This window comes from Maylandia zebra, linkage group LG7 (genome assembly GCF_041146795.1).
Source record: "Maylandia zebra isolate NMK-2024a linkage group LG7, Mzebra_GT3a, whole genome shotgun sequence".
NCBI classification, from domain to species: Eukaryota; Metazoa; Chordata; class Actinopteri; order Cichliformes; family Cichlidae; genus Maylandia; species Maylandia zebra.
The window spans coordinates 66,458,317-66,744,155 of record NC_135173.1 but is presented as its reverse complement, the minus strand read 5'-3'; the positions used below and the strand labels follow the sequence as shown (position 1 = coordinate 66,744,155).

Below are 285,839 nucleotides of genomic sequence, written 5' to 3'. Positions count from 1 at the left end.
TGGATAAAACCTGGGCTCAGCAAAGGAAACGATCAGAATTCAAACCCACAGTGGAATGACATTGAATTCTCATGTGCCATTCGGTTCCACAAAAAGATTCTCATTTTGTGGAATAAGCTCCTGCGAGCCAGATGGGGGGAGCTCAGGAATACGTTATACTTTTCCTCTCATTCTCCGTGTATGGCAGTTGTTAACTTTAACACTTTGTTAAAGTGCAGTCATTATTGCAGTTAGGCACACATAACTTCAGCTAGTTGAGTTTCAAGGCCGGTGTGAAATGGACCCAAGCAATGGATTCCTACAAATAGAATGAGATAATAAAATTTCAAATAAAGTCTTTTACTTTGCTAATATGGCAGAAACTGGATTATTTAGCATTACAAGAAATTGAGACTATGGTTCGTTTCTAATAACTGTAGGAATCTCTGTCTGTCTGTCCACGTTCTCTGCATCTATGTCAGCGTGTGGTGCTGTGAACATGAACAAGCACAGCATCACATGTCAGGAGTGTCTCAGGTCCACTGCTGCATGCATTAAAACACAAACACGGTTGACACATTTTTGAGGTCATTCATTGACATTTTCAAGCCTTTTACCCTCCTAGGTTTCGTCATTATGATTAAGTGCCAAACATTTACATTAAACTCAACCTAACCAAATCAAAGTTTAACCCCAAAGCCAAGTCTTAACTTTTAAACAGTCCTGTGAAAAAATGTGGGTCAGTCAAAATCGTTTAAAGATTTTTTTTATGATTACGCCTGTGGTTTAAAACTCAAGCTGGTTCTTACCATAGACTGTGTGCAAAAGATGGATGTGATGTGTTTTTGCTGTCACTTGACATTTTAAAAGTGCACAAGTGAGGTATGGAGAAAAAAAGCCACTGCAAGCCTGTTGGGTGGTTTGTCCTCTTTTTGACTCTAATGGACGCTGTCATAAAGTGAGCATCTGGATGTTTAAAGTAGCGAGTGGGTCCGTGGATTCATCAGTGTAGAGATGGGCGCATGACGCTTTGTGAAGCCTTTGAGACTTTCTCCTGGTATCAGAAAAAAATTTATCTAAAGCTTCAAAGACAAACCGTTCTAGTGACATCTAGTGGCCAGTTGTAATTATAAGTATTAACCGCTAGAAGTGTCGAGCGGTCATTTTGACCCTGGCAGTTAAAAAAAAAACTTTTAAGCCCATCGGAGTGGGCACACTCCAATTTGCATAACTATTTTTAAATCCTGGTGTAACTGCAACCACATAAGCTAGCGCAATAATTTTTTTGCAAATGAAACCGGAGGAGTTGTACTTACATCTTATGCATTCAACTTCCCAGGTCGCGGTTTCTTTCCACAAATGGCTTTTTGCAAAACTCGTGTAAAAAGCGCTGACAGCCACAAAAACATTATAATCCAAAACACACTTTGCCGATCCGATCAGCTGTATAGTTTCTGGGTGGCTTAGAGCTTATTTTGATGTACATGCTGGATTTTTTTGTAAACTGTCAAATTATAAAGACACTCAAAATAATTTTCCTGTAGTTGGAAACTATTTTGTGCAACTTTTTTGCATTTACAGTTTTGACGGATCTACCTCGAAATGTCTGTAACTAGAAATATGTGTAAAAATATATATTTTTTCTTTTTTTTTGTAGTTTATTCCACTTTTTTGCAATTTACATACTTACTTAATGCATACATATATTAAAGTCTGGGATATAATGGTATATTGATGTATAGCAACTCGAAATGCTCCCAAAAATGGTACTACAGCATGTAAAAAGATAAGGTCTGCGGGACTTGGGCCTATGGTGGGCTAAAAAGGTTAAAAATGTGTTAAAATTAAAATAAAACTTCATCATCAGACATTTGCTAAACTGGGCTTATAATGCTGAATTTTGGGCTTTAAAAGAACAGGATGTCAACAGATGCTAAGGACGTCATTTTGATGTAAATTAAACAGCTACTGTCACAGGCCAGGTTGCCTAGCAACATTTATTGATTACACACATTTTGACATGAGGGCTGCTCCAATATGAGCCAAAGCTGGGCCGATGAAAAGATGAATAACTGAAGGATGGAGCATTTCACCTCTGGTTATAACAAATGAAAGAGCGAGTCACATGATCACTGCGATACAAGCCTCGGCACAGTGTTGTCAACGAGTCTGCTTCATTACACTCAAAAAAATTATTTTCACCCTCAGTAAGCATAAAGACATAATTTTGAGTAAAATGCAATTGAAATACACAAGATCAAATGTTTATTTTAATAATTAATAGTGAATTGTATTAAATCAATCAAGTAATTTCTTTTGAGCATTAAATTTAACATTTTATATTGTAGTTATGGAACAAAATTACATGTAATCAAATTACTTAAAGTCAACATTTGGCGGTGTGAAACAGGCGTCGGTGTCAGGCGTCCCGTCTCTAATGGAGGAGGTAAAGGATTTTTTCTGTCTTTTTCCAAACTGCCCTTTGGCCATTAAAGAACTGCAGACTTTCAGGACCTTCAGCTTTGGCTTCACTCTTCAGATCTGTATTGTGTCCATTCTTTATATACAGTCTGTGGTTCTCATAAATGATCAATTCTAACATTATGTATAACGGGCATTGGGCGGCTTCCAAGATCACAGTGCTGAGCTTAGATGCTGAAAAGGTCGAGTGGGCCTATATGCTGGAGACGTTCGGTTTAGGCAAACAGTTTATATCATGGGTTGATATGATATATAGACATCCCACTTCTTCCATTCTTACTAACCAAGATAGATCAGCGCCTTTTTCTTTACACCGCGGGACACGACGAGGCTGCCCTTTGAGCCCTTTGCTCTTTGCTATTGCTATTGAACCTCTTGCAGTAGCCAGTAGGAATGAGCCCTCCATTGACCCTGTCCGATTGGGGAAAATCAAGCACTACATTTCTTGTTTTATCTTGTCAAATCCTGAGCGATCTGTTCCTGTACTATTGGATCTGGTGAGGTCGTTTAGGGAAATCTCGGGTTATACAATTAACTGGCAGAAGAGTGAGTTCGTGGCTTTGACAGCAAATCTGGAAGTTGAGTTTTTGAAAACTTTGCCTTTTAAAGTTACAGACAGATTGAAATACTTGGGTGTTGCCTTGCCTAAGGATCCTCTAATTGATCTTTAAGTTGAATTATTCTGCACAAGTTGAAAAACTGAAAAAGGACATTAATGCGACCTGCCTATTTCCATGGTAGGTCGCATTAATGTAATCAAAATGGTTTCTCTCCCTAAATTCTTATACCTATTTTTAAACTTGCCTATCTTTTTGAATAAGCAATTTTTCAAATTGATCGACTCAGTAGTATAACCATTTGTTTGGGGCTTTAAAACTCACAGGATATCAAAAGTTCATCTATGTAAATCCAAACTTAAGGGGGGACTTGGTCTGCCACGGTTTCAGTCTTATTATTGGGCTGCGAATGCTAGAACTCTTGCTTACTGGCACTGAAGGGGTTGAGAATGGCTCCCTTCCTGCTCTTCTTTTTTCATCTTCTAATCCGTGAACCAAGGTCAATAATTTCTGTTTCAAACAGTGTTAAAATCGTTAGTCAGATCAAAAAAGGTTGTGCACTACCAGACACTTCGATCCATACTCCAATATATCGTAATCATGCATTTCCACCCTCATGTTTAGACGCCTCTTTTGAGGCACAGAAAGGTATATTTACTCTTAAAGTCTTATATATTGACAGGCAATTTGCATCATTTACCCAGTTGCAGAACAAGTTCTCTCTCCCTGCGTCACATTTTTTCCATTATTTACAGCATAGGTGTCAAACTCTGGCCCGCGGGCAAAATTTGGCCCGCAGCCTAATTACATTTGGCCCACGAAGCCATGCCAAATTACTATCAGAGCTGGCCTACTGGTATTATACAGCTAATATATATATCGTTTAGTATTAAGCTTTGCTTGTTCCATATTCAGTTTTTCAGAAAAACTTGTTTGAGTCCATAACAAAAGATTCATTCTTAAATCTGGAGGAAGATTTTTTTTTCAATAAATATTAATGTTAGCCCGCGACTTTGTTCCAGTTTCGAATTTTGGCCCACTGTGTATTTGAGTTTGACACCCCTGATTTACAGATTAGAAACTATGTTCGTCAGAGTATCATCAACTTTCTATTTCTTCCGGAGGAGGAGCCAATTTTTAAGCTCCTTCTGAGCTCCCCGGCTTCTAAAAACCTGGTCTCTGGTTTTGCGAACGCCTTTTTCAGAGTATTTGACTTTTAAATTGGACTTTTTGAAGACAGCATTGGAGGAAGAGCTTGGTTTGCTAATTGGAGATGAGGTGTGGGAGAGGATCCATTCTTATTCTATAAATCTAAGGCATCAGTTAATTCAATTCAAAGTGCTTCACAGACTTCATTATTTAAAACTAAACTGCACAGGATTTTTCCTTCCATTAGTCTAATATGCGATCGTTGTAAACTTGGAGAAGGCTCTCTTACCCATTTATTCTGGACTTGTCCCAAATTGCATAACTATTGGTTGGATATCTTTAAATGTTTTTTCTGACATGTACAACTGCACATTAGAGCCAGAGCCAGTAATTGCATTGTGTGGATCCTCCTCTTCCCTGTTACACCTCAGCTCTGCTGCACAAACTACAATTCTGTTTGGAATGATGATTGCTAAGAAAATTATCTTGACTTTCTGGAAGTCTGACATTGTACCTCAATTCAAAATGTGGCTGACAGAACTGACTGCTCTACTGCATATGGAGAGAATTAGGTATACATTAGAGGACAAACTTAGTAAGTTTTTTAATGTGTGGCAGCCATTTTTAGATCATGGAATAAAACTAGTGCTGTCAGCGCTAATCTGGTTTCTGTTCTGTTCCATAGTTGCTGTGTCAAGTCTCTGTGTTATGTTTCCTGTTTTACTTTGAAAGTCTGTCTCATGTTAATGCATCTGGTTTATCTTCCTCTGTCTCGTCAGCCCTGATTTGTCCCACCTGTGTTTCCCTCCTGTCTCTCATTCCCTGATTGCTCCTCTGTGTATTTAAGCCCTGTGTTTCTCTGTGTCGTGATCTACCCTTATCGTGCTGTGTGATCTGTCTGTGTATGCTTAGTTTGTAGTCTCAGTTTTGTTACCCTTTTGAGTTAAAGCTGTTTAAAGTCTGCACTTTGGGTCCTTTTCCTGCCTGCACACAGCCATTTCATAACAGAAGATCGCGACCAGAACATGGACCCGGCAGACTGTTCCACCTCGGACTTTAAGACTGAGATGAAGGAGGTCGTTGATTTGCTGAACCGCATCGCTCAGGCCGATAGCTTACAGGCTATGGCTGTGGGACTGAGCGCGGTGGAGGCAATGAGTATAACCAACCCCCAGCTTCATCAGTTCTCCATGGACACTTATCTGAGCCACACCATAGCCGCGTGGAGGGAGCACGTCAGAGCCACCGAGCTTGCTATCTCTCTCTCTCCCCACACCAACGCAGCAGCAGCAGACGGAGCTCGCTGTTAAGCAGCTGCGTTCGCCACAGGACGGCATTTCTGCTCGAGGTTCTGGAGAACCGCTCCTGTGTGATGAGCCAGAGGATTTGCAGCCTGTCTTCGCTGGAGGGTCCGAGGAACCGCTTCAGCCGTCTGTTCCTGCTGGAGGGTCCGAGGGGCCCGTCCAGCCATCTTCCGTCTCCACACAGCCGTTTCATAACGTGCTGTTGTGTTGTCCGTTTTGTTTTTTGTTTTTCTTTATATCAAAAATCTTAATAAACATATTTTTAATAAATAAATTTATGATTTTTATTTGTTCTTTACTTTTGATTTACTAAAACAAACCACTTCAGTCGCTCCCTTGTGCTGTCTCGGTGAGCATTCAGTGAGTGCATCTTCCTCTTTTTAAACAGTAACTTTCTGACTGCGTGCATATACTCATATGAAAGTCATAAGTATAAAACACGAAAAAAAATGAACCTGGCTAACAGGGTCCCCGGCAGAGCCCTGCACTACTTAGAGTAATGAGCGTAAGTGTTCCATTATGTGACGCAAGCCTGTTTAAAGGTGTGCAGCCTTCACGGATTCACTGTATCGTTCTTAAAACTGTGCGCTCACCATGACAGCTACTTAGGAGGAAAAAATGTGAGAAATAAAAGAAGCATCATATATCACCACTGAGCTGTGAAAGCTCTGCCGAGTCTGTCGCTGTTCGTCACTCTTAAACCTCCTCCCGGTAAAAAGACAGACCGTCTGAAGCAGCCACAGAAGATATCAATGAGAACTTTGGTGCACAGGTGAGTGGCTGTGGTGAGTTCAGAGGAGGCGTGGGATTGATGAACGTTCAGTCAGCCATCGCTGGGAGGATCAGGTTTGATGAAGAAGATATCGTTCAAGTTGTGAAATGGCCCACGCTTTGATGCCTTTCAAGCACCGCTCTGTCCCCCACTCGCAGGGAACTGCAGAGACTTTACTGTCTCTGAGGATCTCCTTTACAAAGAACGCACACCTCTGGTGAAATATGTCGCAGCCAGTCTTTCAAACTGGGAAATGTGACCTTATGCATGCAGGAGTGAAGGTCTAATTCTGCTAGCCACTTCAAGGTGACGTGTTGAGTAGAGAGATTACGAGAGCTCTTTTTCCCAGGCCAGAAAGCTTCGAAGTTATTAGCGTTGTATCAGCTCTGGCAGGGACCCGTTAACTTCACTGCCAAGTCTGCGCTGCCTTTTGGTGAGGCCGCTGTGCTGTCAGCGGAGAAGCGCGAGGCCGTTTTTACATCAGACTCCAAGGTTTTCTTTAGAGGATGCTTTGATTGAGGGCCTAAAATCAGGACTGCCCACCGTGTCGCTGAGGTCCAGCTGTGAGGTCAAAGCACAGGCATGTTTTATTCAGCAGCCACCCAGCATGTGCAGCAGCATGATTCTGGCAAAGGCAGCTGCAAAGATCACCTCAGCTACTGGCCTAATAGAGACTCTTCAGGCCAGAAGCTCAGGGCTTGCTCAGCAGATGGATTTACTGTCGCTCGCTGTTAATATCAAAACATCAGCTGATTTAGACGCCGCATGGTTCGTCCTCTTCTGATCGATCAGCTGTTGCCCAATCTCTCCAGGCAGGAGTAAACCGAACAAAAACTCAACTAGCCCTGACAACTTGTGGCTTTCTTACTTTAAGTTTCAGACTTAATTTTCAAATGTGACAAACAACACTTTCATCTCTCTTTGTCTTATATCTGACTCTCTGGCAGTTCCACTCTGTGTGTCACTGAGTGTTGTTTGAAGTAGGCATGCAAAGCCTCTCGGGAAACTGTAAGAGAAACAAAGCACAGATGGTGTGTGCACTGGTAATGCACTGGTGAGCTAACAGTAAGTACAAAATATATTAACGCAAAACATTTGCAAAGAAGGGGCTTCTTAGATGCCTTCTTTAAACTCCTAGTACACTATTCCTATTTTTAGGTGGTTTTTTCCAGCATCTGTACAGATTCAAAAGGAAAGAAGTTAAATGCACAAGTTGAGCAGAGTAAAAGTACATAATCCAAATCTTTAACCCAGGCTAGCAGGCAGTCGATAAAGCAAACAGTCCAGGTGAGGAACCTGTACTATGAAGCAGGATTAGGGGCTTATCGAGGTAACTCCACGTTAAACATGTTTTCAGTGCTGCGAAGGTCCACTTCTGTAACAGCATGGATTACACTGCACACTGTGGAGCGGGTTATGTTTGAGATTAGACATCAACATGTACAAGAACATCGCTGCCTGACCACTATCACCACTCATCACTTTACTGTAAAATCGTGTCATTGTTCCTGAATGATGCCTCAGACGTCAGTGTGCAGGTGTCAGAGACAGTCCAGTGACTTCGTCTTCTTGTGACGAGCACTGAGGTACACCTTGCTCGTACTGGACTGGCTCTTTGCCTTAATTCTTCATAGCATCAATTTAATAACGTGCTGTAAAGGTTTTCGTCCATATCGGCATTATAGCATCACACAGTTGCTGCTCTTTGATTCACATTTCCTGTTTCACCACATCCCAGAGGGACTCTGTTGGACTCCACCTGAGTACAGTCGACTCACTGTCATGTTCAGGTTTGAGAAACCCTGCACCTGTTTAACTGCTTATTATTGCAAGCATCTAATCAGCCAATCACATGGCAGCTATTCTATGCATTCCGGCGTGTAGACATGGTCGAGACGACCTGCTGATGTTCAAACTAACAATCAGAAAGGGGAAGAAAGGGGATTTGAGTGATTTTGAATGTGGCGTGGCTGTTGGCCTGAGCGCGTCAGAAACTGCTGATCTGCTGGGATTTTCCCGCACAGCCACATCTGGAGTTTACAGAGAGTGGTCTGTAGAAGAGAAACTATCCAGCGCACTGCCGTTCTCTGGGTGAAAATACTTTGTCAATGCCACAGGTCACAGGAGAATAGGGAGACTGCTCCAAGCTGATAGGAAGGCAACAGCAACTCAAATAAGCACTTGCTAAAACCAGCGTTGCAAAGAGGCATCTTTGAATGCACAACATGTCAAACCTTGAAGCAGATGGGCTACAGCAGCAGAAGACCACACCGGGTCCACTCCTGTCAGCTAAGAACAGGAAACTGAGGCTACAGTTCACACAGACTCTCCAAAACTGGACAACAGCAAATCGGAAAAACGTTGCCTGGGGATCTGAATGTTGTGTTAAAAAACACGAAGTCATCCTGCCCTGTATCAGCAGGTCCATGTAATGGTGTGGGGATGTTTTTGTATCACACTCTGGCCCAGCTGAGCATCATTTAAATGCCACAGCCTACCTGAGTGTTGTTGCTGACCGTGCCACGTGTGTGTGTGTGTGTGTGTGTGTGTGTGTGTGTGTGTGTGTGTGTGTGTGTGTGTGTGCTCTGTTATTTCCAGGTGAAAACACAAATGCCAGATTAAAAACAGAAACGTGATCATTATCAAAAATAATCTGTGGAGGATCAGAGGAATTCCTCTTCTTCCAAAAAACATCTCATGACCCCTCAGATCAGATTGTTTCCTCGTCCTCTATATTTATACCCAAACCCTGTACAGTCTTGGCCTCATACAATCAATAGTCTTTTCTAATGGTGTTGTATCTTTGCCTCTTTGCCTTAGTGAGAGCGTGTGGTTGTCTCACTCTGTGTGTTAGTCCTGTCGCAGATCGGCAGCCTGTCCAGGATGTACTCCGCCTCTCGCTGGATGACAGCTGGGATAAGCTCCAGCCCCCCAGTGTGGCTTTGTAGCCACTGTGCCAAAGATGTGTTGACACCTGTTATTTCAAAATGGATATAGTGTGAAAGCGAGATATTTCGAATACCGCAGAAAATCGGTTAAGAGATATGAATGATGTGTTATGAGTGAGGCCCACTCATAAAGGTTAATGAACCTTTAAAACATTATTTTATTTATTTATTTTACTTCCTACATTACCTTGGCCCATTTTTTGTTTTCTTTGTTTGCTTGTTACAATTTCTATCCTTAAAAATTCATAAAACCTATGAACTGAATTGATGACAGAATAGATGATTCTCCCACCATGGGAGAATCCAGCTGCCACTCGATGTGAGCCAAGCTCTCACTACAGTCCTTCAGGGAGGATCAGATCCCTCATATTCCCAAACAAGACTATATCTAGACTGGTTGGGCACACGCTTCTATACCTTGAAATATGTATGAGACAATAAAAACTGAGACTCTGAGATTTAACCAGTACACGGACTCTCCAGGACACCATGAAGTTGGAATACAGCCAGAACCAAAGGGCAGAGGGTGGTCAAAGGATCTCAAATGTTTTTCTCTGATTTTCATCAAGTGTCTGAGTCCACACGTCTCAGTTGGAAAAAGTAGGAGTTCTGATTGTGTCACATCAAAGAGTGAGGGAACAGTGGAGCAGGAGACTGACAGACAGATCTGTGCAGTGTCGGCAGTAATGTGGATCATCCACATGGAAAGGATCCAGTTGCGATGGTTCGGGTATCTGACTAGGTGAGGTGTTTCCAAAATTTCCAAGCAAGAGAAGATTCTGGGTCAGGCCCAGGATGCACATAAGAGAACATGTCTTTGGGAGAGATTATGTCCCCCACAGGAGCTGGAGGAGGTGGCTGAGAGGCACAGGGAGGTGTGGCCAACTCAGACTGCAGCGCCCCTGCTCTGTGTCGAGCACCCAGAAGATGGATGGATGTATTACACTGAAAATGTCAATGTGATTTTTAATGAGATTATTTTCTATTAAAGCAAAACACAAACTTTTAAAATCTGAGTCTGTTCATTCATGGTATAAATAACCTCATGCTCCTCCCAAACAGCTCTGTGAACCCACATCAGCACTTCAAGAGAAATGTTCATTTAGAGCAGGATGTTGGTGGCATGCCGGTCATGTCCAGATGTTCCCCAGAATTCATTAGGCAGTGATTTTTCTGCTGTCAGCAGACATCTTTAGTGTGATCTCTTTGATAAATGGGACATTTTGAACATCAGAGCATATTTTCTTCTGTATTATTTTCAACATGTCTGCTTTACTTTGTTGTTAAAGACCAATAATGACAATCAGCCAGTCATGTGCTGCATTTTGGCTTGAACAGGTGTCGACCTTTTTCAGTATCATTTCAGCCTCAGTCTGTGTTAGAGATGATGGATGCCTCTCAAGCAGGCCCATCTAATTATATATATATATATATATATATATATATATATATATATATATATATATATATATATATATATATATATGGGATATATTACAGCTAGAAGCAGTTTTAAAACAAGTTGGTTGGGGCCCTGCCAACAAAGTCTCAGAGCAATATCTTCAGACATATGGATGGGAGGGAATGCATTCTGCCCTGGCTGGCACTGAGCTCTACCACAATGTTTAATATTGTATGGCTCTAACCTGCTGGGAAATCATTCCTGGGACATCTACGGGGCTTAAAAGAAATCAGACTCCAAACAGCAACTGTTGCAAAATTCACAAAATGTGTATCTACATTAGTTTCCTTCACTTAAAGCCACTGTTAGGGTGGCCGTGACTTTTATTATTCTAAGGATATTTACCACAGTATGGTGGGCAGCATAGAGATCTCTCCTTATGGTGATGTGGTGTGTAGTCTAGCTGACCAAATCAGTGCTTTTCACATTCATTTAATGTTTATTGTTTCTTTGTATGTTTTGTCATTATTTTATTTCCACATCTGGTCAAAGCCCACACACAGAATACGTTTGAATGAAATTAACACTGGGGCACTAACAGTGGAACACTGCCACCATGCGGGCAAATGTGGAAACTGCGCGAACAAACGTTCACCAAATGACATGTACGACTAGCAGTGGTATCTACCGTGTTAAATATAGTATGTTAGTTTGCATATGTGAGCAAGCGCGTGGTAGATATTTTTATTGAATAAGTGAAAAAGCGGAACATTTTAAACCCGAAAGGGCCAGGGAGTCACAGGAAGCGGACTGATTTCACGGTTACACGCGTACTTATGCTTCCTGTAGGAGACTTGGACGCGGTAGGCACTTTGTGGTCATGTTTAAGAATGTTTTGAGCAGATTGCTGACTGAAACCTTCTTTGTTGAGCGTAATGTGAGAAACACGCCGTTATTACGGAGGGTAGCTGCCGTCTCCGCGCCGGTGAGGAGCTTTACGGACGTGAAGGACGAAGCGCAGCCGCCTTTCGACACCGCCCTGCTGGAGGTCCTCGTATGTCCGCTGTCCAAGAAACCGCTCAGGTAACACACACAGACCTGTGCTCAGGTTACTTACTAATATTTACACGCTCTGGTTCCTGTTGTTCAGCCGCGTTGCTCTCTAGCAGGACAAACGGCACCACCTCACACGCACTTTCTAATGTGTAAAACAGTTTGAGCCTTTTAAATTGTTCAGTTCTTGTCCAGTTTGAAGACGCAACACTGCGATGTACTTGCTGATTGGCTGGCTTATTAGGGTCTGTCATTTGCCTTCGCAGATACTTTACATCTGTGAAAACAAATGGAAATTATGCCTGAATCTGATTTAGCTGAACATCTGTGTGGCTCTCAACACAACCCCTCACTCACATAGACACAAACAACACCTACGCCAGGAAGCTCTTTGTGAACTACGGCTCAACATTTAACACCATCACCAAACAGACTGGAGTTCAGATTTCCTCACTAATCGCCCTCAGATTGCTGTTAACCACGAGTTTTGGTTGTTGTTAAGTTTGCAGATGAGATGATGCAGTTGGAATCTGCCAACAGTGATGATACAAACAGCAGGAAGGAGGTTCACAATTTGACCCCATAGACTGATGATAACCTGCTCTTAAACACCACAAAGACCATTACAGACTTCAGGACCTTATGTGTATATACTTCTCAAACTTTATACTTTGTAATACATGTCAGTAAATTGTATTATTTAAGTACTGTCCGTATCCTCCACTGAATCTTTTTTCTGAAAAGTTCTCTGAGATCAGATTTAGATTTTTAGGTTTATCTCCTAAAACTTTTAAATTAATGATCATCGAGCTTCCTGTTGTTGAGTTCCTGAGGACTGCACACGAGCACATCTGTGCTGGTGTTTTTTACACACACCCATTGTGGGCAAATGCTTACATAAATATGATAACATAAAACAAGCATTGCATGTGTGTGTCATGGTTTTATTAAGTTCAGATGAACTACAGCTGCTACTGCTGCTGCATTCACAGTTTGTAGGAAATGTCAGCACTTCAGTGCTATGAAAGACTTATTCTGCTATGTTATTCCTCCACAGATACGAGCCTAAGACCAACGAGCTGATCAACGAGGAGCTCGGCATTGCCTATCCCGTCATCGACGGCATTCCCAACATGATCCCTCAGGAGGCCAGACTCATTCGGAAAGATGCTTCAGACACACCTGCACAGTAACAGAAAAGCCTTCACTTTGAGTTGACCTGAGCAAAAACAAACTGGACGCTGGCTTTAAAAAAACTGTTTGACTAAATAAAATTGAGGTGTTGGATTCTTTCAGTTGTATTTTGGCATTCTAACCAAAGCGCACGTAACACATCATCATCCGGCAGCGCGTTACCTCCGAGCCCATCTGCAAACATGTTGTCCCTGTCTGTGATGGTGGGACTGGTCCCCATAGTGTCCCTCTTTGGTTTGTTCTACTCTGCGGCGGTGGATGAGAACTTCCCTCAGGGCTGCACCAGCAGCAGCAGTGTGTGCTTCTACAGCCTGCTGCTGCCCGTCACCATCCCCGTCTACGTCTTCTTCCACCTCTGGAGCTGGATGGGGATCAAGCTTTTCAGACACAACTAGGCTGGCAACTCAACACAGATGTGTTGAGTTGCCAGCCTCACACAGTTGTAAAACATCTGTGGCTTTCATTTCTTTAAGCCCTTTGGAGGAAGGTAAAGACGGATGGTGCATGGATGCTTTTTAAAGCTGAAAATATTTTTGTGTCTCATTTAGAGTATGAGACACAGTATGTTAGTCAATACAGCTGTTAAACAAACCCCTGGATATCATTTGCACATAAAGTAGAAGGCTGTATATTTTCTGAGCAAATAATAAAAATCTTTATGCAAATCCACTGTTTCCATACTTGAGTCCTGACTTCACAAAACGGGAACATCTACTCGTTTTAAATGAATGCATTTGAATATATAACAGACTACATTTGTGCAGAATCGACTGTGCTGTGATCTGCAGTGTGTCTCAGTTTTATTGCATTCAGAAAATTCACAAGCTGACATTTAAAAGTGGAACTCAGACAAACTTGCCTGACAGCTCAAACATGACAGAGCACCCAAAACTTTTAAGTCGCGCTGCACAACACCGTCCTCAGATGTGTTTTTCTACCACAGTTCATGTTGAACTCATGAAAGCGTGATTCCTCTTGTGATGAATGTTGGGAACGTTCAGCAGGAGCCTTCAGCGTGCATCATAGAGGGAAACGCGATCTGACCGCATTAGAGCTGCTGGCTTTCTGCTCAAAGTCTCGGGTTGAGCTCGAGGTTCAGGAGCAATGCAAATTTGACACACGCTGCTCTTCACCTGAAGCCACGAAAACTGAACTGGTGTTGCAGAAATGATGCAGTGTCTGCTGGAAAAGTTTTGGGAATGCACAAACTGTGACGTCTAAGGACTTTTATCTGAATCAAGAGTTACGATGGAGGCAGGTCGGAGTGTAGAAACCTGAAGATTCCTGCTTTTGAGTTTCAAACTTTGATTTTAAAGTTGTTTCTTTTCTTCTGTGTTCTCACAGTCATGCTGTTTCTTCTCGATTTTCTTTCCTCACAGCTGCTCATCCTTCTGTGAAACAGAAAGAGACAGGTTGGTTATTTTATTGAATTAGCGTGACTTAGTGCTCTTTTGGTATGAGCAGAGACGCCCAGCACTGAGCTGCTGACGGTCATTTTAAGTTGGAGAAAGTTGAAAAGAGTCACTGCTTGTTTGATTTGTCAGTTTTGCAGACAGCAGCACACAGAGCACTTGTATCATCAGTCATGAGCAAACTTCCACTGGCTCTACTACGTATATATCAAAACAAAACAGAAATTTGATGCCTGTGATATTCCAGAGAAAGACCTCAGGCTTTATGTGGCCAGGCTCTGTGTAGTTTGACATTTTACTGAGCACATATGTGCACGTCTATCCATAAACTGGATTAATCATGCAAACTGCACGAACGTGAGATCCACGTGGCTGCATGAGGAGCTGTCAATGCTACGTTTGGTGCCTTTAAAGTTACCCTTCAGGATAGATATTGCTTTTATGACTTATTAGTTTCCCAGGTGAAATATGGATATGGCATCCTGCAGTTGCACCAGCAGCACAGTGGCCAGCAAGGCTTGCAACGCCTGCCCTGACCTCATTCATTAATGAATCTGTGGAGGATGGTCATCATTTCCTCCATGGTGCTTTTGGTTATCCTGCACAGTGTGGCAAGAAAACAAACCTTCCCATCGCCCAGTAGGAGGCTCCACAGACCAGCCAAAAGTTATTACCAGCTGTGTCACGGCTCCATCACTGTGGGCAGGCAGATGGAGCAGCATGTGAGTGTTGTTGATAGTCTGAATGCTGGTTTGAGATCAGCTTCAGTGATGAAGGAGGACATTCGGTGTGCATAAGGAGATTAAAGGCAGTCTTTAGGTCCCAGCTAGCTCAAACATGAGATAAAATACGCTGCACAGGTAAACTCGTGTTTTCTTTCTGAGCAAATCAGTTAAGCCAGGACTAAAGTTAAGCTTCATAACTGCATGAATGTAAGTTTTATATTTTACTGGAGCAGTGCTAGTCAATCCTTTCTTTTTTTTATTCCCTAAATATAGAAGTGTGTTGTTTGTTGTAATCATTTGTTTTGCATCAAATATTTTTAAAAATATTTTAATCCAGAGACAAAACTCGGCTTCTGGAAAAGAAAAAATGATCACGTTATGAGTCCTAATATTTGTTCCACTGTGTTGTAAACACAAGTTCTCCAAAATATTTATAAGAATTGATAAGAAACGAAGATCACTGAAACTATTAAAACCTCATTTTAACATGTTTTTGTTCAATAAGCCTCATAAGTTATGGATAAACCACATGAACCTTGTGTTTCTGTCATGTAGTGACTGATGCTGATCAACTGTATTTGGCTTTGCAGTTGCATGAATCCAAATGTGAAATTTTTGATTCAAATCATCAGAGGAGGATTATTTTGTTTCTGTTTATATTTTATTCTGCGATTTTTCTTTAACATTGAATATTTATCCTTTACTTGTTATGTCAGTACAGTTTATTATATTAACTGTTAACAATGGCACAAAATGCTGTGTCTGAAAATAATGCACAATATTTATACTTCATCTATCTACATAGACAGACAGACAGATAGACAGATAGATAGATAGATCGATCGATCTCATGTATGGAGGTGATTATCAGTATACAAGGCTTATAAAAATAAACAAACACATTCACTTCCTCTACTTGTAGCTCAGGAAAAAAGCAAGCATAAGCTAACAAAGAAGCTAGCTGCAGATTATATCAAAGAGGTGTGTAAGTGAAATACAATTGATATAAATATACAAGTACAGGTTAATACAAGCTGTCAGTATAAAATATAAATATCACATTTGTTCATTTCTTAAGAGTTTACATAAAAATTACACCATTAGATATGCTGTTGCATGCTTTTTGTTGCCATGGCAGCTTTTGAAAAAAAGATTTCAGGGTAATGTTGTGGTGGGACAGCTGTAAGACTGGTACAGCCCCTGCATTACTGGTCCAGGTCATTGCTGTCACGGCTGGGGGGGCGATAGTGGCTCTGGCAAAACTCCCTGATCCGAGCACAAGCCTCCAGCATCATCTCCTCCGGGACTGTCACCACAATGCGGAAGAAGTTGGGATACTCAAACGCCTGTGAAACGTCAGGAAGGATGGAGTTTAGAAATATGTCGGTGTGAGGACCGACGAATCAGCAGTGAGAGGAAAGGTGATGGCGTCTTACCGAAGCAGGCAGACAGAAGACAGACTGCTCAGTCACCAGCCGTTCGGTGAAGTCCACATCGTTCTTAAAATCTGGGAAGTGATCCATGTCGATCCCAATCTGGAAAATGTAAACACCATGGTTGGTCTAACCTCTGAACTCTGAATGCTGACATCATTCAGACTCCTTTACTGTGTGCACACTTCATTTGTAGTTTCCCACCAGTCAATGAAATCTTTCATTTTCAAAGGTATTCAGACCCTTTTAGTGGTTCCGACGTGTTCTCAGCTGTATTCCATTTGCCTGAATCATCCTTAATCATCTGACTGGAGAGACTTGAGAATTTCTCACATGGGATATCAAATCCCATAATTTTTATTTCACGTCACCAAAACTCTCAGTAGATCTCTTTGATAAAACTATGGTGAAGCAGAAATCTGCCAGCAGTGTCCCCGGGTGCTTAGCGGCCAAACTTTGGGAGAAATTTAAAACCATGAGGATTCTTCCTACATCCGTCAGTCTGGCCAAACAGAGTAGCCAGGCAGGTAGGTCCTTGATCACAAAGGTGACCAGGAGCCCAAACAGTCGCTCTGATAGAGTTTCAGAAGTCCTGGAGAACCTGCTGGTAGCACCACCATCTCACCAGCACCCCATCAATCAGACTTTTATGTTATGGGCAAAGAGAAATGTAAACTATGACAATCTGTCCAAAAGGCCATAATGTAACTATTTGTTGCCATAGTAGAAGCACTTTGTCCATGTATCTACATCTCACATCTGCACATGGACACGCCTAAACTCATTATAAACCCCATAACACTCATTACCTGCTGACACTAGCCCCACAGAGAAGCACGGCGGTGGTATCATCGTGCTGTGGGGTGCAGCAGGTACAGGGAGATGAATGATTAATGCAAATAAATATAAATATTGTAGAGATTACCTAAGCTGTAACTGCTGCTCAAAGACCTCATTCAATGTGTGAATTAAAGGTCTAAAAGCTTCGGTAAAGTTTCTGTTTTAAACTCACAAATCTGATTTTTAAAGTCATTTAAATGGTTAAGTGTGAGTCATTTGCAAAATCCAGACACTGTGGAAATTTCCCATAAAATGTGATAACCTGGGCACAGAGCACAGTTCACTGCAAAAATGATGATGCTAAGTAAACTAAATGTGACTGAGAAAATGATCATGGCACAGAAATTTGAATGCAAACCACACGTTCAACACTCACCATGATGTACATGGCTCCTGAAGGCATGACAGGGTTCAGGCCGGGGACGGAGGACAGCTCGCTGAAGCAAATCTCTGAGTTAGACTGAGGAAGCAAAGGATGATAAACCGTTCACACAGTGTCATGTGATGCATATTAATGTGCATTACTATGTGATTTCAGACAGAATTAAGACATAACAACAAGAATCTGGACTGAAGGAACAAAAAAGGAACCAGGGTCAGCTACTGCTACTCAAAGTTAATTATAAAGGTGGAATATATTAAAACAACTTCTCTCCATTACCTTAAGGAAGCCGATGGTGTTGTTGTAGAAGCTTTGAGGAGTGCTGTCGAGGATTTGCTCCAGCGCCCCCTGAACGATGCTGCAGGCTCCCAGAATACGCTGGCTGAGTTTTACCAGACCCTGTCGAATCTGAACGAAGAAACGTGTCAGTCGGGTAAATGTAATGTGCAAATTATTGTATATCATTGTGTGTTTGGGTTTGAGTATTGGAACAATCGGTCAACGCTTCCCCCATCAGGAACTGTAAAATAAATAAATAAAAAGTACCTCAGTTCCAAATATATCATCCCTGTCATGGATGAGGATCCATCCCATCCTCCAGCCAGGCACCAGCCAGCGTTTAGCCAAACCGCCACAGGACAGGATGGGAACATCACTGCTGAGGGATGCCATTGAAGGAGAACTGCATCCTGGGAAAACCTGAGGGCAAAAACAAGAATAAAAACTTTATATTACATATGCAGATATTTGACGTTTACAGATGTTTCATTGAGGCAAACTGACGTGCAGCCGTTTTAATTCATATGACTTAAAAGGAGAAAATCATCATGCTGTTGTTGTTTGGATCAGTTTGGGTTTCCCACAGACTGACACCACAGTGAAAAAAACGAGAGGGCTTGGAGATAAGCGGAAAAAAATCATAGGAATTCTTGGTAATTTTGAAATTATGTTATTAACACGAAGGCTCGGTGTTAAAGAGAGACCAAACTTTCTCAGGCAGATCAGAGGAAGGACGGGAAGACCCAGGGCTGGAGGTGGGTTGCAAAGCAAGTTGCAGATGCACAGCAACTATTGCTGACTGAAGCAGCTCAAAGAGAGCACTTGCTCAAAGAGATCAGCTGATGTCTTATTTATTAATTAAGCATTTCTGTAGTTATGCTTTCTTCATTTCAACTTGTGTCTGATGCCCTCCTTAAAAAGAAGAGGAAACAAACTTCTGTCATTTACACAGCGATGTATAGTCAGAACTACTTTCATCCTCATGTTCACTAACAGCATGACAGCAGCTGTTTACAGAGTAAAACACAGCAGCGAGGAAAGTGTTAAAAGACACAAACAACAATTACATCAACTTTTTGCATAATCTTGCATAATATTCTTCCTGAAAGTCTCACAAAAATACCAGAGAGAAACAAAAGGAAGAGAGTTAAAGAGGGAGGCCGATGCTGAGGTAACCACAAAGAGAAACGTTTCACCCACAGAAAGCTGGTTCTTATTAAAGCTGTGTGACATGGAGAAAAGACACTACCCCGCATCCTATTGGCCAGACTGAAGTGAATGACATAACAGCAGCACTAACGTGATTGCATAACTCGTTTTCTGGCACAAATGTCTTAAACGCCTCTCAGATCAAGAGGAGGACAAATGTAAAGCATTGATCAACATAGATGCAATGAAAAGCTTGATGGAGACAATGGAGTGAATGCATGTGCAGCTGTGTGCATGGCTTATAACTGTGACTCATAGGCAGGTCAAACATCTCCACAGAGAGCATGTTGACTGTGCAGACGTGCCCCATAAAACCACAATTTATCACTGAAGGGCTTACAGAGGTGAGGAGCAGGGGCACTGACCCACTGCCTGAAACGTCCTAGGTGTTGCAGCTCACAGTCGCCGCTCACTGAAAAACAGGCCTCACCAGTGCACCCTGAGGCCACGTCTCCACCCACCACACGGCCCCCATTCCTCCCCAGGTTCTGCTGTAACAAAACCAGACAGCTGCAGTAATTGCAAGCACATGCAGCCAAAAAAGTGCAAAGTCATTCTGGTCTGCACATGCTCATTATGGAACGGTCCAATGGTGGCGAGGTGGTTTGTGGAAGCACCCAGTAACCCCGACTTTAAACTATTACACTCACAACAGCTCCCACAAAAACAAGCTTTCAAAAGTTGTTTTTTGTTCAGCTTTAATATCATCAAGCAGGCGAGTCAGCAAGTCCACTGCGACACAAGGCCTCCCAGTGTTTTTCCACAAAAGCACACATCTTCATCTCAACTCCAGAGCTGAGATGAAAACGTGTGAAGATGGCAAAGGAAATATCACAGACGATGCAGTGTGCAGCATGCATGTACTAAATGCCTCTTAAACGACTGATCGATCGATTGTTTTAGTTTGCACTCATTAGACAGACCAACACATTGTAAAGTGCAAAAGTCAAAACAGCTCAGATGTAACAAAGGACTGGAGGGAATAAATCCGAACAAGACCCAAACTGTCAACTTCAGCTGAGACAAAGATGATCGGAAACTCCTCAAAACGAACCCCCACGAACTAAAAGATGCTAAAGCATCATCGTTACTGTCTACTGCTACGTGAGTTTTATTTAGCAGAGACATGCCTGGAGGATAAAGGTGAGGCAACAAAGAAAGAAAGAAACGAGTGTAAGTTCAAATATTTCGGGAACCATTTATGTCAGAGGTAGAACACTCTATATGTACATATCATTTTTAAAATAATAGTTAGTATAAATGCATATGATGCACTTATAGCCTATAAAAAGGAAATAAAGGTGTTCTTGCTGATCAATTTGAATTCTCAGTGGAAAATTACTGCACTGTTGCCTCATCACCATTTGTTGCGAGCTGACAAACAATATGATGGCTGCCAGAGAGTGTGTCTGCTTATCTGTGGACATATTTGCATGACCTTCAACTAAACTTTGACCAGTACAGATTTTCCCAGACTGATGGTAAATGGCCTGCATTTGTATAGCGCTTTACTCAGTCCCTAAGGACCCCAAAGCGCTTTACACTACATTCAGTCATTCACCCATTCACACACACATTCATTGTTATAAGATATGCATGTTAAAATGTGTTGCATCACTGACGGTTTCAAGAAGAGTTGCAGAATAAGAACTTTTCACATTTTATGAGCGGAGATCTAATTTTATTACTTTCAAGTGCGAGAAAATATTTTAGCAAATGTGAGGACAATAAGCTTGTCCTCATAAACGTTACGTTACATTATTATTCTTATTATGAGCAAATGCAATACTGCTGATAATGAGCAGAGAAGGATTTGTAACTGGAAGGTTTATATAACATATTTAGTTCTGAATATAACAATATTTAAGACCCTATTATCCTTCGATGTACAGTAGACATTGATTGGTTTTAATATGTTGGAAAAGTTTTGCTTTTGAAAAAAATATCTGAAAGAATCTTGAGAAACAGGAATATTTCACAGTTTCTGATAATGCAAAGCTGATGAGCAATCAAACTTTTGAAAGAGCTCCACGATTACACCCACGTGTTCAGAAAAACAGTGTGACTGGTCCAGTATAGACCGAGCTGTCACTATATGCTGATGATTTAATTCTGTTTATTAGACAAAAATCTGTTCTAGCTTTATTCCATTTAATCAAACCTGAAATCTTTAAAGAAAACCTGTAAGTCACTGGGCCTAGAAAAACAGACCACAGTTTTGCTGCATAGTTCTACTGGAAGTCTGTTCCTGTTAAAAGGCAGGTCTTTCTCCCCACCATCACCAAGAGATGTTCAGAGAGGATCGTCTGATTGCTCGGGTCTTTACCTCACTATTTAAGGTGCCCTGAGAAAACTGCTGTAAATTGGAATGAAATGTAATATTCCACACAGGTGAACAAACCATACACTTATTAGATAATGTCAACATAACTCCTTTTGGAGCAGTGCTGGTTATACAATGCTAGTACTATTTTGTGAGTGTACACTCGATACTTGTTCAAATGTTCAAATCACATGTTTTTGCTCCTTTTTGACAAAAGTTGCTTTAAATGTCCAAAAACATTTGTGTGACAATTTGTGGCTTTTACAGTTTTTACAACCAACATGACAAAATGATAAAATAGAAACATGTGGGACTTACCTTTTATATTTAGTACTGGACTGTATGTTTTAACATGGATGCGGTCTCACTTTAAATCTTTATCTATCCACTGCTTGTCCTTGCTGACCTCCCGGCCACTGGCCTGCACAGAGGCACTAATCCCCCCCATGTGCTGATGTGAGGTTGTGCACGCACATCAGCACATGCAGAGCCAGGGCAAATGCCACCAATTGGAACAGAACATCTACTGTCATTGTGGTTTAAAACAAAAAGAAAGTGCCTCGCTGGTGTTGCACGAGCCAAGCCCACCTGTGCTGAGATGCAGCTTGTGTCGACAGCTGCTACACTCACCATATCACTGTAGATCTCATCAGCCAGGATGGGGACACAGTGTCTGGAGGCCACTGGACAAAGTAAGAATGGAATTGTTTGAGAGATGTTGTGTTTGTTTGCTTACAAAACTGGAATTCTTCCCCACTCTGAGTGCAGCCAACCTTTGAGGATCTCCTGCAGGTGCTTCTTGTTGAAAACAGAGCCACACGGGTTGGATGGGTTGGTGATGATTAGACAGGAAGTCCTCTCATCAATCAGGCTCTCCATGTGCTGCAGGTCAACCTCCCACGACTTCTCCGGCTGTGAAAATAATCATAATACATGTTTATGCACCGATGAGTGTTTATTATCATTACTTTACTTGTATATTATGTTCATGCCACTTTTACTTTAGTAACTTTACAAATTACATGCTCATAAAATCTGATTCTTTGATATAAATGAATCCAGTTAACAGAAAACATAAATGCTGTGTGTTCCACAGCCTTCACCGTCACCAGCCTCATTCACATGTTTCCTGCTCTGTTGCTCCTTTGAGATGTGGTCATTAAAATATGTGAAATCTTTCTGGGAGAAATAACAGATAAGCTGAGTGTGGCAGATCCATTTGAGTTTATCCATGATTGATGTACTTGAAAAGATGATGCCGCTAAAATGTAATAATCATAACTGTTCCAGCCCAAAAAGTGTTTAGTGCTTAGGCCAGCATTAAAAACAGAGAAACTGTCCCCACACTTACAAGCAGGTTGTAAAGTTTGACCTCGATGCCCATGGAAACAGCCAGAGTTTTATATAAGGAGAAGCCTGGGCACGGTACCAGGATATTGTCTCCTGGGTTGCACAACACACTGATAGCCAGGTCGATGGCCTGACTGCATCCGCTGGTCAGAATCACATCCTGGAAGAGAGACAGGGTCTTCTTTAGTTCGGAGAATCTGTTAATTTCACACAGGAACTCAAAACAATCCACTGTAACAAGGAGATTGACGCCAAAGCCATTTGCTACTGAGTTTTTAGTAAAAGTGTAGTTCACATTTCAGATTTAGGGGCAGACGGTAATGTGTGTGAGGGGTGAGCACCTCTGCCTCCAGTGGAGCCTCAGGGCAGCTGTAGAAGTTTGCCACCGCCTGCCGACTCTGCAGGTAACCTGTCAGTGGACGCAGAGAAAGGATTCATGATTGTACATGTTCAACAGTTTCTTCTGCGCTTTGCTGGCTCTTAGAAAAACATATTCATCTTTGCATCTATCTTTTCACATCATTTCACTTTAGGGATGGCTCACCGACAGAGGGAGCATAGCCGTTGTATTTTTGGGAGTCTATGGCATCCTTCATGGCCTGAAGCACTGCACCATCGGTGGGCAGGTTTCCAAACACGGTGGGATCCCCTGAGGAGCAAAGGTGAAGGTAATCAGCAGTTAGAAAAAACAAAGAATAAGCATGATGCAAACCCCCAAATCTAAAGGGAATTTTACGAGGAATCTCCTCACCGATCGAAAGTGCGATCATGGGTTTTTCCGGGTTCGGGGTGAGCTTCATCCCATCCACGATGGCCCTGATGGGGTTGAGCGTGTTGTTAGCCATCTCCGAAGGCTTCACCTCCCACCTCTGCCTCCGGCTCTTAGATTTGATCGGGTATAAGGCGCCTTTGATGTTGACATGGTGGACGCCATTCCCGTGCACCCCGTTTCTGTTCACTCCATTTTCATTTAGGGTTTTTCCATTTACCGTAGTTTTGCCACAAACTCCATTCCCGTTCATCTGAACCATGTAAGACTTGGTCTCCATCCTGGAACTAAAGAGTCCAGCACAGGATTAACAAATGATTCATTTAATCAGACTCAGTCTTGTAATGTGCCGTACTTTGTATCTATACTCTCCTAGATTGCAGAGGTGTCAATTTCATATACAATATTTATATATTAAATATATAAAAATATGTATTGATATTTATCATATTTATATCTGTAACTGTATTACAGACATATTTATTAATATATTTATTTAATGTAAACGTATGTATTTTTATTTATTTTTCCCAGTTTCTGCAAATATGTAAATTGATACAAATGCATATAAATACCAATGCAGAAAAATCCTAATTCTATAAATTCATTAGTTCCTTTGTTTATTTTATTATGACTGATTTCATCATCAGTGATTCCTCTGCATTATAGAATGTTTATTTATTTCTATTTATTTATTTGTTTAGGTATTTACTAAAGAGAGAGCTCTGAGTGTTTGTGATGGTGCAGTCACCAACAACTAATAATATATAAATACATACATGCATATATTTACCAATTAATACATAAAGTATGTCAAATTAAAAATTTATTTTAAAAACAATTAAATCACCACAAAAATTAATTCAAATGAATACGAACATTTTACATTAATTAGATTAATTAGAATCTTTATTTGTATTTTTTATGCATTTAATTGCTCTTTGTGTTTTTAGTACAATGACATAAGTTGAGTCCAATGAAATAGAATAAATGAATTAATCTGGGCCTTTGGGTTCGCCTTCTGATGTTGATGCATTTAGTTCCTTTCTATTAAATACATTTAGTTTATTTAATTGTTCAATTCTGTTTTCATTTCTTTAATTTGGCTCCGTCATCTCCGGTATATGAACAAAGGGCTCCAAAAAAAAGGGGGGGGGGGTTCTTGGTGTTTATTGGGCCTGATTACTCCTGCTTACTTCCAGCTGTGTGAACTTTGTGTTTGGAAAATACTAAAATAAAATACTAGAAATACTAAAAATCTTCCACCGACAACCTTCATACATCAGTATTATCTATGGGGTTTGTTTTTTTTTTAAAACGAATATATATATATATACACACACACACACACACTCATATATATATATATATATGTACTACACTATATATACTGTAACAGTTGTTAATGGTCTCGCCTACATTGTGAAAAAAATCTTTTTCCTGAGGTACAAAAAAAAAAACATTTGTAAACTTTAGGTTTTGTGCGTAAAAAAAGAAAAAACAAGAAACAATTTATATATTTTCCTCGTGAATTATTGATCTGCTCAGATTTTGATCTCTTTTGCTGGATTACACTTTAACTTTCAAAGCTTTTCTGTTCAAGATTGTAATAAATGAAAGTGACCGCATTCACAGGTTAATATTTCATTGATAATTCATTCATAGATTCATCGGTCTACAAAGAAGCTGAGGTTTAGTATTAAGTGGTTTAAAGCATAAAGTTATCCAGTCGTAATAAGAGTGCTGTAATGTGTAATATAAGTCTTTGAAAACTTGTAATTTATCAGGATGACACTCAATTCATACATGATTTTAAATCTGCCAATTAATGAAATTACATAATTTTTTTAAAAAAGAAAGAAAAATAATGTTGTTTACTTACCTCATGATTTATTCAAAGTCTCCAAAAAGCAGCAGCGCAGTTTAATCGCTCTCAGTTAAATTAAAGAACAGAAGCCAGGATGTACAAACCCGGCTTTATAGCGAGATCCCTGAAAATGGGTGTTGAGCCCTGCCCATAATTCCATTGGTGGAGGTTGAGGGTTGTACCATCACACCCCTCTAACATCACTAACCAGAACCATACGACCACAAAACCTTAACAGCATCAATCAGCATGTAGGAGCAGTGAAAGAGAGGAGCTGGCCTCACGCACAGGGAGACCGCCTCAGTGCGTCACGCCAGAATCAGCTGGGGCCAAAGCGAGGGTCTGACAGCAGGGCAGAAATCTATTGATCGTGAAGGCAAATATGAGTCCCACAGCCGGGGACATATGAAGGTCTGCAGGAAGTGAAAGTCATCTTCATCTCAGGCCAAAACATTACTAACATTTTAATGCTTTTAATGACCTAAATACACTTTTGTGTGTGTGTGTGTGTGTGTGTGTGTGTGTGTGTGTGTGTGTGTGTGTGTGTGTGTGTGTGTGTGTGTGTGTGTTGTGTCCTTTACATATTGTTGTGATTTACATTGCTGTGCTTGAGAGTCACCATCTACTGGAACCAAATTCCTTGTATGTGTTTGTGCATATACTTGGCCATTAGACGCACTTTCCATGGACGAGTCCTTCTTCCATGGAAATGAATGAGTCTAGTTTCCAGCACTGATCAGAGACCATCCAGATCAAAGCTTTTCCCAGGAAATATCAAAGAGATGTCATCACCTTCCACTGCTTCCTAATTTATAAACAAGGTTTCTTCTTTGCTTTATGCACATAAAACCATAAGACAACAGAAAAATTATGAAAGAAAATTGTGAGAAAACAAACTAGGCTCTGCCTGTGAATCACAGTCTTCCTCCTTCCATCTCCTTCTCTGGTCTTTCACTCTCCACTTGCTGTCCACCTGAGAACGAGGCACAATCTGCTATTATTTAATTATCCACACTTAATAATAATAATGATGGACTGGATTTATACAGCGCTTTTCTAGGCACCCAAAGCATTTTACAATGCCACTATTCATCCACACACTGGTGGAGGCAGCTACAGTTGTAGCCACAGCTGCCCTGGGGCAGACTGACAGAAGCCAGGCTGCCACATCGCGCCATCGGCCCCTCTGGCCAACACCAGTAGGCAGGAGGGTAAAGTGTCTTGCCCAAGGACACAACGACCAGGACAGAGAGCCCAGGGATCGAACCGGCGACAGATGCGCTTCCTGACCCCCTGAGCCACGGTCGCCCCACTTAACAACTCTTGCACCTAATCCATAATAAAGTAATGACAGGAAATGTTATAGAACCAAGAAATTGTGTTTATTATTGTTTTTATACCTGAATACCTCTGCGATGCAACAACTGATGCGTGTGTTATTGTGACCTGTCCTGTACTCCAGCTGCTGAGGGATTCACTGCTTTAGCCTCACACAGCTGCTTCTGTCACTGTTTCCTCCTCGTGTCCTTACGGGGCATGTCTGGACAATAATATAACATGAGTAATAATTTTAAAAAATCGATACACATAAAACACACACACACACGCACATGCAGTGATCTCCAGAATACTGTATATACTGTATGGCCACAAGTTTGCATCATGGTGCTGATCCATAATCCTTCCCTTATTGGGCGATCGTGGCTCAAGAGTTGGGAGTTCGCCTTGTAATCGGAAGGTTGCCGGTTCGAGCCCTGGCTTGGACAGTCTCGGTCGTTGTGTCCTTAGGCAAGACACTTCACCCGTTGCCTACTGGTGGTGGTCAGAGGGCCCGGTGGCGCCAGTGTCCGGCAGCCTCGCCTCTGTCAGTGTGCCCCAGGGTGGCTGTGGCTACAACGTAGCTGCCATCACCAGTGTGTGAATGTGTGCGTGACTGAATGTGTAAAGCGCTTTGGGGTCCTTAGGGACTAGTAAAGCGCTATATAAATACAGGCCATTTATTCCTAGTGCTATGATAATAAAGTAAAAATAAACAAAGTAAAAATTCTAAAATAATGTATTTATGATGATTCAGTTTGTTTGGCTGTCCACCCTGTGCAGGCAGCAATCTGACTAAATGTTTAAACTAAAGAGATACAATCATTTTGCTGCTGCAGCATTTTGTCATATTTAAAATATAAATCTAATCTATAATCTGTTTACAGATTATATATACAGTGTGTGCGGTTTTTTGAATATCATAATTATAATATTATAATATTCCATATTTATGTGGCAGGGAAAAGCCCTGTAGCTCTTCACGACCTCCTTCCCGGCTCGTAACCGGCACGCACTGCCGTCAAGGGCGAGCATTGGTTAATGGACATCATGTGACTGATGCAAGCCTTTTATTTAGCAAAATTGTGAATAATAGTTAAATGTTTTTGTTGAGGGGCACAGGCAGGACTCCACACGCACACACATAGAAGAAAAAATGCCTCAAGAAAAGGGCACTTGGGGCACCCAACGTGCTCAAGCCCCCTCCACCCCCTCTGCACGTGCCTGGCGTGAACACTAAACTGATCATCACGTCTTGTCTTGTCAGGAAGCTGGTAAGGAGTGTGTTGTGGGAGCGGAGCTTTGCTGTAAATATCGAGTGTTGGATTTCCACCTTTCACACCACGGACCACAGAAGGAGTCACACTTTTGAAAACTCTTCAGACTCTCTGTTCATTATTCAGTGTAAATAAACTGACTGTCGCTCACCGGAACTACCTGGTTGGATTTTATAAGACTTAAATTTATGGTTGTGCCCTCTTTGTTCCAGGCGCTGGATACATAAATCATAGTACAAAACACAGGAAGATGCAAAACACTGGGTCAAATGACCCAGGACCATGACACGCTCAGCCTTTCTCGTCCTTTTTAAAGGAATGAAAATGTACAAGTCCAACCTTAGTGATGTAAAGAGTGTGAGCAGCAGCCAGATGCTGTCTATCAAATGCACTAGATTATCTGATCATCAGTAAGTGATGAGGTCCTGGCAGTTTGGAGATCTGGAGAACCAAGAAGGAAAGACATCAGAAAGTGCTGCTGCTCATCCATCTCAGAGGTCATTTCAGAACAAGTCCATCATTCTATAGCAAGAACTCCCCAACGAATTCACCCCAAGGTCAGACTACGCAATACTCAAGTAAACAGCAAAAAACAAAGCACAAAACTTCTGGAACAGACGAGACCAAAGTGGAGATGTTTGTCTATGATACACAGCAGAACGTTTGGAGGAAAGGCCTCAGAGCAGCTGTCAGCACAGTGGAGGAGGAGTGATGATTTGGGCTCTGTGTGCTCACTGAGTGGTCAGTGAACTCCTCCAAACCGAACCACCTTAGAACGATTTACAGTCTCTGCAGCTCCTGCACATCATTTACGCTTTTACGTCACGTACCAAGACAAAAAGTTACTGGTTCATGGAGGCTATAAAATACTAAGACTGACGTTTGACTGAGAAAAACATGTTATGCATTCACGTGTGCGGACAGCCAGTCACTGTGTTCTCAATCAATAGCCGACAAACAAACAGAACTTCAAACCAAACACACTTAATGCTCGACAGCTACAGTGAGCACTCTGACTGGCTGACAGTGAAGAGGTGGAAACTACTCTTTATGCAACGGCCCATCAGTCAAGCATCATGCAGTCATTTCAAAATAATGTCAATGAAAAGGAGACTCTCCTCTAGCTTTCAGGTCTGAGAGGTGAAGCCAGCGTTCTGCCCACTGACCAGCAGGGAGTGACTCCTGTTTACAAAAAAGCAACAGCCTCTGCCCCATCTTTAATCTGCTGCTGTGCTGTGGATGGTTTTGTCCTTTCACAGAGGGTGGATTGTTTTTGTGGTGGTGATCTCCTCCATATGGAGCTATGGGCATCTGAGTGGCGTCTGACAGAAGCAGCTGTAGCAAACGAGTTTTATTGAGGGGACCATGACGTTAATTTGTAAATAAGATTTTTCTGTGGCATCTGAATGAGAAGGAAAGCTAACATGACAGTGGCAGAAGCACTCAGCAGGAGGTTTCATAGCAGGACTTCACTAACCAATGAAAGCTACAGTGGCTGCCTTTTATTTTCAGTTCAATTCAAATCAGTTTTATTTGTATAGCAACAAATGACAAGAACAGTTTACTCAAGGTGTTTTATACTGTGAGGTAAACACAATTTACAAATAATAGAATACTTTAAAGTCTCAGCAGGAAGACTGAAGAATGCCTTTTCAATGTTATTGTGTGACTTCTGTTTCTCTTGTTTTTGTTTCATGCTTTTGGGGAGATCCTGCAAAATCCTGCCTCCTAATCTGAACGAACTCGATGTGTTAGTAAAAAAAAGGTTTGCAAAGTTGACAAGTTCTTCAAATGTCCTGCCTCAAAATGCTAAAAAACTAAAACTGTGTTTATTGGCACAAACAGCCAGAAAAAAAACTGTTTTCCCTGTTTAATTTCTATCTATGTGAGGAAATGTGTCTTATTAGAAATACAAGAGCCAGATAAATCTATACTTGTAAACATTTATAAAACCCTGTTTCTTGTTAATCCCTTTAACTCACAGATAACCATAAAAAATATTGTTTGAGCAAATAAGAGAAAGAGTTACTAACCAGATATTTTGGCTTCTTGTGTCACCTTGCAAAGTTTCGTGTGGCTGTCGATCAACAGAAGGCCAAGAAGAATAGCCGAGACCATAATCCTTATTTAAATAAAGAAGAATTACTAAATTCATTTTCAGCAGGGATGCACCAGCATCTGGTGATATCAGCCAATAGACTGATGTGAGTGCTTCATATGAGTCGCTTTATTTTAACATCAGCAAAAGCTCAGAAAGTTAAAAGATGATTAAAGAAGCAACAACAACAATGAAAGAAAGGACTTAAGGTCTTATGGGAAAGCTCAGAAATGACCGTCTCTGGGACTTACATCAGACACACGCAGCAAAATGAAAATAAAACAGGACGCACTGACAGTAGCTGAAATCATCATCATCGTAATAACTCCGCTTTGTTTGTAATGGCGAATAACGGTTACTGTCACCTCGATGTGATTTAGATTGTGTTGTAGGTGGTAACAGGTCACATGCTGATCTCTGTGGCAGATATATTGGATTATAGAAGGTGGCAGCATGAGGCGTGAATGTTTTCTGTCTCTGTGTTTGAGGCAGCAAAACTGAACCGGTCTGTTTGAAAAGGAGCTCTGCTGCCTGTCCAGTATGTCCAGTATGTCCAGTATCCGTCATGGAACAACACTGTCACGTCCTCTCCACCACAGGGTGGAGGGTACCAGCTCTCATCATTTTGGTGCACACACTGAAGGATCTTAACTTCCTTAGGAAGTAGAGCCTACTCATCCCCTTCCTGTGCTTCTCCACATCACTGATGTCATCAAACTCTGTGTCTGTGTTGGCCTTCATCTCCATACAGAAAACACAAGGAAGAAAGAAGCACGTCTGACATCTGCAACCTGTTAGCTTTGCAGGTTCTGATTTTACAGGTTAAAAAGCCTCTGGGGGCGGCGTTTAGCTGCACACAAACTGTGGTTAAACCACATCACAGGGTCCGAGTTCATCACGTGACGTACATCTCATCTTCCTTTGTATCCTGTCCTGCAAAGACCTGTATTCAAGCACAAACTAATAAAAAAATCACATTGCAAAAGATAGTTACTGACAATTTCTGAATGGCGTTTAATTATATTTCACAAAAATGCAAAATAAAGCAAGTCCGTGATCATTTCAGGCTTTCATCGTTAATGGTTTTTGAGATATACGAGCACAAATGTGCAAAAGGAGACGACTCAAAAACCACAGAAGAAAGTAGCAGTTCCAGGTAACACTGCACTAGCTGTTTGCTCTGTTTATCTTTTTATCCTGGCTCCATCATTCAAGGCCAGGATGAGTTAAGCTAGTTAACAACGTCCTCATTTTACCCCCACCATGACGCTGCGCTTATTTACTGTTCCCTCTAATAGACCTGTGTAAATACGCATCTGCAAACAGAGTGGGTGGGACGATGGTTGACCTCGGTGCTGACCCGTGACTTGTAGATGTCCTGCAGAGGAAAAGTATACACGACTACCAGTGATTGGTCCTTGGAGTACGGAGAGGAAAACCAACTAGAAGCAGTGCTGGCAGTGACGCCAGGCGATATAACCAAAAGCACTACAGCACAGCTCAGCAGTAATACTGTTAAAGCCACACGACACCACCAACCAGCAAATATTCATCTGTTTTAGTCGCTCTGTCATCATCCTGCAGTGGTTTGCACTGTTGCCTCGCAGCAACAAAATCCTGGTTTTGAACCCCACGCAGGACCTTTCTGTGTGGAGGTGACATGTTCCTCTGTGGGAGTACCCAGAGAGTCCAGAGTCATGCCGTTAGTGGGGTTAGGTTAATTGTGTGTGTGAATGTGAGTGCGATTGTCCGTCTGTGTGTGTTAGCCCTGGACAGACTGGTGTCATAGCTTAAACAAAAATACAACATAAAAATAAAGAGGTGTTAGGAACCAGATGAGAACTGGGAATACAACTGGGTTGTACGCTTCTCTGTTCTTCCTCCAAACATAAGCAGCGTCTCTGTGGCCAAAGAGCTCTAGTTTCACCTCATCTGAACAAACGGACGAGCTTCCAGTCTGCGTTATCTTCTCTTAGTCTGCAGCCTCACAGTCCCTTCCTGTGCATCAGCTCAAAGCTTCCTGAGCTTTTATACTGTGTGTAAACTGAAGATAACCCTCAGGTGTAACTTGATTTTACAGCTTTGACCATCAGAGTTAGAGCACATCGTTACACAGCAGTGCTCTGTGCTGTGGCTCAGTGAAAAGGTTTGCACTGGTGCAAATAGAAGTGATGTGTGCTTTCTGTAAGAAGCTGGTTCCCCACTTGGAGAACGTTTTGAGAAAAACTTTAAATTTAATAGGGGGTTAAAAAAAAAGCGTGTCCTTGTTTTTATGTCGTGTGAAGTGAAAACAGGAAGCCAAAAGTTAGCTGTGCAAATGGAAATTATATAATCAGAAACATTTACCTCGGTCTGGACTTCCAGGTGGGGTAAAAGTCCTGAAACGTTGGACCTGCCGACGGAGCCAAACAAAACACATTACGAAAACACAACGATCCCCTCTGTGTTGTTTATTCTCAATTATATAATCAGAGACCTGTTATGATAAACCCGAACACTCGATACACACCTGCTACAATAAAGCTGCACCATACAAACGTTTACAAGAAGCTTTTCTTTCCTTTCAGTTGAACGTGTTTGAGTGCTACCTTCTTCACATTTTAATAGGGAGACAAATCTATTTAAAACAATTCTATGTTCTGTGTTTTGCACATCTACATTCAGTTAGCGTAGAGGAACCGTGTTGGCTCACAAGAACAGACAGATCATTAGAGAGCACTGATGGCTGTATCTTCACGCGGCATCTAAAAATACTCTAAAAACTCGAGTACTCGAGTAGGAGAAATTAGTTCAACTGCTGTCACCGTGACTGAGCACTCTCGCATTTTCATACTCTAACAGAAGTCTTTTCTTTTTGATGTGAGGTCTATAATCAGGGTCACGGTCAGGTGACTCCTCTCCGTCACTGCTTGAGGAATCAGTGGAGTAAAGAGCGTTCACATCGAAGGAAGAGTCTTCCTCCTCTTGCTTCCTCCTTTCCTCGCCGTCGCTGCCTTGCTCCACGGGCTCTTCCGGCCCGGCTGAGGCTTTCCTTCGGGTCGATAGGTGACACTGCTCAGAGCTCAGCCTGGTAAGACTCACGTAGGGTTGTAGCAGCTTGGAGTGCAGCAGCACACCCTGACTGGGCAGCGATAGCCTCAGCTGAGCTCTGAGGCCTCGGCTGGTTTTGTCCCTGCCTGCGGCAGAGGAGGAGCGTGAGGAGCGCCGGGCGGTTCCTGATCGAGGTCTGCTGTTCTTTTGTGGCTGACGATGGCGAAGAGAGCTCCGAGGGACGACTTTTTTAGATGACTTGGAAGATGGTGTGATTTGATTGGCAGCACAGGCGGAGAACAAACTCTCTGACTGAGCACCTTTCTGAGGAGGTCCAGAGACACTGATGTCACTGGCTGTGGCTGGAACACCCATCTGAGAGGTACTTGGGTCCTGAACAAGCTGCTGGGGGGTTTGAGCAAATGCCTCCAAATCCTCCTTGTGTCTGTTGGTACTGCAGACCCGTCTGAGCTTTCTCTGTTCAGTCGGGGTTTGACACCAGGCAGAGCGAGATGAACTGTTTTTGTCTTTTACGTTTCCTGAGGTGTGATGGTGTGGAGAACTTAGCATCTCCGAACTGGAAGAAGCTGCCAGAAGAAGCTGCTTTGGTGATGCTTGCTGGTGTTTACAGCTCGTCCCGAAGGAGCCGATGTTCACCAGTCGGACCACCGGTGACAGCAGAGCAGGCAGCGGAGAGCCCCGAGCAGACGAGGCCTGAGGCAGAATTTGTGCTTGTGAGGTGTCGCCTGAGGATCCGAGTGACCCGGAGCTGCGCCTGTATTTGGGTTTTGCTGTTCTGGATGCTTGGACTGCTGCCCGAGGAGGGCTGGGGGTCTGCGAAGGTGGCTGATCGGACGGACAGGGGATGAGGTCAGATGGTGTGAGGTCCTGCGATGAAGAAGTAGAAGACGACGACGGGAAGAGCAGGGGAGATGAGGAAACGTTCGGCTGAAGGAGAAGCTCCTCCGAGCATCCCCGCAGGATGCTCTTCACCCATCGCTGGTGTTTGGAGCAGAACTGAGGGGTGGGGGCCGCCTCCTGAACACTTGTGCTGCTTCCCTGACTGCCCTCTTCCTCCGCTCTCTTGTTCACCTCATCTTCCTCCTCTGGTTGCTGATGTCCTCTAACGTCTGAGCTCCTGTCCGAAAAACTGAAGCCGTCTTCGGACACGTCGCGAGGAGCCTCCTCTGGATGAACATCTGGATTAGTTTGGCTTAAAGCCGACTTAAAGAGTTGAGGTGACCGAGATATCGACGACTGACGACAGGAAGCAGCATCTAAAGAAAGAAAACAGCGACACGCTTGATACTGATAACAGTGGATATTCATAATTTCACACAAAGATCTAATCCTGCTTGTGTCCTAACAGTAAAAATATACAGTTTAAAAGGAGAAAATTACATAAATAAAAAGAAACAGCAGAAATGGTAAAAGCCACGACTCAAAGCTAAAGAAATCTACCCTAAAATAAAATATAAAGTTATTATCTTTTTATGATGTAAACTTGAGGTGAACTTTTCGTGTTGAGCTGTTTCTTACCGCAGTGCAGCAGCTTCTTCAGGGTCGCAGCTATGGTGGTGGAGTCAGAGCTTATCACCTCTAAAAGTAGCTTCTCCTCTTCAGTCACAGGGCTCTGTTTCTTCAGGATCTAGTGAAGCACAAGTGTTCAGTTATCACAGCGAGACATTCTCACTGCTGGCATTTCTGCTCGTCTTCATTTCCCTCATCAACAATCTTAAAGGAAACTTGTGGAGTTTTTGACCACATGAGGTCGCTGTAGAGCCAACGGGACAGTTTATCTACATTCAAACTCTCATTTTTACAAACGCATCTTTAAACCCTGCACACACACACACACACACACACACACACACCTTATCAATGTAGGTATCTCCTTGTAACACAGCATCCAGCTCATGGAGATAATGCAGCAGCCTGTCCTCGACTTTCTGGGCATACCGTTCCCCATACTGCTCGTCCATGTCATTCTGCAAGACAGACAAAAGGCATCATCCCATGAAATTCAGCATAATAAGTGCAAAAGTCTTGAGCCACACTCCGTTTCTACGTCCAGATGGGCAGAATCAACTTTTTGGGATTTCTTTACCTGGATGACTGAGCATGCAATCATGAAAGACGTGTTTGGGAATCACTTTGTTGGTGCAAAAATATGATTTTATGTCTGTCAAACTGCTTGAATGATTCAAGCTAAGGGTAAAAAAAAAACATTCCTCTGGAAGTGGTGCGAGGACTGAGAACGAGCAGCCAATGTCCAAAGTTCTAGCACATTACTGTTCCTCCACGCTTGATCACTTTTTCAGGTTGGCAGCCCTACGACTCTGCAGCTCACGGAAAGATTTTGTACATCGTAGCTCTGCAGCGCACCCTGCTGGCCACAGTTAGGACCGCTTCATTTTTGGCCCAGCTGGGATGAGTTTTTCTCTACTAAGAAATCTAGTTGTACAAATACATGCAGGGTTGCCTTTATGATAATTCCAAACATTCGAGGTTTGATCAAACCCGACTGATTATTGTGAACAGCACTGTGTCTCAAAGCATAACTTTGGGGAAACTGCAATGCCTTTATCCAACAAATCCCAAACTGTATGATTTAGAAATGTGCTGAATGTGCATGAATCACGTAGGCCATGAATATATTGGGACTGAAATGTATATAGAATATTCTGGATCTGTCTCATAATCACTTACAGGAGATTTACCTTAATGTAATGTTCAAGTTTGTCTTTGTCCATAGCAAGTGTTTGCGCCAGAGTCCTAAAGTCCAGGTGGTTCTTCCTCATGAGGAACATTTCTCGTTGGCTCTGTGCAAAAAACACCAGAACACATAGAATCACCTGTTGATATAAGTAAAGTTTTTCATGCAGGCAACTGTAACTGTTCCCAAAAGCCAATTCCAGGTATGCTATCACATTTTTCAATATGCAACAACACAAAATGTTATGAACGATTTACTTTATTCACAGAATAAAAGTGCCTCGCTCGAGAAAGAGGACTGAAGGAGAAAGAACGGGTGAGGTCACAGCGATGAAGTACATCTATTATATACAGTCTATGACAGCACACCACCAGTGTGCCATCTGTGAGGAGGCAAAAACTAACAAATAGTTCGATTCAGTTTTATTTATATAGCGCCAAATCGCAACAGCAGTCGCCTCACAACACTTTATGTTGTCAGGACAACATACAGAGAAAGCTCCATCAGTCAAACAACCCAGTATGAGCACTTGGCGACAGTGGGAAGGAAAACTCCAGCAGAGCCAGCCTCACAGACTGAGGGAGGGGCGGCCATCTGAGCAACCGGTTGGGGGGTGAGTGGAGGGAGGCAGGAAAACCCCCCCACAAACTATGGAAGACATCCAGAGCTTGATGCTTCCTGTCTGGTGTCTGAACTTTTCCTTTACCTTTCTTGAATATTTATTATAAAAATGTATCATTTATATTCTTAATCCTGCTGTAACACAATCATTTTCTATGTGGGATCAAAAAGTATCCATCCATCTATCTTTCTTCCTGATGTCTAAGGGGTTCATTTAAAGGAAACAATCGATGCAACATGTATGAGACATTTATGAGAGCTCAATCAGCCACAATAATAAAATCATTGACAGGTGAGGTGAACAACAGCCATCACTGTGTTCCAGTGCTGAGTTCTGCTGGGAAACCTCGGTCTCGACATGTTTTACCACCCAACCAAACACCGCGGCGGACAAAACACACTCCAACGGACAACAACACTGCTCAAAGGTAGCAGCCTCCCTCAGCAGGACAAGACAGCAGCAGCACACACAAGCTCATGAACATAACAAAGCCTCCGACTGGACGTGCCAGGACAAGTCCGATCCTGTAACCCACTCAGACCCAACAGGACACCCCCGGAGGCTTTGTGCCCCAGTGGTTCGGAGCTGTTCGGTGAGTTATGCATAATATAAGGCAGGTACTTTTAACTCAGTTTTGGTCTCCACCAGTTCAACAGTGGCTTCCAGTTAGTTCCGGTGCAGGGCAGGTCACTTACACACTGGTCTTGGTACTCGGGGAGTTTGCTCGGGAAGAACTGGCCAATTTTTGACACGGTGTCAACCATTCCCCGGCCCTCTTTGAGCATCCACATAATGACCTGGAAGGAACCACCAGGAGGTGAACGTTCACGAAGAAACAACCCCATTTGACATTCCTGTACATGCTTACTGGACCACTACTTATTTCCCTACCATGGTCTTGAGGCCAAACATGATCTTCATGTGTTTGATGGCAGGAATCAGTCTGGGTAGAAGTCGGTACGTGGTTTCCAGAAACCCTATCACCCTCTCAAAGTGCTCCAGGTCCCTGCTCTTTATGATGGAATAGACCTGAGCAGAGACGACGCGCAGCCTCCACGAGTCTTCCAGACTCAGAGGTTGGGAGTCCACATCTGGCCAGCTGGACAGGTCCAAAACTGTGAGCACACAAAATGAAGCCAGCATGTCACAAGCAAACGCAAAGGCATGAATACTTTTGTTTCTAAGACTTTCTTTATCTCTGCCGTTTGAGATTAGCTTTGCAAGTTTCATGTATATGTTTCTTCTACATCAGTATAAAAAACACTCAGACAAAGGAGTTCAATAAAGTTTTTGTTGTGTTAAAACTTTTTATTAAAATCCCCAGAACCAACCTTGTTGTATATCCATCATCTTGTGAGTCCAGACATGCTCTATGATCCACACAGGCAGCTTAGAGAAGCTCTGCATGCGTCCAGCCCGCAGCTCCCCTCCGTCCATGGCTCAGCTCCGCGGGCTGTGTGGAGGGAGACGGAGGAGAGCATCAGCCCGCTGCACCTCCTTAAACCCCCGAACCACCACAGCTGGACATGTACCGGCAAGTTGAGGATGTCACGCATCTGAACATCCCCGGCTTTTTTTTAAAAAAAAAATGTTGCAAATAACTTCCTTTGCATGCCTTTATTTAGCATTTCAAAATAAAAGCTTAGGAAGCAAGAAACCCCGTCTCTCTCTGTAACACCAAGTGTGTCAAATTTGCTTCATGTTTGAGTTTTTCAGACTTCGTCATCGGTGTTATTTTTTCCCTCCTCGAAAAACTAATAGATTGCACAAAGATTCAGCAAACATGATACCAGGTAACCTTTTAAAACCTGAACCATAAAATAACAGCCAGAAATCTTTCGTTTTTTGATAATGGAGTGTTTGTTGAACCTTTAGACTAATATATCTAAAAATATATCACATTTTAATCTGCATATATGTGTTTTAATTTGTATCACATTTGCTACATTAGCCATATGTTTGCAATTTAGGAATTAAAAATGTGTCATGCAATTTATATCATTTTTTGAGGGTAAAAAAAGTCACGCTGATGATGTAGAAGTCTCAAAAACTCACAAAAACACATGTATCAAATACGATATGCTTGGCTTTAAAGGGTTAAAACTCAACTACAAGTTTTTTAAATTGTGAGAAGATTCAATTCAACTCGATTCTAAAATAAAAAGTATCATTATTATTTGTCAACTATTTAATGGTTCAGGCTTTAAAGGCCTAACAGACATTTACCAGTTTGAGATGAATCTGCTGTAAAGTTGAACACAGTACAATATGAAATAAAAAGGAGAAATAAATGTTAAAGCAGTATATGGATATATAGAGATATAAACTGATGAATATTATGGTGTTCCCATCTTTCTTCAATAAGTTTATACGTTATTAAATTTGAACTAACTAGTTAACTGTATAAAAATTGCTCAAAATCAGTCATCAAGATTTAATTTCCTATGATAATTAATATCTATGCAGCCAATAAATGTGTCTATTGATTCTATTTGTTTGTTTTTATTACAAAACATGTTTACGTGATGCAATCATCTGATCCGAGCCACGGTCTGAGTAACTCACTCACACATGCACTGTATACTTAGATCAAGTCCTTTGCACTACTTTTGAGCACTTTGTTCTCCCATGTGTGCCTTTTCTATTGGCCATAATTGGCCCATATTTCGTTGTACATGCACAATGACAAAAAAGGGCTGCACATGGACTTTTATTGTGAAAGCGTGGTTGACCAGGAAGAACTTTACCGGAGCCGTGAATGTCTCTGCCCTGACTTCACCCTCCAAACTATGCGGTCTTGTCTAATCCACAGCGGAGCTCAGACGGTTCTATGAGGTAACGGGAAGCTGCAAGGCTTCGTTTTTGTTGCGCTCAGTCAGTGCTGACAGTTATCTGACTTTTTATTTTTATTCATTGTTACATCAACATGCTAACGACCTAGCTTCAACAGCTCACGGTCGCTCTTGAACTGGCGCGCATGTTTCGTTGCACCTGGACAAACCGCTAGGTGGTGTCTGACTTAACGCTAAACAGGTGTTTCTCTAATTGATGTGTGCTGAGGGTAATATTAAAGAGCGTGATGTAAGAAATCACGCGGCGATATAAACAAGTTCAAGGGTGGCTGGTAATGCTAGCAGCAGTTTGTAGCTCTTGGGTATAAGCTTATATTTCAATGACAGAGCTAACCATCGAGCTCTCTGCATCAAACGGCGATGCTTGAAAATATAGAAAGCCATAAGACTTACCGGACGTGTTAGTTGTAGTCATTAAAATAAAAAGGGTGTCCACTAAACACTTAAAAATATTTTTTAAAAATTCCAAGTTGCGGCCCTCTCGTGTTAGCCGGTGTCCGCCATCTTTGTTTTGGTTCGGAAACACAGGTGCGACTTGGGAAATTGAGTTTTGCTGTATGGTTTGAAGATGGTGGCACTAGCAAAAACAGGCATGGGGATGCTAGAGATGCGGTGGCAGATGTGATGATCTGTGGTGACCTCTTAAAAGAAGAATGAGCAGTATTTTAAACCTTCTTACTGATGGAAGTCAACAAAGTGTCAAAAGATGTCTTTGCTTTCTCTGACCGACCTAAATGGCCTCCTTTTGTCTCTTTGTCTCAGTCCCACCATGAACACGTCCTCAGTGTCTCTGCTCCAGCTCTCCTGGACCGGGCTCAGACTGTATGCATCTAAAGGCCATCGCTCCGGAGCCCTGAGCCTGATGGCAGCAGCTTCCACCCGTCTTCCACACACCTCACCCTGTAGACGCTCCTTATCCAGCAACGTCAAAGTGCGCTCCTACCTGCAGTACGTCAAACGCAAGATCATATCCCCCCCCAGTCCTCCGTACAGCCATGTGTGTCAGGTAGGAGACCCGGTGCTGCGTTCACATGCAGCTGCTGTGGACCCTTCAGCTGTAACAGGACCTGAGATCCAGCGTGTCATTAAAACTATGGTGGCAGTAATGAGGAAGCTTGAGTGCGTGGGACTGAGTGCGCCTCAAATTGGCGTGCCACTCCGGATCCTGGCTCTGGAATATCCCCAAAAAATGTTTGAAGAGAGCGCGCCTGCCACGAGGGAGGTCCGCGGTCTCTCCGTCCAGCCCCTAAGGATCTTTGTGAACCCACAGCTGAGGGTGCTGGATGGTCGGACGGTGCTGTTTCAGGAGGCCTGTGAGAGCATCTCGGGCTTCTCTGCCACGGTTCCCCGCTACCTGTCTGTGGAAGTGTCTGGTACGCATGCTTAAAGCTCAACAGTGACACGTCTCATTTAAGAGTGTCCACATTTGTAAGGTGTGCCTTTGTCTCGGGCTTCTGTCTTCTCACCCTGCAGGTCTCAATGAAAATGGCGAAGCTGTAACGTGGCAGGCTAGTGGCTGGTCGGCCCGGATCGTCCAGCACGAGATGGACCACCTGGACGGCGTCCTCTACGTCGACCGCATGGACACAAAGACCTTCATTAATATCAACTGGCAGGCACACAACGAATAGAGTGAACACCTGCTCAGGGCAGACTGGCTAACTGGCGATGCACATGTGAACGTGTCTTCTGGTTTCTGTGGACCACAGATCTGTACTTTGACAATAAATGCTGAAAGGATGCAGAATGGATCTTTAAATGTTGTTGCCTTCCATCATAGTGAAGAAAGGATACGATTGGGCAGGACTCAGTTAAAAGGCTCCAACAGCTGGAACACCAAAACACTGATGTGGGCTAAAATATTGCTACCTTATAAAGCGTGGAAACTGCTTTTCAACACATAAGCAATTATTTGTGTCATTAAAATGTTAATTATAGAAGTTATGAAAGCTGGTTTTTTGTCTACAGGATACCTGAGGGCTGTGGTACGAAGCAAGATGAATGATTTAGCCAGCTTCGTCAAGCTTAAAGAGTTTTCTGTGTCACAAACTTCTAAACCACCGTGGTAATGATGAACACATAACCTGAATTTCAGTTTAAAATGAACTGAATTTGAATTAAAATGTGCAAAAATCACCAACTTTCAACAGTTTAGCATTTTACTGTTATATTTTTATTTTCTGACAACATCCCTGTTTGGAGTAGGGCAGCGGTCTCCAACCTTTTTTGCGCCACGGACCGGTTTATGCCCGACAATATTTTCACGGACCGGCCTTTAAGGTGTTGCGGATAAATACAAGAAATAAAACTAGTACCGGTACCGAAAAAAAGATTCATAACACACGTGAAAAGACCCAGGAAAACAGAGCTAACGGTACCAAACGACTCACGTACCGGTCCGAGGCCCGGGGGTTGGGGACCGCTGGAGTAGGGGACACTCACAAGGATCATTATGTGGAGGGAGGAGTCACATGACCCCACAAACTGCCCCTTATTATGTGAGCACGCATCAAACCCGAAACAAAAAGGCTAGCTTAGCAAAGTGGCTAACTATTGTGTTTTTCCTTCATATCTCAAACTGAGGTTTCAGGTTTTGTTGAGCCAGCTAAGGCAAAGAAAGCCTGACTGTGTTCAACTTCATTCTCAGGCATTTAAAAATTTTAAAGTAAATGTGGGTAAATGCCAGAAGTTCCTCTAATGGCCACTGGGGGCCGGTTCCAAAAACGAGTCGATCCATGATGTCATCTGCTGTTAAAGCAGCGGCACCAATGTGAGAGCACTGTAACATCATGACATCAACACCACTGGACAATCCTGGCTGCTGTAGATGAGTTAGCAAAATATAATATCAGAAAAAATGATCCTAAAAAACATTACAACTATATCTATAGTTTATTTAAGTGTGCTGTGAAGACATTTGGGAGTGCTTGAGCACCTGAAAAAGGACGAAGCAGCACCAAGCTCTGGCTACTGTGATCTTTGTCCAAATATGAACATTTTTGGTTCCAAAAAACCCCAATAACAAATAGATATAATATCACTTTGAACCACGAGATGATGCAAAGTCCAATCTGCCCTCAGTCATCATGAGATATTCTAACATTAGTAACTATGTGCTAACGCAGCATCTGTCACAGTACAACAGCAGGAATGGTTATAAAAAACAGACTCGGATTAGTTACAAGACGTCTTTAAAGACAGCAACACAAATTCATTTCAAACAGAAGTAAACATAACGCTCAGTGAATTACTGCAGGAAAAGTTTCTGGTAGAAGGCTGACCGGGTGGTTACAAAAGGTTTTTACAGAAAGAAGTGTTATCCTTTTGTTTTTGCACCGTGTATGAATATCACACAGACGCGTCGGCGCTGCTGTGCCGTGCAGCTACATTTCTGGGAAGGGTGCATGTCAGGCTACATTGCAGCATTAGCAGAGTACAATGCAGTTTGACAAATCATTTGGTGTAAACAAATGTTTGTCCTAAACGTGGAAAGACTCCCTTAAAGTGTTCCTGAGATGTTGCATTAAGGCGACAGTGGAAAAGCTAGGAAAACAAAGCTTCCAGCTGCCACTGACATTTCAGAAAATGTGCTTTAGACAACAGTGAAGTCACCTTAAAGGCAAAAACAAGCAGATTTCAGCACTCGGCCAAATGATTACTCGAGAAAATAACTTCATAGTTACAACAAATGTTAGTTTCAGCTGTTTTTACCTTTCACAGCAAATTACAACAAAAGAAAAGAAAAAAAAGAGGAAAGCCACATAACCTGCCAAAAAGTAATATTTGAAAACTTCTCTAATACAGAAAAATGAAGGTTCTTAGTGTTAGTTATGAAGCAATTACATTTTAAATGCTGTGACTGATTTTATATTAAATCATACCCACCACACCACGGTGATCACGCCAATTCATCCCATGTTACACACGTTTACCACACATACACTTTAATGGCACATTGACCCTTTTACTGCAGTCTGCTGCAGGACACAAACATAAAACACTTGCTTTTGCGTCATGAGTTACCGCAAAGCGACCTGCGAGCGCAAAACCACACCACACAGAGGCTGTTACATGCAAATATCAAATAAATGGCACAATGGCAGAACTTCAAGGCAGCGTTTTCAGTTCCAGTACGCAGATTTAAGTCACTGTAACTTTTGCTAAATGCATCTCGTAAGTGCAAAGCTTTTCAGACCTTTATCACACAGATGTTGACTGGTCAAATGTTTGGCCGCAGCTGCATGCAAGCGGATTTCTGAACCAACAGCCACTACAATATTCGTTTCCACAGTATCTGCACAGGACCAGAGGCTTTCTGGAGCACCACTTTTTACAGGAGGAGCACTTTCCCAGCTGTGTGCTGTGATGGAGTGACAGGCAGGATTTCGCCATGTTGCAGGATTTCAAGTGGAAGACTCTGCACTTGTGGCACAGGATCTGAGGGTCTGGATTGTTGAGATCGCAGCATTCGTGGTAGGCGATGGCAGGAGGGAGTGCAATTATTGATGCGGGGTCTTCACTCAGAGGTAAGGAGCTCACTGCTGCACTGCTGCCAGTGAGAGTGGGTGATCTGAGGCCTCCACTCTGCATTTTCTTCACTTGTTTCACGTTGTGGAGATTCTTTCTGCAAATCTTAAGGACTGCACAGGTCTCATCGTGCAGGGTTTTGCATTCAGAGCAGTAAGAACAAGAATCTGAGTTCTGGACGCACCTGCAGAGGTTGTGGTCGCCATCCTCGCTCTTCAGAGCCTCGATTGGATCTACCTGCAGACTTTGAGGCTCAGAGTTTGTTTCACCCAGCCTCGTAGCACCAGGGGAACGCCAGCTTGGCCTCTTGCTGTCCGCGGAGTTTCTGCCGGTGAGCGGCTCTCGCAGTGGGAATGATGCTGTTGTTCCGTTGCTGTGTGTTTTGACAGTGGTGGGTGATACGTTGTCCGCTGTCGTCCAGATGAATGAGCAGGGACTCTCTTCCTTGTTGACAACCATCTGCGGGTCCCCTTCATTAACCGGATCGGTGTACAGATCCACGTCTCCATCGGGCTGCTCCATTAGGGCCTCGCCAACCTCCAGCATCTTCTTGGTGTTCTCCACAGCAACCTGTAGGGAGATATAAGTAATAAAGTAAATTAAGGCATTTTCTAAGATTTTAAAGGGTGGAAGTTAAAAACAGCTTGCTTGAGGCAGACAATGAAGCGATTGGCTGCACCAAGGCTGAAAGAAAACAAAACAAAAGATCTCAGCATCAGCGTCACATACCTGCAGGCCGTTTCCTCGCTGCCTCTCCATCACTGCGCTCAGCTCCCACTGGGTGTCACCGCAGTGCTTCCCCAGCGCTGTTGTAAGAAAGTGGCACTCGCAGCGGGCCAGGAAGAAGGCACAAGACAAACAAAGGAGGGTATCCGAAGAAGTGGAGTTCACTCTGTGCGTCTGGAGATGGAGCTGCTCAGATGATGACGCGCTGAGCTCGTAGCCCAACAGGTTGAACAGGTTCTCGATCTGAGCCGTCGACAGCACCGGGGTGATGTAGTGCGTGAACGTGCCGGAGTACATCTGGGACACAAAATGTGAAACTTTAAAATCACATTTGATTATTTTAACTGAACACATGAACTTTTTTCTCCTTCTGGCCCACCTGGATTACAGTGTACTCCTTCCTCCAGGGACCCAGGTACAGGTTCAAGGCTGCTTGCTCCAGCACCTCAAAGGCTTTGGCCAGGCCTTGCAGGCCTCCTCTGGTTCCAACTTGTCTGCTCCATCCTGCTGCTGTGACTGCCTTGAGCGACTCCTCCATCACCCTCAGTGGATCCACACCCAGGCAGTGGATCTCCTGAGCATTTCCCTCCTTCATAAGTCCCTCCACCTTTCTCCACAGCTCCTCATCTCTGCACGGCAGGCTCGAGCCCTGTTCCACGATTTGGCGCTCCAAACTGCGATCGTAGGCGGCCGTGAGATCTACGTCTCTCTTCCGGGAGAAGCTCATCTCTTTCATCCATTTATAAGAGAGAGAGACAAAAATAAACCAAGATGATCCTAATAACTGAGTCACACCTTTTTTTTTCTTATTGCTGTGCATCAACCTAACAGTGCCCACTGGCAACGGATGTCACTGAGGGAGTGTCCTATGAATTGAATTCCACCTCATTTCACTCCAATGGGATTGACTATATTTCTCTGTTCTGTTAGTAACTATTCAATAAAGAGTTACAGTGTGACTAAAGTTAAAAACACACACACACACACACACACACACACACGTGTTTTCCAGGCTCCTGCTATGTCTGCAGCACATGCTGACGTAACTGTGGCCACTGGAAATATAAAACATTTCGACCTTTAGCCTCATTAAATAGCACACTCTGTATCAGCTGCGACTCGCTTTGAGCACATGTTAATAACGAAAGTGAAACTTTGCCATAAGTGAAAATAAGTTGACTCACTTTGTTTTTTTTACATCTACCAAACTTTAACGTGTTTTCAGGGAACATCTGGGAACTTCAAGCTCATCAACGAGAAAAACGAGAACCTTTTTTTTTTTAACAGCCCCACTTAGCATTAGCTTAGCCGCGTCTACTACGTTAGTTACCCAAGAGAACTTACGGGTCGGACAGTGAACGCACCCCCCGCCCGCACATTGTAAACCGGCTTGTTTTCCTTACTTTACCCAGTTTGCGGTGAAGTGGCGCAGGGAAGCTTGGTACCGAGCTGTTCTTCAGTTCGGCCGACATATAATCCGTCGACGAAAGCGAAATCAACTTTTATCAACCTTCCAGTGTGATGTCAGGCTCAGTCTGTGTGGGAAAATACCCAGGAAGTGCGAGGAAGCGGCTGAACCTCCCCAAGGAAGATGTACATTTTTCATATTAAGAAGACATCTATGTCGTTTTGAAAACACGCCGAATTACACGTACGCTCCCGATAAACTTGTAAACGTAACGATTTAAGTTTTAAAATGTGTGTTTTTAAGCCAAAGCGCGAGGCAATAGAAAACCGGTATAATTTGTAGGAAAACTCGGACTGAGAGAACATGAAGGTATGTTCGTAGGTATGCGAAGCTAACGTAACGCAGCGGGCTACAGGTGGGCGAGTCTGGCTTTGTTCGATATAAAACGTGTCTGACACACAGACTCACCTGTTCCTGGCACGTAATCAGCTGTTTTGGCGAGTCCGGCCACACGACAATCTGCTCGATTATCTGGGTAACGTAAACATTGTCACGTGGCACGGGATTTCCAGTTTATACAGGGTGTGTTTGGCAGTTGTTCCTGGATGTGCCGTTAGGTGGGTGGAAACAATGGAACAATTGCTTTAAATTAAAAGAAAAGTGATGTAAAAACGGGCTGAAATACAGAAAAGGTGGAAACAGGAAGAAGCTGCAAAGTGTGCTACCGAATAAATCGATTAAATCAACAGTTTTCTTGCGTGTAGTTTCAGCCACTAGATGGCAGCATTTCACCTGCTGCGGCAGCCTCACCTCTGCATGAACCACTGACACGGCACACGCAGACACACAAACACACGTCTTCCTGTCTTTGTGAGGACGTTTACTGACATGATCACAGGTGAGCAGCTAGTTTAAACTCTTTAGCAGAGTTTTTCTGGTGCGATGGGAACATATCCATACATTATACAAATAAACTGTAAAAGTATTTGTTCTGTGGTTGTTTTTAGGGCGGATTTAATGTGTTTCTGTTTATATCTAGTTCTGAGCAATAGATTTGTGAGAAAAGTATAAATGTATTGCACTAACGAAATATAATTCCTGATAATATACCACAAGTTCATTACCCAAAGTGACAAGAGGTCACAGAATGTCCCAATCAAGGCTGTAAATTCTCTGTCAAAATCTTGTAACACTTTCGGGGTTTTGTTTGTTTTGAGCCCATTTGATGCAGAGTTCAGATTAACATAGACTGTATATAACAGATGGATGTAACCATAATCTCTGGTTTACAGAAACCTTTTAGTGAAGCCTTGAGATGAATGTTTTTGCTGCTCCCATCTTAGTTTGCCACAATCTGACATCACACACGGGGCAGACCTGACTGCACACTCATAAAGCGGTGTACTTATGAATGAACAGCCAGGCCCATCATGGAGCACATGCTGCTTTACCACCTTTCTAGATCATTGTGTGCAATATTATGTTGAACTCAGTAGTAACTTAAACTGGTCATCGAGCCAATAAACTGACTGCCTGAATTAATGGTCACAGATCTGAATTTATCCTCACCCCTGAAAGGTGCCCTCACGCTCAGTACATGTTCCCACTTCCCACATTTAAATCTCTCCACCGGTCCTTTCAAATTTAGCCGTGCCGGGATACACATACACACGGAGACAGAGTATGGGCGTGGCTTCAGTGACCCCGTAGACAAGGGCGGACCCGTGATCCTTTAAAGCATCCCGGTCCGGCCAGGATGCTCTGCACAAGCCAGCAGCTTCACTTCGCATCGACAGAGTCATCCTCCACCCTCCATCCTCCAGCAGGTCTGTGCAGCTACAGTCGGCATGTCGAACTCGGACAGGGTTGTGTTAGCTCTCGGAGGAGCGGGAAAAGTGGGCTCCGGGATCGTTAAAGGACTGCTGGATAAAGGTAAGCTTCTCTGTAGCTCGAAGGACATTTGGCAGGGAAAATAAACTGAGTGAAATAGAGGAGGACAAATCTTTGGGACATCTATGCGTTTTTACGCGCAGGTGTCTTTCCCCTGGGCTTTTACGCGTGAGGAACTCCATCATTATAAACCGCACTGTAAACACTTTATGGGGATTTTTGTGCGGTATGGCCACTTTTAATAAATACAGTTATTACTTATTTATACTTTATACTTATTATTGTTTTATTGTGTCTGAATTGTTAGACAATTAAATAATGACTCGCCATAAGTCATCCGCCCGCGTGCGTAAAACACTGTATTGGGCTTTCTATGCCACGCTCTACACCGACAGGTCCGCTTATCACATTTTTATGAGGGTAAAAATAAATTTGAGCGCGCAATGTGACAACTGATCGACCAAAAATCCCCTTCCACTCTCATAAAACTAAACTGCAACACAAATGATCTATAGTTGATAATAAAATGTTGGATTAATAATCATAGACGTGTCAAAAACAACAGGCTGTTCAGCCTACTGTACAGGCTCCTTTAATCTTCCTTTAATCAAGACTTAGGGGGAGTTACCAAAATGACACAATGGAGTTCTCATAATAATGCTTCATTGTCAATAAAAGCATGTCCCATCAGGAAATCTTTGGAACAGTAAAGACAGAATAAGCATTCTCAGGCAGTTGTGTGTGTCATTGTACAGTTTGGCTTTGTCATATCTGGGATTGCTGTGTGGGTGGTTTTATCAGCACAGTCTCATAAAATCATATCGAAATTGATCTGAACTCCTATCATTATCATCTTAAACTAAATTACAGTTTATGGCGAGAGTTAAAAGAGCATAATTTCAGTTCAGCTTCATCCCTGTTTGGATTCTGTTGTGTTCTTAAAGCTGAAATCTGTTGTGGGCATTTACCGTTCTGTGCCTCCAGGAAGGAAGAAGCTGAGATGAGAGTTTATTGGTTGCATGCTCACAGCTTCTTTGTTTGAACTGAGCAGTAAGTTACTGTCGACATCCCTGTCAGATTTCACTTTCTGATGACCTTGACAGAAGCAGCACAACAACACAGGTTCACTCCATCCTACTGTCTCTGTATTAAAGGTCTCTGTGTGTTTGTGTGTCAAGGTTTTAAAGTTGCAGTGATCTCCAGGGACAGCAGCCGCCTGGAGAAACTCCGATCGTTTGTCTCTCCCAACACAAAGGATAACCTCACCACTATAGTGGGAAATGTGGGTAAGTCAGGTTACTTATCCTGCCCGTCTCTGCTCTGAGGATTGTTTGCGCTTGTCCACAGCCCTTATCGCATAATTACTGATTCCCCCCCGGCAAACACTTTAAATACAAATCCAAACTGTGCAAAAGAGAGCCTGCAAAGTATGGGAGTGGCAACATACTGCACCAGAGCTGCACTAAATCTGTAGAAACCCTCACATGTAGTGCAGCAGTGAACTTAATGTTGCAGGGAAACCGTTCTCAGGTGGATACAAGCACCATAACTGGCTCATTTACTCTTTTATCAGAAAGCCGGTTAGAGATCTGAAAATGAAGGACTGATTTTCTGTTTTGGTTGTTTTTATTTCCAAGATGGTCACCAACTCTGATGAGAAAATCTCATTTTACCATCATTCTTAGTATCAGGTTGTTTGTGTGTATGAGCTATCTTTAGAAAATACTCAAAAACCTCTTTGCGCCATTTTTTAACAGTGAGCTCAGGAATAAGGGTGTAGAGGCAGTACTTATGTTTCAGCCACATCACCTGAATGAACTCCAGGCACTCCTCCTGGCACTCCTCATTACTAACTTTCTGTGGGGCCATAGGTGAGAGTTAGAGCTGATCATCTACTCATCAGAAGGTGGGTGGTTCAATCCTGGCTTTTCCAGTCTGCATGTTCAGCTTGGACTAAAGCCCAGATTGCCAAATTGGCACGTTCCACTGTTTGCTCAGTAATGGAGGGCAGACAGCGTCTTGTGCAAGTTCACACTCCGCAAGTTAGAGTTTGGTTCATGCAGGTTAAAGCGAAGCTGCATGAACCGAATTCATCATTTAGAAGTCTGAACTTTACAGGTAAAAAAGCAAAGCTTCAGGAACATTCACCATAGTTGTTCATGTGCACTCTCTGGTAATGAGTTCTTGTTATCATCACACACTCTCAGGTCAGGTATTTCCTATGACTCCAGTGTGACCCTTCAAATTTGTGCCAAGTGGAGCTGATGTTGTAAATTCTTATTTCAGACTCGGGTCGTCCAGCTTGCAAGTAAATGTAAAAGAGTCTGCACTCGTTCACTCACACAGTCTCCAACTGCTCATAGAGCAGTAATGGTGCAAAGCCTGTGAGCTAGTTCAGGCAGGCAACCTCAGGCACACCAACACGCCTGCCTCTCCTCACGTCCAACACCAAACACACCCTCTCTGTTTGGCGGCCAATTTAAGCTGCAGAATTTTCCATCTGAGCCTCTGACATGTCAGTGCTGCCCTGCATCACCGCCTGCTGGTTCGTCCCCTCGTATTTGTACTGAATAATCAGCTTAGAGACATGACACCAAACTCTAACTAGAACATTTCAAACTGCTGTAATTGCACAGTGGTAGTGAGAGGGGGGGGATTAAACCCAACCGACGACCTGTCTCAGAAGTCTGTGGGCTTGTATTCAAGTACAAATCCTCCACCGTACAATGTGATAAAGTTCCCATTTCTTCGGTCATCATTTGTCTGCATCTTAGCGACTGTCTCAGAAATGATTTACTGACCTGATAACTGCTTGTTTGGGTTTAGCAAAAGACTGCACCTTGGGGTAACGAACATCAGCGACGTCCACCTCTGCCGTAACCTATCAAGTGTGCGTCCTGTGCAAAAAGGAACGTTAATGGTGATTTGTTATTTTCAGATTTAGTCAAATTATTGTTTTCAGCTGCTGATTTATTAGGTGGAGGTGCAAAAAAAAATCCTGTATTTTTTCCAGTATGGAAAGGGCTTACACCCCATAAACACACCAAACATTATTAAGAAAACTTCAGTGATAGTTGAGATGACATCACAGCAGCAGGTGAGGAAGGTGTTTATCTTCTACTGCGATGTTTTGTTATTCCCCAGTAGGGCTGAAGTTCTATATCGATGCCGATCTCAGTGATTCATTAGAGAAAACAAGTTTGCCTGTCCTCTCCTGAAGTCCAGCGTCTCTGTGTTCAGGCTCAGAGGAGGAAGCCGAGCAGGCGAAGCAGGCCCTGCTGAAGGAGGTGGGGAAAGTCACCGACATAGTTTCCTCTCTGGGCTTCAGCTGGTGGCAGGGAGGACCCCCACACACCCAGTCCCTGAAAGATCTACACTGGGTCAGTACACACACACTTTCCAATATACTTATTTAATTTCTTCTCCCTCACTTTAAACTCATGCAGCATGTAAACACTTGCAGGAGTCATTGGGGTGCTGTGATGTTTTCTTTCCTGTGAAATCTGCAGGTAATTGAGACGTTGCTTTTCAGCACATTTGTGTCATGGAAGGCCTTCTACCCCCTGGTGAGGGACGACTCCAACTGTACCTATACGTTCATCACAGGTGAGGCATCGCAGACAGCACCCTCCGTCGCCACGACGTCCACATTACAGAGAAACGCAGTCGTATTGCTGATGTCGCCTATGTCCTGTAGTGAAGACGTGTGTTTGCTCAGTGGGATGAGGCGGTGTGTGTGTGGCGCAGTGCTACTTTGCCTTTGTTCTGCCTCTCTCTAGTAGTACTGAGGTAGCATCTGCCAGACCTCAGGGCGACGTTGCTGAGCTCTGCTTCACCGATGCTTCTTCTCTCTCTCTGTGACTTTGCTCAGAAGTGATTGGGTAGCATGGAGACTGTTTGTGGTTAGTGGTAGCTGGATGGTATTACCATCTTTGGAACGATAGATTCAGATTCAAATTTACCAAAAGGATGAGAGAAGTTTTTAGTCTGGCTGAGCTGTTTGGTTTTCTCTCTTTATTCTCTCTGTCCACTTGGGGTCAGCAAAACAGCTGCCATGTTATTTTACTCACTGCATGTTCTCCGACTCTGACAGACTGCGTCCGTGGGTGTGCCCTGCCTCTCGTGCAGGGTCACCTGCGATAGCTGCTCGCCTTGCATTCCTGGTGTGTTTATGTAGTGTTTTGCTGCTTTGCCACAGGAGGAGCAGGAGAGAAGCTGCTGATGCCTGGTACAGGCTTCCTCACAGTGGGCGCTGCCAGCACCCTGGCTTTCTGCCATGTCCTCCGTGAGGAGTACCCCGAGGTGCCCTGCAAACTCAACCAGGTGAGATATTAATGGGATTGCACAGCAGGGCCTCAGATAAACTGCACAGAGTCGGCTAACATGACTCATGACCCTTTAGACCTGACCAAAAGAAGTCAGCTCACAGCTCAATTCACATGCCTGCCTCCACAATCATCTACGTATGTAATTCTCTCTGCTTTCTAGTGTTCACATGCACAGCCCTGAATTTCTTTGGCATTTGCTCACTCGGGGGAAATCTGTAATACTGACACCACTTTACCACCCATGCAGATTCAGTTCTTCCTCGATGCCTTTGTGAGAACCAGCTCACATTTCAACACATCCACATTACATAACCTTATTCTGTAATCTTGCATGACAGAAGTTAATCAGGCATTTTATCTAAATAGTGCATGTGCATATTTCTGCCTTTGTGCAAACATGCATATTTAGTCAGGAATATGCAAAAAGCTTCGTGAACTTGGCTGATAGAAAAACAACTTTGATGAAATCAGCCCTTATTAATCAAAACTTTACCTGATCTCCTGTATAAGATCAGATCAAACTAGATGAACTGCTCGTCTCTACCTCCACGATGTCTCTGAACCTGATGCATCAGATGTTTTCGTACATCTCAGAAATCGCCTTTGGAAACTGTTGAGAAGTGGACAGGGACTTGTGAGTTGTGAGATGATTGGATGAGCCATTTCACAGCTAAAACTTGATCTTACTACCAGTGCTTCCTCACAGGATGCTGACTAATCTCCCCACAGCTTTAACTCAGAGGTTGAAACCTGTTTTATGAGGACAGGAGGAGCCAAAGCTCGAAGCACAAACCCCGACATAAGTAGACGACCTGCTCTACATCCTACAGTCATCCCTCTATTGCATTCAGCCCCTCTCCTCTTCTCTTCTGACAGGTGAAGATTAACACAGGTGTAGCCACTCCTGATCACATGGCGCCCGGCTTCCTCAATCATCTGGACCTGGGCGAGGCTGTTGCCGCCCTGATCGAAAGACGAAACACTGCCCACAACGTTTTCACCATCAACTGCCCTGCAGACTTAAAGAGCGTCCTTCTGGAGAGGAACCTTTAGACTCCAAAAAAAAGACCCCACCTTCCTCCAGCCTCACCTGGACAGGATCGCACTGCTTCTTCTCCTGCACTTTCCAGAAATAGTCTCCTTTGATTTCCTGTCATACAACTCTGAAACCTTGCTAGGCGTTGCATATTTTCCTGCCTGTTCTCACATCGTTAGCAAGTTTTCTCTCAGCATGTGCTTTTTATAGGATATGTAAGAAAACCAACGCCTTCTCCCTATTATCTGTTTCTGTGTGTTGTTACATAGTCTGTTCTGCCATCAACAGAAGACGTGACACACAGCTCCTTCTGCTAAATATTTTTGGTATAAGTAGACGTCTTAAGGCCAAATAATCAGACAGAGCAGGTAAAGAATGACTTCACATTGATAACGACTGTAGCCAAGTTAGCCAAGATCGCAACAACTGGTCCAAAATGTAAATATATCTACAGACAGAGACTGTACTGAGTGGAAGTTTTGACCACTACGAGTTTAACAGAATAATGTTTTAATAAGCTAGCTCTACAGCAGCATGCAGGTGGCTGTTACTACCAACAACGCCCCAATGTCCAAACATAGCTCTTAGGAAATCGACGCAAACATGCAAATAGCGCAAGACAAAAATCTTCTTTGTCTTCAACGAGGTCGCCGGGCCTCAAAGAAGCACTAAATGTAACTGTGTTTCCATGGCAACACCTCCCGGTGCAGTTAAAAAGCTTCAGCTGTGGATGTATCTTGACAGACTTTTATGGAAGCCCGTTTCCGCCACTAAATAAAAACAAAAAAGCTAGTATCCATAACAAGGAAATGACGTCATTCACGTAGATTACTGATTGGCAGCGCTAACTCGAAATTTCGAGTTGCTTTTCTCAAAATTTTGAGTTAATAAATCGAAATTTCGAGTTAATATGTCGAAATTTCGAGAAAATAACTCGAAATTTTGAGTTATGGATCCTTTTTTTTTTTTTTTTTTAGTGGCGGAAACGGGCTTCCATAGACTTTAGGAGTTCTGTATGCTTGAAATTTATCATCCACGACTAAAGAGAACGTGTTGCTACATGATCCCAGTGGTGGCGTTAAAAGTTTACCATCGCTGCATCCACTTTCTCCCTCTCGCTTCTCTGAGAGCTTCAGTGTTTCCCGCTGGTGTAATCGCACTTCACTCTGTGAAGTTTCTGCATTTGTTTTAAAGGAGTGAGAGAAAGTTACATCACATCTTTTTGCCACCTCTGTAAATCATTTCAGAAGCTTTTAGATCATCGAGGAGACGCTTTGTTTGCAGCGTGCTTCAAATGAGCAAGTTCATACAACATGTCAGACTGTTGGTTTTGGAAAGCTCAGATACAGTCAGATGATCCATCCAAGTATAGCAGCTAAACTGGATGAAAATTGCAACATTTGCCTGGTTACAGATTCAGCAGCTTGAGCAATTTCAGCCTCTTTGTAGCGCAAAAATAACGTTTTACAAACACAAATAAACAAGATATAGACAATACTGCTGACCCTGTGTACTTTGTTTTCAGGTGTATCACTGCTCAGAGGCGTGGCGTTCCCTAGAAAACTTCCCTCAGCACTGGTTAGCATTGTGGCTTGTAGGATGTTCTGCTTATCCAAACTCTCCGGTTCACCCCATAGTCCAAAGACATGTACAGCAAGTTTTAGTTATTGTAAACTGCTGTAGGTGTGACCTGTGGTTGCCTCTTACTCACTGTTAGTCATTATATGGAGCTCAGGGTGTACCCACCTCCTGTCCAGCATCAGCTGGGACAGGTTAAAGCCTCCCATGAACCAAATCATCGTAGACGGAAGATAGAAGACCTGAACAGACTTCTTGGGGAATATCATGAATAGTTTCTGACACTTTCTGTTGGTTACAATTGGTATTTTCTTTGAACCCTGACTTGGGTAAAATCAGTAAAGTAAAACAAACCAGTTTTAAGCCTGGGGTTGGACTCATCAACGATGATGAGTTTAGACCTTTAAGGCAGCATTTTTCACATTTGTCCACCATGATCGGTGAGATGGCATCACACCCATCTGGTTTATTCGTTTTAACTGGCTCGAAATCACAAATGTTTGTGTCCAAAAACCTCTCATTTAGATTTGTCAGTGCAAAACTTAAAAAACAAAAGTAACTTCCTGTGTCCAGTGTCTTTCTTATTCTCCCCTCTTACTCTTAACTCTCATCTAATTGTCAACACCATTAACAAAACTGCCAGAGACAAAAAAATGAGCAGAAAAGAACATTTTTTCATTTTAATTTACAGACACAGAATATCAACCAAAAGTTTTGTTCATGTCACTCAGTTCGATAAAGAAAACCTGTCTTAGTACTTGTTGGAAAAACCTTTGTTGGAAAGCGCAGTGTTTGTTTCTTGTAGTGGGGGCAGGTCGGTTCACATCTCAGGAGGGAGTTTGGTGCTTTACAGAAACTCTAAATCCTTCAGGTTTCTTGGCTGCTGCTTGGCGACTCAACTTTTCAGCTTCTTCCACAGATGTGTGAAAGGATAGATGTCTGGAGACTGGTTAGTCCACTCCATGACCCTAATGTGCTTCATGCCAGAACACCCATCCATGACCATCTTCAGTGTCCTGGCTGAGGGATGGAGGTTCCACGGTGGTGGGAAGGTGGGAATGGAAGATTCTGTGCAAAGGTGTGCTTTCTACATCTAACAAGTTGAGATCAGGAGAATCTGTAACTGATTTCCACACGAACACACTCTGTGGGAGCCAGAACCGTGGCATGATCTGAAAGCATGAAAACCTTTATGTAATGTGCTTTTCAGCATTTTGGGTTGAGATTCTGCCTCCGTCCATTAAAATGAAACTACCATAACATTTAGAGACTGTTCATGTCTTTTGTAAGTGAGCAAACTGAAGTATGCAAATACTTCAAAGCATTTGAGTTGATGCTAGGGTGGGGCGGCCAGGACATATTTACATCAGGCCTAGCGTGACTCTCTGTCCCGTTCACAAGCACCGGCTCGACCCCCTGTGGCCCCTTTATCTGCCAGCCATTATTCCAGACAGTGTGTCCCTTAAATAAACAGCGGATTGCGAGATGGCATTGTTGTCTTGTATGTCGTCACGCAGACATGCTGGCTCGAGAATGTAAACTTCTCATGCAAACAGATTTTTGCCAAGGATAACTGGAACTGGACCAGGAAGCAGAGAGAGGAAAGTGAGAGTAGGGTAGTAGTAGCCTCTGGAGGGGGCGGGGAGCCAGTGCGCCACAGTTTTTGTCATGAACTTGTCGGCTGACGGCCCAATTAGGCCAAATTATAATTAATCAAAGGGAAACTCATTGGGCCCCATCTCCTCTTCGAGCTCCCTGCTTTTCTCTCCCTTCTGAAAAGGACAAAAACGGTCAAATACGTTTGCTCTGCCGGTGATTCACGTCAATCTAATAGAAGAAGAAAACCGGCTTTTGTTTTAGGGGGACGAGGGGGTCACAGTCTTCTGGACTGAGGAGCGGGCAGAATGGAAATGTGGGGGTAAAGATTAGATGAAATGAGGAAATTTAACGAAGGAGATATTTCAGCGGTGGAGCTGAACCACTTTTAGTGGCAATCATGTGGTTCATGATGAGACCTCTTGCTTAAGTTCACTTGAGTTTGGGGACATTAATCTATGCACAGCATCTCAGTCAGGTCAGGTCTGGACTCTGACTGCAGCACTTTGATTCTTTTCTTCAGTTTGCTCCAAGCTTCAGCTGTGGGACAGAGTTCATGGTCCACAACTCATCATCCACCCACCACCAACATTCTTATCCTCGAGTCAAGTCGGAAACAGTCTTCCTTCTGTAGGGCACATGAAATCACAGCCCATCCAACCCTTTCACTGTCAGAGGATGTGCTATAAACCACAACACGCTACAGTATTTGCAGGGATTTTTATTTTTTGGCTGTGGTGCAGGAAGTAGAGCAGGTACTAAGTGAAAGGGCGGTGGTTCAATCCCCGGTTCCTGTTGTAAACACCGGCACCGATGAATCCCCGAGAGTGTGTGGTGTAGAAGCACTTCAGGCAGGGACGGGAATGGGTGAGCTTGCTTTAGTAAAAGCCCTCTGAGTGCTCAGCTAGAGCAGAAAAGCACCAGTCCACACAGTCATTTGCATTTTTGAGGATAAAAATGTTTGAATGATAAATGCCGGATAAATAGATTTATTTCAATAGTGCTGAGCTGAGCAGGATAAACGGTTCCAGAAAAGCAGTTTGGTGGCGTGTGTCAAACTTCCCATCTGCTTCTGATTAAACACTGGAGCAGCTGAAACGAGAGGAATTAAAATTTTATATCAGAAGTTAAAAACAAGCCTCGATCTTGGCAGCGCGCTGCTCTGCCTTTCGTGAGAGCGGCGAGACCTCACCGAAGCAGCGCTGCAACTTTCCATTTTTGACAAACCGACACACCGCATGTTGACTCATGGGGCGACACCGTAGGTTGATAGTTTAGCTGGAGAGGCAGGTTTTTCCCTCCTGACATATCATCTCTCCCTGCCTGAGGAGGCACTGTGGAAAACAGGGTCAGAGAAGTCACCAGCCCATAAACACAGTGTCTGTGCAACAACAGCTGTCAGCATGCTCGATACTTTGGAAGTGATTAATATCGGTTTACTCACTGCAGAAGCTCGTGTCGTATCGGCGGCCAGCTTTGAGATGAGGGGAGCAGAGTCGTGCTGTCTCCACCGGAGCGTGCTCCACAGCAGCAGGACGCAGACGCTGCAGCGCGGCAGCGCTTCATATTAACCGTCTCCATTATGAACTCATTGGTTCAAAATGTGGATTGTTAAAGCGGTTTACAGCGTGACAACAGACTGAGAGAACATCTCGTGACAGCAGCCGTGTTTGGTGGAGTCACTTAGACCCAGATCTGTATCAGGACCACAGACAATGATCACGGCGGGTTTTTACTCAGTAAAACATTCACACGAGAAAATCTTTTGCTTTGGGACCATCGCACTTTGACTCGAGGTGCATCGGTCCCTGGACCTGGTTATGTTTTGGGATTCTTGTTTTGTGGCTCCTGTTCAAGTTTGGGATTTTTATGGTGAAATCTGAACGTATATAAACTTGAAAGCCAGGCCAGAGCTGTTGTAAAATTTCGCTTTTTTCATTTGAGGCAATGAGCAAAATAAAGCCCATCTTATCAAAGCGGCTTTTTGAGACAGTAATCCATGCCTTTGTTACATCTAGGCTGGATTATTGTAACGTACTGTATTGTGGGGTTAGAGATGCGTCCATTAGGCGTCTGCAGGTTGTGCAAAATGCTGCAGCACGTCAAGTCTGAGCACATTACTAAGTATAAATTTAGAGGTGACCGTGCTTTTGCTGTAGCTGCTCCAAAGTTGTGGAACGATCTGCCCGTGCACATTAGGCCTCTTCTCTTTCTGAGTTTAAAACTCTTCTTAAAACATTTATTTGCTGAAGCCTTTGGCACTCTTTACGGGGTTGACTCAACTTGTTTTATCAAATTGTTTCATCGAGGAGCTCGCTGCCCTTGTTGTCTTGTTGAGTTGCAGAGTAAAAGTTACGATTCATGTTCTGATTTTTTTATTCTTTATAGCGGAAGTGAGCAGATTAGAAATGAGAATATCAGAGGGACGGCTCAGGCCGAGCAGTTTGGAGACAAAGTTAGAGAGGCGAAGCTGAGATGTGCAGAGGAGGGATAGTGGTTGAAGATGGAGCTGCCAGGGAGGAGGACAAAAAGAGGAAGACCTCAGAGAAGATTTATGGATGCAGTGAAGGAGGCCGTGCAGAGCGAGATGGACGAGGAAGCTGGGATAGGGTGAGAAGGAGGAAGGTGAGCAGCTAAAAGAAGAAGAGAGTAGTCCCGTAACATCCAGCCCTCGACATGCACAGGCAGTCCTCTCTTTTCTTGGTCCTTTCTGAAAGCCTCCCTGACATTCGACCCTGGTTTATCATTTACCTTCTTTAATCTGGACACTTTAAAATGGTCTAATAAATAATTTCACTTTGTTTTCTCTCACACATGCTTTAGTTATTCCACCACCAACAATGTTAGTTAACCAGGGAAGGGTGCAGAAAAAGGAAAAGCACTAACGTCTCCCTTTTAGCCTTTTAGCTTCAGCTACATTTATGCTGACAGTCGTGTTTGTTTGCTCTTCATGGGAACAAAATCCCCAAAAGGTTCAAACTTTTTCAGACACGACGTGTGTAACACTGCTGTTCTTATAAACGCTGCTCTGATCTTAATGTTCTCCACACCTTGAGTGAGAGCGAAAACAGCAGAACACCGGCAAGAGAGAAAACTTAAAGCGAGTGCATGCGCTCAGGTTCATGCAGCAGCGTCAGTGATGAGCCACTTGTCCTGGGTCAACTCTGTAAATGAATTGGAAAAGGGACAAAAGACACGGAGCGAGGATGGAGGGCATGCTGGGTGCTGCAGCGGCCTCTGATTCGGAGTGGCATGTTTTTTCCTCGAGTTTACAGGCTTCTGCTGTTATTCAGCCATGTGCCCATCACATCCTCCTGCTCGATCCAGGGTTCATCCTCACACAGACACCCGAACAACCGAGCGACTTAAAAACCAAACTAGGAAAAACACATCAGTGACTTTTGTTTCCCTCTGTTAATAAAGACCAGACATCTTCCAGGTTGTATCACTGATTAACGGATCACTAATTAGAGGTTACCAACCTCCATATGGCTTCTTTTTTAAATTGCAAAAGCAGGAAACTCTCCTGCACGATAATCAATAGACCAGATGTATGAAAACACACTGATCTTTCAGCTACACTTTGAACCTGCTGTGATAATCATCTGAGCTCATGCACACTGCTTAAAGAAGTTAAAAGGAACATTTTAGGAGATGAAAAAATAAATCATGCTGGCCATCTTTACTGATATGGACTCGATGTGTTAGGGATGAGCAGATGGCACATCACTTGATGGAAATGAAAATTATCAACCTACAGAGGGCCCAGAATTCAAAGTAAAAAAAAAAAAAAAAAAAGAAAAAAAAAAAAGAAAGATGCGGTAGGTAGGCTAGTCCGTTTTGCCAACACGCAATTGCAGCAACTCAAAATAGCTCTGCCATGCTTGCATGCATGCCAGGGCGTGGCTCCTAGTTAGGAGACTGATGGTATCCTGGGGCATCACTGAGCTGAGGTGCAACCTGACTGATAACGTCCCAGAGGTGTTTTATTGGATTAAGGTCAGGGAGAGGGGGGTTCGTACAAACGCGTGAACTCCAGAGAGGTTCTTTTCTATCAGACTGCAAATGTACTTATTAATGTTGTAAACTTGGATACTTGAACATGTGAAACCAACTTGCTTCCAGTGGTCATCAGAGGAACTGCAAGTTTTACAGCTTCTCCTGAAATTTTATACATTTCAGATCTTTTGAAGTTTTACTTCAACAATTTCAACATGTTGTATTCATACACAGTCAAACATCTTTACACGGACAGAAAGGGAAGTTTCACTCGTCTGGCACACTTAAGATAAAAGTCTGACATCGTTGCTAGGCTCGGGGTATCATGACTCAAAGTCAAACGCATTTTGACCATTTCATTTGAAATGTATTTTTCCCTCTACAGGAACAAAAAAGAAAAGGAAACAAAACAAATCAACATTTCTTCTCTTTATTGTCTAATTTGTCCAACACATTCATCATTTTTAAAGTTTCACAGTACAGCAGTTCAATAAAACCGTGACTCAGTGGACAATAAATCATTTACATTAAATCGACGCCTTAGTCGTCTTTACAAAACACATTCTGACATTTTTATTAACTGTGTAAACGTTACAGAGGCAAGTCTTTATGTAATTATCAGAAATTGTAGGCAGTAGTAAATTCTCCCCAAAAATGTCACATGTTTTGGGAGGATACAAAAAAGGGAAAAAAGATACATCCAGTAAACTGAAGTGTAAATGATTCAAACAGCTGAAGTGTAGCTCACGTTATTTGACCTGCACTGAGGATTTCTGGGATTTAAAGAGCTACTGGTTTCCACCAAATATGCAGGAAATTAATCTAAAGAAGAAAAGAAAGTGGACCCAACTGATTCTCATCCCAGCACTGAAGACTCAGCTTCCAGAGAAAAGACAAGTATCTAATATGTGTAGATGTGAGGGGAGGAAGGAGTCAAAATAAGGTTTAAAACTCTAAGATACAAAAAAAAGCTATGAAATAACCTGGATAATGTGAGTGTGCAGGAAAACATCCACATGAGGAGAAAAGCAACCCGAGTGCCTGCAGTTAGTAAAACCCAACCTAAACACTGCAGAGCTCCTCCTCCACTACATCTCCACCAATCACCGAGTCCGTCTGAACATCCAACACAACCTCACCTCTGAATGCCTCAAAAACACACACAAGCATTCAAAAATTATAAATGTGCGTCATTTCTTTAAAAAGAGTTTCCCTAGAACAGATGACTTTCCAAATCTCAGTCTAAGCACGCACACCCCACACTGTAAACTTCAGTAGTGCTTTTCAAATCAAACTCCTTCACATTTTAATCGTTTCCTGAATCAGATAATTAAGTTTTGACACATTATCCCTTTTCCTCATTAAAGCCCCATTCACACTGCTTTTCTTTGATGCCGATGCGACAGTTTTATTCGTCTTACTGTACGTAAACATCACTTCACTCCAAGCCTCCTGTGGATAAATGCTCAGCCCCTCCCCTCTGGAAGCAGAGGAAGCTGAAACACCAACGTGCAGCTGTGCTGGGGACTTGTAAGTCGATGAGTTTAGGAAATCTGAAGTTAAAGTCATTCATGCATAACTGGAATGTGAGCTACAAACAGCAACTGCTCTTATTAAACTGCATTTTAATAACTACATACTTGAAATAGAGCAACAATTAGTCCAACTGGTGCCAATAAAGGTGGAAATCAGCATTAGCAACGCTGTTTTCTTTCATCAGCTGGAGAGAGTAAATGAAGCCCACGCTAATTATTCTCAGTAACATGTTAACACATGAATATTTGCCTTCTGTTACAGCATTTGCCTCAGACATAGTTGGAGGAGCCTGTCAGTCCCTGCAGGGAAGCGGTCATCGTGCCGCGCTCAGGTCGCGGACACAAAAAGGTCAAAAACATTTGAGATGGAGAGAAGTAGTAGTTCAATCCTTTCTGCAGAGAAAGGCGTGTCAGAAGAAGTCTGGACAGCAAACACAGCAATCCTTGGATAAGTCCAACTTCAACCAGTCTGAAAACACAACAGGTCCCAAAGCAGGCGCTGATGGGGTCAAAAAGGCTCACCGGCACCAGTTTAGTCCCTCTGGTTGGTTAAATGTAACGTACGTCTGTATGTGTGCAAGAAAATATGCATATGCAGTTTCAGGGAGCTGCAGGTTCAGCTGGAGCCTTTATGTACTGCAGCAGGGGTCACGGGGTGAACGGAAGGATGTGCAGCAGCCTACAACACACAATGGGGAAAGATTTTACTGGCAATACATTTATAATATAATATCTACACTGCATGAGCTGCATGAGGCCATTTCTGTATCCTCCCGGATCTTATTGAAGAGGATCAAGGAAACAAGTATCCCATCTTGCAGGGGGTTGGGGTGGTGGTGGGTATTACCAAAATTCATAATACACCTTCTGAACACCAACCAGGTCAGCGGTGAGTACTTTCAGGGTAGGGTTAGATTAAAATACAAAACACAAAGCTACAAAGCTTAAATATACACATTAAAAAACACAAGGAAACAAACTAGTAGTTAAGCGTGTGCCTAACATGAAACGGGTCACTAGAGGACCAGCAGACGTCTTCTGATGAACACAGATTCATCTTTCACACTGATGAGCTAATAAACGAAACTTGTTTTGTTGCTTTCATCAGGGGCCGACTGCTCCAAACACAGCGACTGGAAACAACCAGGTGAGGAAAGGCCAAAAGGACTCTTCATTACTCTGAGCGCCTCAGAGCAGACAGCGGCAACAAGTAGAGCCATCACGTCGTTACGCATCCTCGATAATCCAGAAAAGGAGCGACTACAATACCCCATCGGCCTTTTATGGTTGAAGGGAAAAAGTACTGCAAGTAACTACAAGCAGTCTTTTATTTTAAGTTGACGTTTAAATTCAGTCAGATAATTCAGGCGTAAAGCTGTAACCACAAGGGGAGCTGTCAATGCAGACTGCAAGTCATCACGATGTAAAAAGCGTTGGTTTGGTCGTCTGTTGAAGTCCACAGATCTGGAACACACTGTTCATTTGATGCTTGCGTCTTCAGACATTTTGCTGCCGTTTCCAACTGTTTGATCTCATATTGGTACTGATTGGTTATTCAGCCTAACCAAGGACAAGGTCTGCATATTAGCTGCGGGTAGAACTACGTGCACAGTACTCACAAATATATCAAAGCTTATTTGTTATGGAAGTTTCTTTGAGCCAATTTGTGTTGCTGATGTTTTTACCAGCTTGGTGGAAACAATCACAGGTGGTACAGCTGCTCTTGGGTGATGCCTGCAAATGCAGGAAGATTGCGACTTGAAGCTCTGCAGTGATTGGTCGATAGGAGGAGCAGTAAGACTCGGGGATGAAGGAACTCTGCATTGTTATTTTGAAATGCACGTTACAGATTTTTGAGACGGCTGCCGTGTGAAATTCACTTTGCTGCACAGGATAAAATGTTTGTAATGTTGCAGTAACATGAGTAAGCTACTCTGCAGCCACGCTAACATTTCAGTCCGGGTCAAAAACATGACGTTACCATTTTAAATCAACCGTCTGCCGTTGCCGTGTGAGCAAATTAAACAAGTATTTAACAATTTTTTAAAACTGTCATAATCAAACTATTAGGTATTGACAACCATGAATGTACTGGTACCCACTAACACATCGTGGCATGCCCAGCTACAGTAATGTGTCAAACAGCTGCTTTTTGGTAAGCCAACATTGTAATTTGTTAGGCTTCTTGCAACAGTCGCCTAAACTCGCTGCACATTAACGATAAGTCCTCCAGTTTCCTCTGACCTGCACTTGATGTTTTGAAGGTCATATCTGAGTACAGAGAGAGACGGGCATTTGACCTTTTCAGCATTTTGCTGCAGATTGATGACTTGTAAGTCTGCTTCGTGGTCGTGTCTCTGCTCCACTGTCAGTGTTGGTAACTTTCAGTGACTAGGATTAAATGCGCAGTAAGAATAACTGCTGACAGTCAGACATAACGCATGTCGACTCGTGTTTGATGACCGTTTCTTACTTCAGAGGCGGTCTGGGATTTCTATGGTACATTATTAAAAAGAAGCATTCAAATACCAATCTGAACTTTGATCATCTTTAAAGCCAAAGCCACGGAAAAGCATCTACACAGCATATATAACCAGACATTCAACCTAAATCTGCTTCTCCGGCACAGAGCTGATTGCGGTTGCTGACAGCTCTGTGCAGCGCAGCAGTCCGCAGAGTTCAATACTTGGCTGTAGTGGAATCATTGTGTCACTGGGAGTTTTGGGAGACGCCAGTTGAGAAATGTCACATTTTGTAACGTGCAGTGTCATCACGCCCCATCCTGCAGAGCAGCACCTTGGGTGCCAGACAGGCCATTCAGTGACACTCTCATCCCTCGGTGTAATGCATCAGTCTCAGTCTACTTCACTCCGGCTATCGCTCCATCTCAACGACCTCTTTTCACAACTGCATCCACACTTCAAACCTTCCTCCAGATGAGCTTTTCAGAACGATGCCAAAACTGGAAATGTGTTCGCTCGTTTAACAGCAGATCAAAACACAACAAGAAGTATCCATCGGTCTGCTCGTCCAGATGAAACTGCATCATATATTTCAGGATCTGCACGTGTGCGGCACTTCCAGTGTCAGTCAACTCAGACGGGTCGTGCTGCAGCATTTTGCTGTGAAATTGGCGGCGTTCTCATTTTTCCATGACCAACAGCACTGAATTCTGTCAGAGCAGACTTCTCTAATGTTTGTGTATAATTTTTTAAAAACTGTTTACAAACCAGACTTCTGCTGGTGGCTGACACGCAGTCCCTGAGAGCACACGGTAAGCAGGAGACAAACGGCACAAAGGAGATTTGGTTGAAGAAAAACAAAAAATAAACAGACTGGAGTCAATTTGTTCATCCGAGTGGTTGCAGGGCCTCCTGCTACAGACTCAGGTTTTACTCAGTTTTGGGACGTGAAGGCTAAGTGAGGCAGAAAGGACTTCTCACAGAGGGCTGCAGAGGGGCTAGCAGTAAAGGCTGACTCCCTGGTAAAGCCACGACGCTGAGGATGAGCCATAATAGACACAGACATGGCACTCCATAAATCCACTTTTCTTCTTTCAGTGTTTGCATGGCTTCTAATGCAGATGAAGTGCTAGCTATCTAAAGCAGAAAACTTCTGTCACGACTGGATGACTTGAGCTAATTCATCCAAACTCACAAGTTTGATCAGCCTTGTAAATTTGCCAGGCTGACAACTTCCTGCAGTACGAGCTATGCAAGCTGGAGGCAGTTAGTTGTAACTTGGCTAGCTATCCAAGGTGGCATTTGAGTTCAACTTTGTGATTAAACTAATCAGAGAAACCAGTTGTTTTTCAAACTCTAAACACCGGTCAGAGGTCACAGGTATAACGTGGTTATTAACTTTTTGTTAACCCAGGTGTTCTGGTTCAGGCTCTGCGTGCACTCACATAAAAGGGGGCAAATATATTTATTTTACAGTGACAGCTGCAAATAAACTGCACGCAGTTCAACATTAAAGGTTACTCAGTATGTTCAGCGCCGACTCTGCACCAGTCTGTGTGTTTTAATCTGTATTCTTGTAGCTGCCACAGCAGAAGTGTCAGATTCAGTGTCAGCGAACTGTTTTAGCGTCACCATCTGAATGGAGGCAAATTCCAGTGACACTTTGCACTGCTGTAACTTTACAGCTGGGCTTCATTTGGCCGCATCAGTCAGGCATGGCTCAACAGTACATATGTGATAACACCAAGATAAATTTTTACATGATTTTAATAAGTTGCTATACCAACACTATGTGTTTATGTTCCCTAATGCACACAACAATGAGACGAGCCCAAACACGTCTGACTGTCAGAGGCACGTCAGGCTCTGATGTTTTACTTGCAGCTGACCAGGTTGCGTTCACAGGTTACCTCACTGACCCATTAATCTCACTGATGCATCCCTCAGGTAGATGGTAATGAAAAGCTTATTCTCTGCAGGATGTTTAAGTCACTGTGCAATAACACGAATGTCACAATAACCTTTACAGAAAAGCTCATCTTCAAAGCATCCATGTTATGTATGGATATCCCCTTACCTGTTTCATATAAGCTTTCCCGCAGGAAGCTGAGCTACGCCGGGCTGCAGAGACTCAACATAGGCCAAAGCACTCTGCATGGAGGTGAGGCAGTATCCCTCCTCTCCTATCAAATAGCTGAAACAGAGAAGTGGATGATAGTAAAAGGTTTTATAGTTTTACACTAACAATTTTTCTCCACTTTTGGAGTTATGAACACATTACACGGTGAGCAGGCTGAGCAAAAGAAAGTTATGGATGCTATATGAAAAGATCAAGTCATAACCAAGGAGGTTTTTAGAGACAGCAGACGAGATGCAGACGAGGCCAGGACTCAACTCTGAGTCCGGGGGTAAGAGGATCGAGACACGAGAGGGGACAGAAAGAGGAAAGCGATAAGATGCTTATCGCTCAGCTGTTATCTGGAAATTCTGAACAAAACGTGCATTTGAAGGAAAAAAGGAGAAGAAATATTTTGTGAAGCCACTACAGTTAGCGGGATTTCTGCATCAATTACTCATAAAATGCTCTCCGATCTTTATCCAAGTCACAATCATAGACAAACTGATCAGGGTAGCGGCGCACAAACAGTTGCACTTTCATGTTATCAGTGAACACAGCGTTTAATCCTTCACACTGCAGACTAAAAACTAAGTTAACTCCTTAATTAATGAATTTACAGTCAGCTTTTTTTCCCTCAGATGAAAATATCAGAGACATTTGTGGCTGAGTTTAAAGTCAAACTTCTTTTTACTGCTCTGATTTGAGTTAAGTGTACGTTGTGATTCGAGGTCAGTTATTCTTTTAAAAACCCATCTTTCTATACTTTTCATGCAGCTTTTACTTCAACGCATTTCTGTGAGAACGGGAGTCTCTCCTCTAACATGAATGATCTAAACTCAAGGACTTTATTTGCACTTTTATAGAGAAGAAAACCAAATCCCAAATATCCTGACATTCCTCAGCCAATGCCAGTCTAACCAACCGGCTTTTACAATCCACTCTTTTTGGAGATATGACGAGACCTTTTGGGTGTGGTGTGTAAACTCACATGCTACTCTGCCAAAGACGTATGGCTCAAGCAGAACAGCACTTAGCTGCTTCTGGTGACATGAGCGTGCTCTGCACCGATCATCATCAGAAAAGAACAAAACTTCAGCCTGAAAAACATTTGATTTGGATTTTTAACCCTGACAAAGATGAAAACTGGAAGCACTGCTGTTGCTTTGTGTTTATTTAGATCTGCACAGAAGACCCAGTGTCAGCATCATTTCTCATGGTCAGTGTGTTTGCTATTTATTGTCACGTTTGTGTCTCCAGCAGACATCGAGCAGTCAGATTCTAATCAACATAATTCTGAATTCCGTTTTATTTGATGAAATATTTGTGACTTCGATAACAATAATGTTCTCAAGTAAGGATATTTTTAGCCAGCTAGCTCTAATTTAGCTACTCTGCACAAACAGGGCCAACGTTAGCTGCCCAGTTTAAAATAACCATCAGCAACTTCTCAGATGAGTCTGAATGAACTAGCAGGCTAGCTAGTCTTCAGTATCATTAGCTAGAAGAAAGAAATTTGGTTTAGATTTGATTCCAAAATCCAAACTCTCCCTCCACATAAAGAATATACAGCCGATGCCGACTGCAGTCTTCACCCGAGGGCCTGAAACGCTACAGCCAACTATCAGCCCCTGTTTGTTTGCTCACTAACGCTGTCACTGGCACCACCTGAAGCCACAGTGTTTTCTTGTCCTTTTGCGGTGGTGTGCTGGTTGTCGTCAGTGATTGGCTGACTCTGATCTACCTTTAGCCATTGTTGCTCACTGTTGGATGGAAGCGCGACGCAAAGCAAAGCTTTAGTTTTGTCCTTCATATAGAATCACTACAAGAGGCAACTAAGAGAGCTGAGGAAGGTCTCATTACAGCCTTTCAGACAAAAAGTTTCTTAATTTTAAACTTGGGAATAAATAAGATTTTACTGAGCGGCAGCATGTTAACAAAATACTCACGTTTTACTGTTATTTTATGTATTTATGCACCAAACTGTAAGTTTATCTGCTCCCAGGGACATCATCACTTTCCATGCGGATGACTCACCCTTCATGAATGAACTCCTCCAAAGCAGCACATTCAGACACCAGCTGAGGACACTGACACCGCAGAGCCACGTAGGACAGGATGGGTAACAGGTCGTCTGCACCGCTGTCAGAGGAAAGGAAGGAAGGAGGCGGTAAGTTCAAGTAAGAGGGAAAAACAAAAGCAAATAAATAAAGATGAAGGGAAAAAAAGAGTGACATTCACAGAGTATGACTGTATGCACTCTCCAGGGGACTGAAAGGAAACTAAATCAAACGTAGCTCTTAACGGGATGCCTGTTCGGGGATGGAAATGATAAAGCTTTTTTTCCTCCCCCCTCCTTGCTCCCTTTCTGAGATCTGTTGGGAGGACAAATTGCAGCCTGGGAGATGATGACAGCTTGATAGCATTTTCCCTGTGTGCAGACAGTGACCATTTGTTTATCAGGACTCACACGCAGGGCTAACTGCTCGTTTGCTAGTTTGCGTGAGAAGGCAGGTTGCTGGCCCTCCACTGACCCGGTGCACATGCAACTGGATACTCTCCTCCTGCGGGTTCTGGAAGGTGTGGACGAGCTCATGTAACCGCTGGGAGCCGGACCTCACATACTCACACAATCGCAAGCCCTGAACTCTAATCTTCAGAGTTCACTACTGTAAACATACACATCGATCGCTCACACGAAAACTGGTGTCTCTGCATTCCAAGGATACAATGCAGTCCAGCCACATGCACAAGTACTGATCTCTCAGGGAAGATTAGGCCACATTATGGCTTTGCAGGGCTCTTTAGTGGACAACAAAGTTTAAAAATGCAAACGGCAGAAGCAGAAAGACAGAAAATTTCCCGATTAAATGGATGTAGAGGGAATACAGAGGATCACAATAGAAGAGGAAGGGGAAAAAAAAAAGGACTAGATGGCTTTTCACAGAATAAAAAGACGACAACTAGTACAAAAAACAAAACAACAAACCACCAACTAAAACTAGATTCTAAAGAGTAAGGGTAAAGGCCAGGAAAAATAATTCTAATTTGGTTATACAAAGAATTTATTTTACAGTGAAAGCAAAAAATACCCCAAAGGAAACCCGTCTAAATTCTGAGGGAATATTTAATTGAACTAGTGTTGTTGGGTCAATGATCAATGAAAAGACCAACAACATTTGGAGGGATCTCCAACAGCCTGTTAACGATCATCCTGAATCACAGCCAGAATCATTTTTTAAATATATCTGCCACACTAACATTTCAGGTCGTGTCTGGTAATATAAGTGAAGGAGACGTGAGCCAAAATGCGCACACGGCACCATTTGAAATTAATCCATGTGTGGGTAGCAGCTACATTAGTCCATCATCAGCATCTCAAAACTAAAGCAAGAAGAACAGAATGAGGATGTTTCTGTCTGCTTTGATTTTAAAGTAGAACTTAACAGGCCTCCTCACTTGCAGAGACACTGGTTTGTCCAAGATTTACTGGTGAGAGATTCCACTGTGTGCAAGGGGTGGGTATGGTGAAAAATCAGAGAGGCAGGTGAGCAATTTTACAAATACACAGTAAAATCAGACTGAATCACTTCAGGTAACTGTGGACCAAAAGTAGAGAAGAGCCTGGAAAATGTTGCGAGGTACTAGCACTTAAACTGTTAGGCTAGATCCTTTATTATATGTGAACGAGACTCTGTTGGTATAGCACACCTTCGCCTTTATCACACTGGAAATGGGAAACAGTCCCAACCCTAATCCCAGTGCGAGTCTGGGTGAAATAGGACAAAATGGCTATGATATAAAAATATAAATTTTTAAGGTAAAGCAGGAAGCGCCGTGATGTGAAGTTTAAATTACATTTTGTCGCTGTATTTTTCTTAAACAAATTTTCTATATACTGAACAACGAAACACCAGCTAAAGCCAAAGCACACAAATCCTGACCAGATGCATCTTTGGAAGACAAAGCTGGGGGACCAGTCAGGCACCGAAACGCTGCAGCAGATCAATCCATACGGAAACACGCAGCGAACAATAAATAGTGCGCTTCAGTGTTGTTGCACTGGTGTACTCGATATACACAAGGAGAGATAAATATGCAATATAAACATAAATATTAACACATACACACACTCTGTGAAACATCTTGATTAGATTTTTAAAAAACGACTTTCCAATCTGAGTCAGGCCTTGGATTAAAAACACCCACTCTGTGAGTCACAGTGACATCCACAAAGGCAACCTGTATTTAAAAGGGACTAAGAAAAGCAGTCACATATGGCCCTGCACTGAGCTGCAATCAGCAAAGAAAAACATGCCAGCGCTGGCAGTCTGGGGCCAAAGTCCAGTCCAACCTGGAGATTTCATCTTTACTACAAGATGGTAACAAAGCTCTGTGAAATCTAAAATAGTCACCGATTGAAATGTCTGCTGTGGCAGGACACAGCGTGATTCGTGTTTCCACATAACAAGTGCAGCGTGATTAGGTTTGCATTTCTTGGAGAGACATTTGTTGCCCAGTTGTTTCTTTTAGCGTCGTGAGGGTACACATCAAAATCCCTCAACGTCACAACTTTTCTGGATCAAAAGCTTTGAGAAGTGCTGCGCCCAATCAACTCTTCCACTGCCGTGTCTCATCACGTCACAAGCGCTCCGATGCAAAGAGACAGATATGGAGCAGGAGACACTGCCTCAGCCGCTCAACAACAACAACAACTGGAGTGTACAAAGAAGAAAACGTATCCAAGAGCTTTCTGAAGGAGGAAGATGTTTTCCCCCTTGACTCTTGGAGCAAACAGGATTTTTACAAGCATTAATCACACATAAAACCCATTTAAAAGCTGCTGACATATCCCCCCTAGGTTTTGAGTCGACTGTTACGAGTCCTATTATAAAACATCTAACCTTAACTTAAGTGTGGTCCTTTTAACAGCCTCATAAATGCTCTTATTCTAGGACTATGATCCCCACCCATTCAGTAAAGGAAATCCAGCGTCTGTTTGTTTACTTGCGGTCACTAGAAGTCTCAGTCTCTGTTTGCATAAATAATAATGCCAAAATACTGTCAGCCCAAATTACAGATGAAGCCCAAACTCATGCTGATTTTAACATGTTCTCTAGCGGATACAGTTCAGCGATAATACGAAGCCACGATGAGAAATATGCAGAGCTCGGCTGCCATTTATTTTACAAAGTTTTGGTCCAACTCTGTCAACAAAGAACACGTTTAATTTGCTGAACCCTATGCATGCTACAACCTACTGAGCATTTGTCTCTGGGTATCACTGTTCAGTCCACAAAACTCCATCCCTTTTCATTTATTCCCCAAACCTCCTCACTGGACCATGGTGTGTTGCAGGCTCAGCCAGGACGACCCACTTTTGGGCCTGGTCAGGAAGAGGCGCTCTACAGGAGGGTAACAGACCCAAGACAGCGCCTGCTGTGCCAGACCTAAATGAGCAGTGATGAGAGCTGACAGGGCAGCTACCAAGGCAGGGACCCCTTAAATGATGTTTGGGTACTTATGAGCGGATCTCGGAAGAGTCTTTCCCTTCCTATTAGGAGAATATGCAATGAGGAAAGGGCTTTCATTTAAGTTTAATGAGGTGTACTTTATAGCAATTCAACTAAAAGAACAATACACCACTGTGTTGTATAACTGTTGCATTGTTTCTCAGTTACATTTGTCATTTTTGTGTGTTAGTGAAAAAGAAAGATTGGTCAGTGCAGTACCACAGTAAAGGCCCAGATACTTACTGGAGCTGATCATTTACTCACATGGCCGCTGTTTTGGGAGTCGCGTCCCCTTCATGAAGACACCTGTAATCCTCGGCACAGGCACAGATCAGGCGTAACGTCCTCACTGGAACAAAACACAAGAAACGATAAAACTCATGGAGCACTGCAATACAGACTGAATGCTTCAAATATAATATAAGATATCGAAGTATTGACCCAGTAATTAGAGATAGCAGCCAGAGAAACAGGTTTGGATGCAAAGTTGAGAGGAAAGAAAAAAAACAAAGGGCGCATTGGGACATTAAACAGATGCGTTGGGACAAAGTGTTACAGACAGATGAATCTTATTTGGAGTTTGAGGTGTTCTGATGAGAAAGAACGTGCTCGGAAATATCTGACATGTTACATGGAGCAGGTGTGAACGCCTCGGGCGCTGCAGTGGAGGGAACGGCCATAGACCTCGCAGGCTATTTCCCCCTACAGCAGGACAATGACCTAAAGCAGACTGTGTGACAGGAGCAGGCAGTAGGCTGATATTCTGTTTATAATGAGTCAGCCCACACAGTCATTAGATTTCAGCTGCTGTGAGAACAGACCGACTGTCAAAGGTCTGTGAGACTGACAAAAATGGATTCAAAGCAAAGTTTAAGGTACAAAATTATTATTTCAATCATTTACTGAACAAAATGTTTTTTTCTGGGTTTAGTGCAAATACATAAATGCTGGTTTAGAGTGACATCAGAGACCATCTGGCCAAGAACTGTTTATCTTTAAAGCTCACAAGAAGAATTGACTTATGCCTTCTTCACTCTGAGGACGTGCACCTAACGGCTGGCTGCCCTCACACTTTACAGATGCAGAGAGCTTTTAGTAAAGTTTAATGCTGATGAATAATAACACTTAGTTTTCTATAAATGTGAGGTCTTATGATTAAAAACAGACTGAATTTAAAATTCAAAAGGACACGTCACCAGTCACCAAAGAGTTTCGAACAAACATGAAACCCTTCTAACGAAGCAAAATTAAATGTTTTTTGTACCTTTCAAAACCTGCAAATACTAAAATAAAAATTAGCGTGAGGAGGTTAGAGGCAGAGCAGTACCAAGCCTCAGGCCATGGTTTTCTGCCAGAAAAGGGTGTATTTCTTCTTTCAATTGGAATTAATCCTCTCTTAAGAGCAGCTTTCCATCCCAAAACTCTGCCTTTGTGTAAACGAGAATAAAAACAACACAATCTGACTCACCAATGCATTCCAGTTTCCTCTGTGGACATCGGTCATGAATGAGAAGTTTGAGCTCCTGGATAGCAGACCCGTAGGGGTAGGAACCTTGTGGGGAACCGGTATTTTGGGGAAACAGTTTCAAGGGAATGCCGATATCTCTAGGTGAAACATCGCTGTACAGCTTCACACTGGTCTCGTAGGCCTCCTCCCTTTCTACATACACCTTCCTGAAATCAAAGACATATGGCTCCAGAGCGAAATCCAACAAACGGACAAATAACTAAATGATGGAAACGGAGCAAAGAATGATACAAGTCTGGGAAGCGTCACATGAAAACCTGGTAGTGGTTGTGTAGGGGGTACATTTTGGATATTTAAACTCCAGGTTATTCCTAGTCGATGGCAGAATGAGGAATAATTTTTTAAAGCTTTCCTGGAAACTAAGCTGGATAACTGTCACAGACTGAGCTCCTGCTGTCTAATTGATTAAAAACATACCCTAAAGTGGAATAAAAACCCCAGAATCAAGAAGCTTTTCTTATTTCTTGACGTGGTTGTTAATATTTAGAACATGAGCACAACACATCGCTCTTCCACAGGATCATTGTCTGACACCCTCATACCTGCTTAACATAAAACTCAACAAAAATAGTTCCACTTTAGCTTCTAGCTAAAATTAGGGCACATCACCACGAGACACTGCAGAGCAGAATTCTTGCTATTCCACTTCTTATTTCTGCAATAAAGTAAAAAGTATGGCAAGTTGATGCATAATTATTAGTATCAATAAAACTTAAAATTCTCCTCCGTCATTCAAGAAACGATACAGCTTCCATGTGGTAACAGTGGACTGTATATAAAGGATGAACACAGCCATGGTGATGCAGGTGATGTCACCTTTCTGAAGTCTCCAGCTGAGCGTTCGTGTTTTGAAATCATGCATCAGCGCAGGGCGGGTCTGACCGACAAACACAGGGATACTGCTGAAGATCGGATCTCAAATTTCTTTCAAGCTGTTTCCGACATAAAATCTTTAAACTCTAATTTTCTGGCTTCTTGCAAGAGCTTTTTTAAATTTTATTTTAAACATATTTTTTATATTTATCTTAATTATCTAAATCACCCAGCTCACTTCAGTGCCACGACACCAACTACCACTGAATTTGTTTGAATCCAGCTAAACTAAAGGTTGAGTATAGGAAATGCGGAAAATTAATGGCACAGCACACAACTGGGAATCAAATATAAACCACAATAATGTTAGAAGTACCATCACAGTCAACTACAGCGAAATCTGCAACACAAACAAGTTGAGAACCCAACCAGAGAACAGCAGATGAGGGAAGCTGAGCAAAAACAAGAGCAGCACTGCCACATGCTGGTCAGAGACCTTGACCCACTGGTTAAATGAACTTTTTAAGTGTTTTTACACAGTCTGAAAGCTACATTTGTAGCAGCCTTTTCCATCCAGTTTAAGCAGACAGCATAACATACGTCTAAGACTCATTTCTCTCTGCATGCAGCCTGTTTTGATCCATTTCTCTACTCTGCAGCAACCTTTTAAATTCAGGTAAACGTTTTCACAAATTACCTCTAAATCTGAACCGGCACGTGCACTGCACCTGTGTTTTCCTAAGAGCACCGTCTCACACCCTACACTCTGTGACAGAAGAACATTTTGCTAACAGTAAGTTAGTGAGTTTAATTAAGGCTGTAAAAAGCTAAAATTGTGTATTATTATTTGCACTAAGTAGCAGTTTGCATGACTGCTCAACAGTGAAGTCATTACTATACAGTATTTGTCACATTTCTTTTACGTGACAATAAATGACTCTTTGAATTTTGTTGGGGATTTAAAGATGTCACCAACACTAATTAATGCCTCCTAGTGTTTCGTCCCACACTAAAACTTAAATTTAATAAATATGGGTGATAAAGGGACAACAATGTTAGAAACATGTTAACTTGTTTTATCTTATTTTTTCTTCACAACCTTAAAAATATCTGTTTTATGGGAACTCAGACTTTTAACGACCTGCAGGAAGCCAAGCTTAAATTTGGGTGTTCAAATCTGGATGAATAATCTATTAGAAGCAGTAAGGCAGTTACTTAATAGTACGTATAATTTAATATTTAATAGGAAAGCAGTTTCTATGCACTATATTTCTCAAGAATTTGGTTACATTTGGCCATAGTGGATTATAAGATCTCTATTATCTAAACAGCTCTTTGATTATTGGTGTTTCGGCACCTTTGTGCCTCTGGCACAGAACTGAGGATTACAGGTGCACTACCTGAAAAGAGCCACTAGGGCGCTCCACAGAGGTGTGAAGAAGGCTTCCTCAATGCTGGCGAGACACAGGTCCTTAAAGCTGGCAGTGTTTAGGCACTCAAAGGACAGCAAACACAAAGACAGAAGCTGATCTGAAAGACAGAACACAGCCGTATCATTTAACTCCCATCAATGAATGCAAATGTCGTGACAAGAGAAGAGTTTGCTGTTCCAAAACAACAAGCTGTGCTCACCGATTGCAATATGAACGTCCTTGACGACAGCTTTCAGGTGTTCTTTAAGCGCTCTCTTCTCCAGCTCCTGGACGTGGCTCTCATCCTGCTCCAGCGGCACAGAAAAATCGCAGACCGAATCTGAATCCGAGGCAGTGTCGTCTGTGCTGCTGGGGGGTTGAACCCAATCCATCTGAGTCACAAACTGCTCCAGATCTTCAAATGAGTTCTCCCGGTCCATTGTCCCCTGCTCGCTGGGCTCCTCCGCCTCTTCCTCCTCATATTTAGGGATGAGGTTGTGGGAGCGCGAGGGAGAAATCAAGGAGTCTGTGCTGAAGCTCTTTACACTTTGGGTACTACATGCTGTCCTGACTGGTCTCTTCGGAGTCTCTGTGTGATTCAGAACATGTCACCATTAACGTAACTTGGTTCACTCCAATTAACAGCATCACGAGTCCAGAACCTCTAAATGCTGCCCATACAGAGTAGAGCTGAATCCAGTGTTCTGTCTCAAATCCTCATTAACAAAAATTTAAACTAGTTTGCACAAAAAAGAAGCCAAGAGAACATAAATATGAACCCACTGTCTTCCAAACCAACCCCTTACCTGGATGAAGTGGGTTGTGAATGCTGTGACGTGGTCTCAGTGGCATGGCGGGACTCTTAGGGAGACCTTTACTAACGATGGGGTACAGCCGGTTGTAAACTCGGTACTGATGTTTCCTCAGCAGCTTCACAACTGGGTGGTCGGACCGGCTGAGGACACAGTTAAGAGCGATAACAGAATCCACTGACGATGCAAAATCAGAAACGGCTGTGGGATAACACAATTTAAAAACTTTCCAAGTCCACAGATTAATAACAAACTGTGCTCCAGAAATCATTAAAGATCATTAAATGACTGAACATCTTTTAGAAGGTTCATTATCATTCATCTGTAAATACTCTGCACTACATTGTGTTTCACTTGTCTTAAAATGGATTAGAGCTGAGTGTTTCTTCATTAAAGGCATGCAGCTCTCTTCAGACTGCATTCGTTCTAAACTCTGACAAACGTGTTTGCTTTGTCATCGCGCGGTGCTGTGTGTGTACACGCATATGAGCTCCTCTACCAGAAGTCCAAACTACTCTCAGTGAAACAAGTACATGCAGGATTAGGACTGCCTAATTCTGTAGCACAGTTAAACCATCTGAAGCAAATACACAACCGTTTATGCATATTCTATAAAATCTGTGCTGTATATGATTTATTATTGTGTTTAACTTTACTGTAAATTTGATAATAATAAGTGAAACTTTTATTAACTACATGTCAAACCAAAGGACAAAGAGAAAGTCAAATCAATCCTCGAATTCAGCTCAATTTCTCTGGTGTTGTTGAAGTCGTGGCAGACAGTTTTTTGCCTTTATGCATATTTCCCTATTCGTTACTTTAGTTTCGGCTTACTGCCTGGTTTCGTCTCTTTGCAATTCTCCAGACACTCAAGCCAAACTACCCTTCTGATTGACAAAACACCACTTAAACACCCCAGTACTTGAATAAAACCCAGAAAGGACAATCCTGAGCAGTCACAACATTTGAATGCTTTGACTGTGTCTTGTTGTGTTAAAAAAAAAAAAAAAGCACAAATAAATAGCACAGGTATTTCTCCACACAAGAAAAATAAACCGTTTTCCACCTTGTTGTCAGTTACCTGAGCAGGTAGGAGACCAGATTTGACACTAACGAGACATCAGGAGTCTTCTTCATTTTGGCTTTCCACTGTTTGGGCCAATCCTAAAGAGGCCAAAAACAAAAACGTCATAAACACATATATAAAGGTCTATTAAGTGATTAGTCATTAATTAACCAACATAAAACTCAATACTTGAGAACTTGTGAAAGAAAACAGAGGGGACTGCTGAAACGTGGGCTGCCTGTAACTTGCTGTGCATCGACACTGCATCAGTAGAAAAACAACAACATGCAACTCTGTGTGATTTGGAACAAACTAAGATACTTTGCTGGAAACTGGAGATTTGAAGAGGAAATAAATATGTAGGTCCAGAGTTTGCCATCTTGTTTACTGTACTTGAATTATTTGCTGCTATGCAAAGTCTTCTAATCTTCATTTACACCTGCCAACACTTTTTAATAGCATTTAAACTTACATGGTCCTGTTCATATTCCAGAACATTGGTGTAGAGAATACGCTGCTCTCGCTCCTCTGGAGTCATTGCCCCAGACGCTGCAAATCTCCTGGAATGACGAACGCACACACAGGAGAGGTTACTGAAATTGTATGCCTGCCAGTGATCGCTAATTTTGGAAGCAGATCCCCTTGTTGAGGTTCCAACAGCCACTATGTTTTTGTCCTGACTGCAAAACCCCAGCAAGAAACCTGCAATCTCTGGTTTATTATGCAGTAGGTTATTTACACAGTTTATAAACACTGTAATTTGGTCAATAAATGCTATAAATAACAGCACAGAAGTTATACTTAATACAGGATCACTGTCATGTCTGGTTAACCAAATGTGCAAATAGAAGGAGGAATTAATTACATGCAGGTGTGAAGAAATGAGAAATATTATGGAAACCTATTTATAGCTACAGAGTTCAATCTGTGCATTAAAAAAAATAAGTTATTTACAGAACTTTTAAAAAATAATTTTCAAAAGTGTGTCCAGTTTTCCTGACATCTGTGATTTATTGCAGGGACTTTATACTTCTGTATGAAATTCACAGTGCAAACCTATCGGTCATCATATAACACCTCCCTAGAAATATAACTTCCTGTCCCAGCTTGCATCAGGCATGAGCACAAAGAGGAGTGCACAGCTCTTATACATTTACATTTAAGGTGACCAAAACAAAGATGCTTTAGTTTAATTCACTGTGTTAATGAAAAGCTCACTGTACCTGTTGGCCTCTTCCTGCAGCCTCAGTCTTCTGTCCTCCATCTTCCGCTGTAGCTAATGTCAACATTAAGGAAGTCTCCAAACCATTGCGTGGATAAGACGTGAGTATATCCTGGGAAATCTTATAAAGTTCATTAAAGCTTTAGAGAGTTATACTACTCACATGTTGCCACTAATGTCCAAACCAATGGATTTTTCTTTGATAAGAAGCTTGTAACAACTTTTTAGTATTACAAGTATAAACTTAATCAGCAATCAGTAACTGATTAAAAGCTTCAGTCATTTTTCAAGCAAATGTAAAAGAGCTTTACAAAAAGCTGTACGACCTACAGATCAGCTGATGAAACACAGGTGAGCTGCATTATCAGTGTCACCACGTTTTACATTTGTACGACCGTTTAACCAGAGAGATTTCCAACACACTGGGAAGTCTCATTTGAGTAATATGGATCAAAAATCTGTTGGTTTTTAGTCTGAATGTAAAATGCACATCTTTGCATTTTCTGCTGTAGCAACAGGTCAACTTTACAAGTCATTTAAAAGCAGCTGGTTACTCAGAACTTTCAATAAACTTTGTCAAAGCATATTTAATATCTAACAATAATAACAACAACGATTGTGGGTCAGCATCACTGACTGAGGAAAGTGAACTTCACTGGGAAAGTGAAGCCACTACACTCCACCAGCCTCCACTGACAAAAAACACTCAAATCACCTTACACAACACAGAGTTTGGCTCAGCAAGTTAGTTTGCTATTGTGTGATTTTGGTGTTTTGCAGTGTTAGTGTGGATCCAAACTATCCACAGCACTGAAGCCACACCGTGGCTGGAATCTAAAAGTACGGTTTATGCCAGTGGAGTGGGTGATTCTGCAAAGAGTGATTTCTTTCTTAGTGTGTTGTTTCCACAACTAACTCTGCAATTTAAACAAGGCGATCCAAAAAGGACCGCTTAACTCAGAGAGCATAAAATTTAGGATACATCAAACAACAAAAGCAAAGCTTATTCAGCTAAAGGATGAACGTAAAAAAAAAGCAAAAATCAACATTCCTAAATCAGAAATCCAAAGTTTAATGTCCTTTTCCGCTTTAACCATTCTCTCTTCTCCTGGCCCAATTCCCAGCAATGCACCACCTACTTCATTGGCATTTGAACATAATGCAAGCATCAAGGCGGGGATTGTTGCTCAAAATTAATACACATCTTTGTTTTTTTGCATTTGGATTGGTACAAACCTTAAAGCCCCATGCAGTAAATCCAACTGTTTACCATATTCAAAGGATACAGCATCCTGCCTGGCTTTGGCTATGATGAGGTTCTCCATCATCTGCCGCTGGAGAGAGAGTGTCTGAATGGGGAAAATGGAGAGAAGGCTATTTACTTATTACTTTACTTCACTGTATGCATCTGTTCAATAAAATGAGATCTAATCTTGGACTCTACTAAAAAAGCTTAACATAAATCAAAGTTCAAAATATTCCCCTGGGCCTTAATGCGGCCTTTCCTCTATTTGAGAAAAAAAAATGATAGCAACCATTGATGAATCTTTCTGTAAATAAAACAACCGCGACTCACACATACCTTAAACTCAGATTTCTAAGTACTAGAAAAATAAAGGTTTTTCCTGCATCGACTCAGAAATGTGGAGGCACATATGGGCCAACAGGGGACAAAATCCACACCAGAAATGTCAATGACACTGCCAACCACCACTTAAAAAACTACAGGATGCATCATCCAAGTTCCACACAACATGAAAGTAAAGTATTTGTTGGTGATACCAACACAAACTAGTTCCCTCCACTCCAAGTGTGCAGCCACAAAACTCTTACTTTACTTAACAACTATATCATGTTGTGGTTCTGTATTAAAAGGATATCTCCTGGTTTACATGTTTTGTAATAGCAGTTACATTAAAAACTATTTAAGACGCCCCACGTAGTTTTAATACCATTCTGTAAATAAACGTTAAATATACTGGGAATCCCTGATGTGCAATTTAAAGTGCAAACCTTGAAAATACTTCACCTTTTTCCATAAACCACAGAGCATTTTAAGTTTATTTATATTGACTTAATTATTATACTGTGTATTTTAAAACACAATGCCCTAATTATTTGCCACGGTAGTGTCATTAAAAGCTTGTGGGGGGGACGCGTCAGTGGCGTTAATTGGCTAACAAAATTAGCCATTATGACTTTACCTTTACAAACGCCTTCAGTTTCCTCCAGAAAACACGAGGCTCCGCAGACTGTCGAAACATATTCCGCACCTAACTGACAAGTTAACGTTACTTTAAAAACCTACAGCTCAAAATAAAAAAGATCTCTACAGAAAAAGAAGTGTTAGCCTACAACCGAGCCAATTAAGAAAATAGCGAGCTAACCAGATGTAAGCTAAACTTGGCGGCATTTTGCTTACCATTATTTATTATATATTTTTAATGTAGCGAGTTTCCCACTAAAATTATAAAAAACGACGAGAGAAAGTTCTGCTTTGTAGCTCACACGTTACCCGGCTAAAATAAAACGCTCTCAGGTAGCCTGCTCCCTCCGCCCGTCACACTCACCATTAACAGCAGCGGAACCGCGAACCGGAAGACCAGAATACAAAATAAAAGCACAGGTAGCGCGCTTTAATCCACCAGAGTTTCCATTATTTTTGATTACCATCGCAGAAAATGATTCAGTACTTAAACTGAGGTCAAAGTTTGTGACATTAAATACATATTAAATACAACTATTAGGCGAATAACAGAAGAAACTGAGGATATTTTATTCTAAATCAATAGCACTTAATCAATGTTTACCACATCTCTGTAGTAGAATTGCATTAGTATGATAAATGTCCCTAGATCTTAGATTAATATAAACCACTTGTAGATGTCAGTATCCACAAACCAGGTGGTGCAGCACAGAGAGGCTTTGATTAAGTATCTACACCCCTATGTAATTCATATTTCTATTTACCAACTTATTTGAAGCATTAACTTTAATTTCAATGGTCACCAAAATGTAAAAACTATTGGTAGTAATACATCCACCTGTACATTCACCCACCAGCTGGTGAAAACTTCTGTCTGCAAGGGGCAGCCAATCAGAAGAAAGCCTTAAAAAGAAATTAGCTAAATCTAAGTTTTAGACAAAACAAATGAGAATAACAGGTCCTTTTAAAGAAGATTCAAAGTGCGTGAGACTAATGTCTACCAGGCAGTCAAAGAAAGTTTAATTTACAAATGCAAAGGCAGAAAAACATTTTACTGACAGGGTGAGCGACCACAGTCAGGGAAAAAGTGTGTCAAATTTCTGTTTAGGCTGAGCAGAGACAAAAAAGAAAGAGCAATCACATAAACACTGTTTTCCCACAACCGTTCCCACACTCACTAATACACGTCATTTAAGGATTTACATTTTGGCTGCTGCCTGAGCTTTTGTTTGGAGCTGATGAAATACATGATGTAATGGAGCATTATGAATGTGAATAGTAATGCTGGGAAAACAATGAGATGGTGAGTGAGTCTGGCATTGCGATGAAACTTGACTCGGCTAGCTGCGTTTAGTTCGCATAACCGAAATAAACACTATTTTTGTGCAACATTAAACTTTTATTTTGATAAATTCTTTCTTTGCCTCATTTACAGGTAACAAAATCAAATCAAACACAAACGTAAAATGTGAATATGTGTGTTCTTATCTTTAAATTACCTTTGAATGTACATTCACAGCATGCTCATATGTTAATGTTAAATACTTAAAAAGCACCACTCTAATGCTGCTTGCCATCAGCTCTGACCTGTTCTTTGGCATGCTCCTCACATCTCTGTTAGGGTGCAGCACCCTGCTGAAGAGCCCATTGCTGATGAGGGCGTTACATTAAGGTGGAGGAGTTTAGTAAGCGGGAATATATTGAAGTAGCATCAACATGAAGGTGAATTTCTGAGATTTACACTGAGCCCTGTACTGCCTCCTCAGGCCTGCCTTCTTCTGGTTCATTATGGAAACTTTGGCTCTTCTCTCATTGATGCACACTATAGACAAGTGTGAGCAATGCACTTACCAAGAGCTAATCCATCTAAAACACGCCCAGCCTGATACTGGTGACAGTGACAAAGATGTCAGGAAAGACGGACCAATCCTGCGCACTGAATATGTCACCTGCACCGTCCGTCAAGCATAGGCCATCTTTTCAGTAGGAGAGGAAACACTCAGAACCACAAAGTGAAACTAATTAGAATAAAAACCGTTTGTCTTTCTTTGTCTTCCCTTTTATCAAAATATAATCTTCACTGTTACTATGAGGAAGTGACTGGGTAAATATGCTAGCATAAAATGAAGGTTTTACAGTTTAAAAGGTTATATTAAGATTGATATAAAAGTGATTAAAATTCTATTTATTTTTAACTTTGTTGAAGTTGAAAGTTGAAGCACATTTATGAATCGCCTCCTGTTTTAACAACACCTTGTATAAGTTCTGGGACTGAAGGTTTCAATATGTGAAATATAGAAGTCCGCATGAAAGCGTAAAACCTGTATATGTTCCTCAGCATCAACAGTATCTTCACATAATCGCGACACTGCCATCAAAACCAGAGCTTAATAAAAACCCAACAACAACACAATTTTACATGTTTTTAGATATCGTCACAGGCTGGGCTCTGGCCTCCCTCTCACACTTCAGTTAAAACTTTACTGTTGCCCAAATTTGAAGTGTTTTCAATAAACTTTACCTACCAATTTTTAGACCCTTTTCCAAAAAAAGCCCCCCTTTGTTTCATTTGTGCCACACACATGCAAATTGAGTGTGCTGTGGTCATTTAGTGACAGGGAACAACAAACTTCAGCGAGTACGGGAGACAGAAAGTAGCAATCAGAGCGCGACCATTATCATTAAGTTATGTCTATGATAACTCTGTCAGATGACATCACGGCAGCCTCGTGGCTTTAGAGGGGAAAAAAGATTAAGTGTGATTGAATATCCAGGCAAATCGGACCAAATATGTATACACATGCTGCAAAACTGGAAGGAATAATATCAATAATTGAATCCCTTCTTTCAGGTGAAACTCTAAAAACCAGTGGGATGTTTGGACCGACTCTTCCTCAGGAAGTTTGTCCTCTGGCTAAGAAAAATCATCTACCTGTTATATTCCACATGCAAAATAAAGGTGCAAACAAAAAATACTGTTAAACAAATTTTTATATATCACTAAAATAAAAAAATGTAACATTTTTGGAAATCGTTTTAACAGAAGTTGTCACGTCTTTACATTTTTAAATAAACTTGTGCTCAAACAAGGACAACAAAGTAGCGTATGTGACAACAGACTGAGACGAGTTCATTTCCCAAACTTACCAAAGATGTCTTCTGGTAGGCTTGACCAGGTGTGAGTCTCGCCAGGCGAGCTTCGTAATTAGCTTTCAGCTTCTGGTTCAAACGTGAGGCTTCTTCGATGGGTGTCAGCTCCCTGCAGCGCACAAACGCATAAACAAACAATACATGACTCACGGCGCGCGTCAATTTAGATAACAAATCGACTGCAACACGTTTGCTGTTTCACTTGAAAACACTGTGCTTTTACAGGAATCCAGAGCAACTACTAAGTCTGTTCTTCTTTGTTTGTCCAGCTTCTATCACTGGAGCAATATTTCCTCTCCTTGATGAAAACCAGTCTTTACTTTTTGCCCGTGTCCTGCGACGCTTCTGCTTGTAGTTTGTGGAAGACTTCGGGAGGCAGGAAAGGTGAGGGCTCCTCGGCTTCGTCTGACAACAGCCTGCTGCGACCGCTCACTCTGGGACTCGAGGATTTATGGTCTGTGGCCACAGGAGCACCACCCACAGGTACTGTGACTGCAGTCAAACAGAGACCAAGAGCTCAGGCTAAAGACACAATGAGATGACGTAACACTGTGCAGCAGGTGACATCTCACTTGTGACTCCTGGCTCCAACTTAGCAGTGACTGACCAGTGTGTTTACAGAAGAGATGCTTCTGATTGGAGGATAACGTACTCACCAGTGTCTGCAGTGTGAGAGGCAGGGACGACCGCAGTCTGATGGGGCTCTGGTAGGCCAGGTGAACCCGAAGAGAAAGCAGAAGCTGACAGGTCGGGGGGCTCGGTGCTCTTCCCTACAAATGACTTGGCTCGCTCCAGACACTGCTCAGCTAGGGTCAACATCCGAGCCACTTCCACTGACACCATCTCCTTTTCCACTGAGGCCAGAAAGACACATATCACGCCATGAGATGGGATTAATCTCTCTACTATACACAGGTCATCACATGGCATGAGAAAGCTGATTGAATTTCACAAATGGTTGATTAGTTCAAGCCTTGATCGGAATGATTAACAGTGTTGGAACAAGAGGATTACTGAGTAGCAACCCTTGATTGGTCCGGGTCACAAATCCATCGAGTCCAACACGCTCACATTCAGGTGGTACCCTTATGGCTTGCAGATAACACTGCTTTTTGATTGATCAAAGCAGCCACACAAACAGGTCATGGTGCCATGATTGCTGGTACACTGAGGCTACATCCGCACGTACACGGGTGTTTTTGAAAACGGAGATTTTCCATTTTCTTTCTTTTTAAAAATCCCGTCCACACGTGCAGTTTGGAAAAATATCTCCGTCCACATGTAAACGCCAAAAACGCAGTCAAACGTTGTCAAGAACGTGCCGAATCCTAGCCGTGCAGAAATGTTGGCCAGTCTAGAAGCCTGGGAGGGAAAGAGTAAACAGGGTTTTATGCAAACCTTCAGGACAAAAGCTTTGTGTTTTTCTGGAAAGGCAGCTAATTTTGTGTTACTTTTCAAGTACCTTCATCATTTCAAATGTTAATAACCAGAAACAGGATTTCGGCTGGTGTAGACTCACAACTTGGGAATGAACTAAATGCATACAGCATGCATAAATTTAATTACATTTTTTGTTAATTTATTCAAAACTGACGACGCCTCTGCCTTTCTGAATGGATGGACAGTAACTGCATGTGTAAGCGTGTAAAAACTGCACACAGAGTAACAGCAACAGTTTTTTGTCTCATTGTAGAAATTCATCTCATGTAAACAATAACATGGCGCACAGCGTCACGTCAAACAAGGTGCACACCTTTGAGCTTGCGTGAGTAAATCTCCGTTTTCTGCGTCCACATGTAAACACAAAAACAGAGTTTTTTGAGAATCTCTACCCTGGCAGGAGTTTTTAAAAATCTCCGTTTTCAGTGATCGAAAACGCCGTTTTCATGTGGACGTAGCCTGAGATGATGAACAGATGAGCCTATCTGCCTCATAAAAACAATCAGCTTTAAACCCACAGATGTTAAACCGAGTAGAGCTTTGGTAACTGTGGCGGCCACAGGATATGATTTACCAACAGACTCCATATAAAAGATTCAATTATTGGCCATTTTCATGTTGTACATTTTTGGGCTGTAGCCCTATAGTCCCCTATTAAATCTGGACTATCGCACAGCGATGAAACTGCTCGGATGTATCCATGAATAACAAATGCTGAAACATTTTTGTTCCATTTTTGAGCATCAAAGATGTAGTACCTTTAAGAAACATTAATGCAGTTACATTTCATACTCTGAATGAGCTGCCACTTTCACATGTTGTGCACCTTATGAGTCCACTGCTATACAAACATTTTAAAGAGTTCTGAAGTGCGGGACTGCGGGAATTCTTTGATAATAACAAACAGCACTGATTTTTGGATCAGGAAGTGAGCAATGCTTTTTCCTGCTCTGAAGTTGTGGGCCTGACTCACTCGAGGAAGCACTGCTCCAGGAACTTTCGGTACGTCTGTATTGTCAGAGGTTGCTTCTCGTAAGGTATTAAAGGAACAGAGGAAACGGTCAGGAGGGTAGTTCTGCTTGTAAACTGGTTCATGTTCCGTGTTCAGTGTCTGCTTTAACAAGCACTGGACTGTTCGCACACTAACAGGTAAACTGAGCAGAGACCTTATACCATTATGCTCCTTCATCATCAGTCACACATTTCCTTCAGCTCTTACTCTGTGAAACAGCTTCCTCCAAAAGTGCATGTGATATGTAGTGGATGGTCCGGAGGTATTCACAGTAAGCTTCCTGCAGAGAGACCACAAACAGGCCATCAGTTGTTATAAGTACACAGGCTGCTGATAACCTCACACACTGGCATGCATCGCATTAACACATTAGTTGCAGTTTTTAGTCCCTCCAACTTTGATAAAGAAAGAGTTTTGTAACTCAGGAAAGCAGTTCAGCTTTGGACTGGTTACATGTGGTGCTGAGGATAATCTGTTTTTAGAGGAAACATAGTTGCACTTTAACCAGTACAAAGGATGCCCTGGGTCTAAATTCACACCTACTGTTTCTGTGCACCAGGACAGAGACAGACAGGTGACAGTGCCTACAGATTAGGTCACTGCCAGCTATGGTCAGGGGTCACCTCAACCCAACCAATCAAAACTTATAAACAACAGCGTTTATTTTGTTCTGCCAATAGAAAAATATATCACATGCACACAAACAGACTCCAAGGAACATATTAGATACTGCGCAGAGCCCTCAAACTCGCAGGCTTCCTGTAAAGGACCCGAGTTTGAGAACATCACCATAGAGGAAAATATATACGCTGATCAATCACAACTTTATAAACACCGACAGGTGAAGTGAATAATTATCTCTTCATCAAAGAACGTGTTAGTGGGTGGGATATATTACAGAGCAAGTGAACATTTCGTCCTTAAAGGTGACGTTAGAAGCAGGAAAAATGGGCAAATGTGAAGATTTGAGCGAAGGGCCAAATTGTGACCCAGAGCAGCTCTCTGATTTTTAAAATTTAAAAACAAATAAGCTGTTGTGGGGTGTTCCTGGTCTGCAGGGATCGGGGGGACAGTATCTATCAAAGTGGTCCAAGGAAGGAACAGCGACAGGGTGATGGGTGGCCAAGGCTCACTGATGCATGCGTGAGTGACAGCTGGCCTGTTCTGCTGGGAAACCTTGGATCCTGCCATCCACATGGATGTTACTTTGACAGGTACTGCCTACATGAGCACGGTTGCAGATCATGTAGACCAGGGATGGGGAATGCCAGGCCTCGAGGGCGGTGTCCTGCAGGTTTTAGATGTGTCCTTGATCCAACACAGCTGATTCAAATGGCTAAATGACCTCCTCAACATGTCTTGAGGTTTTCCAGAGGCCTGGTAATGAACTAATCATTTGATTCAGGTGTGTTGACCCAGGGTGAGATCTAAAACCTGCAGGACACCGGCCCTTGAGGCCTGGAGTTGGACTCCCCTGCCCTACAGACTCTCTGATGGCTGGAGCTTCTTTCAGCAGGACAATGCGCCCTGTCACAAAGCAGAAACTGTTCAGCAATGATTTGGAGCAAAACAACGAGTTTAAAGTGTTGACTTGAGATGGGAGCATCTGTGGAATGTGAACAAACAAGGCTGATCCACGGAGGTCCCACCGAAGAGCTTACAGGACTTAAAAGATCTGTTGTAAACATCTTGGTGCAGACACCAGAGTGCAGACCAGCTTCAGGGTCTACTCGACGGGTCAGGGGGCCACACGCAGGTGGTCACAGTGTGATGGGAAAACGAAAAAGAAACCACAATCCACAGAAGAGTGTTTGTTTCCTCTGCATATTTTAGCTCGACGTGTTTTGAATAACATGCCAGGTTTGTCTCTGTTTTTAGAGCAAATATTCTTTATTATAACGCATCGTAAACACTGGTGTTATGCGTGTACAATAAACTTGATGACAATGCAGCAAAAAGGCGCTTTCATAGGACAAAACACTGAGGTGAGTCTCGGGATGGCAGTGAATAAATATCATTATTAATTAAAGGTAGTTTTGCATGTATAGATTAACGAGCAGGTTAACGTTATGTGGCTAACCACTGACAGCCTCCGCCCCCTCCCTCTGTTTACATCCCCACCCGCCGCTTCCTGTCCGCTTCCCGCTGCTGTGTCCGTGCTGTCGGCCCCCGGGGCTCACTGACCTTGTGTCTGTTCCCTCCGTCCAGCTGTATTGCCACTTTGGCCATTTTCATGGCATTTTGTAGTGGTTTCGCTCCGCTGTCAACTTTAGCCATGGTTACCCTGGTGCCCCTTCTTCGTTTTACGTTGGTTCCGCCTCTTCTTCCTCGTTTTTACTGGGTAGGCCACACAGCGCCCTCTACCGCTTCAGACTGTTTAGGCACAGTTCAGTGTTAGTGTTATCTAGTGAGACCAGGACATAGTTCCTGGTGTTCAAGGCTATGCACGAATGTGTCCTTCTGCATCAGACAAACAGTCTGCAGAAGGACGCAGTTTTCTTCTTCTTCCGGCTCCCTTTAGGGGTCGCCACAGTGCATCATCTGCTTTCATCTCACCCCAGCATCCTCCTCTGTCACACCAGCCCTCTGCATGTTCACCTTCACTACTTCCATGAACCTTTTTCTAAGGTCTTCCTCTTTTCCTCCTGCCTCTCAGCTCCATCTTCATCATCGTTTGCCCAGTACTGGCCCAATTATTGTTGATGCTTGTAAGATGTAATACACCTCAGTGTAAAACACAGAGTTTTTATATTTTGGCTTATCTACACATTAAACTTCATTCTGCTCGATAAAGTGTTTTATACATAAACTGTGGTGATTGTATTGCTTTACGCCATAAAATAAACCCATCGTCCCCATATGGGAACATGCGTTTAAAAAGAATTCCTTTTTTTGTGCTTATCGGGTTAGACTAAACCAAAAAGCATTTAGAAATTAGAATTGCATGCCAAACGAGAGCTTGGGTGCATTGCTTGGTTTTGGTTTTTGAATAGGAAAAACATAAAAAGCAAACTGAAACCATGCGGAGTGCAGTCATGTAAAAACAAAAAGCACAGCAGATGTTTTCATCATATTGAAACAAGCAAACATTTGAGCCTCTTTAAAACAGAACCTACTTGTTTGATTTACTTGAACAACACCAAAAACACCAAAAACCTGTCAGGTGTTAAAATTCTGAGTAAACGTAAGTACACCTCTGAAACTACTATAGGCTCTTTAGCATACAGGCTCCGATATCAGTTTCTGAAAATGTTGACCACTCTTCCAAAAACAACTTTTATGAGGTGGATTAGAAACAGGATTGAAACTGGGGTTTGAAATATCAGGTACAGCAAATGTAATTAGACAAAAATTACATCATGAAATTAAAACAAAAGTTATATTAAAACATGAAGTTGGTGTCATAAAATCAGTTTAATCCAAAAGTGAAATTATAAATGTAAAAAAAATACAAGCAATTTTAAAATAAGAGAACCACTAAGAAACAAGCACAGACGTGAGGAATTAATACGATGACAAATTGTATTAAATACAAAATGACATTAAAATCTGAACTTACAATAAATGACTTAAGAAATGTAAAATATATATAATTTTCATTTTAAAAAATGTGGCTGCACAAACCGGTGATACAAGATCGCCATCTAATGTGGAAGCGGGAACATTACAGTGGATTTGTTTTAGTGCAACTAAGGCAAGGTGCATGTGTGTGCATGCGTGTGTGCATGTGTGTGCATGCGTGTTTGTATTGCTATCACGATGGGAGAAGTGACCTTTGCAACACGTTCCTCCTCACTTACTATTTACAGATAAATACTACATTCTAGTGAAGTTCTCTGCATGTTGTCCAATAATTAACTTGTGGACTGATAGCACAGAAAGAAAAGGAAATGAGTGGGTGGAAGAGAAGAAAACCAAGTGAGTGAAGGTCAGAAACATGAGCTAAAGTAAAATCAGCAAAGAAAAAGGAAGGACACTGACTCAGCAGAAGCACTCTGAGGGGGAAAGAGGAAGAAGAAAGCTGTGACAGTGCGCGGTTGTGAACTGAGAGGCTTTTTTGTTGTTTTTCTCTTACGGTGGGGAAAATGTACTCTGTGGAGGACACACAGGTGGCCAGGAACGTTGAGCTGAATGACGGCTCTCGAATGCCACTGCTGGGTCTTGGGACATGGAAGGTAGCCCCATTTCTTCATCTGCATTTAACTTTGAGAAGTTGCTCAGTGTTACTGTGTTTTCTCATGTATTGTTAAGAGTTACTATATGTTTCTAATACATGCATTTAAAGGCATACTTACTGATATTTGTGAAGGGAGGTGATTAGAAGGACTTGATTGTGATTGGCAGACATCGATCACTCTTTCAGGTGGCAGAGTCAAGTTTAATAATAAGACACATGCATCCAAACAGTGGTTTCAAAACTTTAGAGGTCGAAATTAATATTCGGACTTTATAATTACATATGAAGCCAGTAACTGGATCAAAGTTTTATCTTACATGTGATTTAACACATATCCAAAAAAGCCTTACATCAGGCAAACACCAAGCTCAGCCGTCATCGAGTGGCTCAACAGACACATTTCTACAAAGCAAACTGATGATTCTTGTATTATATGATTTGAACCATTAACTATGGTTATCAGCAACTGATGTACATTTGCACACCACTTTGCTATCAAGCGGCAATCCAGATCCTCCATCCTGCTGTATCTGACACATAGTGGCGTGAGGTCACCCATTATTAGTATCTTAACAAGAAGTTATCAGCTAAGGTTAACATGCTTAGTTAGCAAGCTGATAAACAGCAGGGGTGCAATGCACGGGTAGAGACAATTGGTGCTAAGTAACTAATAAAGTAGTCCAAACCAAAACTGAAGCCAAATCTTCTTGGTTTGTTTGTACCGCTTAGCATGCTGTATCATGCTGTATCATGTGTGAGATAATGCCCATAAAAGCACAGTAGAGAAGTTCAGTTTAGTGACCTGCTGAGAAGAGGCCTATCAGACATTGGCATGACTGTCACCAATGGTGCTGCTTGACTTCATGCACATCTGTGATGTTATTTTGACCCTCTCAACTTTGTATTATCTGTTGTATTATCTATCTCACACAAATTCTCTCTACATTGGTGTAAATGTGCCCAGGAACCAAGAGTAAGGTTAGCAGACACTAACTCTACTGTCCTGCTTGTTGCAGTCCTCTCATCTGTCCCCGACCTCGATCCAGGGTGCAGTAGAGACTGGCATCGCGGCTGGATACCGCCACATAGATACTGCCTACAGTTATCAAAACGAGGTGGACATTGGAAAGGCTCTGCGCTCCAAGATGCAGCAGGGTATCATCCGACGTGAAGATATGTTTATTGTCAGCAAGGTGGGAAAGTAGTTGGTGTTAGAGGTGGGACAGCATGAGGAGGAAGAGTCCGAACTTCTTATTTGTCCTTTCCAATCTTTTTCTTTTACTTTTTGTCTGTTAGATTGACCAGAAATGTCCTTCAACGCACATATTAAACAAATATGTAAGACTGCTTTCTTCCATTTGTGCAACATCTCTAAAGTTAGAAATATCCTGTCTCAGAGTGACGCTGAAAAACTAGTTCATGCATTTATCACTTCCAGGCTGGACGACTGTAATTCATTATTATCAGGAAGTCCTAAAAACTCCCTGAAAATCCTTCAGCTAATCCAAAATGCTGCAGCAAGAGTCCTGACAGGGACTAGAAAGAGAGAGCAGATTTCTCCTTCATTGGCTTCCTGTTAAATCCAGAATTCAAAATCCTGCCCCTCACATACAAGGTCTTAAATAATCAGGCCCCATCTTATCTTAATGACCTTGTAGTACCATATCACCCTATTAGAGCACTTTGCTCTCGCTCTGCAGGCCTACTTGTTGTTCCTAGAGTATTTAAAAGTAGAATGGGAGGCAGAGCCTTCAGTTTTCAGGCCCCTCTTCTGTGGAACCAGCTTCCAGTTTGGATTCGGGAGACAGACACTATCTCTACTTTCAAGATTAGGCTTCAAACTTTTCTTTTTGCTAAAGCATATAGTTAGGGCTGGACCAGGTGACCCTGAATCCTCCCTTAGTTATGCTGCAATAGGTGTGGACTGCTGGGGGATTCCCATGATGCACTGGGTGTTTCTTCTTCAGTCACCTTTTTTTTTGGACCCACATTGAGTTGATATTTCATTAGTTATTATTAATCTCCGGCTCTCTTCCACAGCATGTCTTTGTCCCATCTTCCTCCCCTCTATCCCCAACCAGTTGCAGCAGATGGCCCCGCCCCTCCCTGAGCCTGGCTCTGCTGGAGGTTTCTTCCTGTTAAAAGGGAGTTTTTCTTTCCACTTTTGCCAAAGCACTTGCTCATAGGGGGTCATATGATTGTTGGGGTTTTCTTTGTCTGTAAAAATGAATTGAATTATTATTTCAAAGTACCCAGATTTATGCATCACACTGCTGTATGTTAATGTTTATCTCGCTGTGCTTTAACCTTTCTAGCTGTGGTGTACCCATCATGCCCCAGAAGACATCCCTGTGTGCCTCAATAAGTCCCTAAGTGATCTCCAACTGGACTACCTGGATCTTTATCTTGTGCATTTCCCTGTTGGCCTAAAGGTTGAGCAGAGATTTCCAATTCTGACAGTTTCACTGTCCTTTATTCTGCCATTCTTCATTTGGCTTTGACTTAAGAATAAGTTCATCTTCTGGAATAGTCGACCTTCAGGAGTCAACCTTGTATTCAATTCCCATTCAGGCAAATTGGAGATAAAAGCAGAGACTCCAGTGCAGTATCCATCTGTTAAACTCACTTTAACAATAAAGACATTCTAGGCAAATTTATTCAAGGAGCTAGGTGCTGGTAACCAAATCAGCAAGCATGAGCACCTCTGTAAAAGAAGACGTTGTGGAAGTGTGCTGGTCTAGAATATTCAGGTGTGTGTTTTAACAAATGCCAAAGAGGAAAGATATCGGCAGTGATCTTAGAGGAGGAACTACCCATCGATCTGGGAAGGTCATTGCTGCTAAAAACAGCTGAACGAGCTTCTGAAACGTTGGATGCAGTTTTTCTGCTTCTGCATCCTGGCTTAGGTTTTGTTAAATCGACACGGTGTAATGTGTCAGGAGTTGTTGTTCATGTCAGGTTGTATTTAAAAATACACTGCTCAAAAAAAGGAATGAAAGCCTTAGAACTGAAAGAGGGTGCACTGTGGGGAAAGATGTGCCATCTGTCTGATGGACTTTTATTTTCACTGCAGAAAATGGGTGATGAGCTTTTCCCAAGGAAGGATGGAAAGATAGTGACCTCTGACGTAGACTACGTAGATGTGTGGAGGGTAAGAAGATACAGACTGTATGCTTGTTTGAATAACAGCACTGAATAATCATATGAGTAAATGTTAATGACAGATAAATGAACCATAAATGATAATAAAATGGTCAAAGTAAATAGTTATGACCCAGATGTGAACTGTGAATCATATAAATACAGCTCCATGCATCATTTAACTAAATTCTTATACAATCTTTTACATTTTTATCTGTGATCTAACTGATATTAAAAGCTGATTTTTTTCAGGCAAACTAAATTGTAAAAACTTGTCTTGTGTTTGCAGGGGATGGAAGCACTGCAAGCCTCGGGGAAAGTAAAGAGCATCGGTGTGTCCAACTTCAGCATCCTGCAGCTGGAGAGACTCCTCGCTCTGTGCAGGGTTCCCCCTGCGGTCAATCAGGTACTGCAGATGCGTCCATTTACATTCGTTGAAGCTGTGAAGGCTCATTTCCACGAGCTCTACAACATCTCCTAGTTCATTTTGTAATTAACTGGTGTTTGTACAAAGATGTAGCATGTTCCCAGAGGTTTGTTTCTACGGTTACAATCAATCCCATTATATGTTATAGATAAAAAAAACTTTTCCAAAGCTTTTGCACCTAACTAGCCTCAGACGGTTCATCACAGAAACACAGCTTTAAGGTCTGAAACACGAGGCTTGATTGCACAATGTGTGCTTCTACAGTTTTGGCATAGGTTAATCTCTCTCTGTTACACACACACTCATTATCTTAGTGAGGACATCTCATTGACATTATGCTTTCCCTAGCCACTTACCCTAACCATCAAAAATGAATGCCTAAACTTGTGGGGACCAAAGTGCTGGTCCCCACAAGTTTAGTAGCCAATTTTCTGTCCTCACAAAGAAGTCTAAATATTTACACACACACACACACACGTGGTTGTGTAAGACATTTTATGAGTACCATTTCCATTCATTGTCAGTCTGTTTGAGCCAGTTATTAATTGCTAAGTGTAACAGCTGCTTAACTGATAGCTGATTTGAAATCGATCACTCTGATTGGTGGTTTTGGATTTCCTTTCATTTTCAGCCTATCCAGACCAACATAGCCTTCGTCCTTTGTGTGTGAGGAACAAGTTCAGATCATTGCAGTGGTAGCACACTGCTGCTGAGGAAATTCATTAGTGCTGTTTGCCTCCTCACATCACAATCCCTGCATTTATTTTAAATCAGAGCTCTTCATTTTTTTGTATTTTGCATCACTGTTGTAACACACTTTCCTAGAATTTGGGGTAATAAATGATTTAACATCTCTTATTTTTTCAGCTAGCTGTATATAGAATGTAGTCATCGTGGTAACTTTAACTGCTTTTAATGACACAGATGGAAGCAATTTAAAGTTAAGGAGATATGGTGCATTGAAATTTCTGCCTTGTCCTCTCAGACAGTCTGTCCCTCCTGACAGTGACAGGAGGGACTTGAGGGACTTCCATTAATAAAGTGGAGGGTTGTCCACTTTATTAATGGAAGACAAAAGTGCTTCAGGTTTTGTAGAATTTTTGAAAAAAGAAAAAAAGTCATCAGTGGGTTATTCAATTTGATCAGCGCTAAGATGCCTAAAAACGTTTATTTCACTCTTTAAAGCCTTTTAACAGTATCAGCTGCTAACACCATTAGCTTTTGTAGCTGACCAATCCAACCACCAAATAACAGGCTAGGTCCAGCAGCAGCAACAATCCCACTGCAGTTTCTCCAGAAATCAGTCCTGTTTAAGTCAGTCACTATCAGTCCTGAACTAAGTTGTCAGACTTCTTACGACAGTGCGGAGTTTTGGAAAGCCGTGTTTAGTAAGGACTAGTAAACATTTTTTATTTTCAATTTAGTTGCTCAAAGTTGGACTTTGTTTTCCTGCATTGGTGAATCAGTCCGGAGCTGAATTATTATGATTGTGCAGATTCTTCCGGTGTCGTGTTCTTTTTCTTGTGATAATGTCACATGTGTTTTCTGTAAAGTGAGAAATTGTGAGCTACTGAAACGTTTTAGAGTCTCGACTCGACTGTTGTACGTTTACATGTCGTCCACAGGTGGAGCTACATCCTTACCTGATCCAGACAGATATGATGGAGTTCTGCAAATCCAAGAACATTGCCTTGACAGCCTACAGCCCCTTCGGTTCACCTGGGAGACCCTCAGAACTGTACGAGGTCTTGCCTCATGATCCACACCGACAACCAAATCAGAAAAACAGACACGAAGAACTTTTTGTTCTTTAAATGTTTGAAACCTTTATTATATATACAGATATATAACATATCTCCAAGGCTGAGAAGATAAAAAAGAGATGTTTTTTGAATATTTTTAAAAGTTCGGCCAGTAAACTGACTCATAGGAAGTAAAGGTCATAACAAACTTGCTGTGCAGACTCTGGATCTCATTTTGATGAAGTGCAAACTATTTTATGGAATTCGACTATTGGGGTAGGGAAAAATAGATGTAAATATACCCTGATATTTAGGATGGTTTTCATGGCACAAACATAAACACATGCACTATTTATAATGGTGTGGTCCTCTTAGGTTGCAGATATATTTTATCTCAGTGGTTCTTTTGTGTCCCCATATTAGTTTGTCTCTTTCCATTTGGTAGAGCTAACTTTATGTCTCTTTGTGGTCTGCATCTTTTAGATATATGCAGCTAACAGTAGCTAATAGCTACATCCAACAGAGGCCTTGTTCATCTCTTAACCCGTCTTCATAAATCCTTCCGTGTCACAGGTTAAGAGAAGACACAGATCCATATAAGCTGCTGGAGGACCCAGTCATTGCTGATATCGCCAAGAAGCACAAACGCAGTCCTGCACAGGTCAGGTTGATAAAGTGTGTGTGTGTGTGTGTGTGTGTGTGTGTGTGTGTGTGTGTGCACTCATTAGTTAGTAACAGTGAACTTGTCTCAGGTCCTGCTGAGGTACCACGTGCAGCAGGGTGTTGCAGTCATCCCCAAGAGTGAAAAGCCTCACCACATCCTTGAAAACACAAAGGTAAGAAACCATTGTCGCTCTGGTGAGACAAAGATGCTTACCACGATTTTCTCGGTGGGGGTATTAAACCTGCACTCTTTTTAACGACTACTAGGGGGCAGGCCCTCTGGTTGACTCACTGCACCATTGTGTGGTACAAATTGTTATTACACAAAAGGCCCCAGTTCAATTTCAGTTGACAGCGCCTCAGCAATTGTATAGTTTTAGTTCAGGAGTGTAGTGTAAGTATATTTAGAGCCTCGTTGTCGGTTTCCCTGCAGATCTTTGACTTCAGTCTGACTGAAGAAGACTTGAGTGCTCTGAAGGGACTGAACCGAGGGTGGAAGGCCTGTGAAATTGAAGAGTAAGTCAACCACCTTCCTGCTGTAGCTGCATTCTCCAGCATCAAACCAATGATTGCTCTTTTGTCTCTCAGAATCAAGTCTCACCCGTACTACCCCTTCACCTGAGAGAGAAGACGCCACAACGACCAGCGCTGGAGCATCCATCAGTGACCTGTTTACTAATAACGATGAAATGTTTAGAATGATAAGAGCCAATGATAAGCTCGCTTTTCTCTTTTAATATTTTTTTAATTAAAGAAAAAATGTACAAATGCACAGAAAAATGCAGTAGTAATGAATGCAGCTTTTGCTTCAAAGGCAGAGATGACATCTTTTAAAAACATTCACGTTTAATCCTAAAAGCAAGAACAAAAAAAACCTCTTTTAAATGCAGCTTGTTCTGTTTCCTGTATTTAGAGGAATATCAAATCTGTGATTCTTCCCAAATACGCAACTTCTAGAGAACCTTAACCGTGCACAGTTTTATCTGTTTTAGTAGTCGACAGCTTAAATGTCAACAAATCAGGCTCATTAGCAGACGACTGACGTCTTGTTCCACACGCTGCACTCACATTATTTACAGTCCACATTTCAGTGAAACTACAGAGCACCAAACAGCTATGCAGTTATGAGACAGTCAGTGGCAGCGACAGATACAACACTGATTAAGTGTCAGATGCAGCAAGAAAAGGAGGAGGGTTGCAAAGCGGCATCCATACTCAGAGATCTATTACATGTGAATAAAAGCGTCAGCTGCACCATGAGGAGGTGTTGGCTGCCACTGAGAGTAGCTGATCTGCTGGGATTGTGGCTGAGCTTGACTCTGTGGCCTGCCTGCACTGTAAACAGACTGGAGAGTCGCAGATCCGCTGGTCACCGTGTCAGTCGTAGTACAGAATAATGGCTCCTCCATCTGGTTTCTGAGCTTCTGTGGCGAGGCTGACAGCGGCGGAGGCTTCACGGTGCACACGCATGCCGAAGCCCCTGCTATACATTTGGGCAGGTCGGGCCCTCTGGACCACGCCCCCTTGTCTAGGTCGTATACCTGTGTGGCTCTGGAGAACGCCATGCTCTCCCAGCTGAAGCCCCCGAGAACATAGATCCTACCTGCCCACACAGCGAGCCCCGCCTCGCTGTTGGGCAGCAGCAGCGGCGCAATCTTGGTCCACTGGTCGCCGCGTGGGTCGTAGGACTCCACCTGCAGGATGTCGAAGCGTTCCGAGGTGTCCTCGTGGTCATCGCTGCCTCCGATGGCATAGATTAGGTTGTCGAGGGAGGCCATGCAGTGCCAGCCCCGGGCCAGAGACATGGGTTGGCGTTCCACCCACACATCGCCATCCCGCAACGGATTGTAGCTCAGGACGTCCCGGCGGTATGGGCCGATCTGATAGTTGTGACCGCCCGAGATGTAGACGACGCCACGGTGGACTGTACCAGCGTGACCGTAAGTAAGCCTGCAAAACACAAACAGTTTTTTACATGTGTGGAGTGTAAACGCAGTCCTCACAGCTCAGCTATCAGAGATATTCCTCAATCAAAGAGGCGGAGTCAGCAGTAACCTGGGCAGTCCTGCCACGTAGGACCAGCAGTCCTCAGCAGGGCAGTAGACCTCCACTGACGACAAAGCTCCGGTATCATTCCTCCCTCCCACAGCGATCAGGTACTCTCCCACGGTCCCCAGGTAGAAGTCCACTCGCCGCTGGTTCATCGGGGCACCCTGCAAAAACACGCTGTTCGTGAGTCTGGGCTGCTAAACGACCTCAGACTATCAAAGCGGCTGGAGGGAGGGGACTTTTCTACACTCTACCCTGGTCCACTGGTTGTGGCGGGGGTCATATCTGTACAGAAGGTTACAGGCAGCATCTCCACCGTTGTCCCTGGACGAGCTCCCGCCGGCGGTGAAGATGAAACCTCCCAGGACCGCCAGGCAGTGGTGACTCCGCTGGGCCGGCAGCTCAGTCTCCACCTTCCAGCTCCCTGTTTCAGCGTCCAGACAGGAAACGCTAGCGCTAAGCTCCTCCCCACGCTCGGAAACCTCAAAAAACAAGAGAAGTCTAGCTGTGAAGCTTCCAGGTTTCACTTTTCAGACAGCAGTGGAGACACGAGCCTCAAGATTAAAATACTAACACTGAAATCATATCACAGTAAGTGTCAGGTGTGAAGACATCAGATCTAAAGCAGGTTTAACATGATGTTCACGTGAAATCATGAAATCAGCTTCTGTACCTCTCCTCCAATGAGCAGCAGTCTCTCCACTCCCCCCCTCACTGTGGTGCGTCCAGTTTGCAGGAGTGGTTGAGCGCTGGTCCTGGCGTGGTATGCCAGCGCCTCCTCCACCAGGGCCTCACAGCCGGCCTCCTCGGGCAGCAGAGCTCGCACATCTGGAAGCACCCTGCTTATGAGGTCTGCCACCGGGATCAGAGGGAACCGAATGTGGGAGAGGAGCTGCCTGGCGTGGGAGGTCCGCTCGGGCGTCTGGCTGAGCCACTGCAGCGAGGCCTGGAGAAGCGCCTGCTCGCTGTCGTGCTGAACCTGGCGATGAAGAAAGGGGCTCTCAGAATGCTAACCGTGCTTTTGATTTCAGCTCGTCTGCTGAGCCGTGGTGAGGACGTCTCACCTGGCCACTGGAGAGGTAGGAGTTGAGTTTGTGGAAAGGAATGTCGCGCAGGAAGTCCGGGGTGAAAGAGAGCATGGAGAAATGTTTGAGGATGAAGCGGTCGACGAAGGCGCTGAGTCGCTCCAGGCTGTAGAGCAGCGCCAGCTGCTGCAGGTACAGGTAGTTGTCCTCGCTCACCTCTGTCTCCAGGAACTGGCAGCAGAAATCCACCGCTCGCCATACCTGAACAATGCATGAGTTTTTATAGGTAACATTAATTATCACCACCGATTGATTTTTAACAGTTAAACAGGTGATTTTAACAGGTGATTAAACCTCTCGCACTACAAACAGAAATTCTTAGAAATATTATTTTCCTGATAATTTAGTTTAAATGCTCCAAAAGGAGAAGTTCAGTCAAACAGGTCACCCCTCTAACTTTAAGCCTTAACAGTATCTAAACTGATGAGCTATAAAAAAAAAGTATATTTTTCATGAAGAGAAAACTACTCGTGGAGATGAAAACCATTTTTGTATCAGGCTGTGTAAATGACCCAGATTATTTGTTTATTTGATATTTTTCAAACAGTTAAATCCCTGAACGAATTATACCTTATAATATAGATTAGACTCTTATTTTGAAATTCGGAACGGGCAACTTCCGGGAAGGAAGATCGTACCGCAACTGCTTGCCGCAGAAAGGATTAATGAGAAGGTTATCGTTTTCCATCCATCTTAAAATTAGCATCTAGCTGGAAGGCGAACAGGTATGTTTGTGTGTTGTACTTGTTGTTTACATTTCGGACAATTTGTAAATGTATTACTTGATTGTTAATAAGTTTATGAGCGATCTAGCAGGCTGATGCTAGCACCTCCTGTGCCTTTTCTGTGAATTGATTAGCATAACAGAAACGTGGTTATATCAAGTGAATGTTTATTTGTTTTATGTTATGATTACAGCTCTTACGATGTGTCTATGGCAATTTGTGAATAAATGGGTTGGAATACCCCACCATGGTCCATCCGTAATGATCATTGAGTGCATCGTCTGAATAAAGTCCGGCTGGAATGCTACAGGCTGTAAAGTATTTTTTTAATATGGGAGTCTACTGAGATTGACTCACTTTTAGGGTCAGCCCCAAGTGGCCATCAGAGGAAATGCAGTTTCTGGCCCTTTCCCTCATCAGCCCCAGAAGCTGCCGCTTGGCCTGCATCGTTAAACCTAACAGCTCGCTGGTTTCTTACCTGCAGGAGGTGAGCAGCTTCCAGCACATAGTCAATGTTTCCTCCGTCCAGTGGCAGCTCGCCGCTGTACAGGAAGTCCACCACCGCCTTCAGACCCACGAAGGACATCCCGACCAGCTCCACCTGCAGATAGGAAGAACACATGCGTGTACTCTATTCCATTTACAACTTCAGTACAACTAAGATAGAAACAAAGGCTCCCACAAACGATCCACATTGATTTTAATATATTATTTTACGTACATAAATAAGCTAATTTCACAGCGTTGCCTGCATACCTCCTGCTGGTGCTCCTCCTTCATGCCCAAAGTAAACATAGCATTGAAATACGGGCTGGAGACCGCCAGCAGGGCTCGGTGAGCAGGGACGCGCTCGTCTTCAGCCACGAGGACCACATCGCAGAACTGGCCGTGCTGCCGCTGCTCGTTGAGGCCCTGCAGCAGTTCAGCAGCATGATCCACGCAGCGGAAAACCTGCAAACACAGCACAACATCACCCTGACCACAACTCCTTACTCCAAACGGCTGTGTGCCCGCTCCCAGGAGCCTCCTCAGAAACCTTGTTGATAAGAACCAGGCTGCCTTTCTTCTTCTTTTTGCCTGCTTACTTTTGCACATTCCTCCTGATTCACACCCCAGATAAAACCAACTGCTGCCAAACTTCAGTTCTTGGCACTCGCAGTGTTACTGTACAAGCAGTAGCAAGAGATCTGCAGAGATTTTCATTGTCTGATTTTGTCTCTCATGCTAGAAATGAGCTGACTTCTCAACTTACCAGAGGGATGAAAACAGTCCCCAGATCCTCTGCACTTTGGATAGACAACTGTCTACAACTATTAGTCGATTAACCTGAAGCTACTTTACAGACCATGCGATAATTTTTAACAATAATAACACTGACCTTAGACGATTCGCCAATCCGCTGGGGTCGACACACTCGGCTCGATTTGTCCATTACATCCCCCCAGGAAGGCATCATCTAAAGCACACGCACACAGGTTTTACTGTAATTCTCTCACAACTATTAACTAATTAATAAGTTACTCAAATAATGCATCACATTGTTTAACTGATTCAGTTATTTTCAAGAAAAACTGGAAGAAATGTTCTATTTGGAGTTATTAGAGTCAAACAAAACAAGAGATCTGAGGATATTCCCTTCAGCTTTGACTCTGATGTTTGATTTATTGCCCAGTAATAAAATAAAAATCGTTCATGTTGGTACAGGACTTGTAACAGTTCATGAGATCAACAAGTCTTTGGTGTTTGGTGTGAGAGTTGAGTCTCATCTGAAATATGAGCTCTGATGCTTTAGATCACAGATATTATGAACCACATTCAGCTGAGGGTTCACGGCCCTTCCTAAACACAGGAAGAGGAGACAAGCTAGAGCCGCGGCTCTCGGGCCTTTAGCGAGATGAGGTACATACAGCTGAAAAGCCCAGACGAGAAACCGTGTCACTGCCGCAGAGCCACTGACAGCAGCGCTTCCAGGCGGACCTGAGGCGGGTCAGAAGGCGGCTCTTCTGTTATTCCGTCAGCAGCAGCATCTAAGGGTCCCGCAAGACAGCCGAAGAACAAACTGCTGCATTTTGTCCAGGAAGCAATAAAAATTCTTCAAACTTCGCTCTTCGTCCACCGTCTTCTTACAGAGACTTATTACCGGTGACACACGCTGTATTGGACCACAAAAACAGCTGGAGCAAGCAGCCAGGTGGAGTTAGCTTAGCCGCAGGTTAAACATCAACTGAACTTCCGGTTTGAGTTTTCAGAATAAACTCTTGCATGTTTATTTATTGGTGGGGTTATGTTTACAAGCTATGAGCTTACAGATGAATAGAAAATATATGTTTATAAACATTTGCTAATTTTTGTTGGAAGGAAAATATTTGCTTATTTTGTGTATTGAAAAACCAACGGTCTCTGAGAAGCTGAATAGATATTGAAATCTTTGGAAACTATAACAATAATAACAATAATACAACAACAACAATAATATTATTATTATTATTATTATTATTATAGTAGTAGTAGTAGTAGTAGTTCGATTTACCAGACAAGATTAAAAGCTAAACGCAGTGTTCAAAAATAACTTCTCGAGGCTTTGTTTTATTTTGAAGTCAACGACTTTAGGCCGGATGTTGTTATTTACATCAATACATTATGAAGGCCATTGAGTGACCAATAACAACGCCAAACGGTACTGTGCACAAGTCTTGCGCCACCCGTCTTTTCTCTACGTTATACGAGCATATCGGGAAATAGAAAGAAAGGAAACAACGTTGCTAAAGATCACCTTCAAAAACATTACAAGTCTGACTCCTTTGAAACAAAAGGAGGTGGTTCAAGACTTTTGCACGGTACTGTAGATAAACAGCTGCTAAATGAATGAATGAATATATTAAAGAGATAAACGGAGGCCTATCGGTTTTATGATACAGTTAACCTCGATTAATAATCTGAAAGAAAACAATATTAGTTAAACAATGTGGGCCTGGACAGGTCACCAGTGCAGCACACTGGTAACCTGTCCAGGGTTTACCTTGCCTCCTAAATTTGTCAAATAAAGTTTGTCCCGTTCAGGGAAAATGAGTTACACAGAGAAAGGAAGTGGACTTCTATGAAAAGCCCCAAAAGCTATTGATAAAAGACATGATAAGATGATTTATTTTTATTCATTTATTTTTATGAGTAATATATTTATTTTGAATATGTTTGGTACACAGTTAAAACATGGAGCAAGTTTGCCTCTTTTACGTCATAGAGTTGACTGCACATGAGCTAACTGGAGACCAGGTAGGAGCAGGGTGCCCTATGGGAGGAACACGAACAGGTGGATGAAGTGCGATGCTGTGGGGAATGCTTGGCTCAGAAACTTGGCTCCTGGCTTCGGTGTGGCGATTACTGTGATGGAGTAACTCCGATCACGGCAGCAGTGTTCCTTGTGCAATAATGTTTAGAGATGCTAACTCTAGCTTCCTTGTCCACAGCAGCCACTTCTTTTTTTTTAACTCAGTGTTTCTGGTGCAAAAAGTAGCTTCTGTAGTGAAATGCGAATCTAAGAAAACTCTCTGAACTGTGATGTTTTGAAGTTAAGGCTAAAAAAAGACAAAAGTTATGAACAAAGCACCATTTTGTTTGGACAGCTCCTTAGTCGAAAAGCTGCTCTGAGAACAGAGGACTTTAAATACAGTTTCTTTTGCAGTGGAAAAAATGGAAGGAAGCAGTTCTGTCAGAAGGCCCCACAAGCACGGCCTTTCTGTGATTAAAGTAAGGACACAACATTTATCAAGCTGTCATATTCATATTTAGGATGTTTAATAAGGAGAGAACATCTTCTCTCTCTCTGCAGCCTGCATGTAACAGCAGGTGCAGACTGTGAGGCAGACAGATGGAGATGAGGCTGGAGAGACAGAAGACATAACCAGCCCCCCTCCTGCAGTCTAACATAGTTATTTGTGTGGTTATTGCGGACCACTGAGTCTAAGTTTGCAGGAAAGATTGATGAAAGCTTGTGACCGACAGCAGGTCGACCAGCAGGTGGCAGGATGATGCAGGCACAAACAAACCAGGAGGTACAGCTCAGTTGGGCTTATGCCAGTGTCAAAGAGGAGGGAGATGACCTTTGACCTCTAGCTAGCCTATTTGATCAGTGGATGTTTTAAGCCCACCTCGTGGGTTTACGGTGTAGTTTATGTGAGTGTAATGACCAATGGCTTTGTGTCAGACTAGTACCTGTTCCTCAAATTAATTCATCTGCACTCTGCTGTGTAAAGTTGCGCTAGCAGGTAAAAGAAAGACCGGAAGTTGATCGTTTTAACTTAAGAATAAAAGTATCTAATTAAAATAAAAATGAGCAAATGCCAAAAAAAAAGCAAAACAATTGCGCTCATTCTCATGTTATTGTATAACATATGGCATATGTATTGCTTCCATTTTTACACCTTTTCCTTTGTGAAAGTTATTTTTATTCTGCTGAATCATTTTTGATACACTTTTACTTTTTTCATGTTTCTGACAGAACTTTGGCTGTCAGTATTGATAAACAGAGCCAATAAAAATAATCATTCACTGTAAGAGCAATTAAATAAGAAATGTCAATCTGGAATCAAATCGCTAAAAGATATATAATGTGTAATATTAGAATGAGAGAAAGAGAATTCATATTTATTTATTCCCTTAGTAACAGGAAGAAATCTTCAGCACAACCAGGCTCAGAACCAGGATTACTGCCCACGTGATCCTGAAATATACAGAATTATAGAAACAGAAAGTTTCTGTTAATTCAAAGAAATTCAAAGAAAATCTCTTGTCCACAAAAAAGGACGTTTTACCTGTAGTGATTACTAATAGAAACCTATAATAATATTATTATTTATAATAATAACATTTCATGGTAATGCAGAATGTAAAATGGCTAAATTTGGTTTCAAGTCACTTTTGAGAACTTGCTGCTTTTGATTTTGTTTAGAAAATCCCTGCCGGAAAGTGTCGCTGCCTGTCGCCGTTGCCTTGACAGCGCTTCTTTTGCTAAACGCTCATTGACCAGGAGGAGGTGAACGCAGCGTCTGGGGGAGCTTCTCTGTCTGTCTGCTGGCAACCTGATTGACTAACATCACCCACGCCCATAAAGTGGTAACATACAGGAAATGAACCGAGCTGCTAGAAGAACAGCCGTCTTTTCCCGCTGAGTCTGACCGGCTTGATTGTTCCAGTGCAGTGGTCGTGATTTCCGACTGAAGCCCGCCGTGAAACGCTATCGGTTCTAGGTCTGATGTGTAGCATCCACTGTGCAAGTTAGCCGCTTTAGTACCGTGTAGCTGGCCCTCCCTGGTTCGGACCCATTCAACGCTCATTTTGCCTGCCTAACACTTCTCAATCCGAAAAATGGCAACCCAGATCGATAAAGAGGCTTGCAGAGAGGCTTACAACCAAGTGAGGGACGATAACACTGACATCAATTGGTGAGTGTGCGGGCACGGTTACTAACCCATACTCCATTGAAGATTGTGACTGTTTTATATTAACGCTAAAATTACCGAAAATGAATGACACGCGTGCATAACCCTGCATCTGTCTGGTGGTATTCTAGCAGTTATCCACTTCGGCTACCATTAAAACACCAAATAGAGTATTTATTTGATGTGGTGTTAGTTAAAAATTTATTTCTCTCTGTCTGTTACCGCCCACTGTTCCGTCTTTTCAATGAGGAAGAGCGCAACATGAAGAGACGGACTTGCTTTTGAAAAAGTTGAAATTGTGTTTAAATAAGCGTCGTTTGAATAAGCGGATACATGCCGAATAGCACACTAACTAATAAAGGCCAATAAAATGTAATCAGCTGTATGTTTGGTGGCGTTTACTTGTGCATTTCTGCACCAGAACTTTAAATTACCCTATGTTCCTATGCAGTTACGCCTGCTCATTGCGAAAACGCGCCAGAACGGCACATTGCGGACTGTTTCTTTAGAAAAACTGGCCAAAATACACGCAGCGTTCGCTGTCCTGTCCCTCGGATGTGGCTGATCTGTATTCTGACTGTTCAGCGGTCACACGGCGCACTGTTATCAGGCCCGGCGGGGCAGAAGTAATTTCCTTTGTCCTGTATTCAATGGGGAAAATGTTATAGTGGTGACACTTGCAGATGGCTGATACACAGCTGCCACCTTGCATGGGCGTCTCAGGCATTTTTCTGCAATGGTGTGTGTGTGTGTGTGTGCGTGCGTGCGCGTGCGCGCGTGCGTGTGCGTGCGTGTGTGCATTATGCAAACTCATGTGATCCAACAGTAATTAACCCACTGTGCTCCTTCCAGGGCTGTGTTTAAATATGAGAACAACATCATCGTGCCTGGAGGACAAGGGACTGACTATGAGGACTTCAAGATGCTGTGCACAGGTAAGACTGGATCAGTTTTAAACGCAGGGCTGTGGCTGTGTAGCTGGCTGCTGTAGATTCTGTAAAACAGCCTATATATCAGGCAGCTTGACTTGGCGGGACACTAATCTTTTAAGACTCTGTGCTCCATCACCCAATGAGCCTTGAGCCTGTGACGAGGCTGTCAGAGCACTTAGCTGTGTATTCATTGTGTTGCATAATCTGGTTCACAATATCTCAAGTTTTTTTTACTACAGGGCGGCCTACATTTGTCTATTGGTGCAAACTACAATGGAAATATGTTAACTTTTAGTTTTACTCCTTCAACGAGCTGATGTTCATTAATATTTCACCTGCCTCTAACAAGAGAGCCTCCAAAGCACCCATCGGCCGCTGTGGTGTAATGACTTCCAGTGCGCAAACCTTTTATGTATAGATTTCAAAAAACCCATCTCACTCCGGTTCCCCTTTAGAGAGAGCGAAGCATCTGCTCAGATGATGGGTGTGGCAACTGCTAATGCAAGCTCTTTAAAGCTTCAGGGCCTCCTGTGTCTCTCTACTTCCTGATGTCTAGAGCTCACATTCCTATGTTGAAATCACTCCTTTACAACAGTGCTTTACATGTAACCGCTCAGCTGCTGCGTTCGCTATTAGTTCCTGTTCAGTGATGACACGCACATCTCCCTCTGTGGGCTCGTTTGCCTTATTTAGCAGTGAAGTTGTAACCTGCAGAAAAAAACCCTCTGCGTGCGTGCGTGCGTGCGTGGGAGGAGCTGCCGCAGACTTGAGTTTAGTGAGTTCAGATCAACTCTTGTAGAATATTGATCTTAAACTTATACTGCAGCAGGAAGTGAAAAAAGAAGATGCTGCATGCTGGGGTATTGTTTCACCAAGATCTGGTTCCTCATTTTTTAATGTAGTTTAAGACTTTTTAATCCTAGTTTCTTCTAAGAAAATGTAACTGCAATCAATGACTTATTTATTTAGAGGTATATATTATTGAGTAAACTCTTCACCATGTTGTAAAGGAGACTTTCACTTTTTAAGTCGTCCAAATGTATATTTTAAAAACAATCACCTGTAAGCCAAAATGAATGCCCATATAACCACCAGACGATGGATGATTCAGAGATGTATCGACTTTTCATCTTTCTGTGCGTTACTGTGCAGTTAAATTCAGGTGGTTCTTGTTTTCAGAAGATGAATCCTAACCAGCTTGTTAGGTGAACTTCCATGAAATATGGTTCAGACTTGTCAGGTTCCCCTCAGGTTGAATTATAAGCACAGGGTGATCTGTGCCCAGGCATAAATTGTTTAAATATTGGATGCATTCCCATAAAACATAGTTCAGAGGATACATTTTACTGGGTTTAATGTCCAGATTTTACTGTAACACCTCCAGCTAGCCAACACTTTTACATAGCCCTAAAATATTTGAAGACCTGCTGACTCAACTCGGAAAAAGGTCTAGTGCAGACATTCATAGCCCCCAGGGGACGAATCAGAATTTCCCTGTAGTTTTCTGGACCTTTGATCCGTCTATGGATTTTTATGGATTGCTGTTTTAAAACTAAAATAAAGAATTCTATTTATTTATATATTTCCACCTGTGTCACGGCGGTGCAGCGGTGTCGCCTCTTTACGAGAAGGCTGTGGGTTCAAATCTGTCGCTAAGCACGAGCTTGCAGCTTCCTCCCACAGTCTGTAGGCATGAATGTGAAGTTAACTGGTGAGTGTGGATGTGGGTATGAATGCTGCTTTCTCTCTGTGATGGCCCTTTGATGCCCTACCCCACATGCTGCCACGTTTCTTCTGGAAATAAACGAAGATGCACATCTGTACGTTTTTAGCAATTTCCAAACCTGAGGTCTGATCTTTTTAATCAGTTGTGTACAAATAGCTTAAAGTGCTAATTATAAAAGGTGGTGTGAGCTCATTAGGAGGAATCCAGCTGCCTTGACCTCACCGCCCTCAGGCCTCGCTGTTAGCGTAGATTAAAAACACCAAATTTGGACACAGTCGACATGCTGGTAACACCACTCCTTGCCTGATCCACCTGACACCGTCCACAGGAGACGGCTCCGGTTGCTTTCAGAGGGGACGGGTGGGTGTGCTTGGGAAGGCAGGGTGTCGCCCGACAACTGCTGAAATGAAGGCACTTAATGCAGAACAACCTCTGTGCCGACAGGTCGCTGTTCTGCATCCTCATCGTGTTGTAGTTTCAGTGCAGATTTGTCTGCAGAGTCAGCATGGCTTTAAAGGAAAGATAAACCAGGAAGAGAAAGGCAGACGGAGGAAGTGGGAGGGTGTGGTTCAGCGCCAGGTCGGGTGAGGATTTGTCTGTACTGGTTTTCTCTCTGGTGGCTCAAACAATGATGAGAGCCATGACAAAGAGTTCATTAATCGCATATAGCAATATTTGGATGTGACAGAGATTGATTCACAGACATGTCTGAGTCAGGTGACTGCTTGTGCAGTGAGGTGTTGACACGAGGGATGTCCTCTGTGGCTGATAAGACTGTTTATAGTGGCTGGTCCTGTCCTGACAGCCTGTATCAGCTGCTCCAATGTAAAGATAAGACGTTTCACTGTGAAGACTTTAACGCAGCAGAGACTTAAAATAAGCCAGTTTACATCTTCAAACCAAAGCCACTGAATTTCCTGCTGAAATGCTTCCTCGTCAGGACATCACAACTTAATAAACCTAAGATAAAATCGCTTAATGTTGTGTTTTTCCAAATAGTTGATTGAATACATCAGAATGCACATAAACAACCTTTTCCACTTGGATTGGATTCACATGTCTGTACTGTGGCTTTGGGTCGATACAGAATACTGATCAGGCACCAGTGTTAACCCTAAACTATGTCCTTCACTGGAAATCATTCTTTTATATATAAGGTAGCAAAATATAGCAATAAATATGGAAAAGGACATAATCACATTCAAGTGCAGTTACAGTTTCCCAGCACGTGGGTTAAAATAACCGTATCCTAAATAAAGGAATGGTGCATCCCAGCAGTACAAGGAAGTGAAGAATGACCTTTCAGCTCTGTCACAATAACTTCACACAGGCCGTTATAAGCACCACGTGTGAATTTGTTGATATCAGCCAACATGTGTGACATTCAGCCAATATATCAGTGCAGCTTTTTACTCTCCAACTTCTTTCAGAGAACCGAGGTGTACGTCAGGACTTTTAATGACCCATTTTAAACTTTTCATTCGAATAGAAAATAGAGTTTAGCTTTTTTCCTGATGAGACTTTTTTATAAAGCTGTTGGCATCCGATACTCCACTCCACTGGTGACATTTCCAAACCAATAGATCACAGGTGGAGAGTGGAAAGTTGGCAGAGCTGCAATAACAGGAAGTTGAAAGAATCAGAAAACTTTATTGATCCCACAGGAAATGGTGAAATTAAAGTGAAATTTGAGGATGTGGAATTCAAAGGCACTGTGAAATATTAGGGACCTTTACTTTTCTGGCACATGTACAGATGCGGTGCCCGGTCGTCACAGAAAGGGGTGACGTTAAAACAACTTGTAGTGAAAGGCGAGGAGCCCGAGCCAAACCCTCCCTGCAGCCAGCGGCACTCAGACCCGGGTGGAGGGACGGTGCTGTTGATGCTTCAGGGCCGTGTTGCATCTAAATGCTGCCTGGTGGAGCTTTTAATGTGACACTGAAATATTTTGGCTGTATTTGTGCCATAATCTGAGATTTGTGTATCGAATGCTTCCATAAGTCTTTGAACATTAGAGGTATTCATTCAGCCTTTATTTGGTTTGCAGCTGAGTCTGTATGTTTGCAGTGCAGTTATTCCCAAAATGAAACGGCTCTTTGCCCTGCAGCCCACAGAGAACAACATCTGGAAGATGGTAATGAGTAATCTGTGGAGCACCTGAAGGCAGGGCGGGCAGGAGTGTGTTTATTGGACAATGTGTTGACATCCTGCAGGCGTGATAAGGCATCTGCACTTTCCTTAAAATTCAAATATAAGTCCTTTCCACGTTTTCTGACTTCTTAGACCAAACAAGGCTCCAGCAGAGTGGTATGCTGGATTTATGCTTCTGCATTGGTGTTCGCTTGTGGCTCTTTGGGCCTTAGAGAGGCATTGTGGGAATTCAACCAAAGCAGTTGCTGCACAGACGCGCTTGGTGTGCAGTTATTTCTAAAAAGCAAACAGCAGGTCAGCTGACGGTGACGATGCTGTGGTGCTGATTGGTTTGAAAAGTTGCTTTGAACAGCAAACGAGGACTATTTAGTTCCCCACAAAGAGGAAGAGAGGCTTTTTTTTTTCTTTAAGCACGTAAAGACACGTTTCACTACTAACAAGTTGTTAATACTTTCTGAATGCTTTAGTTTAGCCACTAGCATGGAGAACAAAGGGACTACGAGAAGATTAGTCGTCATTAGTGGTTCTTCCACATTTTTTTTTCGATGCTGTCCCCTTTTGACTGCACACGCCTACAACATGTAGATGTGGGTCCCACAGCTACAACAGGGGTGGGGAACTCCAGGCCTCGAGGGCTGGTGTCCTGCAGCTTTTAGATGTGTCCTTGATCCATCACAGCTGGTTTAAATGGCTTTATTACCTCTTCAATTTGTCCTGACCTTCTCCAGAGGCCTGGTAACGAACTAATCATGTGATTCAGGTGTGTTGACCCAGGGTGAGATCTAAAACCTGCAGGACACCGGCCCTCGAGGCCTGGAGTTCCCCACCTCTGGTCTACAGCATGCAGATTTGCAAAGGAAAAACACTAGTCTTCTCCATATTTAGGTTTTGCTATTTTTTGTGGTAAGAACAGAGAAGACCACCTTCTGCCAAAAAGCAAAGGAAGCATCTCCAAAAACGATATTTGTAGAAGTCTTCAGATGCTTGTGATTTATAAACCAGGACAGAGAAGTTCCTGTGAAAATTACAGATCATGTAGCTATATCACTGGTCTCTGTCCATCAGCTGTCTGCAATCATTTTGTAGGTAACAATGAGTCCTAGCAGTCATTCTCAGTTGGTGTCTTCAGAGTTTAAATAGGTTTAACTTTGTATTTAAATCACTAAGCTTCCATGCAGTTACGGTGTCTGTTTATCAAGAGAGATTACGCTCTGATAGGTGGTTTTTGATTGAATTAACCATTTCACTTATTTTCCAAGTACCAGTGCCAAATATGTGTTTCACTGTCACTAATGTAAATGCTTTTCTTCATATACCAACTTTAACTGAACATCTTCGGCTTCTGGACTGTTAGTTGTTGAAAGGTTTGGTAAAACTGAACCTCCAACTTTTCAAAATTCTCTGGAGGGGCAGCCAATCAGAAGAAAGTTTGCTTAACAGAAGGGGGAGGAGCTAAACTGTTTTAGTCAGAATGAATTGAGGGGTAGCACCAAGGCCCATCAAAAGATGAATAAGGACCATTTTTGAATTATGAATAGAATTCAAGAGTAAATGTATGGATGGCAAAGACACCGACCATGATTTTATCAAGTTCTTGATTCGTCATTTTGTCTGTCAGATGCCAAAAAGAAATAAAAGACGCTGCTTGTAATTAAGCACATCTTGTGGTGATGTCAAACATCAGTCCAAACAGTTCAAATGTATTCAGTTTAATATCCTCTGAGGAAAAGAAAACAATGAAGTCCTCAAATGAAGAAGCTGAGGAAAGAAGGAAATTAGGAAGGATTTGGAGGTTTTGAGCAAAACGTTAGTCTCTGTATATCTATCTGTACATATGACAGATAACACACTGCCTATATAAAGTTAAAGAGCTGACCACAACGGAATAAAAAGCTTGAAGACTTAAAAAACAGGTCAGTCAATTTCGTTAAGATTTTAACCACCAACATTTATACTTGATCTTTATTCTTAGTACAGAAATTCTGAATTGGTGCATGGCTGAAATTATTCATCCATCTATTCAAATTAAGTGACCGTTCCTTAATCTCTACTCAGAATTTTGAGTTAGCAGATGAAGAGCACATTCAGGATTTTCTTAAGATTTGGTGGAAAGCTGCATCTGAGTGGAAACCCAGGATCCCGAGGCGGCGCGAGTCGGACAAAAGAAGCAGCAGAAATGTTTGTTCGTTCATGTCGGCGCACTTGTTTGTATTCGGGCGTTATTCTCAGATTGCAGTGGACCACCGTGACAGTGACGGGCGTGGTCACTGGGAGGTTTGCGACACAACCGCAGGGCTCACAAACGATTTTACTCATCTAGTCTACTGACCTGAATACTCCCCGGCTGCACAGACGCGCTCTCACAAAGCGTCCCTCTGGTTTGGAGTGCTGGGACTGTGCCACTGGGACAAAAGCACACAACTCTGCACAGCAACACTTAAAATGTAAAACTGGTGATCAAAGCACAAACTCTACAGTTACAGTTTTAACTGATCGATGGTGGCCAGTTCTGAATAGACTAATAAAACTTAGTGGATAGCATTGGGTTGCATAAATAAATATCCAGCGATGTGTTTGCAAATATGAAAATAGCAATAAGTTATGTCCGCATGACAACAGCCCAAAATCTAAAGACAATTAATGCTTAATGTGTTGTATTTCTTTGATAGTGTTTTTTATAACTCCATCTGGTGCCATCCTTTCTTCCTCACTGATTGGTTAGTCGATGTGTTCGGCTTTAATCTGTCTTGACTCGTGCATTCCCGTCTTCCCTCAGACGACGCTCGTCTGTTTGGCTTCCTCCGGATCACGACGGGAGATGCCATGAGCAAACGAGCCAAGTTCACCCTCATCACCTGGATCGGGGAAAGCATCAGCGGGCTGCAGCGTGCAAAGATCAGCACGGACAAGACGCTGGTCAAAGACATTGTGCAGGTCAGTGACTGGAGAAAGTAGCAATTAAAGTAATGGTTCCTTTGGGGAAACTGGTGGCTTTGCATTCGCACGACACTGGATTCAGAACAAAAACAACGGAAGGATAAATGTGTTATGGACTCTTTGTATTTCTGAGGCCATATTTAAAGGTGGACACAGGCACTCTGAGGTCACCCATCGGTCAGCGCCCCACAGTTTATCAGCCAGTGTCCGTTTTGACAGATATTTAGATTTTAGTTTCAGTCATAATGTAGACAACTGAAGTCTCTTTGCTTCAGTTGACTAAATCAGCGGCCCCCAACCCCCGGGCCTGGGACCGGTACCGGTCCGTGAGTCGTTTGGTACCGGGCCGCGAGAGTTGAGGCTCAGGTGTGAAATGTCTGGTTTTCAGGGTTTTTATTTTGTTATCGTTTTTATCGTTAACTCTGTTTTCCTGGGTCTTTTCACGTGTGTTATGAATAAATCTTCTTTTTTTCGGTACCGGTACTAGTTTTATTTTGTTGTATTTATCCGCAACACCTTAAAGGCTGGTCTGTGAAAATATTGTCGGGCATAAATCGGTCCGTGGCGCAAAAAAGGTTGGAGACCGCTGGTCTAAATGGCATGAGACTGCAGTCGTCCAAGTCTAAAGTTGATTCAGCTCAAAAAAAAAAAAAAAGGTGTAAAAGTTTATTATGTACGGTGAGAGTTTACAAAGGTCACAGTTTACAGATTGTCTTATTTTGCTTGTCCACACATGTCTTCCTCCCATGTGTTGACATTTTGTTGTGTTGTCAGGAGAAACGGGGAAGATGGGTGCTAACTTACTTAAGCTTAAAACTTAATTAGCTTTGATTTATATTTGAATCATTGACAAAGTGTCAGTACTTGTCATTATAGTTTTTGTCCTCATGCATAAGATTTATTTAGCTGTGTCAGAAGAAAGTGTGCCCTGTTGGGTCCTATGATGAATTATTGGTCAACAAAATTAACACTGTTGTTAGGTGAGACTATCAAACATGACATACGGCTGCAACGTGAAAACCTTGGATGCCCGCTAATGACCATTTAATTAGTATCAGACTAATAAAGTTCTTGCATTTAGCTCGAGTTAGCGGTGGTGAAGCCTAGCAAGTGACCTTTGGACATAATTAACGGTACATGTGGAGGTTTGGTTTCTGATAGAGACGGCACGATATCACTTTTTAATGTCCGATTCCGATATCATAAATTTGGATATCTGCCGCTATCGATATGAATCCGATACAGCGCATTTTGTAATCAATAAAACTGTTTTTTGTAAATATCTTGCTGCATTTTGTATAAGTTCATACTCAAGTTTTAAAAAAACAGGAGACTGAAGCTATTCTGTTATACCTGTATGCAAAAAATACACTGCACCCAAAACATTTCATAGTTCAGCAACACTGATCACTCTAATAAATTTAAACCTACACCATCCTCCCTATTCTGGTATTTTAAAGAGTACTTACCTACCTCACTAATAGGGTTGCCAACTCCCAGCAAAAATATTAGGGAACCACCCCCCGCCCTTAATCGATGTAATCAACTTTAATTTAATGCATGTGTAAAACAAATGCACAGAAATCAATTATTTTTCTACAATATTTAAATAGATTCAACATCTTTCTTCAACAGAATTGCAGACTGCACAGATGGTACCAAAGGAAAAAGTACTATAGCTTACCTGGGTGTATATTAGACTTATTAGTTACTATCTACAATAATGGATTTCTATACATTTAATCGGATGACCACTTTTGTTGTAAGATTCAGATAATTATTTATTCAAAGTTGTTAAATGACATAACAAAGAAAAGTATTTCTTTGTGCCCCCCTCTCCCTGTTAATGCCCAACCTGGCCCCCGACAAAACTTTGCTAGACCCGCCCCTGCACAGTTACCAGCTGTCAGCTGCTTAGAAAAGGATCCTGGTGTTATTTGTCTCTCAGAAACAGTTCATAACTTCCCTTCAACTCATCCATGTCACCTAAAAGGTAAACCTGTTTCTCCATCACCTGCTCTAATGATTCAGTAAGGACATCTCCTGGTTTCATCTTCATGTTTCCCTCTCACCACATATCCAAACCAACATCATGACCAGCAGCTTTACAGCTGTGGCTCCAGCAAACATCAGCTGATACTAGAAATTAATATTAAATACATTCTAACAACAGCTGATCACTTTTAAACGTGCTGCTGTTGTTTATCCGCTGGTCCCCTCTTTCTAGCGCAAAGTGGGCGATAAACAAAAAAAGACGGATTTGCGGCAGAAAAACCGATCAGTTGATCATTGATCAGTTTCATGTTTGAAGTAATAACGGGAGAGGGAGGGGGAGTGAATGAGAGAAGTAGATGCAACTGCGCAGCAAAGACAGAATAACTCCAGCTTTGTCTATTTTTTAATTCTAGCTGAAGTCCGGGACAAATCGCTTCCTTTTCACCTCAGTATGGAACTCCGATGGCCAGTCCAGCTGTGGCTCAATATATCAGTTGTTAAGCTTAACATGGAAATACTCTGCAAACATTCAGGGATGAACTTACACACTTGCTTTACTTCTCTGGGATAGTTTTCGCCGAGATGAAATGCTGCGGTTAGGAAGCATGTAGCGAGGCTCCAAATGCTTCAACAGACCACACAGGTGTCGCAGACAACAGCCGCTCTATCACGTGACACATACTGCCCCGATGCACCGAGCTGGGTTACGGCAAGTAGCGCGTTTTGTGAGGTCATTTTGTGATACTCCGGATCGGATTACATTTTTTTATTTCTCTCCGATATCCGATCCAGTAATTTAAGTCAGTATCGCACCGATACGTAATATCGGATCGGTCCATCTCTAGTCTCTGACTGTTTTTCAATGTAACCTTTATTCGGCTTGTGTCATTGGGGTTAAAGATCACTTCTGTGGGGAAACCTCCCACCAGAGCAGGATGACAGTCAGTCCATGCAAATGAAATGATGTTGAAAACCAAGTGATGACAGTAAAATCAGGAAAATGACACACAACAAAGACAAACGATGAGGTTACAGGATACGTTCTGTAAGGGATATGCAAAAATAAATGAAGTCTGCATAAACTTTTATAAACCACAGAAGAAATTCAGCTCTTGCCATCAGATTTCTGTAGTATCAGAGTAATGTAGTTAAAGCTATCCGTGCATTCATGAGTTCTTAAGAAACGGCCGTTTCAACGTGACAATGGTGACAAAAAAAACAAAGAAATCCAGTGGACTAGAAATGCTGCACTCACCTGCAGCACAACAACACAGCACAACATGAGCTTAAAGAGCGCGGCTGCATTTACCAATTACCAAATTACCAAAGAGGCTTATATGTTGGTGTTAACAACGTCAGAGTGGCCAAAACATTTTTAGCTTTGAATTCACGCTGAGCTGATAAAACGCGGCAGGTTGCTCAGGACGAGCAGCCAGTTCGTTGGCAAACAGGAAGTCGATTCAGTTGTGGTTATTACTGCGGAGGAGGTGAAGAATTACAGGATTAAAACCAACAAAGTAGTGTTGAAATAACACCTCGGTTCAAAAATAATATGGCTTGCTAGAACATGTGACTACCTCGTGCTGATGAGCTCCAGCAGTGGAACATGCTGCATGACGGGTTTTGGATGCAGAAGACTGTATTAGCTGTAATAATACAGATAATATCGGTGCCTAAATTAAAGTTGTTGGTGACACTTGCAAGAAATGAAGCGTAGCTTCGCCCACCTACACAGGAGCTGATGATAACTCACCGGTAGCCTGTCTGCAGCTGCTGTAAGCTGCTTTGCAACCCACCTCCACCCCAGAACCTCCTTTAAATGCTGTCTCAGACTTGATTAACAGCAGCTGCTTTCCCTCCGCTTATGCATTCAGTACATCTTCATGGAGGGGCAAATGTCAATCAATTTGTCACTAACTTATTATGTAATTTAATTTTTCCCCCTATTTCCAGTTTACCTTTTAATTTGTATTAAACTGTGAAGGAGTTTATTGAAAGCATCCTCATAATGCGCATCTAAATACAGGCTGCTTATCGTAGGGATGCACGCCTGTAATTAGGCAGATGATATGGTGTTCATTATTGTCAGCAGGTCATATGTATGATGTGGGCTATCGCCAAAATTATTTTAGATATCTCCAGTATCGTAGCAGAATTTCACAATCGAAGCTTCATGTTTTTAGAAGATTTTAAAGAAAGTTGTCTCTTGGATTAACTGCTGGACTGAGCAGAGAGAAGTATACATGTGGTCATAAAGTATGCTCGAGTAAAGTCCTGTTAGCTTTGAGTGTTCTCATGTAGATGCATTCTGGTATCGCTGGTCTTCTCTGATCTTCTCTTCTCTCTGTGCAGAACTTTGCCAAGGAGTTCATGATCAGTGACCCGCGGGAACTGGATGAGGACTACATCCGCACAGAGTTGAAGAAGGCCGGCGGAGCCAACTACGACGCCCAGGCCGAGTAAAGAAGTGCCACTGGAAGGGTCGGGTCAGGGCGGAGCGGCTGTGGGTGGCGGGGTGGGCTTGGGTTGTCTAAATGGGGGGGCGGGGAGTGTTGGGACTGGGCTGCTACCTCTCGGGGAGAGGGCAGGGCAGGATGGAGAGGGCACTAGTGACAAGTAGACCGTCACAGGAAGCTGAACCAGCTTACTGAGGAAAAGCCTCTTTGGATGTGTCCACATCTGTATCAGGGTGCTTCTGTCCTCGATTTGTAGGATAAACAGCTGGAACCAATGCAGCTGCATAACAGAATATACAGGTTAACCACCACAGACGTGTGCTTAAAGCAAGCATATAAGCACTCTTACAGGTGTCCTCTCCTTTCTGACACCCTGCCCTCTCCCCAGTCAGCTCATGGTTGGTTATCTACTGTGCTGTGCGTCATCATCTCGCGCTCCTCCTCGTCTCAGCTGTCGTCCGGCTTCAGCGCCATCCGACTGAAAGCGAAGGAGGAAAATGTGGAAAAACTGGAGGGCTTCACTTCAAAGATGCCCTGAGAGCGGCTCATGTTATTAAGACTGTTCACCGATAAGAGCACAGCAGACACCCCTCGCTTGCAGGCATGTGTTAGATACCAGAACATGCTCGTAGTCTTAATACACTGTACCTCCAGGTGGAAGAGATCTCCATTTTCCCAACAGTATCCTCGGTGATGGTTGGCGGCTTGTTTTGAGCAAGCTTAGCATTTCTGCTGAGTGCACATTTAACTGCCTCTTCATCTCCAGCCAGACAGCTGTGTTTGGATTACAGCTTCAGAGTTCACTGTAATTGATCCTCCTCTGAGCTGTGGAGCCTTCTTGTCCCTCTAGTTTCTGTTTGTCTTTATCCGTGTCAGCTGAGATGGCAAACAACCATGTTCGTGGCTTTGGCCTGTATTTTGCTATAGAGGCACAAAGGAATGACTAATATATTGATCTGTAAGCATCCGTTGCAGTCGGCTATCGCCTGTTCGCCTCAACCTCAGAGGATAGTGAAAAATGGAGGTCTTTTCTTCTGGTGTCTCATCTCATCATCTACCACTGAAAGGTATCCATGCATACTGTAACCTACTGTGTTTGACTGCCTTAGTCTCCCATGGAGAGAGGGTCATCATGGGAGCTTGTGGACACTACACTGTGATTGGCTGTCTTCTTTTACATGCGGGCGGGATGTGGGTCTGAGCCCGTCGTCCCGACCCAGGAGCAGCCACGTCTCGGTTGTAGCATCTGTTTTTATTTAGGTTCAACCCTCCCTTCCCCCCCCTGCTAAAAAGGATAAAATAGGATTGTATTTCTTTGTACTTTTCTTGCTTTTGAGATGAATTTTATTTTCTCTGGAAAGTTTTACTTGATCATTTGTTTTGTTTTTTGTTTTTTTGTTTTTGTTTTGTTTTTTTAACATTGGAACAGGAAAAAAAAATCATGCGAAATTGAAATAAAACAGAATGGGCACAAGACCGGTCATTTCAAAATAAAATTTGATGTTTTTTCCAAAACCTAGTGTCTCCAAAGTGTCTTTTGTGTCTCTTAACCTCCATTTGTATTACGACAGTAACCCAGCAAACACATCTATGTTGGCCCAGAGTCGGTAGGTGTGGGTCAGCAACAGGATTGTGCGTGGAGGGCAAGACCACACTCGTCAACTTTGCATCCTCCTCCATGTGTCACCAGCACCAACATCTGTGAAGGCCTGGTTGTTTCCTCAATGATACACATCTGCCCCGTTCAGGTGGCCTCCTTTTGTCTTGCTTATTTCAGCAAGATGATGCTAAAGCGCTCCGTGCACGTGAACCGTTAGCCTACGTAGGCTAACCCGGCGTGCCTGCAGTCCATACCAGTCTGCATCCGGCACATTATGAAATTAAAAAGACAAAACGGAGCAAAGGCAACTGAACAGCAAAAATATAATATGATGCAAGAATGGGAAAATATTCTTTCAAAAATGCTGTAATGAGTCTGCCCAGTTCCCAAAGACTCTTTGAGGTAACGCAACACGGTCCAAAGATGCTCCTGCCTCAATCAAAATGAGCTTTCCCAGTTTGAACTTTTGATGTTTAAATGATTTAAAAATCATCATGTTTATATAAGTTTTACACACCTCCCCCCTCCGCTTGTATTGGTTGCTCTTTATCGAACATTGCGAGGATTGAATCAATACGAAGCAGTCTGCAGTCATGACTTGGTCACATCTAGTAAGTCAGCATGTTAACGGAGAATATCGATGCACATTCGCACATTATCACTTTCAAAAGCAGGTTTGCAGCCAGAGTGACAGCTGCTGGTGTGTAATAGGTCAGTCGATGGCTCCCGGCTGTTCCAGCCCAAACACTGTCTGCGTGTGTGTGTGTGTGTGTGTGTGTGTGTGTTGTTTGTCCTGTTACAGCTCCCCGTTGAGTGGATGACTGTTTGTTTGCTGCTGATCAAACACTGAGTGATTGTGCATACAGTAGGCTGGTGCCTGCCTGCTGGGTGGTTGCAGCAGTGTGTAAAGACTAATGGCAGGTTTTGTAATGACAGAGCTGTAAGGAAGTGAGTAGTGGATGCAATTTGAGATGTTTCACCATCAGCGTGTGTGGGAGTTTGGGCGAGTTGAGACAGGCATGCTGGGACCACAGTGTTGAAGCTGATTCTCTTAAGATATAGATTAATTTGCCTTAAAAATGAGTGGATGGGCCTTTATCACAGCAGACTTGTTACAGCAGGTCAATGAAGTCATACAAGGAGGAACCACATGTGTCTGTTGTGTAGTGCAATAAAGTTTCTTCCTTTATTTTCAGTTCTCTTGCCCACAAGGTTTTAAACGGTTGTCAGCGTTTTCCCCACGTCTCTGTGTGAATGCTGCTTAAAATAGACCCAACACAGAGGCTGTGGCGCTGCTTTAAAGAGGACCCGCTCTGCTCAGCGCTAACTCCATACAGGGATTCTTCTAGTTTTGTAAATTCATAGTTTAGTTTAATCTTATGCTGGTGCTGGGTGCAGCCCCACAGTTCTTCATGTGTCTGACATAAGCGATTCGAGCTCCTCCCTCTTTAAAGAGCATGAGGGTGGGAATGGATGTTTGTGTCTGTGTGTGCCTGTATGTCTGTGTCTATATGTCAGGTTGGGTATCAGACGCCACCTCTCTGGGGACACCTCAGGCCCTCCAAGGTTTGGAGGCCTATCTCCACCCACCACCACTTCCCCTGCCAGTGGCGGACTCCCTCAGGTGTCGGTGTGTTGGTGGTTCTTTGTGTCTGGGGGTGGGCGTCCGGGTACACACCGGCTCACTCCTTGGCGGCCGCTTGTCGGGGCCTGGGGCCTGGGGCTCGCTCGGGCCCCTTTGGAGGTGGGGTGCCCCCGGCCTCTCGGCCTGGGGCTCGGTCACTCAGGCGCAGCTGGGGGCCGGCGGAGCTCACGGGCGCGTCACTGCAACTCCCCCTGACTTCTGCTCCGCGGCTGCTGGGCGAGCCCTCATCTGGGACTCTCCTCAGCTCTTTCCGGGACAGTGGCGCGGCTGCCCCTCTGTTGGTCTTCCATGGTCTCTTGTGTTCTGGGGGCCTCTGGATGTCTGGAGTTTTGATCTCCTCCATACCCGCTTCACACCCTGGAGGACGGGGCTGTGGCCCCCCCACACTCCCTAGCAGATCATTACATGGAGAAACCTTTGGAATGCAAGCATGCTGATCCACACAGGTATGCACACATGGGTATTCACAGACGCGGACTAAAGCTTTCTTGGCTGCTGCCTCAAAGCACACTGTGCGCTGTCTATCTTGCGTGCTGCACAATATCGTTTATTATTTAGTAAATATTGATATCTATGACTAGCTAGTTTATTGTGATGGTGCTTTGTTTTCTCTATTATTATGTTGCTCTTTGTTGTTTGCTGTCTCCTCTGTTTGTTTTTTTTTTTTGTTTGTTTTTTTTTTCTCCATACAGGTGACCCAGGAGTTCTTTTTTTTTTTTCTCTCTCTTCCCCCCCCTTCTCACCGTCTCTTCTCCCCTTTGGTTTTCTTTCTTTCTCTCCCCCTCTTTCTCTCATTCATTCCCCCTGTCCTATTTATTTAAAAAAAAAAAAAAATGACAAAGGATGAACTGAAGCTCTGCCATCACGTAATGTCGCATACTGCTGTTTCTGATGTCATTTAGAAAAAAGAAAAAAAAAAAAAAAAAAGGGCCCTTAAATAGAAGAGGGTGGGTGGGGCTTCTGTGCCACAGACAGGAAATCACCTCTTAGTGACACCATACAGATCCAAGAGTAAAAAAACCAGTTTGGATCTGTGTGTTTGGTTGGTTTAAAGGTTTTGGTTTGGTTTGGCGGTTTAAAGAAGGTGATTTTGGTATTTGCTGATTTGCTGGGGGATTTCCCCCTCTGATCCTCGGCTGCTGGATTATGTTTATCCCCACACCCCCAAGAGATTTCCAGACATGTAGGTAAAAGAGTCTCGGCTGCAGATGACCCCTCCACAGGAACATTCACACCAACACAGCAATAAATAAAACAAGCCTGAAATGAGTCAAACATTTCTCATTCGGAGCTTTTGTTAGAGACCCACAGCACAGCTTTATGCACAAATACCGGATCATGGACCGGAGTGTTTATGGACTTTACTCCTCCGGAGAGCTCCTACTTTTCCCCCACAGTGCACGAGAACCATGACCCATTCCCTTTTAATTAAAATCTTCAGTCCGACTAATTAACAACGCTCAAATGAAAAAAGAAAAACAGTTTGTTAGAATTGCACTGGTTCAGTTTTGTGCACAGTGACTTCCACAGTGGTGTTGCGATTGTTGGCCTCTTCTTCCTTTCACTTTTGTGTCTCGCATGTTCTGACAGCTCCAAGCGGAGGGGGCCAAAGGTAAAAGCATGCACAAGCATCTATCGCTTTCTTTCAGAGAGGGATTTTTTTTTGTGCGTGTGTGTAAATGTTCCTGTAACCAGGAAGTACAACTCCTTTTCTGGAGTGTGCCTGGCCAAGACAAGCAGCGTTAACTGAGGATATTTTTGATAACAGGAAAAGCCGGGGCTCTGCGAGAAAAGCTGCACAAACACAGGAGAAGCTGCAAACTCCACACAGACGGGTCGAGCTTGAACGCAGCTCTCTCTTACTGTGAGCAAACTGCTAAGCACTGAGCCACTGTACCAGCATGCAGGACTGTAGGAGTCTGAACAAGGACCGTCAGATCAGTCCCTGCAGAGCTGGCACTCCAGTCCTTCCTGCATTCTTCAGACCTCCTCAACACAGCAGCCCACACAAGTCATGTGCTCTGAGAGAGAGAGAGGCAGGAATTGTCCTCCACTCACCCCACATATCTAAATGTTTATGTCATGATGCTGTTGTCTCTTTGAAAATTAATTATTCTTTAATTATTCACCTCTTAAACATCAGTTCCTGCCTTTTAACAGCTCAAGTAATGATTCGGACTATTCCAGTGTCATAACACTTCATACTTTTATGTTTTGGAACATAATAAATAAAAACAACCTCAGACGAGTTACAACACATTACATATTTATTTATGTATTTCACAAAAACTAAATCAAATTGCAGAAGCAGGCCATGTCCAAGCATTCAAGACACTTGGCAAACTTTCCAGAAGTGGACGTCCCAGCAAATTCACCCCAAGGTCGGCCTGTGCAAGGAGCTCCATCTCAGGCCTCAGTTAGCATGTTAAAGGTTAAAGTTCATGAGAGTACAATTAGACAAAGGCTGTACAAACATGGCTTGTTTGGAAGGGTTACCAGGAAGATGTCCTTCGGAATGTCCTTTGTCCCTTTGGAGAAAAGTAAACACCTCATACCAGCTGTCAGCACGGCGGTGGAGGGATGATGAGTTGGCCTCCTTGCAGTCACAGTATACCAAAGTGTCAGATGTGAGGCCGCGTGTCCCGCAGCTAAAGCTCAGACCAAACCGAGTCATCAACGGACAGTGATCCAAGCTCAGCAGCAGATCTCCAACAGGACGGCTGAAAAAGAAAAGATGGTGGAGCCAGAGTCCAGACCTCAACCTGACTGAGATGCTGTGTGCTGCAACCTTCAGTGAACTGAGCCAACAATGTAAAGAAGAGTGGGCCAAAAATCCTCCACAACCATGTGACAAACCTGCAGCACACGATTGTTATTTCTGTCCTTATATGTAAAACTTTAGAATCGAAACTTTTATTTTTAACATGACTGCACGTTAAACAGGAAAGTGAGAACAACTGAGATCTGTCTCTAACACATAATGTGCGTATAAAGTTTCTTTTGAATGAGTCATAAGTTAATAGTGCCTGTCAATTCGTCTCATGTAGTAAATCATCATTATCTGCTGTGTAGTTATCCATTAGGAATCAAACTAGCTCCCAGTTTGTTCTGAAGTTGTTTAACAACTACGTAATCATAAAAGGGAACTTACTGCGTGTTTCCTTGTTTTCTGTCACGCTCATATTTTAATAAGGAATCAGGTCACCGTTTGTGCGGGTAATCCCTCGGCCTCTTTTTCTGTTCAGACAGGTTTTTCTCCTTTTGGACGGGACGGGAGATATCCATGATGTGGTTATGTGGGGAACTGCAGTGTGGAGTGGGAGCCCTTCAGAATAAAGTTGTTTTAACGTGAGGGTGAAGGAAGCTAAAGCAGTGTGTTCAGACATGGACTGAGGCACCAAGACCCTGCATATGAAAGTTACAGTGTATCATGTGAAACCACTAAGAACAAAGGTACAGAGCTAAACAGGTCCCCCTTAACTAATGATTAGCTACTTTACATCTGGATACATTTTTATCAGCAGTTACTGATTAACTAATAATTAACTAGAAGTTTCTCATTTGTTTCCTGCTTATTCCCAGGTAGCTGTGGTTGCTGGTTATTTTATAGGGCTGCTCTTAAAAACAACCCAGCTTTAAATTTAAACACACCACAAGCGTCTCTGAACACTGAAAGGCTCAGACGGTTTGCATCAGTGCGGATCTCAGACTCAGAGAAACTCTGCGAGACATTTAGTTTGAAGTTTTCCATTAAAGCTTTTAACGTTTGGCTCCTTTTGTCCCAGTTTGTTGTAAGTGCTGCTGGACTGATTGAACATTTGGTTCGTCACAGCTCGGAGGCCTAAATCCAAACAGACTCAGATGCCTGTGTGATAACATCTGAGAGAAAGAGGCAGGCAGGGACCCTGGGAGAGAGAGGGAGCTCGTGTTACTCCCGATGAACTCATCTGCTCTACACAAATCCTCATCTCAACTCATCTTCTGCCACACCACATGTTTTATGCTTTCCATCGTTTTAAAGTGGTGTCAGTGTTTCCAAATGTAGCCTCAATCAGTAATAAGTGTAGTGATAACTCTTATTAGCAGCAGGATCCTCACAGCTCTGTCACTTTCATGTTCCCATTGTAGAAGCCAGCAAGTATTTCCCAGGAACACCGGAAACCAACCAGCGTTCCATAGCTGGAATACCAGTTAATTAACAGATTTTAAAAATGTAATCATCATTTGAAAAGCTTTTTTAAGGACAGTGCCAAAAATGATAAATATGAGATGTTCCACTGCAGGGATGAGTCAGAAACTGGATATGTGGCTCAGGATTCGGAGACTTTCTCAGCCCCCTGAGGGTCATAAGTCTGCGTCTCTGCAGAACTCTGATGAGTGATCCTCAGTCAAAGTAACTGTGGTGTTAGATGTGGCTGGGCTACATTTGGGCCAATGTAAGTAATTCCAGCCGACCACATCTAACAGCTGACGAATGCCTGCTTGCGGTCTACAGACAATCTTTGGTCTTGGATCAGGTGGTGCAGCCCTTTACTTATACCCAGTGATCACTTTTGCATGTCCGAGACTATTATTTGAATTTCAGATTACAAACATGAGACATTCCAACCTCTGAGCTTTTCTTTTTCTTTTTGGTTTCTTGTCACCCAAGAACGGCCTTTCTGGAAGCGTAAATGAAATATAGACCAGGAAGATGTTGGAAACCTCATCATACTGAGACGAAAAGAGGGAAGAGAGATAATGGTTGGTGGGAGGCCGAAGAAGGGGGGCGAGGGGAGCATGGAGATCGAAATTTACACGAGTGAGCAAAGCAAACGGGGGTGGGAGGTGGGGCGGTTCTCTTTTCAGATTCTTCCAGGCCATGTGAAAAGCAAAGACAGGGAGACAGAGGGGGGAATGCGAGCGTGAATGAGTCTGTCCTCAGACCTACTGTGTGCCAGCGCTGCGCGGCGTTGGCACAGAGACATCTTTGTCAGAGACTAACGAGCTGAGGGCCGCTTCATTCTCCCACCTCAAATGAGCATCTGTTTACAGAGGGCCTTTACACTGAACACAGGCCGACAGTCAGGCGTCTGTTTGCTGTGATGTCAGTCTGTTGTTGCTTCTCTATCACCACCGATCATCAGTTCATCACCTGTCACATGACAGGCAAAAATACAGTTCCAGTAATTATTATGATATAACAACTCTGCTTTACACAAATAGAGCTTAAAGCACAAGTCATGACACAAAGACAAGGTGGTGAAACCAAAATATATGAAAGGTCAGCGGGGGAGCTGGCCCCAGGGAGGGGTCAATTGCCCCTCCCTTCCTTCCCTCCCCATCTCCAGCTGCCTCCCTCTTCCCGCTCCACCACAACCACCCACACATGCAGGGCCTTGGAGTAGGGGTATGTCACCAGGGTGCAGAGGAGGCTACCCCCCCCCCCCCTCTATCCCCTTCTGGCTGCCTCTGCCTCAATTTTATCCCACAACTTAGACATTCATATTACTCACACTCTCATTACACATACATATAGGATCTTGGGGGTGGGCACGATACACGGAGTCCAAAGTACCATCAGGGTGTACACCTCACCCCTGGCATCGTTGCCCACCTCTCAATTTTAAATACACGTAGACATTGAGGGCTAGCAGGAGGGACTATGCGCTTACCTACTGCTCTCTGGCAGGTAGCTCCAAGCCCTCCTGGGTTTTAAATGCACCTTAGAACACACATGCATCAACATTACAATGAGCGGGTGGAGGGAGGTTTGGAGTCTTCTCTCACCCCCATTCTCTGCGACCTGCTGGAGCAGGGGGGCTAGGACTAGGAGGAGGAGTTGGCCGTCCGACTGCGGTCTGGAGTGTGGAGCCTTCCTGCTGCTGCGGAGTCGGGGTGGTCTGCCTCCCCCCACCGCAGGGAAAAGGGAAACACCACCTGGGTCTGGGTGCAGTTCCCCCCTCCAGGGGCGGGGGCACCTAGACCCGGTTTGTAGAGTACGCTTGGGGAGTGTGATCGTGTGTACAGCGTCTCTTTATGTCTGTCTCCACGTTGGTTGAGTGTGGAGTAAGTGCATATGAGAGCATGAGGGTGGGAATGGATGTTTGTGTCTGTGTGTGCCTGTATGTCTGTGTCTATATGTCAGGTTGGGTGTCAGACGCCACCTCTCTGGGGACATCTCAGGCCCTCCAAGGTTTGGAGGCCTATCTCCCCCTACCACCACTTCCCCTGCCAGTGGCGGACCCCCTCAGACATCGGTGCGTTGGTGGTTCTTTGTGTCCGGGGATGGGCGTCCAGGTACACACCGGCTCACTCCTTGGTGGCCGCTTATCGGGGCCTGGAGCCTGGGGCTCGCTCGGGCCACTTCGGAGGTGGGGTGCCCCCGGCCTCTCGGCCTGGGGCTCGGTCACTCAGGCGCAGCTGGCTGCCGGCGGAGCTCACGGGCGCGTCACTGCAACTCCCCCTGGCTTCTGCTCCGCAGCTGCTGAGTGAGCCCTCATCTGGGACTCTCCTCAGCTCTTTCTGGGACAGTGGCGCGGCTGCCCCTCTGTTGGTCTTCCTTGGTCTCTTGTGTTCTGGGGGCCTCTGGATGTCTGGAGTTTTGATCTCCTCCACACCTGCTTCACGCCCTGGAGGACGGGGCTGTGGCCCCCCCACACCCTCTAGCAGATTATTACATGAAGGAACCTTTTAAAAAACAAAAAACAAGCGCGTCCATGCTCACAGGTGTACACACGGGTGATCACACCCACAAACTACACCCTTTTTGGCTCCTACCTCAAAGCACACTGTGTTCTGTTGATCTTATGTGCTGCACAATAATGTTTAATATTTAGTATTTACTGTCATATTCCCATATATCATTGTGATGTTGTTTATTCTATTACTCTTGTTCTCTTCTGCTTGCTTTCTTTTTTCTTTCTCAGCAGGTGATCCAGGTGATCGATATATGCATTTTTTTTCTCTGCTCATTCTGTTGGTTTTTGTCTTTTGCCCTTCTCCCCCGTCCCTCTTCTCAGCTGTTTCTCTTTCCCTCTTTCTTTCTCCCCTTCTTTCCCCCAGTCAAGTCTGTCCCGTATTCAGTAAGTGAAAATAAAATAAACAATAAAAGGTGAATCAAATGGACCATTACGGCAAGGCTGGGATGGTCAATTTGGTAAAGTAAATCCGTTGGGCATCTTTCTTTGCCTTTAGACAACAATTCTGAGGGCAAAAGAGCCAAACGGGACAGGCAAAAAAAAAAGAAAAAAAAAAAAAAGATTTTTTTTTTTTTTAAATAAATAATGACTTGTTGTAAAAAAAAAAAAAAAAAAAAAATGATATAACAACTCTGCTTTACACAAATAGAGCTTAAAGCACAAGTCATGACACAAAGACAAGGTGGTGAAACCAAAATATATGAAAGGAAAAATTTAAACAGATTGTTGTTATCGATGGAGATAGTCAATATTCATTTCATCTTTATGAACTTAAAGTAGAATGGGAGGCAGAGCCTTCAGTTTTCAGGCCCCTCTTCTGTGGAACCAGCTTCCAGTTTGGATTCAGGAGACAGACACTATCTCTACTTTCAAGATTAGGCTTCAAACTTTCCTTTTTGCTAAAGCATATAGTTAGGGCTGGACCAGGTGACCCTGAATCCTCCCTCACTAGCAAAATGTGAGCAAAATCCAGTCTGATTTACAGAAAACTAAAGAAAAAGGTGCAGATTTGTTACACTTGTTTCTTATAAAATTTAGTTTGCTTTTCATCTCAGTCACAGTTAAAGACAGCCACAGTAGACAGCTGGGCAAAGTAAGCAAATGTCTGTTGTCATTGTCACCAAAGCTGCTTGGAGTCAGGCGTTCCACGTAAGGAGATGTGTGGATTAGCGCTGCTCCTCGCTATAAACAAAGTCTGGATGCAAATTTTGGATCACTGATCAGCCTCCAAAAGACCTTTTGTATGAACATTTAATCAGGCTAAAAAATATACTGAAGGAAAACGTTTTGAATCTGAGTTAAAAATTTACGAGTGCACGAGTAATGAAGCTTCTTCAGCTTCATGCATTCCTGTATGTGCTTTAATAGCAAGTGTATGTGTCAGACGACTCCACCAGGCTCCGCAGGAAGGCAGGAGTGTGAAAGAAGCTGAGATCTTGTTGAGTTTGCCAGCAAACAGGTTAGCTTCACAAAGTCTGTCACCCTGGCAACTGACCTGGGATTTAAGTTAGCGCTACTTCTTTCAGTAAACTGCTTCTGCTTTCTGGAACAGGTCCGAGGAAAGGCTGGTGGGTGAAAAACAGAAACGAACAGCACTGTCCAAATCTCCTTAGGTACCCCCTCATTTCTTTGTATTTCACTTCCAAGGAGCCAGACTTTCTTGTAATGTTTTTAAAAAGCGGCCTCGAGCAACAGTTCTCCAGTTTTCTGAAGGTCTTTCAAAAATGTTCTTTGGACATCAGCTGCTTTTTTACTGATTTTCAGCCCAGACCTCGTTCCTCGTTTGCAGAGGAATGTCTTCTTTTGTTTGTTAAGCCATCTACTGACCTACGAATCATTCAAGTAAAAACAGAAAGAAAAGCACCTAACAAAGGATGAAAATGTGAAAACCTACAAGAAATCAATTTTAAATTGAAAAACACATCATTTGTTCCCATTTTGAGATGATTCTACAGAAAACACCTAACACAGCACACTGTCACAGAAATAAAATAGTATTTTTGCACCAACGAGGTGATTCCCAAAGAGCTGTTAGCAGAAAACTGAACAAGGGAAGGACAAAAGAAGAAGCAGCTGGTGTAAAAACGATCTACAGTAGATACATCTGGACTCTCAGCTGATTCAGTTCAGTTCAATTTTATTTTATTTATTTATTTATAACAATTGTCCTAAGGTGCTTTATACTGTGAGGTAAAGACAATAATACAGAGAAAACCCCAACAAGCAACCAATCCCCTCTGAGCAAACACTTGGCAATAGTTGGAAGGAAAAACTGTTTTTAACTGGAAGAAACCTCCCAAAGAACCAAGCTCAGGGGGGACGGCCGCCTGCACGACCAGCTGGAGTTGAGGGGAGGGAAACGGGACAAAGACACACTGACCCTTCGTAAAGAAGGAAACAGGGAGAAAATGCTGAGGTATGCCTCACTACACAAGAACTGGACTTAAAATCAGTGTCAGCAGGTCTGACAGAGCGATGAATTTAAATTTGACATGTTTGGTTAAAATCAGGGCAGCACGGCGGCATGGTTGCCTCACAGCAAGAAGGTCCTGAGTTCAATTCCACCATCAGGCTGGGATCTTTCTGTGTGGAGTCTGCATGTTTGTGGGTTCTCTCTGGATACTCCGGCTTCCTCCCACAGTCCAAAGACATGCAGTTAGTGGGGACAGGTTAATTGGAAACTCTAAATTGCCCATAGATGTGAATGTGAGTGTGAATGGTTGTCTGTCTCTGTGTGTTAGCCCTGCGACAGACTGGCGACCTGTCCAGGGTGTCCCCTGCCTCTCACTCCAAGACAGCTGGGACAGGCTCCAGCCTCCCCAGGCAGTCATACCAAATACTGAACTCTGTGTTTGCCTTACAAACTGTTTTTCAGTGTATCTTTTCTCATTTATTGCACCTATTCCCCATTTTCCTAGTAAAACATAAAGAAATGCGGGGTGGCTATACAGAATGTTTTTCTTAATACTCAGTTAAATATTACCTAAACAGCCCTGCATGATGAAGCAGGCGAGTCCAACAACAAGAATAGAGATAAGAGCCCAAGAAAGACAGAGGATATAACTAATAATGGACAGGTAAACCTAACCAGACTCTAATAAGGGCAGGAAATGAACAAAGTAGGAAGTATAAACACAGAAAGCCTCATGAGGAACTAATCTCCAAAACAAAACAGGAAGCAAACTGAAGAGCAGATATGTAGAAGCTGAAGAGGCTCAGAAACACGGGGACAATACAAAACAACTATTAAGACTTACAGCCAGCAATAAACAAGAGATATGGCAAAGATTATGATAAAGAGAGTCATTTCAGTTTTTCTTTCCACTGCTGCATTTCTAGGAAGCCCCTGTTAACAGCTGAACATGAATTGAAACTGAGCAGAAGTCCTTATCTGTGCCTGTGTGTGAGGAAGTTGAAATATGTAGCTGGCTTCCTGCTGGAGACGCTATTTCAAAGAAGGCTGACCGATCTACACCGAGCAGAGGAAGAGATGCAAAGATGCAAAAGCCCAAATCTGATGAGGTTAAAATGGTTAAACTTTACAAAGTCTTCAAATAGTTTAAGAAAAGTCACGAAATATTAATCTCCCGGGAATCCTAGAGGATGCTGTGGAATGTAGATTAAAACAAACAGGAAGCATCGGCATGTTGCTCTTCCCTGTATTCAGCTGGATTCCCAAACTAGTAAAGCTGTTTTCCTGACTTGCTTGTGTTTTGTCTATTTGCATGTGTTCATTTCAGAGTGTCGAGCTTTCTAAGCCACCCTATATAAACAATTTGCATCCAAAACAAATAAGGGGAATTCTTCTCCAGAACTTCAAATGCTGAAGTCACTGTTTACTGTATACAAGTGCTACCATTCAGTCAGATCTCCAGTCTAAAGGCCCAACACAGATTCAAAGAGACTGAAAACAAACTGTACCGTTATGAAAATGAAAGCTCACAGCGCTCATAAAAGACAATTAAACAAACCCATCTCTGAAACATTTATGTGAAAAAGTGTTAACTTTTCTTCAGATTTCAACAAACAGTTCCTAAAGAAATGAAGTATTTATGTTTTATAATTTGATTAAATAAAACACATTAGAAAAGTAGCTTTGTGAACTCATACATTAAGAATTGTGGCAGTGATTTGAACCTCCTGAGGGAGTGGCAGGTACAGCGTGTCTTATTTAAGCCTTTAACAAATTGGCTCTTCTGTTGTATTTGCTGCTGACTGTGGAGTCAGCATGCAAAGATATGAAAGTCTTCATCGGGGCCTTCATCAGAAAAGGTTGTGGATGCCTGTGCCTCTGGCGGGAGATTAAAAGCTATTCAAATGATTTCAAAATAATTGTTACGAAGCTCATCTGTCGTTGGGTTCAAATGTGTCGGGACAAAAAGAGGCTCCGAGGACATCGAGGATATCGGGGACTCTTTGTTGTCATTCACATGAAGAACAAGATCCACTTACTTGGGTCTCTGTGCCAATAACAATTAGAGTATGTGTAGGTGTGGCTGTAGCTCAGGAGGTAGAGGAGGTTGGTGCTTCGATCCCTGGCTGCTCCAGTGTGCACGGCTAAGCATTTGGGCAACGTCAGATAGAAAAACGCTTGTGCATGTGTGAATCTGTGTGAATGGGTGAACGAGTCAAGTTGTATTTAGGCAACACGTATCTCTCCCCCTCCAGTGTGTCGAACCACAGCATCATCTTACATAATGCTGCTGCTGACCCGCGTTCTGCCGTCTCCCTCGGTTCTGCCTCTTCCTATCGCTCCAGTCGCTCATGTGGCGTCCACGTCTATTTCCTTTTAATTAAACCATAACTCTCGCCTCTTCGTGGATCAGTGACATCTGCTAAAGCAGTTATTCATTTGTGAAGGCCACAGAGGTCACAGCGAAAGGTCAACTGCCTCTGTGCTCTTTATGAGACGGATGGGAGTGGCTCTGCTCTTTAAACCACATCGATTACAAGATAAATTTTTTTGTCTTTCGTTTTTTTTTAATGTTAAAATCATTCATAGCTTCACACAGTGATCTGTTGTAGAGACCTCTTTTATCTCAGCCTCTAAAAAGGAGCATTTGATCATTTCTTGCATAACCAGCCGAGTCGAATATGTTCTTTATATCCTGCAGCTCTGCTGCTCTCTCACTCTGCAGATCTTACACCTGCTGCTGAAATCAGGCTGTAAACATAGTTTCTGCTGTAAAGTCTCTCGGGCTTGAACACAAACTGTATACAAAAGATGGCTACAGCCCTTGTTATTGTGCTCACTGACTGTATTCTGATGCCCCCAGTTATCATTTTGACCACTGCAATGTTCCTGGACAGTAAATGGACAGTAAATGTGACTCTATACAGCACGGTGCAGTAATGTATAGCCCTTGTGCACTGTGTGGGTGGTGGTAACCCCTGCATAGCTAAGATCTACCCCTCAGAAGGCACGGGGTGAATACGTAATAAAGCAACAGACCTTTCAGCCCAATTCTATTTTTTCTCCATAATCCATCATTTAAAATTGAATCAAATGAAAAATTGTCTTTTTAAAACTTGTTTTATTAGTTTTAATCTTTTAACTTTATGCATCAAGCAAAAATTAAATTATATGCAACATTCTTTGACTTGAAGAATTTGTTTAACATTTCAACCCATTTCCTGCAGATTCCAACACATAAAATAAAACAATGGTTTGTGTTTACACTCAGTCTTTCAAATAGATATGAGTAAAATAAATAAAATCAAAGACTCAGCAGCACTGAGTCCTGTCGCTCTTAAATCTATTGTCACCTGTTTAGCACGAGTGGGACGGGTGGAGGTTTGCCCGGTGCAGCAGCCGTCATGTCAGTGGGGGGATCCGGGGGTTTCTCTGTGAATGTCACATTCCCGTGTTTGCTCAGATTTGAAGTTTAATTTTTCGCTGTAGAAAGACGTTTTCTTCCCACGCAGTGAACAGCAGACGCTAATGTTTTTGTCACTTTTTACGGAATCAAACTCAAAGTAATGTCAGTACTTCCACGCTGTAAACGCTGCATGGTCGTATTCTCTCCTGCACTCCATATTATCCATTGGTGATCTGCACACGTCTGTTACCATGGACGTTGCACGCTCGTACGTCACTGTCATGAGACACTCTCACAAACAAAATCACGACGGTTTAGTAACGCAGTAACGCAGCATGCTTACGGAAATGTACTGGAGTGTAACAGTAATCTAATTACTTTTTTGCAATAGTAATCCCTTACATTACTCGTTACTTGAAAGAAGTAATCAGATTACAGTTACGCATTACTGCCCATCTCTGCTTGGGTGCATGAGTAGTGTATCTGGAAAGTATCTTTGGCACAAGAGTTTGGGGTTCAAATCCTGACCAGGGCACACATCTAATAAGAGTCTTTAGGATGAAGCATACCGGTTTGGACGCTGCCGGGATTAAAAAGGTCTGTGTCAGTTTTTGAGTAAGTAAGATGTATTGATGAGAAGCAGGCAGTTGGAATGAGTATATGCAATGTGGATGGATGGATAATTTTTCAATACTGAATAGATAATGCTACATCTTTTAGGATGCATCACGCAGCTGGGAAAACAATGTCCATGCTGCCTAATGTCGGCCTGGTCGGATCGTGCAGACAGGGACAGAGTTGTCGCTTGACACATGAGTGTAGTGTACATGAATGCTCACCATTTTCAGGTGCATTAAAATGCTTACCTGTGTGGAAAATGTTGGCGTTTCAATGCACTGTTTAAATACGTTGTGCAGGTAACTTTCTTGTATATTTCCCAATCTGTTGTGCGTAGGCTGATCAGATTCCCCCAAAAAAGAAAAGAAAAAGAAAAAAGAAATGGGTGCAAACACGATGTTTATGTGGGACAACATCGGACATGTCAGCAATGCTAGCATGCTATGCTAACATAAAGCTAAACTAAAGTATGGTCTTTATACGCTCCTGTATTCTCTTTTATTTCAGTTCTTCCAGCTGCGTTTCTGTCTGGTAATCATCGCTGGATTTCAATATGGATGAATCCATACATTGTTGTATATTTTATAAGCCATATCTGACAATTTCAGCATTTTTTCAGCCAGCTATGATGTGCTCTGCTACTCCATGCCATTTTTTGCCTTGTGTGAAACCGTAGAGACAAAAACTGCATTTGCCAGTGTAAACTGCTGATTCATTTCTTTGTGATTGTTTCCATCTTATTTATTAAAAACTGCAAACCTGTGACTTTTGGTGACTTTCCCATTAGACCGACTGTATTGCTTCCTTTACATGCACCGGGTAAAAGCCAGAAAAGTGCACATCCTGCAGAGCTGGTGAAATGTGGGACACTGTCTTGATATATGGGGGCAGGGGGACAAAGGCATAAAAATCTTGTGCAGTCCCACATAAAGAGGGACATCTGATCACCCTGGTCATGTGTTAGTCAGCATGGGTAGGTAGTTGCTTCAGTTACTCACCTGAAAGCTGAGACTAGTTTAACCTGCTTTGCGGTGTGTGGTTCTCCAGCTGCACCACAGCACACAGAAAGGCACTCCAGAGGGTCATCAACATGGCCCAAAAAATCATTGGACATCCTCTTCCCTCCCTGAAGGACCTGTACAGCACTCGCTGTCTCAAGAGGGCACGCAGCATCCTACGGGACTGCACACACCCAGGACACCGGGTGTTTAAGCTGCTGCCGTCTGGCAGGAGGTTCAGGCTGCTGAGGTCCCGAACAAATAGACTCAAGGACAGCTTTTACAACAGGGCAATAGCCCTGATCAATGTAAATAGCTGACCTGACTGGATACCTCCCTGGACTTTTTAGGGGGAGGTAACAATGTTTAAAACGATAACAATAATATTTATATTTATAACAAGGTGCAATAATAATTAATGTGCAATAATAACAGTGTGCAATACACATACACTTATTCTTCTTTTTTATACTAAGTTAATATACTGTGTTGTGTTGTTTGTTACGTTGTGATGTGTCATATCGTGTCGTGTTGTGTTATATGTAGTGCCGACGTAGGACAGTTTTTCCAATTTCATTGTACTACTGTACTATGTATGACTGTGCAATGACAATAAAGAGTTATCTTATCTTATCTTATCTTATTCGCCTGTTGCTGTTTGAGTTGCCGGATCTTGTTGATAATCTGCGGTTTTTGTCCATCACATCGCTGATACCGTCGTCCTGTCTGTATGTGGTTAATTACACTCATGTATCCACATTTCTCTGTAGTTGTTTTGCTACTTCATGAAAATAATTCTTCTTCTCTTTTAGCTTTTTTCGTCTTTAGTTTTAGAAACTACTGGAATCGTGTGAATCCCCCTCGCTTTCCAGAGTAAAGAAGTTGAAGGCCGTTTGGTGACTCTGGGCTCATAGCTAGTCTTGTAGGATGAAAAATTACAGCCAATTTGCACACTGCTTATGTAACATAGTAGAGTACTGGACCTAGTTACACCTGTGTTTGACAAGGTCAGTTCATCTACACGAGCAAGCGCAGAAGAGCGGATAAATTTGAGAAATTCAGTCTTTGCGAGTGTATGGTGTGTGGCTTCTTTTTTTTCTAACTTGGTAGTCAAATGATAGATTTCCCGTGCAGTCACTCGACAGTGACACTTTTACCATATAGGGACTGAGCTCAGAGGACGGGGTAGAGAGTAAAGGGAAACAAGTTCAACATGCAAAAGTCAAGCATGCGATTTTTTTTTGTCCCCTTGAAAGGTCTGCTGCCTCGTGGAAGCGGTGTTCTTCTTCTTCTTCTTCTGCTTTTTCACAAGGTTAAATTTTACAGTGAAACCGGCACGCAGAAGTCGCCACATAAAAGACTCAGCAGCATCCTGATTCTCTCAGAATGAATCGAGAGCTGCAGCAGAGACCAGAATGTACCGAAATGAGGAAGCTGATTGTAATTGCAATGAGATACGATTCTTCATAAATGTGTAGGTATATTAGCCTGGTGTTAACGCAAATACTCACATAAGTGACATTTTTGCCAAGGTGTCATTTCTCTCACAGCTCTGAGCTGGCACATTGTGGTCCGTGCACACACGCACAGGAAGCTGTCAGAAACAAACCAAAATCTCATTCAAATGCTTTGGATGCAAAGCAATCAAGAAGACTGTTTGCACGGCAAACACACAGTTCCCTTTTGTGTTTAAACCTCAACAGAAAACCTCTTCAGGTGACGACTGTTTCCTGCTTGTATGAATGAAAACTTCATGGGAGCGCTGTAACTTCTGCACAAAGTACAAGCGAATCCAACAAGCGCAGAACAGCAGATAAAGTTGAGAATTTCAGTCTTTGCGAGTGTACAGTGTGTGGTTTCTTTTTTTCTAACTTGGTAGTCAAATGATAGATTTTCCGTGCAGTCACTCGACAGTGACGCTTTTACCATATAGGGACTGAGCTCAGAGGACGGGGTAGAGGGTAAAGGGAAAAGAAAAGAAGAACTAATGAGGCTCACTTCTCAAGTCTGAGCTTGCTGACAGCTGAATCAGTACAGATGAGTGAACACGCAGGCTGCCAGAGATAGCGATCAAGCCATGTTTTTCTTTTTTTTATCGGAATGTGTGCAAATATATGAACTGTGTGTTTCGCTGGTTCTGTTCGTACCTGCTTGAGGTATGAGGCGGATGAAGTATGACAAATGAGGAAACAAAACAGAAAATAAAAAGAGCCAAGATTATAAATTGTAATTGGTGTGGTTGTACCTGCAGGCCCTACAGCTCAGAGTTCACTGAAATCGCTCTTCATGTTTTAACTCCGAGCTCAGAGTGACCTGATCCAGCTGTAACTATTGGCTTTATTAAAAAGGAAAGTTTTAATCTTCAAATTGTAATGAGTCAGTGGATCAACGACCCTCTTAAGGGACAACTCCCACTAGGGTTTAAATACCAGGGACTCTCCACCATTTGGTCTAAGAACCGAAGAAGCTTCTCGGGTGAAAAGTGAAACATTTCTTCAAGAAACTTAAAGAAGTCCAGCTCCTTAGATCCAATCTTCAAAGTACAGAAACTGGGAGCTGGTTCCAAAGGAGAGGGCCGGCCTCCTAGTCTACTTTTAGACCCAACAGCAGCTTGTGGGGGACAACAACAGTCATTTTGGGGAAAATGAAAACTTCTGTCAACATATGAAAATGAAACTGTTAAAAAATAAAAGGCCACTGCTATCACACCCATCCCCTTCAGCCCAGTGAGGCCTGCTCTGTCTAGTGTCCCTCTTTGGCAGGATTGATTTGGTACGAACCACTAACAGCCACGAGTTTACAGAGAAAGTGTACAGACTTGTTTGATACTCAGTTCAGGAGAAATGAGAAGTGCGAGCCATAAACTGCGACTTTATGTTCAGCTTGTTTCCTTAAACTACAACACATTCTCATCCCACGGCGTAACATCCCCTCGCATGTGATAAATGGTTGAGCGTTGGGAATAAGAATGCTCTGTAAAGTCTGACGCAGACTGAGACTTCCTGACTTAAACAGGTCGTACTGAAACAAATGAGTACATGAAGTGATTTTGCTTAAGCAAATCACTTTTTCTTTTTCTTTTTTTTTATTAAATGCGTCATTGTTTGTATTATCCTTTCATGACCCAGGCCTACAATGTCTCCTGATCCTGCATCACATTGAATGTCTGTATATTATATTTCATATATTTCTATAAGAATCAATCACAAAAACACTTTTAGGTCCAAGAAGATATTTCTGAAAACTTTCCAAAAGACAGTTATTCCTGCAGCTTTTCTGTCTGTGTTTGTGCTTCTGTTATGCATATAAGAGTACATATATGCGTACATGAGCATGCATATAAGAGTACACAATCTTTACGGCCTTTGCACAGTTTAAGGTAGTATTTCTCTTTGCAGATTGCTGCCTTAAATAGCTGCTGTATAAATTCTAAACAAGACTTGGACTTTGCCACTGTTCCCTTTATTAGAGGATTATTTAGAGAACTCTGTCTGCACTGTTGTGTTGAAACACAATAAAGAATGACGCAATACACATGTTGTAAGCCCTACTTGATCAATCAGCTGCAGCTACAGGGGGTATAATACAGTTTTTGGTTTCCCCTGTAGAAACATGGATCATGTCGTCCAAAGATTATTTGAATTTATAATTAATACTTATATGTTTATTTGTAAGAGTCTTCCTGACTGAAGTTCACCTCAAAATCAAACTTCTCTTTCCAAACATCATGACTGTAAAAAGATCCACAGACCCCGTTAACTTTGAAGTACAAACTGTTTTCTTTCTGCTGAACTGCGCCCGCCTAGAAAGAAGATCGCCCTCATAGACATTGCACAAGTAGGCGTCTCCCTCGGCTGAGCTGTAATGTGAGCTTGTTACATGCTTCCTTTGATTGGTCGATGTAGAGACTAGAAAGCAAATACTTCCTACTTGAAACTGCTCACACCAAGGGTTTTGGATTTTTTTTCCTGTTCTTGAGAAACCCAGACACAGTTTCTGGAGAAAGACTCGCTGCTGAGTTTTCCCAAATGTGTTTTTGCAACTTTAAACACTTTATGGCAGGTGCCGTTAAGTTCCACTACAGTCAACAGAAGTTCACACTGTGAATGTGTGTGGGTAGGTCTTTACTATGAAGTAGAGCAATGCAGAATCAAGCAGACATGAGAGCAAACTTGCAGAAAGACTAAAAATCTGGAAGGTGTGGTTCTAGGACTAAGCAAAAGCCTAGAGGCAGTGAGGTTCAAATTCAGATGGAGGCAGGTGGAGGTCCACCAGAAAATGTGCCTAAGAAGCACTTTAATTCATTTTGCTGAGCTTCAGAAGAGTGATGATAACTCCATTTAGTATTCGTGCTACCAAAACTTCACTGAGTCATTCAGGTTTATGACCCAGTTATCTGTGGCTTTATTGCAGTGGATGCACTCCGGGGTTGGTCTTCTAACTCTCAGGTTCTTCTTATACTGCACTCTCTGCTTTGCCACCATATCCTGTTTATGTGACGCAAGCAGATGGCAATGCGTCACCTTCATATTCAAAAGCCCTCATTACAATGCGACACATCCAACTCCGAGCACTCACACAGCAAATCTTATGCCCTTAAAAGGCATTTTTCCAACTGCCTGCTGTTTCTGCAGAGGACCTTCCCGTCTGTCTTTAGTTACTCTCGTGGCCCCTCTACTGGCGAAAGAGGGGACGGGAGCATGAAAACAATACAAGCTCTTTATGAGGGCTGTACTGTGTATGAGTCACACATTCAGGTTTGAGACAAAAGTACGAAAACTGGACAATAAATTACTATTTGTTTCAGTTTTTCAGGAAGAGGGAAACTACAGAAACTGCAGAATGAGTTTTCTTTTTTTTTTTAAATATATCCTTGAGACCTTTGTATCATTTTCTTTGTGGGTATTTTGAGAGTTTAGAGTCTCTTTGTAGTTGTTTTTCTTCTTCCTGTGGTTCTTTTTTGTCTTTATGGGATTGATTATCAATTTTAATAGTTGTTTTGTGTCTTGTCATCGAGCTGTGTTACTTCATGTATATTCTAAAAACCAGGAGCCCTCTGATGTGACGGGCCCCAGGATCTGAGTGTGCTGAAAGAAATGAGATATGATGCAAGCCGATTTATGTGGTATTACAAAGTCTTTCCTTTCATTTGATAAAGTCACATTCACAGTAATCTCCTGCCTATGAAATTATGACGTTTTTTCAAGGATAAATATGGCCTTCATTGGATATTTTTTTAAAACTCCACACATGGTTTTTCATACAAATTTTACACTTTATCACTTCATATGCACATATGACAAATGCCTGCTAAAAATAAATGTTTCAATATTATTATACCATGTCACTTTATGTAAATATTAAAAAATGATGTACGTCGTACAAATTGCTCGAATAGTATTTATAGTATACCATTTATTTTTGAGTATATAGTATTATCTATCTGATAATCATGTTCAGAAATATTGTATGAATACAACTGGTATTCCGGTATTTCAGTATTGTACCTGAGACGCTTTGAACGCGCCCAGGCTGCTCACGCGCATTGTTTCCGCCCCCTCCCTGGAGCGCGTGGACATTTCGTTCTTTCATTGGCTGTTGCTCCTGCAAGACCCGGAAGTGTTGCTGTCACAGGATGGAAAGCTTTTAGCAGCTTTTTCATTCAAAGGTTTGCGCCTCACGGACACATTTACTGTTATTGTCGGAGACCGCGGTGCATAAAATCTGTCTTCGCTAATCAAACACGACGTTTTCGGCGAAGGATAATCATGAAGCAGTGCTGGGCTCTGTTACTTTAACCCCAGCATTCATCCAGGTGTCAGCTAACCGCTGATGAAAAGTAGCCTGGCTAGCTTCGTTTTAAACGCTAAATCACCTCTGTGTGTATCTTTAGAATAGCCAAGGACGCCTCTAATCATCGGGTGGAAAAACTTTCCTGTCAATGCAATGATAAAGAGTAATTTTGTCCTCCTTCCCGGGTGCACCTGCGATTCCTGAGTCCAAACAAAGATGGCCGCGTCCACAGAAAGAAGTTAAAACTGTCGCAGGTTACTCGGTGAAGCTGCTGTTTTTTATTCTCGGATGGTTGGATGAGTTTTTCGGGAATCTAGAAACGCCTTCAGAAAGACAAAGATTTTAAACGTGTTTTCAGGCATCAGCAGCTGATTAAGACAGAAAGAAAACACATGTAGGGCCATCCGTCCATGTGTGCTGGACTACATTATAAAAACTAGCGTTTCTGCTGTTGTGTCCTTTCCATTCATATTAATCGGAGGGGCATAATATACAGGCCACTATGGAGTCACCACTAAATGATAAAGCTTAATCAGCACTGGGAGTGCAACGTATTCACTGAGCCAGTTAGTGAGCCCACAGTGGCGCTTTCACATCTGCCTAACCAGGAGAGATCTCAGGAGACGCTGCTGTAGTGAAGCAGCTGAACCTAATGTTTTATTAATCAGACAATTAAGTTCATCATAAAGCATCTAAATGCTGCTGCTCATTGTGTCCCAAAGCCCTGCAAACCGGGTCCAGACATGCCTGTCACATGTGTCGATGTTCACCGTTCAGAGGTCATCCTGGTTAAGATAAGATAACCTTTATTAGTCCCACACGTGGGAAATTTGTTTTGTCACAGCAGGAAGTGGACAGTGCAAAAGTTATGAGGCAAAAATTAGAATACAATAAGAATAAATACAGTACACAACTGTACAGAATAGAATAAAATAAAATACTATATACAGTAGAATAAAATAAAATAAATATACAATAAGATAAAAATAGAATACAAATACAAATACTATATACAACTGAGTAAAAATACAACGATGACAGAAAGGATTATTGCACTTAGTATTATTGCATATGTATGGATGTGTGTGCTTGATCAGTTAAAGTCTTTATTATGGAGTCTGACAGCAGTGGGGAGGAAAGACCTGCGAAATCTCTCCGTCCCACACCGTGGGTGCCGCAGTCTCCCACTGAAGGAGCTGCTCAGTGCTGTCACAGTCTGCTGCATGGGGTGGGAGATGTTGTCCATCAGGGATGACAGCTTAGCCGCCGTTCTCCTGTCACTCACCACCTCCACTGGGTCCAGAGGGCATCCTAGAACAGAGCTGGCCCTTCGGATCACCCTGTTCAGTCTCTTCCTGTCCCCAGCAGAGATGCTGCCGCCCCAGCAGACCACACCATAAAAGATAGCAGAAGCCACCACAGAGTCATAGAAGGTCTTCAGGAGTGGGCCCTCCACTCCAAACGACCTGAGTCTCCGCAGCAGGTACAGCCTGCTCTGCCCTTTCCTGTAGAGGGCGTCTGAGTTATGAGTCCAGTCCAGTCTATTGTTCAGATGAACACCAAGGTACCTGTAGCTGTCCACAGCCTCAATGTCCATACCTTGGATGTCCATACCTTAGAAAGAACTAGGAACTTGCCCAGTCCCCTCCCACCTAACTTGGTAGTCTGCCCCCTTTTATGATGCCTCTGAAGACTGAGCCCATAAATTCTTCAGAAAGTGTTTAATCAGGTGGCTTCATAAGGGAGCAGAGTATGATTTTCCCTTAGACTTCTATGCAACCAGAAGTCTTTTTGCAACCATGGGAGTCGCCCCTGCCGCCTTTGCAGGTGCACATTTGCTTCACTATTTAGGCTTAGCTACATTTTTGTCTTTGGTACAGTATGTATTCTTCTTAATTTCTAAACTTGATTAATTTGCTCAGCTCACAGGAGGTTTAAAAAATTTATCATTGAATTCTTTTCATTTTAGCTTCTTTAAGCGAGCCCATAAACTCATCACCTGGTTTCGCTTCTTCGACTTTTAGCCCTGTGACTGCCTGGCGACCTGTCAGGGTGTACCCCGCCTCTCGCCCAGTGGTTAAAAAAATAGCCGTTGCTCCTCTTTTCATTGATATCGATTTATCTTTAGGTTGGTTCAAATGTAATATTGCTTTGCTTTTCTTTGAATTGGATTCGATTGCCTGGCAGTACGTACACACAATGATGATTTCCATTCTGCTGTACTTTGTGTGTGACTGCAGAACATCATGGGTAACGCTGAGAGTGTGGTGGTGCAGAAGCGGCTGGCCCGTTTCCGTCCCGAGGAGCGACCCGTGGTTGAGGGGGTTTTTGACAAGCTCCAGGGTGGTGCTGGGGGCGCCGCAGGGAAGACCATAACGCTGGAGATGCTGCAGGTGTGACTGTGGAAGCAGTACTAAATGTTTTCAAAATAAGACTTAAAAGTGTGTCAGCAGATGGAACAGGTAAAAGCCTGAATAATAGTTTCTATGTAACATCACGACTTCATTACATCAGGTTTCACATGTTTTAAGAAGTCCAGTTTTCCATTTGTACATCTTTAAACTTTTCCTATCAGGCAGGATTTGTTTTTGTGACTATGATGCTTTGACTACTTGGTGTAGAGGTGCTTTCTGTCACCGGGTTTCTTTAAACATTTTTTTTCTCCCAGCCATCAGTGGGCAGCGTGGCACCAGGCTCGATGGTGAGGAGGGTCTACCGGTGCATGTCCAGCATCGACCCTGGACTGGCAGCTCCAGCAGCCACGGGGAAGGCCGGATACGCCGGCCCCTCTGGAGTCAGCCGAGAGCAGTTGATCGTCTTCCTTGCAGACACTCTGCGGGGAACTGCAGAAGAACGTGCCCCCCTCGTCATGGCCATGTCCCAGCATGCGGCAGGGGCGGCAGCGGTTGTCACATGTGAGCAGGTGCTGGAGGTGAGTAGAGTGTAGTGTTGGTTTCTGCAGCATTTGTTGTCTGTGCTTCTTACAGCACTCCTGCTCTTTCACTAAAGTTCCTCCAGGACCTGGTCTCTGCTGTAGTTCAGATTTTGGTCCACAGAGGACGCCTGCAGGGCTGGAAGCCAGAGAGGATGGGTGACATCTCCCTGGGTGTAAAACTCCTGGCAGAGCAGATGTGCTCTGAGCTCAAACCATCAGGTAGAGCTGATTTGGAAGTTCTTGAATATTTTAGAAACTCTGACTTCTACTTCTCTGACTTAATCTACTTTAAATCTACTACTTCCCCTTTTCTCATTAGATGAGGGGGATTGTGATGTTTCCTGTCTGGAAGACTGGATCTTCAGGGTACAGCAGGTATCACAGTACCTGGAGCTGCTGGTAGCTGAGGGACTGAGTGTGTCTTTGAGCAACCGGCCAGCCCCGACGCTGCTGCCCCCCTGCAGGGAGACGCCTTGGAATGAACTGAAGTGTCTACTGGACATCCCCACCCTCATGTTTCTGGCTCCACAGGTCAGTATATACCAGCATATTTTTGCTTTTTTATGGAGTCAAAAAAACCAAAAAACTTTCAGACACCCTGAAACATTTTGGTGTTACACTTCTGTTTTTGCCTGCTTAATGAGAACTTAGTTGTGTTACTGCAGTGCGAACAGCAAACATATAAACTGTATTCAGGTGCTCTAGTTTTTAGAAACGCAGCGATCCAGCCGATTCTAGTTCCAACATGAGACCTACACCTTGACATCAGTTATCTGGTGCTGCTTCAGATGTCTCATACCTGTGTGACATTAATAAGCTGTTTCTCGGTGTGAAGACGACAAATCTTTCCTTTATTTGAATAGAATAGAATAGAATAGCCTTTTATTGCACATGTATGTACACAGTACATGTACAACGAAGTGTAATGCTGTAGCTACACTTGCAGTCTATGTATGTATGTTCAGTAAGTAGGTCTTTTTACTGGCTGCACCTGATGTGGTCTGTACAGGTGGGTGCCAAGCAGTGTTGGCCAAGTTACTTGAAAAAAGTAATCAGTAACTAATTACTGATTACTTCCCCCAAAAGTAATCCTGTTACTTTACTGATTACTTGTTTTAGAAAGAAATTAGTTACTTAGTTACTTTTTAAAAACACGATTTACAACCTGAAGAGGTGATAAAGCGATAGATCTTTCAGCCCAATTCTACTTTTTCTGCATAATCCATCATACAAAATGTAATCAGATGGAAAAGTCACTTTATAAAACTTGTTTTATTAGTTTTAATCTCTTAACTTTATGCATCAAGCAAACATTTAATCATATGCAACATTCTCTGACTGGAAGAAATTAGTTTAACATTTAAACCTATTTTCTGCACATTCCAGCACATAAAATAAAATATTTTTTGTGTTTACACTCACAGCAGAAAATAAATAAAATCAAAGACTCAGCGGTCCTGTTGCTCTATTTTCACCTGTTTAGCAGGAGTGGGGCAGGCGGAGGTTTGCCCTGGTGCAGGTGTGCCGCAGCCGTCATATGTCAGTGGGAGGATCCGCGAGTTTCTCTGTGAGTTTCCCATTACGTCGTAGCTACTCGGTGCTTGCTCGGACGTTTAGGGGTTTTTTTTCGCTGTAAAAAGAAGTTTTCTTCCCACGCAGTGAACAGCGGACACTAATGTTTTTGTCACTTTTTACGGAATCAAACCCAAAGTAAGGTCAGTACTTCCACGCCTTAAACGCTGCACGCTCTGCCGCACTCGATATATGATCCATTGTTGATCTGCACACAGCTGTTGTCACGAACGTCGCGCTCGCTTACATCATTGTGAGGAGACACTCTCGCAAACGAAATCACGGTTTTAGTAACGCAGTAACGCAGCGTAATCCCTTACTTTACTCATTACTTGAAAAAAGTAATCAGATTATAGTAACGCGTTACTGCCCATCTCTGGTGCCAAGTAAGAGCAACACCAAGACATTATTCTCTCATTTTAGGATTTTTGTCATCCTAAATCAGCAAACTCATATCAAATGTAGCCAAGTCAAATTAACGTTCACAAGGCTCCAACTATCCAAAGATGTTTCTCCAAACTTTCATTTTTCTCAAGTTGCTTTTGTCAGTTGGATAATTAACTCTTGAAACTTTGCTGACTTGAATAACACAGGTCTGCAACCAAAAAAACAGAGCAAAGGCTCGAGCGAACTGTGAAACTAAACACTCTTTAATGGCCAATCTTTACCTGGTTAATCCTCTCGTCTTAATTCAGTTCAATTCAATTTTATTTACACAGCACCAAATCACAACAACAGTCACCTCAAGGTGCTTTATATTGTAAAGTAGACGCTACAATAATACAGAGAAAACCCAACAATCATATGAGCCCCTATGAGCAAGCACTTTGGCGACAGTGGGAAGGAAAAACTCCCTTTTAACAGGAAGAAACCTCCAGCAGAACCAGGCTCAGGGAGGGGCGGGGCCATCTGCCATTTGGGTCGATTTCTTTATCAGTCTCCTCTTAGACGAGACTGATAAAAAAAGTTACAAAATGTTATTGTTAGTGTGTCATGACAGCTTTTAGAGATCGAATCGGATCGCTGTTTTTGCCATAGACTTCATTAAGGTTTTGCAGTCACATGACCGCTAATCATGTAACGTTAACTTGCCTGTTTGCATCTAAGACGCTGTAAGGTCAAGTCACGCAGGGCTTGAGACCGAGCCACCGACCAGGAGCGAGTGTTTGCAGACATGCTGGCATCTTCCATATTTTGCTGTAATGTTGTTCTTCATGTTAGTAAAACGGGAAAAACATTCAAGTAGTAAGTTTAGAGACCAAGACAAGCAAATAGCTCTGACATTTGGCTTCTTCCTTTTTATTCTCTTAAGTCTTTTACAATTCGCATACCGCCAGAACAGGAGCACAGAGGATGCAGTCTCCATCGCACTGCACTCTGTCCTCTCACACCTGGACAACAACAACACCTACGCCAGAATGCTGTTTATAGACTTCAGTTCAGCATTCAATACAATCCACCCCTCACAACTCATCAGGAAACTGACAGACCTGGGCATCAGTTCCCTCATCTGCAAATGGTTACTGGACTTCCTGACCAACCGCCCCCAACACGTCCGGCTGGATAACCACTGCTCATCTACAATCACGATGAACACCGGTGTACCACAAGGCTGTGTGATGAGCCCTTTCCTCTACTCCCTCTTCACCCACGACTGCAGACCTGCTGATGGTTCCAACACCATCATTAAGTTTGCAGATGACACCACGGTGATTGGCCTCATCAGTGACAACGATGAGGCCGCCTACAGGGAGGAGGTGGATCGTCTGGCTGAGTGGTGCGACACAAACAACCTGCTGCTTAACACCGAGAAGACCAAGGAGCTCATCGTGGACTACAGGAGGAATGCTGACCCACATCCACCCATCCACATTAAGGGGACGGCTGTGGAGCGTGTGAGCAGCTTCAAGTTCCTGGGAGTCCACATCTCCGAGGATCTCACCTGGACGACCAACTGCTCCAAGCTGGTCAAGAAGGCTCACCAGCGCCTCTTCTTCTTGAGGACTCTGAGGAAGAACCACCTGTCCTCAGACATCCTGGTGAACTTCTATCGTTGCACCATCAAGAGCATCCTGACCAACTGTATAACAGTCTGGTACGGGAACTGCTCTGCCTCGGACCGGAAGGCGTTGCAGAGGGTCGTGAAAACTGCCCAGCGCATCGCCGGAGCACCACTTCCTGCCATAAAAGACATCTACAGGAAGCGGTGTCTGAAAAGGGCTGGGAAAATCATCAAAGACCCCAGTCACCCATCACATGGACTCTTCACCCTCCTGCCCTCTGGGAGGCACTACAGGAGCCTCCGGACTAAGACCACCAGGTACCGGAACAGCTTCTTCCCCACAGCTGTCAGACTCCTGAACTCTGCCTCCTGACCTCTGACCCACGTTAACACATGGACTGAACACACACACACACACAATGGACAACTGTACCCTCAAACACACAATAATAACATGGACTGAACCACCACTCACAACCACTAGCACTTTATATAGCCTCTGTAGAAACTATCTACACCCTCACTTATCTTAACTGCACTACTGTATAGCTCTGTAATAATCATTCTGTACATACGATAATTTTTAACCCTACAACTGTTTACAACTTACATAGTTCCCATTTCTGTATAGCTGTATATCCCAGATTCTGTAAAGTTATTTATTTCATATTCTGTATAGTTTTTCATATTTATATCCTGTTCATAGCCTGTACATAGCTTGTACTCACTACAGCCTGTACATACTTATAGTTATAGAATATTCACAACATACTTCATACCGTGTACATTATAACATACCATAATAGACCCATTTCTGTAATATACTTACATATCTATATTATTGCTAATATATATTGTAATATATCTATATCACTAAGCACTTCTGGATGGATGCAAACTGCATTTCGTTGCCCTGTACCTGTGCATGTGCAATGACAATAAAGTTGAATTCTATTCTATTCTATCTATTCTACAAGCTGTTTTTCTGTTGATCGGAGAAGGAATTACTTGATTAAATATTGCAACTCTAATATGAGTCTCTGGTATATTTATGAAAGCTCAGGGTGCTTTCATGTTCAAACAAGGAAAAGCCTTCTTTAAACCATTAAAACAGAAAGTAGCTGCCTACATAGTGTTCCTTGTAATTAACCAGAATCTGTAATCAGAATCAATGAATCGACTAACTATTGCAACACATTTATCACCACCAGTCTATCAGAATTTGCTCAGATGTCTTGTATTGTTTTACTGCTTTTACTGATATTGATCAGAGGTAAACATGTAGCTTTAACACTTACGACCCATATGGAAAAGATATATATAAATCTTATGAAGTTTGTATCTGTCTTGTATGAAACTTGTATGAAAAGCATACAAGAGTGAAAACAGATATAAGATCCCTTGAAAAATTATATAAATGAAACTTGTATGTTTTGGATACTTACTAAAACAATATATGAACGCTTTCATGAGTAAATCATAGAAGCCTTATATGATTCACTATATGAAGTAGGCCACATCTGAGTCTTTTCCATATGGGGGGTTCAAACAGAGATCGATGCAGGTGAAAGAGGCCTGTGTGCAGAGGCAAAATCACAAAAGGTGCATCACTGTCCAAATGTTTACAATAAAAGATGTACTCGCTGAATGTGTGTTGTTCTGGCCGTGCAGAATGGAGAGATTGTGGCTTGCAGCTTTCTCAAGAACTGCTCGCCTGCTCACGAGTGAGCGATTGAAGTAGTTTGTCACAGGAAACCAAAGACAAAAGCAAGTGTGTGAACCTGTGTCTCTGAGAACTTGTTTGAGCTTCAGACAATCAAAGATATGAAATGTTGTAAAAGAAATTCGATCAACTCTCATGTTCGCACGCCTTCTGAAGGGCCTGTTTGAGGGCTAAGACTTGGTTTTAACTTCTAGGTAGAGTTAATTTTAGGTTAGGGAGAGGCTGGGAGTGCATTAATTTAAATGAATGTGCCAAGCAACCATGCTTTTGTATTTATATACTCTACTACAAACAGAGTGGAGCGGGCAGTAGTTGCTGTCTTTGAGTGGGGTTGGTCACTGGGTTTGGCACAGCATTTACTCGTCTTTCCAGCAGCGCACATGCAGAGTGCGGTGAGAGCTGCGAAGAATAGGGGGAGTGTTAGTGGGATAACAAGAACTAAAAGCACTGAGTCATGCAAAGTGGCGAAACAAGACATTCAGTGATCTGAGTAACAAGAGGGGAACAGGTTCTCCGTCACCTTTCAGACTCCCGATCCACCTCCTCTGTTGTAGTGTGATTTTTATTATAACAGCAAATCATTCATCAGATGTCACACATATTCTTCCACACGTCACTTTAATCTCACCAGCTGCCAGATGGCTACAGCGCCCCCTGGAGGCTTGTGTTTTCCACTCGGCTGCACGGGGAGAGCTTTACCAGGATGGTGGCCGGCCTGATGAAGCAGGGGCCCACCCTGCTGCTTATCAGAGACACCAAGGGGCAGGTCTTTGGGGGCTTCGCCTCCCACACCTGGGAGGTCAAACCTCAGTTTCAGGGTAAGTATGCCACAGACTAGTGCTCCCACTGCAAAAGAGCTGAAGTCCACCTGTTGTGCTCATTTTTATTCTTGCACTGTATTTGGGTAGCTTTGCATGATTCACAGCTCGAAATGATCCTTCTTTAAGTGGTATTGTCTGATGCAGCCGCTCAGGGAGAATTTAACAGTGTGGTGATTTGGGAGTTTCTGTAATCAGAATCATATAAAAGGACAGATGCATATATGGTTTGCCACGATGTTACTTCATTAATGTCATTTTTTTCTCCAAGCTTTCCTGTTTCCTCTAAAATGTAAAAAAAGGCCACAAAGTGAATATTTTAATATTTTATTCTAACATTTAGCCAAGTGAAATAAATCATTCTGATTGTGGTCCTACAAGAAGGGACCGCACAAATCACAGTGACCTGTTTTTGAGAGCTGCTGGCACTGTCGTAAAACCAAGTACTACATCCAGATTTAAAAGAAAAATCAGTGAGTGTTTAACTTCGCGGGTTCGAGTCATACCTGTCTGTTGCACAGGCTTGAGTGGCCGAACAGGAAGTTACTTTTTTTTAAAGAAAACTAAAAGTTCTTTGATGCTGTGGTTTAGACACGATTCACATGAAACAAGCCACACATAAAAACTTTGTTTCTAGCTGAATTTCTTCATCTTTCTGAAGCCCCTGTTCTCTAGTCTAGAATAGAATAGAGTATATTAGAATCGATACTTTATTGTCATTCAGAGCATACACCAGTTAGTGCATATTAAGCATGATTTAGATATCTGTGGAAGATCTACATCGTGACTTAATAAGATGTAACCCCTCTTAGCCCACACCACAACTTTCCACACCATCCAGCCAGAAGGCATGATGTCGATTTCTCTGTCAAGTATATTTCATTCATTAGAATTACGTTTCAGTGCACTGACTCACCTGATTTTGCAGGTCTTTGCTCCCCACTGCTGTCACACTCCACAACAAAGACTTCACAGCTGACCAAACACACACAACAGTGTTATTGCCGTATGTGCAATAACACTAGGTGCAATTCTTTTTTAACAACGTTGTATTTTACTCAGTTGTATATAGTATTTTATTTTATTCTATTCTATTGTGTACAGTATCTTATTCATATCATCTCATCCTATTCCAGTGGTTTTTTTATTTTTGCTATGTAACTTTGCACTGTTCACTTACTGCTGTAACAAAACAAATTTCTCATGTGTGGTGAAGCTTATCTCATCTCATCTTAACTGGACTGATACAATATTTGAAAAAAACACAGCAAATCTAAAAATTATAAAACGTTAAAAAAAAGCACCTAAGATAATTTTTACAAATATTTATACATATTTTGTTATATTCCTTTAATATTTTATATGTAAATATATCAAACACATCTCTGCTGGCGTGTGGATTTTAGCATCAAAATGACAATGTGGATTAAATGGATGCATAACTTTCTCTCTGGTAAAACCATTGGTGCTGTATCAAACAACGAGCCGTATTACTTGTCATCAGTAAAACAGCTCCAGAAGGCACCAACATTACAGAAATTATTTCTTTAGTCTGCATTTTAAATGTTGTGGATTTGGGCAGTCTGTGGGCCTCGACTCATTTTGAAGTCTGCATTAACGAGAGGAGCTGCAGTTCTTCTGCATTGGCTTCATTTTTCTGACCCAGAAGCTGCTGCTCGTTTGGAGCAAAGAGCTCTTAATAAATCGCTGCGTTACTGTTTATGCTTCTGAGCCGTGGCTGCGTTTTAAACGCAAACCTCTTTGCTATTCATCCTTTGCAGAACTTTTTTTCTGTGCATATCTTGAGACATCTGTAAATGTCAAATCACTGAAGCATCATTTGGTTTTTCTCTAAGGCGCTCCACAGCAGTACGTAATCGGATGAGATTTACAGCTCAGTAAAAGATTAACCACAAGAAAGAAAGTGTGTCGGCTCTAATAGATACAAATATGTCAGGCAGCAGGTAGAGACTCATCTGAAAACACGGATGAAATGAAACACTGAGGAAGTAACACCACTGCTTTGAATACTGTGGGCTGTCCCTTGACTTTCCTCTCACATCTTCATAATTTGTATATTTGTGTGTGTGTGTGTGTGTGTGTGTGTGTGTGTGTGTGTGTGTGTGTGTGTGTGTGTGTGTGTGTGTGTGTGCGTGCGCGCGCGCAGGTGACTCCAGATGCTTCCTGTTCACTGTGAGCCCCAAACTGAGAGTTTATACAGCAACAGGATACAACCAACACTTCATGTACCTCAATCAGAACCAGCAGACCATGCCCAACGGACTGGTGAGACCACACTCGTTCAGCTGGAGAGAACTTATTAATGTTCCTCAGGGCCTGTGCTCATCACAGATATCCTCACACATGACCTCTTACTTTTACCAGAGCCTTAATATCTTTAGAGAAGCTGTATGTGATTTAGGGAACATAGCAGACTGTGTGAAAGTGAATCTTAAAAAGCTTTGTTTTTTACCCTTTTATCTAAGAATTCTCCTGAGGTGTGTGCTGAGCATGTTGGTTATCTCTGACCTGATGGTAGCAGTGTTGGCTCACTGATCCAACAGCTACACTCAGTGATATCAGTGTCACCTGTTGTTGTCACAGTGCAATGATGGTGTAGTATCTGTGCTTCAGGTGTAATGTAGAGCTGCGCTGTCTTTGACATTTGAGGGTCTACAGATGATAGTAAACAGAAATCTGCCAATTATGACTCGAATAATTGGACAGCAGAATTAAAAAGAGTAAAAGTTTCGATTTTGTCCAGAATCAGAAGAGTTTCAACAGAAAGTCCCACAGAAGTGCAGGAATATCTCATCATCATCTCAGCGGTGCAGTAAGCAGGCTGTAATACTCAGGAGCATGTGGCTCTGTACCTCATACAGCAGCTATGTTCAGCCTGACCTGACAAACTAAGCACATCTTCTGATCATTTAGAAATCATTTGAACATTTCATACTTTCACCTGCTGGTTAGATTTCAGCATAGAAAAGTACTCGGTTGGTTTCCTGAACACAGCGGCTAAAGAGACGATATTTATTTATTTGCCCCTGAGTGGCCCCCGAAAATGATTTGTTTTGTGTGACCTGCTTGTGTTAACTGACATAAAGATGTGTTGTCTGGTGTTCATCAGGGGATGGGCGGTCAGCACGGCTATTTCGGCCTGTGGCTGGATAGTGACTTTGGCCGCGGTCATAGCCGGGCACGACCCAAGTGCACCACGTATGGCAGCCCTCAGCTCTCTGGAGACGAAGACTTCACCCTGGACTCCATGGAAGTGTGGGCTGTGGGAAAACCCCCAGAGCCCGAGGAGGTCAGTGTACTTGTTCAAATTCTTCTATAAACTCGGCAAAATAAAGACCCGTGCTGACCTAGAGTCAGAAGGTTTACACTGGGTGTTAGTCGGTGTACCTGGAGCCAACAATGTGTGGCTGTCTGAACACAAACAGCCAAACAACATCTCCGTCAAACGTTGAGTTTAAAACCAAAGAAATACATGTTTGCATTTTGTGTGATTTGGGCCTTAACTAAAGTTTCTCTTTAGAGCCCATTTTTAGTGTTTGCAGCTTTTATGTCTAATCAAAAGAAAATTGCTGGGATAGTCGAGCAGGGCGACATGAACAAAAATATTTATCATGATATACATTTGAAAATTTGCGATAACGACATAACTGACGATATAATTGACACGAGACAAAATACTTTACAACTCCTCAACTTTATTAGTGCAAAAAAAAAAAATCAATGTATTTTCACTTAAACAAGCAGCAGTTTTTTATGTCCATTAAAGTTATATAAAAGTTTAACAGTGCAAATGCAAATTCCTCGCTGACAGTTTAACCAAAAGGCCTTTCCAGTGGAAACTGGCCGACACATCCTCAGCATAACCATGTATAATATCCACAAAACTTAAAAAGAGGTTAAACACACACAATACGGTAACATTATGTTGAAGCACAGTACGTATCGCTCCGCCTACGATAGCCGTAATGCTCCGACAATCCATCAAGCGGTGCGGCTTCGTAGCTTAGCAAAGTCGTACTGAAACATCTGACAGATTTTCGAGCGCCGTGCACATAAAATCGTTTCCAGGTCAGTAAACACAACCAGAGTTCATACATAAGGCACACGGGATTATAAGGGGCTCTGTCGACTTTCAGAAAGTCGACAGAGACACACACACTCGGATGCTCCAGAGAGGACAAAGAGGAAACATGCATTATTCCTTCAAAGTTCCTGACTAACAGACAGAATCTCCTCTTTAGTATCCCTGCATACAATATTGTGCAAAAGTCTTGAGCCACCCCTCATTTCTTCATATTTTATTTCCAAGGAGCAATTCCTTTTAAATTCAAAGGACTCCCGAGCAATCGTTCTCCAGGCTTTTTGAAGCTCTTTCAAATGTTTTCTTTGAACATTGGCGGCTTTTTCTGTCCACTCCCTGTACTTGATCATTTTCACAGTTATTCTTTAGATTTCTTTCAAATTAAATGCTTAAATTACATTTTTAGACACTTTGCCACTAGCAGCCTGTCATAAAACACATCATTTGTTCCCATTACTTCTGTTGAATCTACAAGTAATACCAAAGATAGCACAGTTTGACAGAAATAAAATAATATTGTGCAGCAACAAGGTGATACCCAAACAGCTGTTAGTCAGGTGGCTTTGTCATAAACACGGGCCTCTTTTAGGTCTCTCTTATTCTTATTTCTGCCACGCCCACCACTGTAACCAACAGTCTCTGTGTCACAACACAGCTCAGCCTTACATGTAAATGTATGCAAAGACCTCCCATCAAAACATCCCCCTAAATAACCTTTAGGGATCAGTAACTCTGCAGGTTTAGCAGACAGACCAGTTTATCGCCCAGTGTGCTAGTACTCCACAAATCTCACTTTATGTTACTTTCCTAAATTATTTTTCAAGGTAATTAATATGCACAGAGCACTAACTTTTTGTGCAGTTGTATATTGCATTAATAATATATGAAAGTACAACATTTCACACAGCAGAATTTGTCTAATGGCAAACTCACACTGAGGAGATTTTGTTGCACTCTAATGCTGATCAGTGCATGCACAGAGCATGCACTGCACCACGAGAGCTGCAGTTCTTCTGCATGAACCTGCTGTTTCCTTTAAAAACTGTGTTTTTATTTTCTGTACCTATTATTTTGCTTTACAGGGTGAGGAGGGCGGAGCTAAGAAGAGCATCCTGGATGTGGATCCAGAGGCCCAGGCCCTGATGGAGATCACAGGGAAGACCATGCACAGTCAGGGCCTCAGAGAACCAGAGGATGACCAGGAGTGACTGTAAACACACCCAGCTATATATCGCTTCCATTCATGCCCCCCCCCCCCCCCCCCCCAGTCTACCCAGTTACTAATTCATGTGGATTAAGCTTAAAGGTGGTCTGCACAGTGTGGTTTGTCACCAGTGTGCAGGTTTCAGGCCTGCTGTACATCAGTGAGAGCACGATGGATGTGTTCACATTTGAGCTGCACTGGAGTGAATTCATTTCATCACTATTAAAAAACACAGAGTGAAGAATCAGACTGAAGAGACGTAGCTTGGAGGAATAATTCAGGGAATTTACAACACTGGCGATCACAGCTTCTTTTTCCTTCCTTTTTCCTTCCAGTAAAGTTCATGAAGACAAGAAACAGAAACTTTGATTACCTGTCTTACAAACTGGACACATTCCTGGATTTACTATTCCTTACCAGTTAGCACAAAGTCCAAATCCTGACTTGGATTCTGGGCAGATAAGCTGAGTAATTAACAGCTTAAACAAAGACTGTGGAATGCTGCATCACAGCAGGCCTGTAGCGTCTGTGCAGATGTGATACTGTGAATTTCATCTTTTAAGTCGCGTGTGATTTTATGCTTCAGTGTTTTAGACAGATGAGCAGGTCTGTGGTTGATCAGCAAGAGGATCAATAAATCTCTATTTAATCTGTATTATATTACTTATAAAGTGAAATATTTCAAGCCTTTTTTTATGCTTTACTTTTGATTTTTTTGGTGTTATTTTCCTTCTTCCTCATATGAACAGCAGAGTGAGCTGATCCAGAGAAGCTGCAGCACTTTACTTGTTGCACTAACTGGCTGTTATTCATTTAAAAGGCTGTTTTTGCAGCAGTTTACAGCAGCAGCTGCTCTGCTCTGGTGTGAAAGGTGAAGCAGTGTGTGAAGATGGGTGCTGCTCGCTACTTTAAATGCTTCCATGGTTGATTCTTCGACTGTATTTAAAAGATAGATGTAGCTGAAGTGTGTTAACCTTGCATTCTGTCTGATGGCCGGGCAGGGTAAAGTCTCAGAATGACGTCTGCAGACTGTAGAGGGAAAACATCCTCCAGCTCCCTGGATCTGTGTCCTTACTAAACACTTCCGATGTGTATTTATTGTCTCAGTCACTAGTTTGAGCCCCTAATAAATAAAGCACAGTCATGGTTCCCAATAAGCTCGCAAGGAATAATAAAGTACGGTGCACTCTACCATGTGACTAAGATGCTTCTTCAGAGGTTGCCACTTGGCAGACATCTATAAATTTTAGTCCCAGGACTGTCGGGATAGTCAGTTATTGCGACCACACCACAAGTAGGTTTATGGGTGCAGCTTGCTATCCAAGAATTAGCTGATAGCTTATCTTTCCACCCACAGTTGGCAGCAGACAAAGGCTTTGAGGCTTCAAAGTTCAGACTCACCATTGGAGCCATCTTCGAGGGGCCACGAGAGGACCAGCAGAGAGTTTTCGGCGTTTCCATTCTGGCTTCTTTTATCAGTCCTGTGGGCGGAGCTTGTTAGTTCTGCTCACAGACTTCATTCATGTGCTGCAGAATAAGGCGAGCGTTGTAAATGTTCAGGTTGTCTAAAGATGGAGCAAAACTAGAAGTGACATGTGTCCTGCAATGTCATGCTTGTGATGTCAGCTGCAACCAAAATGATTGCAGGTTTGAGCCGATATCACCTGAAGTCGCCCGTTTACAAGACGCGCTAGCTTCTCTTTGGCACAGTGCAAGCAAGTGGTGACATATCATCCATCTTCCATCATCCATATTTAGGCAGTGCTGCAGACCTTTGATTGAGCAGCTCTGGCACTGACTCGTTCTGTGGTTACGCTGATAAAGATCAGGATTGCAGAGTCCAGGAAACCTTTTCTTCACGTCGCCGCCAGCTCATTGAGCTGAGGTGGTGTAAACTGAGAGACTATTGGGATCTCTACATCAGGCCCACAAGACAAATGAGCCACTGACTGAGCTCAGCTGTTTGTTAAGCGAGCCAGTTAATTCACACCCGCTTAACTGAATTGACATTCCCAAAAAATGGCTGGGTCTTACCATCAGCAGCCAGACATCTGGCTCAGTTGTAGACACAGGCCTCTTTTAGGCCTCTCTTATTTTTGCCACACCCCACAATTGTAACCACAGTCTAGTGTGTCACAGCTCAGCCTTACATGTAAATGTAGGCAAATGCTTCCCCTAAAAACATCCCCCAATATAACCTTTAGGGATCAGTAACTGAAGAACTAACAGACGTGTTGTACAGAGGTGCAGCTGATAGCCTTCCTCTGTCCCAGCACTCTGTAAATCTCACTTCACTGAACAGTTTATGGGAAACAGCCCTCAACCTTTTATTTTCAGCTCAGGACAAACACAACCTGTCTTTTCGTCGCTGTAGAGCCACTTGATCCACGAGCAGCTTTAGGAAATCCACTTCTGTTACACACCAGTCGATATGCTGTGTATATGTGTTAATATAATGTGTTCATGTGTTCAGCTGCACAAACAGGAAATCGGTAATGTTGCATTAATACGGTTGATGGATGTGAAGACACAGAAAAGCAGCTTAATGTTATTTCTTTATTAGTGACCACAGAGTTCAGTCAGCTGTTAAAAAAGTGCACGGTGCAGATTTTGTTCACTCAGCTGGAACAAATGAGACTGTGTGAGTTAGCATAGCAAGTGTTAGCAACATGAGCTCTGAAATCTGGTGTATTCATTATTTATTGGTTATTTTCTGTATGTACACTTTATTGTAGCTACTTTGACCCACTTCTCACTTTTGCTCGAATGTGACTTTATGTCCGCCGGCACGACGCACAGACGAATAACTGCTAATACAAACAGCTGATCAGTGGCTCTGTGTTCACCTCCTCCCATCTCGCCCGCTCCTCTCTCGCTATCATGCAAATTACTGAGACAAGTTACACATGCAAATCTATCAGATAATCTGACAGCACTTCAAACAGCAGCATGACGGCTCTGGGCCCATAAACATTTATGTTTATTGTATTTGTGTAAGGAAAAGATTTAAATATTATATTCCCAGAAATGAACGTAATCTGGGATCATTTCATATTTTACACTCTTTGGAATATTTTCTCCAACTTGGGCGATTAAAATGTCCCTGTAGGCTTTGTAAAATATTTGACTGTGTCGTCATATTTTCTAAAATATTCATCTTTGTAGCTTTTTCTTCTTTGTCTGGCAGAGCAGGGTTTTTATTCTCTTCATCCTGATCCGCACACATGCTGACTTTTCTATAGTTCTGATGTCACCTAGTAAACCTCAAACTTAACTTGCTATCAAAGGACATATTACATTTACTGTTTTATTCACTTAAAAGGAAATTCAGCTGTAAATAATCATTCTTTGCTCAGAAGAAGCAGCGGGAAATTTCCTCTCTGAAAATAGGCCGACTATAAATGCAGAGTAAAGGAAATGAGGCTGTGCTGCCCTTTTTTAAAAGATATTTATAAAACATTTGATGAACAAATGCTTCCAGGACGTTTCAGCGAGTGAAAATACTCATGATCCTTCTTTGGAGTTTGGAACTATGACTAACGCAGGTGAAACAAATGCCTACGACATCCCGGGTTTTTAATAATTTTTCACTCACATCCGGTGAGCAGCCAGTTCGTCAGATACACCTGTTCAACTGCTTTTTAAGACGACCAATCAACCAATCACATCGCAGCAACTCAGGTGTGCTGACATGGTCAAGGTGACCAAAATGTGACATGAGTGTTGGTGCCAGATTTTTCCTCACATCCTTCTTTTATAGAGGAGGTTCACAGAGTATCACCTGAAGAAGGTAAAAGCATCCAGTGAGCGGGTGTAAACACCTTGATGTCAGATGTATGAGGAGAATGCTTTGAGCTGACTGGAAGGCAAAAATAACACCAATAAAGATTCTTTACAACCAAGATGTGCAGAAGAGCATCTCTGAATGCACAAGACACAGCAGCAGAAGACCAAACTGAGAAACCGAGACTACAGTTTGCACATTTTCAGTAAAATATTAGTACCAACTGAGCATCGTTCAAACACCACTGCCTGCCTGAGAATTGTCGATCATGTCCATCTCTTTACTACGACCGTGTCCTCTGATGACTGCTTCCAGCAGGATGACATACCGTGTCACAGCGCTCAGCTACCTCAAACACAACATTGGGTTCACTGAACTCAGATCAGTCCAGCAGAAAACCTGGGATGTTTTGAAATAGGAGATTTGCATTATGGGTGTCCAGCTGACAAATCTGCAGCAACTGTGTGATGCTAACATGGCAACATGGACCCAAATCTGTGTTTCCAACACCAGCCCAACGTGTGGCCAGCGTGTATATAAGATGTTTAAAGCAAGAAATGAAAAAACGAATGTACTTTCACTTTAGTAGGATCTGAGTTACAGGGGTTTAGATAAAGAGTAAGATTTGTGGTCTGTAGCTGCAGAAACAGTCAAAAACGATTTTTCATGATGATAAAAAAAAATGCCTGCTTTGCATTTCACAATCAGACTGTTGTGGCTAGATTCCACTTTTATTTTAAAAATGTATGCTAGAATAATATTGTCACTGTACACGTGTACAATGGGATACAGAGCATCTCCTACTCAGTGCAAACATGTGGGAAAAGAATGAGGAGGTGCACAGTTCTGCAGCACTATATCCCACATAGCAGACAGGCCTGGCCCGGATCTGGTGTCAAGCCGGCACTGCTGGCTGACTGGTGGCATGGTAAGTGATATGTCATCCAGATATGGGCCAGGCCTGGTGTAGATGGCACTGTTTATGTGATCGTATGCTGCATCTGGCCTGATTGTGGTTTGGTTTATGTGGCCCAGGCTCATAGAAAACAGGTCTGGTTCGGGTCCGGCATCAAGCTGGCACTTCTGACTGACTGGTGTCATGGCAGGGTGTATGTCAACCAGATGTGGGCCAGGTCTGGCAATGCTCCACTATTTATGTTCCTATTTTAGTTAGAAGACCCAAATGCCATGTTGCAATACTATACTGCTGTGGTAGCCAACGTTTCAAATGCAGTTTTGACAGGTTTGTGAGTGTACACTTTATCCAAAACCTAGTGACGGTTTACTCATGTTTACCACTTGGTGGCTGTAGCTCAGGAGGTAGAGCAGGTCACCTACTGATTGGAAGGTTAGTGGTTCGATCCCTGGCTGCTCCAGTCTGCATGCCTGCAAGATACTAACCCCAGTTGCTCTCTGGTGCATCCGTTGGAGTGTGAATGGAGTTAGGAAGCACTCAGTTTAGAGAAAGTGACTAGGGCATGTTCTATAGAGTGCTCTGGGAGAGTAGGAAATCACTATATAAGATTCACAGTCTGAGCAGAGTTTTGTCGTGTTACTTTTGCACTATTATATTTCAGCAGTATTATTTGATATATTGATATAATGTTAATTCTGAATTATATAAATCATTCAATTCAAAATAAATTTGCTGCATTACCTTTTGTGATGGACCGAGTTGAAAAACAAAGTTTAGACTCACCATACAAGTGGAAGCATTTTTAATGATTCCACTTGTATGACTAGCCACTCAATGCAGGCAGAAAGCTTATTTAATGTTTAAACTGCAGAGATTAAATAATTTTGCTGCTGTAAAATCAGCATTTTGTATATATATATATATATATATATATATATATATATATATATATATATATATATCTCCAGTCCGAATGTCATTCGGACTGGAGAAGTGTAGCCGGATGGTAACAAAGAGAGGGAAGGTAGTCAGAACTGAGGGGATTGAACTACCAGAAGGCAACATTGCAGACATAGAGGACAGTTACAAGTACATGGGGATCCCGCAGGCGAATGGGAACCATGAAGAGGCCGCTAGAAAAGCTGCAACCACCAAGTACCTGCAGAGGGTCAGGCAAGTGCTGAGGAGTCAGCTGAATGGTAAGAACAAGATCCGGGCCATCAACACGTACGCCCTACCCGTGATCAGGTACCCTGCTGGGGTAATAGGCTGGCCAAAGGAGGAGATAGAAGCCACTGACATAAAGACAAGAAAGCTCCTTACCATGCATGGAGGGTTTCACCCCAAGTCCAGCACCCTGAGGCTGTACGCTAAGCGGAAGGAAGGGGGCCGGGGACTGGTGAGTGTCAGCACCACAGTCCAGGATGAGACAACGAACATCCAAGAATACATTGGGAAGATGGCCCCAACTGACCGAGTGCTCAGTGAATACCTCAGGCAGCAGAAACCCAAGAAAGAGGAGGGAGACGAGGAACCATCATGGAAGGACAGGCCCCTGCACGGTATGTACCACCGGCAGATAGAGGAGGTGGCTGATATCCAGAAATCCTACCAGTGGCTGGACAAAGCTGGACTGAAAGACAGCACAGAGGCACTAATCATGGCAGCACAAGAACAAGCTCTGAGCACAAGATCCATAGAGGCTGGGGTCTATCACACCAGGCAAGACCCCAGGTGCAGTCTGTGTAAAGATGCCCCAGAGACAATCCAGCACATAACAGCAGGGTGCAAGATGCTAGCAGGCAAGGCATACATGGAACGCCATAACCAAGTGGCCGGCATAGTGTACAGGAACATCTGTGCCGAGTATAACCTGGAAGTCCCGAGGTCAAAATGGGAGATGCCCCCAAGGGTGGTGGAGAATGACCGAGCTAAGATCCTGTGGGACTTCCAGATACAGACGGACAAAATGGTGGTGGCTAACCAACCGGACATAGTGGTGGTAGACAAACAGAAGCAGACGGCCGTAGTGATCCATGTAGCGGTTCCGAATGACAGCAATATCAGGAAGAAGGAACACGAGAAGCTGGAGAAATACCAAGGGCTCAGAGAAGAGCTCGAGAGGATGTGGAGGGTGAAGGTAACGGTGGTCCCCGTGGTAATCGGAGCACTAGGTGCGGTGACTCCCAAGCTAGGCGAGTGGCTCCAGCAGATCCCGGGAATAACATCGGAGATCTCTGTCCAGAAGAGCGCAGTCCTGGGAACAGCTAAGATACTGCGCAGGACCCTCAAGCTCCCAGGCCTCTGGTAGAGGACCCGAGCTTCAAGGACAAACCGCCCGCAGGGGCGTGCTGGGTGTTTTTTATATATATATATATATATATATATATATATATATATATATATATATATATATATCAAAAATAATCAGTTTCTTAATGTATTTTCTTTAAAACACTCTTTTAAAGAAAAAAAAGAATATGATAATTATAATAATGTGTGTGAATATGCATATTAGATAGTTTTGGTGAAATATAAGCCCTCTACAAAGGAGGGAAAGCCCCGTAACTTCCTTTGAAACTAAATATGTTCCCAATAACAGTAGACAGAGCTACAGAGCCATGGCACCCTTACCCAGTTAGCTACCAGATAATGACCAGCACTACTTGTGCATTAAATAAAAGGACGAGTAATGTTTGCCGCACTGTTGCACACACAGCACGCTCATTTGTTTCAGACAACTTGCCAACGTGTACATAATAGCCTAACACTCCTGTGTTATATAGACTATAGTGTACACCCTGCTTACTGGTTTTTGTTGCATCAGTCTGCGTCTCCCAATTAATTTGTGTGTGCCCAGGCGGCAAAAAATGTGCATGCTCTTTGCAAGCTTGTTCCTGGCTCCAGGTGCCGCACTCTGCCATCAAGGGCGAACATTGGTTAATGGTCCACAGCCTTTTTTCTAAACTGAGCACCTGATGGCTTTGAACTTTTCTTGTCCATCTTCCATTGGTTTTAATTTTGCACTCCAGTATGAACACAGATCCCCCAACCCAAGCATCACCACAACATGATCTAACACACCTACACCTTAGTTCACAGATTCACTTTGTCTAGGGTGCATTTCTGAGATTTCACACAACCCAGGATTCAAATCATGAATACATGATGGGCTTGGATTTACATCATTATGAATGAAATGTGCTCTATTTGGAAGCAGCCGGCCCCCCTCCCCTTTCGACAGGTTGTGTGTGAGACTTTAAATCATCAAACTGTAAATTATGAATTTTAAATTGTTATTGATCCCTTTACCCCGAGTCCTAAAGTGTATATTTATTTTCTTACTCATTTTATATTTATTGTTTGTTTACTTGCACTGCTGTAACTGGAGCCTCGTCATCTCGTCTCTCTATATACTGAACTGTAGCGGTGATGACAATAAAGTTTACTTTGACTTCAGCAGCGAGCAGGCGCACCGAGGGCTCTCGCGCTCACTTTTTGTGTATAGAGTTTCAAAAAAACATCGGTGCAAATTATAAGTCTGTATCATGATGTCTGGTGTTTTCGTGTTTGTTGGTTTGTTTTTATTTTGTTTTATTTTGCGAGTTGGTTATTAGATGCTGCTCCAGCCGGTCAGAGAATCCCCCGCCGCCCCGCCCTCTCCTCTCTGCGCTGCAAGCAGCAGGCGCACCTCGCAAACGGGAGGGCGCCCTTACTCCCAGCAAAAGGGCGATAGAAAACTGTTAGGATGCCTGGGTCGTTGACCCAGGGTTTTTGAGTTTATTATATTATTTATCATTTTTAGTCTTTGGTTTCTTTGAGTTCTGTCTTATGGTTTATGTCTCTGTCTTCTCTAGTTGCTCTGTCTCCCCTGTCAGCTGTATCCCCTTGTCTAGTTGGCGTCTCTGTGTATCCTTAGTTGCTATAACCCCGTGTCCAGTCAGTGTCTGTCTGCCCTGGTCCCATGCCTCTGTTCCCTCTGTTGCAGTGCCTGCATGCGAGTCTGTGTCTTTAGCTCAGTCTGTGTTATGTTTCCTGTTTTACTTTGAAAGTCTGTGTCTCATGTAAATGCGTCTGGTTTTGCTCCCCTTGTCTCGTTAGGCCTGATTTGCCCCAGCTGTGTTTCCCTCCTGTTACCCATTCCCTGATTGCTCCCTCTGTGTATTTAAGCCCTGTGTTTCTCTGTGTCTGGTTGGTGATCTACCGTTATCTTGCTGTGTAAGTTTATTTTGGCGTCTCGGTTTTTGTTACTGTTTGAGTTTAGCATTAAAGCTGTTTTGAAGTACACTCTTGCCTCTGAGCGTCTGCGCTTTGGGTCCTCCTTACCACCACTCCTGTCTGCACACAGCCCTAACCTGACAAAAACTGATCGGTGCCAATGCCATTCCCAATATGCACTGGCTGACGTCGGGGCAGCACAAGTACGAGCATTTTTTTTTTTTTTTTTTTTTTGCCGATGCCCGTGATGCTGCCCCCCACCACGATGCCACCCTGGGCAACCGCCCGTGTCGCCTAAAAACCACTACTGCCCGTAGTACAGAGTAGACAAAATCATTTTGTCTGGAATTAAAGTTCAATCCCCAATAAGTGTATCCAGACAATTGAAATCTGATGCTAATTTTTTAAAACAAAGGCTTGCTAGGTGCCTTCCTGCCGTTACGCCCTGGTAATCCCAGCGCAGTAATTTTCTTCCCATTATTATTCCCATAAATCTGTGAATTTTTAAACAGTTTCCACTTTGTTTGTTTTTGTATTTGTTCTGATATAATTAATCCCCCCCCCCCCCCCCCCCGCACATCCCCCTGTTGTGCCACCCGTTAATAAAAAACCTGGAAACGCCCCTGTTAGTTGACACTCGTAGGTCAAACAGCTGTGTGCGTGTTTACATGAGCGCGTGAGACTGTGAGAAGACTCCAACACACAGAGAAACGTGTTATAAACGACCTTTTACGACTTTTATGTGAAAACACAAGCCTGAGCATCAGAAGCGCTCATCCTGCAGCTCACTGCCCTCTCGTACTTTGCATAGATACCGTCCTTGCTTCCGGACTTTTTTATAACTTGCGGGCTATAATGCAAGTTAACTTTTACTTCCTTGTACACACACGCGGATAGAGGAACTGGCCGTTTTGCGGGTGGCCTTTTTGTCAGCGCTCTACATCCTCTCCTGTTTCACTTCAAAACTCTCAAATCATGATTAGATAGAAAACAAACGAGCGGCGACTTTGGGAGCTGTAAGGAATCGATTTCACTCACAAGGTAAGCCGGACACTTTACTTTTCTTTATTTTTTTTCCTTCTTTTCTGTTTTTGGTGTCAGTTTTCTAGCGACCGCGGTGTGACACAGTTCAGCTGGCTGAGGGGAAATCCGCTTTTTGCTGGCGGCAGCTGCAGCAGTGTGTGCGGGGCTGCAGAGGATGTGTCTGACCAGGCGGCTCAGCGTGGAGGCAACTCCGTGTCAGAGCGGGACCGGTACCTCCGAAAGCCTTCACGCACGGCGCACTTTACATTTCTTCTATGGGGAACTAGTTTTGAGGTGAACCGTTGGGTCCACGTGGAAGAGTTTCACCCATATTTAATTCCAATACTTCAAACTTCACTGTGTTGGTCAGGATAATAGACACGGGGCCCTCTGCGGCTTTAGTGTGGGGCTTTGTGTAGCTGTTGTGCCATTTTATTGTAGTTTTGCGCCACTTTTGTGAGACTTGTTCTATTCCATAAAAGTCGTTTTTGTGTGATATTGCATTTCCTTGTTGTTGCTTCTTCTCCTGCCTTGTTTGGGGTTATTTGTGTGCTTTTTGTCTTTGTTGGTCGTTTTACGTCAGTTTCACTGCTGGAAGGTTAGTTATTGAATATTAAGAGGTCGCAGATTAGTTGCTCTGCTAAAAATGTCTTGCATGAATAACTGTAATGAGATGATCTCATAATGTGGTTGTATTTTTAGGCAATTTTAAGTGATCTGTGCAGAAGACCTGATTTAAATCAGGGTGTGCACGTTATTTTAGTTCATGCCTCTTTCTCAAGTGTGCCAGACCATTAAAATCACAGCACCATAACCCGTAATGTCAGTATCTTTAAGTAAAGCACATTATGAGAACAATACGTCCTTAAAAAACTGTCAAATAACTAAAATATTGTTTTGGTTTTTTTTCCTCCTCAAGTTAGCAATCCATCTTTAAAACAGGAGTAATAGCGTCTATGTTTCCCACATTCAGTGACTCTGCTGTCTTTGGATCTCAGTGGAAAGGCACAAAGCTTTACATCTTCACCATTCAAACAACTAATTCACAATTCAGGTCTTTTCATGCCTGTGTGGCAATACTGGCATCACCACACCAGGAGCAGTGTGCTTTTTCTTTTCTGAAAAGGTCTTTGGCACAGGATTGTGTTTTCTGCATTAGATGTTTCCTCAGCAGCACGTTCACTGCTGCTAAACAAGTTTTATTCTATTTAGGGCCGATTTCTGATTTTAAATGGAAAAAAAAAATGTTGAATTTCCAGCTGTGCAAGGCACTCGTGTCAGACAACATGGCCCCTGCTTGGTGTGGTTGGCTGATCACAGGCATGGGCGACTGAACTTGCTAAGAGCATCACTGAGGCGGTGCAAATTCAAACCAGAGAACTGTTCAGAATCAGTGCTCAGACTTTTACTGGCAAACCTGTGGGGTCTGTAGATGCAGAGGGAGCTCCTTACAAAGACTGTTTTGGAGATCTTTGGCTACGTGGAGTGAAGGATTACAGGAATTCAACCAGCACGCAAGCTGCGGGAAATACTTGCACACACTCTTCCAAAAAGCCAGCGCAGCATTGCCTTCGTTAAACGCTGATTGGCTGTAAAGGTTAAACAGGAAAGGGAACGACCATAGAAGACTTTACCACAATGATAAAAAAGCACAAAAAACAACAAAGATCAAAGAGGCATGGTTAGAAGCAGAGACGGTGGACAGTTTCCACTGTTTTCAGTTTCACAACACCACCAAGGTCTCTGTATGTCGTGACATTTATCTTCTCTGTGGCAGGGATGAAGCTGAAGGACCAACAAGTGCACAGCACGAACACGAGTTTCTCACGTTAGTAGCTGTCCCTCAGATCTGTATCTCTGCCCCTTTGTCCACAGCGACAAGATGTAGACGTATTTCTGTAAATCCCAGTTGTGCTGGGACCATTTTACCCCTGATGGTGTTGCACTCAAATGTCCATCTTGTCCAGAGTTATGTAAATAAAGGCTTTCCTGCATGGGAAAAGATAAAAAACAAACACAATAAACCCCAGAATGTGAGTTCTACTGCACATTTTCAGCTCATCACAGATGCCGTCCACCTGTCCAAAACTCACAAGAATCGTTATTTGTCCTACAATATGGGTCAGAATTGAATCAAGTTTGCATTCAGTGTTCATGTAATGGGTCTAACACGAGGTCACCGGTTTGTCTCTGTCATTCTCTCTCACCAAACCTAAAGAACGCATCACTCTCTGTTTGTGCTTCACACACGGATCGTGAGCCAGATGAGCAGCGGCATCTAGATTCCCCTTTATGATCACCAACGTTTGTATGAGGAGTTGTAATTTAAGGATTTTCTGAGCAACTGAAGTTTTCTTCCATTCTGTTGACTGCAGAGGTGAAGTATATCACAGACAAATTTGTCACATTTATTCAGGAATCTCTAAACATAATTTTCTCTTCAGTTTGCATCTTGATCATCATCTTGTGTCTCAAATTGTTTCTCAATTTCCTGGTTCCTTTTCTTCCTCTTTGCATTGCTTTTGATCAGTTTGAGTTCACACTGTGTCTGTTTTGTTTTTGGTTGTTGTGTATTGCTTTAATTATTGTGTCCATCTACGGTCATTCTTTGGCTCTTTGAGGGTCATTTTGCATCTGTTTCTTTTTGTGTATCATTTGTCATTTTGTGTCTCTTGCCACACTGTGTCACCTTTTGCCCTTTTTGTATTTCGTTTGGGTCTTTTTGCCTCCTAATGATTTTGTCTGTCCTGTGTCTCTGCAGTTTTGCTTCTTTTGTCTTTTTTGTCATATTAGTCTATTTTTCCTCATTTCGTGTCTCTCTTTTGGGTCCTTATGTGCAGAGTTGCTATGTATTTTATGCTATTTGTTCATTGTGCATGCGTTGTGGTCATTTTTGAGTCTTTTGTCTTTCATTCTTCTTGCTCATAGCGCGCCTATTTTTGTATAAATATAGTATAAATATCCAGATGGAGACACAAATCATCTTCTATGAGAGGCAAATGACTTCAACAAGACATGAACAAATTCTAAAGAAATTCAAGGACTGAAAATAAGATTTCTGTTTGGGTTGCCATGAGAAACAATGAGACACCAAATTACCAGAAAAAGACTCAAATGGACCATAAATAGCTGCACGTTGCCTTCATTCAGCAGACGTGTGTCCTACAGCTCGTAGTCTCATAACCTTCCTTGTCCTTTTCATTTCACTGAAAAACCAATGCAACGACGTAGCTGTAGCTCTGTGGAGCGCTAACACAGCCGTCTGTGAAAGTAAAGCACCTGCAGAGACGTTAAAACTAAACGACAGACCCCAGAGTCACCATATCTGTATCGCTGCTTCTTTTAAGGGCAGATATGCGGAGAACATTTTCATGCACGTCCTCTTGATCGTATTGATGGGGCTAACGGGTCTAGCCTGTTCTCTTGTTCCTTTTTTCTCACAGCCTTTGGCCGTAGATGTCTGTTGAAGTTGAATGAATACATTGTTGGCTGGCAGGAGGGAGATGGCGAAATGCAAACAAACACCAACAGTAATGTTCGCGTCCACCTCGTGGATCTAAACTCACTGTTGATGTTCACAGAAACACGCTGCTCCAGCTGCTAATAATCATTTTACTTCACTATGGCAGTGTTTGCTTAAATGGTTAATATTGATCCTTATTATTCACTGACACCGTCCTGTGAACTGTGTGCGTGTAAGTGTGTGCAATCGGTTTGTAAATACTGCAGCAAGTAATTAACTGGAATATTTAGTTTTTTTGATATTCCAAATAATTTCCCAAATATGTGATGAGCAGTAAAACAGCCGCCTTGAGTCAGTACTTACAACATAATGTAAAGTGTTTCATCAGGTTAACTGGAAAGTTTAAGCAGACTGACTAATCTCAGTGTTGTAGCTAAATTTGTCAAAAAGTAAACTTTTTGCTGTTTGAAAAGTTCAAATCTGTGTGGCAGCCGTAGGAAATGCAAAAGATTTCTGCAAGAAAAATAGAATTTTTAACGCTTACCATTTGTTCTCTGTGTGAACAGAGAGGCCAGGCTTCAGTCCCCCGGTCTGCCCCGATTACCCACACCGACGACGTCCTGTCCTTGAAAGTGTTCGCACGTGTGCGTGCAAGTCCATGAAATGTTTTGAATGACTTCTGATAAAATTTGGCTTCCATCCATGGAGATCTTCACGGCCCGCTCAACGATTTATTGGTGGAAAATTTACAAAAAGCCTTTTAAATTAGAAACTATGATCCTTACAAGATCAAAACTGCGTGGACAGAGCAACATGTAGGAAGCACCATAAAAAGATTTAACATAGCATGTCATATTTGACCTTTGACCTCTTCTTCAAGGTTAAAAGAATGATCTAAAAGTGATAATAATGCTGTTTGGAGCTCTTTAATATGGAGATACGTTTTCAGATCGTGTTAGCATGGGATACTTACTGAGTACAGCTGATTAATTTATTATTGTGACTTTGTTATCCACCTTACAGTAACAGGTTATTACTGTTCAAATATATAACAATTTAAATACATGTGAAATATTACTGAAAAAGTTCCTTTTTTTTAGTTTTAGAAAAGAAAAATACACTTTTTAATTTTTAATATTAAAATGTAATTCAATAAGGTAAATAACTGTTCAAACTGCACTACAAACTCGTTAAGGACGTTAATGTAGAAAAAAGCCCCCAAAATGAACAAACTGTAAATAATTTGTTAAATCTCGTATCAGCTGGTAGCGTGATGTCACATATTTATTATCATTTATGCAGATGTTTGCAAAAAGAAAAGAGCAAAGTAACATTCTGCATATTTGGTGGGTTTTTTTTCTTTTCTTTTTTAAATGCATTTTAAAACTGTTTGATCCAAAGTTCATATATGTGTAATTGTTAAAGAAGCAATGAGCTAAAAGAGGCTAAACCACAGGTGTCCAACTCCAGGCCTCGAGGGTTTTAGATGTGTCCTTGATCCATCACAGCTGATTTAAATGGTTAAATTGCCTCCTCAACATGTCCTGAAGTTCTCCAGAAGTCTGCTAATGAACTGATCATTTGATTCAGGTGTGTTGAAACAGGGTGAGATCTAAAGCCTGCAGTTCGAGGCCTGGAGTTCGACAGCCCTAAACAATTTAGCAACTGTGTGAGGAGATAAATAATAATAATATCAAATCTCTTTCATGTGTTTATCGTAAAGCTTCAACAGTTAAACTTATTTGAATAAATGAGTCGAAATTAAGTTTTTTTGTTTTTGCCGCTTCAGCTCTTTAAAATCAGGTTTCATATATATTGCTGCAGTGAAGCGAATGCCATTAGATCTGCACTGTTAGTCCTCAGACTAAACAAGCTGAAGATGTCAGTTTGTTCTACTCTTTTCTTAAAAAGATGCGTAGCTAAAGTTGTTTTCATTACTGTTTAAATGGGGTTTTTGTTTCTCTGGTGCTTTTCATTCATATTTGGGTTGCATGTAAACAGACTCATTATTCTAACTTTCTTTTATGGCACAAGTGAGTGGATTAAAGTGAGCCACAGACTCAGTAATGCAGCCAAATTATGAATGCATCACCTCTGCGTAGGCCTGTGGGGTTTTGAGGAAGATGTGAGATAACGTTGTCCTATACTGCAGAAATGATTTGACTTGTGATAAATACCCAAATATTAAGACAATAGCCATACAGTTCATGTTGGGGATAATTCAATCCAGTAAAAACGCCGAGTGTAGAGCTTAGAAAGACCGACGGACACGGACATCTGTCCTCCTTCCTCTGCTGCTGCGGCGCATTCACTGCCTGCAGGTGTTGCTGCTAGAAAGTGAGAGGAGGCATTTCTCAGCCTGCAGCCAAGTTAAAAAAAACTGCTAGATTTGAGAGTGTGGCACATTAAGCAACCAGCTGTTCTATATACATACATACATACGGCTCAGCGTTAGCTCGGTCAGAACAAAACTGCACTCTAACTACGAGCAGAAAAACACCAAATAAGAAAATAGACTGAAGCTTTTTTAGATTCTAAATGACACTTCTGAAGCGAAACGTTGCACAGGCAAAAATGAAACTGTTACAGAGACAACAATCCTTTTGTGGAGTACAAGAAAAAAGCATAAAGGAAGTTTGACGTCTGTATGATTTAAAGAGCTGTAGCGCGTGTTGCACCTCACCCAGCACCTCAGGCTGATGTGTCATCTTCAAGGTGCAAATCTTCATGCTCTTTCTGTAACATGCATCTCTGTATATCTGCTGTTAATCACCCGTAAATGATTCTTTTGTTCCACAGCATCTTAAACAAGTTGCTTTAGACTTTAGCTGGTACCTCACTGCAAATATTGATATTAACCAACACGTCTTTGCTGAGGATGAGCTGGATCCTTCAGCCTCTTCAGTGCACGTGCTGAACTCAGCAACTTGCTGAGTTGCTGAGGCCACAGTGGCCTAGTTTACAGACAACCACAGACTGTATATAAAAGATGGGCACAGCGACACAAAGCCACATATAGGTTTTGGGACATGGCGGTTGCTGTTCTGGCTGCTGCTCTGTTACTTTTTGGAGCCAGAAGCTGCACTCGTAAACTGCACGAAGGACACATACATGATTTGTTGTTTTTGTAGTTTTGCCTCTTCGCGCCACCGCAGTGGATTTTAAATCAAACAATCGATATGTGATGAAAGTGTAGACGCTCAGCTTTAAGTCTTAAATACAAGGGCTCATTAACTGGCCACTCATTTTCAGAGGCTTAAAAGTAAATTACTAACATCATTTTCAATTTAAAAATGGATGAAAATCATTAGCAGTTCATAACTGAGCCCGTGGACATCCCTACATGCCGTTTCCCCCCCGAGATGCTCTGCCAGGCTTTTGCTGTGGCTGACTTCTCTTGCTTCATCTGTTGCACAGGTTGCTTTCGGCTCATTGTCCATCTGAACTTTGAAGTCTGTCCACACGGTTTTGCAGCATTTGTGTGAATCTGAGCAGAGTGCAGTCCTGTCCACAGTTCATCATGAGCAGTCACATCATCAGTAAACACCAGTAACACGGCCTCCATGACCTGTTCGTTACCTACTTCATACTTTTGTCATGTCGTTATGTCGGTAAAAACAGGTTAACCTCGGTTTAGTTAGTTCAAAGAGGCTTGTTTGGATGTTTAATCTGCTTCTTTTAAAGCCTGGGCATCTCTTGATGACAGCGATACTCCTTCCTCCTCATGAGTGTTCCTGACTTGGTTAGATGTTGTGAAATAGTTTTTCCTTAACCATGGAAATAATCCTGTCATCCACTTTAGTTTAGTCTTTGGTCTTTCAGTCTGTCGGTGCATTCCTTCTGTTTATGAATGAATCCGATTGTTTATATGGTCAGTTTCTGATATCTTTCTAACCGGTTTATTTTTGGTATTTCAGCCTGATGGCCTCCCTCACATGTACTTATATTGTTTTCAGCTCAAAATTACAGTTAAATGCGATAAAGAAGAGAAAGTCTGACTCTATTGTTGCATTATAGCTTTTTTAAATTTAAATCTTTTCTATAGAGATTTCTGAAACAGGTATAAATTCTATAAAAAGGTGGGGACCTTAACCCAGCGGTTCCCAACCCCCAGGCCATGGACCGGTACCGGGCCGCGAGAGTTGAGGCTCGGGTGTGAAATGAATGGTTTTCAGGGTTTTTTTAGCGTTATTTATTCATTTATTTATTCATTTATTTATTCATTTATTTCTTTATTTTACCATTTTTATCATTAACCTGGTTTCCCTGAGTCTTTTCCCGTGTGTTATTAATAAATCTTGGTTTTTTTGGTACCAGTACTGGTTTTATTTCTCTTTGAAAATATTGTCGGACATAAACTGGTCTGTGGCACAAAAAAGGTTGGGGACCGCTGGGTTAACCAATCCCAAACCCCACCCATGACCTGCTGACCCCATTCACAGCAGTACAATGCTTAGCTGCCTACCATCCTCTTTAGCCAATACACTGGCTATGGAAGCATGTCATACAACCCAAATATAAAAACATGCAAAGTATCCGTGTAAATAGCAGCTTTGTGTTTCTATGAATGCATTCCTTTGGCTGAAAGAAACATCACATCCTCATTTCACATAAACACAAATCTTCCTGAAATGTTTTCCATACAGTCGTGCAGGATGTTCACCTGACTAAGGCCTCAGTTTGTGCTTAATAAGTATGAGGAAATTTGTTAATGTAAATAAGATCCTTAATAGGGACTGTCCCTCACTGGACTTCAGTAGGAAAAGCAGGGGCATAGTGCTGTAATTATGTCAGTTAATTATTCACCTTTCCTCAGAACACTGAAGAATGCTCAGTGTTTAATGTTTCAGCCGTATTCACAGGAAAGCACATCCTGGATTTTTACACATACAGACGTACTTTTAATCATATGTAAAGATAAAAATGGCATTTCTTCTTAATCTATGCTCTGTTTTGACTGTAACTCTTCACTAACATTTCTTAATGTACTGTATTCAGTGTTGTGACACACTTCACAAGAGGTAACTCAAAGTTTACGCAGCTCAAAGTGAAATCTTTCATGTTGGAGGCATGTTCAGTCTCCAAGCGGTTTATTTGTTCTGTTTTTTTTCTCCTTCTCTTCACCCAACCCCTGACAAACAATTGTTACAACTACTTCTACTCAAAGAGCTCAAAAATATTAGACACATTAACAATGTTATGCTGAAGTGCATGATAGTCACAGTGTAAGGAACTTTCAAAGTGTTACGTTTTTGTGGAAAGGTTTTCACAGTCTCTGTGCAGTGCTGTGAAAAACTGAATCATCTGAGACTCTACAGGCCTCAGCTGGCAGGCTAAGTGTTAAAGTTCATGAAAGGACCATTAGAAAAGGACTGAAGTACGGCTTTCTCAGAAGGGTTGCCAGGAGGAGGAAGCCTCTACACTCTAAAGAAAAAACGACAGTCAGGTTTGCAAAGCTGCATCTGAACAAACCAGAAGACTTCTGGAAATATGTCCTTTGGACAAATAAAGCAGGATGCAGCAATGCTGCAGTGGTGGAGTCCTGACCTCAGCCTGACTGAAAGCTTCAGAGAGCTGTGAGACTGATGAAGTCATACAGAAAACAATTACTTCTTGCTGAATCATGAGGTGTAATTAGTTTTTCACAGGGCTGCATATTACAAGGTTGCTGCCTTAAAAACCTTTCTTTTACGGTGCAGTTTTAGCTCCTGAGAGAAACTTGTTAGAGCACTGTTGCATCACCTTCATTTGGGTACTTGGTCCTAGTGCACATTTACCTCACAGTGTACTGACTTCACCTCATTGCATAGTGAGTTGATAGCTTCTCCGCTACATAATAACAAGCTTGTTACGTTCCCTCAGAGTGACTTCTTTAGCTCAGAGTTAGCTGTTGCAACTTTGAGTTTTGTTACACCAGCAACAATATCCTCGAAAGGCCTCACCACCATAACTGTCTCCACCTGTGTGTCTCCAACCGTTTCAGTAGCGTACAGCTGCATGTCCCATCCTCTGCAGTGAGAGTAAGACAGAAAATCCCCCCGTGTCATAAATTTGCTTTATTTCCTTCGTGAAAACAAAAATAAGAGAAAAACTTTGTGATATTTTTAGAGGAATTATTTCTTTTAGGTGATTAACATCATTAACTAACATCATTCACTTGGCATTTGTCAGCATCATCAGTGAAAGTTGTGGCAACAGTGGAGATGTTACTGCACCATCCTGGTAGGTGTTTGCTGGATCTTTGTAACATCTGTGTAACAGCCAGTGTTGGGTAAGTTACTTTAAAATAGTAACTTAGTTACATTACTAGTTACTTCTCTCAAAAGTAACTCAGTTACTTCAAGTTACTCGTTACTTTCAAAGTAACTAGCTACTAGGGAAAGTAACTTTGGTTTTACTCAGAATTCTCTTGTTAATGTGTTGCTTCCATAACTTTGTCAGTCTTCTAGCTTGCTTACTTGCCACAGTGCACTGTGCCACCTACCAATAGAAAGGAAAAAATAATGTGCACATTTCCACGAGAGAAATCCCACGCCTGGACCGTCATTGACTGCTGCCATGATTCTAGCCTACGTCACAGCGTCATGTGCGCCTTTTACATCCAACACAAAAACTGCAGTCGTGGTGCTTTCGATTGTACTCAGAACTCGGAAATTCTGCCTTCTGAATAGGAAGATGTAGGCAACACCAGACTGCAGATGAGCTGCTTACAGGGCTGGACTGGGACAGAAAATTGGCCCGGACATTTTGACTAGAGACCAGCCCGCCATTATAGGAAAAATCATAAAGCCTTTGAATGATAATAAACACTGTTGTGACAGTGATGTACACTGTTTTGATGGTATATATGCATCAATCTATCAATCGTTTGTTGTAAGATTCAGATAATTATTTTTTAAAAGCTAGACATTTTAAATGAGAATAAGAAAGAAAAGTATTTCTTTGTGCCCCCCTTTCCCCGTTAATGCCCTACATGGACCCCTGGCAACACTTTGCTAGACCCGCCCCTGCACAGTTACCAGCTGTCAGCTGCTTAGAAAAGGATCCTGGTGTTATTTGTCTCTCAGAAACAGTTCATAACTTCCCTTCAACTCATTCATGTCACCTAAAAGGTAAACCTGTTTCTCCATCACCTGCTCAGCTCTGATGATTCAGTAAGGACATCTCCTGGTTTCATCTTCATGTTTCCCTCTCACCAGATAACCAAACCATATCATGACCAGCAGCTTTACAGCTGTGGCTCCAGCAAACATCAGCTGATACTAGAAATTAATATTAAATAAATTCTAACAATAGCTGATCAAGCTTAAACGTGCTGCTGTTGTTTAGCGCGACTGGTTTCCTCTTTCGGCGCAAAGTGGGCAATAAACAAACAAGAGAGCCGATCAGCTGATCATTGATCAGTTTCATGATTGAAGTAGAAACAGGAGAGAGAGAGGGTGAGAGGATGAGAGAAGAAGAGGCAGCTGTGCAGCGTAAACACAGAATAACTGCAGCTTTGTGCCTTTTTCATTGTAGCTGAATTACGGGACAAACTGTTCCTTTTCACCTCAATAAGAAACGCGTAATATTTTCTCTGAATACAGAAAAAGTCAGCATAATGAAAATAAACTCCACCTAAACTTGGTTTATATCTGACCCAGAGAGACTGCAGGTCATAACTTCTTACCTGAAGTTCAGTTCACACTCGGACCGGCGGCCGCCTCGGGTCTCTTTTCCTTCTGCGTCCCTTTTCCTTCATCCACCTGCTGCCTCCACCACTTGCTAATGTTACTGAATCTGTGGAAGCTCCGCGATGCCACCACACGAAGTAACGAGTAACGACCCCATCTAAATCCCAGTAACGACTAACGCGTTCCTGGTTTTGGCATAATAACTAGTTACCGTGCTCGTTACCACAATAATAACGTAGTTACTGTAACGCGTTACTTAATAATGCGTTAGTCCCAACACTGGTAACAGCGAAGCCTGTCGACGTTACAGTAGGTTGCAGTTAGCTGCAGTACCAGCAGAGGGAGATATTTTATTTTAAGCCGATATGAAAATAATGAGTTTAAACAGACTTTACTAACACATGTAAATGCATATTAGCCACCTAGCTTAATCGTTCCTGGCATGTATTTCATACCTTCCTTGTTCACTAGCGATTTCTTGGCTTTAAATGTATCATCTCCCCCTGCAGGTGGGCTGCTTGGACCGGCGTGTCTGTTACGTGCTTTCCCGTGAAATTAGGTTGCTTGGAGACATTGTTTGGCCTGACAATAACAACAACAAAAAAGAATAACAAACAAAAGCTTTCAAGCTTGTCTAAGTTTGCACTGTGTCATGCACACCAACAAACCTCATGCTTCTCATACTGACCACACCCTCCCAGTTTGGTGATTTCTCTGATGTGTCAGTGATGCTGCCTGCAGCCCAGGCATGCAAACTCTAATTGTAGTTGGCTTCTTAAATGGAAATGTCATTTTAAAGCTTTTGAGGGTAATGGTATGTAGATGTTGTCTGTCCGTCTGCAGGCGTCTTGAGTTAAAACTGAAAGACGTAACCTTGGTATGCAGGACTGAGATAATTGTGATTAAAAATCGAATCAAATTGAAAGCGAACAGATTTTGGACAGTTTATAGACTGTATTTTTAAGACGGCACAGCATCTTCACACAGTGATTTCTGGAGGCTTGGGGTTTACACTTTGACCTTCTTTTTTTTGAGTTAGAAGTAGACACTAGATGAGTGTAATGGCGTACAGGTGCAACACACAGGTACACATATGCCTGCTAGTCGAGTTTCAGGAGTGGAATTAGCGGCGCGCTAGCTGCTACAGCTGCCTGGACCAGCACACATGCCACTCAAAGCAGCTTCTCCCTAACTTAACACAGTTGTTAGGAAGGGGGAAATGTTCGGCAGAGGTCAGTTTTTTATACTAGTCTGCAAACATGCATATTTGTGCTGCAAGTCCAAGCATTTAACTGTGGGGATCTGTGGCCGACTCACTTTGGAGTCAGCCTCAAGAGGCAGCTAGAGAAACTGCAGCTTTTTGCACTTTGCGACATGAGTGCTTATGTAATAATGTACATGGGTTGAAATGTCAACACACTGACCGGAGTTGCAGCATGTGTGATCTCAACTTCCACTTCCTTTTGTATTCTGCTGCCTTTCTGTTAGCACACCCCGCAAATGAGATGAAGATATGAAAAAGCAAAAATAGAAATGGTGCCAGATGTGGAGTTTGGACGTGGACCCACTTGTCAGAAAAGACGTGGGTGAGGTCAGCTTCCCATTTCAGGCTAAAGTAGAATCCAGATATAGTGAAAGAATTAACGTGTCGTCACACGGCTCAGAACATGGACATTCCTGTGCAGTGACCTGGATTCAAGTGAAACCATAAAGTCTGAAAACTGGGATGAGATGTAAATGAGTGATTTCTGTTGTTTGTCGTCAGCACCGTGTCAGCCAGAAGGGTCTGAAGCGACATGTGGCTATCGCAAGTCTCCCAAAGCAGCCAGATGACTGTAAGACACGCAGAACTACCACAAACCACACGGTCATGTTGCTATAGTCGTTTTGCTTCACCGGCTATGTATCATGCAGATATTTTGCATCTCCTAGTAGTTGTTTTGTGACTCTCACTGGTTGTGTTATATCTGTTTATGGCCAATTTGCATCTCTTCCTATCTTTGTGGTCATTTTGCATCTCCCAACCTGAATAAGAAGTAAAAGTTCACACTATATGGCTCGTTGTCCTGGGCAGTAATCCACACGTGCATTTATTCACTGTTTTCAGATCAAGTATGTGCATTTATTATTTTTTCTTAATCGTATGTGTTAGTAAAAAGCATCATACATTTCTTGTCTGAAGAAGGGACACATCAGTAGGGATTCTGAATAGACTCTAAATATCTGTTTCGCCTCCTTGTGAAACCGTTGTGTAGTTCAAAACTATTTTTAGGCTCTTGTGTTGTGTCATTGAGGGTCTTTATTTCCTATCAAGTATTCTCATTACCTGCAGATCTGCTGTGTTTTCCTTGCACCCCCTTCATGCCACTCCTAAACCGAGGGGTTCCACAGAGTTCAATCCTGGGTCCATTATTATTGTCTTTACATTAAATGATACCTGCTAAAGACTAATCTTTTAATTGCATTTATTATCACTTTGAAAAACACTTACTTACAATAAGTTCATTTACAGAAATGGCTCACAGAAAATTGTACTGTATGAACCTGTTAAAGGAATACAGAAGAGTAAAAACAAAGGAAACAATAAATGTCTTTAAAAACGATTTAATGAAACAGAACTGGGATGAAGTGTTCAGAAACAGGATGCGAATGGTGCTTATGATGAATTGCTTAGAATATTTACATTATTGTATAATACAAACTGTCCAATAAAGCAATATAGTAGAAAACATGAATATACGGACTGTCCACGGATAACAAAAGGTCTGCAAAAGAAGGAAAAATGCACTATACAGAGATTTCTTAAGAAAGAGAACCAAAGATACTGAAATTAGATATGAAAGATATAAAAATAAGTTAATGAATATACTTAAATATAGTAAGAAGGAATTGGGTAATAATAGAAATAATATTAAAAGATCATGGGAAATACTGAACAGTGTTATAAAACATGGGGCTGGACTAAACAACCATCCCACGTATTTCAGTGTTTCAATGAATATGAAGAATATAATATGGATGTTGTAGCAAACAGCTTTAATCATTTCTTTGTAACTGCTGAAGCAAATTTAGCAAGAACGATCACTGATCCTGGGACAGCAGAGGATAGACAGAAATCCTTATTCAATATTTCTCACAGCTGCCGATGAAAATAAAGTTTTTTAAATTGTCAAAAAATGTGAAAATCAGAAATCCTTGGATTGTAATGATACTGATATTCTTTGAGGGTATTTTAAAACCATTTACTTACATTTCAAACTAGTCGATTTTCAGAACGAATGAAAATAAAAAGTTATAGCTCGGGCAACAAACACCGATTCACAAACTACAGGCCTGCCTCTTTACCTCGGTTCTCAAAAATACTTGAAAAACTGTTTAACAACCGACTGGAAAATGTATAGATAAACTACTCACCGAGAGTGGGTACGGCTTCAGATGAAGAAGATCAACATCATCGGCACTATTAGATCCAACAGAATACATCACAAATTCCACAGACAAAAATCAATATGTGGCCGGGTTGTTCATAATCTTGAGAAAAACATTTGACCCTATAGATTAGGATATATTAATAAGAAAACTGGAACTTTATGGTGCCAGAGGCGTCGTTTTAAACTGTGTTCTGAATTATATAAGAGACAGGAAGCAGTTTGTGAAATGAAAGGGTTATTGCTCTTTATGTATGGGCATTGCTTGTGGTGTACCCCAGGGCTCAGTTTTGGGCCCATAATTCTTTAACTTATACATCAATGACACCTTTAAAGTGTTCAAAGTATTACAAATGTCACTCTTTGCTGATGATACAAACATTTCCTGCTCTGGTGATGATCTGGGACAACTAACCAAATAAATGAAGTTCTTTACAAAAACACATTGTCATTAAATTTGAATAAAACTAAACTGTGTTATTTGGTAATAGCAGTTTAAGTACAAATGCTAACATTCAAATGAATGAAGTTGATACTGAGTGAAAATACATTTCTTGAGGTAATAATAGATGAAAAACTTAAGATATGATATATAACATATAATCATTCCAAAGTATCAAGAAGCATTGCAGTACTAGTAATACTATTGCAATGCTAGTTGCATTACTAGCATTGCAATACTAATCCAGTCCAATGCTGCTAGTATTAGACTGGACTTCATATTTTCCACTGTTCACTGGTTTCACCTTACGTAAGCTATTGTGCAGAGGTCTGGGGCAATAACTAAAAAACAACATTGCATTCACTGTTTACTCTTTTTACAGTTCAAATCATCCACACTGCAGGTTACAGGTTATATACACACTCACTACTTTCTCACTGTTCTTTTTGAGAGAAGGAAGTTATAACTTAAGGTGTTTTTGTAACTTCAAGCTGTGACTGTGTGATACCGGGAACAGTCTTTGTGTTTCTGTGCGTGCAGTGAAGCTGTGGACCAGTCCGAGTGTGGAGTTGAGGCAACGTCCAAACATAAAGCAGTTTAAAAAGAGTTATAAAGAAAGAAAAATGCTGAAATTCAGTGAATATCTCTGTTTAGCTTATGGTTACTGTATTATGCAATTAACTTTAAAAAGTGGAGGTATTGGACGGTGGGAGGAAGCCGGAGTACCCGGGGGGAACCCACTCATCATCGTATTTCGTAACTTAAATAAAGGCAGGATTGATTGAGTGATGCCTTCTGGAGTAAAGGATGATTTATGGAGCAGGAGGAGAGGTTTGTTTCTCGGTGAGTTTGTGGGAAAAACATACGCTCTGCTTTAAAGGCTATTGCAGGATTCATAAATGTGTCACAACAGGGAGGATTTTACTCTAGTATGCACCAGCTGCAAGGTGCCTGTGATGACTGATGGGTTAGTTGTTGTTTAAAATAGTCTCAGCCAGCAAAAACTCATGTTTCCACGTTTTCCTAATTATTCAAAAGTCACGCTTCGGCTTTCTCCCACCCTGTGTCAGCTGCAGAGATGGCTCGTTTGGGGCAGCAGGGCGAGATGACTGAGTACAGGAAGATCGTGATCAAGCGGGACCTGGAGATGGGCGTGGTCATGACGGTGTTTCGGCAGAAGGCAGAGCGCCTCACTGTGCAGGTCATCATGGAGACCCGTCAGGTGGCGTGGACACGTACCGCGGACAAGACCGATGGCGTCTGTAAGTATTTGAGTCTCAGTTGTACGACCTGAGGGTCCCACTGTTGTTTCCTCTGTAAGGCTTGTTGTCATACACCGTGATGCTCCAGCTCAGAATCTGTCAGGTTTGGTTCACAACTTTCAAAAATGGGTTCATCTGAAGCAGGATGTGACATGTTTTAAACCACACCATCCACACTCCTTTCTCTGTGACCTTATTTACCGTTTCCTAGTATCTATATAGCGGATGTATGTAACCACGGTAACGTCCGCCAGTGTTTTGGGCATTTTAAAGCCACAGTGTTACCATTTTGGTCACTGCCTCATTTCTGTTTCTTTTCTGTGACCCTATGACTAATCACAACATCCCTATAAAAACAAATATCAAACCACACCTCAAAAAGCCAGGAGGCACATTAGTGTATAAGAGGTACCACAGCACATAGAACAGTACCTGTTATCTCCTGCACTTCACTGCTCATTGTGTAGTTTTGAATATCAGCTTCATGAAGCTTCAGAGATGACTGTGGCTAAAAAAGGAAGTTAACCATACATCATATACTCCAGTTTATAAAACAATGTGCATGTTTTGTCTAAATTTCTCCTTGATTGTGTGATTTCACTTTATTCTTGTATATGCATTTGGGGTATTTTAACCTTTATTTGATGGGACAGTGGAGAAAGACACAGAACATAGCCTCGAATCCTTATGGCATATGGGTCACCTGCTGAACACAGGGTGACTCCACTTTAAAAAGGAAATAAAAAACGAGTTTATCATATCTGTGCACAGAGGCCTGATATCTCATCACATGGCTCTGGGGAAAAGATGAGTTAATTATCCTGTTTGTGCGATATAATTGGTAAATGGGGTGGCTGTAACTGAGGTGGTCAGCTACTAAGTGCAAAGTTAGTGGTTCGAACCCAGTCTGCATGCCAAATATCCTTGAGCAAGATACTATGTGCACATAAGCTCCACCCCCTGTTTGTAGTAGGTTTGATAAAGGGGAGGATGAACTGAGGGGCCCAGTGTTAGTCCAAATCAAACATTTCTACTTTAGTAAAGTCTATGAATAAAGTCTAAGTTTGGAAATATGCATTAAAGGTCTCCTTCGGGAATGATGATGGTTGTATAGTTAAATCACATCCTTTAAAAACTGTAGCTGCTTTAAAGAAACACGTGTGCTGCGTTTCAGTGGACCTGTCTGAGATCCGGGAGATCCGTCCGGGAAGGAACTCCAAGGACTTTGAACGCTTCAAAGATGGGAAGGACAAGCGCGATGAGAGCACCTGCTTCACCATCTTTTACGGCTCCCAGTTTGTTCTCAGCACCCTCAGTCTGGGAGGTGAAGCTTTATGGATGTTCCATGCAGTGTTTATAACAGAATTTAGTAGCATCAGAAATATGTATCTGCTGCACAACAAACTCGTAGTTGCCAAGTGGATTTGCGTGATGTATTTGCATCTTCTTTTCATTTCCCACGCTTGCTGTTAAGTTCTTTTGAAGCTTTTCAGTGCATAAGTGCACCTGTTGCTCCAGGAAGTGCCCAGTGCAGGCTAATTTGTTTTAGGGGTAAACGGTAGTTTTGGTGTTACCTATGTAATATAACCAAATCCACTGGTGTTTTCACGAACACATCTTTGAGTAATGAGTCTTTTTTTCTCACTGTGCAGCTGATTCTGTGGATGAGGCGCAGAAATGGCTGGTGGGACTTGAAATGCTGAGGGAGGAGACTCGGGCATCACCAACCCCGGTGCTCATAGAGAGGTAGCCGTGCACGCTGCAGTGTTTACATCACCTCAGACACTGACATTTATTCATTCTGTGAAGATGTCCTCCAACCATAGCTGCCTCGAATTTAAAGCAAAACATTACCCTAAGGTAGCGGTGTCAAACATGTGGCCTGGGGGCCAGAACTGGCCTGGAAAAGACCAGCCTGCCAGACAGCTTTGGAAAATGTAAAAGATGGCAGAAAGTTTTGGACTTTTAACTGTATTTTTATATGTTTTGCAGCTTTTCCTGCTGATAAACACCTCCCCCGAGCCATTTCATCTGACACCGAAGTATTTAAGTGACAGATAAACATTTAAATGACAGGAAAGTTCCTGTTTTTCACTGTCTACTATATAAATTGTGGTTTTAAAAAAAAAAGAAAATAATTTTTGCAAATACAGCACATTGTGGCAGTGAGCTACCAGAAACCTTATCACGTAGAAAAACTGAGAGGTGCTCCACTTCTTTATCTTATATTAAGATATTTCAGGGTTTAAATGTGCAGTCAAGCATCTTTAGAGCGACAGAATGTGAAGTTTCACATGTTCGGCCCACTTAACTTAACAAAGCGGGCTTTAAAAGTAAAAATGTGAACTGTTTGAGGTCTTTGTTTTTCCATGATCTAAACATAAACTACACTTTTATCAAGTCTTTGCTTTCAAATGTTACATTATACATACTGTTAGGATGCACCTAACAATATGAGTCATGCAAACACCTACAGACACACACAGACACCCAGCTGTGTTTCCATGACTTAACAGGACACACACACACACACACACACACACACACACACACACACACACACACACACACACTTCCATAGTTATTTGTGGCTGTGCTGCTCTGATCATTGCTCTCTCTGTGTTATTGCCCCTCCAGCTGGCTGAGGAAGCAGATGTATTCTGTTAATCAGACCAAGACAAACAGGTATGCTGAATATAAAGATTACCTACTAACTGTTTAGTTTATGATACTTACTAATATTTCTTTTTTTTTTACAAAATAAATCCAGTGGTTTTACCAGTGTGCTGCAGCCCCGATCTCTGGTCCCACCAGCACTAGCGCCTGTTTGCCTTCAGCCACCTGCTGTGTTTAATATGGATTCTTTAAAAATGAACAGAAGCTAAATATTCCAGCTGGCTATATTTAACATGTAGCTAGATGTCTCGAGCTGAAGAGTTAGTGAAGCAACAAACTGTGGAGAGAGCATGCTCAGTTGCTGCGACTCTGTGGTCCACGCCCTCCTGCATGCTCAGAGCGTGAAATGACTGAATGTCCAAACTGTTGTATGGAACACATAAACAGCACTTGACTGTGTTCATCATGTAACAGGATGAGAAATTAATTGGAACAAAGTTGAAATCACGGCAGGACATAAGTCTGGTAAACCTGTTCATGCTGATCCGACCCTTTAAAGTTTACCCATAATGCACTTAGCGATGCAAGCTTCTGTTACTCTGCAATGCGTCACAGATAGTACTACCCTGTGTTACTGATGCTGCGCCTTTCAACCCTGGAAACTTTAAAATTTCTTGTGGATGTAATCTGGATCTCAGAATAATTTCACATTGCGTACACTTGTAAAAAAATCTGTTCTATACCTGATGTTAAGTGGGCTTTTTTCTGCACACAGGACAGTGTCTGAACATGCTATAACCAGTAATAATAAATGGTTTCCAGTCTGATCACACTGGGTTTTTTGTCTCATATCCAGCATCTCCTTGAAGGAACTGAAGGCACTGCTTCCTTTGATGAACTACAAGGCGCCGAGCTCTCGCACTTTGAAAGAAAAGTTCCAGGTATTTCCACTTTGCGGATGCATTTTTAAAAACATAGTTAAACCCCCTCAGAACACAAAACAGTCGTCTGCAGCTGCTCCCGTCAGCTTGATCACAGTTTTCATGCTCTGCTTTCGCAGGAAGTGGGCTCGAAGAAGGATCGCCTGGACTTTGAGCAGTTTCATAAATTTTACAACCTTCTCATGTTTGAGCAGAATGAGGTTTGTATGAATGAATGACATCACATAATATCACCAGACACAGGTTCTTGTTTTTGTAGCCCTTTCATTCATGCTGGGTTTGTTTTTTCTCAGATTCTTGACGAGTTCAAGAAAGAATCCTGCGCCTTCATTCTGGGGTGAGATCCCGTTTCCTCTCATGTAAATAATAGCGATCTGATGAAGGATGCTCTGACGGCATCGTGTGAATGTGTGTTCCCTCTCTCCTCCGTCCTGCAGTAACACAGACAAACCGGATGCTTCGGCCGTTCTCCTGCACGATTTCCAACGATTTCTCATCTATCAGCAACAGGTAAACAAGCTACAAGGAATAACGAGCATGTCGGACAAGCCGTGACTATATTTAGGGTGAGGATTATGCAGGAAGCAGACACGGAGCAAACCTGGCACTCGAGGAATCCTGAGTAGAATTTGGAAACTTTGAAGGTGGAAAAGAGCCAAACAGATTAAATATAACCAATCATCAGTGTTGGGTAAGTTACTTTAAAATAGTAACTTAGTTACATTACTAGTTACTTCTCTCAAAAGTAACTCAGTTACTTCAAGTTACTCGTTACTTTCAAAGTAACTAGTTACTAGGCAAAGTAACTTTGGTTTTACTCAGAATTCTCTTGTTAATGTGTTGCTTCCATAACTTTGTCAGTCTTCTAGCTTGCTTACTTGCCACAGTGCACTGTGCCACCTACCAATAGAAAGGAAAAAATAATGTGCACATTTCCACGAGAGAAATCCCACGCCTGGACCGTCATTGACTGCTGCCATGATTCTAGCCTACGTCACAGCGTCATGTGCGCCTTTTACATCCAACACAAAAACTGCAGTCGTGGTGCTTTCGATTGTACTCAGAACTCGGAAATTCTGCCTTCTGAATAGGAAGATGTAGGTAACACCAGACTGCAGATGAGCTGCATACAGAGCTGGACTGGGACAGAAAATTGGCCCGGGCATTTTGACTAGAGACCGGCCCACCATTATAGGAAAAATCATAAAGCCTTTGAATGATAATAAACCCTGACTGTTGTGACAGTGATGTTCACTGTTTTGATGGTATATATGCATCAATCTATCAATCGTTTGTTGTAAGACTCAGATAATTATTTTTTAAAAGCTAGACATTTTAAATGAGAATAAGAAAGAAAAGTATTTCTTTGTGCCCCCCTCTCCCTGTTAATGCCCTACATGGACCCCTGGCAGCACTTTGCTAGATCCGCACCTGCACAGTTACCAGCTGTCAGCTACTTAGAAAACGATCCTGGGGTTATTTGTCTCTCAGAAACAGTTCATAACTTCAACTCATTCATGTGACCTAAAAGGTAAACCTGTTTCTCAACAGCTGATCAAGCTTAAACGTGCTGCTGTTGTTTAGCGCGACTGGTTTCCTCTTTCGGCGCAAAGTGGGCAATAAACAAACAAGAGAGCCGATCAGCTGATCATTGATCAGTTTCATGATTGAAGTAGAAACAGGAGAGAGAGAGGGTGAGAGGATGAGAGAAGAAGAGGCAGCTGTGCAGCAAAGACACAGAATAACTCCAGCTTTGTCTTTTCCATTGTAGCTGAATTACGGGACAAACTGTTCCTTTTCACCTCAATAAGAAACGCGTAATATTTTCTCTGAATACCAGACGGGACGGTTGGCAACTCTAATAACTTATGAACAAAATAAAGTTCAACATCAGTAACATAGCACCCACCCAGCTGTGTAGAAACTCCGTCATGCTAGCTAGCACGCAGTACGGAAAAAGTCAGAATAACGAAAATAAACTTCACCTAAACTTGGTTTATATCTGACCCAGAGAGACTGCAGGTCATAACTTCTTACCTGAAGTTCAGTTCACACTTGGACCGGCGGCCGCCTCGGGTCTCTTTTCCTTCTGCGTCCCTTTTCCTTCATCCACCTGCTGCCTCCACCACTTGCTAATGTTACTGAATCTGTGGAAGCTCCGCGACAGCCACCACACGAAGTAACGAGTAACGACCCCATCTAAATCCCAGTAACGACTAACGCGTTCCTGATTTTGGCATAATAACTAGTTACCGTGCTCGTTACCACAATAATAACGTAGTTACTGTAACGCGTTACTTAATAACGCGTTAGTCCCAACACTGCCAATCATACTGCAGCCAGCACACGTCCAGGACCAGCTGAGTGGTGGAATTCATCTTTCTTTTCACTGTCATAGCAAAGATATGGGTAAATGTACTTCTATTTATTATAATTGTAACTAGTGTGGCGTTGGTTCATCTGGTGTGATGAACAGGGATACTGTACATGTCTTGATGGGTACTTAAGTGAAGCTGTAATGTGTTTACGCAGTGCACATGTGTGTGAGAACGACAGTTTGCAGGGATAAAAACGTTTAAACGTTATTTGGAGGCAAAGTCAACAAAACTTCTGAAGCTTTTAGAATTTTCTGGTGATTCTATGCATGCAGCTTTAAGTCATATTATGAATCAGACTCATGACTCCACGTGAGGCTGTAAAATAATTGCCTGGATTCATCCTAACATGCCTGCTGAGGTCTTTGCTTACAGTTACACCCACTTAAAGGACATATATGTCATCATTTGTCATGGTCCTGGGTCATCTTACCCAGAGTTTGGATTATTGAAATATTTTTCTTTTTCAATATTGTTTCATGTATTTCCTCCTTTATTTATGCCGGATACTAGTTTCCGAGTTCATTCAGACTTGAGTTCTCCCCGCTGTTCTGTCCTCTTGTGTCAGTCCTCCTGTATTAAGTTCATTCTTGTCTGTGTTGTCTCACTTCCTGTTTTATTTTGATAGTTAGCCATTCCTTGTGCTTTGCTTTCAGTTTTGCTTCCCTTGTCTTGTCCTCTCATTACTTCCTGCTGTGTTCCCCACCTGTTTCCACTTGTCTCATCACCTCTTGTTGCTCCTGGATTTTGTTTCCTGATTTCAGCCTTGACCTATTGCAGCATAACTAAGGGAGGACTCAGGGTCACCTGGTCCAGCCCTAACTATATGCTTTAGCAAAAAGGAAAGTTTGAATCTTGAAAGTAGAGATAGTGTCTGTCTCCTGAATCCAAACTGGAAGGTGGTTCCACAGAAGAGGGGCCTGAAAACTGAAGGCTCTGCCTCCCATTCTACTGTTAAATACTCTAGGAACAACAAGTAGGCCTGCAGAGCGAGAGCGAAGTGCTCTAATAGGGTGGTACTATGATCAGGGGTGCACATAAGTGGTCTGCAGGTGCACATTCGCTGTCAAAATAAAAGATGCGCGCCAGATAAGAAGTTGCAACGCACGTTTGCGTACATAAGATTTTCTGGAGGAGGACAGACATTTGTTTAGAACTCCTCAAGATGTCGAAGAAGCTCCTTTAAGCAATTACTGTGGTGTTCCTCCACCTCCAAAGAAATGTCAGGAGTCCGAACCGCAAAAGAAGCACGTATTCTCGGAAAAGTGGTTGCAGGAGGTGAGCTGGCTTCAAACAAATGATGAACGCACAAAGATGTGGTGCGGAATATGCTGTGAAAATCCCACTCTAGCGGACGAAAACAGTGCCTTTTATATGGACGCAAACGCACATTGCAACTTCTTATCTGGTGCGCATCTTTTATTTTGACAGCGAATGCGCACCTACGGGCCACTTATGTGCAGCCCTGACTATGATATCAGGTCACCAGCGACTCGTCCAGGTGTAGGGGTAAGGTTGGGGTTTCTAAACGGGCACATTTTCAGAAACTAGAAAATGTTACTTTCATTTTTACTTTCATCTCGGCATTACAGATTTTCTCATTAAAAGATTTGCAGACTAGCAAAGTTTACCCCCAACAAGTCACCAGTGAGCTGGCGGATGATGGAAGGTTAGCTTATGTTCAGTTCTTATTTATAAGGAAGGGGAACAGTGATATGATATCATTCATTATTGACTTCCTCGCTGTGCAGAGAAGTTTATCTTGGTTTTGTTGCCCTGTTTTAGCCCTGCAGCTGTGCACTGAACTCACCTCTGGTTTGATTTTTAAATGAGCTGCAGTACTTAAATCTATATGTTAGCAATATTAGCTTATTGCTAACAGAACGCACACTGAAATGTAACTCTTGTGTCGACAGTTGTATATTACAGAAATATATGTGGCTGATGAAGCTATTTTGGGCTGTACTAAAATGGTTCAGAATCGGTGTGTGTTTGATTTGGTAGATTTTATAACTGTGCATCAATTTGTTTTGTAATCTGGCTGTAACAGCAGCCACCTGAAGGCCACAGAGTGATGACCGAAGTGTCTCGCTGTCTGCCGCTGGTCTCTTTGAATGTCAGCACAGGGCTGAATGTCTCAGATGGAGCCTGCTTGGCCCCCCTGGTCAGCTTTGTCCCAAAGACAGTTTGTAGATTGCTGACTAGGTGGTTCCCAGATTCACCACAGTGCAGTCATCAACAGCTGGGACCAGTTATAGAATTTACTGTTTTTCCTTTTCTTCCTTTTCATTTATCGTGCTCTTACAGCAGAAGAGTTCAGTGTGCTCGCTGGACCGATATGCAGATTAAAAACACTCCCCTTCACACTTAAAAGGACCTAAATTAACTGTACTGTGGCCAGTGTTGTGAAGGTTACTTTTAAAATGTATTCCACTACAGATTACAGATTACATGCCCCAAAATGTATTTTGTAACATATTCTGTTACGTTACTCAATGAGAGCAATGTATTCTGAATACTTTGGATTACTTAATATATTATCATGCTTTTTGCAACTACATGAATGAACTATTGCTGTGTGATTTATTACTATTGCTGACGGTTACTCTCCATACCAACACCAACTAGATGTTTAAATCTTAATATAAATGAGTAACAGTAGGTGGACATTAGGTAAGGCTGCACTTTTTGCAGCGATCTCGTATATAAAACAGGTCCGCGGCTCCGAACTGTAGTAAAGGGACCTCTGGCTAATACGTCCGGTTTGTGTCGGGCTCGTAGCTGAAAACTAGCTTTACTTTGTTGTCTGGGTCAAGTTTGCTAGCGAGAGACAGAGAGAGGCGTTGAAAGGCTGCTTACAAACACGAACACAGTGTACAGTCGAGTCTTAACAGCTTACTTACAGCTGGGCTCGTCAGGCACTCTTCTTGGCTGCAGTGGTTATTATTATATTTACATGCTTCCAGCTCCTGGTTCTGCTCGGTGACAGCTCCTACTTTTCCTTTTTCTCCCTCCTCGCTCACAGAAACATCACGGGTCCATTCTCCCTGCAGCACGGACTACACTGCCCATCAGGCTACATTCTTTGGGCCGATGCCTGTAACACTCTGCCTATTGCCTTCATATTAAATCATTTTGTGAATAATTTTTTAAAATATTTCTTCAAGTCATTATGCGGCGTGCAACTAGGGGTGACATGGGCCGCGAGACTGAGACACAGACATTAGAGCCTCTTAATGCGTGTTTTGTGCATGGAATTACCAAAACTAGAGAGAGCAAAGCTGAACATATGAAACAGGAAAAGACCGCCGTGCAATCCATTTATCAGAATCAGAATACTTTATTGATCCCTGGGGGAAATTATTTATTTCAACAAAGTAACTGAATACCACCTTTTCAAACAGTAACTCTAACAGAATACAGTTACTCATATTTTGCATTTTAAATACGTAAGGGCGGTACATTTATTCCGTTAGTCGCCACTGACTGTGGTGCGGTTACTTAATTTACACTCTATCTAAAGCAAGCCATGTAGTTCCCCTCCTCTCTCTAAAGTCTGCTAAGGCTTTCATCTGATTTCCTCATATACAGAGAGCAGCATGTTTATGGATTTCCTCTTTCGCTGACATCACACAGCTCTGGGACTAGAAAAAAAGTGTTTGAAATGAACCGTCGCAGTCTGATGTGTGATTTTTAGTTATTTATTTATTTATTTATTTTGGCCCTTTCATCCATCAGGAAACTTGGGCCAATGATCTGAACCAAGTCAGAGAGCTGATGACAACCTTTATTGATGACACCATGAGAAAAACCAATGACCCGGAGTTCACCGTGAGCGAGGTATTCAGCACCAACATGAGTGGACACCATCTTCCTTCTTCTGCACCAAGTTTGACAATCGATGCTAAAACTGAGTTTTGGCAGGAATGCAGTTGTGTTAAAAAACTTGCTCGAAATTCTGATCAACAGAAAGCAGTCTTTAAGTTTTTGGAGTGTTTAAGTGAATACACAATCATCCCGTAGCAGTTCTACAGTGTTGTGGAGTCTGCAGGGGCGGGGCTGGGGGAACGGGTTAGATTACTCTGAAATCTGAAGCGTTTCTCCTCTTCCAGTTCCTCGGCTTCCTGTTTTCCAAGGAGAATTGTATTTGGGATGAGAAGTTCTCAGACATCAGCAACGTGGACATGAACAACCCTTTGTCGCATTACTGGGTCAACTCCTCACACAACACGTCAGTTTGACTCCGTCACACATACTAATGATGCTCAGTAATATTTCCACATACTGTTGGTTTAAATGTCTCTATGTGTGAAAGATAAAATGTCTCCTGTTGCTCTTCAACAGCTACCTGACAGGTGATCAGATTCGCAGCGAGTCGTCCACAGAGGCTTATGTCCGCTGTCTGCGTCTGGGATGCCGCTGCGTCGAATGTTAGTATCAAACTCCCGGCGTGTGCTGCACCCGAATGACGCCACTGTTCGGGCCCGGCATTAGCATGCATCCTGAGTGATTCTGTTGCAAGTGGACAGCTCAAAGACGGTGACGAAGGAAGGAAGCAAGCAGTGACGTCTGATCATTCAAACCAACGTCTCAGCGTAATCTGGGCTGACTGGGCTACGGCCGCATGCTTTTACCAGCGTGTGTAGATGTGTCCTGAGCAAGGCTGCCAATTTTAATACAATGTCCAAGTGTAAAAGACACTAACAAGTATTGAATAGTCGATAAAGTCTTTTGTACGCCTTACAGACCAGCGAGCCAGCTCTAACACTCAGTAATGCTCCTGCCCCAATATCTCATTCATCAAATATGCTTCCAAAAAAAAAAACGAAAGAAAGTTGGCTGGTGCAGGTCAGAGCGACTGCTGGGGTCTCCACGTGTTTGCCCAAAAACTCGCGGTTAACGTCACAGTCTCTAAGTTGTCGGTTCTCTCTAAGTGCACGGCTGCTGATTACACATTTGATCTTTGAAAATGGAAACTCTGTGCATGCTAGTTTGTATCAAAGTGAGCAAGAAGTGATCGCAGGCCCTCGTCGAGATGTGAGAGCAGAACTTTGATTTTGAGCTGTCCACTTTTGATTGGCTCCCTCAAGACACATGTTAATGTAGGCAGAACAAAAATCAGTGACTGAAATAAGATTTATTTTAACTCTTGTCTGTCTTATATGGTTTCTAACATATAAATTAACCACCCCATCCACTCGATGTTTTGGGGCTTTTCAGCTTAATTTGGCCAAACTCTTATTTAATGCTTAGTAACGTTTGACGTAAATGTCACAGAACCACAGTTGATTGCTTTAACTTTGGACATGACTCATACCATTACATGTAAAACAAGAGTTTTTTATAAGAGTTTTTTTTGCTCACTCAGTGTGTTCACAGTGTCTCTTTGTGTGTTACTGAATGCAAACAGTGGACTGCTGGGAGGGCCCCGGGGAGCCAATCATTTACCATGGCTGGAGCAGGACGACGAAGATCAAGTTTGAGGATGTGGTCAGAGCGATAAACGAGCACGCTTTTGTCACCTCAGAGTAAGAATCAAAACAACCAGACGTGTTACTCAAAAAATGCTGCCTTTGACTGCTGTTAGATCTGAATATAAGCTGATGATGGATCCAGATAAATCAACATTGCAGTTCTGTGAATTCAAAGATCTGAGCTAAACTGCAGAAGCAGCGATTCAATGTGATGATTTAAGAACTTTTTGTCAGCCTCTTAATTCATTGGGAAGGATTCTGTTTTTTCATTGGACCATTCAGAACATCTCGGTAACCACGTCTCGTTGTCTCAGGTTCCCGGTGATTCTGTCCATAGAGGAGCACTGCCCTGTAGATCAGCAGCGTCAGATGGCTCGTACTTTCAGAGAAGTATTTGGAGACAAACTGCTGATCGAACCCGTGGAGCACCTGGCCGAGCAGCTGCCTTCACCCACGCAGCTGAAGGGCAAGATCATACTCAAGGTAATGTGGTCTGAGCGCATCCGCGCGTCAGTGGAAACGATTTGTCATAATTCCTGAAAACGGTGCTCTCCTTGTTTTCTTTGAGCAGCACAAGAAGATCAACATGGAGGGAGGATTCACCGTCAAGGATGTTAGAAAGGGACAGAAAGAAGGAGACCTGGAGATCTGGGACCCTGTGGATCAGGTATTACCCCACATATCAGTGTGTGCCATTGATGAGAGAGGTTTGAGGTTCTGAGATTAAATGTGTTCAGTTATGTCATTTAAATGTAGCTAAATCCAGTCAAATCCAATGAATTTCTCTGGATTCAGGGCTGACGGTTCTTGCCACTTTTTGCCTCTATTATGATAATATAGTGTTAAACAGCTGCGTTAGTACTGTAGCGTAACAAATGGACTCGTGTCTGCGCTATGCTGGGTGCTCATGTGCGTCTGCAATTTTTTGTCATCTCTCTGTAATTCATTGACCTCACTGAGCGAAAGCAGCGCCCGACGCTTTGTGTCCCTGTTGCTCTTTGAAAAGCTTCCTGAACAAGTGGCATGTTTTGCATGGGAAGGTGGAAATGTAAATGTTCATTTCTCTTTGTCAGCGCTGGAACAAGCACTACTGTGTGATCTCTGACGACAAGCTGTACTATGCAGAAGAGTACGAGGATGAGGAAGAGGATCCCAGGAAGGTAAAAACCAAAGTTTAGTAGCAAACTTCAAATATCAGGTTTATGCATCTTTTTTGGACATGTGGTGCAATGAGCTGTAAAGAAGCGAAAAGGGGATGTTGAATGATGTCTTATATTAAAATTTCAATAGATTAGTTATTATTTCCAAAGTACAACGATACTAAAGTGAAAGTACTAAGTATATGGTTTTAAAACAGAAAAATAGCTCCTCCTGATTCATTTGATTCTTGTTACTCTTGTAATAAAAAATAGCATTTTATGATTATAGATGACTAAGCTCGAGTTTATTGTAATATTCATCTTGTGATAATTTCACTCGTCATTAGCGAGAAATGCTGGAGCCCTAACCCTGACTCCTTCAGCTCCAAGTTATTAACAGAACTTTTACAATAATTTAGAAAAGTGTTGATAGAACTTTTGTTTTTGTGACGTTTCAGTATCAGGACCTTCACTGCTCGGAGCCGTGGTTCCACGGTCGCATGAAGGAAGGCAGGCAGATGGCCGAGCGGCTGATCCAAGATTACTGCAAAGAGACCAGCGGACGAGACGGCACCTTCTTGGTCCGACAGAGCGATACCTTCGTTACAGACTATACGCTCTCCTTCTGGTACAGTGTCCCATGTTTTTTTTCATCAGATTTACACACCAGCACTAATTTCTGTTTGTCCTTCCCCCTCTGTGTTCGCTTTCTAAGGGTGGGACCTTGGCGTCATGTAGTATAGGAAACGAGAAGGGCGAGAGATTTGAGAATGGGGCTCAGAAAAATGTAAAGTTTGCTCTGCTGTGAGAATGTGTCTTGTAGTGTGTGCTATACTACTATCTGACCATCACATCTCCTACTCCATGGTGGAAAGCACAGATGCTGTGTGGGATTTTTAAGAAATATTAAGAAATTATATAAAAATGTGCACTATATAAAACAGTCAGTAAATCAACAATAACTAAACACTGAAATACACAATAAAGATAAGCCTGAAGAATTTCTTCCTGTTTAGGGCTCATAGGAGGCATCTGTGTTCAGTAGTTTTTGCACTTAAACAACCTTCCTCGAGGTTTCTGTGCTCATTAATGATGAATAGGAATATTGACTTTATACAACATAACTAATGACCTTACCCACTAAATGATTTCCACTAATAAAATCATCATTTACATGAAGGAATATGAAAAACAGAAAATTCAAATTTTCCCACTTTAGTTAAAATAGGATTGTTGATTATCTGCAGTAATTTGTTTGCCAGCAGTGAGATCACACATCCCTGTCCTTCCATGCGCTTTCACAGAGGTGGGTTTCAAAGCGGCTTGCAGAGGCAACAGCAGTTGTTAGCAGGCTAAAGCAGTTTAACTGGCACACTCTATATCAGCTGCCAGGATAGCTAACTGAGCTTAGCTTCACGCTGTGTTCAATTTGTGTGGTTCAACAAGGATCTATTATTATTTTTATTCTTGTACTTAATCTACCTTTCCTCAATTTAAAGTTTAATGTAATGTGACATTAATGTAAGGCACTGAAATCATCCTCTGTGTGAAAGAAGCAGTTTTAGCTGATTGGCTGCGCTTCACAAATGGAAGGTTTGAACAGCAAATGGGCGGGGCTTCTGTGCTCACAGCCAGAGCTGTGTGCCTTAGATAGATGATGCTGGAGAGATCCTCTCTATCATACATAACCAAGAGTAAAAATAAAGTGTCTACTTCCTGGTGTGTCACAGTTTGCATTAAAGCTGCACCTAAATTTAAACCAGAGAGGAAAGGAAAGAACAAAATGAGAGCGTAGTTGAAAAGCTGGTGGTAATGTCTATAAAAACCCAACAAAAGGGTGAAACATCCAGGGAATGAAATTCCAACAAAATTCCTCAGCTTGAGGATAATGAGGGAAAACTCACAGCAGTGAAAACAGACCATCCAACAGAGACCACGGGGAAGACTGGAAACACACAATAATAATAGATTGCATTTATATAGCGCTTTTCGAGACCCTCAAAGCGCTGTACAATTCCACTATTCATTCACACACTGGTGGAGGCAGCTACAGTTGTAGCCACAGCTGCCCTGACAGAAGCGAGGCTGCCATATCGCGCCATCGGCCCCTCTGGCCATCACCAGTAGGCGTTAGGTGAAGTGTCTTGCCCAAGGACACAACGACTGAGACTGTCCGAGCCAGGGCTCGAACCGGCAACCTTCCGGTTACAAGACGAACTGCCAACTCTTGAGCCACGATCGTCCCACACACACTCTGTAGTGGGGATTGAACACAGGAGTTTGGAGACACAAATGAAACTGTTAAGGACAACGAGACAACAGGAAACCAACAATAGCCATAACTGAAACAAGGAAACGCTGAAACATGAATGAACTTCTAGAGGAGGAACATGGAAAAGGGAAACGCGTAGGAGATAACTACAAATAACTACAAATACAAGAACCAAAAAACACAACGGACTGAAGTCATTCCTAGAAAATCACGACGTAAACAGAAACCAGACACAAACCAGACTCAGTAATTTAATAAGGAAATAAGGTCAGTAGAACAATAACGAAATAAAAACTGTAATCCAAACGTTACACTTTTGAACAGAAAATACAAACTGAGGGCGCCGGTTCAGCTCGGTGGGATAAGCAGCCGGTCTGGGCTCCAATACGACCCTCAGCCCTTTGTTGGATGTCTCTCCTGTCAGGCTTCACTGCATCTATCAAAATAAGGCCGAAAACACGTTTAAACTCAAATGGAAACTCGGACTAGAATATATTCAATTTGAATTCAGTTAGGGTTAGAAGCTGAATAGGTCAGCTGTAAACACTTTGGTAGCTTCATGTTTCTGCTACACTGGAGAAGAAAGCTTGATGTCGATGTCATCATTTCAGTCATTTGTTTGCACGTGTTTCAGGCGAAGCGGGAGGGTGCAGCACTGTCGCATTCGCTCCGTCACAGAGGGCGGACACACCTCCTTCTACATGACGGCAAACCTGCACTTTCCCAGCGTGTACGCCCTGATCCAGCACTACAGAGACAACCCACTGCGCTGCCAGGACTTTGAGCTGCGCCTCACCGATGCCGTACCAAAACCCGACTCACATCTGCAAGAAGGGTTTGTTCCACAGTGCTAAAATGCATCACAGACATCACAGGGTGCTGAATCATTTTGCAGTGTGATGAGAAATAACGAGTTAATCATTCACAACTTCTCAGCTTATAATAAAAAACCAAACCGTTGTTTGATGCAGGGCTCCACATCGATGTCCAGTTTTAGTTGTGTTACTGTAGCTAAGCTTACATCTCACATTCAGTCCCACACACATATGCATAGCTTCTGTTTCTCACTTTCACACTTTCACACATGCACACATGCACACCCACGGACGGGTAGTCACTGCCCTCTCACTTCTTTCAGCCTTTTTTTTAAGAGCATGGAAGAAAGAAAACTCCTGTTTCTGTCAAAGCCAAGCCATCAGCTGATAAACAGACATGCCGCATAAATAGAATAGAATTCAACTTTATTGTCATTGCACATGTCACAAGTCCAGGCAACGAAATGCAGTTTGCATCCATCCAGAAGTGCTTTAGCCATGAGATAGATACATTAACAATTTCCTATCACTATAAGTATGTACAGGCTATGAACAGGATCTAAATATGAAACTATACAGAAATATGAACTATGCAAGTTATAAACAGTTGTAGAATTAAAATGATCGTATTGTACAGAATGATTATTTATACAGCATTTACAGTAGTGCAGTTAAGATAAGTGAGATATGTGGATAATTTCTACAGAGGCTATATAAAGTGCTAGTGGTTGTGAATGTGTAAGGGTGTAACCCTCCTTGTGTTTGTGTGGAGCAGGTGGTTCTACAGTAACCTGAGCAGAGGTCAGGCAGAGGATTACCTAATGAGGATTCCCAGAGATGGAGCCTTTCTCATCCGGCAGAGAGAAGGAGAACCAGACTCCTTTGCCATCACATTCAGGTACCGTGCCAAAGGAAATTCAACAAATGTGTCTCCACTGAAATGTGTCATTTCATAAAGGGTGAAATAAAGTTGATGACCCCTCATTATGTAACTGTAATCTCCATAAAAACTTTCCATTAATTCAGACACTGATCCATTAGTGACAAAGTTGGGCTAAAATGTGTGTTTTCCAACCTAAATCTGATGATCGGGGTGACAGAGCCAGAACACACTGCCACCGTGAGCATCTGCATAACGGGTTTAGTACTGCAAACATAACTATTTGTTATCAACTTCTGTCATTCAGAGGTGACGGTAAGGTGAAACACTGCCGCATCCAGAAGGAGGGCAACATGTATCTGCTGGGCACCACTACGGAGTTCGAGAGCCTCGTGGAGCTGGTCAACTACTTTAGGAAGAAACCGCTGTATCGCAAGATTAAGCTACGTTACCCGGTCACGCCCGAGCTGGTCGACCGCTTCAGCACAGTGAGTTTCAAGAGATTCTGCCACTGTTGCAATAAGTTTGTGGAAACTAGTGAATCATTTGCGCTTGAGAAACAGGTAATTATGGTAGCCCCAAGAGTTCAAACACACTAACAGCTAGAAAACTCAAGGAAACTCACTGTTTTTGGTTTTTGCAATAATGCAACGGAACAGCTGCGGACGTGACAAGCTAAGAGTAAATGGCTGTTAGCAAACATGTCTCTGCAGTATTTTATGAATCGTGTGATTAAAACACTCATTACCTTGCATCTTTGTCTGCAGTGTTACATCCTCACTGCGTGCGACTCCGGAGACTGTGCTTGTCCTCTCTGAGCTACCATAGAATTTTCTAAAAAAAACAAAACACACACAAATAAAAGGAGAAACAAAAATCAGTATTTGATCACTTATTGTATTTACTGCCATGTTAGTTGTAGAGTTCCTGCTCGTCTCTGACTGTAAATTAGGAAAGTTTGTGGCAAAGCCAGTAAATTCCTCAGTGTCAAAATACATGGTGATCAGTCTGAGGAAGGTTTATCATTTTAAACTCAGAACATTTACTGTACAGTTTACTACAGAACATTTCAGGTCAGCGTCAGGTCATGATATCCTCCTAACAGTGCGCTGTGTTTCACAGGAGAAGAACTGTGCCTCTTTATATGATGTGAAGACGTATGTGGAGCCCAATGAGATCGAGCCCTCGCTGGTGTGTATGCAGTCAGATTTGGTCATGTGGTGTGTTGTCGAGTATTCTTTGATTATCGTTCCTTTAACGTTCTCAATTCTATGTGTTTGTCTCCTTTAGCCTAAAAATACTGTCAAGGCATTATACAGCTACCAGGCGAGGAGGCCAGATGAGCTGAGCTTTCAACAAGGAGCTTTGATACACAACGTGTCCAAAGAGGCTGATGGATGGTGAGTCCACACGCAAGTTTGTGTCTTTGCATGTACGTGGTTGGCATGGCCACGGACTGATTTAGTGACACAGATGTGGAGAAGGCCCTCCGCCCTCAACAGTAGAGATCGGACTCCAATTAGAAGTGACATGAAGTGGCTTTTTGTCTTTGCTGATGTATCTTAATGTAACAACTTTGTGTTGATTTTTAGCTAGTTTGTGTATTTCTTTGGGCATCTTGGTGTCTTCTTATTTCTGTCTTTTTGTGCTTTTTTTCTTGTTGTGTCTGTTTTAGATGTTTTGTGTCTCATTGTAGCGCATTTGGTCTATTTGTGGTATTTACCAATGTTCCCCCTAAGCTGCGCGCGTGCACAATTGTGCACTGCTGGCACGGTCTCTGCGCACAAAATCTGTGTTGCGCACAAAAATAATCTGACCTGAATTGAAATTAAAATTAAAACTTTAACAATTCTGTTTTGCAGTGTTAGTCAGTGAGTGACTGGCTGCTCCCGTATGGGATTAGAACGATGCCGCCTTATCCCACAGCCAATGATGCGATTCACATTCGTATATGTTTGGTTTTCTTCCTGAATACTGTCGTTGGTTATATTTACTGCGGGAAGAAACGGTAAAAACGGCGTTTTATAAGGAAAACACTCGAAAGCGTGAGAGCAAAAACAACACCAAACCCCTCCCCCTGCCCTTTCCTATTGGTGGAAAAATGTACCATGTCGACCAATCAAAAAATGATATGGCAACATGGCATTTAGATGTTTAGGGAGGGGGAAGTTTTAGGAGTGACGGCGTGTTTGAGACGTGAGAGATTTGCGACGTTTAGCGCAAATCTTGTGTAGTTAGTGTGTAGTGAGTGTGTAGTGTGGTCAATAGTTTTGTTGTGTGTGTCAGAGCAATGAGGAAACTGCTGAATGTTACAGGTGTTACAGCAGTGACACATCTCCTGTTGTCAGGCCTGCAGGTATCAGGCTGTTGTTCTCCTTTATCTCATAGTGTGTGTGTGTGTGGGGGTGGGGGGTTGTTTTTTTTGATTGAATTTACCAATGAAATGATTCTAACAGTTACTTCAAACCCTCAGTAACCCTTACATAAACATGGCTAATTGCAAACACGGGACTTTTCACATCAACTTACACAGAAGTATCATTAAGGACAGCAACTTTATTATTTAGACTCTTTCTCTCCTACTGAGCTCTAAACTAACTTTAATAATGAACTCTGAGTCTGTTAGACTCCACGTCTTACCGTTAGTGCTTTTAAATTTGATTAGTTTGACTTTATTAACAGACTACATACAAACGGACTTTCAGGGTGGATGTAATAAAATAATTAGAAAGCCATTTCTTGGTGCAGCTGTCTCGTAATTAGAGACCAATCTTTAAGTAACGATCTCCTTCTGCTGGCCTCTGACAGTGGACTTGTCTGTGTGCTTCTATTGTTAGATCTGAGTCCTCGGTGCAGCATTTGATGCTGCTGACTGATTATTACACAGTGTAGAAGACATCATCAAAATGTATTGTGCTGGCTTGAATAGTGTTTAGCTGACAGATTCCAATGCGTTCATGAGTCTTCCTCACTCGCAGAAGTTATGTGTCAGACATGAGCTACATGGACTGCTGTAATTCCTTTATTCTCATGTTGTTTTGAAGGTTGTCAGAAAAGCCTTTAGTTGCTCCAAAATACTGACAGGGACTAAAAATAGAGCCCATATATTTTCTATATTGGCTTTTCTTCACTGGTTCCCTGTTGAATGCAGAACTTAAAATTCTTCTCCTGACAAACAAAGGCTTGAAAGATCAGGGCCCATCATATTTTAAAGATCTTAGCACCTTATTGTCTTAACAGAGCACAATGTTCTAAGACTGCACATATTAAACAAATATGTAGGACTGCTTTCTTCCACTTGCACAGTATCTCTAAAATTAGAACCATCCTGTCTCAGAGTGACGTAAGATCCTTCTCATCACATACAAGGTCTTGAATATTCAGGCCCCGTCTTATCTTAAAGACTTCGTCGTACCGTATCACTCCATTAGAGCACTTCCCTCTCACACTGCGGGCTTACTTGTGGCTCTGGTGACCCTCAATCCTCCCTTTGCTGCGCTGCACAGCACTGAGTGATGCACTGAGTGTTTCTTGTTCAGTCTGCTGGAGGTTTCTTCCTGTTAAAAGGGATTTTTTCCCCTTCCCACGGTCACCAAAGTGCTTGCTCATAGGGGGGTCGTCTGGTTTTGTAAGCTCTTTGCCTCACAGTATAAAGCACCTTGAGGCGACTGTTGTTGTGAGTTGGTGCAATATAAATCAAACTAAATTGAACTGAAGTGACTCATTCTGCTCATTACAGGTGCAGAGGAGACCACGGTGGCAAGTTACAGTTATTCTTTCCTGCTAACTATGTGGAGCCAGTGTCCAGCAACACCGAACCTGTCATCAGAGTGCAGGTAAAGATTAGAAGTCAGGTCAGAGTTCAACTGTACTGTATCTGTGTGGAAAGTGACTGAAAACGACCTCTATTTGTGATGTCTGCTAAAACAGGAAATGGAAGATAACCCACTAGGTGAACTATGTCAGGGCGTCGTGGACATCTCCAAATGCAACATTCAAAACTGTGAGTACTCGTTATCTTGGTGTGTCACACAGTCACAATGGAAAAGCACAGTTAATATACATTACACAGCAGCGTCGTCCAGTTTAGTTCAGTCCTGAGCATTTTTCTGTGGCTTTAACTCAGTTTGGACTAAATGTGTCATTACTGCGTTAGGGTTTGTATACACGTCGACTAAATCCTGATTCCTCAAAGTTTGCACAAAGTTTGGGAGTCAAACATCACTGGGCCTCTCTGTCTTCCTTTTTGTAGTGAAGAATGGTAAATACGGGAAGCCCCACGCAGTGACCTTGCAGGACCAGGATGAAGACAGTCTGCAGTTTGACTTGACTGCAGGTTCTCTGGAAGAGCTGTTTGAATGGTACAAGGTGGCATGGGACATTATTCAGAGAACGGCGAACCAGCAGTACAGCAAGGATCAACAGGTGAGTGCGATATGCTTCTGTGGAAGCAGAGCCCGCATCATAAAACCTGTTGGGATGTGATTGCTGGAGGTTGCAGCAAAACCAGCAGCAACCACAGACTTTGGTCACCTGCTGATTGCCATGGTTGCCTGTAGATTGCATGGAAGACATCAACTTGTATGCAAACAGTTGGAAACTAACCACCAAGCGTTAGTGAAACTGGAAAAACTGCAGCACAAAACAGAACGTTTGCATCCAAAGTTCTGCCTTTAATGCTGAAACCAACCAATGCAAATCTCACTGGTGATGGGAGGAATCTGCCCGCGACCAAAGCAATCACAAGCAGGTCTTTGGTGCAGCAGTGTATGCATCTTTGCAACCAACCCGTCCCTAGCAACTGGGGTGTCAACCAATGTTCTCTAGGCTTGTGTGAATGTGACTTTAAACGAGATACAAAGTGACTACAAGTGAATACAAAGTTACTTACTAACAACTACAACGACAAAAACTGCTACAGTGAGACACAAAATGCTCCGTTCAGTCAGTGGGGCTGGTTCTACTGGTGCTCTCTTCCTGTTAAAAGAGAGTTCTTCTTTCCCACCGTCACAAAGTGCTTGCTCACAGAGGATCATGTGGTATCTTATCTGATACCACAGATACGATGTAGGGCAATTTAAGACAAATGTTGTTGTAATTTGAAATCATTTAAAAATATACAAAATTAATGTAAAAACTAATAACTGAAGAAACTATAACTGCAAAGAAATGATGTAAAAGAGCATCATCTGTGTGAGCTTACGGGAAGGTTGTGTATTGACCGAAGCAAAGTGCAAGATGCAAAACCACATCGGCGTCTATATTCATAGGTGGTCTGTCCACCTTACAGTGCAAACAGGAAGTGACTTGTTTTTCTGTTCGATATCAGATGAAACAACAGGTGGAAGTGGAGAAGAAGGCAGTGGTCGCCACGGAGATGTCGGAGGTGGTGGTCTACTGTCAGCCACGCAGCAAAGAGAAGGACCGCTTTGGTAAATACGTGTCAACTCACATGTCTAATGCAGACAGGCTGCGCTTGAAGCTTTTGCACGCTGCTTTAAAATGAAACCTTGCCTCACTTATTTAATCTGAGGTTAAGAATCGAAATCATTGGTGAATGCGGTGTTACCTTTGTAACTCCATGTCACAGTAAGATGAATTCAAGCTTTGTGTTTGAATCGCTTTTCTCCAGACCTCCAGTTATAAAAGCAACGTAGTTATTGTACAAAGTGTAAAATAAAACCACACACCCTGTGGCACACCAAAGTCAAATACTTGACTTTGGTGTGCCACAGGGTGCTCATAACTGTAAAAGTGCCTGACCGCTGCTAATCGGGGTTACTGTGTTTGGTGTGCTGGGCCTGTTATGTAGGCCACACACGGCAAACAGAGGGAGGTGACCTTTACGGGGCCAGCTGCCAAATTTCAATCAGGTATCATTTTTACCTTTTATAGGTGCAGTCTCTGTGGTGTCTCAATGAATAAGCAGATACCTTCTTCTTCATTTCTGACTTTTAGATGTTATTTTTTATGTTAGTTGGCGTCTAAACTTCCTTTCAATGACACAATTTTAAAAATATAATTGCAGTCACAAAAGCGTTTAGATGCTTTTACTCAAGAGCTGGTCCCATCCTGAAATGCACGTCCGTGACTCCTGTAACTACACAGTTTCTAACATTGATTTAAATGAGTCCTTCTAGCCGAGGAATTATTTGAGCTGAGGAAACTCGTCGTGTTCAGCCACAGGTTGTTGTACAAACAGGATGTGACCAAGAGGAAAGATCTAAAGACAGACGGTTTCCTGTGATGCACTGTCTCAATCTGGAAATAGATGCTAAAACTACATTCGCACCACAATTGATTTCTGTAGGTTCAGAATGACTCGGTGACATTTCCAAATAACAGATCTGCAATATCAGCTTCTAAACCAAATAAGCATCTGAAGGGAAAAAACGCGGTTAAATCTGAAAGCGTCTATAAACCTTTATTTAATCGCGTTGTACCTGAAACTCGTTTTACAAGAAGCTTGTGTGTAGCATTTATTTGATACTATTTAGGTTCATTTTTAAATGTGTTACTTTCAAAAACAGGAAAAGACCGATTTGAAGTGGGCACAGTCACATGAAACAACGCCACGGCCACTCATGGTTAGAGCCCCAAAACCCACAATCATCGTTTGATGACCACCACTTATCATGTGGAGTGTGGTTACTGAAAGGAAAACAGTAAGATGTGCTGCTGTGAGCAGGATTTGTATCTGATGGACCAGCTTCAATGTTCTGTGCTTGTTGCTCATTTTTGTTGAGCATGACATCCAGTTCAGATAAATTCAGTTAAATTTTATTCCTATGGAGCCGATCAACATCAATAGTGAGAGAAAATGTTTGCTGCTGTGTTTTGGGTTAAGTTAAAACCTTTAATGGATCAATAAAGTCACCGAACAGTGAATTATAACACAGCAGCCTGAGACAGCTCTCTGGCTCCTCTTATTCAGCAGCATTGCACATCGACAAGTAATCGAGGGCCATTACAGTTTTTATATGGCAGCGGACTAACTCGCCCGATGTTCTTGAGACTGTGCAAACACAAAGTGTGCAGTTGCGGTTTTTGTCACTCTCTGATCAAAATTGACTGAACCAGCAGCAAAAGAAGATCAAAACTATGCTTCTCGTTTGATAAACAACATCATTTAGTCCTTCTTACTTTGGCACTTTTGCTTCCACCACGATAAAATCACACTTCCTGTGCAGCTCTTTCTGTCTCTGTGTACTTCAAGACCAGAAATGTAAACTTTTACAAATGATGCCAAACTGCTCTCAGCCGTGTCTCTAATAAAACCTCTGTAACTTTGCTCTGCTTCACTTCAGCAGCATCAGGTAATGTTCATATGTTGATTCATGGTTTTCTTCTGTTTTTGATCTACTGCAGAATATTTAAGGTTATCTGCTATAAAAAGCCAGAACAGGAAAATCTGCTTCATGTTTTTGTTTTATTCTCAGTTACTTCCACAGAAAAGCGTCTGCTGTGATGCTTCCACCTCTGATAAAGTCTCACAACTGTCAGCTTTGTTTTTATACAAAGATCTAAAAATATGGATTTGTGCTGATAAATGATCAGAATTATAATATTTCTGACTGTCTGAGTGAAAATGTGTGAGAGGGTGGGGTTTAGATGCAGTTTAGACATGCATCCGTTCACAGTCTAGTCCCCAAACAACCATCCCTCTGAAATAAATCCAGTTAATTTGTTTAGCTCACTTTAACTAAATGTCAGCTCCCTCTCTTAGCAAGCAGCGAAGGTGAGGTGGCTGAACCACTGAACTCCTCCCCTCTCTCCTGCTCTGCAGACAGTTACAGCTACAAGGAGGTCCGCTCCTTCGTGGAGAACAAGCTTCCAGGGAAGAGCCGCACCAAAGACTTCCTGCAGTACAACCGCAAAGCTCTGAGTCGTATCTACCCGAAAGGCCAGCGCGTCGAGTCCTCAAACTACGACCCTTACCCGATGTGGGCCCTCGGCTGTCACATGGTGGCTCTCAACTTCCAAACAGCAGGTACAGCAGTGCTCATTTATCACACAGCAGAGGACAAAGGAGACAGTTTTGAGGGCTTTATATTTATCTTCTTATGACAAGAAAACATTCAAGTGAAGCAAAGTACAAAAACACGCTAAAATATTTGTGACAGAATATAATTATAAATTTAGAATAAACCTCCGCCTGTAGGTTGAGCAACACGAGGATCGGCACATTGAAAGGACATGAAAATGCAGAAATAAATAAGTCTGAGGAAATAAAAGTGTGAAAATGGGAAATAATAGAGGATTTAACACTAGCATCCCCCAGGCTTCTACCTTTCTACCTATAAAACCCGAGAGCAGCCAAATGGCTGGTAGGCTTTTAGCTAGGCTTTAGCTTCAGCCAAGTGGAAGCTAAATTGGCTAGTCATTCATATGTAAATTAGGTCGTTATCTGGGAATTCTGGAGGGAGGGGAGTGGGGGTGTGTGATTGAGGGCGTGGGGGAGCTGCTAAAAGCTGTGAACTTCCTTTTGTGTTTCATCTTGATGCATTCTCAATCATCCAGGGAAATAAATCTCCAAAAGTCACCAACTTGGAGTGTTTCAGTTTGCCGTCTTAGGGAGAAATCAACACACATGGGTGTATGTCCTTTGTTGCTGAGATTTATTGATAAAAACAGTACAAAAAACCAACCATTTGCACACATATTTACAAATAATAATAAAAAGTGAGTGAGTACATTTCAACATTTTCAGCAATCACTCACAATCCTGGCACTGCCATGGTATCTGTAGTCTGCATTTACCACATGTGTATCTGTTGCAGTGAACACATCGCACAGTGGCATGATTGTTCTTGCAGTTGTGTTTGACCTGACACGTGGCTCTTTTTCCAGGGTTAGGTGTGAAGCAACTGTTCTTTTCTTGCCTTCTTCGCAGCTACATGAGAGCGAGCCAACTCTCTTGCAAGCGCCACCAGGAAGTCCACCCGTCTTTCCTTCGTCCCGGTGCATGCTTGATACAGCACATGTGCATTCAGTGCTGCCATGTCAATCATGTTATAAAACACGGCGACTGGCCAGCGCCGTGTTCCTTTGCGGACAGTGTACTCCCGAACCATCTGGTCCATCACATCCACGCCACACTTTGTTTTGTTGTAAAGGGTGACAGTGTTTGGCTTCCTTTTGGTAGTGTTATCAGTCTGAACCACGCCGTGCATGCTGCTAAGAATATAGACTGTCTTCTTCCGTTTGGCCACATACGCCGTCAGCGTGGCAGCAGAGGTTGAAAACACCTAAGAAATAAGATAAATTGTTATTTCCATAGCCCTTTTACACACAATGAAACACATAAACATAGAACCACAAAAGACCTGCAACATACCTGAGTGGTGAATTCATTGCGATCTGTCTGTCTAGTGGATTGAGGAATTTCCCTGCGAATCCTGTTGACTGTGCCGAGGATGGTGGTTTTCCGTCCAAGAAGTTTTTGCGCAAGTGAAAGCGATGTGAAGAAATTGTCCGTGGTAACATTTCTGCCCTTGTCTAGGAATGGTTCCATCAGCCTCATTACTACATTTTCAGAAAGTCTCTCCCCAGTGGGACGATTGGGGTCCTTGCCAAGATATGGGAAGACATTGCAAATGTACTTGGATTTTTAGGTCGCAAGCCACCCAAAACTTGATCCCAAACTTGTCCGGTTTACTTGCAATATACTGCAGGAAACAGCACCGAGTCTTTGATGGGAAAAGCTGTTCATCAACGGTGATATGTAGACCAGGGTTGTAGCACGTGATGCAGTTGGTGACCAATGATCCCCACACACTGGAAATTGCAGCGAACTTATCAGTCTTTGCTCGATTTGCTCCATTGTGGCATCAATCAGACCACTGGTATAATGTTGAAATGTACTCACTCACTTTTTATTATTATTTGTAAATATGTGTACAAATGGTTGGTTTTTTTGTACTGTTTTCATCAATAAATCTCAGCAACAAAGGACCTACACCCATGTGTGTTGATTTCTCCCTAAGATGGCAAACTGAAACACTCCAAGTTGGTGACTTTTGGAGATTTATTTCCCTGGATGATTGAGAATGCATCAAGATGAAACACAAAAGGAAGTGCACAGCTTTTAGCAGCTCCCCCACCCCCTCAATCACACACCCCCACTCCCCTCCCTCCAGAATTCCCAGGTAACAACCCAATTTACATATGAATGACTAGCCAATTTAGCTTCCACTTGGCTGAAGCTAAAGCCTAGCTAAAAGCTATTTGGCTGCTCTCCCGGGTTTTAACATCCCATTAATACAAGAAATCTTCTATTTGTAGTATCTGAAAGCTTATTTCAGTATATTACTCCACTTATATGTAGTATTTTGGCTATGAATAGCTTTATAAACCCATATATTATGTGTTTAGAGACACTATGTCTTTGTCTTTTGAGCTTAGTTACAGTCACGGTAAAGAGAAAATACACTATCTGTACATTACTAAGAATTTAAGTGTCAGGACAAAGTTTAAAAAAAATCTAGTCTTTAGCAGGTCGTACATTTGGGTTCGTATGAGCTGAGATGAACAACAACACCTGACGCTGTGTCATTATTTAGTTAACTAGGGCTAAACCAACATGCAGAAGCAGTGCGTCCACCCCATGGTTCTGTAGCCTGTGCAGTCTTTCAAATACCTGTTCTCTGTGTGAGGTTAACAAACATGTTGGCCTGCTCTTCATTACAGTGTTGCTTCAGTTCGTTTGTCCACAGCATCTCAGTCGGGCTGTGGGACTGATGGGCTCACATCTGACTCCAGAATACATGAAAGGCGTTCAAGGAGTTCAACGTTTTTCACACGTTACGTCAGCACCTTGTCTTAGTTTTTGTTCAATAAATAATGGCACAGTGCAACGTGTCACGTGTTGGGATTCATTTAAAGTTACATTTACCTCATTTTAAGGCCTACTGAGGACCAGGTCATTTTATTATGTCCTGATATTTAAAGATATGCTGATGGGTTGCCAGTGCATCACTCTGCACTAAAGCTAAACTCAAACTGCCCTCTTTATGTTGTCTGTCATGTCTTTGGGGGATATCTGTCTACTCCAGCTGAAAAAATAACACAGGTTACACTATCGAGTCTACCTGTTAGAAAATTATCAGGATTTGCCTGAAGGAGAAGTGACACTGTGAAGTTATTCAGGTTCTTGTGTCCACCCAGATAAATACATGCAGCTGAACAACGCCCTCTTCAGTCTGAACGGACAAACGGGCTACGTGCTGCAGCCGGAGTTCATGCGTATGGATAGCTACGACCCTCATCAGGACAAGAAGGAAGTCAAATACAAAATTGTGGTCAAGGTGTGCCGCCACACGCACACACACTCTCTGTGCCTCTGTCATGATTATGAGTCACGTTCAGGGTCCACTTATGTACAAAAATGCACTTTGGGCCTGATTGTGTGCAGAGAATAAGAGCAGTTGTGTTCGTCCCTTGCAGGTGATTGGTGCCAGGCACCTTCCGAAGCCAGGCCGCAGCATCGCCAGTCCATTTGTGGAGATCGAGCTGTGCGGGCACACAGAGGAGAAGTACAAGACCATCGTCTATCGTAAGGAGATTCTCCAGCAACCTTTCTATTTTCCTCTGTTTCATCTAGTTTTTCTCTAACTATTAAAAATGTAGCTTGTGTTCGTTGTTTCAACGCTTTCTGCAGGAATTAGAGATTTGAAAGAAGATCGATGGTAAAATTGTAATAAGGTTGTGTTTGTTGTGTATCTATATCAACACTGAGATTTGCCTCGTCTTTGTGGGGCTTTCGATCTCACAGTGGAAAAATTGTGGGACGTGGGGGGCTGGAGCCTGTCCCACCTCTCACAGGGCAAAAGGCGGGACGACCCGGGAGAAGTCGTCCATCACAAAATATAATAATAATAATGAAAAACCTTAAAATAGTCAGAGCTCGAGCAGCTTCGGCCTTAGCTGCAATTCTGCGGGAACTTTTATTCTTTTCAGCTTGAGGTTCTGGGGACTTTTAATTTAATGGGGACTTGAGGCTTCACAGGTTAAAGCTTTGCTCGTTTCTGCCCCCTGCAGGTGACAATGGTCTGAACCCAGTGTGGAAAGGCTCAGAGCGCATAATCTTGAGTGTGTATGAGCCTGAACTCACCTTCCTGCGCTTCATCGTCAACGAGGAGGACATGTTCTCAGACCCCAACTTTCTAGCTCAGGCCACGTTTCCTGTGAAAGGCCTTCGCTCAGGTGGGAATTCATACACGCAGCTTCTGTTACCGTCACTCTCAGGTAGTGCTCGTTAGCATTATTGCATGAACTGAATGTTACTTAGAAGCAAGATTTAATGCACACTGAGAATACTTTCACCTGAGAACTATATCATGTGGAGCTCAAGTTAATTTCCTTGTTCACCAGTTTTCTCACAGGTGTGCTCGCTTTTGCTGTATTAACTTTTTGTATGGGGCTCATATTTTAATAAGAAGAGACACTCCACGTCTCAAATTATAAATAATGAAAGAGGTGAAACAATCCTGAATCATTTGATATTTAAGTAATGTTAGACAGTGGCTAGCTCATGTCTCTTGTATCCTGGCCAAACTTTAATGTAAACTTTTAGATTCTTGGTAATCGGGGAGTTTCCACTCTGAGTGTGACGCAGCTTTAATATCTAATTTTAGCAGGCTTTAGTATTTTGAAATTCCACAAAAGACTGACACCACACACTGAAGTGACCTCATTTGGAAGTGAAATTAGGTTGTGACTCATTTTAAGACTTTTTAAGTTTAGAGGGAACACAACTCACACAGTCACGTTGAAAACAACGGTTTTTTTGTATTTCTGTAAAAACTAAACTAGGTCCATCGTTACTGCTTAAGATTAAAAAAAATGTAATTTTTAGAAGTGATTTTAAAAGTCGAAATGAACACGAATGAATCAGGTTATAACACAAATCAAGGTGATGTGAATAAATGAAGGAAATGAACTGTTTTGGGTTTGCTTCCACAGGTTACCGCTCTGTCCCTCTGAAGAACGGCTACAGTGAAGACTTGGAGCTAGCTTCTCTTCTGGTCTACATCAGTGTGCAGCAGGCCGGGGTGAGTAACGCACCAGGAGCGCATCGACGTTTATGTCACTGTGGCGGGATTTCTGTGATCTGCTGACTCGGCACGTATCGTTCAGAAAGCGGAGGAGGAGCTGTACTCGTCTTCCAGCCAGCTGAAGAAGAAGCAGGCAGAGCTGGGCGAACCCTTCCTGTACGACACACACAGCAACCTTCAGCGATCCTCCCTGGCTCAGCCCACCAACAACCTCATGAGGAAGGGCAGCACTGGTGAAAATCCAAGGTAAGTCTGAAAAGTGCAGGAATACTCTAGCAGCGACAGTCTATTCACGGAAAGGACCCCGTTCGTCCGCTGCTGTCGTCTTCGGGTCTTTTGCCAAGCTTAGTGATATTTTGGTTGATTTTGCTGCCGCTAACATCCCGCCTATCTATCAGACTAATTTCATTGCCGTCAGCGGATGGCCTGCTTCACTTCAGTTGAGGTCCTTAGGCTGCCACAGCTTCCAAATTTCAGTGGCGAGCTCAGAATAAACTGATTAGGAAATTCCATCCATAAAACAGCTTTCTGGTGGATTATCTAATTTGCATTTCATGGTGCATACTGCAATATGTACATATACTGTAATATATGACAACTAATTTGTGATACTTGTTACTCTCTGCTCTCAATCTGTCCGTCTTTCTCTCCAGGTCAAAAGAAAAGAAGATAAACAACAGTAAATTTTACTCCTGAGGACTCATTTGTCTAACCTGTGTGAGCAGCAGGCTTCAAATCTAGTATCAATGTTTGCTATGGGAGCTGTGATCTGGAAGAGCTTTTTTTTTTGCCATCTTTCCACCGAAGATGGCAACATTCCAGTATCCCGAATGGTTTTCTATTTATTTAAGATTGGAAAAAAATTGTTCCTAACGTTTTGGAGTTTTTGAAATATGGAATTGCTGGAGGAAATGTAAGAGGCCGTTACAACGGTCCAAGTAGCCAGCGTTGTGCTTGATATGTTTGCATTCAGTCTGTTATCAAACTGCATCGTGTTACACTGATGGTATTTATTTTTCATTAAAGAGCGGAGTCTGAAATAATGACGATTTCACTGCAGTGGCTGTTCTGCTGCCAGGGAGCTTGTGTTTAATTCATTTTAGTCATTTTGAATGTGGTTTTTTTGTGTTTTTTTGCTGTGCAGTTTCACCAGTGTGACGTTTTTCTTCAATGTTTGTTTGATATGGAAATCCGATCTGTAATCTCATGCAGTGAGTGTTTCCTCTATTTAATATGAAGGCAGATTGTGGTTATAGCTGTCCCAGAATTCCTCTGACTTCCTCATGAATCGAGTCAATAAAGTATGCTTGGTGAACGACATTCTTTATCTGTATTTATTGCATTGTTTTCTGCTCCACCGCATTTTAAAGTAGGCTGCAGGGACAGCAGTAGGCCAAACGCTTGAAGTGAGGAGCGTAGAGAGGCCTCGAACAAAAGAGCAAGTCCTCCATCAAACACTGGGGAAATAATTACCTGTAAGTTTGCTCACTTACAATTTTTAACAAAACATATTCCATAAAGGAATATACTTCAGCCTGTGGATCTCCAGCTTCTCTGAAGACTCATAGGCTGAAGTACAGCATGGAGAAATATGGAAGTAATGAGCCTGTAACCCTGGTAGACAAGAGCAGTGCAGCTAAACCAATGACAGATGCATCTACTGAGCATGAAGCGTGTGGCTGGACTCGAGACAGAGAACGAGTCCCCAGCTCGTCTCAACACAGGAGATGTTTGCAACACTGCCCTGTGCTCCATCTCCACTACCAGCATCACTGAAACCACTACTGCTCTACAACCACTTGGGTATAAGATCAAGGATGCAAGCAGAGGAAGACAAAGGCTGGAAAGATGTTGATGCGAGTTGCAGAAGGGTGTCAAAATGAGGTACAGCAAGCTGTCCATAACACAGGCTCTAGATGCTACCAAACAAAGGCTGCAAGCGCTGAGAAAAAGGCTGAAGAGATATACCAGAGAAGAATAAATGGCCTTCTGGCAAACCTGTGGCGTCCAGGTATCATCTCATGCAAGCAGCAGTGACTCTGACTCCAGCTAAATGAGAAGAAACTGTCCAAAAAGATGAGGGAAACGTGTCCACCTGCAAAACCATTTGTGTTTCTTCTGTTTTCTCACTAACAGCTAAAGCTTCATGTTTTTCCCCCATTACACTGATATAATAACATGAAGAAAAGAAAAAACACACCCGGTTGATAACATATTCACAGACAATTTATTTTTGATTGAAATTATTTCACATCATAGTTGTTATTTTCCTGTTGAAGATCTTTTGTATTTTTATTACAACAGCCACAGAGCAGCAGCAGCAGCAATAATAATAATAACTCGGCAGGAGAAGCAGATCAATGCGACCGAAAGACTGAAAAAGAGAGAGAAACATGATGGGCGCCCCTTTTCCAGCTGCCAACAAAATGATTTTACTACAAGGAATGGGAAATAAAGTTGAAGTAGTTGCATTTTTTCAGTCTGTCAGGTTTGTCTGACCCTGTTCCTTCCATAACAATGGTTAAGACTCGAGCACAGCTGTACATGACGCAGGTGTGGTAGAAACTTTACAAAAAAATGTTTTTCTTATTTAAAAAAGGTGACAGATGAACGGGGAGGAAAGCTCAGTGAGCTCCACAGGAAACAGGAGACATGGCCGAACAGGAGAGACGGTACTTTTCAACCAGCACGTTCTATAGTAACACTTAAAAAAAAAAAAAGAGAGAGAGAAACATAATCATCTCAACATGCTGGACCCCAGGCTCACAGTTTGGACAAGTCAGCGTGGCCCAAAACAGCCCACTGTGGGAAATGGGCTCATCTGCTTTCATGCCAAGTTTGATGAATTACCTCTGGGATTAAGGGTGAAGCTACAGCCAAGCTCGTTACCTCAGCCAGTTTCCCTACTAGTACAGTCTCTGGAGGAAAACGATGCTACGCTGCACTGAAGCTCAGTGTTGTGTTGCAGGTTGCTTGTAGCCTAAAAGCTGCATCACAACCTGGAGACCACCAGGTGATGTTTGTTTTTCTGCTTTCTTATTTTAATGGCATTAGTCATACACCCTGTAAAAACCCCCATAAAGGCCACAAGCACACTGGTCTAGCAACAAGGATGTTTAAAATAATAGCGTAGCTGGAGTTCTGATCCATTTAGACTTCTTCCCCCGTCCTTTGTGTGCCTTGGAAGCAGTGCGAGAAAACCCTTCTAGTCTGTTTTAGCTCCTCCCTCCTCCAGCATGACATCATAAAGACCCTAGACCAGAAAAAAGAAACTCGTGGATTACTCGCACATACCTCATTATCTGAAACTCTGTACTGGAAGGACTATTTTACCTTTCGATAAAGTCAAGGTAACCATTTCTCCTGATACGCTGAGCTAAGCAGCCGATGGCTGTGGCTTCACGTCAACCAGATAAACGTGATATTGGTATCAGGATTCTTCATGTCACTCTTAAAATAGAGTCAAACCGTTCATCCTTCAAAACCATCGGGGATAAAAACAACTGCAGTAAAATCAGACTGAATCATCGGGTCGCTGATGTGTGGAATCTCCAACTTTATTTAATATGACCACAGTCAGCGTGATCCTCATACGATACGACTCGTGATATAAAAAATGGCCATCGTTTAAATGATTAAATCTCGGCTTCAGTCCAAAGGCGCCAAGTGTCATTGGCTGTTTTAGAAAATCAACATGAATAAAGCTTTAACTGCCTCAAACAGCAGGCTCGTGGGTAGATCCTGGCTACGACCAATCACAAAACAGCCGGATGGGATCTCTCCATTTCAGTCCTCAGCCTGGTGAGATAGTGATCAAACCCTTTATGGTATTTTTACAAAACAAAAATTACAAAATAACGAAAAAACATATTCGATGACGCGGCAACATTTACGTGCAAAAAACCTTAAACAACAAAAACACCGGAAACAAATGTTTGATTAAAGTGATCGAATGAGAGAAACATAAAATATAACACACATTGAAAACAGTTTTTTTAGATTACAGAGCACTTTGTGTGAAAAGAAGAAAAACAAAACAAAAACAACCACACACATTAAGATGAAGGCAACAACAGCCTGCCGAAGAAAAGGAGGCTGAGAGAAAAACAGAGAGGAGATGAAGAAGGGCGAGGATTCAAAAATGGTTCAAAGAGAGAAAGGAAGGAGACGACTATATACACTCATATGTACATCATACAGGATATGAAAAAGAGCACGATGTCCTAAAGCTAGACCCGAAGATGGCCGTACACAAACCGCACCTACAGGCCAAACAGAAACCTGTCGTGGCACCCAATAAATAGGAAACAAAGCGCTTCGTAGCGGACGGCGTCCTGTCCTCTGATTCAACAAGCATCTGGAGCGTTGCCCAGGTCGACACGAATAAATAAAATGGATGGATGCAGTTGCGCTTGCCTTGAGTTTCCAAGACAAATCCGCCCAAACCACGCGCACACGGGGAGAATAGATCCTGACAGACTTGCAGTGTGTCAGGGCAGTTACCACATCGTATGAAACGCTGCCACAACAAACAGGCAACACTTTGAGGGAATGTACACAGGCAAATAGAAGGTGCCCCACCCTCCCCGATTACTCGTCCCTTATTGTGATCGAATATGTACAAGAATTTTGTCCCATCCTCTGATAAGAATTAGCCTAAAAATGTCATCCACGTGATATGGCGTAATATAAATACAGCAGAGTGATTCAAAACAGGTCGTGGGACAGGTAAAAAGACAAGTGACTCATCCGCTAGAGGCACTGCGACTCCTCCGCTCAGGACAGGGGGTCGGAGAGGCAAACGGCATCAGGGGGGCGACACCACGCTCAGGTTTGCCTCAAAAAAAACAAAGCAGAGGAAAGACGTTTGGCGAGTTCTTTGCTTCAAAAGCATCCCAAAGCACCTGCACGGCGGGGACCAAAAACGAGAGGGGGATATGAAAATATACAACTCTCAGCTGGTGATGGGTCTGGTTCAAACAGGTCCGATTTCAGAAGTCCACTCTGAAGTTTGCCACCGCGGCTTTGGTACATGGACGTCCATGTGCGGCGGCGACCTGCGAGGGCTTCTTGGATAATGCGATGCAAAAAACCCCAAAAAGCTGTGTACTTTGATACCTCCCAACGAAATCCAGGAAAGACAATGTGTCAGAGGTTTTAAAGACAACTTATAAATATCAGTCAGTCCCAGACCACCCAGCTACTGCTACACAACTGTCCTATTAAATAGAAACAGGAGAGCTTCAGCACGTACACTGAAGGCAATTTAAAAAGGACCAAATATTGCCATCACCCTTGACATTCCTGCAAAGCTCCCAAAATGTCATCGTTGGGGAGGTGATGGGGAGGGAGGTGGGCATCTCCTTATGTTTTCTATAGAAAGACACAATATATGAAAGCACAGATGTCTGGAAAAATATGTTAATTCAAGTTGATAAAAACCGTTTTTGTTTTCTTTTTCTCCTTTTCGCGAGTTGTACATGAGGAGTAGGCACAGTCTTCTTTTCTCTGAGGTAGCACCTCATTTTCCCAGTGAAAGATTGGAAAAGGCCGGAATTTGATCCCGAAAACTGACAGCAAAGAGAGAGCGAGGACTCGATAACAGTTGACCGCGTCCGTCGGGAGAGCTACATCGTGGATCGGATCAAAGACGAACTGGAAGGCGAGCTGCTGCGTCCGGCCTTCGTTCCATGAGGGGCAAACGCCAGCGAGAGGCTCCGGGGAGGTGGAGCCTTCCTCGATTCTGGATTTCATTATGAGGTGCACACGCAGAGAGGGAAAAAAACAAGAGTGATTATGAAAACTGAGAGACTACGTATGAAAGGACGAGGCAAAGGGTAAGGACAGAGAGAGCAGGGTTCCAGTATTTCAGTACATCGGGTCCTCTCGTTCTCTGATGTCGTTTGTAAAAAAACAAAAAAACAACAAGGGCCTTCGAGGTAAGAGGAGCGATGAGTTTCACAAAGTTCCTTCCCGGTGACGGTGTCACTTTGTGGGATCGGTGATGAAACTGGTGACGGCTCCTCCTCATAGCAAGCGTCTAATCAGACGGGGTGATCCTCAGGCCGGGTGATGTTAGGGTTCCTGGTGTAATGATGGCGTCGATGTAATGTGTGAGTTTGTGTGTGATCGTGCTTGTGTGTGTCTCGGCATGTAAAGGGGCTGCTGAAAGCTTGGCCGATCACCATGCTTCAGTGTACCGAACATCAACATCCTTCAGGTTAGGCAGTTTGGCCTGGAGAGGAACACAAACAATATACACTTCAGTTGAGATCAGTTTTATTTAAACAGCAACAAATTCAAACAGGCGCTTTAAATTATAAGATAAAGGCCCAATAATAAAGAAAAAATCCCAACAATCAAACAACCCTCCTATGAGCAAGCACTTGACAACAGTGGGAAGGAAAAACTCCCTTTTAACAGGAAGAAACCTCCAGCAGAACCAGGCTCAGGGAGGGATTTCATTCATAACTGTGCTTAAAGATTCAGTGGAGGGCATACAATAACTAACTAAAGCACCAAACAACTGATGCAGATGCACTGATGTGTTGCATGAAAAACACCAGCAGAGAGCAGTCTTTAATGGCGATAAGTGCAGCTGAGCTCAGAGAGCTGTGAAACACGGAAACAGGAAGTAGTACACCAACTATTTTAACAACTACTGTTTGTCAATATTTTAGCATTAGTCCCAGTGATAAAGGTGAGCCAGCAACATCGACAAAGCTGTGTTTAAGCTCCTTAGCATGCACAACAACAACGCAAGCCCAGACATGTCTAAGAGCGAGAGCCACGTAAACACTAAGCTACCTAAACACCCTTCACGGCATCACAATCACTGGCAAGAAAACTGTTCCTACTAAAAGGTGAAAACAACTCGTTTCACCACTGGTGACAAAAACACACTGCTGAGTACAGCCAGGCTATGAAGGCACACAAGGAGGAGATGCTAGCAGCTGCTGATGTGCTGCCCAAAAGTAAACAAATGACCCCTCCGAGCATTGTTATTGCTCGCTAGCTGCACTCCATGTGAGAGGAAGAATAAACAGTGGATGGAAATTTCTGGTGCAGTTACATAGTGGAAAAGCAGAGCTTTAAGCAGCTGGTTAAAAAGCTCAGCCAAGAATCAAAATCAAAATATTCCTCAGATTCAGTTTTATTATGTGACGATACTGCCTCGACCGCCTCGAGGGATTGTGCAGCTTAATGTTAAATGATCAAATTGACTTTAGCTGTCAGTTAAGCACAGTTTAGCCATCATGGGGTCAGGTGTTGGTGGCTTTGTCAAAACCATTTATTTTCACTGTATTAATACAAAAAATATATATATGCATCTATCAGTCCATTCAAAATTTATCTGTGTAGACATCAGATATAAGACCTCTCTTCAAAGCGATAAAGGTCCCGAGGCGTGCTTTTTTCCATTCATTTAGCATTAGGTGCCACACAGAAACAGAACAGCAGGAACCTTTAAAGAACCTTTAACACTGACTGAATTACCTTGAGGTCCTCGTATGTGTCTGCTGTGAGCTTGGTGCTGTTCATGTTCAGACTGCACAGACTCTTCATGGCTGAAACAGACATTTGCACTTAGAGTTGACACACACACTATCAAGGACATTCACCGTGTCATAAAAATGCTTCCTATGCAAGATGTCTTACAACTGAGCGCCAGGAGACCAGCATCAGTGACGGGAGTCTCACACAGGTTCAGAACCTGAAGGCAGGCCAGATGCTCGGATAACAACCTCAGTCCTGCATCCCCAAACTGAAGCATGGAACAAAGCAAGGAAAGAGCAGCTGTTAGGCATCTGTAGACTCATAGACAGTCATGATTTCCTTGTGCAGCTGTTTGTGTTGGGTCCGTTTACCTGTGTGGACCAGAGGTTGAGCTGTTTGAGTGAAGGCAGCTTGATGAGCTGCTCAGCACAGGCACTGGTGACATTGGTGAAAGCCAGGCTCAGGTTCTCCAAGTTCCCAAAAGAACCTGAACTGAGCAGGCGGGCCAGGTCCGCATCCTAGAGAGGTGATGACAGGTTATTGTAAGAGTCAAATCAAGAGTTTTGCTTCTTTTCTAAGACGGTGTCTGTGTCAGCAGTGTGATCTCACCGTGGACTTGGAGGGCAGAGTCAGCCGGGTAGGGCCTCCTTTTCTTTGCTGAGGAGAAAATAGAAAGAAAGATGGCGTCTGAGCTTGAGGCCTTGCAGGAATCGTTGCTAACAGTAGATGGCACGTGTGAGCAGCTGCAGGCGTTTCCCACTGAGGCACGTCTATGATCACCTCGTGTTTAATTTCAGTAATAAGATGCTTTAAAAATGCTTCCCATCCTGCTTCAGTTAGAACCACTGATAAAAACTTATTCTCCTACAAAACATAAACGTGGTGTTTCTGGGGCAAGATTTTGGCCTGCACAGTAATGACCTGCTGATGAAATTCAGTTCTGCGTCATCAATTGGGAGACAGATTATTACGTTTTAATCTTAAACGGCATTTTGTTTTAGCTCTATTCTCTCTCCTTCACTCACAAACTCTCCTTACATCCATTTTATTCAATTATGTAACACTGCATTTCGAGTTTATTGAGAGATAACAGTGTACCGCTGTATTGGTGTGATAAAGAAAACAGCTGGTTACTGGGAAGGCCTTTTAAATAGGAGGCGAGATAAGTTATGGAATAGAGACATGTTTATTTGAATTGCAAATAAATGGAGTCTACATATCGGCGTAAATGACGTATGTTAAGCAAATATTAGATAAATGTGTTGTTTTATCGCTTATTTTAACAACTATGGCAGCAGTAACAAGCAGACGCTTTTTTTAATATAAAGTTGTTAATTTTACAGATTTAGACTGCTTTGCTTCCATAACATGCCGTCTTTTTCAGATTTTTAAATATAAAATGTGCGTTGTGTAAATCGTCTCAGGAAATGTAGTGACATTCATATCAAATATATACTAAAAAACACAAACTTTTATAATTGGAGAAGAGTACAAGAGTCTAAACTTTACTGTGAATTTGAAAAGTGTGTGACAACCATACATTGTAAGCACACTGGCAGTTTCACATGCATGTATTTTCTGCAGATTCTAGCTATCATTATTATTATCATCAGGTTCTCCATCACCCGTCTCTGCTGCTGCTCTGAAGGAAGGAAAAAACTACAACCTCCAAAGATTTTTAGAGTAAACGGCAGGATTTTATATCCAAACGTGTTCATACACATAATATTTAACATGTGGATGCGTGTAAATGCACCTTATGTCTTCCTTTTGTCCCTAATGTGTGCATGACCTCTCAGACTGTCAACAACCATCACCAGTGTGTTAGAATTGCAGACTGACAATTATCTACAGCCAGGTCACATGCGTTACTGACGACACATGAATTTGCAGTAATGAGAAGCTGGTGACTTTATTTTTCCGTGCGCCGCAGCAGTGCGCCGGCAGCAGCGGCTGCAGGCCTCGGCGCTCCTACTAAATAATGGGAGTGAGAGGTGGAGTTGGAACTCACCAGCTCTTTGAGCTCTCTCTGTCGGTCGCAGAGCTGCTCGTACATGCGGAGCCCCACCTGGGTGCTCTCCAGGGTGGAGATGATCTGCAGCTGGGTGTCTTTATTTTCAATGATGTTGTACTCCAGCATCAGACACAGGATCTGGAAACATGTCATGCACAAGTTAAAGCTGCTGATATACTGAAACACCAGAACATGCGATGAAACCAACACGTAGTGCAGCCCAGTGTTGGTAAATGGATTTTCTACTCTTAATCACCTCAACCTGACTCATTCACAAATTCACACAAGTACTTTTTTCTATGTCTAAGACTCACATTCACCCTCCAATTAATCCTTTTAGAGCAGCTTGGCATCCAGCATGTTGTCCAAGGATACTTTGGCATGCGGACTGGAGCAGCCAGTGATCGAACCACCAATTAGTCAATGACCTAAACTACCTCCTGAGCTACAGCCATGCCAGATAGTAATAATAAACTCCCAAACTGCACATGGGTGGACTAAACAGAGACTAAGGTGAGAATAAAATGACCAAAATGCCATGCAAAACAACCGCAAAGAGTCAAAATGTCCAAAATAATGAAATGATCAGAAAGCGAGATGTGGAGAAATGAACAAAAACAAGACAATATAGCAATAAATACTAATTTTAAAAGAAGAAATGATTAAAACGAGACTGGAAACATCCACATAAAGAGGTAAAGTGACTTAAAAGTGAGACAGATATGGCCACAGTGTGGCCAAAAAAAAAGTTACTAGAGTGAGGAAACGACCGGAAAGTGAGGCTGAGGAGCAACAAACCAAATGTGATGCAGAAAATCTATAAAGTGATAAAGACTAAAATAAAATCTGTACACAAACTACTGCGGTGACACTAAATGACCACAAACAAAAACAAAGAGATAAAAAATGGCCTCAGAAATGTGGTCAAAAGTGTCCACCACATGAGCAGGATGACCAAAATGTGAAAACGTACAACCAGAAAGTGATAAATTACAGAGATGTGATGCGATAAGACCAAAAAGGTTAGAATAAAAACAACCACGGAGCAGTGTAGAAACACCCCACAGTGACCCAAAGAATCCACAAAAAGACACACAACTGCAAAATGTGTATATATTTAGGAGAGCAGGACATAATTCATGGTTATAAGGTAGAAAGATCATCCACCTCCACCATGGTTTGGTTTCCACGGAGGGCCAGCAGCATGCAGGGGCCCAGCTTATTTTCAGCCAGAGAGAGGAGGAACTTCTTGGTCTTATAGCAGGAGCCCATCAGGATATGAACCTGGAGGATAGAAGGAAGAGCAGGAGGTGGGTCACGTTACAGTTCAGCATGACTGTGTCGATGCTTACGTGTGTGCATGTGTGTTCATACACTCACCATACTGGCAAAGAGCTCTCCGTCGTCATCACAGGCCACGCCTCCTGGACTGTAGAGCTGGAACCAGCCATCTTTCCCTGAACGCACGCTGAGCAGGCAGGAGTGGACCTGGAAAGCACACATACAGGGTGACTCTCCTTTCTTAGGCTTAAAGCAGAGATCAACCTGAACACACACACACACACACACACACACACCTCCTGCCGAGGGTCCTCTGCAAACCTCTGAATGACATATTTCAGCTCCCTGTTTAGAGACAGAAATATCAAGACACAAAGGTCAGTTTGTTTGAAAGCTCGAGTTCACCTCATTTATCAGGAGCACGTCTCGGTTACTTACTTTGTGAATTTGGCATGTGCAAGAGCCCTGCAGAGAAGACAGAGATATGTGAGGTGTTACAGCCTTAAATACAGGAACGCATTTTTACATGCAGCGTGACTCAGAGCTGATCTTTATGGCACATCCGTGCCTTTCTGGAAGCTGACATCACGTCTGCGCTTTCTCTAACGGTGATGTAAAGCTGCTGACACAGAGGCATGGTGTTACTTTGTGTTGGTGGATACGGTCCACATGCAGAGGGAGTGCAGAGCTCATTAGGACTTTCCCTGCACTTGTACGCATGACTTCTATGAACTGTTTGTTATCAGTGATTCCCAAATGGCGTGCCGAGACACCCTGGTGAGCTGGGAGATGAATCCAGGGATTCTGGGACAACTGTGCATTTTTGTTACAATGCACAACTGCACAGAAAGTCATGAATGAATTACTTGACTCTGTGTGTACTTCGCACTCGTTTCCTCTATAAAAATATGCCACAGGTTCTGATCTGCAGAGTGGATCAGATTCTTGTGAGGAGCCAATGACAACCAGAGACCATCTGTAAAAGATGGAGCAATGCTACTGAACGTCCCCCCCACTGTTGTCATAACAATGCAACCATGGGTGGAAAGTACAGGGAAGACACGGAGGGCCATTTTTCTAGGAAAAACCATGTTGGTGCTCATCAGTGCGTCACTGTAAATATACAAGCACAGTAAAAAGAAAGCACAAACTTTCTATTGGAAGATTTTTACATATCGACACTTAATAAATGATCTAATCCTTAACGGGTCTTAAAATTAGGAAAGTACATCCAAGAAAACCTGACATGTTACACTGTGCCAGCATGTATTAAACAAAATCTAATTCAAATGCTTTAGTAATGTAGTAATGTAATCATTTTCTGCAATGTAGCTTTGCAAGCCTGAGCTATGCTGCCATGTTCTTCAGAGAGAAGAGGCGTTCTCCTGCAGGCCTTCCAAAGAAGCCCGACTTATTCAATTAACTGTATTTTAACCTTTTATCTAAGCCTTTGAAGATTGCCTTGGATTTTTTGTCATGAATCTTTCTCACTGTACAACAATGGATTACAGATTGTTTGGAAACGGCCTTATAACCTTTCTGAGATTGATGCACAGCAACTGTTGCTCCTCTAAGATGATGTCTTTCTTCCTTGGCGTTACGTTAACACACACCTGACTGCTCCAGAACTGCAAACTGCCGATGCCTCTGCTTTAATGGAGCCTTAATCAAGTGCATCTGATGTCCTGATACATAAATCCTTACAACCGACAGTCTTTTCTTATAGCCATGACTATAATTAGCTGGTGCACAATAACATGGAATGCACCGAAAGCTCGTGTTTACATATTTGTTAGTTTTTACAGCATAAAACATCCCGTTTCCACCTTATTCAACAGATTTCACAGAGAACGTTTCGTTCTCATCTAAGTCATGTCTGTGACTGCCAGACTGCCACAAACATTCACTTGGCTCAAGGATGAACGATTAGATCTTGGCGGTCAAAGATAAAGGTTGCTGTGACCTCACAAAACATGTTTTGGCTAGCAGTAAAGAATTTCGATGCTGGTCACTGAAAAGTGTCGAGTGGAAAGAAGCGTCACCGGTTAACCAAACAGCTTCCGTTGCTTCGTTTGTCTATCACAGAAGCTTTGGCTGGCAGACCGCGGTGTTTCCAGACGTTTTGAAACGGTGGGAGCACGACTGAAAACACAGCAAGAAGATCCCACAGTGAAGCAGTTCAAATATCATTTAAAAGTATTATTTAAAAAGACTTCATATAGCTATTAAAAAACCCTCTTTGTTCGTGGCATTATTCATGTAGTATGGGATGATAATTATGGAATCATTAACGTGTGAATAACAACTTGTCATGTGTTAATTAGTCCTCTGCATGCATATGCTTCTCACTTTGTACGAGATGACTCACTCTGTCCAAAGCTAAAGGGTTCTGGGGAATATTGTTGCTTTTCCTAATGACGCCTGAAGACATCAGCCAGGTAACAGTGGCGCAGGTGGGTTCCCCAGTTAACGAAACAACAACTTGTTGTCTAGTTGCCATTAATGAAGCTCGGGATCAGGCAGCCAATTACAAAGACAGCTCTGGGCTACTTATGCCTAACAACAGCGGGCTCGCTGGGGGTAGGAATCCGCCCCCCACCCTAGTCTGCGATCCTTTGGGAAGCACGGTAATGTACCTCACCACGTCAGCAGTGACACCCCCACGGGTCCTCATCAGAAATATGTGCACACCCTGAGAGACAGCGACAGCGCGTCTGTGGGGACTGGCTTGTTTTTGGAACCAGGCTCAAGTGGCCACAACAGGAACTGCAGTTTTTGTTGGGCTTCCGCACAGCTTCACTGTTCAGCCCCAGAGGCACACGTTTGGTTTTAATTGACGTTCCCACAGCAGGAACCCCAAATTCTCTGCTGTTTGGAGCAGTCCCCAGTGCCCTGTGTAGTGCAGCGGTCCCCAACCCCCGGGCCACTGCCCGGGCCGGTCTATGAGTCGTTTGGTACCGGGCCGCGAGAGTTGAGGCTCCGGTGTGAAATTTATGGTTTTCAGCGTTTTTATCGTTAACTCGCTTTGCCTGGCTCTTTCCCCTGTTGTAGCTGCGCGTCTTATTTTGAAAGAAATATTTACGCGTTACCATAGCGACCAGAGAGGAGGATGTTACTCTGAATGTCGTTGGCGCATTTTCAGGAGGACGCTGCTAATAAAGTTACACAATTACACAGTGAATTCACTTTTATTATTATATTTACAAAATCCCACAGTTTGTCTCGGTCGTATCGTTTTATTTTGTTGTATTTATCCGTGGCACAAATAAGGTTGGGGACCGCAGGTTCAGTGGCCTCAATGAACACAAGGTGCTTTTTGGTCTTTCATCATTAATAACATAAATGATATTATCCAGCATTCTAACTCATACAATACTTTTTGATAGTTCGACACATTTTTAATAAGAAAAAGACGTTTTTTGGAGATTTTTCTCCAAATCCGAGTTCTGTCCTTTTTTTCTTGGTCATTCAGATTAAGATGAATGACTGGATGAGTGAGTAAATGTGAATATGTGAAAACAGAGGAAAAATGAATGCTCTGGTACGAAAAGGTTTGGTGTCTGAAGGCAAAGTGATGGTGGGTGTTTTCATCAAACTGGATACTAAAGTTGCTTTAATCTGCTGAAATGTGGAAGTGTAGTCTTCACTGTCTACGCTGTCTTAATTCCACACATAAAAGAAGTTAAATTCCTTTTTATTAGTCTGTCATTTAGCCCCACTCAGCTAATATGTGTCTGTGTGTTTATGAATGGAGCCTGCTCAAGCCATTGGGTGACATCATGGTGGATTTATCTGGTTTTTTTAAATTTGCATATCCTATTATATTTGCAGCGTGCAACATATGCTACATTATCTATGATGAACACTCACTCTTTAGGGAAGGGGATGGGCTGCAGCAGGCTGGCCAGAGCAGGTCTCCAGTCGTCATAGTCTGACCTACAGTCACAAAGCAAGAACACAGAGTCAGTGTCACCCTGTCAACCCGGAGAAAAATGGTTTTGGCGTGCTACAGCACTGACGCATTAACTCACAGCATCTTGAGGATGAGAGCGAAGCAGCCCAGCACTCGGTCAGCCTGCGCCGGCAGCTGGATGGAGAGCGTGTTGACGGCCGGGCTGACCAGCAGACAGTCGATAAGGTTGGGTTCGCTGTCGCCCCTCGTCGGCCCGCCCTTCCGCTTGGTGTTTGCCGAATTGTTGTTCCGCTCTAGCTCCACCAGGATCTCGCTGGAGTTGACGACGGAGGGAGGAGGAGAGAGCGGCAGGGAGGACGTCGGAGAGGAGATGGGGATGGTTGGAGCCACGGGGTTAGTGGGGGCTGGGGGAGGTGGCTGAGGAGGACTGGGGGTGGTAGAGAGCGGTAGGATGGTGGCAGGAGGTGGCGTTGGGGGTTCGGGCCGCAGCAGGCGTAGCGGCATCGGGGGTTTGCGGTCGTTCTGCTGTTGACAGCCGTTTCGGATTTCCTTCAGGCTGGGGGAGTTGTCCCGACTGCAACGAGCAAGAGAGGAAAACATCGGTCATGCTGGAGAGCGTGCATGAAAAAGCGTAAGCGCAGATGAGAGACGCAGGTGAGGTGCAGCTGGAGGCAGAAGCGATGTTTCCTGGAGTGACAGCTCCTTCGTGGGTTAGTGCTTTGGAAAAAGTGGCTCCTCTCTGGGGTGAACAGCGCTAAAGGGATGGTGATAATGAGCTGAGAGGGCCCGTCAAACCACCAAAGAGTCCAGATGGGAAACACCAGAAAGACACATTTCAAAAAAATAGTTCTAAAATAAATAAAAACCAAGTCCAAAATGCTGATGTTGAATGTTAAATCCACACACCAATGGCTGATGCCACAGCATCCACAAGCACTGAGCTGCATTTAATAAGAAGCAAAACTGGAAACTGTGAATAGTCCTGCAAGAACCCAACAAACCTCAGGTTATTCTTCTTAATAAACATAATCAGCTTATGTATTTAATTACTTTCCATTTATTCTTTTGTATATAATTGCTCATGTATTTCTGTGGCACTCTGGAACATTGCAGATTAGTTTAGGGCTATAAATGGCATAATGTGGTCTGATGATCGAAACAGTTACCGTCTGCTTTCCTGGTAACATCTGCAAATTGGTGTTTGTATCGTTTCCTTCATATTAGTCCTACAAGATGTGGGAAATTACCAGTCATGTGTTTGTCTAATCAATGACAACGTGAAGGCAAACAACAGAATAACCCTTCTGCTGGAACAGCAGCAAAAAGGAGCCTTAGAAGCAATGGTGTAAATACTCTCGATGAATGCTGTGCAGTGAGCTTTCTCTAGTATAAAAAGTGCAAAATGAAAACTCTGAGATGATGCAACAACAAGCGTACAGGCTGAGTGAGAGTTGGAAAGAAGAGAAGGACGAATGTGAAGGTGGTAAGACGAGTAAGCGTTTATTAAATGAGTTCAGGGAAAAGACAAGAAGCAGAAGAAGAAGCAGATACTGTTTGCGTGTGGATATGGGCGTGACTGACCTGTTGATGAACTCCTCATAACAGGAATAAATGGCAGCCAGACACACTGCCACCAGGTTTGGCAGGACACGTGGGTGAGGGCACTGGCCTGTGGGCCCGTGCATGCTGCAAAGCAAACGTGCAGGTCAGAGGACGACTTGCAACTTATCTAAATCCAGTGTGAGTCTAACGATACTCGTCCTCTAAGCTGATGCTAGAGGACTACAGGGAGTGCAGAATTATTAGGCAAGTTGTATTTTTGAGGAATAATTTTATTATTGAACAACAACCATGTTCTCAATGAACCCAAAAAACTCATTAATATCAAAGCTGAATGTTTTTGGAAGTAGTTTTTAGTTTGAGCTATTTTAGGGGGATATCTGTGTGTGCAGGTGACTATTACTGTGCATAATTATTAGGCAACTTAACAAAAAACAAATATATACCCATTTCAATTATTTTTTTTTACCAGTGAAACCAATATAACATCTCCACATTCACAAATATACATTTCTGACATTCAAAAACAAAACAAAAACAAACAAGCGACCAATATAGCCACCTTTCTTTGCAAGGACACTCAAAAGCCTGCCATCCATGGATCCTGTCAGTGTTTTGATCTGTTCACCATCAACATTGCGTGCAGCAGCAACCACAGCCTCCCAGACACTGTTCAGAGAGGTGTACTGTTTTGCCTCCTTGTAAATCTCACATTTGATGATGGACCACAGGTTCTCAATGGGGTTCAGATCAGGTGAACAAGGAGGCCATGTCATTAGTTTTTCTTCTTTTATACCCTTTCTTGCCAGCCACGCTGTGGAGTACTTGGACGCGTGTGATGGAGCATTGTCCTGCATGACAATCATGTTTTTCTTGAAGGATGCAGACTTCTTCCTGTACCACTGCTTGAAGAAGGTGTCTTCCAGAAACTGGCAGTAGGACTGGGAGTTGAGCTTGACTCCATCCTCAACCCGAAAAGGCCCCACAAGCTCATCTTTGATGATACCAGCCCAAACCAGTACTCCACCTCCACCTTGCTGGCGTCTGAGTGGGACTGGAGCTCTCTGCCCTTTACCAATCCAGCCACGGGCCCATCCATCTGGCCCATCAAGACTCACTCTCATTTCATCAGTCCATGAAACCTTAGAAAAACCAGTCTTGACATATTTCTTGGCCCAGTCTTGACGTTTCAGCTTGTGTGTCTTGTTCAGTGGTGGTCGTCTTTCAGCCTTTCTTACCTTGGCCATGTCTCTGAGTATTGCACACCTTGTGCTTTTGGGCACTCCAGTGATGTTGCAGCTCTGAAATATGGCCAAACTGGTGGCAAGTGGCATCTTGGCAGCTGCACGCTTGACTTTTCTCAGTTCATGGGCAGTTATTTTGCGCCTTGGTTTTTCCACACGCTTCTTGCGACCCTGTTGACTATTTTGAATGAAACGCTTGATTGTTCGATGATCACGCTTCAGAAGCTTTGCAATATTGAGACTGCTGCATCCCTCTGCAAGATATCTCACTATTTTTGACTTTTCTGAGCCTGTCAAGTCCTTCTTTTGACCCATTTTACCAAAGGAAAGGACGTTGCCTAATAATTATGCACACCTGATATAGGGTGTTGATGTCATTAGACCACACCCCTTCTCATTACAGAGATGCACATCACCTAATATGCTTAATTGGTAGTAGGCTTTCGAGCCTATACAGCTTGGAGTAAGACAACATGCATGAAGAGGATGATGTGGACAAAATACTCATTCGCCTAATAATTCTGCACTCCCTGTACATGGTAACTGTGTACGAGCTTTCTGGGGGTACAGCCTCACCTGCACTTAAACAAAACACTGTATACTTGAATTCTTTAGGAATGCCAGTCACTAGTGACCTGTAAAGGATAGCTAGGAATGCTAGTGATTCTACTATGAGTGTAGCGGGCTACACCTGTCACGCTGGAGATGATAAGGACAAGACAATGACGGTGTTAGCTCAGAAATGCTACCGATTTGGCTCAAAATACTAGTCGGCAGTTCCAGGAAGTGTAGAGGTTGGTAAAAGTGAGTGGCTTGTCTCACGCAGTGAGGAGAAAGGTCATGCTGGCCTGTTACTTTGAACTGCTGGCCTACCGCTCTTTGGTTTTCACACAGATTCAGTTCCTCCTTGCGTACGGGAAATATCTGCAGTGTGCTGCATTTTATCCAACAGCCTTTGGCTTCAAATTATATTCACTTCCTCTTGGATTGTGAATCATTCAAATAAAAAACTAATGTGCTACTTATGTGTTATTATATTGTCTATTATGAGATTTCAAAGAGCTTGTAGAGTTGGTGCCCAGTTCCTACCACGAGGACAAGTGGACAAGAAACACACACCTCACACACACTCAGTGTCATCAAACTCGATGTTATATTATTGATAAAATAAATAATAATAAATAAATAACTGTCCAAGTGTTCAGGCAAATTACAATCTGATGGTTTGGCAACATTTTTCTCTTTTTCTTAAAACTTTCATCTCAATAAAGCTCAGCTGAACACACGGCCTCTCTCAGGCTCGCCGTAGCCTTATTTCTGGTTTCCAGTAGACTGGTCTGGCTTTGGTCTGCGCAGCATGTTTACCCAGTATTGAAGGCAATGCCCCAAAAACGTTTTTCCCCCTTTTTAAACATCCTGCCATCCTAACCGCGAGCTACAGCTGTGGCCTCCAGAGCAATTAAATCCCACCTCACTGCATCTTTAAATAGAGGCTGTAGTCTGAAGTTATTGAGTCACGGATTACAGATTTATAGCAGCACATGCTCACCTGTGAATAAACTTCTTGACCACCTCCATTCCACCGTTGAGCTCATTAAGAGCCAGGATGTACTCCTGAGTGAAGAGACGCAGACGAGGACACTTCCCGAAATCCTGTCAGCAACAGCCAAAAGCAGAGTTAGGAATATATCATCCAAAATACAAAATTGAATGATGAATAAAGGATATGCAGAAATAAAAACTTTTCTTATTCTCATTAGCTACTGCATACACGTTTATTAAAGACAACTAGAATTTAGGTTTCTCTATGAGAGCCACTGACAGATGAGACTCACACTGATTACATCTCTCGTGCTCTTTCTACTTAATCACCATTTCTATCTATTAAGTTGCTGCTCATGAACCAAGGGCTTGTACAGGACTTTATGGACACTTGTGGGAACTTTACATGGCAATTCATTCATTCATGCTTTTTAAATTCTCACAGAACTGAAGACAGCAGACGGATTTAAACTCTCCCATTGAGCAAAATGCGCGTCGTCATCCACTGAGATCAGATTTTTCCAGTGGAAACAGAGAAAACCACAGAGAACAAAGTACTTTAACCTTTTAACATTTACAAAGTCTGAAATATATTTCTGCCTGCATGGAAATGCTTCTGCAGAAACCCTTAATTTGAAAGCTAACGGTCTCTGAGGGATTTCTCAATATTTACCAATTTAGCATGACGTCAAAACACAGTCCAACCCTAACCTTAGATGGGTCACAGATGATCTGGTGGGTGATACGACGTTAAATTACAACACAGCACCAAACAGCTAACAGAAAGCTCCCAGGGTTAAGACGCCACAGGAATGTGGCATTTGCAGCCAAAAACACAAAACTGCCTGCAATAAACAGTCATCAAAAGGGGAGGTGGGCTACGTGGAACCAGTAAAGATTTTTACAGCAGATCTATCGTTGCTGGGAATCACTGGTCTTGCAAAATCTTCTGCTTCCTAAAAAATTACTTTAAGAATTCTAAAATAAGAAGAAGATAAAAACGGCGCTGTGCAGAAAAGCGGTACTGGACTCAGCCGATCTCACCATGTTGTGTTTGAGGATTCTCTGAACCACAGGAGTGAACACTTCGATCACAACGCTCGACCGCGGTCGCTCCCGACAGTGCTGCAACACACGAGATCGACGGGCGTCAACAAGGAAGCGCTTTTAATTATTTGCAATATTTACGACAGAAGAAACGTGTTCAGCATCCGATGCACAAGAGCTCACCTTACAGAAGAACTCGCACAGATCAGGTGGAGGGTGGTTGTTTTCCAGAAGAGGAGCGATGGCCTGCACAAACACACATGTACACACACAAACGCACACATACAGGTGACTATTTCCATATCATATCTCTTATTTACACAGGCCCAGAGCCAGCATGCTGTCAGGTGAAGGAGCTGTGTGAAAACAGGCCACAGGTGAGCTACACAAACATTGCAATTTCCCTAAGCATCAAGCTCCCCCTGCTCTGCCCAGTTACCACCGCGTGGGTATCGACCGCCACGGTCGAAAACACACAAATAAAAAAAATCTAGCATAAAGAGAGACACGGGGACAATCTATATTCTTCAGTCTAACGAGCAAAGCAACTGAAGCTTGTTAACGATTAATAAACTTGTTAAATATCAGTTTAGTGCACAGTGACAGCAAACTTACCACGATGATGTTTTCATGATCCTGAGGACTGAGGTTTGAGTTCTGCAAAGGAAAAAATCAAAAATAAGGAAGAACTAATTATGAGTACGGAGTTAACAATACGTCTAACGATGGAAGCTCTCCACCTTAAAGGAAACGACATCATCACAGCAATGTCACGCAACACGAGTGAGTGTGCTACCTCAGCCAGCAGGGTGGAGATGATGTGCAGTGGAGCTTGGTGGATGGATTCATCCTGCAGCGGTGAGGTCAGAGCCATGTCCACCAGCGCTCTGATCTCCTTTAGCGCCACGTCCCAGCGACTCGGGTTGTTTAGGACCTTGCGATACTTGTAGATCTTTTTCTGCAGGAGAAACGATGCGATGAACAGCTGAGCACCGGCCCAAAGGCCGCAGGACTGCACATGACACATCAGGGTGCTGCGTTTGTGTCTGTTTGCACAGGTATTTGCCTTTGGAGGGCCCAGGAAAACTGCTTGTGTACAATGCTCCAACAAAGAAAAAACAGCCACATAGCTCGATGATGTAGCTGAGTGACAGCTGAGTTTAGCACAGACAACAGAGCAGCGAATGCTTTTTATCGTTTTTAAATGTTCAGTTTAACTTCAGCTTTTTCTACATTTGAACTTCGCTCTTCTGCAACTTATTGACCCACTAAAGCACAAGCAACACCAACCCACAGATGGTTGTTTGTGCCACTGTTGGTGACAACAAACAGCTACTACATGTTGGCGAAGGTGCGCGAGGCTGTCCGCAGGCAAATACTTATGCAAATGGATACAAATCCAAGACCGTAAATCCACCTTTAGACAAAAGGAACTGCAAAGATATGCAAAGAAAGAAAAAAACTAAGCTCACACACAAAAAATACACAGAAAGAAAACAACTGTGGAAAGACACAGACCGCAAAGAGAGACAGAACAGCTACAAAGAGACAAAAAGTTCCTCATAGTTGGATGGAGCCAAGAAAAAAAGGAAAAAATGTACAAAACACCTAAAAAAAAGCCAAATAAACGTATGACAATGATAAGCAAAGCAGACACAAATCATTAGGAAATAATATAAAAGTGGTTTTTGTCTCGTTGGTCCTCCTTTGTCACAGTTTCCTCCGTGTTTGTGTTGGACTTTTATTTTAAAGGTGTCCCAGGAAACGTGTGTGTCACACACTAACCTGAAACATTTGTACAGTGCAGAAGTCATTGCAAGTACTAAGGCATACTTCCTTGTACAGCTTTATTTAGCTCTGTGAGCACAGCATGGATTCAGACCTGACAGGTTTAGAGGTCTGGTCCTCATAAAGGTCCATGAAGTGCTATAAAATGCTGTGTGGGGTTGGGGAAAGGTGTGCAATAATAAACACCCATTTCTGATGTTTTGAGATGATAATTCTGCAGTAAATGTCACCGTGTGTGGTAATCTTTACAAAGTGGAGGACAGGGTGAAGGCTGCAGCTTTAATGAGGCTGAAGAAATGATTGAATTCATAGTTAAAGAAAGAAAAAACAGTGACCTTACCTTCCACTGCAGGGAGTGAAACCACTGGTCCCTCAAGTAGCTGTTTGCAGCCTGCAGCAACACACACACACACACACACACACACACACACACACACACACACACACACACACACACACACACACACACACACACACACACACACACACACACACACACACACACACACACACACACACACACACACACACGCGCAAAATGTCAAATGATTTCGAGTATATCCTGAGACAAACTTTTGCTGCTGTGCAAAAAGTCACAAGTTCACCTTTTAGCCAGCATTAAATGACCAGATCTACAGTTTTATTAAAGACTCCTGCGCTGTGAAGAAGAGAAACAGATTTAATGCACCCATGAAAGCAAACCTGATGGTCAGAGAGCTGCTAAAACAATATCAAAAACTTGCAGTGCTGCAACTGTCAGATGCACAGTTAATAATAACAACCACTCTGTGCATCTGCCAAGAAATCTCTAAGTAATCAAAGTAATTGTAATCTTAGTAATCTAGTCTAATTTAAAGTCTTTTAACTAGAATAAAAATGTAATAACTGGACATGTCGGACTTCCTGATAAAGTTGATGGCGTCCACAGTGAGACCGTTCCACTCGTGTCTTTAGAAACAGAGCCGTGGCTTCAAATCGCAAATATTTTGCTTGGTGATATCATCTCAGTGGAAGGACACCAAATATGGATGTTTTATTAAATAAATTAAAATACTCTCATCTCGTGCACCCCCATCGTGACACATCGCACAAACTCACATTAAACCAGCTCAACTGACAAACCTCCAACAAATACGACACAAAGAATCGTCGCCTAAGCTGTCATCCCTGATGGTCATTAATTGCTGTATTATCAGAAACTGATTGCATGTTATTTCCAACCCCATTCCATCGCAGTCTGATATCACAGATTGATATATTGACTCTGTCTTATGGCAACACTTATGGCAGGTTTTAGCAACAGTGTTGACAGCCTGACAATCTCATTTAACAGGAAATACATAACTGCAGTGAGATAACTTTATCTTATTGGATAAAATAGATATTGACAAAAAAGTCAAAGGAAAAAAAGGTGATAAATACTCAGGATATCACGAAACGTTGAAACGCCGCCGTGCTTGCAGCAGCTTAACGTGAACGCGGATGAGCTCCGGCGTTGGATTCATCTCTACGCGTTTAGAAAGAGTTCAAACCTTTTTTAGGTATTCGACTTACACAATGTGCCGACCCAACCCATGAGCGACTGTTACGACATTATTACTTCAAACTACTTTGTTAATTTGCGCAGCGCTATCATGCTGTGTGCTACACAAACTGCCTTTGTGGTTGTTCCTGGTACAGTACGTACCAGGAACAACCACAACCACATACAACCGTGTGTGCAGTTGTATGTTTAGACAAACATACAACCGCACACACAACCAGAAATCAAAAAGATCACGCACAGAAACACTGCATGCAGCGCAACATGACCACAAAGAGATGCTAAACAACAGTTAAAGGAACAGTTTCTGTGCAGTGAAACAGCTAGGCTTTCAGTTTGTTGATTTTGTATTAAAAGCAGATGTTGGGGCAAGTCAAGTACTAGAGTACTTAAATATAGTAAAGTACAGTACAATTACAGCCTTTGGTGCTCATGAGTACCTGCCTGCTTCAGCTTAACCTACAATATAGCGTCAGGTTGGGGTTTCTAGTCATCAACTTGACCTTCAAATCTACCATCCATCCACTAAACACTAAATGCACGTCAGTGTTCTTTACATAGCTGAAGATTTATTCCAGGTTTGCCAGCGTTCCACGACCAGCAAAGCTTCAAAGTGGGAGCATCGGGCGGTGGTCCAAAGAAGGCCAGCAGGCACAAGCAAACACAGCTGAAGAGGCTGACATTCACTGTTGACCCCCAGCACCAATCATAGGCCGAGCTGTGTATCCAAGGTAATTGGGCTAATGGGTAACGGTACTAAATGTGCCCCCTGAGCGGCTCTGGTTAATGCTGAAATGAAATTTTCTCAGAGTTCAGCAGGTACATGGAGCGACAGGCCAAAGACAGGACCTTGTGTTGTCCCAAGCCAAAGCAGACAGACAAGCTTTAATAAGTTAAAGATCGAGGTAAATTCAGACTGCGTAAAACCGTAAAAATACTCATTTAACAATGCTACGAACAAAACAGCATTTACACAATTATCTGCAATTATTTAACCTTTTGTCACATTCCAGCTGTTCATAGAAATACTTGCTAATAATGAAACTAAATAAATGAAAATCAATGTGACGGGCGCAAACAGAGTGATGCTATTCCAGCTTTAAACATGGCCGCCTAATAAGAAGAAGGATCAATGACCTGATGATAATTTTTACCGTTCTGTTGTGTAACAACAACAGTGACCAGAGCACAGAGCAGAGAGTCTTGATCCAATTATCCACTGGACGCCACATAAGCCACCTCTAAATGTGGCTGCTGCCCACAGAGGTGTCGGCTCCCAGGTTTGTTCCACTGTAGCTGGTCTGGAGTCACCGGTGTCGCTTTGTAGTCATTTAGTGAAGTAAGTGTTGTATTGATGTACAACTGTGATCAAGTTTAAACTTAACCTTTAAATAAGGATCTGTAGTAGGATAGGGCAGATCAGATTTGACAAGCTGACGCAACCAGATGTGGAAAGTGTGTTTTGACCGTGAGTTCCTGGAATGTGCAAATCAGCCACAATGTTTTGATCTAGTTTCAGAAACTGCCTAGTTACAGATACGCTCCGAAGGAGACAAAGAGTTACGTTTTCATGAGACTTCAGCTGCACGGAGGACTTTGCTCTTAGTAATTTACTAATTGTGCTGAACACAAGAGGTTAAAATTATTAGAGCAACAATCAGTGCAACACTGAAAACATCCACTAACCTCTCTGGACAGCATTAACATTTGTGAGAACAGTTTTCTACATTTTCATTCTGTTGTCTTTGTTTTTAAAGTATTTATAAAGTTTGCAGCGCTTTTGCTGTTTGAAACCTATTTAAATATACACTCTGTACGTTTTTAAGACATGTCAGGTCGGTAACTTGTTGTTAAGTCTGGTTAAATGTTTAGTTAGAAATATGAAGTGTATATCTACATGCTGACAACATCAACCTTGTTTCCAAATGTTAAGTCTTTTTCTCACTTTTTGACCAACAAATCGTTCGGCCGACCTCGAAGCTCTCGGTGTGACGGATCGTTAACACGACCCTGCTCACAGCTCACACATGCTACCAAAAACATAACCTCCCTGGCGGAGGCGAAAATAGTCGTAATAATGATAATGAATTACCTGCAGCAGGACGGTGCCACCAGGGAAGCTGAGCTGCACGCAGTACTTTGGGGCATTGTCCCAAGAGAGGAGCTGCAGGTCCTCTATGGAGCTGTAGGGCAATGATGTCTCCATGTAACCGGTGGGCTGGGGAGGAGAGAGGGAAAGAGCAAGAGGATATTAGTCTGCCACTGTCTAACATTTACAGTACATATTGTATATTTAAACAAAGCAGGAGGAGAAAAAGGCATTTATTTTTTACTGGCAGTCAGCTGGAAAGACAAAAAGAAACATATCCCAGGCTAACCTGCCCTGGGTAAACACGAGGCCAAACAAAACCTCCAAATACAGCCGAGTGGTAAATGCTGTGAAAACAGTACACAGAGTAATCTTTATCAGCTGTGGTGACATTTGATTTAGTTCCAAGTAAACATTCACCGAATGCAAGAGCAAAGTGGAAAATCAATTTAGCAAAAGCCATTAATCACGCAAATACACAAACATCAGCCAGAAAGACACGACGGCGGAGCTTTAACTCAACGCGCATGCAGGAAAAGGCCCTTTGGTGCGATGGCAGAGCTCTGATCGCAGTCTCATCGCAGTGCACACGAGTAACACGCCACAACCCGTTTGCTAGTCTCAAAATGATTACAGAAACGCTGACAAATGACCACAAGTTTCCGGACTCAGGAACAGAAGAGTCTTCAGAGAAAGGGAGGCGGGGGGAGCCAAGCAGATAAAAATAACGAGGCTGAGAGAAAGCCACAAGGAAACCGAGCCTGTATATCTTCTAACCCGCAGGAGGAGCTTGAAGAGAAATGTTTAATGCCACTCTAAAATAAGACGAGTGTCGGCCAGCACTGCAGAAACAGATGCAAATGAATCATCAGCTGATTTCCCAGACGCCGGCGTCACTGCGTGATTTTCGACCAATTATTGTCGATGGCAAGATTAACTGTATATCCACACAAATGGCCCGAGTGGACGTCATCTGTAGTGGCTTTCTCTGCATAGCTCTGCTGGAATTATCGTCCTTATTTTGCTTTTCATTTTTCTGAGGCCATTTCCCTTCAGAAACTTTGGAAAACACAGAGTGGAGAGGCAACATTTTCTCTCAGGGCGGCAGAGCGAGTGTGAAAAGTTTCACTGGGAGCAACTTCGTCACACATACAGGACGTCCCGCTCTGAAAGCCATTTCTGTAATCTGTGAAACTGTACAGATTGAGTTTTTATGCCAGTGGTTAAACACAGATAACACATTACAACTTCCATTTTGGCTTTCTCGCGGTGACTTGATTGCAAAACACCGGGTTTGCAAAAACGTCATGAAGTTTGGCATCTAAAGAGAGAAGTGACTAAAGTGTTGTAGCTGACCTGCTTTATTTGGCGTGTTGCTGACTGAGAATGAAACTGGGAAAGAACCACAGCTGATCTGCTCCGTCAGACGTAGGTTTAATAATGCAGTAACCAGGTCTATGTATCAGTAGTAACAATGTAAATATAGTAGCACACATGTAGCTGCCCACCTGACTGAGATGGGCTAAAGTTAAGGACACCCCCTCCTTTTTTTCCTGTTTATTGTATTAATAACATAAAAGTGCAGGCGGGCAGATACAGGAAGCTTAACTCGAGCCACCTTTTCTTCTTTTAAAGCACAAATAATGCAGCAGTTAAACTATTCAACCATAACTGAGAAACGCCACATAAACAGACATCGTTGGTGGGCAGCAGAAGCATTATTCATTTCATTTCAGCGCTCACTGGAAGAGTAAATCTACACGTTTCAGTTCAGGCCTCTGCGAGCGCCACATCTGCCCCTCAGATAATGTTTCTGATGAAATCCCAGGAAAATCTGCTCTTATCTGATTACAATAACACATGCTTTGGTATCAGTGTGCTCGTAACAACTTGTGACAAAGAAGCCTTTTCCGGATGTCATCAACCTCCCTGTAGTCATCTTTAGGCCTTTTTTTGTCATCCTTTGATTTTCAGGTGAATTTGAACCATACGCCCAGGCCACTGTGAGACCTCCCATGATGCTCTGAGCGCTTTCAATCCGCCCCTCGTTCTTTTACAAAGCACTACTGCGTGCCGTCGTCTGGCTCCTCTGTTCTCTTTCCTGCTTTGGTTCCAGTACAGGATCTTCCCGCCTGTTCATTTGGGTTCTGTCTCCAGTTGAAGTCTTTAAAGCACCTAAGGACGAGCGCTGCAGTGAACAGGCACAGTCTAAATAAAACGGACTGAATGAGCTGAACATGTGTAGCTTTGTGGCGTTTGCCTTTGCAGCTGTGTTTTCACTCTTTCTGTACGTGGGGCCTCTCGCTCTCTTTTTTTAGTGTTCCAGAGACATTTGTTAACAGTGACTTTAAAAGTATACAAGGCCCATCCTTCCATGACTCCACTGCATCTTCTTCCCTGCGTGTGCTTCCACACAGATAAACAGCACGTCTGCAGCTCCAGTAAACACAAACACATCTGAGCAGCTACACGAGAGCAGCAGCAGCAGACGCCTGGCGTCCCTCTGCAGCCCGCTCGGGCAGACAGGTGGTTCTCGTCCATCTCTCTCTATAGAGCAAACAAACAGCTCCGCCAACCCCACCCTCGGTGAAGAACGTACATGCTATTCCTTTATTTACACCTCCCTCCACGACCGATGGGTGAGCTGGCTTCTCGGTGTAACCCCGCCTCCCCGCACACAGGATACCTGTTGTGCGCCTGCACCCGTGCGGGATTTTCATTACAGACGACGTCCACGGCAAATATTGGTTCTGGGCAAGATGTCTCATTTCCTCGGAAGAGTAAACCTCAGCCCCTGCCTCTGTCCATCCCTCCGCCTCTCCGTCTGCATGTCTCAAAGCTGCCAAATAGTGTTTGCGGTGGTTTTTTGCACGCACATGACACACTAACAAGATGAACTGCAACATTAAGAGGAGAATATGAAGCCGGGAGCTAAAGGAGACGATAAATGCATTTCTGAATAGGCAGAGGGAGAGCAGAACGGAGACAAACAGAGGAGACTTCAATTTTCTGATAACCGGCCGAGGTTACCATAGATACTCCTTCCTGCACAAGAGCGAGCACTGATTGCCTCTCTCTACCCTTTCCTCTCCCTCTCCTCCTCTTTCAGTCCTCCTCTTTCTTTTTTACATCTTATTCCCAAACCTCTCCTTTTCTTTTTTTTGGCTTATTCTGTCTCTTTCTGTTGTGCTTCTCATCACGGAGAAGGGCTGGAGGAGGCTACGGCTCCTCATCTCCTCTCCGCTCTGCTGCGTTGCTATAGAAACAAGAGGATGGAGATGTATGTTATGTTTTTTTGTTTCCAGGGAGAAGCAGACAGCGAGCAGTGATGGAAGGAGAACGGAGGAAATAAGACACAAAGAAAGAGACCGTGACGCATGAACTATATTTTACAGTAAAACGTTCGGCTCATCTGTGCTGATCACCTCTGCATCACTGGCAGGATTATGGACAGATTTCCATTCAAAACCACCAAAATGTAAATCAGTAGACTTTAAACACCATTTGTAGCGATGCGCCCGTTTATTGGCTGACCATTGGTATCTGCTTTTGTCTTGTTTACAGCCATCAACAAATAAGTAAACAAGATGACATCACCGTGGCAGCGGTCGATGTTGATCTGTTGTCTCCCATCGGTTTTGGCATCCAGTTCCTTGAGTTGGCGATGTTGAATCTGTCCTCATTTAAAAAGACTCCTGATCACGAAAAACAATTTGAACGGGAACTGGAGCAAACCGGTGTTTGGGGCCGAGAACGAGCAGAAAGGGATGTTTGAAGTGTCGCTCCAAACAAGACAAAAAGACAACAGTCGAAACCTCCCCATCAGCACTGGGAAAGGAGGTGGAGGAGAAGTTAAAACCGGGAACAAAGATCGTTTTTCTCTCCAAAGATTTTTCCAGAAAGTCTTCTGTGCCGATGTATCATCGAAAACCAGAACGATCATACTTTTGCATTTCAATCCACGGCACCCACTCGAGGTTACAAAACCAAGGCGGTGCACGACTGCGTGGCTCAAAGGAGACCACAGTGTGGCTTGTGACGGCGGATGTGGCGTCACTTTTGCCATGTGGCACTGTTCAGGAGTGCGGCAACGTCAGGTACAAGCTCTGCTGTAACAGCTGGCTATCGGCCACATTTTTACATCCCTAAAAATGTAACACTGTGGATATGAAATGATGCTCGCTCATGTGAAGAACCACATCTCTTTCCCACATTTCGGTAGCGAGGCGTGGGTACATGCATGCGAGTACCAGGTAAGGAGGTGCTTTGCTCTCTTATATGACGACGTCATTAAATAACACATGATCTCAGTTTCTCCTCTGCAAGTATCCGTGCCAGCTCAAGTAAAGGCTCGAGTTAGCATGGAAGCGTTGGCTTTTCTGTGCATGCAACAGTATACATAAGCACAGGGTGTGGGGCGTGCCTCCTCCTTTACCTTTCAGGTGTGGTGTGACCTTGTGTCAGCATTTGTAAACCCTGACTCAGTCCTCTACAGCCCTGACAGCTCGTCGATACACTGAGTAGAGTTTGCAAAGCGCCGCATGAAGGAGGAGTTTTCTGTTTTTTTTAAACGGCGTGAATGATGAGTCAAAGCAGGAAGCGCATCAGCAGCCAGAGAGAAAGACAAAGAAAGAGAAACCGGAGGAGGGTGACAGAGGAAGTTGCGGGCGACTCAAACAGCTGACTGAACGGGTGTGAGGAGTCACCTGGCAGGTGTTTCACAGGCCAATGACAAAGGCCAGAGCACTGTAGCACATTCACCCCTGGAAGAACTATGAAAGCTAATGTGAGTCGTCAGCCTGAGCAAATTAAATCCACAACTCAACAGGATATTAATACGTAACTTTATATGTAACCATTTATTTTAAAAATGGAAATTATTTGCTCTTCTCAAAGGAAAAATTCTAGATAAAAACCTCAGATGCAAATTTAACGTCGACTAACATTATTTTTCCACACATCTACTTCCTGTTTTACTCCTTTTACTTCCTCATCCAGCGATACTTCCTTCCTTCCTTTCCCCCCTTCCTTCTCATGCTTCTCCTACTTCCTTAAGCTTATTTCTCGCTTCCGTCCTTCAACTCTTTTTTCAGTTCTCCTCACCTTTTGGTATTTTCCTCCCCTTTTAGTCCACAAATCCTCATGTTTTTCATTTGACATATTTCCTATTCATGCCCCCATCCTCTCACCATTTCCCCAATTTACTTCCTTCTCTTGTGTCTTGTTTCCCAACTTGTTTCCCCTTTCCTTGTTTTCATTTCCTAAAGCCTTCCCCGTCTCTTAGTTCCTTCACAAAGCCCTCTTCCTACACTTCCTTCACTTAAAATCTCATTCTTTACTTTCTCTTTGCTTTCTTTTCTTTCCAACTTCATCCATCTTTAATTTCTCCTCCCTGACTGAATACTTTTGTCCACTTCCTTTTACCTCGACCACCTTTTTCTTTTACAACTCTCCTTCAACATCCTCCACTGCTCCTTTCTCTCTGCCTTCATTTACGACACAATACATTTTTTCCAGATTTCATTCTCATCGGTTATTCATTTACTTTCTAATCCTTCTTCCTTTTCCTTCCTCTGCTTCCTCTTACTTTTTCTCTTCACTGGATTGGAACCATTTCACCTACTTTCACCACCTCCTTTTGACTCCTTTACCTTCTCCTCCCTCTCCCTCACACCTTCCTCTTTTCACTTCATGTTTCTGCTGTTCCACGTAAGTCATATCACTGAGCGTACTGACAACAGATGAGGACAAACAGAGGATATAATGACGCAGGATGTCAGATATGTCACCGTATCTAGAAACACTGAGGAAACTGAGAGAAGTCTGGTTGGAGAAACTTTATTGGCGTCTTGCAGTCAACACCATTTGGTGCACTACACACACTGACAACCGCAGCCCTCCTGCTGGAGACAGATAGCAAGAGGAAAAGCAGGCTTTGGAGGGCTGCACATTTCTTCCTGTTCCTGTCATCGTGCAAACATTACCCTTTCACATCCTGTGTTCCTGCGTGCTCTTATTTACCAATAACAGCCTTTCCCGAGCAGATGGACGTTCAGCGGCGACCCAGATTTGAGGGGCGGCTACAGTAACGGAGAGACCCCCGCTCAGCGTGACCAGCAGGTTGATCACACGCTAACATAAACATGTCACGTGTTCTGTTTAAGGGCTTAGTCACACAGCAGAACTCGTGCAAAGCTGCTCGACTCAAAGCATTAGAGTCACTTCCCTCAACGATAAGCCGCTGCACTTCTCCATTTGCGAAGGAACGAGCAAACTGCAGCTCGTAAACACACCCGCGGCGCACTGTCAACAAGCCGGCCGGCCGGGCCGCCCCAGCGTTTGGTGCGCTGCGGCTTGACACGGTTCCAAGAAACGTTTAGAGTCAAGGAGCGCTTCGGCCTCGCTACAGCAGGAAATGAGGAACCCCTCCAGCAAAGACTTAACGCGGGACGGTGCATGTGGGGGAACAGTGTGTGCACACAGCAGCACCAAACTCACTGAAGGTGTTAATATTTACACGTGTAGCTTAACGCTGCACTTGATTAATGCAACTCGCAGTGTTGCAGCAGAAAGAAGAGCAGAGCTTTGCATGTGCAGGACTGAGGACGGAGACAGAGGGACGTCCACTTCCTGCTTCCAGCATCAAGACGAATCGCATTTAACAAACATGACTGATTCAAGTCGTCATAAATCTTCATCATTTATGTTAATTGTTTTATTTATATAGCAACAAATCCTGGTATTACATTAGATATATATTTGCAGTCTTACAGGTCTTTGATATCCTCTCAGTATACAATATACAAAAATAATAAATTGCTAGTTTAAATAATTTCGAAGACCAAAAAGTCAAAGGAGGAATGTCAGTTTTCCAAAACAACTACACCGGTTTTTACTGTCACATTTGTGCCCCTGAGGCTCGGCTAAAAGCACAAAATGGGTGTAAACATTCTCCACAAACCACAAGTTTTCTTAGAAAAAGAGAGAAAAACGAGCACATTCTCTTCTTTTTCTTCAGTAATATTTAAGTTTACAAGAACAGGAACGGGTTAGTGTCACTTTAAGTTTGGAGCATATGTTTAGAAGTTTTACAAGCCGTTCATTTTAGGACGGGACAGCGACCAGAACATCATCTGTTGCCACATTTTCAAATACAAGCAGATAAAAATAGATCCTGGAAAGCTGTTTCTGATTTATTCCTCACCCTCATTCCTGCGCTAACAGTATGTGGAATGTGCTCAGCACACAAATGATATGATTAGCCTTTAATTTGAAAACTAAAGCGGTATTAGGGAGTGTGTTTAACACCAGCGAGACATCAGGATATACTGACCAAAAAGCAGCAACAACTAAACAAACAGCACAGTAATAATGGGTGTAGCGGTTCCTGGCAGCGGTTCCGTGAGCGGCTCGACTCCGGCTCCAAACGGAACGTTAACCCAAACAAAACTGTAAATCACACTCGAGAAGCTCACATGCACACGTTGCTGTGACTGTGGAGGAAGGTTGCTGTGGAAAACAGGCCTGCCGTGAGCTGTCGTTATTCCCCGCCGCAGCAGGTCGACGCTCGGTGTTGTGACACACAACAGACCTGAGCGCAGACACGCAGTTACATCAGACAGTGTGAAAAGCGTGGCTGAATATCCTTCTCCTGTTCAGGTATTTAATGGAAATACTGGAGCAGCAGAGCGAGCGATACGTCAGAATGCAGATATGATCGCAGCACGGTTCACTGACAAGTTGTTTAGCAGGTAACATGTAAGACCTGCTTAACTGCACACACAGCATCCCTGCGACAAACTGCAAACTTTCTATCATTGCACCTCGTTACCTGCTGGATGTAGCAGCTATTCCTCACACTAAAGAGTCTAAATACTTTTCATCCACTTTCTTCCGCCTACTCAAGTCATGGTCAGCTGGAGCCTATCCCAGCCGCTGTGGCGCAGGAGGCAGGGTGCACTCTTGTACAGGGCCGCTTTTCACATAATGCCATCTGTATGAATGCACAGGGCTTCACATGGCACTGAAACTGTCCTGTAGCGACTTTGATTTCTGGCTGAATGTCAGTGCTAAAGCTCCGAAACTGCAGCAGCTTCAACCGTCACCCAGAGAGACTAATGAGTTTGTTGCTGGTTACGTTGTGGAGGAGATGCTACAGTGATCTCTGTAAAGTCAATACACTGAGGTAAATGTGCAGCAGGCTACACACCCTATGAACAAAACCAGCATGTGGATGCCGAACTCAGAGGGCTGTTTATCTTTGGCAGCGCAGAAGTGCTCTGATGACTTCTCCGTCTCTGCAGGTAAAGCAGCAGTGTAACCGAATCCCTTTATATGGCTCTAATCTAACATGGCAAGTAATGTAATATCATTAATGACGACAACAACTTAAACACTGATCAAACACATTAGAATTCCAGCCTAACACTTATCTGTAAATATCCTAACACACAGGATTCGAAGCTTCTTTTATGACCTTTTAATGGCATCTGAAGACGTGCAGACAAACTGAGGAGTAACGTCATTTCGTATATAAATACGCAGCGATTTAACTGCCTGACAGTCTGTTCTGAACCAACACTCAAATTCACTTTAGCCTTCAAGGTTTTGTTCCCTTGGTGGTGTTTTTGTGTTTTAAGATTAGATTGCGATACTGCCCCTGACGTTGAGGCCATGGCTTCACTGCTCATTGTGGTCTGGTGATGAATGAGCTCAAGACGTCACCAGCAAGAAGGCCAGACAATACATCAGGGGCATCGGGCACCGGTTCTGACCCCCCCAAACACTAAACCAAACTGCTGCAGTCACTTCCTGAATAAAAGCAGTGTTGAAACGCATTCGTCCCTCCACTTTTTTGTTTAAATATATGCTTTTTCAAATCAAGTTGCCATATATTGTGAAAGTGTAGCCTGTGATTTGTTTTTCTGACTCATCAGGTTTCAGGGCTGATTTTTTTCTTATATGAATAAAAATCTTTCATATCAGTGCAGATGATTCAACAACAGGAACATGCTTGGTTGAAGCTTTGTAATTAATGTATTATTAATTCAGAAATACGTACAGTACACAGCACCATCAATGCAACAAACACTACCGAGGTTTTCTTTTGCTTAGTCACTCATTTATTTCTGCTGAAGATGCTCCAAGACCACTACGTGAACTACTTGATCCTGCGTATTCTAAGCATTTGGCGTTGACGGCACAATAATGGGATTTCTTGCCTCCTGCCATTCACAAATAAAAAGGAGGTTAAATAAATCTTGAACGCTACTTTAAATGTTTTCTAAATGTGCGTCACGTTCCCACGTCTCGGTTGAAACTTTGAACTGAGGTCTGCAAATTTTGTCATTAGACGGCGAGCGTGAGGCTCTGGATGGGCAGCTTTTTGTCACTCCAGCTGTTCACGTCCACAGCGGAGCATAATGTAAAGTAATGGCAGATGAGGTCAAAAGGCACCAATGAGAGGAGGGCAGTGTGTTCATTTTAAAGGCGTCACGTGTGACTCCTGCTTCCCACACGGCACCGTAGCCCCAGTATTGTTTTCGTCAGCCTCCTCTTTGCCAGCTCGTCCTCCACATCTGCAGACGACACTCATCGCTTCTATGAGTTTGACACAAACTTGTTCATGAGGTCACGTGACCTACAACTCGACGAACAAATGCTTGTTTGGTCGTCATTCTGTATGCATGCGTGCTTTTCTTACTGTTCTGGTTTCTGCAGCCAAAAACAACACAAAGAAGCAACAGCTGTTTAGAATGGAAAAACTGATTTTTTTCCTTTTCCTGGGCTTTTAACCAGACTTCTCACCAGTCATTTCATCTGATGTTGGCTCCAAATAGCTAGGGTCACTGCTGACGGTAAAATACTGCAATCTTAATGCACTCCAGAGTTTTTTTCTCCCCCTCATTAAAAACACATGCTTATTTTTACATTATTCTTTTTTTTTTTTTATTTAGCCAGAGAACACTGTACAAGCGAGGTAAAGAGATGCAGAGAGTAAACTCAGAGGCAGTTTATTAATCAAAGAAATGACTGGCTTGTCTCTGGTTAGTCTATCAATCTGCCTATTGGTCCGTATCAATACATTTAGCCATTTTACTGTCTTGTTTTATTAGATACAGCACAAGGAATCCAGGCTACAAAGCACAAACTCTGCATCAGCACCTTCACACGATGCACGGATACGTTGGCTGATTTATTTGCACTCGCTTCCTTTCATCTCAGTGTGGGAGTCTTTACTGCATGCTCCTGTCATTTACCGTCACATTGAATCCACTTTTCCCTGCTGTTACTATGTTCCACACACACGTGAAGCTGGAGACGGACGAATAAAGTTAAAAACAACACGTGCATTAAATCACACGACCGTTTAAGAGAGGATGAAGTCGATGAAAATGTCATCTGAACTTTTCTTTTTCAAATTTTGGGCAGTTCAGTCAAAAACTGCCGCAAATGAAAAGAAAAAACACTGCCGGGGTAGCAGAAACAGCTCCAACCTGCTGACTCTTTGGTGTTAGCCTCTTCAGTGTTACATTAGTCCTCAGTCACGCAGGGATCTGCCCCCTGTTGGAAAAATGCACATTCCCTATCCGGTTGGGGAGTGGTTGCTAGAGGTCGCTAGCAACCAGTGTTGCCAACTTAGCGACTACATTTAGTGAGTTTTCAGACCCCCTTAGCAAAAATTTTCTAAAAAGCGACTAGCGACAAATCTGGCGACTTTTGCTGGTGTTACTGGAGACTTATAACGACTTTCTGACGTGAAAGCAAGTATCGCTCTCACACTCAACAAGCACGGGTGCTGCCGTGGGCACCTCGCCCTTACCAAAGGCAGCAGATAGTCCTCAGGCAGCAGTCCCCCCCCAGCTGCCATCAGAGTTCACCCCTACACGTTCAAACCGCTAATGAACGGTGCATTAGCGAAGCCGCTGCTCCCGCGCTGATTGTAATGCAGGGTGGGAGCAGCAGTAAATGTACAGTTTTCTTTGTCTAAAATAAATCAACTCCATCTTGTACATCCGATTTCGACTAACGCTGTTCTGGTGAGGTTTGCTATGACCATTTTGATTGTTAATGTAGTTTGTTAACAACGCTATGGTTAAAAATAGTCTTCTTTCACTGTTACTTTTTGTGGATCAAAAGTTTTAAAACTACTTCATCATCATCATCATCATTTATTTATTTATATAGCACTTTAAAAACACACCTGGTAGACCAAAGTGCTATACAATACTAATATGCACATAGTAATAGACATAGCAATAAAGTTAAAAAAACAATAAAAAAATAAAAATAAAAATAAAAAAATAAAAAAATAAATAAAATTAAATAAAAATGTCAGTTACCCACAGAGTTAAAAGCCAGGGAATAAAAATAGGTTTTTAATAAAGACTTAAAAACTGGCACTGATGCAGCCTGTCTAATATGGAGAGGAAGGTTATTCCAAAGCATCGGCGCGGCAACAGAGAACGCTCGGTCTCCTCTAAGTTTCAGCCGTGACTTTGGGACCGAAAGCAGCAACTGCTCAGCTGACCGAAGGGAACGAGTGGGGACGTGGGGCTTCAACAAATCAGACAAATAAACAGGTGCCAGACCATTTAGAGATTTAAAAGCCAATAAAAGGACTTTAAAACGGATCCTGAATTCAATTGGAAGCCAGTGTAAAGAGGTCAAAATCGGAGTGATGTGATCAAATTTTCTTCTACCAGTTAAAAATCGTGCCGCAGCATTTTGCACTAATTGCAAGCGTGACAAAGTGCCCTGCCCAACCCCTGTTAAAAGAGAATTACAATAATCTAAACGTGAGGTAATAAAGGCATGAATAACGCTTTCCAAGTCACGCTTGGAAAGAAAGGGCTTAACCTTTGATAAACGTCTGAGGTGATAAAATGCTGATTTTACCACCCCGTTTACATGGTCATCAAAGGTGAGTGCAGAATCAATTTTACTCCGAGATTTGTGATCGAACTCTTTAGTTGGGAAGTCAAAGCTGCAAGATCAACATCCAGAGTATGAGAAGAACGATTTGGGCCAAATAAAATTGCTTCTGTCTTCCGATCATTAAAATTTAAAAAGTTGTTTGCCATCCATGCTTTGACATCAGTAAGGCAGTCAAGCAGAGGTCCAGTTGGGAGACTGTCAGAATGACTAAGAGGTAAGTAGAGCTGGCAGTCATCTACGTATAGATGGAATGGCACTTTATGCTTTCGGAAAATCGCGCCAAGGGGCAAGAGGTACAATGAAAACAATAACGGCCCAAGAATAGATCCCTGTGGAACACCCCAAAGCAGAGGGGCCACAGAGGATGAAGCCGACCCCAACTTAACACAAAATGTCCTATTTAAAAGATAGGACTTTAACCACAAAAGTGCCGAACCAGTAATTCCCACACCGTGCTGTAAGTGGGAGATCAGCAAATCGTGATCCACAGTGTCAAATGCAGCTGTCATGTCCAACAAGACCAGCACTGCATATTTACCACGGTCTGTCGCTATCAGGATGTCATTCGTAACTTTTACGAGGGCTGTCTCCGTGCTGTGGAATGGCTTAAAGCCGGACTGAAAGATTTCTGACAATTTAGAGTCATTCAAGTAGTCCATCAACTGAGTATAAACAATCCTTTCCAGAATCTTACTAAGAAAGGGAAGCTTAGAGATCGGTCTAAAATTTGATATGACTGAACTATCTAAGCCTGGTTTCTTAAGTAAAGGATGTATGACTGCATGCTTAAATTCCCTAGGTACTTGACCAGACAAAAGACTAGTATTAATAATGTTCAGAATATGTGGTCCGATGATAGGAAATACCTTTTTAAGAAAACGGGGAGGAACAACGTCATTTGGAGAGCCACACGGTTTAGCATTCAACACAAGTTTCTCTAAATCAGATAAAACAATTGGTAGAAAAGCAGAGAACAGACTTGAGCAAGAACCATGCATGGCTGGGTCAGCAATAGGTAGAGTCGGAGGTCTCAAACTAGCAACCTTTTCCACAAAATAATTAAGAAACTTATTGCACATAACCGCAGAAGAGTGCAAAAGAATATAGCCTTCCGGATTAAGTACAGAATTTATAGTGTTATATAGAACACGAGGGTTATGCGAGCTGGCAGCAATAAGTTGAGAAAAATAGGAGTGCTTGGCAGCCTTTACTGCTCTCTGATAGACTTTCCAGCTAGTCTTAAGAGCTTCCATAGAGACGCACAGCCTATCTTTTTTCCACCGTCTTTCACATATTCTACATTCTTTTCTAGCGGCTCTGGTAAAATCAGTTAGCCAAGGACTAGCCTTTGGCTTGCATTGTCTGAATATAAAAGGAGCGACAGCGTCGAGGACAGATTTACAAGCAGAATCCAAACAAGAAACGAATCCATCTGAGATGGACAACTCAGGAGGATAAGAAATAAATTGGTCAAACAATATGGAAAACCGCTCGGCAGTATCTGAGCCAAAAGCACGATAACATCGAGCAGGTACAGCACGCTTAAGAACAGGATTAAAAAGAACAATATCACATAAAATAGGCATATGGTCAGAGAACACCGCATCCTCGACAAGTACGTTTTGGACAGATAAACCATGTGATAAAACCAAGTCCAGTGTGTGACCACGTTCTTGAGTGGCACCTTTAACAGACTGAATAAAGTTAAAAGAGTTCACTAAGTCCAGAAAGTCCTTAGCCAGGGGCTTCCCCGGGCAGCAGACGTGTATATTAAAATCACCAAGTAAAAGGATCTGGTCATACCGTGATGCACAGTCAGCAAGAAACTCTGAGAACTCGGATAAAAACTTCTTGTTATATTTTGGGGGCCGATAAACAATCGCACACAACAGCGAAGACGAGTGGCCCAGTTCACACAAACAGAGTTCAAAACTGGTGTGGCGTGTTGATGGGGATAGCTGCTTAAAGTCAAGATGTGCCTTAAAAACAACAGCTAGCCCTCCTCCGCGACCAGAAACTCTCGGAACACTAAAAAAGGCACAACCAGCCGGCAGTAATTCAGAAAAGGCACTTAACTCACCGGGTGGAATCCAAGTTTCAGTCAAGCAAAGAAAATCCAGTGCATGGGAAGCGAAAAATTCCTTCAAAATGAATGTCTTATTTGCCACCGATCTGGCGTTAATTAATCCCAACCTGAGAGGAATTGGCTCGGGAGCTTCCGAGGCAGCAACAACCAGATCCACAGGTCGGAGGTTTGTTTGGTCCACTCCACGCCAACGCAGATGTCGGAGAGGAGAGGGTTTTGCAGAACCCTTCTCGAGAGATCCCACAACAGGAACCAAGCAGGAGTCCACCGGGTCCAAAGCACGCAACGGCACCAAGAGTAGCGGGCAGGATCGACAAATTGAGCGAAGCTCATGAGGAAAACAAGAGATCCTGAGTCTCAGTTTGACAAGGCTGTAATGATAGTTGCTATTGTTGAAGCTACCCACAGGGGGCGCTCTGGAATCAATAAGATATACAGAATAGAAGAAGAAGTGATCGTGGTAGAGGGAATAATAAACAGCTAGCTGAAGCTAGCACCAGGAGCAATTCTTGATGTTTTATTCATAGAGGAATAAGAACATTACAAAGGCGACCTCCACGGTTACCTCGTCTCCTGCGTCGCTTCCGCACATCCAGTGGCAATGGTAAGGAGCGCCAGTGAGGTGGCACTCAAAAAAGAAACTCCGCCAGTGCCTATTTCGGGTCACCAATTATGCAAATTAGGCGATGAGGTCATTTAGCAACTTCTAGCGACTTTTAGGACAGCCAATAGTGATTTTCCTTATTGCTAGCAACTGATGCTGCACTGAGAACCTCCTCACAATGGTTTTGGCCACCAGCAGCACTCATGGTCTGGTTGTAAACTTGGGTAAACTACTCAAACAGCACTACGGTGAAAAGTGTGATTAAACGTGTTAATGACAAACTTAGGCTGAGGAAAACTTGACTAAAATGTTGACAGCTCAGTGAGTTAACTTAAAGACAGCTGCTACACAAAGCTATGCTAGTACGGAAAGAATAACAGTATAACATGAACAATCCATTAGCTCTTGCTTGTTATCTTGTGACACATTTGTGCATCAGCCACTAAATCATGCAAACGATTAGACAATGCGCTGCTGTGTGACATCAGAGAAAGCTTAAAATGCAAACGGGCGGGGGGGGATGTAAATTTCAGTTGAGGTGGAAAACAAGTTTCACAGCGTTTGGCTACAGAAAAGCACTGTGTGCAACTTCCCACTGCCCGAACTGACTACAGCTTCTTCTTTTTTTTCTTCCCCAGCTGCCTTAAAAACAGCCCACAGTTTTCCTGAATTCACGACTAAAAACAATAGAGAATAACTGCTGCTTGGCTGCAGTCTACATTCTTTTTTCTCCCTCCTGACAAACTCTGTCGTTTGGTTTTCTCTGTTTTCCTTCACTTTATCCATCACTCGCTGACACACATAACAAGGCAGAATAAGGGGAACGAGTCCAATTCCAATCCATTCTAAATATTATAAATCAATATGGCAGGGAGCACCATCATTCCTGACTCCAAGTCAGATCTTTGCCTAATGGCTGCATTGTTCAAACACAGACTGGGAGGATCCGTTTTTTAAAGTATGAACACGTATGGTGGCCTGTCAGGGAGGTCTGCTCAGACCTGTTTGGGACTCTCTTGCCATTTTGTATTATCAGAACTGCAAAAACAAGATCCTTCTGCTTTTGGGAGCAAAACATGTGACCAGCTGATCTGGATGTATACTTTTATCCTCTACTCTCCTGCACAAGCTTTCTTCACCACCTTCAGAGTAAAAGCTTCAGGATTGGCAGCGGTCACGTGGTTAGCAGCGTCACCGCACAGCAAAAAGGATCTGGGCCCAAAGCTGCCGGCCAGCTGGAGGCCTTGCTGTGTGGATTTAGCATGTCCCAGTGCCTCGGTGGCTTCTCTAAAAGTACTCCAGCTTCCTGCCACAGACCAAACACGGACTTCTTAGGTTAATCGCCGATTCTAAATTGGACACAGCTGTGGATGCAAGCCAGGTGTAGAGCTTAAAGACGGTACGATATGTTGCTGCGTGAAAAGGAGTGCAAAACTTTTAAACTTTTAAGGAAAAATCCAATTAAAAGTTCAGGATTTTCAGTCCTGCAGTTCAAGACTGCGTCTGGATGTAATCAAATCTATCGCTGCAGAAGCATCTCTGAAAACAGGGGCACATTTAAAATGGTTCAAGATATCACTTTTGAGGCTAGAGCAGAGTTTCCTGTCTTTGTACAAATCATAACCAATCAGCTGCTGCTTAGACCTACTTTAGAGATGGTGGAGATAGGTGGCTTGGCGTTGAGGCCTGCTCTATGAAGTTGAATGACGCATTAAGCAACCACATCAGGAAGTCTAGCTGACTTTTCTTTCCTTTTTTTAAAGAAACTAGGGGAGTTCTAACAGCTGGGCTGAAACTAAAAGCATCAGTGATGTGACACTTTTAAAAACAATTTCTGTCCTGAAAATGAAAACTAGAATACTATGAACGCATATTTTCTCAATGTATAATCAGCAGCTAATTGCTGTTTTCTAATTAGTGAAATGTAATCATGTTTACCTTTAAACTTTTACACTGTAAAATGGATCTGAGTGCAGCAGAATAGGTCCTCTTTAGGAGTTTTGGAATTGGGCTTGCTTCACTCATGGAGGTGAATCATTTATATTGTCAGTGTAAAGCTACAGCAGGTCCTAATACTTCTTTACTGTGAGCCTGACTCTGTGTTAAGAGCTCTGTTAGCATCTCACTAACAGCTGCTGAGCTGCACACCCACAGCTCCGTGCAGTGCAGTTGTGTCGTCGAGGATCAGTTTGATCTACGTCTTCTTTAAAGATGCAGCTCTGCGCCGTTTCTTCTGTGCTCCCTCAAGTGTGAAACTTCCACGCCTCCCACTCGTCCCACACGTGACACTGCTGGACACCTCGGCGTGAAGGAGTTAGGTGTTACAACTCAAAGTTAATCCGAAGTGTAACACGTTCAGCAAGGTGACAATAACACACGGGCTCATCCACACAGTGACTGAGAATAACAGGCACGTGTTTTCATTAATGTGAAACCTGTTTGTGCGACTTCAGCCGCTCACACTTTAGGATTCGCCACACAGCAAATCACCTGAAACCACCTACAAGACTAGTTTTCTCTTAGAGAAACAGGACGTCCCTCAGGTCTGCCTCTGTCCTTTTGTTTGTTCTTCAGACACTTAAAAATGACTAAAAATGTCATTTACAACATTTTTGGTCATCTTTTGCAGTCTTTTTGAGGCTGTGGTCATTTTTCATCTTTTACGGTCCTTTTTGCTCTTTTGTCGCGTGTTCGTGCAGTCATTTTGAGCGCATTTGTGTTCATTTTCCATCTTTTGTTGTTGTTTTTTCTCGTTCCATCAAGGAAACATGGTCTCCAACGCTCCGACTCAATCAGTCCAGCACAATGCTGTGAAAAAATAAAGTTCCATGTAACCAGTTTATCTGTTCTAAAAGTGACATCATGGGTCACACCAACGCACACCAAGATAGATCAGCGATGTTGCTTCTTGCTAAATATTTCACCTATAAGGACATGCGAGATAGCGATTCTTAAATGCCAAGTTCAACCTCACCATCTAAAATGAACCCAAAATAATCAGGTTCCTTTCATCTCTCGCCTTTTGTGAGCGAGACGTGATATAGGAAGTGCTTTCCTGCACTTTGCAGCCTTCTTACATAAATGTGATGTAGGTTATGCTTCTGAGCACAGCCGTGGCAGGAAGGTCTGTCGAAGCAAGGAATGAAAAGTGAGTCACAACCCTCCCTCCTGCTACTCAGCGAGAGACAGAAAAAGCATTTAACAGATGAGTGAAAGCCTAAGCGACTGCAACTGTCTACACTTGTGTACGCATGAGAAGGATTTTAGAAAAATGGCAACCACTTTAATTTAATTCAGGTGAAACCCTCTTGGCAGCGGCGCTCAGTTTCACAGAGCTTTTTGTCCTCACAATCATCTCGGTTATTTGCAGAGCGTGGGGATGTTGTTGGAGACGCAGAGTCGACGCTCTGTGGAAGCAGCCCTGCTGGAAGAGCGCAGAGCAAATGGGTCAGCATTGTTCGTCGGCCCACATACCGGCTCCGCTTGACGCTGGGCACAAAAACTCCACTGAGGACGTGCACATTCACGCTCCCGGCCTGAATAAAACCCTGTTTGCTCAGATTTCAGCCTCTACGGGGGCAAAGAATAGGAGACGGCTCGCAGGCGCACCGCTGCTGCATGAGGATTTCTGAATAAACGCCACATGTGACATAATTCAAAGCAGCATTAACGTCACACGGTAGATTTCCTGAAACGAAGCAGGCTAACAGACATTTTGTGATAAATGACACCACTTGGTATTTGCAGTATGGTAAGAAAATATGCGGTGCTGAGTGAAGGGCTGTTTGTTGCTGAGCGATTTACAGGATAACATATGAGACATCAGCCAATAAGCTTCTAATATGTCATATTAAAACAGACGACACAGCATGCAGTCAGGAGGTTTGTCAGAGCAGGACAGAAATGTCCAAAATGAACTGACTTCTAGTTTGCAGTTTTAAAAGATTCAATCAGAAAATTATTGTTTTTTAATGCTTTTGAAAATAAAACTAAAAAGATTGCATGAAAAGGTGGAGGCTTAACTGATACCTGCAGGTTGTTTTTGCATTCTCAGCTGCAATAGTTTCACGACTAGTGTTCACAAAGCACGAGGGTCACAGACAATGACAATGACCCCTCAGTGTGGTTATTTTTAATCAGTATTCTGACGCATATCCAGACCCACCCAAGCAGAGATGCCCAGACCTCCTCCAGCTCCTCTGGGGTGGACACTGAGGTGTTCCCAAGCCAGCTGAGGGACACCTGTCCAGCGTGTCCCGGGTCTCCTCCCAGCTACAGGTGCCCACAACACCTCACCTACGAGGCCTCCAGGAGGCATCTTAGTCTGATGCCTCTGCTTGATCCCTTCGATATGATAACGATACATGGACTGAACCCATTTACGCACATTCATATAGGCACTTCTTTTCTCCATCTAGCTGCTTACTGTCTAACATTCAGACTCCAATCAATGCATCAAGGGCAACTCGGGGTTCAGTTTCTTGCCCAGGGATACTTTGCCACGTACACTAGAGCAACCAAGGAATTGGCTCACCAATCCTGCGATTAGTAGATGGCCTGCTCTACCTGCTGAGCCACAGCCAGCCCATTATGTAGCACCTGAAAGGCCGAGCTCCTCACCCCATCTCTAAGGCTGAGCCCAGTACAGAGTGTACTACACATTTATAAAAAACGTTAGTTTTTCATTTTCAAATATTTTTTGATTTCAAGTGTTGTTTAAATGTCTTTGTTATCTTTAAATTAATATATACAAGATATTGGATAATATGGTAAATGGCCTGTATTTATATAGCGCTTTACTGGTCCCTAAGCACCCCAAAGCGCTTTACACATCCAGTCATCCACCCATCCACACACACATTCACACACTGGTGATGGCAGCTACGTTGTAGCCACAGCCAGCCTGGGGCGCACTGACAGAGGCACCCCAGGGTTGTTGGAACTTTACAATTTGCAAAGTCAAAAACCGAAGAAATCCCCCCCACACACCTCCCAGCTACTAAATTATAGTTTATACAATTACTTCAAACTGCAAACATTTTCTGAAGTTATCAGCAGATTTTAAAGAAACATCTGCTATGGCTTTACATCCAAAATACCAACAAAATATCAATTTAAATTAAAATAATTCAAGTGGGGCCAATATAGCAGCGCTCTCAGTATCTGCATTTATAACAGCTGATAAATGAAAATGTAAAAAGTAAAGAAGAGATGAAAGAAACACCCTTCAGCCATGTTGTAAGTGTTGATGTTACATCTTTTGCCCACCAGGGGGCACTCTGCAACTTCCCTGTCAGGAACAGAGGGAAGTTTATGTGACAGTAAAATTATTTTTTTAACTGCATTGATCAAAATATCTTAATTACTGGTAAATATCTGCACATAGCAAACGTTGGGAAAATGTGTTCGCGATTTGTGTCTTGCAAAGAAAAGAAAAGGACAACGTATCATTTCATCATCATACATCAGTACCGTTCTTACAAATCTTGTATTTGAGGCTACAATGAATAAATAATGATAATTACAAAAAAAATATGGGATGTATTTTTGTGTAATCCCACTTTGAACCACAAGATGGCACTGGGTATTTAACCTGGCACACCGTTAAGGACATATTCATATTGGTGCCCTGGAAAGGGGCAACTCTGATGTTAACAGTAACGTGGTAACTTTGAATTAACCGCAATAATTGCTTTTGCAGAGGCTGGTTACACAAATAACTACGGAGTCGTTATCAAAAGAGCTGCACGTTATTTTTCTATTAATCAGCTAGTTTCATGATACCTCATCCTGTAAATGAAAACACTTGCATATAACCCCTGATTCCTCGCACATATCTCAGGGTGTCACGGACTTGCTGTGTTACGCCCATGAGATAATGCAAAAAGGCGACCAACAATCAGTGTAAGGCAAAAGTTGAGCCGTGACGTATATATATATATATCCATTTTCCCTGAAAGCTCTACGATTTCTCGAATGTGATATTTTGCATGAATTCAGAAAGTCATCAACTATATCGGAAAGTCTTTTCTGAAATAATAACAGCTGCCAAGGTGTTGCACACTGCAGCAAGCAGTTCTGCAAACTCCTCCAGCGTGGGTGTGATAGGCAGACGTCCAAAGGGCCTTTAACAAGGTGTGCTGATAAAACACGCTTTGAGGAAAATGTCATGAGATGATAACAACAGAAGGGGGAAATCACAGGGTTTAATTGTTCTGCTAACAATTACAACTGATCCCTACTGACGCGGGTCCTGTTGCAGTTAATGCTGTAATTACAGAGTGTGTGATTCCTCCAGGCTCTTCAGCTCCTAAAATAATGGCCATGTTGTTTCTTTTGAAAGGGGGAAGCTGCTGGATTTCCTCCTTTATGTCTACTGGTTAAACAATCCCATTAGATCCCATCCAGGTCTGTTTTCATTGGCTCAATCAGCTGATTACCAGGACCTATAGGCCTGCACATCCGCAGAGGAAAGAGCCTCCATGTGATCACATGACCAAAGAGACGTCACCCCGTCAGAGCATCCTCTTTCTCTTGGCCTCCCTCTGACAGGCAGGAAGCAGCAGCGCTTTGTTTGGTCAGGTTGCTGGAGTAGACCTTCAGCTGGTTTCATGTTACACACCTAAAGCCTAAACCCCCCTCCCCCACAGATGGCTTTTATTCCAACACATTAAAGGAAGAAGATCTTAGCTGTTAATATTTAAAACCCAAACGCAACAACCCCTCCCGGAGTCAAAGGACGAGCTCAAAGCGAGAGAGAGGCACCTGGGAAGCCGGCAGGGTCCCGGGAAGGTGAGGAGAAGTGATGGAGGCGTGGCGGGGAGGGGTTCCAGATTAGGAGCAGGAGGGAAAGCAGTGACAGGCTGCCTTCTTCCAACTGCGTCAACAGCAGACTGTGCTTAATCTGGGTGCGCGTTCAGACACGAAAAGGCAAACAGCAAAACTGGAATGTGAAACGCAGCATATTATGAGGAAAGTGTGTGTGTGTGTGTGTGTGTGTGTGTGTGTGTGTGTGTGTGTGTGTGTGTGTGTGTGTGTGAGAGCCGGAAGGTTCCTTACCGTGGCCGAAGTCAGGCTGCTGTCCGCGAGTGTGAGGTGATGCGGCTCCCATCTCCGCAGGAACTTGGAGGTGAGGATCTTGCTGAGGAAGGTGCGGGGGTGTTTGACCACGCACACCTGGATGTCCCCCTCATGGAGCAGCTTGTATCGCATCCCGCTGCTGCTGCAGTGATGCAGGGACCTCTTGCACGGCCCCGCGCCCAGCTTCGTGTTGTTATTGCTCTCCGACATGTCCGCCAGCAGAGGCTTGTTCTCCTCGCACTGGTAGAACTGATTGTTGTGCGGCTCGCTGCCTTCAACGCCGCCGCCGCTGGTGAAATCCATAGTTGTCTGTAATCCAACAGTTTCTGCTCTCAAGGAGGGGAGAGTGAGCGCGTCGCCACGACACGACAATCCGACATGAATATGTAAAAAACCAATATTAATAATAATAATTTTTTTTTTTTTAAATGAGGTCGTTCAGATCGAGCTTGGGGGTGGGGGGTGAGGGGGGTACCTACCTACCAACCAACTGCTACAACACGACCTCGGTTACTGTAGACAGGCGCAGAAACGCCACCGATCAGTGTCTCAAGGCAGGAGATCCAGATGTGGGGAGATTTTCGTGACACACTGCAAATAATCCACCATTTTCCTCCCCGCACAATGCCCCATAAATTGTCTCCACGGTGCGCGTCTCGCCTCCCCCTCCACCACCGCCACCAACGAGCTACTCAATATGTTAGGGCCATGGCCTTATCCATTCCGTCCGCCCTGGCTCCAAACGCAATAATCCACAGCGAGAAACGTGCGGGATTCACGAGGAAACGGGACGAGTATCCAATGGCGGCGACCGTGGGCTCCTCCGTGGGATTTTGTGGTCATTACAAGCTAACTGGCACGGTTTCCTTTTATTCAGTCTTTTCCCCCTATCTTGGTGTAAAGCAGCCAGCACTCTCCGGCAGCGCCGAGCCGATTGGTCCTCGCTCGTTCATGTGACACCGGACTGACGTCAATGGGGAGGTGAGCGGATGAGCCGTGTGTCTTTTGCGCTTGAGTGTCTGCCGAGGGCGCACGCTCGAGCTTCGCTCACCCTCCTCCCCCGTGCGCGCAGAAAAATGGAGGAGGGCGCAGCGACTTCAGGCGAATCCTCATTTTCTTTTCCCAGTTCTGAGGAAATGATGCAGCGTCGTCACTTTCCAGGGAAGGAAAAGACGATCGCTGGCGGGCTGATGCGTGCAGGCGACGGGCAGTTTACACAGCTCCGAGCTGCTGATCGAAATCTGCCCCCACAGCCAGATTAGATGCATCTGCCATTTGCAAAGGCAGAGGTTCGTTTTCTGTGGCTCTCAGAGACAACTTTGTGAACAGAAATGGGGAACAGAAAGGAAAGGGATTGATTTTTTTTTTAAAGTAATATACATTATGTACATAAAATGAAGAAATTTGTATTTACAGGCCTATATGTTGGATATCATTTGTTATAAATTCTGAAACCAGATCGGACAGAAAAGTAAATGATCCCTTTAAGTGTATAGACTCAGCAGTTATGATAATATGACAGCAGCTGGGAATGATTATTTGAAAGCAGAACATAAAGCCTGAGAGCTTCACTGCATTATATTCCAGTATGTGTTGAACCTGAATCTTTTGCAAAAATGAATCAGTATCATGAAGAGGCTGCTATAAAAGCTGCAACCACCAAACACCTGCAGAGGGTCAGATAAGTCCTGAAGAGTCAGCTGCATGGGAAGAACAAGATCTGGGCAATGAACACCTAAGCCCTGCCGGTGATCAGGTACCCTGCTGGGATAATAAGCTGACCAAAGGAGGAGATAGGAGCCACTGACTCTGACTGACATGGGGGCTTTCTCCCCAGATCCAGCACCCTGAAACTGTGTGCTACGTGGAAGAAAGGTGGCTGAGGACTAGTGAGTGTCAGAGCCGCTGTCCAGGAGGAAACAACAGATCCATGAGTAGCCTACATCTGGAAGATGGCCACAACTGATAGTGTGCTTAGTGAATACCTCAGGCAGCAACAACCTGAGAAAGGGGAGCACAGCATATCTGATAGAAGAAGTGACTAAAGTGGCTAATAATTGAGAAATCCTACCAGTGGCTGAACAAAGTTGAACTGAAAGACAGCACAGAGGGACTAATCATGGCAGCACAGGAACAAGCTCTGAGCACAAGCTCCATAACATAAAATAAGTATACATAACAGCAGGGTGCAAGATGCTAGCAGGCAGGGCATACATGGAACGCCATGACATGGAAGTCATTCTCAAGTGATCGAGCGGAGAAACTGGTGATGGCTAACCAACCGTACATAGTGGTGGTAGACAAGCAGAGAAAGATGGCCGTAGTGATAGATGTAGCGATACCAGATGACAGCAACATCAGAAAGAAGGGAAACGAGAAGCTGGAGAAGATGTGGAGGGTGAAAGTAACAGTGGTCCCAGTGGTAATCGGAGCGCGGGAACAACATCCGAGATCTCTGTTCTAGGAACAGCTAAGATACTGCGCAGGACCCTCAAGCTCCCAGGCCTCCGGTAGGACCCGAGCTTGACGGATAAAAGACTGCCTGCAGGGGCAAGAGGGGAATTTATATATGTCAGCAGGTGCAAGCTGAAGGCTTTCCTGTGGCCCTAAGAGTCCCTGAACCGAAACCTCATCTAAAATCTGTGCATAGCCTCAAAAGCATGCAAGACAGACGAAGACAGACGAAGAGTCTCATCAGCAAGAATGTGACAAGCCACCACAAAGGAGAACTGAAAAACCCAACTGCTACAAAAAGCATGTACATTTACATAGGTGCCATAACATCTGTCACATGTGCTGTGTGACTGGCATTTGGACGTTTGGACGTCATCCTGTGCTCGTGGAGTCTTATTCTGACAATTTGGTCAGAAACCTGCATCCAAGTAGCCCACTCAAGGTCATTTTATAGGGCTGTGGCAGCGGTCTCGCTGCTCCTCCTCTCCCAAAGGAGCAGATACCAGTCCTGCTGCTGGGTTGATGGCCTTCTACGGCCCATCTCCCATTATCTCTCCCAGACTCTTGAGGCTTTGGAAGCCTGTTGCCTCCACTAAAAAAAAAGTATCCATAACTCGAAATTTTGACTTAGCGCTGCCAATCAGTAATCTACGTGAATTATGTCATTTCCTTGTTACCTGGAAGCTAAAGCCCTCAGCTACAAATGTTACAACTAACCTACCAGGTCATGAATGCACAAATTGCTGAGTATTTTCAGCATGGCTTCACAAATGATGAAATCCTTCTGTTATTAGCTGAATCACATGGCGGAAAATAACTTGAAATTTCCATATGAGGCTGTTCTGCAAGACATAGCAAACTTTGCATGATCTTATAAAAGTCTACTGGCTACGATATGACAAAGACACAGACAAAAAGGTAAAACTAGAGAAACATGAGTGAGGTGGGACAAGATGAGAGCAATGGTACGTGGAGAGCACTTGCAAAACTATCACTCGTTGGATGTTGTTTTATTGTTGCTTCTTCAGTGCACATATGTGTCTGTGTCGGTTCTCAGTCATCCAATCATCCATCTTGATTGTTTGCAAAAAGACAGCTTCCAGTTATTGTTGTTTATCAAGTTTTCCCTTAGTTTTTTTGAGAAGCCTAGAATAAATAGACTTTCTCAAATTAAAGTTGACCCCTGGTATTCGCAGGGGTTAGGGACTAAAACCGTGAACACGTGAGACCTGTCTAAAAATGCTAGAAACTGCCTGTTTTAACAGGTCAAACAGAAGATATACCTTAAGGTATCATCCTAAAAACACTTTGCAAATGCCAGCCAATAGGGTTTAAGTAGCATTGTGCCTATTTCAGCTTCCCAAAGCTGCATTTTCTTTCCCGGGAGCTTTGTGTTCGGAATTTCCACATAATTTTTTAAGAACAAAACCCAAACATTTTATTGCTATTTTACTGTGTTTACATTAATATATTAATATTTGAAAATTAGTAAATAATGATTTTTATCATTCAAAAATGTATTTAGTCATGAAAATACTAAATATATTTTTGCCCCAGCAGAATGACTAACCAACAGGATTATGTCCACATCCGAAGGAATGTAATGAATGCTGCAGCCGTCAGAGGATATTGTATATCTTTGGTTTTACTCTCGTCCATCAAAAAAGCCACCAGAGCAGCTTTGGACCCCGACAGGTTTATTTTGGATCGCAAAGATCAACTTGCCACAACTTGCTAATGTCCGTCATAGATGTCTCATCCAAGCGGATGTTGAACAATACGAGCCCCGGAGTCATGCCTCCCCAGCCACTGCTGACAGTCACCGTGACTCATGTTTCCACTTACTCACATACACAGGTGGGTCATAAAAAATGCTTCCCAGGTAGATGCTTTACATTAAGGCAATGGCTGATTTTCCTAACCCTCTGTGCATTTCAGCTCTGTTACCTGTTTAGTCACATTCATGGCAGAACTTCTACCCACAGAGGCCGTTTATCTGTGCATCATACAAATCAGCAGAAATACAAACATGTATTTGAATGACAAATGCACAGGTGATGAGGGGGTGGCGATATTTATCCATCATGGGTAATCTCCCTTTGATTAAGTGTGATCTCTGTGGTTTTTCTTAAGTATTACATTCAACATCCTGAACATATCACTGATGAAAATGATGAGAAAAAAGGCATAAAAAATAGAGAGTGCCAAGCCCGATTGTGTTCTGTGTACTTAATGACATCATGAGGCTCCAAAGTAAGAGTAACTACGCATTTGTTACTGGACAGTGACAGAACTCAGTTTCAGCATTGAGAAATATAAATAGATGGAATTTAAAGAGAAAACATCAGCCTATCGAGATGCAATATGATGCAAACAGACACGTAAAAAACATAAAGTTAAAATAACAACAAAGACAAAAGAGAAAACGACCCCACAGAGATGCAATGTGACCACAAAGAGACACAAAGATACTAAAAGGAGCTACAAAAAAACCACAAAGAGACAGAAAGTTATTACAGACAAAGCGACACCAGTCGCTTCTGTGTTTTTACAAACATGTAAGTGTCAGTGAGAGCAAAGGTTCAGAGAGCGTTTAAACTCTGCCGACATAAGTTTGATTTTACTGAACAAGCTATAGGCTGTGCAAGCCTGTACCTGGAAAAAAAAGATGTTAGATGTCCTAAAAATGTGGGAAATAACCATTTTTTCATCCCTCAAACACTTCAAAGGGGGATCACATCTTCATATATACACAGGGAACAAAAAAAAGGTTTGGGCATGAGAAAACCTTATTAGGATTGGAACATGCACTCCACAGATACTTTATTATGAACACATTGCTAGTGCCGGGCTGGACGCCCTTCTTCACAGCACAGATTCAAGGTGGTGAATCCTCAGAGATTCTGGTCCGTGTTGACATCACACAGTTGCTGTAGATTTGTCGGCTGCACATCCACGACAGGAATCTCACGTTCCACCACATCCCAAAGGCGCTGCGCTAGTTTGAGATCTGGTGACTGTGGAGGCCATTGGAGTGCAGAGAACTGGTTCAAGAAACCAGTTTTGAGATGCTTTGAGCTTTGTGACGCTGTGTGCTGGACGCACCCATCAGAAGATGGGTACAGTGTGGTCATAAAGGGACTGACACGGTGAGCAATAATACTCAGGCATGCTGCTGCATTTAAATTATGCTCATTTATTTCTGAGGGGCCCAAAGCATGCCAAAAAAATATCCCCACTAATCTGAACCACAGTTGTGCTGTGTGTGGGTTATCTTGTCTGGGCCTCCGTACCTGTGTAAAATGTAGGGCAGCTCACATCTATAATGTGGGCATACTGTGGGTACGCCACGGGCCCTCACTGTGAGCCTCTCTCTGTTTAGTGTGGGCTGTCCACACTAAACAGATTTCACACCTGTACTGGGCCATAGTGGGGTCTGTTCATACCCCGAGTGGGCATTTTGCAGGGTTTTCACCCAGAATTATCGCTTACTGTATATTTCTCAGATTATTCTCAGGTAACTCTACACATGATTAATTAGATCAGCAGTTTCTGAACCACTCAGCCCATCTAGCACCAACAATCATGTCAGGTTAAGAGTCACTGAGATTACTTCTCTATTCTGATAGGAGGTTTAATCTTGAAATACGAGTTGTTGCCATGTGATTGGCTGATTAGATAATTGCATGGTGTACCTAACAAAGCAGCGAGTGAGTCCTTATGAAGGAGAAAGGCTGTTAAAAGAGAGAGCAGGAGCTTAAAATCTCTTCCCAAAGGTCCCAAACCACAACGCCTACCTCAGTATCACCTCTGAGGTTTACACATGCTTCCCCTGGGTCATCTCACCTTTCTTGTAGAGACCCCACCCCTACCATACTGCCAACAGTGCCTCAAAAGGAAAGCTCATCCTGTTGCAACACCTCGGGCCCTCCGGTGAGTGTTGTTCAGGAGACGAGTTATAACAGGCAGAGTCTACTGTAGTCTTATTGGAAATAATTTCCCCTTGTGGGACTAATAAAGGTATATCAAATCAATTCAAACAAAATACAAAGGAAATGATGCAAGTTCCATCAAGGATGGAGTTTGTCTCGGCAATAATGAAAATAATCTTGAAATAATATCTGACGACCGTTTCCACTGAAATCGCATGAACTGTTTCAGGAATTACAGCCATTCTGTGCTCTCACTGCATTCAGGATCGTTTTTTCCCCAATGCCTGACAAAGATGTTCTTACTGGGTTGAGATCAGGTTACTCGCTTGGCCGTGTAAGACTATCCCATTTCTCTGGAAATTCACAGTCATTACAGATTGTGAAAAAGTAAAAACAAAACAAAACAATGAAAACTTAATTTTTACCCTCCTAAATTAAACTAGCCCTGCAGGTACCAATAGTTGAGATTCAGTGGCCTGAAGATAAATAACAATGTAAAGTTGGGGAGTTTACTATAAAATGCAGTTGCGTGTAGGTTTTGCTGAAGCACATTAAACAGAGGCTCTGAGCTCATACATGTCATTTCCTGCATATTTTTGTGCATCAACTTCTACCTTCATTAGCATCCAGGTGTAAGTTGTGGAGGCAGCAGTCTAAGCAGAGATACCAAACCTGCCTCTCCTCAGCCACTTCCTCCAGCTCTTCTTGGGGGACACCAGGCCATCCCCAAGAGGCACGAGCCCCCCAGTGTGTCCTGGTCTACCCAGGGGTCTCCTCCCAGGTGGACATGCCTGAAACAGCTCACCTTGTAGGTGCCCGTGAAGGCATCGCGGTCAGATGTAGCGGGCCTACTTTGAGCTCATTTCCAACACTTTTACCCACGATCTTCTTCGGTCATTAATCACAGCTCGTGGCCATCGGTCAAGCAGTAAATCAACAGCTTCGCTTTCATGCTCAGCTCTTGGTGCAGCATCCACATTATGAGACCTTCCGCTCTTTGGCTGCGATTCTGAGCGAAGCTGCCGACAGAGAGCTTCCCCGAGTAGCAACTGAACAGAATGCTGGTAAGCAAAGCAGCGAGGCTCTGCAGATTCTCTGTGCTGCTTTCAAATAATATTTCCCAGCATTTCTCAGCTGAATCAGCACATTTACAGGCATGATTCACCCTCCCGTCCTCCTTGGTGCTTGTTTGTACTGAGAACTCTCACGAACGGAATGCGGACAACTTTGTGCAAATTCGAGCACGTCGCACACGTCTGTGTTTTAGAAATGAACTTTAGTGCATCGCGTACATCTCGAGTAAGAAAACTTGGTCAGGCACAGATCGGATGCAGAACAGGAAAAAACACCAGCCTTATAATACCAATGCAAATACTCCGAATGTGCTATTGAGCAATGCAGTCAACCTAAGCAATAAAAGGTGTTATTAAGGAGCTTTCAGCATCTCTTTGCACGATACAAAATGAGCAGCAGGAAAGTGACTAAGCATGTCGCTCTCTCTGGAGGCTGAAATGAAATAGAGAAGCAAATGAGACAAAAACATACAGCTTGACCACCAACAGTTTTAATTCCTCTGACGTAAATGAACGACACTCATGGGAAACATCTTACAAAACTTCCTCATGCACCAGTTACAAAAGTACAAAGTGAAACAAGACTCCCTCTTTCTTTCACAACACAGCTTTGGTTATTTTCAGGTTAGACGGCCATTATTTTCCCTTATGTTTTCCAGCACATCACAACAAAGACAGTCATGAGGTGCGAACACACGAGAGCAAGTGCTGTTTCGTACACGGAGCAGCTTGGAAACCATATGACTTACTTTAAATGTTAAGACACCCTGGAATGTTACAGCTGGGCTGTCATATCAGAGCTTTCTGTCCAATTATGGCCTTTTTATGAATTTCAGATAGTGTGAAAAAACAAAACAAATGTGTCAGATGATGAAAATCAGACGGTTTAAAAACCTCTGTCAGCTCCGTCTTTCCTCACGTCTATACAGGCAGAAACGCGGCCACAACAGACCCATTTACGTCCGGGTCGAAATAAACCCGCGTTCTTTCTTTAACACCACTGATGTCAACAATCCGTTTACAGCACAAAACACAAACCGTTTCATTGTAGTTGTTGCTTCATATTCGTCTGTGTGCCTCACAGCCTGTTGCACCAGCTGTGTTTAGGTTTGCACATTTCCTGCCATTTCTTTTAGCGATTTTGCAATTAGTCATGGTAACGAGAAAGCACACCCTCTATCACTTCTTAAGTTTTAAATATCAGGAGATAAAAGTCATTTGCTCCTTATCGGGTCCTAAAATTTGATGAATCCAACTCTGATAAACTACAATACACGACGTTGTGACAATGAGTCGTTGTTTCTTTCACCGAAAACAAACCCTGAGGCAGAAGCAGCGTGTGAAACACTAGATGCACCCTCACTGCTTCCATGGGAAATAAGCGGTTGAGCAGCCTGGTACTGAGAGTCAGATGCACTCGATTAACTGATCATCTGCAAGTGTGCAAACTTTGGCAGTTTGCTGGTCTGTTAACGCAATACCAAGGAGGAAAGACATCAGCAGTGACCTGGGTTGTGAGGTCAGACTCTGCCTGTGCTGGTTTCCTCTTATTTGTGTGTTTATATGTGCAAAAGCCACAACCAATAGAGCGTTCGCTCTCACAGCGTCATACAAAGGATCGTCCTGAGAATCAGGACAGAGCGGAGAAAAAAGGCATTATTCCCGTTTAATCTGGAATAATCTACAGAAAGAGCTGACATTGTCAGAAATGTAGCTCTTAATGATCTGCTGTTGCTCACTTGTCTGTGTGGAATATTGTATTTGTTTTTTACTTCTTATGTGTCGTAGTTGTTGTAACCTTTGTGCAGGTCTCTCTTGGAAATTTTCATTCTCACTTTTCACAATTTGAAGTCCAAAAATTCTACATATAAAGATTTGGTCTTGTTTTACAGCCACAGAAAGCAGATTCAATCAAAGTCCAGACCTCAACCGGACGGAGGTGTTGCGGTGGGACATAAAGGTGGTTCTAGAAGCTGCTGAATCACGGCGTCTTTAGGATTTCACACACTGCTTCTGCTTTTTGGCTTAGATTTAGTTAAATAATGTCACGATGTAATGTGCCCTGTGTGGTTGTTCATCTGTGGCTGTTTAAATCCTTTTAATGTGATTTTTATGACGTCCTCACACGTAAACCCTTTGAATTGACAGAAGGTGCATTATTTATTATTTTGTAGCAAATTATTTCGATATTTAATCCGTTATTGTTGAGCCAATAACTATTTTTAGCCAACTGTTACATATAGTTGATCATTATCGAAATGTAATATTTAGGCCCTTGGAATCACTGTCATATTGAAACAATCAACTCTTGTGTTTGACAATTTATTATTAGAAAAACGTGTAGAGGTGTTAACGAAGGCGACTAGAGCGTTCCCCCCAGACTCTGAAGACTTTTGTAACATGGAGAGCAAATAAATGGTAACTGAACGTCTAGATATGGGCACCGCAACCTCCATCGAGAGGTCCGGCTTCAATTCATGGAACATGACCGCTCCAGGTGAGGGGAGCCTTGCAGACAGCTAGCAGGTAGGTCGGTCTGTGTGGGGGCCAGAGAAGTCGCGCCTGTATAGAAAACAGACACTGTCTTTGTGTAGGAGGCTGTAAACGTATTTATTTCTGCTGTGCATGGGGACAGTTTAACCTGCGAGTCTGGATACTGACAGGAACTGATCCGAGGAACCACAGATCTTAATGTCTGTGTAGGTTCTCAGTCATCCAGGTCACGGTAGTCTGAGGAGCTTGGACTTCTTTAAGTTTCCTGAAGATGTTTCACCTCCAAGAAGCTTCTTCAGTCTTCCAAGCTCCTCAGACCACAGCTCGTAATACTGATGGACTGGCTTCATTTTCCAGCCCTGGAGGTTGCTGCTTGGTAATAATAGAGAGCAAAAAAACAAACAAAAATAAAAATGAGATGACATTTTGCATATATTTTGGAATAAATAACAATAAAAAAAACAGGAGTGTTTTTGTTAGGTGAGCTACAAATGCTTGTGTAGCAAACCAACCAGTAACAGTGCAGCAAATAAAGGCGACCAGCTGCAACATATCAGTTTATACCAAATTACCGCTTGAACTGATGCTGTTGCTATATTTATGGTGTTGAAGTATTAAATATTTATGTTATGATAAATAATAAGCTTACAAAATAAAACAGACGTGATTCCAACTGCAGTCTAATGCAAGTTTTTGCACAAGTCTTTAAAACCTGACATTCTCGCGTCGCTTCAAATTGAAAGAGTTGTGTTTTGGCCCGGGGCGATCGGCCCTAACGCACACTGCGCTGCATGAACGGGGCATTTTGTAAGCGCAGCCGCTGAGTGCAGGACAGACACCAGCAGCTGTAACTCGCACAGAACAAACGGGGTCAAGAGATGCCAAAACTGTCCTGACTGTAAAGCCAGGTCAGAGGTCAGCAAAGCTGCAGCACATCCAGTAAATCACCAGTGTAACGTGCTCTGTTTTAGAATGGACCGGCCCGGACCAGCTCAGATAAAAAGTGATAATCCATTAAAGAGTTTGTGCTCCAAGAGGCAAACGCTGAAATCAGCACGTGGGAACGTTTCTGTGAATATACGGAAATCAGGTGCCGTCGCCAAAAGCAAGTCACCCGTGTTCGTGCATAGTTTGGAGAATTCCACGTGGCTTTTCTACACCGTCTGAGCTGCACGCCATAGTTTTTAAAGGACACAACTGCACTGCGAGGGCCTCCAGTAACGTCGACAGTTTCCTGGAGTTTAAGAGACATTTGTGAAATCTTTGGTTGTGGATTCAGAACTGTGCTCCTACAGCTTCCTGTACAAAATCATTTTACTTCCTTCTTCTAAACTGTCAAACTGTGCTGGTCACAGTTTTTGCTGTGACCAGCACATGCCAAACAGAACATTATCCATCCACACACACGTAAAACAAACCAGCGTGTGAGGCTTAATATGCATGTGACTGAGTCAGCTGGCAAGTGTCTAATGCGTTTACCAAAAAGGCAGCTGATTCCTGCTGCAACTTTTCACTTTGCTTTCATGTGTGACTCATCCTTCCCTCGTATCTCTACCACAAGGTGACGTGTGCAAAGTTATCATGAACTGGAACGTCATAACGGTGATAATAATGGGATATTTGCAGCCTTGAAATGATCTAGAGTGATCCTTTAATAAAGCGGCACCACAGCGGGCCTCGCTGCCTCTGCAAAAACTGTGCCGCGTGATTTCTAGTGTAATAAAGGGGTAGTGACTGGTGTATAATGAATCCCTCGCCAAGTAACCGAGAACCAGAAAGCATTCAAAATGAGCAATGTCCTTTAAAAGAAAGTTGTAAAAAAAGGATCCCACACTTCAAAGAAAATAGATTTAGATAAGAAAAATGTCATAAAACCCATAAAGCTAAAAATGTGTTCAGATTAAAGTCCATCCCATTTGGTCAACAATAAATATACATCAAAAGGGTCGTGAGTATAAACCAATGACTGGAGTCGAGATCTTCAAAGCGTAGCGACTACAGCGCTTTAGTGTTTGTATATAAACTCAGACCTACAGCAGATAGAGCGTACCAGTGTGCAAAAGTGGAGACACATGGAGCCGGGACAGAGCTGCCGGCTGCCGTCTCGGCTCAGATTCTGATCCGGAACATGCCCTGACTCAGCTGAAGGCGGAACAGTCGACAATTGGCGATGCGCAAGTTGGCACAGGCCGTTTTGGAAAGGTCGCTGGGTAACATCTGCTTGGTGCGATGCCACGTCCCGGTGGTGCGCCGGAACTCCCGGATGTAGTCAAAGTTTGTGCCTGCAACCAAAGGAAGCGAGAGGGTAACAGGATCAAACACTGAACATCCTGAAAGCCCAGCAGAGCTGTATTTAATGTTTTCACCGACCTGTGTCCAGGTCCCCCACCACGTAGATACTGGCTCCAATGGGCACGGCGCCGTAGACGAAGGAGGAGCTGGTCTGGATGCACAGGTTCTGGTCATCCAGGAACATCCACCTGCAGCAGAACATGTTTCTTTTCTTTTAATAATGCAATCGTAAGATTAGCCACACGTGCAAACTGTAAGGTCAGCTCTGCTCATCTGTGCAACGATGTGCTGCAAGTTTAAAAAGTGAGGTTCAAATGGAGCGCTATCGTCCAAATACACACAAAATAAAAGCTTCAACAAGACTTTCAGCTGTCACTGGAGAAAGCATGATGCCAAAAATAAAAGAAATCAATTTAGACTTGAGGAAAATAATTGTTGATGCTCACAAAGCAGGAAATGGATATATAAAGTTATCACAGCGTTTCCTGGACAGGAATAGACTGCAAGAAAAACAGAAGAGACGCCTTCAAACCAGAACGAAGTGCGCTGAAGACAACCTGGAGAACGATTAAGCACGATTATGAGATGAACCTAGAGCCAAAGGGAGAGGCCAAAGAAAAAAAAGAACACTGTCCCCATAGTGAAACACGGTAGTAGTCATGGGAGTATTATGCTGTGGGGATGCTTCAGTGGAAGTGGGGATTTCATCAAGGTGGAAGACGTGAAGATTTTGAAAGAAAACTGGGTCTGGGTCATTCTGACTCAACAAGGGAACGTTATTGACTCACACAAAGACCCGATCAGAAATCTGTGGGGTCAACAGAACTAGGGCTGGGCCATATCATACCGTTCACGGTAACACCGCTATAATGTTGGGCAACGATTAGAAAATGAAATATGGCGACAGAATATGGGTGAAACACGCAAGTGCCTTTGTTTTCATACGCACATGGCGGAGAATGAGAAGGGCGAAAGCGGATCGTTGAATGAAACCATGAACCAGAATTCTGTGAAATCTTTTCAGTTCTGTGTGCAAATTAAATAATGGAAGCGTTCAAAATAAAACTGTTAACAATTCCTTGCCCTGTTTAACAGCACTTGGGAAAGCGCTGAAATATGACAGCACTTTATTGCGCCAGCACAGTTTACGTCACTGTGGCTGCGTCTGTGGTTTTAACGTTTAACGACTCACCTCCTCATCTCGTCATGGTAGAACTCAGACTTGCAGGTCGTCATTTGTCTTTGCTCGGGGTTGTCGTTCTCTTGGCTTCTGACTCCACCGAACACGTAAAGCTCCTGACCGATGCCGCACGCCACCGAGCCAAACCTGAGCAGCACAGACATTTTGAGGGTTGACAGTAAAGCGGGCTCCTCGCTATGCAATGAGTTTAACAATTCATTTAAAGATAATAAGTAACGAGTAAATTAGGGTCATACGGGAGAGATCTCTTCCCTTAAATGGGAGTTTTTCCTTCCCACTCTCGCCAAGTGCCGGCTCAGAGCGTCATCTTATTGCTGGTCTTTACTTTACAAACGTAAAGCGCTGATATTTCACTATATAAATAAAACTGAATTGATCTGAATTGAATAATTAACGCTATAAAAAGGATGCATGTGACCACGTACACCCCGTGAAGCCTCGAGGACCTCTGTTCAAGAATACAGAAACACTGCTTCTCTCCACAACTCGAGGATTTATGGTCGTCTGTTTTTAACTACAGAACTTATTCAGTGGTTAACTTTACTGACGTTCTGAGGAAGGTGGGAGACCAATGTGGTTTCAGCGCAGTGACACTGGGTTCGTGCCATCGCTGCCTTTTGGAGCATTTTTAATGAGACAAATAACCTGGCTTGCCTCGAGCAGCTTGCGATCATTAAGTGACAGCTTATTACTCGACCCTCACTCAACTTTGGGATGAATAAATATTTATGTCATTTTGTCTTACATAGAATCATTTCTGGAACCAAAGGGTGGCAGGTAAAAGTTTGAGGATCCAAAATCCGTAAACTCATGGGTCACATTGCAGAGGCCTGGTCCAGCTCTTGAAATACATTTATTTAATTTATTCCTTTGCCTTTTAGCATTTTTTAGTTGAATTTCAGTACAATGCCACGGCTGTGAGAGGGTTGGATCCTCAGCAGATTCTGAACATACTGTGGGCAAAAGCGCAGTTGCAGCAGCGGTGCTTAAAAAGTACAGAAAAACCAATAAGGAAATTCTGCAGACGCCCACAGAGAAGAAAAAAACCCCTCATAACAGCGCATAATGAAACCAAAACCTGTGGATGGATGAAATCCACATGAGTAGCACAGACGGGTCTAGCATGCTTGGTGTGGATTCAGCAATACGCACAATAAAAACCACAGTGTTGAATGTTCTGACTCAACAGCTACACTTGCTGAGCAAGTCAGTGAAGCTGTGATGTTAGATAAAGTTAGTCAAACTGAAAATAAAACTTCCAGATTGGGAAGAATGACAGTGACTTATAGAGCTATGTTTCATTTCCTGTTGTGCAACATAAACTAGTCCAAATTAAAGCAACAACACTGAAGTTAAATGTTAAGTGTTGCACAGCAAGTGTGCATGCAGTGAGAGAACCCCCCCCCCAAAAAAACAAGCTGACTGCAAAGAAAACAAAAACGTCAGGACTGTGAGAAAACACCGACTTTAACGTTTTAAGATCACAGACAGCAGAGGCTGTGCTTACCTTCTCTCTTTCAGAGGACACAGCCCCGTCCACTGCTGGGTTTTGGGGTCAAAGCATTCAACAGAGTCAAACAGCTTCCCGTAGGAGCCCCCACCGATGGCGTAGACCTTCTTATTCATGGAGGCGTAGCAGCCGACCTGAAGGAGAAGACGGAGACGATCGTACAAATCAGACGAGGTCAAAGCGTCGTCCAGCCGTCGAGCTAACCAAATATTTCTGTCACTGATTTTATGTTGTTGTTATTTTTAACATTTCAGAACAATGAGAGCTGTTCTGCTGAAGTTACTGCTGAAGACGGGGTCATAACAGACCACCAACATCCAGTCATTAATCTAAGGAGAATCGAAGGAGATCTTTGTGTTGAACCCATGTATGGATACAGCTGCCAAACCAAGTCCCAAACACACACTTTAAAAATATAAATAAATTTGTCCAGAATCGCTGCGTGACATAACTGCAGGTCATCTTTTATATACAGTTTATAGACAAATCCTGTTACTCAGAGTTTTACATTCAGTCATCAAAGTGACATCCATCAGTTTGAGTTGAATTCCAGCTTGAGCAATAAATCGTTGGCGTACACAAGTGACGACAACCGTAGTTCCAAGCGCTCCGGGTGGTACAGCATTCCCAACTGGAATACGGGTCAAATTCCAGCCTATTCCAAAAATAGCTAAACACCGAGTCCAATACACATAGATAGGGGCATTGTACTGGGAATTCTAGTGCTGACGTTACTGGAAACATTCACAACCCATCCAAGCTAAATGTGAGACTGTCATCATCTGTTCTCTTTTTCTGGTCCTTCCTTCAAATTTAACAAGAAGCTGACCTCATGCAGCTCTCTGATTGGTGGTTTCAGACTCTCGTGTAAGATGACAAATTGCTGACGTTGTCACCCATCATTAACACTCAGCAGCCAGTTAGCTTCCGGTTCTGCAGAACAGAGGAGCTCAGACGGAAAAGCTGTAGAAATGCTAAAAAACTAACTACTGATAACCCAGACCCCCACCCAACTCACTAAAAGCATCGATTCGATCTGTCGCACCACTTCAGCAAACCCACATTTAGACATTTTTTCCACCAAGTGGTCTACAATTATTTCATGGTGTTATTTTGATCGTTTTAATGGCGGGATGACACGCAGCAAAAATCCACAGTAGAACCTGAGCCTGGCAGTTACATGGGCAGCACCTTAGACCCTTATTTGTTTCTGTATTTACTTTATTCCTTTGCTTGCACAACATTTAGTATTTGTCCTGCTTCTATTTATGCAATTTCTGCACTTTTAACATTTTCTTTTTGGGCATTTCTGTCATGTTAATTTTATGTTTAATTAATTGTTCAACACTTACGTCAACATTTATTTATTTTAATGTCTGTTTTTATTTTATTTGATACCATTTAGATATTTTATATATCTAAAGGCATTTTTCAGGGTTATAGTTAGGTTGTGGTTAGGTTTAGGCATTTGTTTTATATGGTTAGGGTAAGGGGCTAGGGAAAGCATTATGTCAATTAGATGATATGAATACCCGAGGTAGAGGTGTGTGTGTGTGTGTGTGTGTGTGTGTGTGTGTGTGTGTGTGTGTGTGTGTGTGTGTGTGTGTGTGTGTGTGTGTGTGTGCGTGTGTGCGCGCGCATAGGTGAGGGGGTTACCTTGCGGATCATGGTCATACTGGTCTGCATTTTCCAGGTATTGAAGTAGGGGTCGAACACCTCGACGGTGATCAGCCCCAGCTCTTCACTCTCTCCACCAAGAACATAGATCAGACCATCCAGCTCCACCACACCGAAGTTCTGACGAGCCTGAGAACGTCAGCGGATGTTAATATAATCAACCACCACCGCCAACAACATCCCCCAAGCTCAGCTGTGCGCTCAGCCACAAACAAACACCCTCCTGGGGTCTCTGGGTGTTCCCACGTCTGAGTTCCAAGTTCAGATGTTTCATAAGTGCAAAGCACAACTGGGCACAGCTGGGCGATCTGTGGCCCGGTTTGTTTGCAAAGGGGGACTTGAGCTTAAATCAGATACGCTATTAGAGCATACCAAAGCCACGAAGAGTACCGCTGGTGACGTCAGTTTTTCACACAGCTGTTTGTCTGTGTCAACACAAACGCAGCAGTGGGATCAGACCCCATGACTGGCTTGAAGTGTATTATTTATTATATTGTTTTCAGACTGTGTGCAGTGCTCCTGTGCCAAATTCATCTCGGTGCAGCAGCTTTAATAAGCTGATGATCTGCTGGTGGAGCTCTGTCGGGGCCCTTCCCCTAACTTCACCTTCCAGCATGTTTCCGCCAGCTACTTCATATCAGGAACTTACTAATGACAGCAAACTTTTATTAGTGAATGACATCACTTTTCTGGAGAACGATCGTGCGCTTTGTGTATCATCTGCCTTTAACCCTTCAGCTGTCAGGGAATTTTTGCAGCACTGCTGACACCTGATGGCCATGAAGTCAAATATAAAACAATATGGCAGCAACATATCTGCTCTACGTCTGGTATATACTGAATATTTATGTAGCCAAGCAGCACGAATGATGGTTTTCATACCTGTTTAGTGTCTATCTGACAGAAAAGCACTGAGCAGAAGGAGAGAGTGTATCATATGACATTTGCAAAACACTGCATTCTGCTGTTTTTAATACAGCATCCCTATTTTGCACTTTTTCTGCACACTCACACAGGAGTTTACTTCTGCCGTTTATCTGTTTATGGGTTTCCATGAGTAACTGTTTCAGAAACGTGATCCTACCTGTAGCATTGGGGGAATCGGGCTCCAGGTGTTGGAGTCGGGGTCATATTTCTCTCCACTGGCCAGGACTGCGTTGTGTTCATCTGTTCCACCCACCACGAACAGAAACCCCCCTGACCAACAGAGACAGCCTTGCTAATGACACACCTGCTAATGTCTTTTACTGAACACAAAGCGTTTTATTACAGACATGTAGGTGCGGTGGACTGCACTGACCGGCAGCAACCAACCCATGGCCGAGGCGGGCGACGCTCATTGGCTCCAACTCTATCCAAGCCTGCCTGTTGGCGTCATACAGAGGACACATGCAGCGCGACGCAGCTGTCGGCTTCCTGGTTCTGCACAGAGTGAACGCATCAGATCAGACAAAAGGTTTTCCCCTCACTCTGTTCAGACAGGATGTGAGTCGGCCTTCCCGGTACTTTTACTGAAGACCAAGTGCACACAGGAGACCGAGAACAGGCTGCCTGTTCAGACCTGTTCAGACTGCATATTTTTAAATGGTAAATGAACTGATACTTGTAGAGCGCTTTTCTACTCTACTGGAGTACTCAAAGCGCTCTATACAACATGCCACATTCACCCAATCACACCCATTCTCACAAGCACTCTCTCTATACTTAGTGCTTTCTAAGTACATTCACACACATTCATACCCCGATGGATGCATTGGAGAGCAACTTGGCAACTTTAGTATCTTGCAGACTGGAGGAGCCAGGGATCGAACCACCAACCTTCCGATCAGTAGATGACCTGCTCTACCTCCTGAGCTACAGTCAAAGTATGATTTCTCTGCAAACAATTGATTGTGTTGCATAAGTTCAATTCAATTCAATTTTATTTATATAGCGCCAAATCACAACAAAAGTCGCCTCAAGGCGCTTCATAGATACAGAGAAAAACCCAACAATCATATGACCCCCTATGAGCAAGCACTTTGGCGACAGTGGGAAGGAAAAACTCCCTTTTAACAGGAAGAAACCTCCAGCAGAACCAGGCTCAGGGAGGGGCGGGGCCATCTGCTGTGATTGGTTGGGGTGAGAGAAGGAAGACAGGATAAAGACATGCTGTGGAAGAGAGACAGAGATTAGTAACAGATATGATTCAATGCAGAGAGGTCTGTTAATACATAGTGAGTGAGAAAGGTGACTGGAAAGGAAAAACTCAATGCATCATGGGAATCCCCCGGCAGCCTACGTCTATTGCAGCATAACTAAGGGAGGATTCAGGGTCACCTGGTCCAGCACTAACTATATGCTTTAGCAAAAAGGAAAGTTTGAAGCCTAATCTTAAAAGTAGGCCAACAAAGTGAAAACTACAAAACAATATAGCTTTTAAATGGGTGCTTAGGACAAAGCCTTTAGAAATCAACTAACGAGAACACACTAGATCTTCTTGTTTGAAGCCAGAAAGATCTGTTGCAGAGTAATTGTAGCTCCAGTACTAGAAAAAAAGAATTGCCTGAAAATCATTTCCTTCTCCCTGTACAAGTTACAGTAATCTGTATTTACTTTCATTAAATCTCTGACAGTTTTCAGGAAACCAGACAAAAAGTAAGTATTTATATCTACTTATATAAATACAAGTAGATATAAATCTCCCTAAACCTCACGCTGGATTTGGGAAGGTTTTACATCAGATCCCCTTCCGGACACAACCCCAAAGGGCCGTGTGTCAGATGCAGATGGAATCGAACCATCAACCATTTGAATGTGCTAACCAGTACACCAGGGGTGCCCAATCCTGGTCCTCGAGAGCTACCGTCCTGCAGCTTTTAGATGCATCCTTGTTCCCACACACCTGAATCAAATGAATGGCTTGTTATCAGGCCCTTGCCAAACATGATGGCATGCTGAAGAGATCAAACCATTTGATTCAGCTGTGTTGGAGTAGGGATGCATCTAGGGCTGCTCAATTAATCGAATTTTAATCACGATTACGATCTGGGCTTTCAACGATCATTAAAAATGACTGAGCCGATTATTAGCCCCTCCCTCATGCTTTACTCTCGCGCTGCTCCATGTGGCAAATCAAGCGCACTACTCTGCATTTCGAACACGCGTCACAACAATTAAGAGGACCCGAGGGAAGCTCGGAAAGCTAAGCAGAAGTTATTTGGAGAGGAGTGGACTGCCGTTGGTTGAAAAGAGAGGTAAAAAAAAAAAAAACTTAAGTGGTGTGGAAACATTATGGCTTCGCGGAGTCAGACGTGGATCAAGTAGACACAGTGTGTAAACTTTGCTATGGTGTCGTAGCTGCACCACAGAGCAACACTGCAAAGTTCACATTTTTCATTTATTTCTTATATTGCAAACATTTGCACTGTTATCAGTATTTGCACACTATTTTATATTATTTTTTAAAGTCATTATTCAATACATTGTTATTGTTAAACCTTTAAAGCCGGTCAGAGCAGCACGCTCGTTCTGTGTAACTATTTTTAAATCCCTGTAGAACCTGAACGCTAAGCTAGCACAATAAATTTTTCTCCATATGAAACCAGAGGAGTTGTACTTACATCTTATGCCATCAGCTTGTCCTCGGTCACGGTTTCCTTCCACATATAGCTTTGCAAAAATTGCATAAAAAGAGCTTGCAGGAACAAAAACATAATATTCCAGAAACACGCTTTGCCGATCCGATCAGCTGTTCTTAACACTTCCCACATTGAAAAAGACGTCAACGTGAACTATCGCAAGTGACGTCATTTTTGCGGAAAATGTAGTTTTTTACTTGTAGGCCTTAGAACTCGAATTGCACTGCTGGAAATAGTTTATTTTGATGCACATGCACATTCTTTGCAAATTTGCATCATAGGATTGTTTTTTGTTTTTCCTGCAGTATATAAAAATTGCTGTATCTCCAAAAATAAAACTATGAAGACACTCAAAATAAATTTCCTGTTGTTGTAAACTATTTTTTGCAACTTTTTTGTATTTAAAGTTTTGAGGGATAAACCTCTTAAATTTCTCCAAGTAGAAATATATGTAAAAACAAAAACGATTTTCAATTTTTTTGTAGTTTATTGCACTTTTTTGCAATTAATGTAGTTACTATGGACTTAATGCATACATATTATTAAAATATGGGCTATAACAGTTGTATTGATGTATAGCAACTTGAAATGCTCCCACAAATGGCACTACAGCATGTACAAAAAAAATAATATAAGCTCTGGCGGACGAAATAAATATCGTCAAATAATCGTGATCTCAATTTCAGTGAAAATAATCGTGATTATCATTTTTGCCATAATCGAGCAGCCCTAGATGCATCTAAAAGCTGCAGGACGGTAGCTCTCGAGGACCGGGATTGGGCACCCCTGCAGTACACTATAGAGCCACACACAAAATATTAAGGAGGGGTTAACCCTGCAAAGCCTGAACCATGAAATAACTGCCAGAAAAGTCTTTTTGAAGCTGGAGTGTTTATTTCACCTTCAACGCCATCGCACTCATCACACCCCAGACACAACCTGTTCCAACTCCTTCCCTCTAGTAGGCGCTGCAGAGCGCTGCATGCAAAATCAAGCAGACATCTGTATAGTTTTTATTCCCACATTCACTCTGATCAACGCTCACGCAGAGTCTGTACTCATACAGCCATCATATCAATCACTGCAGTAGCACTGATGTCGTACAGATCAGGGTTTTTTAGGAAAAAAGAAAAAAAGTCACAATAAAATTGTCTTATCAGATTTATTAGCTTTCTTAAGTATCTGAGCTTTTACGTAATTAAACAAAAACACTGCATCAACCCACCGCACCTCCACCATGACCTGAACTAATCTCAGCTGAGATGGTTTGGTTACAGGACAGAGTGAAGCACACTGTGAGATTTCAGAGGCATTCAAAGTTCAAAGGTGATAACTGAATCTCAAAGTCTACGCTATCTGCTTTGTTTCCATGCTGCGTCAGTCATGATAGCATCTGAAGGACACAGCACACAAACAAGCTTCTGCTGCAGCGCTCAGCTCAGTTTTACTGCTTCAATCTTTTTTTCCCTCCGTCAGCTGTTTTTTATTTCCTTCCAACAAGTGCTGATATACCTCCCACCCCCACCTTTCCTTTCTTCGCTCAGTAGACGCAGGTTGTAGCTGTGAAATGGTCATCCATTCATTCTGACTGTGTCGGAATTTTGTCCCAGGCTATCTTTGTTGAACACTGTGACACATGGAACCAACATTTCATAGTCACAGGCAAAAATACCGTCATGGTTATTTCACGTGAGTCATTCTTCCAGAATGGCACAAAATTACACAATTTACACTCGAGTTAAGGCCGGTTAGTTAAGGTTACTTCAGTTTTGATGTCATCAGCCGACACTGAAGAATACAGTACAATAAATAAAGCATATAAATGGTAATGTATTTGCAGCCAAAATAAATGTATGAAATAAACTTCTGTTTCTTTGCATGAAGCCCAAACAGAACAAAACAAAGTTGGCGAGTGCGACTTACTTGCGATCCTCACCTCCAGCGATGACGATACACTCAGAATACCCTCTGGGTTTGAAGGCAGCGAGCATAGCCTCCCCCTGCAGCTGACCCTGCGTCAGCACCGGCTGACAGTACTCTCTGATCACCTCCCTCATCAGAGGCTCCCCCATGGCCTGATGGGATACAACGGTAGCACACAGCGAGGTTAGCTCAAAACTTATATTGCATTTGTATGTTTACAGCAGACTGAGTAAGCCACAGCTTTCCCACATAAAGGTGGTAATCAGCAGTTCCTCCCGCACTGGGATGTCACTAAAAGCTTTTCAGGAGAGTTTTCATGGTGAATGACTGCGTGTGAGGATCACTGGCTCACACACAGCTAAACTGTCCATGTCTGCAGGTGGAGGAGATGTACCAGGTGAGGCTGAAGGAGACAAAGTGTGTGTGTTTTAGCCACTACACACACAGCACTCATCAGTATACTCAGTTATCAATGCTCAGTGTTGTTAGATGTTGAAAACAGGAGCCACTTTGTTCTGAAATTCTCTGCTGCCATTTGATGTTTTCTCAGATTTAAAACCATGGTTCATTTGTCAGTTAGCCTTGCTAACACGGGGAGAAAGAGACTCATTGTATTCACACTTAATGTTGAAGAAAGGCAGCCTCAGCCTGCATTTCAGCTGTTACAGCCTTTAACCTGAGCTGTGACGCTGTCATTATAGCCAAACGATAAGCTGGGATCAGAATCCTAGCTCATAAAATCGAATATACTTCCTGATTCTTGTTAAAGTTTTCATGACATACATTTACATTGACACTAGGGCTGGGCCATATTATACCGTTCACGGTAATACCGGTATAATGTTAGGCAACGATAGGAAAATGAAATATCGCGATAGAATGGGAGTAAAACGCGCATGCGCAGTGGCTTTGTTTTCATACGCACATGGCCGATTGTTGAGTGAAACAGATGAACCAGAATTGGTTTGTAAAAATGGTGCAACTTCAGTGATGTGGAACTGGTTTGGTGTTTGTCCGTCAGATACATGACAAAGCACCTTTTTTTGCAGAACATGCAAGCGGCTGTCGTTATTGTCGGACTAAGATGCTCTTAAATCTGGGAGTAATCTGGGTCCTAAACTCCATATACTTCAGGTCAAACAACACTGCAGCATCACTGAGAGTTAAAAACTGTCTAAATTCTTTCATCTTTAATAAAACGATCAGCATTGCTGCTTTACCAGGTGTAACTATAAAGTTTAACTTCCAGGCATCCATGAAAACAAAAGTTATTACATTTAACGGAGTTAGAAGTTAGCAGGAAGCTAGCGGAAGTTAGCTCGCTAGTTTCGCTAGCATGTTCTGACTGAGAGATTTCTGAAAAAAATCAAACGTACAGCTCTGCTATCACTTCCAACATAAATGAAGACAGGAAACTAAACAGCAGTGACGTTTGTAGGGTTACTGAAGTTGGGCTAGCTGGTATATAATGATGTGCTACGTGATCGCTAGCAACACAGCTATGTTAGCATAACATAAACAGTGAAGCTGGAGGACGAACACTAACACTTTTCCACTTAAAAAAGTTAACGTTAAGGTTTCTGATAGTTAGAGACAAATGCAATCGCATGGCAGGATGCTGTAAACGGACCAAACTTCAGTCAGAAGAACAACTGAGATAATCCATCCACAATACGAGGTTAGTCATTAATATACTGCAACAACATGGGAATAGAGCAGCTGCCAGAGAATTCAACATTAATGAATCAATGGTACAAAAGTGGAGGAAGCAAGAAGAATGAGTTTAATAAAGTTTGATTTATCTGACTGCTTTGTTTCGCTTAATGTGCCTTATAATCCCGTGCACCTTATGGTGCGAAAAATACGTACTGCACACTGCAGTTTAATGTTGCAATGCACCTCTTTTTAACTTCAGTGGATATTATACATGGTTATGCTCAGGATATGTCAGCACATTTCTACTGGAAATGCCTTTTGGTTAAACTTTCAGCAAGGAATTTGCATTTGCACTGTTACATTTTTATAAAGCTTTAATGTACATAAAAACCAGCTTCTTGTTTAAGTGAAAATAAATGGAAGGTTGTCTTTTTGCGCTAGTAATGTTGTGGAGTTGTATTTTGTCTCGCATCAATTATATCGTCAGTTATATCGTTATCGCAAATTTTCAAATATATATCGTGATAAATATTTTTGGCCATATCGCCCTGCTCTAATTGACACAACAGTTTTCAGTGTAACATTCACATCCAAACACGGTCTCCCTGTGCCTGCCAGTAGCAGCTGGTAAGAAGTATTTAGACTGTTTACCTGCTCTCTCAGGTAGCTGAGATCCAAACCCTGCAGCCACACGGCAGACATCACTTCCTTCATGCGTACCTGCAAATTCATATGGGATAACAGTTTTTTTTTTTTATTCAGTTTGAGCCAGCCCTTCACAGTTTTATATGCATAAAAAAGAAAAGTGTTTATAGTTAGGTAGTTTAGAATTTAATAAGAAAAACCACTCATCAGTATTTTATTGATATGAAACTAAAGCTGGACAATGAGACTCGCCTCTGAATGCTGCAGGTATCTCTGCAAAAAAAGAGAACATTTTCCAGTGCTACCCACCCTGCGATCATCCGGGTCGTGTGCGAACCACCGCACCACGGCCTCCAGCACATGCTTCTCGTTGCCCACATTCAGCTTCTCCATGGACAGCACCTCGCAGAGCCGGTCCGGTGGCAGCTCCCTGAACTCCTCAGTCAGCGCCACGTCACGGAAGTGCGTTTGCAGGAACTCTGTGGCGACGTAGTGCACGTGGTAGAGGCAATAGTGCAGAGAGAAGAGGCGGATACCGATGCAGTTCTCTGCAGTGATGCAGCTCTCCAAGAACTTGCAGCACATTGACTTGAGGTCGGTCATGAGGAGAAGGTCGGATGCCTGCACCATGTCCTGGATGGTCTCTTCTCTCAAGGTGATCTGTGTGTGAGGTACATATGAACAGTCAATGAAAGCCACACGCTATTAGGATATCAGCAGGTCACTCTGCTTTTTAAAGCATCCCCACTCACTTCACCGCTGAAGATATAGTCCAGGATTTGTTTCATGATGGCCATAGAGACCCCCTGCAGCTCGATTCTGTAAGTAGACCCATCTTCCTTTGGAGGGTTGTAGTTCAGCTTGGTCCTAACAGGAAGTAAAGCAAGAATCATCTGAGTTATAGCACTGCCACTAAATAAAACTGGACACGCCCTTGTTGTCCCTAGCTGGTGTTTACAAACAGTTCGATATGTGCTGTGACTGACTGACCTGATGTAGGGGCTGGCAGCAGCCAGGATATTTTTCTGGACAGGAAGCTCCTCTCCGTCCACCACCAGCAGCGCATCGTGGAAACTTTGCTCCTGCCAAAAGGTGCGAAGGACTCTCAGGAGTCTCTGGGAATGTTGTGGATCCGAAACCTTCGAACCGGGCTCATTGGAGGCAGTATCGGGCATGTCTAGGCTTGCGACAGCCCGAGGACGCACAGCACACTCCTGCCAACATAGTGTCAAACTGAGCTTCTTCAAACAGTACCACCTAATGTTGTCGAACATACGATGACAGTAATGCACAGTTTACGGCACTAAGTAAAAGAAAAGTGGTCCATTCTTAAAATCGAGTTTCAAAAGTCTCAACATAAACTCTTCATTGCGAAACTTTTTTTTTTTTTTTAATAAAGGACTTCTCTGGAGTGGCTAGTCCTCTGCCAGTACAGCGAGTGTAAACGGGCCGCGTTAGCAAAACCCAAACGTAGCAAACATATCATGCTTTCAGTGAATCAATTTAATGCCGAATATTACGGAAACACCCGAGGACCCATGGGACCCAATGATTTACATTTATATATGTTAGCGATCTTGACTGTATCGAGTCTAAACTTGAACTGATATTCCTAAATGAGGTTTGGCCAGTAAATGCTAGCATAGCACCAAAACAACCGACATGTCGATAAAGATTTCCTCGATAAAGATTTCCCGTGATAAAGGAAGGACAACGCCGCCATTAACGTTTTTTTTAAGTAACATCGTTACATGATTTTAGCAAAATGTTTTTGTAAATGAAAACTGTGGAGCTATGTTTACATGGGGTTCCGACATGGACTGTTTACAGTGCATGCAAAACCTGAGGTGTCATCCTTTCCTTTTACTGATTACAAATTTAAGTATCTCACCTTAAGACTGAAAAATGCACCTTTCTCTTCTGGGCACAGGGCGTACCTACACTACATGAATTACTCATCCACCCTCTCTGATCACTCAGGACGAAAATTTTGGAAGTAGACGTCAAGGCATGTGTTGTGCTACATTCAAATCTTGGGAAAATGTGGTAAATATGACATCCATCTCGAATATATGTGACGATAATGGAGAACGTACAACGGAGAACATATCTATTTATATTTCAAGCCACTATGTTTTGAAAGCTTTCATAATAAAGAAGAAACCACCTCGGTTGCATTAAACAGATAAAAAAAAAGTTAACACAGCCGCTTGCAATGTATTTTGGCGACACCACCTGAACGGAGCATCAGGGCGGAACGCGTGCAGTTTAAAATGTGTGCAGCAACAGAACAGCTGTGAATCAAACAACCGATATAAATATGTACATTTGGTTTCTAAAGACAAAAAACATGTTACATTTCATTATGTATTTTATTTTAGTTTTCGCAATGTCTTTTATTTTTTCTGACTTTCGTAATGGACGCTGATTGGTCGGTTTAGAATTTACGACCACACCCATTCCCTTATTGTCACGTGTTTCCACACAATAACTA

General features: G+C 42.9%; 15 protein-coding genes across 25 annotated transcripts; 8 read left to right on the top strand and 7 right to left on the bottom strand.

Moving 5' to 3' along the window:
• The first annotated feature begins 11,390 nt into the window (after positions 1-11,390).
• Positions 11,391-12,857, top strand: pyurf (PIGY upstream open reading frame). Its single transcript, XM_004573912.2, has 2 exons — positions 11,391-11,675; positions 12,703-12,857. Exons 1-2 carry the CDS (start codon positions 11,473-11,475, stop codon positions 12,836-12,838), a joined length of 339 nt encoding a protein of 112 aa, XP_004573969.1. The 5' UTR covers positions 11,391-11,472; the 3' UTR covers positions 12,839-12,857.
• Positions 12,858-13,004: 147 nt separating this feature from the next.
• On the top strand, positions 13,005-13,504 carry LOC101484975 (phosphatidylinositol N-acetylglucosaminyltransferase subunit Y). Its single transcript, XM_004573913.5, has one exon. The coding sequence runs from the start codon at positions 13,022-13,024 to the stop codon at positions 13,232-13,234; it is 213 nt and encodes a 70-aa protein (XP_004573970.1). The 5' UTR covers positions 13,005-13,021; the 3' UTR covers positions 13,235-13,504.
• Positions 13,505-15,621: 2,117 nt separating this feature from the next.
• tat (tyrosine aminotransferase) lies at positions 15,622-25,584 on the bottom strand. The gene is made up of 12 exons (XM_004573911.5): positions 25,444-25,584; positions 23,544-23,848; positions 23,337-23,441; positions 23,134-23,201; positions 22,794-22,952; positions 22,216-22,354; positions 22,073-22,125; positions 18,178-18,330; positions 17,911-18,039; positions 17,626-17,709; positions 16,413-16,511; positions 15,622-16,322 (listed from the first exon to the last, which is right to left on the bottom strand). The coding sequence occupies exons 1-12, from the start codon at positions 25,446-25,448 to the stop codon at positions 16,182-16,184; spliced, it is 1,440 nt and encodes a 479-aa protein (XP_004573968.2). The 5' UTR covers positions 25,449-25,584; the 3' UTR covers positions 15,622-16,181.
• A 5,526-nt stretch (positions 25,585-31,110) lies between these two features.
• LOC101483285 (uncharacterized) lies at positions 31,111-39,868 on the bottom strand. 2 transcript variants are annotated; one of them, XM_004573906.5, is made up of 8 exons: positions 39,734-39,868; positions 37,820-37,941; positions 37,380-37,603; positions 37,184-37,285; positions 35,871-35,972; positions 35,025-35,138; positions 34,690-34,798; positions 31,111-34,427 (listed from the first exon to the last, which is right to left on the bottom strand). In XM_004573906.5, exons 2-8 carry the CDS (start codon positions 37,923-37,925, stop codon positions 32,911-32,913), a joined length of 2,274 nt encoding a protein of 757 aa, XP_004573963.1. In that variant the 5' UTR covers positions 37,926-37,941; positions 39,734-39,868; the 3' UTR covers positions 31,111-32,910. The 2 variants fall into 2 exon arrangements, with proteins under 2 accessions (XP_004573963.1, XP_012771045.1); XM_012915591.3 differs by having other exon boundaries at positions 37,820-38,058; positions 39,734-39,833.
• On the top strand, positions 39,202-41,284 carry pdf (peptide deformylase, mitochondrial). Its single transcript, XM_004573909.6, has 3 exons — positions 39,202-39,323; positions 40,103-40,713; positions 40,814-41,284. The coding sequence occupies exons 1-3, from the start codon at positions 39,319-39,321 to the stop codon at positions 40,969-40,971; spliced, it is 774 nt and encodes a 257-aa protein (XP_004573966.3). The 5' UTR covers positions 39,202-39,318; the 3' UTR covers positions 40,972-41,284.
• A 206-nt stretch (positions 41,285-41,490) lies between these two features.
• spata2l (spermatogenesis associated 2-like) lies at positions 41,491-46,690 on the bottom strand. Of its 4 annotated transcripts, none has more exons than XM_004573904.6 (4): positions 46,470-46,690; positions 44,973-45,322; positions 44,597-44,890; positions 41,491-44,437 (listed from the first exon to the last, which is right to left on the bottom strand). In XM_004573904.6, exons 2-4 carry the CDS (start codon positions 45,318-45,320, stop codon positions 43,541-43,543), a joined length of 1,539 nt encoding a protein of 512 aa, XP_004573961.3. In that variant the 5' UTR covers positions 45,321-45,322; positions 46,470-46,690; the 3' UTR covers positions 41,491-43,540. The 4 variants fall into 4 exon arrangements, with proteins under 4 accessions (XP_004573961.3, XP_004573960.3, XP_004573959.3 ...); XM_004573903.6 differs by lacking the exon at positions 46,470-46,690 and adding an exon at positions 45,997-46,442; XM_004573902.6 differs by lacking the exon at positions 46,470-46,690 and adding an exon at positions 46,002-46,442.
• A 1,060-nt stretch (positions 46,691-47,750) lies between these two features.
• Positions 47,751-54,752, top strand: si:dkey-238o13.4 (peroxisomal trans-2-enoyl-CoA reductase). Its single transcript, XM_004573901.5, has 6 exons — positions 47,751-47,933; positions 49,070-49,177; positions 51,132-51,271; positions 51,401-51,497; positions 52,090-52,214; positions 53,096-54,752. The coding sequence occupies exons 1-6, from the start codon at positions 47,849-47,851 to the stop codon at positions 53,270-53,272; spliced, it is 732 nt and encodes a 243-aa protein (XP_004573958.1). The 5' UTR covers positions 47,751-47,848; the 3' UTR covers positions 53,273-54,752.
• A 6,090-nt stretch (positions 54,753-60,842) lies between these two features.
• On the bottom strand, positions 60,843-89,142 carry vps9d1 (VPS9 domain containing 1). Its single transcript, XM_004573897.5, has 17 exons — positions 88,900-89,142; positions 86,923-86,995; positions 84,920-85,117; positions 84,584-84,755; positions 84,261-84,372; positions 80,194-80,256; positions 78,909-78,961; positions 78,158-78,245; positions 77,701-77,783; positions 76,614-76,762; positions 76,028-76,396; positions 75,796-75,925; positions 73,523-73,728; positions 72,319-72,403; positions 68,579-68,683; positions 66,503-66,619; positions 60,843-62,642 (listed from the first exon to the last, which is right to left on the bottom strand). Exons 1-16 carry the CDS (start codon positions 88,990-88,992, stop codon positions 66,508-66,510), a joined length of 2,091 nt encoding a protein of 696 aa, XP_004573954.1. The 5' UTR covers positions 88,993-89,142; the 3' UTR covers positions 60,843-62,642; positions 66,503-66,507.
• Positions 89,143-90,491: 1,349 nt separating this feature from the next.
• zgc:56622 (aldo-keto reductase family 1 member B1) lies at positions 90,492-100,974 on the top strand. 2 transcript variants are annotated; one of them, XR_013099600.1, is made up of 11 exons: positions 90,492-90,890; positions 91,909-92,085; positions 93,208-93,324; positions 93,966-94,043; positions 94,323-94,439; positions 96,086-96,198; positions 96,776-96,863; positions 96,955-97,038; positions 97,299-97,381; positions 97,454-100,724; positions 100,918-100,974. XR_013099600.1 is itself a non-coding variant. In XM_004573895.6 (10 exons), the coding sequence occupies exons 1-10, from the start codon at positions 90,801-90,803 to the stop codon at positions 97,485-97,487; spliced, it is 981 nt and encodes a 326-aa protein (XP_004573952.1). In that variant the 5' UTR covers positions 90,492-90,800; the 3' UTR covers positions 97,488-100,974. The 2 variants fall into 2 exon arrangements, 1 of the variants encoding a protein (XP_004573952.1); XM_004573895.6 differs by having other exon boundaries at positions 97,454-100,974.
• On the bottom strand, positions 98,092-102,698 carry klhl36 (kelch-like family member 36). 2 transcript variants are annotated; one of them, XM_004573896.3, is made up of 9 exons: positions 102,632-102,698; positions 102,103-102,180; positions 101,481-101,675; positions 101,203-101,325; positions 99,979-100,200; positions 99,588-99,893; positions 99,169-99,396; positions 98,921-99,078; positions 98,092-98,815 (listed from the first exon to the last, which is right to left on the bottom strand). In XM_004573896.3, exons 2-9 carry the CDS (start codon positions 102,178-102,180, stop codon positions 98,092-98,094), a joined length of 2,034 nt encoding a protein of 677 aa, XP_004573953.1. In that variant the 5' UTR covers positions 102,632-102,698. The 2 variants fall into 2 exon arrangements, with proteins under 2 accessions (XP_004573953.1, XP_076743061.1); XM_076886946.1 differs by lacking the exons at positions 101,203-101,325; positions 101,481-101,675; positions 102,103-102,180; positions 102,632-102,698 and adding an exon at positions 100,971-101,079.
• A 3,089-nt stretch (positions 102,699-105,787) lies between these two features.
• Positions 105,788-119,874, top strand: cotl1 (coactosin-like F-actin binding protein 1). Its single transcript, XM_004573894.5, has 4 exons — positions 105,788-106,165; positions 107,015-107,097; positions 113,748-113,905; positions 118,256-119,874. The coding sequence occupies exons 1-4, from the start codon at positions 106,089-106,091 to the stop codon at positions 118,364-118,366; spliced, it is 429 nt and encodes a 142-aa protein (XP_004573951.1). The 5' UTR covers positions 105,788-106,088; the 3' UTR covers positions 118,367-119,874.
• Positions 119,875-141,310: 21,436 nt separating this feature from the next.
• Positions 141,311-155,927, top strand: meak7 (MTOR associated protein, eak-7 homolog). 3 transcript variants are annotated; one of them, XM_004573891.3, is made up of 9 exons: positions 141,311-141,387; positions 143,753-143,905; positions 144,181-144,444; positions 144,522-144,666; positions 144,767-144,978; positions 150,376-150,562; positions 152,730-152,848; positions 153,693-153,872; positions 155,747-155,927. In XM_004573891.3, exons 2-9 carry the CDS (start codon positions 143,759-143,761, stop codon positions 155,870-155,872), a joined length of 1,380 nt encoding a protein of 459 aa, XP_004573948.2. In that variant the 5' UTR covers positions 141,311-141,387; positions 143,753-143,758; the 3' UTR covers positions 155,873-155,927. The 3 variants fall into 3 exon arrangements, with proteins under 3 accessions (XP_004573948.2, XP_076743060.1, XP_023010791.2); XM_023155023.3 differs by lacking the exon at positions 141,311-141,387 and adding an exon at positions 142,659-143,640; XM_076886945.1 differs by lacking the exons at positions 150,376-150,562; positions 152,730-152,848; positions 153,693-153,872; positions 155,747-155,927 and adding exons at positions 145,931-146,014; positions 147,332-147,732.
• Positions 155,928-165,439: 9,512 nt separating this feature from the next.
• Positions 165,440-212,964, top strand: plcg2 (phospholipase C, gamma 2). The gene is made up of 33 exons (XM_004573890.3): positions 165,440-165,827; positions 181,886-182,077; positions 183,252-183,401; positions 183,730-183,823; positions 184,715-184,762; positions 185,550-185,634; positions 185,754-185,834; positions 185,928-185,971; positions 186,072-186,144; positions 191,748-191,849; positions 192,122-192,240; positions 192,354-192,439; positions 193,420-193,537; positions 193,798-193,966; positions 194,055-194,150; positions 194,557-194,643; positions 195,081-195,250; positions 197,529-197,729; positions 198,485-198,607; positions 198,897-199,077; positions 199,712-199,780; positions 199,880-199,989; positions 202,329-202,425; positions 202,520-202,592; positions 202,842-203,014; positions 203,919-204,021; positions 206,376-206,579; positions 209,756-209,895; positions 210,035-210,143; positions 210,629-210,793; positions 211,553-211,641; positions 211,727-211,890; positions 212,298-212,964. The coding sequence occupies exons 2-33, from the start codon at positions 181,894-181,896 to the stop codon at positions 212,338-212,340; spliced, it is 3,750 nt and encodes a 1,249-aa protein (XP_004573947.1). The 5' UTR covers positions 165,440-165,827; positions 181,886-181,893; the 3' UTR covers positions 212,341-212,964.
• Positions 212,965-213,852: 888 nt separating this feature from the next.
• On the bottom strand, positions 213,853-259,828 carry cmip (c-Maf inducing protein). Of its 3 annotated transcripts, XM_004573887.5 has the most exons (22): positions 259,349-259,828; positions 258,849-259,195; positions 237,166-237,291; positions 233,871-233,921; positions 232,539-232,700; positions 232,358-232,399; positions 231,926-231,988; positions 231,740-231,820; positions 230,703-230,806; positions 227,931-228,035; positions 226,468-226,923; positions 226,307-226,372; positions 222,875-222,901; positions 222,733-222,781; positions 222,536-222,643; positions 222,323-222,439; positions 221,153-221,293; positions 219,751-219,798; positions 219,513-219,659; positions 219,304-219,409; positions 219,142-219,212; positions 213,853-217,879 (listed from the first exon to the last, which is right to left on the bottom strand). In XM_004573887.5, exons 2-22 carry the CDS (start codon positions 259,170-259,172, stop codon positions 217,826-217,828), a joined length of 2,448 nt encoding a protein of 815 aa, XP_004573944.1. In that variant the 5' UTR covers positions 259,173-259,195; positions 259,349-259,828; the 3' UTR covers positions 213,853-217,825. The 3 variants fall into 3 exon arrangements, with proteins under 3 accessions (XP_004573944.1, XP_004573946.1, XP_076743059.1); XM_004573889.4 differs by lacking the exons at positions 258,849-259,195; positions 259,349-259,828 and adding an exon at positions 251,751-251,807; XM_076886944.1 differs by lacking the exons at positions 258,849-259,195; positions 259,349-259,828 and adding an exon at positions 251,180-251,519.
• Positions 259,829-266,797: 6,969 nt separating this feature from the next.
• On the bottom strand, positions 266,798-285,367 carry gan (gigaxonin). Its single transcript, XM_014413113.4, has 13 exons — positions 285,237-285,367; positions 284,336-284,559; positions 284,098-284,212; positions 283,655-284,005; positions 283,352-283,420; positions 281,045-281,196; positions 276,802-276,923; positions 276,586-276,698; positions 275,481-275,630; positions 273,822-273,958; positions 272,306-272,440; positions 271,192-271,301; positions 266,798-271,103 (listed from the first exon to the last, which is right to left on the bottom strand). Exons 2-13 carry the CDS (start codon positions 284,518-284,520, stop codon positions 270,931-270,933), a joined length of 1,812 nt encoding a protein of 603 aa, XP_014268599.1. The 5' UTR covers positions 284,521-284,559; positions 285,237-285,367; the 3' UTR covers positions 266,798-270,930.
• Between the last annotated feature and the right edge of the window lie 472 nt (positions 285,368-285,839).

Excerpts from the sequence above, each read along its gene's own strand:
- pyurf (XM_004573912.2), top strand. The coding sequence starts at position 11,473 with ATGTTTAAGAATGTTTTGAGCAGATTGCTGACTGAAACCTTCTTTGTT. Across the intron at positions 11,676-12,702 it reads CTGTCCAAGAAACCGCTCAG|ATACGAGCCTAAGACCAACG; the intron begins GTAACACACACA and ends ATTCCTCCACAG.
- LOC101484975 (XM_004573913.5), top strand. The coding sequence starts at position 13,022 with ATGTTGTCCCTGTCTGTGATGGTGGGACTGGTCCCCATAGTGTCCCTC.
- tat (XM_004573911.5), bottom strand. Across the intron at positions 22,355-22,793 it reads TCAAACTTTACAACCTGCTT|CCGGAGAAGTCGTGGGAGGT; the intron begins GTAAGTGTGGGG and ends TTATTTTCACAG. Across the intron at positions 18,040-18,177 it reads ATGATATATTTGGAACTGAG|ATTCGACAGGGTCTGGTAAA; the intron begins GTACTTTTTATT and ends TTCTTCGTTCAG.
- LOC101483285 (XM_004573906.5), bottom strand. The coding sequence starts at position 37,925 with ATGGACGGAGGGGAGCTGCGGGCTGGACGCATGCAGAGCTTCTCTAAG. Across the intron at positions 37,286-37,379 it reads TGTTTGGCCTCAAGACCATG|GTCATTATGTGGATGCTCAA; the intron begins GTAGGGAAATAA and ends GGTTCCTTCCAG. Across the intron at positions 35,973-37,183 it reads CCGAGTACCAAGACCAGTGT|AGCCAACGAGAAATGTTCCT; the intron begins GTAAGTGACCTG and ends TTTTTTGCACAG.
- pdf (XM_004573909.6), top strand. Across the intron at positions 40,714-40,813 it reads CCTGTCTGTGGAAGTGTCTG|GTCTCAATGAAAATGGCGAA; the intron begins GTACGCATGCTT and ends CTCACCCTGCAG.
- spata2l (XM_004573902.6), bottom strand. The coding sequence starts at position 46,065 with ATGTCGGCCGAACTGAAGAACAGCTCGGTACCAAGCTTCCCTGCGCCA. Across the intron at positions 45,323-46,001 it reads GCCACTTCACCGCAAACTGG|AGATGAGCTTCTCCCGGAAG; the intron begins GTAAAGTAAGGA and ends AATGGATGAAAG. Across the intron at positions 44,891-44,972 it reads AGGAGTACACTGTAATCCAG|ATGTACTCCGGCACGTTCAC; the intron begins GTGGGCCAGAAG and ends TTTGTGTCCCAG.
- si:dkey-238o13.4 (XM_004573901.5), top strand. The coding sequence starts at position 47,849 with ATGTCGAACTCGGACAGGGTTGTGTTAGCTCTCGGAGGAGCGGGAAAA. Across the intron at positions 49,178-51,131 it reads CACTATAGTGGGAAATGTGG|GCTCAGAGGAGGAAGCCGAG; the intron begins GTAAGTCAGGTT and ends CTCTGTGTTCAG. Across the intron at positions 52,215-53,095 it reads TGCCCTGCAAACTCAACCAG|GTGAAGATTAACACAGGTGT; the intron begins GTGAGATATTAA and ends CTCTTCTGACAG.
- vps9d1 (XM_004573897.5), bottom strand. The coding sequence starts at position 88,992 with ATGGCTAAAGTTGACAGCGGAGCGAAACCACTACAAAATGCCATGAAA. Across the intron at positions 78,246-78,908 it reads CTGCAGGAAGAGGCCAACAG|GAGATTTGCAGCGTCTGGGG; the intron begins GTACAGTGAGCT and ends TCGTCATTCCAG. Across the intron at positions 66,620-68,578 it reads GAGGAGTTCATTCATGAAGG|CTATTTGATAGGAGAGGAGG; the intron begins GTGAGTCATCCG and ends TCTCTGTTTCAG.
- zgc:56622 (XM_004573895.6), top strand. The coding sequence starts at position 90,801 with ATGTACTCTGTGGAGGACACACAGGTGGCCAGGAACGTTGAGCTGAAT. Across the intron at positions 94,440-96,085 it reads TTCCCCCTGCGGTCAATCAG|GTGGAGCTACATCCTTACCT; the intron begins GTACTGCAGATG and ends TGTCGTCCACAG. Across the intron at positions 96,199-96,775 it reads CCTGGGAGACCCTCAGAACT|GTTAAGAGAAGACACAGATC; the intron begins GTACGAGGTCTT and ends TCCGTGTCACAG.
- klhl36 (XM_004573896.3), bottom strand. The coding sequence starts at position 102,180 with ATGATGCCTTCCTGGGGGGATGTAATGGACAAATCGAGCCGAGTGTGT. Across the intron at positions 99,397-99,587 it reads TGCTGCTCATTGGAGGAGAG|GTTTCCGAGCGTGGGGAGGA; the intron begins GTACAGAAGCTG and ends TTGTTTTTTGAG. Across the intron at positions 98,816-98,920 it reads TACGTGGCAGGACTGCCCAG|GCTTACTTACGGTCACGCTG; the intron begins GTTACTGCTGAC and ends TGTGTTTTGCAG.
- cotl1 (XM_004573894.5), top strand. The coding sequence starts at position 106,089 with ATGGCAACCCAGATCGATAAAGAGGCTTGCAGAGAGGCTTACAACCAA. Across the intron at positions 106,166-107,014 it reads GATAACACTGACATCAATTG|GGCTGTGTTTAAATATGAGA; the intron begins GTGAGTGTGCGG and ends TGCTCCTTCCAG. Across the intron at positions 113,906-118,255 it reads TGGTCAAAGACATTGTGCAG|AACTTTGCCAAGGAGTTCAT; the intron begins GTCAGTGACTGG and ends CTCTCTGTGCAG.
- meak7 (XM_004573891.3), top strand. The coding sequence starts at position 143,759 with ATGGGTAACGCTGAGAGTGTGGTGGTGCAGAAGCGGCTGGCCCGTTTC. Across the intron at positions 144,445-144,521 it reads CATGTGAGCAGGTGCTGGAG|TTCCTCCAGGACCTGGTCTC; the intron begins GTGAGTAGAGTG and ends CTTTCACTAAAG. Across the intron at positions 144,667-144,766 it reads CTCTGAGCTCAAACCATCAG|ATGAGGGGGATTGTGATGTT; the intron begins GTAGAGCTGATT and ends TTTTCTCATTAG.
- plcg2 (XM_004573890.3), top strand. The coding sequence starts at position 181,894 with ATGGCTCGTTTGGGGCAGCAGGGCGAGATGACTGAGTACAGGAAGATC. Across the intron at positions 184,763-185,549 it reads AATCAGACCAAGACAAACAG|CATCTCCTTGAAGGAACTGA; the intron begins GTATGCTGAATA and ends TCTCATATCCAG. Across the intron at positions 209,896-210,034 it reads AATACAAAATTGTGGTCAAG|GTGATTGGTGCCAGGCACCT; the intron begins GTGTGCCGCCAC and ends CGTCCCTTGCAG.
- cmip (XM_004573887.5), bottom strand. The coding sequence starts at position 259,172 with ATGGATTTCACCAGCGGCGGCGGCGTTGAAGGCAGCGAGCCGCACAAC. Across the intron at positions 226,373-226,467 it reads GCTCTCATCCTCAAGATGCT|GTCAGACTATGACGACTGGA; the intron begins GTGAGTTAATGC and ends TTGTGACTGTAG. Across the intron at positions 219,799-221,152 it reads AGAGAGAGCTCAAAGAGCTG|CAAAGAAAAGGAGGCCCTAC; the intron begins GTGAGTTCCAAC and ends TTTTCTCCTCAG.
- gan (XM_014413113.4), bottom strand. The coding sequence starts at position 284,520 with ATGCCCGATACTGCCTCCAATGAGCCCGGTTCGAAGGTTTCGGATCCA. Across the intron at positions 284,006-284,097 it reads ACTATATCTTCAGCGGTGAA|ATCACCTTGAGAGAAGAGAC; the intron begins GTGAGTGGGGAT and ends CCTCACACACAG. Across the intron at positions 283,421-283,654 it reads ACGACCCGGATGATCGCAGG|GTACGCATGAAGGAAGTGAT; the intron begins GTGGGTAGCACT and ends ATGAATTTGCAG.